Source organism: Ovis aries, chromosome 17 (assembly GCF_016772045.2).
Source record: "Ovis aries strain OAR_USU_Benz2616 breed Rambouillet chromosome 17, ARS-UI_Ramb_v3.0, whole genome shotgun sequence".
Lineage (NCBI taxonomy): Eukaryota > Metazoa > Chordata > Mammalia > Artiodactyla > Bovidae > Ovis > Ovis aries.
The window spans coordinates 61,980,839-62,208,744 of NC_056070.1; the positions used below are offsets into that span (position 1 = coordinate 61,980,839).

The 227,906-nt window shown below is 42.5% G+C and overlaps 3 protein-coding genes, 1 non-coding gene and 1 pseudogene across 18 annotated transcripts; 4 read left to right on the forward strand and 1 right to left on the reverse strand.

Moving 5' to 3' along the window:
- Window positions 1-3,954: 3,954 nt before the first annotated feature.
- On the forward strand, window positions 3,955-9,008 carry RPL6 (ribosomal protein L6). 5 transcript variants are annotated; one of them, XM_004017402.5, is made up of 7 exons: window positions 3,955-4,006; window positions 4,929-5,162; window positions 5,252-5,350; window positions 6,690-6,833; window positions 7,363-7,411; window positions 8,176-8,360; window positions 8,817-9,008. In XM_004017402.5, the coding sequence occupies exons 2-7, from the start codon at window positions 4,929-4,931 to the stop codon at window positions 8,967-8,969; spliced, it is 864 nt and encodes a 287-aa protein (XP_004017451.1). In that variant the 5' UTR covers window positions 3,955-4,006; the 3' UTR covers window positions 8,970-9,008. The 5 variants fall into 5 exon arrangements, with proteins under 5 accessions (XP_004017451.1, XP_011953280.1, XP_060256780.1 ...); XM_012097890.3 differs by having other exon boundaries at window positions 3,988-4,373; XM_060400797.1 differs by having other exon boundaries at window positions 3,988-4,171.
- An 11,661-nt stretch (window positions 9,009-20,669) lies between these two features.
- HECTD4 (HECT domain E3 ubiquitin protein ligase 4) lies at window positions 20,670-186,654 on the forward strand. Of its 10 annotated transcripts, none has more exons than XM_027956603.3 (76): window positions 20,670-21,092; window positions 70,864-71,381; window positions 74,874-74,963; window positions 75,598-75,728; window positions 79,097-79,205; window positions 79,888-80,026; window positions 82,871-83,041; window positions 92,621-92,813; window positions 96,255-96,413; window positions 102,543-102,656; window positions 103,351-103,491; window positions 105,612-105,844; window positions 106,216-106,361; window positions 107,157-107,227; window positions 107,839-107,944; window positions 108,535-108,655; window positions 109,311-109,439; window positions 111,364-111,488; window positions 113,005-113,158; window positions 113,925-114,025; window positions 115,804-116,002; window positions 118,076-118,222; window positions 119,332-119,436; window positions 120,563-120,726; window positions 121,305-121,538; window positions 122,677-122,869; window positions 123,126-123,230; window positions 123,798-123,886; window positions 124,270-124,445; window positions 126,284-126,419; window positions 126,513-126,654; window positions 126,903-127,069; window positions 129,217-129,363; window positions 130,052-130,236; window positions 132,554-132,707; window positions 133,596-133,876; window positions 134,091-134,280; window positions 135,531-135,612; window positions 137,134-137,336; window positions 138,177-138,312; window positions 139,104-139,286; window positions 139,749-139,913; window positions 140,305-140,474; window positions 141,373-141,488; window positions 144,644-144,747; window positions 145,884-146,045; window positions 146,163-146,311; window positions 146,698-146,777; window positions 149,294-149,457; window positions 151,610-151,847; window positions 153,041-153,177; window positions 153,652-153,778; window positions 155,376-155,513; window positions 157,108-157,244; window positions 159,450-159,610; window positions 161,399-161,580; window positions 163,077-163,282; window positions 163,906-164,036; window positions 164,328-164,533; window positions 166,281-166,460; window positions 167,511-168,817; window positions 169,836-170,043; window positions 172,506-172,729; window positions 172,816-172,967; window positions 174,317-174,423; window positions 175,099-175,222; window positions 176,723-176,913; window positions 177,994-178,140; window positions 178,285-178,404; window positions 179,085-179,240; window positions 180,866-180,969; window positions 181,081-181,302; window positions 182,408-182,574; window positions 182,811-183,006; window positions 183,546-183,768; window positions 184,318-186,654. In XM_027956603.3, exons 1-76 carry the CDS (start codon window positions 20,916-20,918, stop codon window positions 184,452-184,454), a joined length of 13,284 nt encoding a protein of 4,427 aa, XP_027812404.2. In that variant the 5' UTR covers window positions 20,670-20,915; the 3' UTR covers window positions 184,455-186,654. The 10 variants fall into 10 exon arrangements, with proteins under 10 accessions (XP_027812404.2, XP_042090615.1, XP_042090616.1 ...); XM_042234681.2 differs by having other exon boundaries at window positions 174,320-174,423; XM_042234682.2 differs by having other exon boundaries at window positions 135,534-135,612.
- LOC114108886 (small nucleolar RNA SNORA79) lies at window positions 101,733-101,880 on the forward strand. Its single transcript, XR_003585620.1, has one exon. It is a non-coding gene; the product is annotated as a small nucleolar RNA SNORA79 (small nucleolar RNA).
- Window positions 186,655-189,226: 2,572 nt separating the features above from the next.
- Window positions 189,227-208,339, reverse strand: TRAFD1 (TRAF-type zinc finger domain containing 1). 2 transcript variants are annotated; one of them, XM_004017404.4, is made up of 12 exons: window positions 208,230-208,339; window positions 205,085-205,143; window positions 200,824-200,959; window positions 200,658-200,711; window positions 198,117-198,516; window positions 197,086-197,292; window positions 194,770-194,846; window positions 193,116-193,346; window positions 191,959-192,079; window positions 190,993-191,332; window positions 190,339-190,411; window positions 189,227-190,113 (listed from the first exon to the last, which is right to left on the reverse strand). In XM_004017404.4, the coding sequence occupies exons 2-12, from the start codon at window positions 205,129-205,131 to the stop codon at window positions 190,054-190,056; spliced, it is 1,746 nt and encodes a 581-aa protein (XP_004017453.1). In that variant the 5' UTR covers window positions 205,132-205,143; window positions 208,230-208,339; the 3' UTR covers window positions 189,227-190,053. The 2 variants fall into 2 exon arrangements, with proteins under 2 accessions (XP_004017453.1, XP_060257240.1); XM_060401257.1 differs by having other exon boundaries at window positions 189,227-190,411.
- Window positions 208,340-209,274: 935 nt separating this feature from the next.
- On the forward strand, window positions 209,275-213,968 carry LOC101110453 (claudin-6-like; annotated as a pseudogene).
- The last annotated feature ends 13,938 nt before the right edge of the window (window positions 213,969-227,906 follow it).

Sequence of the window (227,906 nt, forward strand, 5' to 3'; positions counted from 1 at the left end):
ATCTTCCAGACCCAGAAATCCAACCATGTCTCTTGCATCTCCAGCATTGGGAGGTGTGTTCTTTACCACAAGCGCCACCTGGGAAGCTCATTCATCTGTCTATCAGTTCAGTTCAGTCTCACAGTCATGTCCGACTCTTTGCAACTCCGTGAACCGCAGCACACCAGGCCTCCCTGTCCATCACCAAATCCCGGAGTCTACCTAAACCCATGTCCATTGAGTCGGTGATGCCATCCAACCATCTCATCCTCTGTCGTCCCCTTCTCCTCCTGCCCTCAATCCCTCCCAGCATCAGGGTCTTTTCAAATGAGTCAACTCTTCACATCAGGTGGCCAAAGTATTGGAGTTTCAGCTTCAACATCAGTCCTTCCAATGAACACCCAGGACTGATCTCCTTTAGGATGGACTGGTTAGATCTCCTTGCAGTCCAAGGGACTCTCAAGAGTCTTCTCCAACACCACAGTTCAAAACCATCAATTCTTTGGCATTCAGCTTTCTTTACAGTCCAACTCTCACATCCATACATGACTACTGGAAAAAACATAGCCTTGACTAGACGGACCTTTGTTGACAAAGTAATATCTCTGCTTTTTAATATGCTGTCTAGGTTGGTCATAACTTTCCTTCCAAGGAGTAAGCATCTTTTAATTTCATGGCTGCAGTCACCATCTGCAGTGATTTTGGAGCTCTCCCCCAAAAAAGTCAGGCACTGTTTCCACTGTTTACCTATCTATTTCCCATGAAGTGATGGGACTGGATGCCATGATCTTAGTTTTCTGAATGTTGAGCTTTAAGCCAACTTTTTCACTCTCCTCTTTCACTTTCATCAACAGGCTCTTGAGTTCCTCTTTACTTTCTGCCATAAGGGTGGTGTCATCTGCATATCTGAGGTTATTGATATTTCTCATGGCAATCTTGATTCCAGCTTGTGCTTCCTCCAGCCCAGAGTTTCTCTTGATGTACTCTGCATATAAGTTAAATAAGCAGGGTGACAATATACAGCCGTGACATACTCCTTTTCCTATTTGGAACCAGTCTGTTGTCCCATATCCAGTTCTAACTGTAGCTTCCTGACCTGCATACAGATTTCTCAAGAGGCAGGTCAGGTTGTTCTGGTATTCCCATCTCTTGAAGAATTTTCCACAGTTTATTGTGATCCACACAGTCAAAAGCTTTGGCATAGTCAATAAAGCAGAAATAGATGTTTTTCTGGAACTCTCTTGCTTTTTCCATGATCCAGCAGATGTTGGCAATTTGATTTCTGGTTCCTCTGCCTTTTCTAAAACCAGCTTGAACATCTGGAAGTTCATGGTTCACACATTGCTGAAGCCTGGCTTGGAGAATTTTGAGCGTTACTTTACTAGCACGTGAGATGAGTGCAATTGTGCGGTAGTTTGAGCATTCTTTGGCAGTGCCTTTGTTTGGGATTGGAATGAAAACTGACCTTTACCAGTCCTGTGGCCACTGCTGAGTTTTCCAAATTTGCTGGCATATTGAGTGCAACACTTTCATAGCATCATCATTTAGGATTTGAAATAGCTCAACTGGAATTCCATCACCTCCACTAGCTTTGTTTTTAGTGATGCTTCCTAAGGCCCACTTGACTTCACATTCCGGGATGTCTGGCTCTAGGTGAATGATCACACCATCATGATTACCTGGGTCATGAAGATCTTTTTTGTACAGTTCTTCTGTGTATTCTTCCCACCTCTCCTTAATATCGTCTGCTTCTGTTAGGTCCAGACCATTTCTGTCCCTTATTGAGCCCATCTTTGCATGAAACTTTCCCTTGGTATCTCTAATATTCTTGAAGAGATCTCTAGTGTTTCCCATTCTATTGTTTTCTTCTATTTCTTTGCATTGATCTCTGAGGAAGGCTTCTTATCTCTCTTTGCTATTCTTTGGAACTCTACATTCAGATGGGTCCTTCAGATGGGTCCTTCAAATGGGTCCACGGTGCAGGAGTGGTGGCTGCAATAGCGCCGGAGTGGCAGAGAGGAGCTTCCCCACGTCCAAGATAAGCAAAACCCAAATAAGATCGTAGGCGCTGAGAGAGGGCATCAGAGGGCAAACAGACTGAAACCACAATCACAGACAACTAGCCAATCTGATCAAACGGACCACAGCCTTGTCTAATTCAATGCAACTAAGCCATGCTGTGGGGGGCCACCCAAGACAGGCAGGTCATGGTGGAGAGGTCTGACAGAATGTGGTCCACTGGAGAAGGGAATAGCAAACCACTTCAGTATTCTTGCCTTGAGAACCCCATGAACAGTAAGAAAAGGCAAAATGATAGGATACTGAAAGAGGAACTCCCCAGGTTGGTAGGTGCCCAATATGCTACTGGAGATCAGTGGAGAAATAACTCCAGAAAGAAAGAAGGGATGGAGCCAAAGCAAAAACAACACCCAGTTGTGGATGGGACTGGTGATAGAAGCAAGGTTTGATGCTGTAAAGAGCAATATTGCCCAAGAATCTGAAATGTTAGGTCCACGAATCAAGGAAAATTGCAAGTGCTCAAACAGGAGATGGCAAGAGTGAACATCAACATTCTAGGAATCAGCGAACTAAGATGGACTGGAATGGGTGAATTTAACTCAGATGACCATTATATCTACTACTGTGGGCAGGAATCCCTTAGAAGAAATGGAGTAGACATCATGGTCAACAAAAGAGTCCGAAATGCAGTACTTGGATGCAATCTCAAGAATGACAGAATGATCTCTGTTCATTTCCAAGGCAAACCATTCAATATCACAGTAATCCAAATCTATGCCCTGACCAGTAATGGTGAAGAAGCTGAAGTTGAACGGTTCTATGAAGACCTACAAGACCTTCTAGAACTAACACCCAAAAAAGATGTCCTTTTCATTATAGGGGACTGGAATGCAAAAGTAGGAAGTCAAGAAACACCTGGAGTAACAGGCAAATTTGGCCTTGGAGTATAGAATGAAGCCGGGCATAGGCTAATTGAGTTCTGCCAAGAGAACGCACTGATCATAGCAAACACCCTCTTCCAACAATGCAAGGGAAGACTCTACACATGGACATCACCATATGGACAACACCAAAATCAGATTGATTATATTCTTTGCAGCCAAAAGATGGAGACGCTCTATACAGTCAGCAAAAACAAGACTGGGAACTGACTGTGGCTCAGATCATGAACTCTTTGTTGCCAAATTCAGACTTAAATTGAAGAAAGTGGGGAAAACCACTAGACCATTCAGGTATGACCTAAATCAAATCCCTATGACTATACACTGGCAGTGAGAAATAGATTTAAGGGACTGGATCTAACAGACAGAGTGCCTGATGAACTATGGATGGAGGTTCGTGACATTGTACAGGAGACAGGGATTAAGATTGGCCACCGCATGTGAAGAGTTGACTCACTGGAAAAGATTCTGATGCTGGGAAGGATTGGGGGCAGGAGGAGAAGGGGACGACCGAGGATGAGATGGCTGGATGGCATCACGGACTCGATGGACTTGAGTCTGAGTGAACTCTGGCAGATGGTGATGGACAGGGAGGCCTGGCGTGCTGCGATTCATGGAGTCGCAAAGAGTCAGACACGACTGAGCGACTGAACTGAACTGAAGAAAAATAAATGCAAAAAAGCAAAATGGCTGTCTGAGGAGGCGTTACAAATAGCTGTGAAAAGAAGAGAGACAAAAAGCAAAGGACAAAAGGAAAGATATACCCATTCATCTATACTTTCTTACTATTTAAAATGGTAATGCTTTCTAATATCTTTGGTAGGCAAAATAAAAGTTTCAACTTTAGGCCCGTTCCCAAAAGTACTCTGAGAATTCTACTAGTCTATAAAATGAAGCATTTTCAGAAAACGTATTCTCCACTTTCGCCTCCTGAGAAAATCAGTCCTGTATACAGTACCAAAGAGGCTGAACTACATTTCCCATAATGCCTCAGACCCGGAAGGAAGTGAAACTCATTCCTTATAGACCGGAAGCCAGGATCTTAGTTCTCTTTCCCATCTTGCAAGGTAAGAATGGTGGTATGTCTCTTCAGGACTAGATTTCAAGATCCCAATCCTTCGCCATCCTAGCCGAGAGGGTATCAAGTCGACATCTGCAAGGGTCAGACACCCTCGGGACCTTCTGAGAGGCCTCCCGGACGCTTCATTTCTCTCTCTTGGGTTTACGGTAGGGTACGAAGAGGGTGAGGTGGAATGTTGTAGAGGCTCCGGTTGCTCGCCACCTTCCTGTACTGGGGAAACAGGGCCCTTCCAGGGATTCGTAGCGGACTAGCGGGGCCGCAGGGAGTAGAGCGGCGGCGCGCGCTCCGGAATCCCCAATCTGGGTGCCAGAATACGCAACCTAGTTTGTCTCTGCCACGTTGTGGATTTGAGGGTGAGGCCAAATGCTGCTTTCTCCTCTTGCCCAGTCCGCGGGCCGGAAGTCTGCTCCGGGGCTTTGCGTTTTTTTCTCTCTGGGCTTAGTTTGGACTTTGTGTGTGTGTGTCTTCGCCTCCTAAACCGAATTTCTTGAATGAGGCAGTCTGGTAAGAACAGTCCTGAAAGCGAGCGATTTCAAGTTAGAGTTTCGCTGCTTCCTGGCTTTGGAAATTGTTTTGGCCTGTGCCTAGAATTTTTAATTTGCAAAATAGAAATAATGGAATAAGGACCTGTGACATCAAAATATGCAGCAAACACTTAACGGGCGTGAGGTGTCTTCGGCTCGTCGAAGAGGTTATAGTGTATTGTGGGAGACAACCTAAAAATTACACCATTACGGATGTTGTTGCAAACGTGGGATTAGGAGGAAGGCCTGTATCTTAAGAGTGGGAAGAATGAAAAGGACGTTTTAGCTACTTGGAGGATGAGAACTTGTAGTTTGGGAGGCCTGTCAGTGTATAGCTATGGGATAACTGGTGAAATGCCTTAAAAAAGAAAAATGTGTTGGTAGATGGCGGGTGAAAAGGCTGAGAAGCCAGATACTAAGGAGAAAAAACCTGAAGCCAAGAAGGCTGATGCTGGCAAGAAGGCTAAAAAGGTGGAAAAGGTGAAGAAGGTTAAGAAGGGGAAGCCCCACTGCAGCCGAAATCCTGTCCTGGTCAGAGGAATTGGCAGATATTCCCGATCAGCCATGTACTCCAGAAAGGCCTTGTACAAGAGAAAATATTCAGCACCTAAATCCAAGGTAAGGGATGAGGGGAACTCATTGGGTATTTTCTTAAGCTTAAAATGTTTGTCTGCCTCTGACTTTGTGATGTGTTTGTCTCCTCATAGGTCGAAAAGAAAAAGAAGGTTCGTGCCCTTGCTACTGTCACAAAACCAGTTGGTGGCGACAAGAACGGTGGTACCCGAGTGGTCAAACTTCGCAAAATGGTAAGATTTGGAGATCTTAAGTTGGGAGTTGAGTTGTATCTTGTGAGCATTTTTGTGTGTGCTCAAGGTTCTGGAAGTTTGTGTTTACCAGAGGATTACTAATGGAGGGTAGCAAGTTTTGGGTTTATGACTTGGCTTTATTACTTCCCTGGTGGCTCAGAGGTTAAAGCATCTGCCTGCAGTGCGGGAGACCTATGTTCCATCCCTGGGTCGGGAAGATCCCCTGGAGAAGGAAATGGCAACCCACTCCAGTATTCTTGCCTGGAGAATCTCATGGATGGAGGAGCCTGGTGGGCTACAGTCCACGGGGTCGCAAAGAGTCCGACAGGACTGAGCGAGTTCACTTATTACTATTCCTCAGCAGAGTTACTTCTCTGCGCTTTTGTTTCTTATAAAGCTGGAATAAAGTTTCGTGTCTCGGGTTTGTGAAATTTACCCTGCACAGAGCCTAGAAATGCGGCCAGACCTATAGAACGTTTGTCCACTAAAGCTGTGTTTCTTGGCCCCTCTTTACCATGCTCAAGACACAACATTTTCTCTGTGAAAAAGAAAGGTTTGCTCTGATTTCCATTATGGGACTATTCCCAGAGGTATTTCACTCTGCGCAGTTGAATATTACTGCACAAGAGCAAAAATGGCACTTTGATTTCTTCTTATCAAAGGTTTTGTGAGCTGATTTTTCTGTTAGCCATTCATGTTTGTGGTAAAAGCAGAAGTGTCCACTAAAATGATAGAATTAGATTGTTGTGAGTTACTTGTCATAGGGTCTGTTACTTGTCTGTGGGGTCTTATTTTTATAATAAATGAACTGGCAGTCTTGATGATCTAAGCTAGTATCTTTGGTTCTATACAGTTTGTTTTTCTTTGTGAATGATGTGGAAGTCATGCATGTTAGTGTGATGTGTGTGAACATATTTTAATTGGAAAACAAGCCTTGGTTTTTTCATAGCAAACAGAATGTGTCAGGCCTTTGTTTTCTGAAATGTGGTTTACAGCAGAGTCAGAAACCTTAGAAAAGCTTGAGAATGGCTGCTGCACGACAGTGCATAAGCCATGCAGTACACTAAAGTTTGGTTTGACCCCAGATTTACTTGCTGGATCTTTCCCTCTGCTTGAACACACAGCTCTCTCAGTTTCTACCCTGTGTTCTTGCATGAAAAGCTAATAAAGCAGCACTGACCTTTTCTACTTTTAAAATCTTAGAAGTGAAATGCAATAGTGTAAACAAAAGTGTTTCAACTAACTGCAAGACTGTAGTAAAGGTTTTACCTACCCAGGAACCAGCTCTACTGACTTGATTAGCTTACTTTAATAAGTTGGACCTATGGGCTTTCTCCAGCCTAGGTATTACCCTACGGAAGATGTGCCTCGGAAACTGTTGAGTCATGGCAAAAAACCCTTCAGTAAGCATGTGAGGAAGCTGCGTGCCAGCATCACTCCTGGGACTATTCTGATCATCCTCACTGGGCGCCACAGAGGCAAGGTGAGTTCAGCTGCCCGGAGTTACTGCATCCAAATACGCTGGCACTTGGGATGGGATTGGTTTGCCTGTGTTAACTGCATCTAGCAGCAGGAGGTCCCGTGGGCGAGATGGGATGCTCCATAACAGAACCAACAATCCAGTCCCTAGCATCATGTGTCTAGTCTATAACAGATAAGTGAGTACCTTTTCCTGTTTTTGGTAATACTAGTTACAAATGATTCAGGTGTCCCTGTACTCAAAAAATATGTTTGAGTTACTTCCTTAGAATGAAATTGCAGGCATAGAATTAGAGTTGAAGGATATTTATTTGCATTGTTAAAGGTGGTGGCTGCTAAGTTAAAAAAGGCACACCGAATTACTGCTTATATCCTAGAGTCACCCTTGTTAGTAGTTTGGTATAATTCCTTCCAGAACTGTTGTATCTATACATAGGTAGAAATTTGCTTTAACAAAGTTAGTCTGTGATTTGATTAAGTTAGAAGTCAGGTTTTATTTGTGAAGCCATGTAACATTTCTTTTTAATTTACAGAGGGTCGTTTTCCTGAAGCAGCTGGGCAGTGGCTTGCTACTTGTGACTGGTAAGAAAGTCCTTGGATTTAGTATTCTTTGAAATTTGCAGCTCTCCCTATCTTCAGTTTTGTTTAGAAATAACTTATATGCATCACTCTTAGGAGTTGAAGGTGTACAATATGATGATTTGATTTATTAATATATATATTATGAAATAATTACCATAGTAGACAAGTTTAAAAGTTCTTTCTTTGTGATGAAAACTCTTAGAAACTACTCTCTTGAATTGTGTTTTTAAAAGCCTGAAGTATACATTTTGCTTAGGTGGGAACCTAAATAGAGGTTTCAGTGCCGTGAGATTCTTTAGCCTATTTCATTGCCTGTGTACAAATGCATTCTAAGGGAGCAGGTATTTAACTTTATGATAATGTGGCATATCATAAAGTAATTGCCACCTGTAATGCAGAGTGTTTGTCTGCTAATTCCAAGGAATACTGTACAAGGCCTGTGATTGGTTTGCCACTTGGCCCCAGGATGGAGTTCCTAGAAGTCCTCAGTTTGAATTTTTCATGAGGCACTGGTGATTTTATTTTTTTAACCAACCTGTATGCTTAAAGATGGGAGGGGTGGTCTGGGTAACTTAAGGTGTGAGGGATGGGGGAAGCCACACCTCCTGAAAAAAGCCTTGATGCTGGCAGTGGAAAGCAGTTTGGAATTTCTTCTGACCTAGAAAAAAGCTAGAACCTTTGTCAGCAGATATTTTTTTCAAATCCAGTCAGGTCTTGACCATTTGCTCCTTTCCCTCATTATATTGATCCTCCCCCACCCCCAGGGCCTCTATCCCTCAATCGAGTTCCTCTGCGTAGAACACACCAGAAATTTGTCATTGCCACCTCCACCAAAATCGATATCAGTGGTGTGAAAATTCCAGAATATCTCACTGACACTTACTTCAAGAAGAAGAAGCTGCGTAAACCCAGACACCAGGAGGGTGAGATCTTCGACACAGAGAGAGAGGTAAGCTGCTAGTTCTGTCTTTGCCTTTGGTAACTCTGGCTCCTCTGTTGGGAGTAAAAATAAATAAGGTTAAGAACTGTTAAAAAGAAAGGCTGTAAATAACGAGTGAGGAATATCTGGGAAATAATATTAAATAATAATAAATGGTAGTGTGCTGGATTCCTAGTTGGCAGCTAGGAGTTCAATTCAGAAGCCTGAGGTTTTGATGAAACTCTGTGAACTACTGTTTTCCTGGGAATTATAGATCATTTATCCTTTTATATTATATAAAAGTAGGCAAAAGGGTAAAACTGGTTGTTATATATTAAAATAGGTTATGTTTCACAGCTCTCCAAAGAGGATTATCAGAATTGCCTTCTGAATATCCCCAGAACTGAGTACTTGTGAAAGAGGATTTCTTATGAGGAGTTTGGTTCTTGGGCCGAGTTTTTTTTAATGATTTTTCTTTTTCTTTAGAAATACGAGATCACAGAGCAGCGCAAGGTTGACCAGAAGGCTGTGGACTCGCAAATTCTGCGAAGAATCAAAGCTGTCCCTCAGCTCCAGGGCTACCTCCGCTCTGTGTTTGCTCTCACAAATGGAATTTATCCTCACAAAGTAGTATTCTGAACTTCTTGCAAAGAACCTAATTAAATAACTTGTCATTTCCTTTGTGTCTTTTTTTTTTTTTTGATCTGCCTCTAGGTGTGGTATGACTTATAGCCAACTTAATGGGACATTAGCCTCTATTAAAAGGAGTGGGATTGGGGGCTGTAAACTGCAGAGGAGTCTCCTCTTCGGATAAGCATTCTTAGCTTCCTTAGTGTCTTTTCAGCTTTTTCACCAGGCACGTACCAATACAAAACAGTGGGATTTCCCCAGTCATCACTGAATGAGTCTGTACTAACTACATGGATAAGAACTGGTAGGTTTTCACTGCTATCTATAAGTAGAGTACTCCTCTGAAACCTTTTGTAAGCTAAAATGGCATAAAGTGAAATTACCTTATGACATATCTTGCTAACAGGTATAAAATGATATAAAACACAGGTGCTCACAGTTCACAGCAATGGTTCTTTACCTGAAATGCTAAATGCAGTTCCCAGGAAAGGAGCTTGGCAATGCCATTCCCACAGCCTAGACACACCTCTGTAATGGCTCTGTAAGACAGCTGTTTTTCCCCACTTTTTCTTTTTTTGGTTAAAGTAGACTCAGCAGTGGGTGCCTGAGAGTTACAGTCTGGAATATGCATACAGATGAGCAAGTACCAGGAAAAGTTTGCTTAGAGAACTTACTAAGCCGTTGTGGTTACGCTCATTTGTGTCCGACTCAGGTGTGTCCATCTGTGTCTCACCCATGGACTGTTGCCTGCCAAGCTTCTCTGTCCATAGGATTTTCTAGGCAAGAACACTGGAGTGGTTGCCAATTCCTGATTCAGGGTTCGAACCCACGTCTCCCACATTGCCAGCAGACCCACTGAGCCACCTGGGAAGCCATAGGCTGTTCGGGTAAATGGTGCCAAAGTACACTACCCTCCATGAAGGTTGTACCAACTTGAGAGTGCCCGTTACCTTACAGACTCACTAAATGAAGTAGTCAGACTTCAGTTTAGCAATAGGTGAAAAATGACAAGATTTTTTTTTTTTTTTGATAACAGGGTGGTGGTGGTGGTTTTGCTGCACCGGGTCTAGTTCCTGAACCAGGGACTGACCCTGGGTCCCCTGCCTTGGGAACGAGAAGTCTTAGCGACTGCACTACCAAAAAATCTGTTCATCTATTAAGATTTATGAAATGTTTTAATACTTCGTGTTGATTTGTTTGAACATTCATGTGCTGTTTATGAAAGAAAGTGAAAGTGAAGTCGCTCAGTCGTGTGAAGTCTGACTCTTGTGACCCCATGGACTATAGCTTACCAGGCTACTCTGTCCGTGGGATTTTCCAGGCAATAGTACTGGAGTGGAATGCCATTTCCTTCTCCAGGGGATCTTCCCGACCCAGGGATCGAATCTGGGTCTCCCACATTGTAGACAGACGCTTTACTGTCTGAGCCACCAGGGAAGTCCATGAAGGTTTATGAGAGAGATGGGTAGAATATTCAAGAGAGCAACATAAGAGTCTTGAAATAATCATAAATATGCAAAAGTCATGTGGATAAAATGTTATTTTATTAATATAAATGTGATTATAAAAATCACCACAAGAAATTTTTACGTACATTAAAGACTGAGTTTTCTTTTTTGGTCTCCAGAGCTCTTTATGGTCTTAAATTATTAGTGATAAAGAGTTTTTTGTTCATGTGAGTTATGTCTGTTGATAGTATACCATCTTAAGACCAAATAATTATTAAAATATTTGTATTTAAATGACAAACCATTCCATGTTAATGCAATATTTTTGTGAAAAATAATTTCCAAAACAAAATGGCATTGTTTCATGGTTTTGCAAATTTCTTAACTTCTGGGTTTATGGAAGACAGCTGGCTTCTCATGCGTGCTACTACATTCAGTCTGTTGCTGTGTCAGATATGTCCTGCACCCTCTGGACACTTCATTTTTCTCTCACCAGAGAACGAACGTGAAGATAGCGTCTCAGTAGCAACATGGCAAATGGCTTTCACATCACAGATTCATTCTAATATGTCAGGGACACCAAGGATTCCAAAATCATAGTTAGTACCACTCTACTAGCTCCTTTGCAAGGTTCCAGATTCTTTGATATTTCTTTTTTTCTTTTTTTTTTTTTAAAATACATTTGCCATGCTGACAGCATTTGGGATTTTGGTTCCTTGACAAGGAATTGAACCCATGCCCCTTACAGTGGAAGCTCGGAGTCTTAACCGCTGGACCAGCAGCAAAGTCCTCAGTATTTCCGTCTCAGATGTCCTTCCTTTCCATCCATCTGCTTCCTGTAGCTCTGGTGCATCTGTGCAATGCTTAGGGTAGGACTGCTTGTAGAGAACAAGGCTGGGAACCCTGTGTCTGAGATCCTTTTTCCTTAGCATCCAAACACCTCTCCGTTGCTGCTGTAATAAGTTACCACAGTCTGTGACTTAAGTACATTCTCTTAGAGTTCTGGAGGTCAGAAGTCCAAAGCCAGTTTCAGTGGGTTAGTGTCAAGCCTACGGTAGTGAGTGTCCATCCATCTCCCGTGACTTGGGATCCCTTCCTCCCAGGTGCTCCAGCCCAGGTTCTTCTGTCATATCAGCTTTCTCTGACCCTCGATCTCAAAGACCAGTGTGATTACATCCCAACTGGAAAATCCAGGGTATCTCCTTGTGAAGATAGTTTCTCCACTCACAATACTTCTGACACCAAAATGTGTGGATTTTCCCACACCAAGCAATTCTCCAGTTCTCCGCAGATACCAGCTGAATGTCCTACAGTCCCGTTCTGACACTTAACTACTTGGAATTAGCATGGACCCAAAAATTAAGGCTCAATACCCAAGACTGCCCCTCACGTCAGATACCAATCACAAGTACTGGGTCCCTGGGTCAGACCCACACTTCTGTTTGAGCTACAAATAGAGGATTCTTAAAAATCCATCCTCAGCTTTGATAGTTTGCTATAACGGCTCTCAACTCAGAGGAACACTTCACTTCCATTCACCAGTTTGCAATAAAAGGTACAACTCAGGAAGCCATAAATGGAGCAAAGTAAGTAAGGGTGGTGCTGGGAGCACTGAACCCTCTCTGGGTATACTATTTCCAGCACCTCTTGATATGTTCATCAGTCAAGAAGCTCATCAAATCTTATTCAAGGGTTTTATATAGAACTTGGTCACTAGCACTACCGCCACTTCCCTGCCTTTCCTTAAGTCGGTTGGGCTGAAAGTTCCAGCCTTCTAATCCCTTGGTCTTTCTGGTGACCATCCCTATCCTGAGGCTAGAGTCTGACCCTAAGTCAACTCATTAACTTGGGTGTGGTCAAAAAGGGGCTTCCCTGGTAGCTCAGACCATAAAGAATCCACCTGCAACGTGGGAGACCTGGGGTCAATCCCTGGGTTGGGGAGATCCCCTGGAGAAGAAATGGCTACCCACTCCAGTATTCTGGCCAGGAAAATTCCATGGACAGAGGAGGCTGACAGGCCCTAATCCATGGCATCACAAGAGTGATCAAAAAGAGCTCCTTACCAATAACAAAAGATACTCCCATCTCAGGAAGTTGCATGGGCTTTGGGAGCTCTGTGCCAAGGACCCAGGACAAAGACCAAATATATTTTTGTGTTATACTGCCTTCCCCACCTTGAGGTCTTTCTTAAAAAAAATGTTTATTTATTTGGTTGCATCGTGTCTTCGTTGCAGCACATGGGATCTTTCCGGTGTAGGCTTCTGCTTGTGGCTCGTGGGCTTAGTTACCCCCTGAGGCATGTGGGATCTTAGTTCCCCCACCAGGGATCTAACCTGCATCCCCTACATGGGAAGGTGGATTCTTAACCCCTGGACCACCAGAGATGTCCCTCAAGATCTTTAACTTTATCACATCTGGGTCTTCCCCAGCAGTCCAGTGGTTAGGACTCTGCTTCCACTGCAGGGATGGATCCTGCAAGCAAAACACTTAATCACATCTGCCAAGTACTCTTTGACATATAAAGTAATATGCATGAGGTTGAGGGATTAAGACAGGACACTTTTTGGGACCATTATGTAGCCTGCATCAAGCACCAAGCTCTGGTTACGTGGGTTTGGGGAGGATTCCTACTCTAGTCCAGAGCCTGATTACCACCTTTGGCAGCCCGAAGTGTTGAACACACCTCAGTGCTATGCTCCATGTATGTAATTCAAAATAAAAACAGTATCAAAGTAAGGAAAGGCAATCGTGTTCTGAATTTCCCATAGACTGTACAAGTATAAAATTGGAATTTCTTGGGCAAAGAAGGTTTGGACTACGCTCAAAAACTGTTCATTGAAAACAGGTCAATTGAAAATGGTATAGAGGTTCAAGTTGTAGCTTTGGAGATCCAATGGACTTGGATTTGAAACCTAACTTTGCTGCTATTCATTTACCTTTCAGGTAATCAGCGTGATCCTAATGACAAAAGCTATTGTCCTGACTATGTGCCAAGCACTTAAAGTATATACTTTTTTTTTAGAATTGTATTTTTAATTATTAGTCATTATTTTTTTGGTTGCTCTGGGTCTTTGTTGCTACACACAGGCTCTCTCCAGTTGTGGTGTGGTGACTTCTCTTGCTGTGGAGCATGGGCTCTGGGGTGCTCAGTCTCCAATAGCTGCAGCATGCGGGCTTAGTAGCTGTGGCATGTGGGATCTCCCCGGAACCAGGAATCGAACCCTTGTCCCCTGCATTGGCAGGCAAGTTCTTATCCACTGTACCACCAGGGAAGTACTAGAATTATTTTCTTGTGGTAAATTATATATAACAAAACATACCATTTTAAACACTTTAAATATACAGTTCCCACCTGTACAGGTACTACTGTAAATATACAGTGGCACTAAGAATTTACTGTATTTAATATACTGGGCTCCCCTGGTGGCTCAGACAGTAAAGAATCCACCTGCAATGAGGGAGATCTGAGTTTGATCCCTGGGTTGGGAAGATCCTCTGGAGGAGGGCATGGCAATCCGCTCCAGTATTCTTGCCTGGAGAATCCCCACGGACAGAGGAGCCTGGTGGGCTACAGTCGATGAGGTCGCAGAGTCAGACACGACTGAGTGACTAAGCATAGTACAACACAGCACATTTAATATATATTTGTATATGTATTAATATATAGGTATTTGATTAAATATGCAAATATTTAACATATATTTTAAAATGTATTTAAGGTATACAGTCTAACAAGGGCATCTAAATTTTTATTGATAATTATTTAATTGCAGTTAAAATAGGTGGGCTTCCCAGGTGGCGCTCTTGGTAAAGGAACTGCCTGCCAATGCAGGATTTGTAAGAGACTCAGGTTCAGTCCCTAGGTCAGGAAGATCCCCTGAAGGAGGAAATGGCAACCTACTCCAATATTCCTGCCTGGAGAATCCCATGGACAGGGGGAGCCTGGTGGGCTACAGTCCATGCGGTCACAAAGAGCTGGACTCGACTGACATGGCTTAGCACAAAATAGGTACTACTGAGAAAGTATGCTGTGCAAAGAGATTGAGAAACAGGAGGACTTGTCATGTTTGGGGGAGCCAAGGAATTTCTCTTTGAGGTAGCTGAGACCTGAAGGATGAATAGGAGTTTGTCAAGTGAAACAGGTGGGAAGCACAATCTGGGCCAGGGACTACCATGTGCAAAGACCCTGAGCAGGAACAACTGTACAAGGGCTAAAGAACCCAGGAGAAGCCTGGGTAACTCTTGGATCAAGATTGGCTCTGGCCTAAGGAGAGTAAATCCTAAGAGTTCTCTTCACAAGGAAAAAACTTCTTTTTTCTTTTGTTTGTACATGGGATGAATGGATGTTTGATAAACTCGTTGTTATAATCACTTCATGATGTAAGTCAAATCATTACACTGTACACCTTAAACTTACACAACTGTGTGCTGTGCTTAGTTGCTCAGTTGTGTTCGACTTTGTGGCCCCATGAACTGTAGCCCACCAGGCTCCTCCATCCATGGGATTTTCCAGGCAAAAATATTGGAATGGGTTGCCATGCCCTCCTCCAGGGGATTTGCCAACACAAGCATCCAATTCAGGTCTCCTGTATTGCAGGCAGATTCTTTACCATCTGAGCAAAAAAGCCCAAACTTATGTCAATTATATCTCAAAAAAAAAAAAAAAAAACCAAAAAAAAAAAAACTAAAAAAACCTGAGCAAAAACACCCTGGACAAAATTATAAAAAAAAGGAAAACCTTTAGGGGAACCTTCCTCATTTCTCAAATCAGGTCCCTAGCTTTCTCATCCCCTTTGGAATTACTTGTTTCCAGTCATTTTCCCATTCTAAGCTGGAGCTAGGAAAGATGCTTTTCTCCTAGAGGGGAGGAGTGCCAAACCTAATACTTTGCCGGCACTCGGAATACTGAATGAATGAAAAGATAACAGTGTTTGCCTTTTTTCTTGTGCAGACTCTAGGATTGTGCCTTTTGCCTGCTTTTCCTTTGTGGGGACTAGCTTTTTAAAATTGGAGGATCATTGTTTTACAATGTGTTGGTTTCTTCTGTATAACAACATGAATCAGCTATATGTGTACACATATCCCCTTCCCTATTGAATAAGGCCTCTGGTATCCACAAGGGGGCAAGAGAGGACGTGGCATCTTTTGGAACTCCAAGGTGCCGGATTCCTCCAATGACGATTGCACTTCTTGATGCTTTTCATCAACGTGGAGGCTCTTCCCTTGGTAACCGTAATTAAGGGAGCTCTCAGGAGAATTTCTCCCTCTGCTTTTCAAATATCTTTTCTTTCAAATTCTTTTCTCCGATGCCTCATAGACCCTCCTATGAGCTGAAGGAATTTTCCTTAAATTACAAAAAAAAAAGAGAAAACACGGCCAACCATATCATTTGGAAAAAAGATTTTGAGTAGGTGTGCGTGTTTCCTCTTTGAGACTGTGATTAGTGAGATGGAAATAATCAATCTCCCCCACAGATTCTGTCGATGTGTGTGCATATAGTTATGTAGCAGATGTAGGCATGTATTTTTCCCGTGGTGTTTTGAAAGGCCTTAAAAATTAACATGGCTGCTTTGTTTAAAGCTATTTCAAGCTCTATTAAGGCTTATCAAGGACCACTTATCCCCACCCTACAGTTGCATTTTTGTGGGCCCGGTAAGGCTTACAGACTCAATTTTAGACAGTCAGCTGGTACAGGAAAGCTAGCAGAAGGGAGAGCTATTGAAAAATCCCAGAGGGGCCCCAGCTCAAGGCAAGGCCAGTGAACACCACGTCAGCAGCTGGGGCAGCGGGGAGACAGTCTCTACCAACAAGCTCGCTCTCTTGGGGAGATGCCTCCCAGGGGAAACTGAAGTCCAGTCTACTCATGGCTTTTCTTCCTTCTTGTTCAGACTTCTTTGCTTCCAACAGAGGGTTGTCCAGACAACACCTTCTCCTGCTCCTTTTCCTATCCCAAGCACCCGTTCTCAAACAGAAGAGTGGAGAGGACAATTCCAATGAAAATAAGTTGTAAATCACAAACCTTTCCTTTCTATATGCTTCCATGAATGGCTGTTTCCTGTATGCATGGTATGTGTGTGTGTGTGTGTGTGTGTGTGTGTGTGTGTGTGTGTGTGATCTTAACTAAATTTGGATTCTCTGTATCCAGGTTTCTAGCATAAAATTCTTTTGAGCAGGGACCTTTTCCATCTTGCTGATCTGTTCTAAGAGATTTCCAGTAAATGGTCTCTTTTTCCATAGGGCTTCTATAAATATTAATTCATCAGCTGCCTCTTCATGGTACAGTGGTAGCCATGTAGTCCAGTGACTAATTAATTACTGTTGCTAAAATATTAAATAACTATTCATTATGCAGTCTAAAGACTTTCAGCTGTGGATATGTGCTGTTTTAATTCATTGAAGTGAAGGGCAATACGGACTGTCCCCAACCTAGGATGGTTCAACTTACAGATTTTTCAACTTTACAGTGGTGGAAAATGGATATAGTTGATTTTGCTCAACTACAGACAATGTAAGTGTTCTGAGCACCTTCAAGGTAGTGTAAGCTAAGCTATGAAGTTCAGTGAGGCTTTGTTTTTTATATTTTCAACTTACGATGGGTTTATCAGGACATAACCCCATCATAGGTCAAGAAAGATCTGTAATTCCTGGGCATCTTGACTCCTTATCTTGAAATATAAACAATATGAGGAGGAGAATTATTTTGAGCCACACAAGGCTATTTAGATTCCAACTGAAATGTTCTTTGACAGAGGAATGGATAAAGATGTGGTGCATATATACAATGGAATATTACTCAGCCATTAAAAAGAATGAAATAATGCCATTTACAGCAACATGGATAGACCTAGAGATTGTCATACTGAATGAAGTAAGTCAGACAGAGAAGATGAAATACTATATGACATCCCTTATATGTGGAATCTAAAAAGAAATGATACAAATGAAATTACTAGCAAAACAGAAAGAGACTCACAGACTTAGAGAATAAACTTATGGTTGCTGGGTTGAAGGGATGGTTGGGGAGTTTGGAATGAACATGCACACATCGCTGTATTTAAAATGGATAACCAACAAGAACCTACTGCATAGCACTAGGAACTCTGCTCAATGTTACGTGGCAGCCTGGATGGGAGGGGAGTTTGGTATATGTATAGCTGAGTCCCTTTGCTGTTCACCTGAAACTATCACAACATTCTTAATTGGCTATACACCTATACAATAGAGAAAGTTTTTAAAAAAAGAAAGCTGGGATTATAGATTCAAACAAACCTAGGTTCGCATCTGAGATTTGACATTTGCTGTCTGTGAGATATTGATTAAAGCATCCAACTGAGCCTTGGTTTCCTAGCTGAAAACAGGGGTAATAATATCTCCATTCTGGATACCTCCCAGGATTTGACACTTGCTAGAAGCTTAACACATGCATGGGGGATAAATATCCTGAAAATGAAATTAACAATTGTTGTAAAGCACATGAGATTGTTACAGGGCAGTGTATATGAATTGCTTATTTGGGAGGGAGGCAGAAGAGGATAGAGCCAGTCAGGGATTCAAATCTCAATTCTGCCAATTTCTAGGTGGGTGCAAGTCACTTAATTCTGAGCTTCAGTTCCTTGTAAAATGCAAATATTAATGAATACTCAGAAGGATAGTATGATAGATATATGAGTGGAGGTACCTCCATTCCTAGAGGTTCAATAGATTTTTTTTTTTTGGTTTTATCAAAAGTAATGCAAGCTTGAGAAAGAAAATTTGGAAAACATTGCAAAGCACAAACCACTCATCTCCCAGTCAATGCACTGCTGTAAATGTAGTGCATCTCCTGTAAATGCACTGCTGAAATTTACCAAAATATTATCAGACATGATACTTTCCCTGTCTTCTACATCTACAGTCATGCATGTATGTAATTTTTAAAATGCAGTCTTAACAACAAACAATTAAATTTCAAAATTTCTTTACTATTTTAGCCTGATTTTTTTCCATTTACTAATACCTCAACATTCACTTGTATTAATATCCTTTATAAGCATTATTCTGAATGGCATCATAATATTCCATGTTTCAGATATACCATTATAATAGTTAACCAGTCCCACATTGTTGGGTATTTAATCTGACTATAATTTTTCCTCTTATAAACAATACTGAGCTGCACATCCCTGTGTGTTCATCCTGGACTGTGAATCTGATAATTTCCTTCAGACAACTTCCTCAAAGCTGAATTGCTGGATCAAAAAGTATGCTCTTTAATGCTCTCATTCATTCTTTCTTTATGAAAACTTGTATTTTTTAGAAAAGTTTTAGGTTCACACACACACACACATACAAAAACTGAGGATGCAGAAATTTCAGACATACTCCCTGCTCCCATGCGTGCATGATCTCTCCCGTGTTCACATGCCCCACCATGTGATACATTTGTCATGACTGATGAACTGAACTGGCACATCATAATGCCTAAAGTCCATATTTTCCACTGTGGCTCCCTCTTGGTGTAGTATGTTCTATGATTTTGAAAAAATGTATAATTTCATGTATACATCATTACTGTATTATACAGAGTACTGTTCACTGCCCTAAAAATTTCTGTGCTCTGCCTTTCTGCATCCCTCCCTTCCTTTCTGCATCCACTAGCTACCAATGATCTTTTTTATCATCTCCATAGTTTAGTCTTTTCCAAAATATGATATAGTTGGAATCATACAGGGTATTGTCTTCTCCTGGTTTGATAGTCATTTCTTCTTTGTGCTGAATAATATTCCATTGTCCAGATGTACCACAGTTTATCTATCCATTCACTTCCTGAAGGGCATCTTGGTTTTGGCAATTATGAATAAAGCTGCTATAAATGTCCCTATGCAGGTTTTTTAAATTTTAAATTTATTTTAATTGGAGGATAATTGCTTTACAGTGTTATATTGGTTTCTGCCATACACCAACATGAATCAGTGATAGGTATACATATTTACCCTCCCTCTTGAGTCTCCCTTCTACATCCCACCCTTCTAGACTGTCACAGAGAGCTGATTTGGGCTCCCTGCCTCATACAGCAAGTTCCCACTGGCTATCTAATTTTACTTATGGTAATATATACGTTTCAGTGCTACTTTCTCAGTTTGTCCCATCCTCTCCTCCTGCCACTGTGTCCACAGGTTGTTCTCTATGTCTGTGTCTCCACTGCTGCCCTTCAAATAGGTTCATCGGTACCATTTTTCTAGATTTCATATATATGGTTACCACACAATCCTTGTTTTTCTGACTTACTTCACTGTGTGTAACAGGCTCTAGGTTCATCCTCCTCATTAGAACTGACTCAAATGCATTCCTTTTTATGGGCTGAGTAATATTCCATTGCATTTATGTACCACAACTTCTTTATCCATTCATGTATGGATGGACATCTAGGCCTGTGCAGGTATTTTGGTGGACATATGCATTCAAGTCCTTTGATACCAAAGAGTGCTTTTTTTTTTTTTTTGGGGAAGTATAAAAGCAATACAAAGTTAACCTTACTTCAGCCATTCCAGGCTAGTCCTGCTCTGTGTGGCAATTCATATTAACAACTTAGTACATAGTCACCCACACATTTTTCTCTAAACACATAGTTCTTTCCTTTCTTCTTTTAATAAAAGCGGGATGGCTGGCATATTTTTAAGGTGTATGTCAATCAGTGTTGAATAGTGATAGAATATAAGAATAATTTTAACTCCCTCTTGGAGCATTTATTAAGGTCCAGACACCAGACATTGTGACTAGTGCTTTATTTTCACCAGATTTTGAGTGCTTATTGGGTACAAGAATTTGTGGTGAATATGTAGCACCTACTGTGCATTTCGACCAAGTGCTTATGAACAAACTTCAGCACCTACTGTGAGCCATATTTTTGCATATATCTTATTTAAACGTGTAAGCAGCCCGTGAACTTCCATGTGTCTGCCCAGGTGCCCACGGTGGGACTCAGGCCAGAGAGGGTTGCACACATGAGCAGAGGGGAGGAGAGTAGAGGAAGGCTGCCCTCTTCTCCTGGAGTAATGCAGACGTAGGGCGCCCTGGAACTGTAAAGGACGTGGGAGGTCACTCTGAGGGCAAGGTGCAGAAAAAGGCTAGGCAGAGATCCAGCCAACCTGGCTGTCCCCGGGCCTTCGGTAGGTGGGCGGGGCCAGACGAGTGGGCGGGGCCGGTATTGTCCGCTCCGCGGGGCATGCCGGGAGCCCCGCCCCCAACATGGCGCCTCACTGACAGTTGGCTGCCTAGCGGCAGAGGCGGATCCTGTTCCTCAGGGCGGCGGCAGCGGCGGTGGCGGCGGGGCCGGGGTCTCCGGGGCCAGGGGTGGGAGGATGGCAGCTCGGACCTCCTAGGGCGGAGCTGCACGCGCGAGGCGGCGAGTGGGGCGCTGCAGGCGGGCGCGGCGGCTGCTGCCATGGACTGGTGAACTCGGCGGCTCCTGCTCGCATCTCGCCGAGCCGAGCGGCTGCTCCTCACAGCCAACCCCTCAGCTGGGGCCATGGGCTCGTCGGCGGCCGCGGCGGCTGCGGCGGCTGCGGCCGCGGACTCGGCGCAGTGGCTCTCGGTGAAGGAGGAGACCATCTTCCTGCACGACGGGCTGATCCGGGTCACCGACCTGGCCGAGCTGCCCAGCGAGATCCTCGGGGCCCCGGAGGCCGCCGACACTGACCTAGAGGTGAGCGAGGCTGCCCCCTGGCCTCCGCCATCAGATTAGCCCACCCGGCCCGCACCCTGGGGTCGGGCCTTCTTTCTGCTTCACCCCGGACCCCGAGGGCCCCAGAAGGCTGCCCTGGCAGGTGTGTGTGTGGGTGGGCGCTGGGCAGGCAGGTGCGGGCCGCGCCGCTGGTCTGCAGACCACCCGGGGCCTCAGGCCCGCCGGGGATTTCATTTGTGGTTTCATTTTGAACCTTCCGACTCCCAGCATTTTATTAGACCATCACCCGGCCCGGCCTTCACGCCCCAGAGGAGCCGCCGCCTCCCGGGCCCTATCTCCCCTCCCCCACGGGCCCCTCGGACGCACTTCCAGGGCACACCCAGGCTGCTTAGCTTTGGGGTCTTTTTAATTTTAATGCTTTACATCTCCCGCCGTGTTGTTATACCCCAGTGCTGTGTGTGTGTGTGTGTGTGTGTGTGTGTGTGTGCGCGTGTGTGTTGTTTATTTTTCTCGGGAGAAGGTAGTGGCAGCTGCCAGTCGGTGATGGGCATTCCAGCAACTACTGTGTGTCGTGCCGGGGATTGGCACGGGGCCTTTGTCAGGGAAGCAAGCTGGCTGTGTGGACAGCGAAGGGGGATGCTGCGGCGGTCCTCAATGCGCTCTCCGCAAGGGTCATGAACGTTTTAGGCCGCAAGGCCTTATCTATGATCTCGGGGGTCAAGGAGAAGCCCAGGCTTAGCAGCCATGGCAGGTGCAAAAGCAAATCTCAGCAGTTTTGCCGCTGGGTTTGGGGGCAGAAGGAAACCAAATATGCTGGATGGATGGGAACTTTGCACCGACTTCACTTGGTTCCCGTGTTTGCCCCGGGGTGGGAGCTCCGGCAGGATCGGTTGATCCAGGCACTGCCCCCTCCCCACCTCCACTTTGCGGGATGACATTTTGACGTGTAGGAAGCATCCGGTGGCACGAAATTCTTATTGTCGCAAGGAGGACTGTCAGGGGTAGGGCGCAGAGAGGCTGGCCTGTCTGTTGGCTATAAACGGAATGCGAGGAATCTTTTTGTGTTTTGCGGTTTTGCAGGCGCTTTGGCTTTCAACACAACGAACATTTATAGAAACGGATTAAACCCCATTACTGTGTGTTTCTGGAAAGGGCAGTGACGGGATCCCGTTGGCTGAGACATTTGGATGTGTCTGAGATGGGAATACCGACCTCTGTATTTTTGTGTCTGGATTCGAGGTTGAGGTTGCAGCATTTCCACTGTGAACTCCTAATGACTTATTTTACAGTCTAGCTACCAAAAAAAGGCATGTGCATATTGATAGGGAATTCCTAACATGGAATTAGAGGTTTATCATGTCTCATTTGGGCCTTTCCTATAAAAAGCAAGGTGTGTCTGAGTGTCTTATCTGCTTGAAAGCTCAAGGGGCATTATGCTATGATGGTGGAATCTTTGGATTTAATTGGCTCTCTTGTAGGTGAAATGTGGAAAGCTCTTTGTTTCTCAAGACTAAGTTCACAGATCCAAAATTTTTGTATGTATGTAGTTTATTTATTTTTAGGATTAAAAAGTGTAGGCTCCATTAAAAATACGTGAAGTTGGCTTTCCTAAGATGTTCACTGTATAAATGTACTGAGTATTTGCCAGGTATTTCCACAGAAGAATGATTTTAAAAGAAGGAACCTCTCTGGCCTGGAAGTTTTTTTTTAAACTCTTAAACATTTTTTTGTTGTCTGACCTCTCAGAAACCAATATGTGTATGAGTGATAAACACTTCTGACTATGGTCAGAACTTTTTTCATTTCTTTCCATGTGTGATACAGGCAACATAGTATCAGAAGAAGCAGCTAAGAATGTTTTGTTAGATTTGTGTTTTGTGTGGGTGTATTCACATTTATTTATTTAATAATAATGTTGATTAAGTATGTCATATGTGTCAAGCATTTATTAAATTCTCAAAGGGATCTTGGTTTTTTTAAAAAAGGATCCTGGTAGCTAAATATTGTTACCTGTTTTAACAGTTGTAAATATTGTATCCGTGTACAGATGAGGCAAATAAACTGCAGAGCAGGTATGCAGTTTGCTCAGGATCACATAACTGGAAAAGAGAGCCTGACATTAACTCAGCTCTATTTGGTCTCAAACATACCTGCTACTAATCATGTATGTATGATGCTCATGTTTGTAATTACTTTAAATTCAATAACTGGTTAAAGATAGGGTAATAAACAGATATCTTTATTTCCTTTCTAGTGACTTATTCTTTTTATTTTTGAGGAAGATTAGAGGTTCATTAACTTTTTAAAAACTAGTTTTTGGAGACTTCTCTGGCAGTCAGTGGCCAGAGGTCTGCACTCCTAATGTAGGGAACCCAGGTTCAGTCCTTGGTCAGAGAACTAGCTCCCACATGCCTCAACCAAGACATGGAGCAGCTAGGTAAATACAAAACAAAACACCTAACTTTTGAAATGCTGCCACCCCTATGTAGTATATTCTTCCAGCTCACACCTTCTAGTGGACACCTGGGTAAAAATGACTGATTTTTACAGGGTTTTATAGTTATATAGAATCTTTCAGTTTTGGATTAGAAAGATGAGATTCAAGCTGAGTTAAGTGATTTATGATTGGCAACTTTCATAAGACTGCACTAGCTGTAACAGAGTCTCAGAATTTTAGGAGGAACCTTAGAGATATTTGTTTCTCTCATTATAAAAAAATTTTTTTAAACCAATCTCATTTTTAAAAATTATTTTTAATTGAAGGATAATTGCTTTACAGAATTTTGTTGTTTTCTATCAAACACCAATCTCATTTTTAAAAAATGTTATTTAATTTGGACATACCGTGTGACTTGTGGGATCCTAGTTCTCTGACCAGGGATTGAACCGAGGCCCCTCAGCAGTGAGAGCACAGGCAGGGAATTTCCTTCCCCTCATTTTAGAGAGAAGTTATCTGAGATAAGGAAAGGTTTTGGCTGGGAGCAAGCTAGTCCCTGATGCCGGGAAAGATTGAGGGCAGAAGGAGAGGAGGGTGGTCAGAGGATGAGATGGCTGGATAGCATCACGGATGCAATGGACATGCACTTGGGCAAACTTTGGGAGATGGTGAGGGACAGGGAGGTCTGGCGTGCTGCAGTCCAGGGGGTTGCAAAGATTCGGATACTATTGGGCGACTGAACAACAACAACAACATAGCTAGTTATGGCAAGGCAAATGACTAGACCCTGGCTTTCCTGTCTTTAAATTCCAGTGTTCTTTTCATCTGTAAGTGTAGCTTAAAGTTAAATGTCAATCTGAAAAAAGAACCCATCCTGAAAAGTAGATCAGCATTAACTTAGCATTTTAATTTAAGCAGTAGCAGGGTATTTAATTAAAAAAATTTTTCTTCTCTGTGAATTCTAAACAGAAGGGTATTTTTGTTGTTGGTTTGTTTATTTTTCAGTAAATAGTGTTTAATCAACAAATTCATTCAAGTGTTTGTGGAATTCAGAGGTAAGCTGAGCCTACTGTTGTGAAGTGAGCATAGCAGGGGGCAGATAAAATCCTTGTTCTTAAAAAAGCTTTTATTTTAGTGGGGGATATAGACAATAACAAATATTGTTAAACGTAAGACGTGTATACATTATGTCAAATGATAAGTGCTATGGAGAAAAGTGTAGCTGGGTAAGAGGGATGGAGGGTGATGGGGATAATGGGGATGGGGGAGGGCTCTATTTCACATGCAGTGGGCAAGAGACGAAAGGCTGGGATGGCATTTGAGACCTGAAAGAAGTGAGTGTCAGTTTAGTTCAATTGTTCAGTCGTGTCCGGCTCTTTGCAGCCCCATGGACTGCAGCACGGCAAGCTTCCTTCTCCATCAACTCCCGGAGCTTGCTCAAACTCGTGTCCATCGAGTCGGTGATTCCATCCAATCATCTCATCCTCTGTCATCCCCTTCTCCTCCTGCCTTCAATCTTTCCCCACATCAGGGTCTTTGCTAAGAAGTCAGTTCTTCACATCAGGTGCCAAAGTTTTGGAGCTTCAGCTTCAGCATCAGTCCTTCCAGTGAATATTCAGAGTTGATTTCCTTTAGGATTGACTGGTTTGTTCTTGCTGTCCAAGGGACTCTCAAGAGTCTTCCCCAACACCATAGTTCAAAAGTATCAATTCTTCAGAGCTTAGCTTTCTTTATGGTCCAACTCTCAACATCCATTCATGACTACTGGAAAAACCATAGCTTTGACTAGGCGGACCTTTGACAGCAAAGTAATGTCTCTGCTTTTTAATATGCTGTCTAGGTTGGTCATAGATTTTCTTCCAAGGAGCAAGTGTCTTTTAATTTCATGGCTGCAGTCACCATCTGCAGTGATTTTGGTGCCCAAGATAATAAAGTCTGTCACAGTTTCCATTGTTTCCCCACTATTTGCCGTGAAGTGAGGGGACCAGATGCCATGATATTCATTTTTTAAATGTTGAGTTTTAAGCCAGCTTTTTCACTGTCCTCTTTCACCTTCATCAAGAGGCTCTTTAGTTCCTCTTCCCTTTCTGCCATAAGGGTGGTATCATCTGCATATCTGAGGTTATTGATATTTCTCCCGGCAGTCTTGATTCCAGCTTGTGCTTCATCCAGCCCAGCATTTCACATGATGTACTTTGCATATAAGTTAAATAAACAGGGTGACAATATACGGTCTTGGTGTACTCCTTTCCCAATTCAAAACCAGTCTGTTCCATGTCTGGTTCTAACTGTTGCTTCTTGACCTGCATACAAATTTCTGAGGAGGCCAGTAAGGTGGTCTGATATTCCCATCTCTTGAAGAATTTTCCACAGTTTGTTGTGATCCACACAGTCAAAGGCTGGCGTAGTGAGAGTGTACCGTATAACTAATAGAGGAAGTGCATCCCAGACAGAGAATAGCGAGAGCCAAGTCCCTGAGAGGGAAGCAGCCTTAGCATCCTTAGTGTGGATCTCTGAGCCCAGGAAGCAACGGGAGAGAGGAGAATGAATGATTGGATGGAGGTGGGAGCCGCAGATCAAGTAGGGCCTGGTAGATAGGAACTCTGAATCTACTCTGAGTGAATTAAAGATGCAGAGTGGAGCTCTTTCTTGGCTTCTGAAATAGCTGTTGTTTAGTCACTAAGTCCTGTCCAACTCTTTTGGGACCCCGTGGACTGTAGCCTGCCAGGCTTGTCTGTCTGTGGGATTTCCCAGCAAGAATACTGGCCTGGGGTGCCATTCCCTCCTCCAGGGGATCTTCCCAACCCAGGGATCAAACTCACGTGTCCTGCACTGGCAGGTGAATTCTTTACCACGGAGCCACCAGGGAAGCCCCTGAAAATAGCCATCTGTATTTCATTTTATGTTGTTGGCAAAAAGTGAAAGCATGCAGGAAGTTATTTTTAAGTGTTGAAATAAATATAAATTTAAGAGAAATAAAAAAGCAATAGCTCAAAAATGACAACTCAAATATTATTGAACTCAAAATATTTTGCATTACATTTCATAGTACATTAGTCCTTCTAAACAAAAGGGAATTTTCAAGGAAAAAGCATCAGTTCTGATTCATTTCGACCCTGTGGACTATAGCCTACCAGGCTCCTCCGTTCATGGAATTCTCCAGGCAAGGGTACTGGAGGGGGTTGCCTTTTCCTGCTCCAGGGGATCTTCCCAAGCCAGGGACTGAACCCGGGTCTCAGTTTCTTTGTGGGAGTTGCAAAAGATTTCAGCCTCCTGTCACATTTTACTTTACAAACTCCAAGTGAGGACAAGCAGCATACATATGGGTATTGGTAGAGATAATAACTGACTTGCCCAAGGTAGCCAAGATATTTTTTACTCTGTAGTTTAATTTTGAACCCAAGCATTTTGCTTAGTGTTTCTCATTTTTCATTGTGTTTGTTTATTAGGACCCCTTTCTTCATTGCCGCCCCCCTCCCAACCCCCAACACCATTCAAAGACTTCAACATGTATGTTCAGGGCAGCTTTATTTGTGATTGCCAAAAACTGGAAATAATAAAAACATCCATTAACAAGTGAATAGGTAAACAGATGTGGTACACCCATATAATGGACTACTACTCAGCAATAAAAATGAATGAGCTGTTGATACTGACAACATGGATTTATGCTGAGTGGAAGAACCCGGTCTTACAAGAGTGCACACTGTAAGATGTATATGACATTCTAGGAAATGTAAACTAATCTGTGGTTACAGAAAGCAGATCAGTGGCTGCCTGGGGATGGAGACAGGCAGGAAGAGTTGGGAGAAAGGACTACAAAGGTCCATGAGGAAATTTTTGGGCTGATAGTAATGTTCCCTGTTTTGATTGTGATGATTTCATGTTGTATGTGTACATATGTCAAAACTCTTCAAATTGTGCACTTCAAATTTGTGTAGTTTATTGCATGCCAGTTATACTTCAATAAAACAAAACCCATGGAAGCCCAGAACACTTTATTGATATTATTTAGGAAGTGAAAACGGATAAGGCAATGGCACCCCACTCCAGTACTCTTGTCTGGAAAATCCCATGGACGGAGAAACCTGGTAAGCTGCAGTCCATGGGGTTGCTAAGAGTCGGCCACGACTGAGCAACTTCACTTTCCCTTTTCACTTTCATGCATTGGAGAAGGAGGAAATGGCAACCCACTCCAGTGTTCTTGCCTGGAGAATCCCAGGGATGGGGGAGCCTAGTGGGCTGCTGTCTATGGGGTCGCACAGAGTCGGACACGACTGAAGCAACACAGCAGCAGCAGCAAAAAGTGAAAAAGACTAAATAGCTCTTTGATTTCGTTTTGTCCTGTCATATAAGGGAAGGAACATTTTGGGCTTGGAGGTGGTCACCTGAAATAGACAAGGCTTTGAATACTTATATTACCCTCAAGTAAAATCTTTGAGATGATATTTAAATTCATAAATGTTGATCTATTCTCCTAGGAGGATACTACCACCTGTTTATCCTTTGGTCAGAAATCTTTGGAAAGTGTTTATGTACTTTTAGAGAAATTCAAATTCTAGATTTGGAAGAGTTAATGAGTAAATGAATAAACTACCTTTGTTCACCAAGAGAATTAATTATCAGGTATTTAGTGAACACTGGAATAAGAGTCACTGAATTTTGGTACAGTTCTTTCAGTTCAGCAAATGTCTCAGAAGTTCTCAGGTGAAAGAATATAAAAAGGAATGTTTATACGTGTATCACTCAGTCACTTTGTGGTGCAGCAGAAATTAGTACAACATTGTAAATCAGCTATACTTGAATAAAAAAAAAAAACATTCTCAGGCCTGGCTGGCTAGCTACAAAGTTAGGATGAAGTACCTGAAGACCTTGGGAGGTAGTATTGCCTAGAGGTTAAAATGAGATTCAGAGAGTCAGACTGGGATTGAAATTCCAGCTCTGCACTCTTACTAGCTGCGTGACCTTGGGCAAGTTCAGTTACCTTTGCTCATCCCTGATTTCTTCCACTGCAACATCTCTGTCATCACTGTCACCACCTCTGCCACCAGGAGGACGACAGTGTCAGCATATTGCAGGCCAGGCTCTGTGCTAAGCACTTCCCACCCACTATCTCATTTAATCCTCACTGAGACTTTATGAGGTAGGTATTATTGTTATTTATTTTACGAATAAGGAAGCCATGGCACAGAAATGAAGTCACTTGAGGAAGCTCATACAGTTACTAGTAATGCTGAGGCTGAAATAGATCTGTCTGATTCCAGCCCAGGGTCGAGGCTTGAAAAGCATTGTTAGACTGCCTAGTCATCTGTACTAGGGAGATAATAATAGGGCTAATGTAAGGATTAAATAAGGATGGATGTGAATATGTACTTACAGTGTGTACATTCTCTTTGGAAGGTGCTATGCTGCTTAAGTTATTTTATGTATATTAAATTAACTGCCTATTGTATATGAAAGCAAAACTATCCCATCAACATTTTTTTTTCTGGTAGTGAATTGTGGGTATAGTGCTTTTTTGGTGTGTTTATGATCCCTTTGGAATATTCTTTCTTCCCAATTTGTTTGGAATCTGGCTGGCAGATGAGATAATAGTCTTCATTCAGGTTTCCTCCAATTGTATGCCCAGGCTTTTGCTAAATAAATCAGTTCTGATTATTATCTGTCTTCTTGACTTCCATATTGGCTATCACAAAATACCACCAGGGCTGCTGGGTGAATCATGCACCTGTTCTTTCCTAAGTCTGGTAAGGTGCCTGTGGTGATCACTATAAAGGGACTGTCAGTTCCTGCATATACCCCATGCTGTCTCTCCCCTTTGCCCCTCTTTCTGGATTGTTTTTACAATGGTGGTGGTGGGGTGAACACAAGGAGTGTAGTCTGCTCTTCAAGATGTTTAGTCAGTGGTTGTAGACAAATGTAAATAACAGCAGGTGATCAACTATGGGACGAATGCATAATTACTTCGAAAGGAGAGAAACCTGCAGAAATTGTATAACTATTACTTTGATCCTGCATTTTTAACATTTTTATGTGTTCATTATATTTTTAAAAACGAGCCCATGAATACATTCTTATAAAAAATGCAGGGGAAACTGAAGTTCCTTTTGACTACCATCACTAATCCTGTCTTCGTCTACTCCCCAGCTCAGTTAAGACAATGATAATTTTTTAATATACTTTTCAAGACCATTGTTGAATGTGTATGTTTGTGTGTGTGTGTATACATGACACTTTTTATTATTTTTCTCTTTTGCATGAAAGATTTGATGCTAGACATATCTTTGTATAACTCACTTCTTAAAAAAAAAGTCAACTCAATGTTTTGGTTTTCTGTGTCTCCATATATATAGATCTACCACATTTTTTTAAGTGCTGCACAAGACTCCAGAAATACCATAGTTTTTTTAGCAGTTCCTCTGTTGACGGGTGTGTTAGTTTCCTGTTGCTATGCTAACACGTTGTTACAAACTTAGTGGCTTAAAACAACACAAACTTACCTATTACGTTTCTGGAGATCAGAAGTCCTAAATGAGTCACCTTGAGTTAAAGTCAGGTGTTGACAGATCTGCTTCCTTTTAGAGGTTCTAGGGGAGGATGCATTCCCTGGCCTTTTTCACAGTTTCTAGTGGGCACCAGTATTCCTTGGCTTGTGGCTTCTTCCTCGAAACTTGAAAGTGCATCACTCGTCTCTGATCTGTCATCCTACCTTCTGCTCTGACTGACTCCTTCCCTTTTACAAGGTCCCTTGTGATTACATTTAGAGCCCACCCAGATAATCCAGAGTAATTTCCCCATCTCGGGGTCCTTGATTTAGTCCCATCTGCAAAGTCCCTTTTGCCCTCTAAGGTCACATTCACCGGTTTGAGGGATTAGGGTATGTCCATCTTGAGGGCGGTTCATTATTTGGCTTCCCACAATGAGTATTTTTTGTTTGTTTGAATTCAGTTTTTCTCTCTTTAAAACAGTCCTTCAGGGACTTCCCTGGTGGTCTAGTGGCTAAAACTCCACACTCCCAGTTTAGGGGATCTGGGTTCGGTCCCTGGTCAGGGAACTAAATCCCATATGCTGATCCTGAGTGCCGCGACTGAGACATGGTGCAGCCAAGTAAATATGTAAACAAACATACGGAAATGATCCTTCAGCGGACATCCTTGTATGCCTGTTTGTGCGCATGTAGGAGTATTTCTCTAGAGCAGTTTCTGAGAAGTAGAATTGCTGAGTCACAGGTGACCATTTTAAATTAGAATAGATACTACCAAGTTGCTCTCCAGAGTGGCTATCCCAGTTCATGCACCCAAAGAACAGGGCTTTTGATAGGCCTCTTTTCCTCACACCCTCGTAGAACGTGTAGATTTGCTTAAATTTATCATTTGCTTAAGCCAGTGGCTTTTGCTCCCAAAGATGAGTCCAATAGATGTAACTGGGTACCTGCACATGCGTGCCAAATCCTAGTCAGCAGAAAGAAGCCTGAATTTTCTGTGAGGGTGCCTAGCTGTTATCACTTCACTTCAGAGAACTCTGGTGGCTTGATTGCCTTCAGCTCCTGGCATGTGCTCATGTTAGTCAGTAATCCAGTGAATACAGACTATGTCCATATATGGGCAGGTGAGAGCACCAGCTGTGTATTCTGGTGGTCTGGGGATGCTGCCAGAGGTCAGCAGAGGCAGGGAGCTGCCCACCCTGGGAGGAGATGCAGCGGCCCCCAGTGAGTGCAGAGTGCGTAGTAGCTGTTAGGCAGACTGTCTGGACTCAGATCGTCTTAAATTTTTCTCTCGTACATGCCAATATAAGGAGTAATTCTCTTTTTTTAACCTGTATGGAAAATAATTGATAGTAAGTTCATTATATTTTTATGCTATCAAAACTTTTTTGATTATAAAGAATACATGGATGTCATAGAAATTGGAGGGAGTTCTAAAGATGTAAGAGAGAAAAGAATATCCTTTGATTGCTTAGAGGGAGTTCTAAAGGTATAAGAGAGAAAAGAAATATGCTTTGATTGCACTATCCAGAAATAGCCACATTAACTCACTTTTTAGTAGTTTCTTCTTAAATTCACATTTATATATATTATTGTAAATCCAAAAAATTTCTTATGTTTGGAGTATAATTTTCTTTTTTTTTTTTGAGTGTTATCGACAAAATTTGGTAAATTGCTAATTTGTGGTAACTTAAAATTATGTTTCAATCAACTATACTTCAATAAAAAATAAAATTAAAAAAGGAAAAGCAGCAACAACAACAAAGTGTGTTTCTGCAACCCATTGTTATTAGCAGTTATAATTGAAGGAGATTTTTATTTAATATAGTGCTATATGATTCCTCTCCCAGTAATGTTGAATATTTGTGTGGAGCTTTGAGTTTATGAAGTGCTAGTAAAGCGCAATTGTAGAATAATTAATTAATGTTCCATGATGGGACACTTTCAAGTGGACACACTTGAATCCCTGGTGTTTCTACTGAAACCTGCAGTTGACTGAATTATTAGGTCAGAGCACAGTGTGTAGCAATTTTAGATTAACAATAAAGAGATATGGTACTTGCAGGGTATTTTATGCAAATTGTAGGTTTAGCAACCCTAATAACCACAGATTCATGGTTCAAGTGGTGGTTTTATACCAACAAAATATCAATATGAACTTTCAACTTGTATTTGTAATGGACCTTTTCTGGGTTTTCTATATTTTCTTTGAGCTCTGTAGTTTGCATGACTGATTTCAAATGAACGAAGTCTAATATAAAAGGTATAGCTATTTATAGGACAGATTAGAAAATCTGGACCTCCTATCTTTAGATATATTTGCTTTTCTTACTTGTGAGATAAATCATTAAGAATGTTAAAGGAGAATCTGTGTCAGCATGTTTTTATCAAAACAATGGCCTCTAATAGAGTAATTACCTTTTTCAGTTCTTGATATGAATTCTTTCCTGATTATCCAGTGGTGGTGTGGCTGAAAGACAACTACTGGTTTATTTAATCTGAAAAGGAGCAAAATATGTGGTAGAAAGGTAAATATACATTTGGGGAACTTTGAAGGAAGTTTTTTTTCTCTTTTTTGATGAGCTTATAATAAAAGTTTGCTTTCCCTCAGGGGAAAGGGATTCTGAACATGAATAGAATTCGATGGGGGACGGGGAGAGTCCCATGAACTTGTATGGGGAAAATTATATCTTTATTTACTCATACCTTTAGCTAGAACTCAGCATTTCCTTCTTTTTTAAATTTAATTTTTAATTGGAGGATAATTGCTCTACAATGCTGTGTTGGTTTTTGCCGTACAACAATGTGAACCAGTCATAACTATATATGTACATATATATGTGTGTATATATATATATATCGCCTTCCTCTGAAACCTCCCTCCCACCCACTTCCCCAGCATTTCCTTCGGTTATGAATGGAGTCAACAAACCCTAGTATTGGCAGTACCTGTGACCTTGTAACCGGTTGTTGTTTAGTCACTCAGTCGTGTCTGACTCTGTGACCCTGCCAGGCTCCTCTGTCCATGGAATTCTCCAGGCAAGAATACTGGAGTGGGTTGCCATTTTCTTCTCCAGGGGACCTTCCCAATCCAGGGATCGAACCTGAGTCTCCTGCACTGGCAGGCAGATTCTTTACCACTGAGGCACCAAGGAAGTCCGTAGAAATCGTGAATATTTCCAGATCATATTGCTGTTATGGTTGTTGAACATATCTTGAAGTATTGTTTATGCTTGCCTCACCACCACTTGGAAATTATGGCAAGTGTTAGATCTTGTTATTCCAATGTATGAACTAATAATGAAGTTTCTGATATCACAGGTTTATTTCTTAAAGTATTTTGGTAACTGTATTTTAGTATACTGTAATTGGTTTTTTATAATTCCATGTGTTTTGTTTTATGCATTTAAAAATGTTACCTGAGAAGGGTTGTCGGCATCACCAAACATGTGAGGGTTAAAAGCCATCCAGAGATAGACTCTCTTTCTGCCAGCATCTCTCCTTTTTTGGTCACAGTTTATTGAAGACCAGCATAGTTTGCAATTGTTTGAAATAAAAGTGACCACATGTTGGAAAATCCTTAATGTTTTCTGTGGTTTCAAATGTTAATCTCCTAGTTTTTTCCATTACCTACTAATTGTAAGCTTTTAGCTATAATAATTTTCCTGGGTGATCTGATTTTTGCCCATTTGCTAAATATGGTACCATTGAAAAAGGAAACTTTTTTTAAAAAGAAAATTGAATACTTGCTAAAAAATGACAAGCAGTTCTTTTGAAATAGAACAATTTTTTGTTAACCAAATATTTTGGGTTTTTTCCCCCTTATCGGGGGAGAATGTTGGTCAACAGAAACTATGGAAATAAAAATTAATCAACATACTTTATATTGGTATCTTATACTGCTAATAATGAACCATTTTAAACAAATGGCCTCAACCAGTAACTGTTGGTATCCCAGGAGAACATTATTTTTTTAAGCTTAAAAATCATTTATTTTCATCTCTGTAGAGTACAGTTATGTGATTGTGGTTTCTTTTATGGTTACTCTACGTAGTATCTGCCTTCATGCTACAAGGAAGAACTGAGTGTTTGTGACAGAGACCTTATGGCCAGCAAGCCTTCCGGGGGCTTCCGTACATACTATTTTCATTTCATCCTTTCAGTGGCTTCATGAGACAGTAGAGGAGATATTTATTATTTTAGGAAAAAAGACTAAGAGAAGTGAAATGATTTGTCCAAGGTAATATAATTAGTTCGGAGAAGGCAATGGCACCCCACTCCAGTACTCTTGCCTGGAAAATCCCATGGATGGAGGAGCCTGGTAGACTGCAGTCCATGGGGTCGCTAAGAGTCAGACACGACTGAGCGACTTCCCTTTCACTTTTCACTTTCATGCACTGGAGAAGGAAATGGCAACCCATTCCAGTGTTCTTACCTGGAGAATCCCAGGGACAGAGGAGCCTGGTAGGAGACCGTCTATGGGGTCTCACAGAGTCGGACACGACTGAAGCGACTTAGCAGCAGCAGCAGCAGCAGCAGGACTCTGTTTCATTTCTTGAGCGATTTTCCACTAAAACTGTGCTTTAGGTAGCACTTGATCTTAATAACCTATTGTCTCTGAGACAGGAGTTAATGGCAGCTATTTTAAATAATAACTACATAGCACAGCTTACGCAGGCTGCCAGAGTAATCTTCCTAAAGCACAGTTATGTTACCTCCTTGCTCAAGTCTTCAGCAGCTTCCCATTTCCTACAAAATAAAATAATAATTCAACATAGCTATGTCTTGGCTCCATCTAGCTTTCCAGTCTTGTATCGTTAATACTTGCCCTGCCTTCCCCCATATTTTATAAATTGACCACATTTACTCCTACAGTCTTGGGTCATGTGGTTCCATTGCCCTGGGGTACCCCATCTTCACCTTTGACACCCTACTCTTTATTCTTCAAGGGGCAGATCAAATGCTACTTGTCCATGAAATTTTCATGATGCCTATGGTTAGAGGTAGTCACACGCTCTTCTGTATCTCTGTAGCACTGCTTTATGTAAAAGTTATCTTACTATAAGCTCTTTGAGAACAGCCATTTCATATTGTACATCAAGTACCTGCTAATATAGCAGCAGCTCCAAAATTGGATATTGATTGAACTGAATTTTAAAAGGTGCATTTGAAATGTGTGAAAAAGTGTGATTTAATGAAGGTGGCTCAGTTGTAAAGACTCTGCCTGCAATGTAGGAGACCACCTGCAATGCAGGAGACCTAGGTTCAGTCCTGGAGTCAGGAAGATCCCCTGGAGAAGGAAATGGCAACCCATTCCAGTACTGTTGCTTGGGAAATCCCATGGAGAGAGGAGCCTGGAGGGCCATAGTCCATGGGGTTGCCGGAGTTGGACACAATTTAGCAACTAAACCACTACCACCATCACGAGTTGAGGACACAGGTAAGGAAAAATTCATTAATAGAGAATAAGATAAGAATAGGTAGTTATTTTTGATGAACTGAAGTAATAGTTCAGGTGAGACTTAAGGAATTTTAATTGTGGTTGTGCTTTGCATTTTAGATAAGAAGATTGAACACATTCCAGCAGTTGTAATACATGTTGGTAATGCTGGAATATGTATAATATGATGGTTAACATCTTTCGTTTTGTGTAGAGTACGGTGCTGTTTTTCATAGAAATAATGCATTCCCAAGAGGTTTCTGAATCTCTTCCCTGCTATCAGCTTCCCTGATATCCCTGATAGCTCAGTTGGTAAAGAATCCACCTGCAGTGCAGGAGATCCCAGCTTGATTCCTGGGTCAGGAAGATCCCCTGGAGAAGGGAAAGGCTACCCACTCCAGTATTTTTGGCCTTCCTTTGTGGCTCAGCTGGTAAAAAATCCACCTGCAATGCGGGAGACCTAGGTTCAATCTCTGGGTTGGGAAGATCCCCTGGAAAAGGGAAAGGCCACCCACTCCAGTATTCTGGCCTGGAGAATTCCATGGACTGTATAGTCCATGGGGTTGCAAAGAGTTGGACATGCTGAGCGACTTTCATTTCACAAGAGATTTCTGAAAACAACTAGATTAAAGGGAGTTAATTAAAAATGCTTTGCTCATAATTCTAAAACTCAATGAATTTGAATGAATTTTCATTTAACTTAGTTGTTCTGTGGTTAGGTAGTGATCTTGAGCATTATTGTGTTTATTTTGAACATTTCCACATAGAGGCTTTGTTTATTTTTCAGGCTTTTCATTCAACTGTGACCACTTATCAGCTTTTATTGAGTGGCAGTGGTGCCTTGAGGACTGAACTGTCAAAAAAGTTATCGTACAGGATTTAGTCTCTAGTTAGCATAATAAGGCTACTAATCATACTTTATTTAAAATATTATAAAATGCTTACAATTAAAAAAATTAAAATATTATAATTTTAGAAAACTTGTAAGATATTAAAAAAAGTGTAAAGAAGAAAATAATATTGCCCTAGAGATGAGATTAATTTATAATTTCATGTGTTTCCCTTCAGAATTTTTTCTATGCATGTACACTTCAGAGATTTTTTAAGAAATCAGGTTCATTTTATATGCATTTTGTATCTTGCTTTTGTCACTTAACATTGATGTTATTTGGGGGGCATTTCTCTAAAACTTCCGGTATTGTTGAGAATATAATTTTTAATACCTGCATAGATATTACAGTCTGCATGGCATTTCATTATATGGATATTCAATGATTTATGTACCCATTCCTCAATTGTTGGATATTTAGCCAATTCTGTTGAAAAGGTTTTTAAGATTAGGGAAATGATTTTTATAAATAGTGAGATTCTTCTGTTTTAAGTATGCTTCAACACAGATATATGACCATCTACATTTATTTACCATAAGTCAGAATGAGAGGCTTCAGAACTATGCTGTAACTGTATCAATTAATAGGATTGTTTCCTTGTGTGTTTTTATATGCATAGTCAGGTTCATGTTTTTGATTATGTAATATATAAATTACATGTGAAGTCTGTGACTTCATGAGGTGCTTTATTAAAAATTTTAGGGAAGCAACACATGGTTTAAAATTATTAGGGTTCAAAAGGGAGCTCAGAGAAGGCAATGGCACCCCACTCCAGTACTCTTGCCTGGAAAATCCCATGGACGGAGGAGCCTGGTAGGCTGCAGTCCATGGGGTCACTAAGAGTTGGACACGACTGAGCGACTTCACTTTCACTTTTCACTTTCATGCATTGGAGAAGGAAATGGCAACCCACTCTAGTATTCTTGCCTGGAGAATCCAGGGACGGCGGAGCCTGGTGGGCTGCCATCTATGGGGTTGCACAGAGTTGGACACGACTGAAGTGACTTAGCCAAAAGGTAGTTCAGGGGAAAGTCTCCTTCCTAGCCTCTCTTCCCTGGCAGGAGCCAGTGGTGCCCACAGAGGTATTTAATACACATACAAGCCAGTGCCTAGCAGATTCCTTGGGACTTCTGCTCCCACTATGCTCCCCCTCTTTTCCTTCACTTCCCTGCAGCCACCTGGGCCTCCTGGTGTTCCTCGAGGTCAGGCTGGTGGGTCCCTTCTTCAGAACCTTTGCTCTTCCCTCTGGATGAAATTAGCTTCTACAAGGCAGCAATCCACAAGGGAGATAGAGGTGGTACTTTTATGAATATTACAGTATGAAAAACTTAGAAACTTAAACATATTAGAAAACAAAGATAGCCGTATTACTAAGGGCAGCTTTAGCTCTGATAGCAGACCAGTGGGAAAAACTTTGAAACAACTTAAACAATGAATCTTTCAAACAGATACAATCAGCCAAATGTGTAACACAGTTCTAGAGATCCGAGATAGAAACCTCTGCTTTGAGTGCCATGCATGGCAAAGGAGACAGAGAATTTCCTGGTTCAGAGGTTCTCTTGTTGCAGGACTGTGTGGTAATTCCACATAATTGGGACATATAGCGTTACCCAGAACTAGAACAGTTCTCCCAAATTCTGGTCTACAGATTCATCTTCCTCTAAGTATTTCTGTTTGGTGCTAAAATGTCTCCCTGCCTGCTACAGAAGTCAGACAGGCACCTACATGATAAGCAACTGTATATCTTGCGCAGGACGGGTTTTTAAATGTATATCAAGTACTGTGTTGTATGGCTCTTTTCTTGCCTGTTGTTTTTAGAAGGCATGTTAATATATGGGGCTATGCAGAATATGGTACCCTCTGGGATTTAAAGAATGGTGGTATACTGAGTCAGTGACAGATCTGGGACTTCTAAATATAGAAGTCTTCAGGGGATGTGAAGACACAAAAGTTGAGCCCAGTGGTTAAGCCAATAGGCTTTGGCATTAACCCACACATCTAGCCAACATTCTGTCACCTGTCCAAACTTCCATTTCTTGGTTATATTTTAAGCTTATTTTTTCATGACTTAGATTTAATTTTTGCAATGTCCAATTTTTAGGAACTAATTTGTAGGAGAGTTGCACTCTGCCCCCACCCCATCCAAATTCTCCCAGATAAATGCTGTTGTGGTTGGTGTTTATCCTTACTCAGCTGCAGCTCACTGTCAGTATCTGCCTCCCAGTAAATTCTTATTCCTTTTTTCTGAGCTTACTCTTCCTCCCTGTTTATTGCCTTTCCTCGTTTTTTAAATGAATTTATTTTGATTGGAGGGTAATTACTTTACATATTGTGGTGGTTTTTGTTATACATTGACATGACTCAGCCACGGGTGCACGTGTGTCCCCCCATCCTGAACCCCCTTCCTACTTCCCTCCCCACTCCATCCCTCTGGGCTGTTCCAGAGCTCCAGCTTTGAGTGCCCTGCTTTACTGCCTTTCCTCATTTAGTCGCTCCATTGCTGCGACAGAATTGGCTGTCTTTAGGTAGTGAGGGTTTTATTTGCTGGTCATGTCACATCTTCAGCATTCAGAATCATAGGATGTGTGGGGCTGAAGAGGATCTTGAGATCATTTAATCTAGCTTTCTTTTTTCAGAAGACACTGAGTTCCTTTAGCCTGTTGTGATCATTACTAAGAGTTTGGAGACTTTTGAAAATTACTTTGAAAAATTAAATGGTTGCATATTTCCTGTAACAACAAGGTAAGTACAGAAACTGAAAGTCAACATTCAGAAACTTCATAGCAGATTGCTAGACTAGTTTTATATCTGTAGCAATAAAACTTGGGACTTGCATTTTGTGCCTTTTTTCACTTTTTGTTCACTTTTGTTCACTTTTTGTTACAAAACTTTCATCACGTGTGCTCAATCATGTCCGACCCTTTGGGACCCTTTGGACTGTGGCCCACCAGACTCCTCTGTCCTTGGGACTTTTCAGGCAAAAATACTGGAGCAGGTTGCCGTTTCTTTCTCTAGAGGATCTTTCCGATCCAGCGATCACCCAAGATAGTTTGAGAAGCAACTGATATAGAATTATCTAACATAATGTTTGGCATACAGTAGGCTCTCAAAGGAGAATCCCAGGGACTGGGGAGCCTGGTGGGCTGCCGTTTCTGGGGTAACACAGAGTCGGACATGACTGAAGTGACGTAGCAGTAGCAGCAGCAGCAGGCTCTCAAAAAATCAAATGCTTCCTTGTTTTGTAAAAGTTTGCATTTATTTTGGGTAAGGATGCTAGAGATCTGAGTAGTAGATAAATGAAACATTACTTTATAGAAATGAGGTGATTAAAGTTGACATTGCTTGTTTTCACATACAAGTAACTCGGGTTTTTTTTCCTATTTAAGTTTAGCCTGTGCTTTGAAGAGAGATTTATACAGGGTAGAACTGTGATACATAATTGCACTGATTCTTGGAGTTCCTTTATAATGTTTAATGTGCTGCTAAACCCTCAGCTCAGCAAGGTTGAAGGAACTTAAACTTTTTGGTAGCAAGCCATATCCATAAATATTTGAATACGTCACGGCAGTATGCATATATTATCTTCTTGGATAAAAGGAGAAGATGTAGTGAGAAGCACTGGGGCTTTTGTCAGTTTTCTCACCTCATTCAGCTTTTGGAAAGTATACAGTTGTAATATTATTTGGCATTCCCATTTTGAAGCAATTGAATGCCACATATGATAGCCTTTATATTTATTTTTAGCAATCCTTGACTATATTTTGAAATTAGTCTTGTCCTGATTTTTAATTAAATTAAATTGTAGTTGAGCTTATAGTAAGTATAGAGTATCAGAGGTTGTTAGCTTATCCTGGTTTACAGGTTTGAGGGACATTTTTCATATTACTCAAGATCTTGAAATTGCTTCTCCCTATTTAAGGATAAAGAAAGGTCAATGACTAAGTCAGGTGATTCTCCTCAAATGTCACCCCTTTAAAAATTCTGTTTATAACCAAGAATCCTTAAAAATGAATCCCTTGGATTTATGAGATTTCATTTTGGCAAATTGAAAAAGTTATTTGAATGTTGAGAAACCTTAAAGGATTGCTCTTTCTTTGGCAGTACCATCTACCTCCATGTAATACCATACACATAACATAATAGGATAAATCTTTGTCCATAAAATGAAGTGGAATGACACATTAAAAAAATCCTGTTTGGAACATCCTTAATCTTATGCTTATTTAAATGTTAGAATAAATATTTGCTCTGTAGGGCAGATCAAATATGTTTTGTTTTCAGTTTCAATTTTATTTGGACAAGGCTCAAATTTTCTTTTTTTCTTTAAATTTATTTTAAAAAATTTCTTGACTGTGCCATGCAGCATGTGGGATGTTAGTTCTCCTACCAGGGATTGAACCCACACCCCCTGTACTGGAAACATGGAGTCCTAACCACTGGACCACCAAGGGAGTCCCCTGGTTACGTCTTTTTTTTTTTAATTTATTTTTTGTTTTTAAACATTGAAGTGTAGTTGACATGCAGTATTTTATACAGGTGTATGATGTAGTGATTCACAGTTTTTAAAGGTTATAGTCTATTTATACTTATAAAATACTGGTTATATTCCCCATACTGTACAATATATTCTTATAGCTTAATTTATACATAATAGTTTGTAGCTACTAATCCCCTGTTGCCCCTTTCCACTTCCCACTCCCCAGTGGGAACCAGTTTGTTCTCTATGTCTGTGAGTCTGCTTCTGTTTTGTTCTAGTCATTAGTTTGTTTTATTTTTTTTAGATTATGCATATTGGTGATACCATACAGAATTTTCTTTCTCTGTCTGACTTATTTCATCCTCCAAGTCCATCCATGTTGTGCAAATGGCAAAACTTCATTCTTTTAAAAGATCAAATTATTAGTATCCATGGTGTCTGCGACTGAGCTAGGATTTGAAGTAACCAGCATATACCATGCTTGAGAGTATTTTTGAAGTGATGACTTAAAACGATTTGAGATTTGAAGTGTCACTCCCTGGTTTTACTAGGAGCATTTGAATAACACATCCAGGTTTTCCTCTCTTTCTGTGTCTTTTAGGTGTCAGGCTAAAGAACTTCAGGGAAAAAACCCACCATTACTAATCCTGTTGAGCACATGTTGCATTTTGGTACGTCTGGCTGATGAGGTGAAGATTACCCTTCACATTTTAAAAGTTACAGTTCTGTAATGTCACTAAGAAGCAGGTAGATCCTAGGTGGACAGGAAATGAACGTTCTTTCACCCTAACTTTTCAAAGTTTAGAATTTATTTTGGGATTTTGCTTTGATGCATGAGAGGATCTGGTTGTAGTTTTTTTTTTTTTTTTAATAATTTATCTCTGTTAGCAGTCATGTTGAAATTCAAGGAAAAGCTATGTGTTGGAAAATATGAAAGAGAAGAAACTGGAACTCTTGTAGTGGTATAATATGTTCTTCTATGACAGAGCTGGAAAACACTAAATAGTCTCTAAGTGGGTTAATAATTGGAGTCTTTTCTCCCAGGTTGTTGTTTACTTTGCTTCATGTCTGACTCTTTTGTGGCCTATAGACTGTTACTCATGCTTCCATGGTGTCTCAGATGGTAAAGAATCTGCCTGCAGTGCAAGAGACCTGGGTTTAGTACTTGGGTCAGAACGATCCCCTGGAGGAGAGGATGGCAACCCACTCTAGTATTATTGCCTGGGAAATAGAGAAGCCTGGTGGGCTACCGTCCATGGGGTTGCAAAGAGTTGGACACAACTGAGCAACTAACACACACAGAGAGACCATTACCCACCAGGCTCCTTCAGTTTTAGGATTATCCCAGCAAGAATACTGGAGTGAGTTGCCATTTTCTTCTCCAGGGAATCTTCCCGACCAAGGGATCAAACCCACATCTCCTACGTTGGCAGGTGGACTTTACCACTGAATCACCAAGGAAGCCCATTCTCCCACATACCATGTTTAGAGTTTAAGGAAATAGTCCAGGTTTGGAATTAATGGAAATTAATGGAAATTTCATTAGCCTACAAAGGTTCCTAGTAAGAAACCCTCACCAGTTATTAAGTTGTTCCTTGACTGTAACAAAACCACACGCTGGTCCTGAGAACTGCAAAGCTGTCAAGATAATATTGCTAGAGGGAACGCCTTGGAGATCCAGTAGTCAGGACTCCACACTCACTCTGTTGAGTGCCTGGGTTCAATCCCACAAACCACGTGTCACAGCCAAAAACAAAAATATAATCTTGCTAGAGAGGTCAGCGTTATTTTAACCTGGTTAATGGTGGCTGCTGGTTAGGGGGCTGCCCAGTCTGATTCATACAAAATCCTTGGTGACTTCATCCTTGTCACCAACGTTTGTTAACCTGAAAATGAGTATGCTTCCAGCTGTTTGGCGCCTGACTTGTTGGAATCCTGGTGTTTTCTTCATTGTAGACAAGGTTTCCTCATTGCTCTGCCCCAGTTTCTGCTCTTCAGGTTTTGAGGATCAGAATTATGCTCTCTGTGGTTAAAACTCAGATTGACAGTTAAAAAATTTTTTCCCTTTGCTTCCTGTATTTTCAAATGCTTAAATAAAGCAGAGAAAAAACTGTGTTTGTGACAAGGTGTTACTCCATGGCCATATCCCATTGGGGCCTTGGGATTTTAGTACAGATGATCTGAATGAGGTTCAGCCCTGCAGTGGGCTGGGTTGTGCCCTTCCCTGCTTATTGTCACTCTTCATCCCAGCCTCCTTTTTATGTCCCTTAGAAGTTTTTTTTTTTTTTTTAAATAGCTGTGAGGGAGGCTAGCTGATGCTAATGTTTTACTGACTTTTAAAGACAACTTCTACAGCTTGCTTTTATATCTGAGTGATTACAGCTTGTTTTTCCCTGTCTGGGATTTGAAATGTTAGTAAAATAGATAAGAAACCTTTTACTGAGAAGTCTTCAGCTTCCCTGTCCTGATAGGGTTATCCTGATGGTCACTTCCTTCTCAGTTTCTGAAATAAATTCACCCGCAATCCAGTTTATCTAAAAATGAGCCTTCAAACTTAACATTAATGTTACTTTTTTATAGAAGCGTAAAAGATGCAGCAAGTACTTTGTGTGTTTTTTATATTATAGCCCAAGTTTTTTTTAAACCTCCAAAAGAGAAATGGGAGTTTCAGTCCCATTTCTAGACCAACCTAGATAGCATATTCAAAAACAGAGACATAACTTTGCCAACAAAGGTCCGTCTAGTCAAGGCTATGGTTTTTCCAGTAGTCATGTATGGATGTGAGAATTGGACTGTGAAGAAAGCTGAGCGCCGAAGAATTGATGCTTTTGAACTGTGGTGTTGGAGAAGACTCTTGAGAGTCCCTTGGACTGCAAGGAGATCCAACCAGTCCATTCTTTTTTTTTACTAATAAAAAAAATTGTATTTACTTAGAAGCATTCAGAATGTCAACAAAACAGCTGCAACTTTTCTTTCTTTTTCTTTTTTTGCAATTCAACCAGTCCATTCTAAAGGAGATCAGTCCTAGGTGTTCTTTGGAAGGAATGATGCTAAAGCTGAAACTCCAGTATTTTGGCCACCTCATGCGAAGAGCTGACTCATTGGAAAAGACCTTGATGCTGGGAGGGATTGGGGGCAGGAGGAGAAGGGGATGACAGAGGATGAGATGGCTGGATGGCATCACCAACTCGATGGATGTGAGTGTGAGTGAACTCTGGAAGTTGGTGATGGACAGGGAGGCCTAGCGTGCTGCAATTCATGAGGTCACAAAGAATCGAACACGACTGAGCGAGTGAACTGAACTGAATATTCAGTGACGGTATTTCATCTAACATAGGTGTCCGTTGGACGTTTCTGATTTATTCTTAGGCTTTTCCATTGGCTTGTTGGCCTCCTAGTCTTAGGCTAGCAAGAGTTGTACCTAGTGATCTTATTTTGGGTTTTTCTTTCTTTTTTCTGTGTTTTTACTTTTAAGGGACCTCAAGTAGCCAAATCTAAACAGATGCCTTATGTTTATTGATAATTTTATTGTTTCTAAGTCATATGGAAACCATGACATATTTTAAATTTCCTGATGTATTTTAAGAGCCAGGCATTCTGTAAAATAAAAAACAAAAACCTTCTTAATCAGAAATTTCCCTATGACTGCATGTACATTTGTGAATGAGAGCCACTCAGCCTACTTATTATCCACAGTATGGTATGTTTGGTGAATATTTGTTAAATTGAATGAAAGCACCAATATATGAGAGAGAATGGGCGTATTAAAACAGGTTTAGTCACATTTCTGAGCGGTTGCTAGATAGGAATCATTCTGTCTTTGTCTTAAAGACTAGGAACCTGAGGAACAGAAAGATTAGTGACTGTCATAACTTGGGTTAGACTTTTTGCCTCTTAACACAGTAAGTGTGTTTTCTTTGTTAAGCTGTGTTACAAAGTCAGCATGCATGGCTGGCCTTAGGTAATGAAATCCAGTGCGTTGGCCCAATTTAAGTCAGGCCATGTAGCATACAAATAGGTAAAAATATTCTCTTATGATCTCTAATGATTTATCTGTAGCTTTAACAGGAGAAAAAACCAACTAAACATGCTAAATTTAAAACTTTCATTTTTATCCCTTTCTCTAGAAATGTCTGTTTATTAAAGCATGGGATTCATTTCTATCTCTCCATTTGTCTCTATGGGTAGCTGATAGATCTAGAACTCTTCAGAGTTGCCTTTTTTGGGGTACCTTCTTAAATTGTCATCTTTCTTAAACCTCCTACCTGGTTTTTTTTTTTTTTTTCCATTAAAAGATTCTGTAAGTTGGTTACCTAGAGGAGACCTCCATGGTGTTGTGAGTCATATTCTGAGATAGCAGAAGGAGGGCCAGCTGTATGTCCTTATCTGTGTCCTGACAGACACTGTAAATGAACTCCACCCTGGTATATTTGGTGAGAGGCGATAGTGTGTCCTAGTTGATGATGACTTCTGGTCCCTCCCTGCGCTGGGGACCTCTGTCCTCACAGGAAGTTTGATTTACTTTGGAAGCAAAGAGATTTGAATTCTTTGTAAACACTAACGAAGTGAGGCAGATAGGCTGGGCAAGGGCTGGTTACTTGATGCCTCTACACAGAAAGCTGGGTTCAGATCATTTAGATATGCAAGATATAGAAAATAACCCCAAAGTATAGAAAATAATCCCTGAAGTGAACTGATGGCTATAACGGGAAATGAGGTGGCTAAGAAACGAAGGTAAAAAAATAAAATAAAATAAAATAAAAAGGTAAAAAAAAGAAAAATTAAAAAATAAATTAAAAAAGGTAAAATAAATAAATAAATAAATAAATAAATAAATAAATAAAAATAAAAAAAGAAACGAAGGTGATGGTTTATGCTGCCATTCACACTCTGTTGGATTTCTGACACAGAATGAAGCTCTTTCTTAGGGATACTAAAAGGCCCTTAATGTAGATTGAACCACAATTTAGTATTTGGTTCCAACTGACTGGGCTAGTTGTATTAGCCCAAAGAGCTGACCCAGCCCTCTCACTGAAAGGTCTTAATAACCAGGAGAGCAAAGTATGGTATGATGTGCGGCCAGAGCTTTGGCATCATAAATCAGAGCTGATTGCATGTGGACGGTGAAAACTGAGGGGTGTGTCTTGCTGACAGCCTTAAGCTTTTAAAATTGGATTATTTTCTTACGATGAAATTCACTTATTCACTTGAGGGACACTTGAGGGATTCTTTTGAAAAATGATTTCATCCAAGAACAGTAAAGCGTAAAATTCTATTAAATAAAAATATACTGAGAAATTGGAGGGGTGGGTGCTCTTCATTGGCTTTATATCCTTAATAAAGAAAAACAAAATAGACACTAAACCTCTAAGAAGCAAAGCCTGGAATTTGCCTGATGGACTACTTAGAAGGTTAGGAGGATATGACAGTATTGCTTCCTAAATCAATGAAATCAAAACAAGAAAAGTTATACAAGATAATTTTTTTTTTCTGATAGCACATGCTGTTTCCTCAGAAATGATCATTACCTCCTCCTTGCAGCATGTTTTGAGAACAGCATGTTTATTTGGGGATATAAACCTAAAAAGACATTTGATACCAAAATAAAAAATGCTCTATATTTATTACCAGCCCCCCACCTCCACAGAAAAATTTTCAGGGACATAACATTATTTGAGGTATTCTCAACATTATTGCTTTTCTAGAATTAAGTAGGTTTCTTTAATCAGTTTGTTTTTTTTTTTTTTTTTGCACGCAGACCTTGCCCAAAATAAAATCCTCCTACACTGGCTCAACCAGTTTTACTCTATAACATTCCAGGCACTGTTTCTAGGAAGAGGTTAAAATTAAGAATTATGTATTTCCCGCTGACCACCACATTGGTGCTGCCGCAGCTGAGTGCTGCGCCAATTTCTTTTGCCATCTGTTCTCAGCATGGAGAAGTTGAGATTCATTCAATGAGGGAGAAGCCAAACTAGATGTTTTACCTGACTTCTTCCCCAAGAAGCAAGGCTTATCTTTGCCAATTAGAGTCTTCACTGGAGAATAATTTGACATGGAAATATCGTGCAAGTAGTTTTTAAATGTTGATTTTGGGGTATTTCATTCTAGGCATCTCTATAATTTTTTTAAGCTAGTAAAAACATTTTTTGTTTTGTAACCTGCTTTATTTATTTACCTGATGTTGTATTTTAAGTGTTCTTCCCATGATATCATATATCTACCCATCTCCCCAAATCAAAGGCAGTTTGTGCTTATTGTACACAACTTGGAAAATAAAAAAAGATAGAAGTCAACCATAATTTCTCCACTCTAAGGATTTTGAACCTGTTCCTCCTCTCCCTCCCCCCACCATATATACACATAATATATACACACATACATAAAACACACATGCACATTTGAAAAATAAGATCATTCTCTAGCTAACATTTTAGTGAATGTAAATTTTAGGTTTTTGATCCATTGTTCTGATTGATAAAACAAGCAGGAGCATCATAAAGCCTATTTCAAAGACAGTCTAGAATCTTCTTGATGAGGTTTATTTCTCTCAGCCCTAAAATCGGTCAGTTCCTTACATCTTCCTTTTGAGGTTTTTGACAAAAGTAGAAAGAGGCTAGGGTCACCCAGATAAAATATATAGTCCTCTCAATGCATCCTCTTGTAGGGCACTTTATTTAAAGTGTTAATCTACTTTATTTCTTTTCCCTTTTAATTTTTTTCATTTACCTTTTTATTTCTATTTCTTTCTTCTTTTAATTTATTTTTTAATTGGAGGGAAATTGCTTTACAAGTTTGTGTTGGTTTCTGCCATATAGCAATGCAAATCAGTCATAATTTTATATATTACTCTATTTCTTAATATCAAAGCTTGGTCTTTGAAAACGTTCAACCTTTACGTTCACGGTGTCCTACCCTTGTCTCTCTATGGTTTGTCCAAACTAAGACGTGAACTATCTAGTCCAGCCTGGGGCGAGGACTTGGCAGAGCCAAGGAAGTGACAGCCTGAAAAAGCTCAAGCAGGGAATTCTCTGTATTGTCCTGTTACACGTCATCCATGTAAATGGAATGTGCTTATAGTTCATATGGCAAGCAATTGGCATGAACACAAGCACAGCTTGGGCCAGCATACTGTCCTTATGTTCTAAATCAGCAATTCTTAACACCTGCCATGGGGACCCCCTCTCCTTCTGCCCCAAGCATCACTGTGTTAGGAAATTAGGGTGACTGAGAAACAGTATGATACGTCTTTTGGTTCTGTTGGAATAGGAGGGTGGTAAATCATAGCTCCAAGTTCTGTCCACTAGGTCCGATATTATTCCTTATATCAATATGCATATTGATAATTAATGATAAGAAAGTGAAGTGCAAATAAGTTCCTTATTTAAGCTGACTTAGTATTACCAATCCTGAGTTTCACTTTTTAAAGAGCCTACTTGACAGATGCCAAGTCATTTATCATCAGAGGTTTTTTTCAGCTTACTGAAGTATGATTGACAAACAAGGAATTTAAATGCAACATTTGTCCTCTCCATGAATACACGCACACAGACACACACACATAGTATAATGAATGATATGTATTTATGGAAAAAGACACTGAGGTAAGAAGAAATTTGGGCCCACAAGGATTGCAAACTATAGTCAGAAGGTCAGATTCAACCCATAGGCTTTGTTTGGCATGCAGAGTTTTACGAAATATTTGAATGCCTTTAAGAGGAACTCCCATTTTCCAGTTTGTGGTGGACCTCACCATTGCTTGTGTATATGTATGTGAAAGTGAAAATGGAAGTGTTAGTTGCTCAGTCTTGTCTGACTATTTTGCGACCCCATGGACTGTAGCCCGCCAGGCTCCTCTTTCATGTAATTCTCTAGGCAAGAATACTGGAGTGGGTTGCCATTCCCTTCTCCAGGGGATCTTCCCGACCCAAGGATCAAACCCAGGTCTCCTGCATTGCAGGTGGATTCTTTACTGTCTGAACCACCAGGGAAGCCCCATATATGTATAGATGAAATACTAATTCAAGAATTGATAACCTGTTTCTACTGGGAAATCTTATTTAGGATTTTCAAAATGAGAGTAACAGAGGAGGGAGGTCACTGAACTCATTCTCCTACTCCTTCCTCCTTTCCTCAACCATGATTTCCCCAGTTTGTGTTTCGGGAAAACAAGCTGACAGTGACTCTCATCAGAGCAGTTGTAGAGGTTGTAGAAATTCAGCATCTATGACAGCCTCAATACAAAAGCTTTATCTCCTGCTTTGTGTTGTATAGTCTTTTTCTCTCTTTGGAAATCCAAGGGTGACTTCAACCAATAGATTGACCTGGTTTTCTTTTGTGTTTTGCAGAATGTAGTATCTGGCATTTAAACAGTTCATACCAACTAGGGCCAATTTGTATGCAGCAATAAGCTTCATCCTAAACAAAAAGTTTGGGTGATAGCAGAGGGTGGACAGATCTTCCAAGTTATAGCTTGTAAGAATTACTGGGACACCTGTTAAATACAGAGATTTCCAGGTCCATGTTAGAAGGTGTAGGGGAGCATGTTTTTTAAACTAGTGTTGAAGATTATTCTGAACATGTGTGGAAATACTGGTGGTGTGGTTCAGAATGTGGACTTGAGTTTACAGACTACCTTTTAATCCAAGTTCACCATTTACTAGTGAAGTGATTTTGGTCATTGCTTTAACCTGGTAAACCAGCCATTTCCTATTGGTTGATTTACACTATTGGAGGTGTATAGCAAAGTGAATTCAGTTATATATTTTTTTATATACACTCTTTTTCAGACTCTTTTCCATTATAATCTTATATAGGTTATTACAAGGTATTGAATATAGTTCCCTGTGCTGTACAGTAGGTCCTTGTTGTTTATCTGTTTTAAATATAGTAATGTGTATTTGTTCATTCCAAATTCCCAATTTATCCCTCCCTCCCAAACCAGTCATTTTCTTATCTAGTGGGGCTGTTGCACTACTTAACAGCGCTATTGCTTACCCGCCTCATGCTATGCTTTTCCAGATTAAGAACCACGGTGAATGGAACTTTCTTGGCACAGCTTCTGGCACATAAACATTTGGTAAATTTTGTAAATGTAGTTCCCTCACTACTAAACAGTTCCATTCTGTGAGCTCCTGAACTACAGTTTTCTAGTGCCTTTTGGAAAGATATTTGCTTTGTATTCTTTCTAAAATAGCTTCTTATGGGGAACTGTATTCATTATCCTATGATAAGCCATAATGGGAAAGAATAGAAAAAAGGAATGTACACACACACACACACACACACACACACACACACACAACTGAATCATTTTACTGTGCAGCAGAAATTAACACAACATTGTAAATCAACTATACTTCAATTTTTAAAAATGAAGAAATCTTAAAAAATAAAGTAATTCTTGTAAAAGTAATGCATGTTCTCTGGAAAAAATTTGAAAAAGCAAAAGGAATATAAATTACTTGTACTCCATAATGTCATGAATTTGCTTCCAGTCTTTGTAGGCAAGTGTTAAAATGTGATTAATATATAACTAGTAATTTTCTGTTATAAAATACTTTATTGTTCTCAAATTGCTTATTTTGCTCTTTATGTTTGTTTCTTTCTTTATTCTGGTTGCTTAGTTTTTGGTTGTTCTTATAGATAGGGTTTAGAGCCTTGTTTATTGTTCCTGTATTGTTTGATCATGATTTTTTTTCTTAATCCAAACATTTTGTATGCAATAAGAAAACTCAAGATAGTCCAGAGACCTACAGCCATTTTTGTTTCCAGTCTCCTTACTTTTTTGTTAGTACCCTTGTGCCTCTGCTTTGTCAAGCTTTTTATGAACTCTGAGTGAAGCTAGTTTTGGATTTGTATTTTGAACAGAGACATTGCCGCTTTGTTTAGTTTCTCACAGTGTGGCTGTTTACCAGGCCGTGTTCTTTATGCTGAACACTCCTCCAAGTTGTTCCGGAAATCACTGAGCCAATTATAACACCCCTGCAGTTTTTGGTTTACAGCTTTAGTTGTTTCACTAAAACAGGACATTATAGGATACTTCTGCGGTGGTTGATTTTTCTCCTTGAAGCCATTAAGGGTTGGAAATGCTTTGGAGTTAAAATTTTGAGTTTTCCCAAGAGTAACAGTTCTAAGTAAATGGAAATCAATTATTACAAAAATTTAAGTGATCTGCAAGCTTGCTTGAGGAATTCTTTGGAGAGATACTGAGGATTCACACTCTGCCCTATTCAAATCCCATTCCATTGTCCCTCACCATTATTGGTCTCTTCCAAGTATGTTCGTCTCAGCTCTTGGCTTGTTTGCTCACAGAGCCTGTAGATTCTGCCTGTAGAAGATATGTAGTATTGGCCTTTTTTTTAGTATCAGTGTTGTTATATGCATGTTTTTGCAACTTATATTTTTTATACTCAGTATATCTTAGAGCTTGATTCATGTGTGTGTATATGAATTATATATATGAATATGAACTATATTATGTTATATATAATTATATATGACCTGTGTATATATATGACATATGGATTGTATATAACTGTTTTACATAATTCATATGAATTGTATATAATTATATATATATACAAATTGCTTATTTATTATATGACTTGCTCAGCCTCATTCTTTTAAACTTCCTCAGAGATTATTTAGCCCTTCTCTTGCTGATAGACATTTCAGATTGATTCCAGTTTTTCTCCAGTACAATGTTTAATGTCTTTATACTTCCAAATGTTTCTGAATACTCACAGTGCTTATCAGTACTTTGTACATGAAAAGCCACATCAGAAATAAAGTTTGTTGACTGAATTTGAAGAATGTGGGTTTATTTATTTATAAATGGAATTCAGTAGTATTTGTCAAAGTAGCGATATTATCAAAAAATTTGAAGTATAGTTTTGAGAGAATATCAGTATCACTAACTACCTATATGCTCATGCTAGTTGAACCCCTGTACAATAAATCTATGTAACAAAAATGTTTTTAACCTAGTTGGTGGAAATTTATTTTCTGTTAAATTTGTTGCAGCATATTTCCTGTGCCATGAAAAAAAAAGATATGTCTTTGGAAGTGATTTTGTCTGTAGTTTTAAGAGTTTTAGTGAAATTCTAAAATTACAGTTATATGATTTTGAAGAAAAATAAGGAGCTGTAACTCCTGGGTACAGAGTGTTGTAAGTTAAATATACATTGATGTGGTAAATTGTAGTGTTTTTTCAAATAAATTTCCAAAATGTAAAATTTTTAATGTTTCATTTTGTTGTCTGTTGTATTACTTAATAGAGAGGATTTCTTTGGTAAAAAAAATTGTACTGCAAAGAGAAACTGGACTTTAGACATTTTGTGATGTTTAAGGACATAGGTATAACATGGTATAATTTGGTATATGTGGTTTGGGCAGCAAAAATCAATCTACAGACTCACAGTTAAAATCCATAATGAAATAGGTCTTTTTCATGTCTTCCTCCTTTATCATACCTAGGGAAGGACTCTGTAACTCAGAAGTGAAGTAAAATCTGCATTAAGAGGGGGAATTTTATGTATTTTGCTGTCATAATTTGTAAAACTCTTAGACATTTAAAGTTATAGGTTCCAGATAGAGGCCATAAAAAGTGGATTTTTTTTTTTCTAATCATTGGACAGGACCCAGTAGCTCAGCAATGAATCATCTGTTTTTCAGATCTCAAGAGTAAAGCTATAGATTTTGAGCCTATTTAGGTTTTCGAATGTTCAGATGAGAGGAAAATGGATGAGCAAACCTTTGGAGTTGATAGCCCTGTGTAGTTATTTTGGAAGAGCAGCATTTGACAAGTATTCATTTCTCCAGAAAGTTGCTTTTAGAGAAACCTTTTTTACCCATGAGTTTCTGGATTTATCCCTGTTTTGCTAAGATAGGAGTTGAATAAGTAGTATAGTTAAGCTTTGTGTCACCTTCTTTTTATCCATAGATTTATTCATGTACTTCTTGCTTCCTGCCCCCAACAACATATTAAGTCTTAGCTACAAAAGGTACATTTAATTTTAGCTAGTTGGATAGTTTTTCTGAACATTTGTTCTTTGTAGACCGAGGGAGACAGATGGATTTGAATTCTAAAGTGGGGTCTTTTGAGCTAGTAGAAGAAATAACCAGTAAAGTGATAGACAAGGATTCCAGGCAGTTCTAATTAGTCAGGCACAGCTGTGAGCAGGAATTGATGAGAAGGGCAAGATTCAATGACATAGAAGATGCAATATTTCTCATTTTCTTAGAGGTACTTAGTGGTCAGCCATGGTCATCGGTCATTTTTGAATAGTTGCTGGGTGCCTGTTCATGTTTTTACCTAACCCAGCCAAACAATTACAGGCTACGGGTCTAGAAATTAACATCTCTGATCTTATAGTCAAAATATGGATGACTGATTTCAGCTTCTTTGTTCATGTTGACTAGAGGAAGATGAGGTCAGGAGTCTCATTAGAAGCCTAGGGACTTCTCTGTGGCTATGACTCCAAATTCCCAATCTGAGGTCCTGGGATTGATCCCTGGTCGGGGGACTGAATCCCACATGCCACAACTAAAGACCCCGCAGGCTGCAACTAAGAGCTGGTACAGCCAAATGAACAATTTTTTTTTTTTTTAATTACTGGCCTGGAGTGTATTTGCACCTGGTGCCTTATTGTGTCTGTAGCTTTCTGTGTTTTGTTTTGTTTGCTGCTGCTAAGTCGCTTCAGTCGTGTCCGACTCTGTGCGACCCCATAGACGGCAGCCCACCAGGCTCCCCTGTCCCCGGGATTCTCCAGGCAAGAACACTGGAGTGGGTTGCCATTGCCTTCTGCATGTTTTGTTTGAGGGGCACTTGTGTGTGGGACAGAAATGATATGGACCTAACAGAAGCAGAAGATATTAAGAAGAGGTGGCAAGAATACACGGAAGAACTGTACGAAAAAGGTCTTCACGACCCAGATAATCATGATGATGTGATCACTCATCTAGAGCCAGACATCTTGGAATGTGAAGTCAAGTGGGCCTTAGAAAGCATCACTACGAACAAAGCTAGTGGAGGTGATGGAATTCCAGTTGAGCTATTTCAAATCCTGAAAGATGATGCTGTGAAAGTGCTGCACTCAATATGCCAGCAAATTTGGAAAACTCAGCAATGGCCACAGGACTGGAAAAGGTCAGTTTTCATTCCAATTCCAAAGAAAGGCAATGCAAAAGAATGCTCAAACTACCACACAATTGCATTCATCTCACATGCTAGTAAAGTAATGCCTAAAATTCTCCAAGCCAGGCTTCAGCAATACATGAACCGTGAACTCCCTGATGTTCAAGCTGGCTTTAGAAAAGGCAGAGGAACCAGAGATCAAATTGCCAACATCCGCTGGATCATGGAAAAAGCAAGAGAGTTCCAGAAAAACATCTATTTCTGCTTTATTGAATATGCCAAAGTCTTTGACTGTGTGGATCACAATAAACTGTGGAAAATTCTGAAAGAGATGGAAATACCAGACCACCTAACCTGCCTCTTGAGAAACCTGTATCCAGGTCAGGAAGCAACAGTTAGAACTGGACATTGAACAACAGACTGGTTCCAAATAGGAAAAGGAGTACGTCAAGGCTGTATATTGTCACCCTGCTTATTTAACTTCTATGCAGAGTACATCATGAGAAACGCTGAACTGGAAGAAATACAAGCTGGAATCAAGATTGCCGGGAGAAATATCAATAACCTCAGATATGCAGATGATACCACCCTTATGGCAGAAAGTGAAGAGGAGCTAAAAGCCTCTTGATGAAAGTGAAAGAGGAGAGCAAAAATGTTGGCTTAAAGCTCAACATTCAGAAAACGAAGATCATGGCATCTGGTCCCATCACTTCATGGGAAATAGATGGGAAACAGTGGAAACTGTCAGACTTTATTTTTTTAGCTCCAAAATCACTGCAGATGGTGACTGCAGCCATGAAATTAAAAGACGCTTACTCCTTGGAAGAAAAGTTATGACCAACCTAGATAGTATATTGAAAAGCAGAGACATTACTTTGCCGACTAAGGTCCGTCTAGGCAAGGCTTTGGTTTTTCCTGTGGTCATGTATGGATGTGAGAGTTGGACTGTCAAGAAGGCTGAGCGCCGAAGAATTGATGCTTTTGAACTGTGGTGTTGGAGAAGACTCTTGAGGGTCCCTTGGACTGCAGGGAGATCCAACCAGTCCATTCTGAAGGAGATCAGCCCTGGGTGTTCTTTGGAAGGAATGATGCTAAAGCTGAAGCTCCAGTACTCTGGCCACCTCATGCGAAGAGTTGACTCATTGGAAAAGACTCTGATGCTGGGAGGGATTGGGGGCAGGAGAAGAAGGGGATGACCGAGGATGAGATGGCTGGATGGCGTCACGGACTCGATGGACGTGAGTCTGAGTGAACTCCGGGAGTTGGCGATGGACAGGGAGGCCTGGCGTGCTGTGATTCATGGGGTCGCAAAGAGTCGGACACGACTGAGCGACTGAACTGGACTGTGTGCAGTCTTGGGTAGCATCTTTAGTCATTTTCTTCTCAGTAAATATTTATTGAGCACCTGTTACCTGCCAGGTTCTCTGGTGCTTGGTATACATTAAGGAACAGGATAGACAAAGTTGTAATCCATATTGACAGAGAAAAACCTTTTTTTTTCCCAATTAATATGAACTAATGTTATTGAAGGGGCTTCCCTGAAGGCTCAGCAGTAAAGAATCTGCCTGCAATGCAGGACACACAGGTTCCATTCCTGGGTGGGTAAGATCCCCTGGAGAAGGGAATGGCAACCTGCTCCAGTATTCTTGGCTGGGGAATCCCATGGACAGAGGAGCTTGGTGGGCTACAGTCCACGGGGTGGCAAAGAGTCAGACACAATTGAGCGACTGAGCACACACGCAGTGTTACTGTGTGCTTGCTATCTGCCAAGTGCTTTGCTCAGTGCTTTATTTCAGGGGAAGCCATCAAAACATGCTGAGATTTAAGTGCAGAGGATAAAAAGAGGAACAAATCTAAGTATGTGCCCTCAAGAAGTTTACAATCTATCAGAATCTCTCTGGTAACAGTATCTGCTGCTGCTGCTGCTAAGTCACTTCAGTCGTGTCTGACTCTGTGGGACCCCATAGACTGCAGCCTACCAGGCTTCTCTGTCCATGGGATTTTCCAGGCAAGGGTACTGGAGTGGGGTGCCACCGCCTTCTCCAGGTAACAGTATCTATAGAACTTAATTGAGCATATTAGAATCCCTCCAATGCACAACTCAGGATTGACAGATTTTGCAAACCAGACTGTGTCCTTAATGGGAAGTTGTTCGACACACTTAATGTCAGGTGGCAGTAGTTAGTTAGGCTAACTACAGTAGTTAGTAGTAGTTAGTTAGACATACATTCAATCAAGTGTTTACTATAGAGCAGGGTTTTTCAACCTCAGCCAGATAACTCTATTGCGGGGGCTTCTCTGTACATTATATGATGTTTAGCAGCATCCCTGACCTCTACTCAGTAGATGTCAGTTTCTGTACTTGTGACAACTAAAAATATTCCCAGACATTGCCAAACATCCCCTGGGAGGCACAGAGAGTCTCTGCTCTAGGCATTAGTCTCCCTGGACATTCAGCAGCTCTTCCAGAAGGCAAAGCCAACCGCAGCATCACCCAACATTTAGCTTGTGCCACCAGCTCACTCTCTTCCTACAAATGTGAACTGCTTGGGCTCTTCACACCTTATACTGGAAATACAATCATGTGCAGTGACAGTGTCTCTGCAGTGTCACTAAGTGCTTATCAGCAGTGGGGACAATGATCTTGATCTGCTTTTCAGAGCTAGAATAATCAGTGGGAATTTCATTTTTTGTTATTAAATTTATTATGAATTTGAATAATATATATGTGAGGTATAAATACATAAGTATAACTTTGAGTCTATACATAAAATAATTTTTTAAAGTATGTATTCTGTTTTTCCACCACCCAATTAAGAAGTGGGTCCTGACCAATACCTTTAAAGACCCCTGCAATGCTGTACCATCCAACCCTCCCTCTCTCCCACATAGGAGACACTGTCCTGAGTTTTGTGTTTGCTTTTCATTATTGTTTTCTCATATTATGCACACAACTTTAAACATTACAGAGCTCAGTTTTGTGTGTTTTAAGACCTTATTATATAAACATAGCATGCCATATTATGTTTCTTGTGACTTGCTCTTTTTTCTGTCCCACATGTGTTCTGGGATTCTTCTATACCTATGTGTGTAGCTGTACTTTTATTTTCACTGATGTGTAATTATATGAATACATCACAGCGTATCCATTTTGTTGCTGAATGTTTGCCTGGTTTCCAGTTTTGTTGTGGCTGTAAACAACATTTCTGTGACTCTTGTTGTACTTGTCATCTGGTGTTCATGTGCAAGAGTTTCTGCAGGGAATTACCCAGAAGTGGATGGCTGTATTTAGGCTGTATCTATGGAGCAGGCTGAAGGATGGCTCCCAAAGATATCAGGTCCTAATGCCTGGAACCTGTAAACGTTATCTTATGTGGAAAGAGGATCTTTGCAGATGTGATTAAGTTAAAGATCTTGAGCTGGGGAGATTATCCTAGATTTTCAGGAGGGCCGTGGATACAATCACAGGTGTCCTTAGTACAGGAAAGGCTGATGGAGATTCCTCGGAGTACAAGTGGAGAAGGCCATGTAATCACAGAGACAGAAACTGCAGTGATGGAGCCACAGCTGAGGGCACCAGCGGCAGCCAGAGGTGAAGCAGCCAAGAGACACACTGTTTCCCCGAGCCTCTGGATAGATTTCGGCTCTGCCAACACCTTGAATTTGGCCCACTGACACTGATTTTGGACTTCTGGCCTCCAGAACTGTAAGAAAATAAATATCTGTTGTTTTAAGCCACTAAGTATGATGATTTGTTATAGCAGCTGCTGCGAACTAAAACAATGCATTTTCATTTTAACTGGACAGTGCCAGTTGTTTTCTGAGGTGTTTGTACCAATTTCTGTTTCCACTAGAAGTGTTTCAATTCCTGTTGTTTGACGTTCTTCTCAGCGCTTAGGTATTTTTGCATTTTACCAATAAGAAATTTTTCTAAGCAAGTCTATTAAATTTGGTGTAAACTTTGAAATTTTTAGTCTAGAATGCAAAACAAGCAAAAAACTGAATATGCTAATAAGGTAAAAATGTTGATATTGAATACTATAATAAAGAAGATAAGGGGTTTGGTTAAATTGATAAATATGCTATAAACACTGTATTATACCTATTATTTCTCTTGCCTTATCTCCTAACCACTGAACTTAGTATGTTCTCTACACACTCTTCTTTCTCTTGAAAATACTCTAGTGATGGGGGACTTTCATTTTGGTCCAGAGGCTCAGACTCCACGTTCCCAATGCAGGGGCCCCCAGTTCGATCCCTGATCAGGAAACTAGGCCCCATAGACCATAACTAAATGATAATTAAAGATCCCATGTGCCACTGCTAAGACCTGGCACAGCCAAATGAATAAATATTTTAAAATATAAGCTGTTTGGACTTAACTTTAAAAGAATATCTACTGATTCTTTGGTATTCACTACATGAGTTGGCATGTCCTTTAGTTTCTGTTTGGTTTGTTTCTGTTTTTACTCTATCCCATGTTAAATCTTTTTGGCTAAACATGAATTGGTAAAATAGTATTTTGTGGAGGATGGACAGTGGGCAGTAATTATAAACTATCTGCTCAATAAAATAGTGTATTTCTGTATGTATTTTGAGCGAACAGATGTTTAGTCATCAATCTCAGAAAATGTTACCATTCCTTTGTCTCATGAATTATATTGTTTGATGATAAATATATTGCCCATACTAACAATAATTGTAAATACCTTAGGGATTAATTGCTTTTGGCAGTTTAAAAACTAATTTTAAAACATATATCCTCATTTGATTAATTTGTTTCTTTTGGGTTCCTTAAGGGTACACATTTAACCAGATATATTTACTTACGAAACTGGGTGAATCATAGTTGTTTGTAACAGTTTTGAGAGGCCCAAGAAAAAGTTTCTATTAGCAAAATTAAGTGGCAAATTGAGATTATGGACCCTAGCATTGGGAGAGGAAATTCTTACCTGCCATTTATAAGAACTGGAATAAAATCTAGTTTCTTCTTGATTGTGCCCAATGGTGGGGCTCTTATAACCTCTTCAGCTTTTGGTTTTGACAAGCTTTTTTTTTTTTTTCCCCAAAACCCTTTTCTTATAAAAAAAATTTGGACAATTATCCCCAAACATTAAAGTAGACGGAGTTTCGTAACAAACCCTTAGGTACCTATCACCAACTTTACCAGTTTTCAACGCATAGCCAATCTTCTTTCAGCTATACTGCCACCTGTTTTCTCTCTTTCTCATATTATTCCCATATTATTTTAAAGTAAATACATGACATCCTATCACTTTATCCATAAGTATTTCTGTATGTATCTAAAGAGGTGAGGAATCCTTAAAAACAATCATAATCTTTCATATCTTTAACTTTTTAAAATATAATTAAATATGTAGGCAGCATTTGGATTTCCAGTTGTCTTATGATTGTGCTAATATTTTTAAAAAGATTGGTTGTTTGAGTTAGTGTTAGTCGCTCAGTCGTGCCCAACTCTTTGTGACCCCATGGACTGCAGTCCACCAGGCTCCTCTGTCCATGAGATTTTCCAGGCAAGGATACTGGAGTGGGTTGCCATTTCCTTCTCCAGGGGATCTTCCTAACCCAGGGATCGAACCTGGGTCTCCTGCACTGCAGGCAGTCTTTACTGACTGAGCTACAAGGGAAGCTGTTTGAATCAGGATATAAATAGGACGCAGCATGACATTGGTTGATTTTTTTTAAATATTTATTTTATTTTGACTTTGCCGGGTCTTAGTTGTAGCATGTGGACTCATAGTTGCAGCATGCATGTGGGATCTAGTTCCTCAACCAGGAATCACACCTGGGCCCCTGCATTGGGAACATAGAGTCTTACCCACTAGACCACAAGGGAAGTCCCAGGTTGATGTTTCTGAACTACATGTTACTTCTCTCTTTTTTTTTTCCTTCCTCTGCCTTGCAGAAAGTTGGTTTTTTGTCCTGTTGGGTTTCCTTTGGTATTGTTGAGTCGCTAAGTTGTGTCTGACTGTTTTCAACCCCATGGGCTGCAGCCCGCCAGGCTTCCTTGTCCTTTGCTGTCTCCTGGAGTTTGCTCAGATTCGTGTCCATTAAGTTGGTGATGCTATCTAACCATCTCATCCTCTGCCACCCCTTTCTCCTTTTGCTTTCAATTTTTCCCAGCATCAGAGTCTTTTCCAGTGAGTTGGCTCTTCACATCAGGTGGCCAAAGTATTGGAGCTTCAGCTTCAGCCCCAGTCCTTCTAATGAATATTCAAGGTTGATTTCCTTTAGGATTGACTGGTTTGATCTCCTTGCTGTGTCCAAGAGTCTTCTCCAGCACCACAATTTGAAAGCATCAATTCTTCAGTGCTTAGCGTTTCTTATGGTCCAACTCACATCCGTACATGACTGCTGGAAAAACCATAGCTTTGACTATGTGGACCTTTGTTGGCAAAGTGATGTCTCCACTTTTTAGTATGCTAAGTTTGTCATAGCTTTCCTTCCAAGGAGCCAGTGTCTTTTAATTTCACGGCTGCAGTCACCATCCACAGTGATTTTGGAGCCCAAGAAAATAAAGTCTGCCACTGCTTCCACTTTTCCCCCATCTGTTTGCTGTGATATGATGGGGCCGGATGCCATGGTCTTAGTTTTTTAATGTTGAGTTTTAAGCCAGCCTTTTCACTCTCCTCTTTCATCCTCATCAAGAGGCTCTTTAGAGCCTCTTCACTTTCTGCCATTAGAGTGGTATCATCTGCATATCTGGGGTTGTTGATATTTCTGCTGGCAGTCTTGATTCCAGCTTGTGATTCCTCCAGCCTGGCATTTCTCATTATGTACTCTGCATAGAAGTTAAATGAGTAGAGTGACAATATACAGCCTTGTTGTACTCTTTTCCCAGTCGGAAACCAGTCAGTTGTTCCATGTCTGGTTCTAACTGTTGTTTCTTGTCTTGCATAAAGGTTTCTCAGGAGACAGGTAAGGTGGTCTGGTATTCCCATCTCTTGATAAATTTTCCACAGTTCATTGTGATCCACACAGTCAAAGGCTTTAGCATAGTCAGTGAAGTAGATGTTTTTCTGGAATTCCCTTGCTTTCTCTATGATCTGAAGAATGTTGGCAATTTGATCTCTGGTTCTTCTGCCTTTTCTAAACCCAGCTTGTATATTGGAACCTCTCGATTCACATACTGCTGAAGCCTAACTTGAAGGATTTTTGAGCATAACCTTATTACATGTGAAAAGAGCACAAGAGTATGGTAGTTTAAACATTCTTTGGCATTGCCTTTCTCTGTGATTGGAATGAAAACTGACATTTTCCAGTCCTGTGGCCACTGCTGAGTTTATGCTTATTGTACCTGCCTGGTATAGTTTAACATGTCTTTTTCTGTCCTCTAAATTTCCTGTAGCTTTATCTCTGGATCTCACTTCTAGATCAGGGTTCCATCAGATTTTAGGTTTTTCAGAGCACTCTCTGTACATGATTTCCTTTGATCTTAACAGTGTAAACCCCTCATTTCTATAAATATAGAAACACAGACTGAGAGAATTTAAGTAAAATGCCTAAGTGGAGAATTACTTGCAGAGGCTCAGCTAGAACTTAGTTTCCTTAACTCAGTGGTTTGTAATCTTGGCTGTGTATCTCATTCACCTCTGGAGTTAAGCAAAACAAATGCCTAGATATTTTGAGTTAATCGGGCTGGGGTGGGGCCCATTAAATATTATGTGAAAGCTCTCAAGGCAGTTCTCATTGTTTAGCCAGGGTTGAAAGCAACTACCCTAATTCATATCTCATGTTCCCTCCTCTGTCACATATATTTTCTTCATCTAATTAGAAGATTCTTACATGGAAGAGGAATAGTTATTTTCTATTGCTCCAGAAGGCAGAAATATAATTAGTCCAAGTGAGGGAAGTTTACTTGGATGTAACAGTGGGAACCAGCTATACATCCTAAGAGCATTATTCTTGGAATTTATGTATCTTCTCATTCATTAATTTATCAAACATTTATGTGCCAGACACTGATACAAGTATGACTAAGACATGGTTCCCTCTTTCAGAGTTCACAGTTAAAATAGGGGTACAGATTTAAATAATGTTATAGTAGAGTGTGTTACACATCTTGGGGGCTGCATAATTTCCTTTTATAAGTTGTTATATTTTTATATTTTTAAATTGTCATCAGTGGCTTTCTTACTAAGATATTTATGCTAAGCATTTAGTGAATATGTCACAATGATAGTCTTTTCATTAAATATGTAATTCAAGCAATAACAAGTAAAGTTAGTCTTTGCATAGTTATCATTTTTCTTTAAATAGAAAAAAAATAAAATTTATAATAGCATTGAAACCATTTTGAGAGTTCATTTCTACATCTTTCTCCGAATTTTACTCTGTTGATTACTAAGCATAGAAGGATGATTTGTATTGGTTTTGTCAATACTTTGGTGAAGAAAAATGATTTTGTAACATGCAGAAATTTTTAGATTTGGACTCTATGCCTCAGATCAACTTTGAACAGTCACTCTACATACCGCTCACTACATTTCCTTCATGGACATCATTTATTAAAAACAAATCATTGAGGCTGGGATGGGGGTGGGAGGGGATATATGTATAGTTATAGCTGATTCACATTGTTGTACAGCAGAAATCAACATGACGTTGTAAAGCAGTTGTCCTCCAATTAAAAAAAGTTTAAAAATTTAAAAACAAAAAAATATGAAGTGGTATAGGGAGAACATTCAGATAACGAAGATCATGACATCTGGTCCCATCACTTTATGGGAAATAGATGGGAAAACAGTGGAAACAGTGTCAGGCTTTATTTTGGGGGGCTCCAAAATCACTGCAGATGGTAATTGCAGCCATGAAATTAAAAGACGCTTACTCCTTGGAAGAAAAGTTATGACCAACCTAGAAAGCATATTGAAAAGCAGAGACATTACTTTGCCAACAAAGGTCTGTCTAGTCAAGACTATGGTTTTACCAGTGGTCATGTATGGATGTGAGAGTTGGACTGTGAAGAAAGCTGAGTGCCGAAGAATTGATGCTTTTGAACTGTGGTGTTGGAGAAGACTCTTGAGGGTCCCTTGGACTGCAAGGAGATCCAACCAGTCTATTCTAAAGGAGATCAGCCCTGGGTGTTCTTTGGAAGGAATGATGCTAAAGCTGAAACTCCAATACTTTGGCTACCTCATGAGAAGAGTTGACTCATTGGAAAAGACTCTGATGCTGGGAGGGATTGGGGGCAGGAGGTGAAGGGGACGACAGAGGATGAGATGGCTGGATGGCATCACCGACTTGATGGACATGAGTTTGAGTGAACTCTGGGAGTTGGTGATGGACAGGGAGGCCTGGTGTGTTGCGATTCATGGGGTCACAGAGTCGGACACAACTGAGTGACCGAACTGAGCTGAACTGAACTGATAGGGAGAAAAACAAATTCATTGAGAGACTTCCCTTGTTGCCCAATGGTTAAGACTCCATGCTCACAATGCAGGGTTCCATCCCTGGTCAGGAAGCTAGATCCCACATGCTGCAACTGAGTTCCCATGCCTCAGCTAAAGATCTCACTTGCCTGCACACAGCTGCAGCCAAATAAATAAATAAAAATAAATATTAAAAAACAAATCTTTGATACATCTGTTGAAATAGCAGGCACAATTTCTCTTAGAGTTTGTGTCTGACCCTTTGATAGAGGTATGTTCTAGATGATATGGGAATACCAAAAGGTTATCTGGAACTTCCCTGATGGCTCAGTAGGTAAAGAATCTGCCTGCAATTCAGGAGACTCAGGTTTGATCCCTGGGTCAGGAAGATCCCCTGGAGAAGGAAATGTCAACCCACTCCAGTATTCCTGCCTGGGAAATCCCATGGACAGAGGAGCCTGGTGGGCTATAGTCCCTGGGGTCATAAGAATTGGACATGACTTAGCAACAAAACTTATAAAGCAACTAATAATAAAAGATTATTCTCAGAAGGGGAAGTGAGAGGAAGAAAAGTGTATTTCAAAGTTGATGGTGGAGCAGAGCTGAGTTCTGAATGATAGGTAGGATTTAAACTTAGTGGTATAGGACATTCAGGCCACATTAGCAGAGAGATGGCAAAATAGAACCCTGGTCATAGAACATGACAGAGATGAAAACTAAGCAAGGATTAGGATAAGATGGAACTTTTATGCAAAAAGAATTTGAACAGTGATTTCTTACATATGGAAGTCCTCAGAGTTCTAACAGTTGTGCTGTCAATAAAAACTGTTCTCAGTTTATCCAGCGATTTGGGAGAAATCACCGGATACTGGAGTTCCAGAACTGAGCCAAAGCTAATTAGCGTGGTAACAAGGCAGAGTCCATTCCTAGTTTTGGCACCAAGCTAAGGGCTAAAACTCATGAATTAAAGTGTGAAATTTAATTGTGGTTATCAGTTAAGATCGTTTTAAAAAATAGATGCTGATGAGAGTTTGCATACATACAAGACTGAATAAGGTTGTGCAGCTTCAGGGTCTAATTTAATTGATAACGGATCCACTTTTGATTTAGGCTTTTGCATTAGAGATAGAGTTCCATCCTTTCATTCTTGATTCATTTACTTGGTTCACATGAAATCTTTCTGATCTTTGAGTTGCCAGATGCAATTCAATTTGACCATAACTGCCATCTTCATAATGTAAAAAAAATTGTAGGAAAATCTGTAAAAAACTCACTCTGACGTTTGAGAGAATTTTGGTATTCTGTTGACTCTACTGAAAAGTTTTGTCCTGGGGTTGCAAGTCGGGCCAGTTCAATCTGCTTTGGAATAATTCAGGTATAAATTCATTTAATGCTGACAAGTTCACACAATGAATTGAATCAGTTAATGAACCTTACTAGGGAGTATAATAATTTATTCATAATAGGGAGTGTAATAATTTATTTGGAGCTTCCGTGATCCTGAGTTTTCAATCTCATTTCTTTTTGGAGAATGAACAGTTTTACTGTTCACTGATAGTTCTCAGCATCTGTGGTGGTCTCCCCCATCCCACCACAGTCTTCCACCTAATGAGCCCTACAGTGAGAAAAACTGCTGCTGAAGTACAATAGATGGGACTAATGAATTGATTCAAAGAAAACACTCCCTGGGGTCCTTATGCTTGTGCTTTGTCAGATACATCCCCCAAATGTTGATATATCAGTTACCATTTGTTTGACTAGGAGTTATTAAAGATAATGCTTGCTGCTGTAAAATACCAGCTCTGGTTACGACTACTTTTCTTCAATATAAACTATTTAACTTGTCATCACAGTTTTTTTTTAATAGAGGAAAAAAACCCACCTGTTTATATTACCTCAAATATTAATGACATTTCAAAATTGAATAAGTACATTTTACCTTATTATAGGGCATATATAATTTTTATACTGCTTTTTATTGTTGTATAGTTTTAATTATTTTTAATTTATTCCACAATACTCCATTATGATATGATTTAATTGAACACTTCTGAATTTTGAGATTGCTTCTACTTTTTCCACTGTGATAAGACTGCAGTGAAAATCTCTCTGTGTGTTTTTATTTCTGGAATGTTTCAGATAAATTCTTAGAAATGGGGTGCTTTCTGTTTCTTTCAGAGTTAGGAGATTATATATGTTTTAGCTACATCTTGACCCTTTTAGAGGATTACATCTCTAGTATTCTGAACAGCAAAGTAGATGGAAATTGAGATTTACATTTAGGAGAGTATAGTAGTTCATTCCCTAATCTTGATTTTTCTAATGATTTATTAGTCTAGTTAATTTCCTAATGTGTATATATAATATTTTCTGTTACCCAAAAAGCCTCTATATGCTTATTATTCCTACCATATTTTGCATCATGACTGGTAGGTATGTGTTCTGTGTTTTCCAAATGAAAAAAAAGTTGGTTAAAATGATACAGTCCTCTCTAACTCTTCTGTCACTACTGGAGTCTTGTTCAAAGCTAGATATGGCTGGTAAAGAATATTTTGCTTCCTTTCTCTTAACTTTCCAGAATGATTGTTTTTTAGCTTCAAAACACATGTGTCATGTATGATGAAAAAATTACATTAAGGCTTTAAGTTAATATTTTGAGTGTCATTCCTTTAATACTTTGGTGACGTCAGCATTGTCACCAAAGTACAGTTAGTAAACCTGTCTTCTGATTAAAGGTGTCAAGGATCTTCCTTTTTCCTCAAATAGCCTTTTTCCTTTTTTTAAAAAAATTTAATTTTCTAATGATATTTTGGTCTTGATCAAGATCTTTACTAACAGTAGTGGTTTTATATGAGCATCAGAGACAAATTATTTAATATTCATAAGTACCAGAAAAGATCCTCCATAGCTGACTCACTAAAACCCAAAGGTATGATCTCTTTCTCTTTATAAAATGATTTTAGGGCATGACTTTCGAACTTTAGAATTCTTAAAAACAGCAGCATATCAGACAGTTCTTAGTTTTCATAAGAGGCCATTGAAATGGATAATGCTGAGTAACCTAATGGATTTCTGAAAGCATAGGGTACTTTAGATACTGCTAAATCAATAAACATAACAGTCACTTAAGTGTGTATATTATGTATTATTTGGTTAATTATAACTCAAATCCTTTCAGAGTATTTGTCTTTCAAGTGGAATGCTAAAAATATAACTAAAGTGCTTTTAAAAAATAGAACCATCAGAAAAATGCAGTAGTATGTATTTTTTCAGATAATCTTAATATTTGAAGTTAACCTCAGATTCTGCCATATACATCATTTTATGAACCATGAAGGAACAAATTTCAGAAGCACTTAGTAGTAAAAGTAAATAGTTGAGTTTAATGTTACTTTCGGAGACGGCAAGAGCAGCCCACTCCAGTACTCTTGCCTGGAAAATCCCATGGACGGAGGAGCCTGGTGGGCTATAGTCCATGGAGTCGCTAAGAGTCGGACACGACTGAGTGACTTCACTTTCACTTTTATGCATTGGAGGAGGAAATGGCAACCCACTCCAGTGTTCTTGTGTGGAGAATCCCAGGGACGGGGGAGCCTGGTGGGTTGCCATTTGTGAGGTCTCACAGAGTCGGACACAACTGAAGCGACGTAGCAGCAGCAGCAGCAGCAATGTTACTTTAGAAAAGGCAGAGGAACCAGAGATCAAATTGGCAGCATCCATTGGATCATAGATAAAGCAAGAGAATTCTAGAAAAACATCTATTTCAATTTCATTGAATATGCTAAAAAGCCTTTGACTGTGTGGATCACAACGAACTATGGAAAATTCTTAAAGAGATGGGAATACCAGACCACCTTATTGAAAGTTGCTTGGTTGTGTCCAACTCTTTGCAACCCCATGGACTTCTCCAGGCCAGAATACTGGAGTGGGTAGCCTTTCCCTTCTCTAGGGGATCTTCCCAACCCATGGATCAAACCCAGATCTCCCGCATTGCAGGTGATTCTTTACCAGCTGAGCCACAGGGAAGCCCGAGAATACTGGAGTGGGTAGCCTATCCCTTCTCCAGCAGGAATTGAACTGGGGTCTCCTGCATTGCAGGCAGATTCTTTACCAACTGAGCTATCAAGGAAGCCCCGAATTGCCTCCTGAGAAATCTGTATGCAGGCCAAGAAGCAACAGTTAAAACTATACATGGAACAATGGACTGGTTCCAAATTGGGAAGGGAGTACATCAAGGCTGTATATTGTCACCTTGCTTATTTAAGTTACATTCAGAGTACATCATGTGAAATGCCAGGCTAGATGAAGCACAAACTGGAATCAAGATTGCATGGGGAAATATCAATATCAGATATGCAGATGATACCACCCTTATGGCAGAAAGCAAAGAGGAACTAAAGAGCCTCTTGAAAGTGAAAGAGGTGAGTGAAAAAGCTGACCTAAAACTCAACATCCAAAAAACTGAGATCATGGCATCTGGTCCCATCACTTCATGGCAAACAGATCGGGAAGCAATGGAAACAGTGACAGACTTTATTTTCTTGGAATCCAAAATCACTGCAGATGGTGACTCCAACCATGAAATTTAAAAGATGCTTCTTCCTTGGAAGGAAAGCTATGACCAACCTAGACAGCATATTAAAAAGCAGAGACATTACTTTGCTGACAAGGGCCTGTCTAGTCAAAGCTATAGTTTTTCCAGTAGTCATGTATGGATGTGAGAGTTGGACTGTAAAGAAAGCTAAATGCCAAAGAATGGATGCTTTTGAACTGTGTTTAGAGAAGACTCTTGAAAGTCCCTTGGACAGCAAGGAGATCAAATCAGTCAATCCTAAAGGAAAGCAGTCCTGAATATTCACTGGAAGGACTGATGCTGAAGCTGAAGCTCCAATACTTTGGCCACCTGATGTGAAGAACTGACTCATTAGAAAAGATCCTGATGCTGGGAAAGATTGAAGGCAGGAGATGAAGGGGACCACAGAGGATGAGATGGTTGGATGGCATCACCGACTCGATGGACATGAGTTTGAGCAAGCTCTGGGAGTTGGTGATAGACAGGGAAGCCTGAAGGGCTGCAGTCCTTGGGTCGCAAAGAATCAGACACAACTGAGCGACTGAACTGAATGATACTGAATTGTTGTTTGATTCTTGTGTGCAATAAAAGCCTATATTGAATTTTTCAGGAGTTGCTTCATATAACATAAGTAGCTGCTCAGTGTAGCATAAGTAAAAATGTATCTGGAGTGCATCTGTATTGTGTATCAAAGGGTTGTACTGAGTAGAAATCACAAAATCAATATTGAAAGCTTTTTAAAAATGTAACAAAATTTGTTTAGATCTTCATAACTTGAGATGACCAAATTTAAAATTCTATGGTTTTTCACATTAAAAGTATCTTAATCTTTGTTGACCATGACGGTGGAAGCTGGTTACTGACTTTTTGAGGGGAGATCTTAAAAAAAAATAGGCAATCTAGCTTCCTTAGGTACGATTACTTCAGGGTAGATAGTCGCCTCTGAAATGTGATCCTTTCTATAGGAATTTGTAGTTATTTTATCTGCTACCATTTGTGAAAAATAATCAAAAGTGTAATTTGTGTTTGAATCTAGACAAAAGGGTGGGATGATTGAATTTGTATGACTTGATGGTGAAGGACATTATAATCATTATCTGTTTGATACTCTTTAGTAAAAACTAAATAGAAATGTCCCTAGTTCTTATTTTTAATAATATGGTTTGCAATATAGTTTTACTTAATGATACCTAGTTGAATACAACTATTGCCTGGTTAGAACTTTTTAAAATTTTATTTAAAAATTATCAAGTTGACATTTTTGGGGGGAAAGTACAGTTCTATGACTCTTAACACGTATATTGATTCATGTAACCATTTAACACATGTATTGATTCATGCAACCACTTAGCACATGTAAGATTCATGTAACCACCAGTGCTGTCCAAGATATAGAACAATTTGTCTTCATGAACCTTCTTATACTGTCCCTAAATAGTCACACCCTGCGTGTATCCCAACCTCTGGCAACCATTGATCTGTTTTTTAAATCACTGTACATTTTTTCCCCAGAAAGTAATAAATAGAATCATGCAGACGGAACCTTTTGAAACTGATTTCTCTCACTCACAAAATGCCATTGAGATTCACTGAGGTTGTGGGGATCAGTAGTTCATTTTTTTTTATTGCCAAGTTGTTGGTTGAAATGTTATGGCATTTGGATATTATTTCTGATCTGACACACTGGCACTGAAGTTTGAATTGGTTGCTTTTAACTGGGTTGACTAATTTTTTTAATCAGTTAAATGAGATACACATGTAGTTAATTTTCTGAATTAGAATGTCTTTTTAAACTGAACATTTTTTTAGTTTAGTGGCTTGCATGTATAGCTAAGCTAGTCAGTTACAGGATTTAAGGGTAAAATTTGAGGTTAAAAAAAAGGATTTTGCAGTTTATGAGTGAAATAGAATGACCTATGACCCTTTAAAATGCCAGTGCCAATGACTTGACAGAATTTTCTTTGGTTTTGTTCCAAGCCTGTTCCCACTCTGTCTTCCTGGTCTACTGAGAACCAGACACTCTAGTGGCTGATAATCTATTTTAATATGCTTGCTTCAGGAGTGCCTGCCTTTATTTGTTGGTTATACCAGTCTATTCACCTTAACTTAGTCAAACTTCTGTGTATAAACTCATTGCATCATAAATTTAGTTTGATTCTTTATCTTAGTATCTATTTCTTAGTTGACTGAGGTTTTATTATTTCCCTAGCTGCTGAAAATCTCAAGGAGGTCTCCTGATAATTGTGTGTTTTGGGAAAGAAAATAGTGGTGGTTCTGCTATCAATGAGAACTGTGTAAATCTATTTACGATGCCACCAATTGAAATAATGGATTAGCAGTAGTAAGAGTGGAATGCTTCTCAAACGGAGAGAATAATATGCAATCATTTATTAGTAGGTATTTTAGATTTTGAAGGTGAAACTTGTTCTGTTTTCATTGACAATCTAATTGGTAATAGAAGTTAGAGACAGATTTATAAATTGATTGAGTAAATATTTATGCCTCAGCTTTCTAAGTTATTCAAATTAACTTTGGCTTCCATATTTAAACTATTTTCATGATTCAGGTTCTAACTTTTAATAGTAACATTAGCAGAAATGCCAAGAAAAGAAAATCTCCATCAGCAGCCTGGCTTTATAGCACACATTTTCATATTTGGTCACAGAAGATTTTTTGATGTGGACCACTTTTTTAACTTTCAACTTTAAAATTTTAATTTTAAACTTTAATTTTGTACTGGGGTATTGCCAGTTAACAATGTTGTGATAGTTTCAGGTGTACAGCAAAGGAACTCAGCTATATATATACAAGTATCCATTCTCCCACAAACTCCCCTTCCATCCAGGCTGCCATGATGTGGGCCATTTTTAGATACCAGCGGATAGATTTACTCTTATCATAGATGAGAGTGGTGGTGGAAGCAATACATACCAACTTCCTCTCTACTGGTTCTTTCCTTAGATTTTAACATTTGAGACCAAGAACCCAACGGAATTAGCAGAACGTCTACGCTCTGTTTGTGGGAATCAGAGCAACGCGTATGCCCGCCTGCTGGAATACCGCCTGAATGCCTTGCGAGGACTGTGGAATGCCCAGCGCCAGCTGGCCTTGGAAGAACAGCATGAAAGGGAGAGTTCAGGTGATGAAGAAACTTTGGCCTTGCTCAAACGCCAGGGCTTGTTGCAGCAACCCGAGCAAGCTCCCTTCACATCGAGGATGGGGCTCCTGCTGGTCTTCCCCCTTATTCAGTCCCAGAGTAGAACAGACCCCTCTCTCTGTAACATCACTGCTGAGGTGCTATTGAACTGCCTTCGCGACTGCCAGCCTTTGAGCCTGACCAAGGAGCCTGCTGACTGTCTCAATGGAATTGAAACTTTGCTGTGCTCCTGGCTAGAGGAGACTTCTGACACAGGCCGACATATCCCACATAAGCAAAAAGAAAATGCTGCTGCTGCCCTCGTGGCTTTGGCATGTGCCAGGTAAGGAAAATCAAAGGTACTCCCCGGTGACCTTGTCATAGCTGCTGCCTGGGTTGGGTGAGTGAATGAGAGAGCAAGTGTATTTGATGGATGTCTTAACATTCTGAAGTTCTTTGTTTTCAGTATTGAATTTCACAGCCTTGACAGTGCCTAAGATGTTTTCATCAAAACTTGGCACCAGGAGTTGGAGCTGGAACCAAAGTTCAAGGTTTTGCTTTGTGTTATATCATGATAACAGCTTAATCAGTTTAAAATGGAGAATTAACACTTGCCATTATCTACTTACCCTTAGATGATTTGTGTTTTACATCAAGTGGTTAGTGGAAGATGTTATATCTGTATTTCTCCCAGAAGGACAGTGAAAAAAATGTGTAGAGCTTTTAAATTTTTTTGTGACTCATGTCTGTAAGGAGTGTGTCAGCGAGTGAAGGGGTTATTACTCACCTGGACTCGGTCACACAGATATGGTCACAAATTATATTTCTGGACCTTGATGCTTGGCTCCATCAATCTGATTGAAAGATCTCTCTGTGTATGTGTGTGTGTGTGTGTGTGTGTGTGTGTGTGTGTGTGCTTGCATAGGATTTAATAGTGTACTGTACTTCGCATGTAAGTTGATGTTATTGATAACCGTCAATAAGAAATATTCTTGGAAAAAAAAAAAAAGAAATATTCTTGGAGTTACTTTTCCAGGAGAGGATTTCTTACATTCTCCTGCTCAGTAAACTGTATGATCCCTCTAACATATTTGTGAAGAAAAGGTTCACTGCCTTTGCTTTCTTCTAACCTAATTGTCTAGGGACCATTAGGACCATGGTCTGACAGGTTAATGCTGCTAATCTGTCCCTCTCCTTTCAAAATTTTTTCTTTGATTGAGTTCTTCCTTTTGTTAGCAAAGCAAATGTGGATAACTTCTTGGAGGATTACGAAGTCCTTAGACTCCTTCCTCCATTTTTATGGCTTCAAAGTTGACCTTCAAATGGTTCAATCTCAAGCGATTTTTAAGGCAGAATGGCACCAACATTTATTGTCAGTTTCTTTGCCCTGAGCAAACTGTCATAGCTTACTTTTAGATGCTGAAAGACTGTAGTTGATTATGGAAATCCTGACATGAGCTTAATTCTGGAGACATTACTGGGTGGTACCAAAATAAGTTTCCCTGTAAAGGCTTTATATTGGATTGATTTATTAATTTTTGGATATGCAGAAGACAGTTTTGATCCCTAAATAGATTTGTTATTAATGCAAAAGTCCTACTTTGGGAAGTTTTTCTGTCTATCTTTAGACAGATTTAGGATGTTTGGAATAATTACCAGCTCTTTACTTTCAGATGTTTTAATAAACATGGGGTCATAAAACTCACTTTTTTATTGTGCCCTAATTTAGTCTGAACCAAAAGATGGTTGTTGAAATTGCTTCATGTACTTGAGATTCCAAAGTCCATCCTGAAGAAATGAGTGTTTTTATTTTCTTCTTCTTGGGTGTGTGTGTGTGTGTGTGTTGTTTTTATCTTAGTGCCTACATTCTGTTGCTAGTATTATCACCTTGTCTGGACTTTATTTACCTCAGAAGTCATATGCTTTTCAGGGTTGGATCATCTCTTTTAATGACGTGTTTAGGAGCATATTATTTAACTTTTGAGACTGATGCTCTTAAAGACAGAACAGTGTTTCCAAAAAGTTATTTTGAAGATATTCATTTCAATTAGCTAACATTTATTGAACACTTCTGATGTGCCAGGAACCTTGCTAGGTCTTAGAGAAATAGTGACTCATGGTGGGTGACTCACGATCTCTAATTTTACAGTTGAGTAGATTGCATTTTGTCAATCATTATTGCTCATTTACCACAGGCAAGGGGCTCTTCTAGGCAGTAGGAACATAGCAGTGAACAAAGTAAATGGTCCCTAAGATTGCAAAGTTTACGTGAGAGAAAGACAGACAACTGGCAATGAATGAATGTATAGGATAATTTCCAGAGAAAGAAGACAAATCAGGATATTTTGCTAATAGAGAATAGCTTAAGAGGAGGTGGAGGCCAGCATTAACTAGAGATGCCAGGGAAGACCTTACTGAAGAGATAACATTTGAGCTGAGGCCTAGACAGTTGACAAAGAGCCAGCCACACAAAAGAGCCAGTAACAGGGAATTCCAGGCAAGAGGAGCATCAAGCAGCACAAATCTGATCCTCCTCCTGTCCTTGGGGTAGCTGAGGGACAGCAAAGTGAGCAGGGGACTGGAATGCAGTGGTAGAAGGGGAGGTGGGAGAGGAGGGTCCAGACCATGTTGGGGCTTAGGAGCCATGGACGGAGTCTAAATTTTACTCTAATGTCTGAATCTGGCAGCCAGTAATATCTTATAGTTGGCTTGCTGGTTTTAAATATTCCAGTGTGCCGTTGCCCATTAATTTTAACCTCGTTGTAACACAGGGAGGTATCCTTGTTGGACAGATGATGAAGTAAAAACCTGTAGGAGTTTGGTAACAAGACTGAGATGGTGCCGCTGCTGAGTGCCAGAGCCTGGTTTCAGAGCCTAGGGGTCTTTTCTCCCAGCTTGTGCTTTTACACTCTCTCTGCTGCCTCCCTGCCGGTATGGTTCTTTGGTTTTGATTCTTTTGAACACCAGAGATAGGGAAGGGGACAATTAAGAGGAGAACTCTAGGCCTCCTTGATCCTCCGTTGGGTATTCCATTTCTTGTGAGGTTTAGGCACATGATACCTAGCAATTAAAGCCTTGGCTAAGAGAAATAAGGCAGCAGTCTGAAGTCAGCCCATCTGATACCCATGATCATTTAGTTCAGGAAATGTTCTTATGGTGATTTATACTTGGAATCTGGCCAGGTAAGTCTTGTGCATCTTAAAAGCACCTTCTTTTAGATCCTGCTGGCCGTATTACAGACTTCCCAGGGCCTCAAACCTTTGGAACCAAAAGGAAATCGGGTCTTTGTGAGCTCTGCAAGCATTACAATCACATACTTCACAGCAGGGGAAAGCAGAAGGAATACCCTTCAGCACAAAATACTATTTGAATGTTTTTCTTTTTGGTCATATTTAATGTGATGGGAAATTGGTGAGATGTAAAATGGATGAACTTAACAAAGATATTAAAAAATTTAAGCCTGGAAATAGTGCTAGACTTTAAATATAATCTCTTCCAGTGAAATCGCTCCTCTAGACTAGAGATTGACTTGATGCAAGAGTATCCAGGCATAATCACCACCTGTGTTTTGTGCTTGAGCTTTCTGTTTTGAGCTTTCATGTTAGGGGGAGATAATTTACCTTTGCAAATACAAGAAGAACCAGCGCGGTAAGAGGCAAGTATATCTGATATCTTGTACAGCACAGCTACTGATTGGCAGCATGTATGCATGCTCAGTTGCTCAGCAGACACAGACTTATTTTGGAAGCTTCCCAAGTGATTAATAACATTGACATCAACAACCTTATTATTTGACAGTTCAATTTAAATGATTTTCTGTTCCCTCTTTTTTTAGGGGATCATTGAAAACTTTTGTTCATACAGTCCATCTATTACAGAAACAGACTGATTTAGGGTCTCTGCCTGTAGCCGATGTGCTGTATAGGTAAGCTGTCACTTTGGATCCTCACCCTCTTACAAAAGTGAGCCTTGAGAATTAAAGCTTTTCCAATAAGTAAATTGGTAAACTTTTTTTTTTAATCAATTAATTACTCATGCTTTTAAGTAAGTGTGCTATTCTAATCATTGTAAGTAAGAATTTTGTTTTTTCCTTCTTAAAAAAGCATGTTGTTTTTCATTTTTTAATTTTAGTGGATTAAAAAAATGCAATAGCTTGTCTTAAATTTTTATTGTAGATTTCAAGATGATAATATGTTAAGACATAAAGTGAAAAAGTGAAAGTTGTTCATAATTTCGCTCCTCAAAGATAACCACTCCAAATGTTGTATGTATTTCCTAGTTCATACCCCCTCTCTCTCCATCCCTTCCTTTCTCTCATACATGTATACATGTAAAATATATACATTTTTATACACAGCTGCAAATTTATTATAATATAAGCACTACTTCATAATTTTTTTTAATGTAAAAATATAAGTTTCATGAATGTCTTTTCAGATACATAGTATTGTGTAGAACTATTGTAGTTTTATGCTCTTTGAGATGGTAAATTGACTTTTATCTTCTTGCTGGAATGGATAGTGTCAGTGTCTGTATGATTCTCTACCTCCTTCTTTTAGGCTGTTGCTTTTGGAAGGGGGGCCCGGATCCCCATCCTGTTTGCTTGGTGGCAAACATATAGTATCCTGGGGGTATGAAGACATGCTGCCTGCACCAGATAGCAACACTGGCTCCAGTTCTGAAAATAAAGGTAATGCAAGGGTTTGGGTCCTATGATTGAAATTAAGATATGAAAAGAGTGGTTTTAGATCATTGTGGCAAACGATTTAGATATAACTCTGTGTTCCTTTTAATTAAGAGCTCAAGCTTCCTATACAGTGCATTCATTGTCTGCTTTATCAGTAAAAGTATAAAAGCTGATACTGAGTGAGGTAAGAAAATTGATAGGTTTTACTATCGCAAGGGAAAAGGATCATCCGTACAGTCCTGCAAACGAGGCATGAGTTACTTAAATTGATTCCTGAGTATTTAAATTTGGGCATGGGAACCTTAAGTTGAATTTTTATATCCACGAGTAGAGTATCAGGTCTTGCTGCCTGATTCTGTTTCTTTGAGTAATTTATTGTATGTGTGTGTTGGTGAGCCCTCTTGTCCTAAAAACAACAACAACAACAAAAAGGTTGTTCAAAGGAGCATGAATTGTGAAGTATCTCCTTTAAACAAAGGAGATTAAAATGTTTTATACAGTTTCACAAGTATTACATATCTGATTTACTCTGTGATCTCAGCGAAAATGGCAGAAGGTCTCTGAAATGTCCTGCAGTTAACTGACTTGCCAGATGAATTAGGCCTCTTTCTTCATTTGGTGGATGTACTGACTAGTGTGCCATGACACACACAACCCATGAGGCCAATACACTCTTTTAATAGTCTGTGCCCTGCTGCTTCCACTTCTGGAGTTGCAGCCTTGCAAGGAGTCTGCCTTGCTTCCAAACCTGTTTGTTATTGTAGTTGGTACTTGTGATTATATCATTAAATGTTGCGTAACTGATAAAAGTAAGAATTTTTAAAAAAACCCTAGGAAATCATTTCCATTTAGAAATAGAATACTTTAGAACTATCTCTAAGAAATTGATGTTCTCTAAGAATTTAGGATGGGATTCAGAGTCTGTTCTCCCTACCCTTTCATTTCATTCTCTTGATGGGGGCAACTTTCTCAGATAACCGTATGGAAATGGGGTGCAGTCTCAGCGATGGGCCACCCCCCATCTCTCGTCTGGTGCCTGTGCCTTTTCATGGTCCACTGTTTATTCTGGATAGTCATGCTAAAGTGATGAGAGGAGCAGGCAAGACTTTGAGATGTGAGTTACCACCTTCACTGACTCAGTTAGAGTCAACAGGAAAAGTGAAAACCTGCAGTGCCCAAGAAGTTCTTAAACATTATGGGCAGAAATAAACAAATTCATACAAAACCAAAACCCTTTTCTTCACTTTCTCCTTTAGTCCTCTTGGGCTTCTCAGGTGGTGCTAATGGTAAACAACCCACTTGCCAATGCAAGAGACATAAGAGACATGGGTTTGATCCCTGGGTTGGGAAGATCCCCTGGAGGTGGGCATGGCAACTCTCCCCAGTATTCTTGCCTAGAGAATCTCACAGACATGTAATTTCTCACAGAGGATGATGATATCAAGCTGATCTATATGCCCTTCAGTCTCTTGTACCTTTGGTTTTGCTTCTGGCTAGAGGATGTTTTTCTTATAAAAATTTAAAATGTAATCTTATTTAACTTTTAATACTGGAAACATTCAACATACACAGAAGTTGAAAGAATTCTATAGTAAATTGTATAGTAAACACTCAGCTTCAGCAAGTGTCAGCTCTGGCCCATCTTATTTATTGTTCTGTCCCCTTCACTCCCACTCCCTGTCAGATCCATACTCATAAGGCCTTGACCTTAATCTCAATAGTGGTGAATAAGTGTCTATTTATAAGTTGTAAGTTAAAATGTTTAAGGAATGAAATTAGTGTTTTTAAAATGATGACCTACTTTAACTGTTTTTTGAAGAACCAGTAGGAACAAGTCTCAGTTGTCTTGGATTAGTAGACTGAATTTGTAAGATAATCACGTGTGGATGTGGATGTGCACGTGTGCTGAGTCGCTTCAGTCGTGTCTGACTCTTTGCGACCCCCTGGACTGTAGCCCACCAGGCTTCTCTGTCCGTGGGATTCTCCAGGCAGGAATACTGGAGTGGGTTGCCATGTCCTTCCTCTAGAGGATCTTCCCAACCACATGCTCAGTGCCAATTTGAGTGCTGTGACGCTGAATTTTCTCTAATATGTCAAGTAGTAAAGAAACTCCACTTAAACATAGTAAGTGGATTGATTTTGAAAATAAGCCCAATGTTTTATTTATATGTTCTTTTTTTAAAGGTAAATTCTCTAGGATGTTTTAGTAAACCATTTACTATCATTCAGAGAGAAACTTTGTTTTAGCTTGGGGAAGATATACCAAAAGGGAAATATAATTGCTGTTTTTAAATAGAAGCAATATTATATTTTTGTACTGTGTCATTCCAGAAATTTGGGTTTCCCAGTGGCCCAGCAGTAAAGAATCCATTCACAAAGCAGGAGACTTGGGTTCAATCCCTTGATCAGGAAAATCCCCTGGAGGAAGGTGTGGCAACCCACTCCAGTATTCTTAGAGGATCCCATGGACTGAAGAGCCTGGTGGGCTACAGTCTGTAGGATCGCAAAGAGTCAGACATGACCGAAGCAACTGAGCACAACACTCCAGAAATTTAACATTAGGATCTCTTGATGGAAAATCCACAAGGAGCAGATTCTAGTTCAAATTATCATTAGTCTATCAATATAATATCATTTGCCATTTAAGGGGCACTGGCTTTGTACCAGAGAACAGTGTGGTGTGTGCTTATATTGTCTCCTTCAACCGTCACAGTCACTCTTACTGTGCATGCTATCTGCATATCTCAGTATGCACTATACGGTGCACGCTAAGGTACATACTATCTTCAGCTTAGAGCTGCAGAAACTGAAATTCAGAGAGGTCCAAAGTCAACTAATAAGTGTCCCAAACTCTTGAACCTTCTACCTTTTTTTATTATGCACTCCTTAGGGAAAGTATTGTATTCTTAGTCATTTCAGATTAGAGTTAGGAATGAATTTTTCCTATTCAGAAAGAAAAAAGAAAAATCTTTGGCAGACTGAACCAGATTCTCCTGATAATAACTATCTGACCTCTTTCCCTGATCTTGGTCCCTAACCCTATATGCATTTTGAAGTTTGATGTAGGGGTTCGAGCTGTCTTCTCTGGAAGTCACACTGAAGCACTTATTTTATTATTATTATTTTTAGCTGTACTCCACAGCTTGTGGGGATCTTAGTTCTGAGACCAGGGATCAAACCTGGGGCCCTGGCCATGAGCACATTGAGTCTTAATCACGGGACCACCAGGGAGTTCTCAAGAAGCACTTATTTTAAAAGTGGGAAATTATCTTTCACTCAGCCTCCTAATGGTTTTTTCATTAGAAAAAGCACATTTATAATTTCATTAGAAAAAGCATGTATATAATTTACCTGTGAAAAAACGATTTCAGATGCTGACTTGGGACGCTGTCTCACGGCAGATGGTCTTTACCTGTATACTACTAACTCAGTTGGAAGAGGAGTAAGCAAATTGGGGTCTGGATTACATGGTACTCTCAGGTCAGTTGCATGGAACTTGCTGAATAATTTGGCTGGAACATTTTCCTCGTTACGTAAATCTGTGGTGAAGACCCCTGGGAGTGCGTGCTAACTCCCTGTAGAGTGACTAGTGACTAAACAAATCTGAATGACTTCATACGATTCTGGTTTTCTTTTATTGTCACTTCCTTTTCCTGGTTCTATTAATGCATTTCAGCTTTGTTTTTGACTCTATAAAAATTGAGTTTGGTAGCCCTAAGATCATTGTTTGTAGCTTCTAGCCAAAAATCCCTCCGTGATCAGAACTTCTATATTAGTGACTTCTCCATGTCAAAAAGTGGGTATATTTCTAGTTAAGTCTCTTTGTCCTTGGATTTGACATTGGATCAGCAGTGATTTTTTTTTTCAGTTGAGATATAAGATCTATGAATTGCTGCCAAAAGAAACCGCAGTTTGAGATCCTTATGTATATTTAATTAGATTGTTTCCCCAACCTTTTCTCCTCTCCAGTTTGTTGTGGGAAATTAATATTTGCCATAGTTTGTCAGTCTCAAAGTTAATATTGTTATTCTCCTTCAGATGTTTTGTATACTTAGTCATTGAAAAGAAATGAGGAGGAAAATATAGTTTTGTCTGTGGTAGCTCATTGTCGGGTGTCAGACCTGACCTGCTGACTTAGCCTGTGTGCCTTTTTCCCCCGCAGAGGTTTTGTGTACTGCCGGAACGAGGAGCTGGAACCAGGATGGCTTGCTTTTGGCAGTGGCAGTCTTCTCCACCGGCCTGTATCTTTTGACAATAAACCTCACTCCCTTTTCCAGGTCATTGACCAGAATACCCTTCAGGTAAACAGAACACCAAGGCTTTGTGTTTTATATTTTGGAGATGGTAAGCAAAGTTCATGACATGATCAGAAGCAATAACACAGTTGATACCTTGGGTTCGTTTGGGTTTTTCCGTAAGATGTTACAGCAGTTTCCTGCCGGAGTGACGTCCTTTTAACTGTCATTGTTTTGGGCATTCTGTTCTTTCTCTAGTGTCTTAACTTTTCCTACATGATCTGAGTGAATGTGCTCTGTTAAAGTTTCTAAGGCCAAAGACAAACTTTTTTTTAGTTACTTTTTATTGAACTATAGTTGCTTTACAACAGTTTTGTTAGTTTTCTGTTGTACAGCAAAATGAATCAGCTATATGTGTACATGTACCTCCTCTCTTTTGGATTTCCTTCCCATTTAGGTTACTACACAGAGCGCTGAGTAGAGTTCCCTATGCTATATAGTATGTCTTCATTAGTTATCTATTTTATATATAGTAACAATAGTGTATATACATCAATTGCAGTCTCCCAAATCATCCCAGAACAAACTTTTGATTTAAAAAAATTCTAGAGTCAAAGATGGTATAAATACCAGCTTTTTTTTTTTTTTCCCAACTAGATCTGTTTTGAAAAGACAGTATTTCCCTTATTCAGTTTGTTCTAAACAGCCTTTCTGTGGGAACGGGAGCTTTGAAGTGAGTTTAGATAAAATCATCATGTGCCCAGGATCGAACTTAACCATGGTGCTCTCATAGCACTCTGTGATGTCACTTGCCACATTATATTGAGATCACCTGCTCTCGTGTGGAACTACTCGCCAAGACCACACGCACCTTTAGTTTTGGACACTGTCTTACTCATATTTGTGTCCCTAGAATGTAGCCACAGCACTTGATTGATGATAATGATAATAAGCTTGTCTGTCTGTGCCAGGCCCTGGTTTGGGCAATTGACACGTCCTACCTGGGAGGTATAACTACGGCAGTTTCATCTTACAGTTAAGGCACCTGAGGCTAGGCACATTGTAAGCGTCCAGTAAGTGTTTGTCCTTCAGTGGAAGAGTGCGCTTAGAGAGATTAAGTATCTTGGCACACAGTAATGGCAGCAAGAGGACTTGAACCCATCCACTCTAGAGTCTGAGTTCTTTATGCTACAGCTGTCTGCCTTTCAACCAAATTCGAACACAACAGTTATAGTTGCCATCTGTGGAGTGAGTGCCCTAAGAGTAGTCATAGCCAGGGCTTAAGTGAGATGTTACACCTTTTCTTGTCTGCCTCTCAGCTGTGTTTTTCCTGGAGTTGTCACCATTGCGTCTCCAGATCAGATTGGAGGTAATCAGAAATTGTGAAAGTGAATTGAAAAAGTGAATAAATAGAGGCCATATTAACTCCATTTCCTATCAGTAATTCATATAGATGAGAACACTGCCTGTATTTATTTGCAATGGAGTTATAAGCTAGGGAATTAAACAGATGTTAAATCTTAGAATGTGATTTACACTTGAAGTAATGTTAGTATCCTGTGTTGTCGTAAAAACTCTGTTGTCCAAGAAAGCAGTGTTCTCACTAACTAGATATCTGCATTGGAACAATTTTGGGGTGGCTTAGGCCATTCAGTGACTTCCCTGGTGGCTCAGACAGTAAAGCGTCTGCCTATAATGCGGGAGACCCGGGTTCAATCCCTGGATCAGGAAGATCCCATGGAGAAGGAAATGGCAACCCACTCCAGTATTCTTGCCTGGAAAATTCCATGGACGGAGGAGCCTGGTTGGCTACCGTCCATGGGGTCACAAAAAGTTGGACACGACTGAGTGACTTCACTTAGGCCATCAGTGGCTGTTAACTTTATAGACTTTATTGGCATTACATATTTCAAAGTGTAGTTACAGCAACTCCATGACTTTTAAACTTTTGAGGTAGACAAAACAAGTCTGGAAAAAAGTTCATAACATGAGTTCAGGGGTCAAAAGTAACCTGAGGAAAACTAGTGATGCACCCAAAGAAATGGAGTAACTGAAGGTCATTCTTAATGTTCCCTGAAGCCACCTGACCATCTCTAATTATTTTTATTTGGGAATTTTCAGTTCTGCTCCTATTCTTGGATTAAAAAAAAAAAAAAAGCATGTTTCTTGATTCTTATTTTCTATTATTTTAAGTGCTTTTCTCTGGCAATAAAAATTAGTATAAGAACTTATTCATTATACTGAAACCAAAGGATGTTTGCTATTAGAAACACATGCCTTCATGTCTAATGTATAGAATGGCTGTTTGTCTCTTTCTTCCTGGTAAATTTCAATAACGTCTCGTGTTCTACGTTAGGAGCTTATGTGTGCCTTCTTTTTTTGAGGCCTTTCTCCTCTTTCTTCTTTGCTTTCCCTCTTGTTTTCTTCTTGCCTTCTCTTTTTGCTTCCTTCCATAATTATTAATTTTTGAGTTAGACTCTAAATTAGGTGCTGGGAGTATAAAGATGAATAACATATGGTTCCTGTCCTTTACATATAATGAAGTCTTAAATTTATTTACTAAGGAAATTTCAGAAAGTACTATTTCTCTAAGACTTTTAAAAAATAAATATTTGATAAAACACACATGCAAAGCAGAAATAAAGTGTTTAGCAAATACTTTTTTTTCCTATTAAAATGTAATTTGAATTAATCTCAAGGATCTTTTAATATGTTGCATGGCTTGTTGTATGAAGTTTTATATATTTGTCATGTGATTTTCATATATTATTCTTAGAGATAAATGTCAGTTTTATTTTGACCAGGAAGCCTACCGAATTCTCTTCTTGGATTTAATGGCATTAATGATGAATTGATAGGAACAGAATTTACATGTCACACGAATGAAATTTTCCTCCCTTTCTTGTCCAGGTGTGCCAGGTGGTGCCAATGCCAGCCAATCACCTCCCTGTTGGCAGCACTATGAGCACTGTGCACCTTTCTTCAGACGGCACTTACTTCTATTGGATCTGGTCTCCTGCCAGCCTGAATGAGAAAACACCTAAGGGACATTCTGTTTTCATGGACACTTTTGAACTTGTGGTGAGTTTCGCTTTCTCATCCCATGTCTTTGCAGAGACATTTTCACTTGCTTTCTTTTTATGTTGATGTACAAGGGACCTAAGAAACTGGAGTACTTGTGCAGTATATTCACTCTTGCCTCAAAATTGGTTTTTCTCTTGGATGTGTTTTGAAGGCTTCTTTATTTGGAGTTGTATGACACAAGTAAAGCAGGCTTTTTGAAGGTTAATCTAGCAACAGAATGGAGACAACAATAGTTAATATGTAGACAGTGGGGTTTTTAAGGAGAAATGCTCATGAGCTTGCTGGAAATTTGGAACTAGATTACAGTAGCAAGATTGTGTCTACACATGGATATTGGGCGTCTCCGAGAGAGATGATGATTGAAACTGTGAAAGGCAATCATTCATTCATTCATTAGATATTGGCAAGGTATCTCCTGAGAGCCAGGCACAGTGGTGTTCAGGTGGTGGGAATACAGTGATGGGCAAGGGGGTAGGATCCCTGCTCAAATGGAGCTTGTATCTTGACTAGTGGGTGGGTTGAGTGGCAGTGGGAGAGAGATAAAACTTCACCCATAATCGAGTGAACAAATAAATGGACAGCGTAATTTGAGGTAGTGAAGGAAATGTAGTAGCTAACCAGATGAGGGAGTTGGGGGGAAGGGAGGGGAAAACATTCTAGGAAAAGGAGACCACAAGTGCAAAAGCTCTGTGGTGGGAGCAGGCATGTGTGTTGTAGGAAATGACAGTGAGCCAGAGTAGATGAGTGCAGAGAGCAGAGCTTGAGGCGAGCAGAGACGGGGAACTATGAGAGTCCAGATCTGCACTGTCCAGTGCAATAGCCAGTAGCCACATGAAGCTGTGGTTTAATTTAATCAGAAGTTTAAATTGATCAGAAATAAATACAATTAAAACTTTAGTTGCTCAGTCACATTAGCCACGGTTCAAGTGCTCAGTAGCCACATGTGGCTGACTAGTGGCTACCATATTGAATGTCAAAGATAACATTTCCATCATTAAAGAAAGTTCTCTTGGACAGCACTGAGACGTCAAGATAGTATTTGTAGAGACTTGTAAAAGAAAAAATTGCTCCAAGCCAGGTTCAACAAAACCTTTTTTCATGATGTAATTTAACAGCCTCCTTCTGGGAAGAATTTTAGCCTTCTTGGGAAGGGAGAAAAGACACTGAAGTAATTTCTAATAAACTTTAATGAGGTTATAACTTGCTCTGGAAAATCAGTCATCCATCCTGCCAGCTAACTATCAGTTTAGTAACCTTTCAGTATACATTGTTCTTTTTCTATTATCTAGTTTCACAGTATTCTCCAAAAATGATCTTTTCTTATAAAATGTCTTAGCCAGAGTGAGCCTTCAAATTGATCTGCTAGAGGTTGTACAACTAGGAATGTCTTTTTTAAAAAAGAAAAAAGAAAATTGTTTTCAAACAAACTTAACCAGCTGGTTAAAGGATTTAGTTCTTTTTTCTGGACAGAGGAGCCTGACTGGCTATAGCCATGGGGTCTCAAGAGTCGGACTTGACTTAGCAAATAAACCACCACTGCCACCACCTAAGAATAATGGAAAAACATCAAAGAATTCCCCTTTCCTTGATGTGCTTTGGTTGAATTTTAAAGATCATGTCAAAGAAAAACATGCACATGCATTAAAATTTGAGGTAGTACATCTAGTACATCTGGGCTCATAATGAAAAGTGGGAGTCTCTTGCCCCATCCCTGGCAAGTTCCTTATAGATAGTTACTTTAACGGTGTCAGCTTTTCCTTCTTCTAGTGGTTACTTTCATGTCTCTAAGTGAAAGGCTTACATTGCTGTTTCTTGATTTACTAACTCCATGTATTATGTGTTTGTGTTTTGGTTTTTTGCTGTGACAGATGAGGATTTCGCTCAATTCACCTCCTTTTTTTCTTCCTTCCTCCTAGTGTATTTATTTGATTCATTTTAATTCTTCTTTGGAGGAGGATATCTTTGTAACTTATAGTTAAACCTTTATTACTTGTTCCTCAGCTCTAAGTAGTATCTCTTATCCCCTGACCTTAGGAGATGGAGATAGATAATAGTGTCTCTTCTTGTCCTTTAGTATGGGGAAAGCCAAAACTAAAAGTATGCATTCAGGGGAATTCCCAAGAGGAAGAGAGATGATTCACCAACATCCAGCCTTAGAGAGTCTTAAGGATTGGTGGCATCAGGTATGGCACAGAACCATTGTGAGACGGGGGTATAGACTGCAAGTTTGTTAAAGGAACTGTCTGTTGTCTCCTTTCCTGGTACACACTACATTTGTGCTCAGATGCCAGCTGCCCAGGCAAAAGTCTTGATGTTTGTCTGAAAAAACCAAATGACCCTGGAGAAAAGACCCCACTGTACTGATATTTGGGCTCATATAAGTTAAAGACTTGCTGCCCCAGTGAATCACCCACAGTGATGTCTTCTAGTAAGTAAGCTTCCCCAACCATGTGCATAGCATTCCTTTCTAGTGGTGAACTGTTTTAAAAAAGAGCAGACATAAAAACACCCCAAACAAGCAAAGGCCAGGGCTTTGGAGAGCTGTGTGTGTGGAGGGGAGAGGAATAGATTTTAGAAGTTTGGCAAGGTGGTGATAATTACTGAAGCCAGGAGCTGGGCACATGGGGAGCTCATTATACTACTCTTTCTTCTTTTGTGTACATTTTAAAATGACACTAATAAAGTTCTTTTAAAAAATTTAAAGCAGACCATTGAGAAACTCTAGACAAACTAGGAAAGTCTCTAGATTGGAAACTAAAAATAAGAAAAAGAAATCAGAAAAACAGCTAATAGAGTAAGATAAAGACCTCATTAGCGCTTACTACTCTGTGAGACAGATGAGAAGATACTGCGTTCATAAAACAGAGCAGGATGTCATGAAAAAAGGACTCTCAGAATGAGAAGGAGTTTATGATCGTCAAATTTTAAAAATTAATAAGGGAATTAAAGATATGAAATCTAGAAAGTAGGATAAGTAAAGAGCAGTAAATATGAAAAGATAAAAGACATAAAGGAATAATCCTTCTGAATACTTAGTAACAGCAGTTCCCAAAAGAGAACAGAAAATAAGATATTATCAAAGAAATAATAGAAGGACAATGTCAAACTAAAGGACACTGATGTCCAGATTAAAAGGTCTTTGGCACAGTGAATGAAAAATGTCCACACTGGCACCTCATCTTGAAATTTCAGATTATCAGGAGCAAAGAAGATTCTAAAGCTTCTGGAGGTAAAATAAAATCATGTACAAATAATGAGGTATAAGAAGAACACCAGGCTGTTCAGTCTCATTACTGAATGTAAAAATGGGGCAGTACTTCCAAAAATTCTGGGGGAAATCAATATCTAACCCAGAAGTCAGATAGTCAACCAAAATATCAATCAGTCATAAAAACAGCATAAAGATATTTTTAGGCATACAGGATCAAAAGCTCATACCTGCCCTGGAGGAAATAGAACAACTACAAGCCTTTGCCTATGGCATGAAATAAAAAGTTGGGGAGACGCTCAAGGGCCTGCTCTAGATTAAAACAGTAACCTTTGAGTTACTTTTGGAGTCTGAATCCAATGGACCAATTGTAGAAAAGAAAATTTGGAGACAATTTGGAATTTGAATATAAAATAAGTATTAGAGGAAACTAAGGAGTATATTCTTATTTTTAAAGTTATGATAATGGCATTGTGATTATATAAGAAAATGTCCATATTTTTAGAGATGAGTAGTGCGGAGAAGGTGATGGCACCCCACTCCAGTACTCTTGCCTGGAAAATCCCATGGATGGAGGAGCCTGGTAGGCTGCAGTCCATGGGGTCACGAAGAGTCGGACGTGACTGAGTGAATTCACTTTCACTTTTCGCTTTCATGCATTGGAGAAGGAAATGGCAACGCACTCCAGTGTTCTTGCCTGGAGAATCCCAGGGATGGCGGAGCCTGGTGGGCTGCCATCTCTGGGGTCGCACAGAGTCGGACACGACTGAAGCGACTTAGCAGCAGCAGCAACAGTGAAATATTCAGAAGTGGAATTTCATGATGTCTGGGACATGTTTAAAATGGAGTAAAAAAGAGATAGGTGGGTTAAACAAATTTGGCTATATCCGGATAATAGTTGAAATTGGATGATGAATATATGAAAGTTCATTATACTATTCACAATTTTTACCTATGTTTGAAAATTTTCATTGTAAGATTAAAAAATTTTAAGCATCACCTGCCATTAATTTAGCAAATTCTAAAATACTGACTTGGGAAGCTAAACAAAGATACCTACCTGGCTTTCTGCTTATGATACTATCACAGAAAGGAACACTGTGTAGCCATTAAAAAGCATGGGGCAGATCTGTGTGGACTGAAGTAAATTAATTTCCAAGTTACATTGTTTAGTATAGAAAGCTTGGTTCAGTGCACTGTGTGTAATCAATCACTGCCTACTGTGTGATAAAAATTGTGGTGGGCAGGTATGGATTCTCTCTGGAATTGGCCTTCTCCTATGATACTAGCTTTCCTCTCTCAGTGGATCATTCACCACAGCATATAAATACAGGAGAAGATATTCAGTCTTGAAAAAGCAGAACCAACTCCCTTGACCCTCATTCTCCTCCACTCCCCTATCTTTGGTTCCCCTTTACAGCAATATGCTTGAAATAATTTATTCTTACTGCTTTACTTTCTTCCCTTCTGTTCACTCTTGAACCTGCTGCAGTCTCACCATGCCACCATAGCAGCTCTTCTCACGTTCCCCAGGGACTTCCACAATAGTAAATTCAAGGGCACTTCTCTTTTCTTTTTATTTGACCTTCTAGCAGTATTTAATATGATCTCACTCCCCCCCATTCTTGAAACTGTTTTCATTTGGGCTTTGGGACACTCCTAGGGCTTGTCTCGTCACTGGTGTTTCCTATCTCCTGTCTTCCTAACCTCTCAACAGTCAAGGGTGCCAGGACCTATTTCTAGGACCCCTTCTGTCTACTCTGTCTGCTCTTACTCCCTCATTGATCCCATCCTGTCTTATAGCTTTAAACACCTCTCTGTACAGATGATGCTCAATTTTGCTTCTCAGCCAAAACCTGTCCCTGAGGCTCTGCATGCATATTGATGTGGGTGGGTGTTTGTATATGCTCAGGATATGAGACTTTTCCAGTTGGAAGTCTGATAGTTCCCTCAAGCTAGATATGCCCTGTACCAAACTCCTGATTTTACCCCAGATCCGCTTCTGCCTCAGGCTCTCCCGTTTCACTTCATCACATCTGTGTCCTTTTAGTGCTGGCCAGAGACCTCTGTGTCCCTCTCTCTCCTCTTTTCCCTTCCCTGATTCCTTGCCCAGTCAGCATATATTGCCTGCTTTACCTTCTGAGTGTCTCCCAGCCCCCTTCACCTCTGTAAGAGTACTGTGTGATTTGGGGCTTCTGTCACTCCACTCCAGCCCCGCCTGACCTCCTGGCTGACACGCAGGCACTAACGTGTTCTCCCTTCCGGGCCTTGTGCAGTGTCATCTGCAGATAAACAGACAGCTCGTTCTCTCTTTTTAGGTCTCTGCTCAAATATCATCTTATCAAAAAGACCTTTCTTACCATTCTTTATAAATTATTTTGTGTAAAATACAATCCTATCTGTCCTTGTCCCTTTTGCTTTGGTGCAGAATTCAGCTGTGACAGTACCAACATGTTGATCAGCAGGAAATACCTTATTCTTAATTTTAGCCTTTTCCTTCAAGATTATAGAATAACCAAGGCATGGACTCTTTCTGCGTGATTTCATTACCTGTGCACTGGACACATCCTTGCTTGAGAATCTTCTATAACTCTCTTTTACCTTTTCAGGGCACTTGTTTTACATCTTCAGTTCTGTTTTGCTCTGAGACCTCTTCCTGTGCCCATGTGCTTTCTGTAAGCTGCTGTTCTTCAGATAGATTCAGTGACAATTTTACTGCTGTTTTGTCTCTTTCTTAGGTCTGTTCTTAACTATATGGTCAGTATAATAACGGATGCACTAGGTGCCTCTCCCCCTTCAACTCCATTGGTTTATGATTTTCTTTAAATTATTATTCGGATAGCTGAGATGATCTTCATTCATTCAGTGTTAATCCAGTGCCTTGTCTGGGTAGCAGGGTAATAAGCCTTTGTTTTCAAGGCACTTACATCAGAGTGTGGGGAGTTAGTAAGAAAGGAAACACAAGAAGAAAATAATTTCAGCTACTGGCAAATGCTGGGGAGAAAATAAAAGAGGGTAATGAGATAGAGGGTGAGGGGGTAGAGATGGCGAGCCACTCCGGTTTGCCTGGCAGAGAGGGCCATTCTGAGGAAGGACATTTGAGCTGAAATGAGAGTGATGAGAAGCAGCCATCTATCCTGCCAGAGATGGCAACCAACCCTCCCCATTTGCCAGGACCTGAGACGTTTCTTAGGACAAGGACCGTTGGTGCTAAAACCAGGACAGTCTCAGGCAAATCAGAACTAGTCCAGTCCAGAAAGAGGGATCACCAAGTATAGGCCTAGCATGCAGGCATTTTAGAGGAGGGACAGAAGGCAGTGCCCTGAAAGTGTGGGGAGAAGGGGAAACCAAAGCACGGAGGTCAGTGGATGTTGGACCCCATGGGCCTTACCAGCCATTTGAGTTTTGTTTTAAATTTATTGGGAAGCTGATGCAGGGCTTCAGACAAGGAAGGACATAATTTTATTTTCATCTGTAAATGAATCTTTGGCTAATGTAGTAAAACATACGGGGTCAAAGTGGGGAGACCAAGTTGAGGCTGGATGGTCACTGGACTTGAGGTGGTAGCGTGGGCCAGGAAGGGAGCCAGAGGGAAGCTTCTTGTCATCACTAGCTGTGTGCTGCTTCTCACTCCTCCCAGGCACTTCCCCCTCCTTTCAAAATCACTAGTAGCTTTTTCGTCCCAAAGAGATACTTTGCTAAGTATAGAGGTTCCCAGATTTACTACTTGGGCACCAAAGCTGAGTCCTCTTTGCTTCTCATGGGTGCTTTATCAGGTTTTCTTTTCAATATTTTCAAAGTACTTAAACACAATAGCATGACTTTTTTTTTTCTTAATTTAGCCATTGTTTTTCTTATGGAGCCAGATTGGGCAGTGCTTTTGAATGCCAAGTGATTGATTTTTTAGTCTGGATGCCTTTGAAGGGTCATATTTAGAGTTGTGCAACATAAATAGAGCTACACTTGGTAAACGTGAATCTAGCTGAAGGGTGGGGGTAACACAGTGTGGGAAGATGTGGATGTGTTCAATTTTAGGCGACAGAGGCTATTCCAGCCGAAGTGCTGGGGAGTGGGAGGCAGTTAGAAAAGTTGTGCTCAATCCCAGGAGCAAGGATGGTCTGTATATAGCAATGTAGGAGTTGCCGTGGAGAGGTAGCATTGGATTTGGGTCAGGACATGTGTGCATGCTGTCGCTTCAGTCGTGTCCGACTTTGTGACCCCATGGATGTAGCCCGCCAGGCTCCTCTGTCCATGGGATTTTCCAGGCAAGAATACTGGAGTGGGTTGCATGCCCTCCTCTTGAGTCAGGACACAGATCTGTTTATTCAGCAGAGCTTCAAGTATTTACTGTCTGCTTCATGAGTGCTGGAAATGAGACAGCAAACAAGGCAGGCAGGATCCTGGCTCTTGGGGAGCCAGCATTCAGCTAAGGTGGAATGGAGGTAGAAGGTCAAATAATAAATAAATTAATGAGTAAGATCATTTCAGAGAATGGTAAGTGCTGTGCAGGTAACATGACTGGATGTTGTGCTCTGGCTTGTGGGGGTGAGTAGGAGAGGGCGGAGGGGATTCTTCTTTGGTAATCATGGAAAGCCTCTTTGAGGAGGTGACATTCTATGTAAGACCTAAATGATAGGAAAGAGCCAGGCACACACAGGAGGATCTAGGGACAGGGTGTTCCAGCAAAGGTTTTAGAACCAGAGGCAGGGTCTAATCCTAAGCAGGCTCCCGTTTAAGTAAGTGGAGATGGGAACCAGCAGATAAGAGGAGCACACAGAGGGCAAGAACTGTCTTGGCTTTGCTCATTAGAAGAGTCCCTTACACATAGGTACATGTTCATGTTGAAAAGAAACCAGGATTATATTCTGCCACTGAGACTGAGGCAGGACAACCCCAAGGTTTCTGGCAACCATGGCACAGCCTACACAGAAGACAAGGAAAACCTTGATGATTTTGGTTTTAGGTTCCTCTTGACCATCAAGAATGTTCACTTGTTAGAGGGAACTGAGTTAAGTAGCTGTAAAGCGTTAAGAGGCAGAGGTGAGGAAATAGAAACAGCATTTGCAAACTCTGAGAAGCCTTTTTACTTCTCTTTTGTGAACGTCTCATAAAAGCCCCCCTCAGCAGGTCCATCCCTCTCCGGGAACCTTGCCTGGCTGTGCTCCTCAGTTTGCTTCCTCTAGCCTCTTCTCTGTTACCAACTTTTCACTTAGGACTCCTTCACTGCTTTTTATTTGCTTCTGGAAGCCTTTCCACTTCGCACTCCTGTTCTTTCTTATCTCTATTTCTACCTCTCTTCACTCATGACACCAGTTTCTGAGACTCCAACCAGACCCAGAAGCCTGGTCTGGAGCAGGCAGTGGGTGAAGAGGCTGCTTGAGGTATATCTAAGACATCTGACAGTGAATGGAAGTTGAGAAGAGGGATGGTATTGCAATGGGCCACCAATGTTTTCTTTAAGATCTTGGAGACCTGTGAATATTTGAAACCAAAAAGGAGATCAAAGAGGGAGACTGTGAGGGTGAAGGGGGCAGATGGGAGATAATTGAGGGGGCAGTTAGAAAGGAGGTGGAATGCTTCTTCCTCTGAATTAAGAGAAAAAGATTAAATGAGGCTGAACACAAGATTCTTGAGTGGGAAGAGAGACAAGTGGGAGCAGCTTATAGTAAGTGGTCTGGATCTTTTCAGTAATAATAAAAGCCAGATGGTCTGCTTAAAGCCATACTGAAAATTTGGTGGAAGAATTTTGGAATCACCACCCCAGAGCTTTTGCTGGGTTATAATCAAACGATGAAGGAGAACTGCCAAGTACCAGCAAGGATCCAGTTGAAGCTGGCATATATTTTTAGCAGACAAAGTCTGCCTTTCTCCACCGTTGCTCTGCCAATCCCTGAGCAGCTGGGGCTAATGTTGACTGCTGTTATTACAGAGTTTGGATTTTAGCCACTAATTATATTTCAAGAAGATATAATCCTCATAGCTGTACTTAATAGTAAATCAAGACCTGATTGATTTGTTTTCCTCTCATCTTACTTGTACCTGTCAGAAGCTTGTAATTAGTGAGAGCTGCCTGTGGAATTCAGTATGAGGAATTTTCATCAACAACCTTTCGTAGAACCTATTAAACTTGGCTCATTACTTTTAAGAATCTGGGCTATTAAAAATGAAAGCTCTCAAACATCTCATAGTTTCCCTTTTGTTCTCAGTTTCTGTAGAGCAATTAGGTTTTGAGGTGTACACCTACTCAGGTACAGTTTTGGGAAATGTTTTTGAGTAACCAGGTGACAATAATACACTTCTGAAGGAGAAGTTTGCTCACTGAATGGAAACAGGTTCCATTTAAGAACTTCTTTTTCTTTAAATATTAGGTGGAAAACGGTGTATTCGTAGCCAACCCACTTCAGGAACGCACAATTCTAATGAGAAAAGAGGGCGAGTCTGCAAAAAGCATTAATGAGATGCTCCTGAGCAGACTGTCCCGTTACCGAGCCTCGCCGTCCGCAACACTGGCTGCCCTCACCGGCTCCACCATCTCCAACACCCTGAAAGAGGACCAAGCAGGTTGGCTGCCCTTCGCTTATCTCATGTTTACCTTGTTCAGCTTCATTCAGCTCTATATATGTTTTGAGAGTATTGTCTTAGAGCAGTTTTAGGTTTGCAGCAAAATTAAAGGAAGGTACAGATTTTTTGTGTACCTCCCACCCCTACATGTGCACAGCCCCCCTTATTATCAGCATCCCCCACCAGAGTGGTGCACTTGTCACAATCGATGAACCCACCGAGACACGTAATAATCACCCAGAGTCCACAGTTCACCTTAGGGTTCACTCTTGGTGTTGTACATTCCATGGGTTTGGACAAACGCATAATGACCTGTGTGCATCATTATTGTATCACATAGAGTAGTTGTATAGCCTTAAAAATCCTTTGCACTCTACCTATTCATCCCTCCCCACCCCCCAAACCCTGGCCACCACTGATCTTTTATTGTCTTCATAGTTTTGCCTTTTACAGAATATCATATAATCTGATTTACACAGAATATAGCCTTTTCATATGGGCTTCTTTCACTTAATAATGTGTGCCTTTACAATTCCTCCATGCCTTTTCATGGCTTGATGGATTCAGCTTGTGGTTAGTGCATGCTGCCTGTGGAATTCAGGCAGTACTTGTTATTGAGCTCTTACAGACTTACAAAGCAGTTTGCTTTACATAGTTCACCTTTTTGTGTCCTTCCAGTCATTGTTCATTTTTTTAATTCCAAGCTAATACATACTGTTGGCTGTGAACATGAATTAGCAAGAATCTGTAAGAATTCAACACAGCTCTCTCCTTAATTGTAAATACTTTGTCCTTACTGTTAGAATAAGTTATTTTCATGTTTAGTATATGCTTCATGAATGTAAAAAACTCACATTTAACATCATCTTCACTAAATATGGGCTTCCCTGATGGCTCGGATGGGTAAAGAATCTGCTTGCAGTGCAGGAGACCTGGGTTCATTCCCAGGTCAAGAAGATCCCCTGGAGAAGGGAATGGCTGCCCACTCCAGTTTTCTTGCCTGGAGAGTTCCATGGACGGAGGAGACTGTCAGGCTATAGTCCATGGGGTTGCAAAGAGTCAGGCAGGACTGAGCGACTAACACTTCCACTTTCACTAAACATATTCTCAACCAAGCAAATAAAAGGCAAACCCTCTACGACAGAGATTGATTTTTCTGGACTTTGGCATTTAGTGTTTGCACTGTAATATTTTTAAATAGATAATGTGTTTACAGAGTTTGAAAGTGAAAACAATATAAATGGTACATGCAGAAAAATCTTACTCCAGTATCCTGGTGTATTCTGTTATTTGCCCCACCCTGCCCCCTATAGGTAGCTCTATTTATTAGTTTCTATTTATCCTGGCAGAGTTGTTGGTTTCTTTAATGCAAAGAGAAATTAAATTCATGTAGAAAGATACATTTATGTATTTTTTATTGTTCTTCTTTTCTCAGTAAAAGGTAGCCTTCTAAACACACTGTTCTGTATTTTTAAAGCAGGAATCCTTAACTAGGGTAAGAATTCAGTGTTTCATAAGCATCCTTTCCCAAAGTTTTAAATAACATAGTATGTGTATCATCATAATTTTCATCAGAGTTTCATGGTCACTTATGACCCCCCAGCCAAAAGTCAAGAACCATTATTCTTGGAGAGTTTTCATATTATATATCAACTACATGAATTTATAACAAATCATGACCTGTAGTAAAAGATAAGGCTAGAAAAAGATGCCATGTAGAGAAAAATTATCTGAATAAATAGATGTTTAATGAATTTAATGCAAGTTTGTGTTTTCATTCTTTTATATAGTGAAATGTTACGAAAAATATTTGTGATTAATTCTTTGTGAGACTATCAAATTTTAAATATTTATTAGTCCATATTAGAATTTAAGGATAATATTTTACTTCTATAGGTCTCTATTATATCAAATACAAGTTAGAAATTTATTAATAGTTATTATAACTTGGTTCTTTGGATAATTTGAGTTATAGGCAATACTTTGTAGAGAGCAGTCCTCATTACCTAAATAAATGTTTTCTCGATAAGCTGAAGACTTGATCTGGGTTTGTCCCTTGGAAGAAAATTGAATCCTACCTGCACAATAGAAATGCTATTTTCTTGTTACCTAAGAAAATATGAGTGATATCAAAAAGAGGACTCAGTAGGCGAGGTATATTTAGTTCCTCTGAAACTATTATTTGTGTTCTAAATATGTGATCTCAATCACTGCACTTCTATGTGCATTCTTGATGTATTCATTTAAACACGCTGTTGTTACATAAAAATTCACCAGTAATAGGCTAAGTGAATTTTTGACAATTATTCAACATTCAGAAGGTCTAGGGTTTTTTATTCTGTGGTAAACTAATACCTCTTACTATGTTAATAAGGGTATGTCTATTAAAAAAAAAATCTCAGTGAAAATGTTATGCTCACAAAGTTGCTAGCTTTTTAGGGTTTCTTACTTATGGAAATTTATGCTACTGGGTTTATGTCCTAAATGAAGAATATATTTGCTGGAGGCTTGAAGTTTTAAAAAATGGAATTTAGAACCACAAGCATTCAAAGCAATGACAGATTAGATTTCACTTGTCTCACTTTTCTAATCCAAACCGTCTAAAGATTATTTTATGTCTATGTAGGCAGTTATATTTTATACCCTGACAGCTTCCTAGGTAAAACACTCTGATTGACTTTCTGCTGCCATCATCAATCCTCACTAAACTAATACATAGAAAATCCTTCAGTTCACCCTACGTTTTCATATCTGCCAGTGAGTAAGGGAAATTAAAGTACATTTTATACCTTTTAATTATAAACAATAATAATTATTATTTTTTAAAATTTTTATTTTTACTTTATAATTGTTTTCTTAATGAAAATTTATGTCACTGATCCTAAAAAAAAAAAAAAGAAAGAAAATGCATCATAGGTTATAAATCCTGCAGGCATAAATTATTTTGTGATAGATACTGTGAAAGCTTTTATTAACTGGTTATGGGTTGAAATTTCTGGCTGATTCCGTGTTTAAAGCTGTTTATAATGAATGAAATATCACAAGCCTATTAATAATTTGTTCTGTATAAAATGAAAAGATCTCTACTGGAGCACAGTTTCCTAGGGGGAAATATAAACAATAGGATTCTTCTTTTATTTTGAGATTTAGTCCATGTGAGGATTCATTCCTTTGAAAGATTTTTTAGAGCCATAAGGGCATATTGAGTACTGGGAACACCTTTGAGAAATGTTCAGATCATAGAACCAGGGGGCTTGGGGCCAGACTATGGAGCTAGATCATTATTTTTGCATTAGCGTATTATTTTTTGCTCTATTTTCTGAGTCTTAGTATATCCTTGCTAGAATTTGGGGCCCCCTTGTCATACTCTAATTTGGTTTGGTAATCAAATTAATCTGTGTGTCAACTGCTGTTACTCACCATTTTCATCCTTTTTACCAGCAAATACTAGCTGTGGACTTCCTCTAAAAATGCTTCGGAAGACACCCATTTATACCTGTGGTACATATTTGGTGATGCTGGTCCCACCTCCAGGGGGATCAGGCAGCTCTGCCACCCGATCTCTTTTTGGTGGAACAAGTGGTTTGTCGTCTTTAAAAAGTAAGTGAACTTTATTTATGGCTCTTTTCCCAATTCGTCTCCAACTCTGAAATTTAATGTTTTTCCAAATAGTGATTTTGCACTTACTCTCTTAAATGTTTGTTTGCAAAACCTCTTTGATAGCAACAAAACACCATATCAGTGTCATCAGAGGCTAGGAGGAATGAAAAACAGAATTTTGGTAGATGATGTAATAGTACACTTCTGAAAACTATTGTCCTGTAAAATTACTCAAAATAATAATGAGGTCAGAAAGATCTTAGGAAATAAAATAATCTGTCATCACTTTATTTATTTATGACACAGCAAGAACTCTACCCACCATAGAGCTATTAAAATAAGTCTATGAGAGAACGAACTTATGGTTCCTGGGGGGAAGGATGGGGGCAAGGGATAGTTAGGGAGTTTGGGATAGACATGTACACACTGCTATGTTTAACATGGATAACCAGCAAGGTCCTACTGTATAGCACAGGGAAGTCGGCTCTATGTTATGTAACAACCTAGACAGGAAGGGAGTTTGGGGGGAAAATGGATATGTGTATATGTATGGCTCAGTCCCTTTGCTGTTCAGTTGAAACTGTCACAACATTGTTAATTGGCTGTACCCCAAATACAAAATAAAACATGTAAAAAGCAAAGATCTGTGAAATGCCTCCATTTTAGGACACATATGTGTCTGAAATGTTAAGCAAAAAATGTATATGATACAAAATAGTGTGCAAAAATTCATTAGTGTTAAGTGTACACATATTTTTATAAAAGAGGGAGGTATACTATCATGATTAAAGTATAACTTACATACCATAAAATTTACCCATTTAAAATATACAATTCAGTGGTTTTGTATATTTAGAGTTGTCCAACCATCACCACTATCTAATTATAAAACATTTCTATCACTCCAAAAAGAAACCCCATACCCATTAGCAGCCACTCCTTTCCCCACCCCCTCACCCAGCCTGTGGCCTCCACCAGTGTGCTTTCTGACTATGGACTTTCTATATATGTGGAATTATGTAATATATGTGCTTTTCAGTTCAGTTCAGTCACTCAGTCTTGTCCAACTCTTTGCAACCCCATGGACTGCAACACGCCAGGCCTCCCTGTCCATCACCAAATCCCGGAGCCTACCCAAACTCATGAACATTGAGTCGGTGATGCCATCCAACCATCTCATCCTCTGTCGTCCCCTTCTCCTCCTGCCCATAACCTTTCCCAGCATCAGGGTCTTTTCAAATGAGTCAGCTCTTCGCATCAGGTGGCCAAAGTATTGGAGTTTCAGCTTCAACATCAGTCCTTCCAATGAACACCCAGGACTAATCTCCTTTAGGATGGACTGGTTGGATTTCCTTGCAGTCCAAGGGACTCTCAAGAGTCTTCTCCAATACCACAGTTCAAAAGCATCAATTCTTCAGCACTCAGCTTTCTTTATAGTCCAACTCTCACATCCATACATGACTACTGGAAAAACCATAGCCTTGACTAGATGGACCTTTGTTGGCAAAGTAGTGTCTCTGCTTTTTAATATGCTTTCTAGGTTGGTCATAACTTTCCTTCCAAGGAGTAAGCATCTTTTAGTTTCATGACTGCAATCACCATCCACAGTGATTTGGGAGCCCCCCAAAAATAAAGTCAGCCACTGTTTCCCCATCTATTTGCCATGAAGTGATGGGACCAGATGCCATGATCTTTGTTTTCTGAATGTTGAGTTTTAAGTCAACTTTTTCACTCTCCTCTTTCACTTTCATCAAGAGGCTCTTGAGTTCCTCTTCACTTTCTGCCATAAGGGTGGTGTCACCTGCATATCTGAGGTTATTGATATTTCTCTCAGCAATCTTGATTCCAGCTTGTGTTTCTTCCAGCCCAGCGTTTTTCATGATGTACTCTGTATATAAGTTAAATAAGCAGGGTGACAATATACAGCCTTGATGTACTCCTTTTCCTATTTGAAACAAGTCTGTTGTTCCATGTCCAGTTCTAACTGTTGCTTCCTGACCTGCATACAGGTTTCTCAAGAGGCAGGTCATGTGGTCTGTTATTCCCATCTCTTTCAGAATTTTCCACAGTTTATTGTAATCCACATAGTCAAAGGCTTTGGCATAGTCAATAAAGAAGACACAGATGTTTTTCTGGAACTCTCTTGCTTTTCTGATGATCCAGCAGATGTTGGTAATTTGATCTCTGGTTCCTCTGCCTTTTCTAAAACCAGCTTGAACATCTGGAAGCTCATGGTTTATGTATTGCTGAAGCCTGACTTAGAGAATTTGAGCATTACTTTATTAGCGTGTGAGATGAGTGCAATTGTGTGGTAGTTTGAGCATTCTTTGGCATTTCCTTTGTTTGGGATTGGAATGAAAACTGACCTTTTCCAGTCCTGTGGCCACTGCTGAGTTTTCCAAATTTGCTGGCATATTGAGTGCAGCACTTTCACAGCATCATCTTTCAGGATTTGAAATAGCTCCACTGGAATTCCATCACCTCCACTAGCTTTGTTCATAGTGATGCTTTCTAAGGCCCACTTGACTTCACATTCCAGGATGTCTGGCTCTACGTGAGTGATCACACCATCGTGGTTATCTGGGTCATGAAGATCTTTTTCAGTTCGTCTGTATATTCTTGCCACCTCTTCTGAATATCTTCTGTTTCTTTCAGGTCATACCATTTCTGTCCTTTATCGAGTCCATCTTTGCATGAAATGTTCCCTTGGTATCTCTAATATTCTTGAAGAGATCTCTAGACTTTCCCATTCTGTTGTTTTCCTCTATTTCTTTGCACTGATCGCTGAGGGAGGCTTTCTTATCTCTCCTTGCTATTCTTTGGACCTCTGCATTCAAATGGGTATATCTTTCCTTTTCTCCTTTGCTTTTTGCTTCTCTTCTTTTCACAGCTATTTGTAAGGCCTCCTCAGACTTGGTGACTGGCTTTTTCTTTAATTGAAACATAATGTTCCCAAGTTTCATCCAAGTTGTAGCACAAATCATTGCTTCATTTCTTTCTTGGCCAAATCATATTTGATTGTATGGATATACTGCATTGACATTTGAGTTGTTTCTGCTTTTTGGCTCTTTTGAATAATGCTATTATGAACATTCACGTACAAGTTTTTGTGTGGACATGTTGTCATTTCTCTTGGGTGTATGTGTAAGAGGAAAATTCTGGGTCCTGTGGTACCTCTATGTTTAATCTTTTCGAGGGACTGCTGAACTGGTTTCCCGTGGCTGTACCATTTTAGAGGCTCATTAGCAATGGTTCCAGTTTTTCCACATTCTCTCTAACATTTGTTATTTTCCTTTTTTGTTGTTTTTGTTGTTTTACTAGCCATCCTAGTGGATATGAAGTAGTATCTCATTGTGGTTTTGATTTGCATTTCCCTAGCAATTAATGACAGAGAAGGCAATAGCACTCCACTCCAGTACTCTTGCCTGGAAAATCCCATGGATGGAGGAGCCTGGTAGGCTGCAGTCCATGGGGTTGCAAAGAGTCGGACATGACTGAGTGACTTCACTTTCACTTTTCACTTTCATGCATTGGAGAAGGAAATGGCAACCCACTCCAGTGTTCTTGCCTGGAGAATCCCAGGGACGGGGGAGCCTGGTGGGCTGCCATCTCTGGGCTCGCACTGAGTCGGACACAACTGAAGCAGCTTAGCAGCAGCAGCAGCAGTTAATGATGTTGAACATCTTTTCTTGTGCTCATTGACTTTTTGTATATTCTTTGGGGAAATATCTATTCAAATTCTTTGTCCATTTTGAAATTGGGTTATTTGTCTTTTCATTGATCATTAATCATCTTAAACTTTTTTTTTAGTTTCCTTGGCATGTTTTTTTCCCCCACTCAATTGAAATTAGCCCCACTTGATTAAAACAGGTCTTCATGGCACCATTTTTTCATGAGATTATAGCTTACTCAATGATTCTATTTTAGACCAACAAATAAATGCTGAAATTCTTTCTGTGCCCTCTTCCACAGTGGTCACTGTGGAGGCTACTCAGTAAGTGGAAAAAGTGGTGTTTGCCTTGAGGAGCTCATAGTCTGGTTAGGATAAATGATGTCTGTGTGTGAAACAACTGGAAAACGAAGCATGATGCTGTGTTCAGTGCCTGAACCATGGGGAGCAGATGTAAATGCTGCAGAATCAGAGAAAGACAGGGTCATTGTCGAGTGGGGTAGAAGGGAAAAACTTCATGAAGTTTTGAATTTGTCCTGAAAAATAGCTGTTATTCATGTAAGTGGCCACATGGGGAAAGGCCTATGCATGGGAAACAATCAAAAAGAGATTTGGAGAAGACCATTTGTTGGTGTGCAGGACAGAACAATAGAAAATAGAAAAGAAACAAAGAGTGCCGTTTAGATCACAGCTCAAGTCAGCCGTGATAAGAATCTGGATTACTAGGGTGATGCAGCTAAAAACGAGAAATTTGAGAGGCACTGCTCGGATTTTCTGTTGAAAAGTGGGGAAGAAAATAACATCAGTAATAGGGCCAGCCCATCTGCCACAGCAGCCATTGAAGAGCAGTGACTATGGCTCTGGGCTACCCCCTAGCCAGGGGCCTCAGCAAGGGCCACCAGGTGACCAAGAACAAGAACAGCCCCACCAGACATGATGCAGAAGGTGTGCGCCTTTGCCTCCGAGGGGCAGCATGCCATGGAGCGGCATGCCAAGGACTCCCAAGAACAAGCCGGCCCTCAAGTCCATCAAGAAAAAAGGTGGGGACGTACATCCGTGCCGAGAGGGAGAGAGAGGAGCTGAGTAATGTCCCGGCCACTGTGAGGAAAGCAGCAGCCAAGAAGGGCTGAGCCCCCTCCCCTCTGTCCCAGTAAAACCTTTTCAGGAGAAAAATTAGCAGCTAGCATATGTGTGCTGGTGTAGATCCTGGACGTGTTTTTTAACTCACTTAATCTTCACAATAACTATATAAAGTAGATACTTTTATTATCTCCACTTTACACGTGGGGCAACTGAGAGGTTCAGTAAATTTGCCAGGGTCACACAGAAGTGGTAGAGCTAGAATTCAAATTCAGAATCCTGAAGTGCATGCTTGTCATCACTGCACTCTCCTTTGTTAAGGGAAAAGGCCAAAATCTCTCCAAACTTTAGAGCCAGTGCTTGGAAGGATAGCAACTGACCTGTGTTTGAACACCCTCTGACCTTTATTGAGCACCAAATGTATGTAAAGTATTGCTTGTAAATGTTGCTACTTTGTGATGTTAATGATCATAACCCCTCTTGAAATTACCCTTTTGACAAACTATATTGAAAAAACCCATATGTAAAAGTTGCTGTTTTAAAAACACTTTCAAAAATATGCTTCACTTTGATGGCTGTTCCTCTCATTGCTTGGAGCTCTGAGTAGTGGGATTTTAGTCCATCATGTGTTTAAGCTGACTTGTCTTCACTCTGGGCACCATCGGGATGGGTTGGCTGTCCATTAGTGCCTTCTGAATTTTGTGGAGTCAAACAATTGGGGAAAAAAAAGAAAAAAATATGGTTCACTACATTGGAAGAGACTTTATGACAGTTTTTTTTTGTGAGTGTGTGATCTTAACATGTGTCTTTTGTCTCCTCACTGTTACACCAATAGACAACCAAAAAAAGATGTGATTTTGATGAAAATCTTTATCAGTTCAGTTCAGTCGCTCAGTCGTTCCCGACTCTTTGCGACCCCATGAATCGCAGCACGCCAGGCCTCCCTGTCCATCACCATCTCCTGGAGTTCACTCACACTCACGTCCATCGAGTCGGTGATGCCATCCAGCCATCTCATCCTCTGTCGTCCCCTTTTCCTCCTGCCCCCAATCCCTCCCAGCATCAGAGTCTTTTCCAATGAGTCAACTCTTCCCATGAGGTGGCCAAAGTACTAGAGTTTCAGCTTTAGCATCATTCCTTCCAAGGAACACCCAGGGCTGATCTCCTTTAGAATGGACTGGTTGGATCTCCTTGCAGTCCAAGGGACTCTCAAGAGTCTTCTCCAATACAGTTCAAAAGCATCAATTCTTCGGTGCTCAGCTTTCTTCATATTTTTGTCTTTATATTATATGTCATATTTATATATCTTTATATTAAGAGGCTAAAATTTAACTCACCATCATTCATCTCAAGGCTTACTAAACTGTTTGTTTCTGAAGTCCTTGCCTCTAGCTTGGTGTATAATATTTCGGATGGTCAGTTCACAAGCCGTGCCGACCTCATAGATGCTGCTGGAAGCTCCTTGGGGCGTGGTGCCCTTGTACCAGGATTGGGTAAGAATTGAAAGCCCACATTTATTGTCCTTGGAAAATTCAAAATTTTAGCAATTTCTCTCAAAAAGTCTTGCTGGTTCTCTATGGTATTCTAGTTTCCTTGAAAGAATTTTTTTTACGCTACTGTTTAGTTGTGAGGATTAATATAAGAAATTGTCCTATGTGAAATTCCTCTGCATAAATTATGGTTGAAGATACTGTCCGTTATAGGTTATATGATGATCCTATAACAAATTTTTCTCAAGTTCATGCCATAAAGAAACTTCTTTCCCCTAAGGGTTTGGTATACTTCTTATTGTTAGAAGATGAGCATTATGTAATATATTGGATATTCTGTTTGCATTGGCACCTAGGAAACTTGATTCTGAGTTTAGGGTTCAGTTACTAAGGCTTTTACTGTGTGTTAATGTTAACTAGTCCTATTGTACCTGGGTTTTAATGTAAGCCACTTGAATCCTTTTTGGAGTTGAAAAGGTCACATGTAAGTCAGTGACTAAAAACTTTCTATTCCTTGAGACTATTCCATTCTCACATATGAGTTAAGCCAAGTAGACTGAATCCTTTGAGCCCCAGTCTACTGCTTTGCCATCTCTGGGGAGCATCCTTGCCCTTCCACTCTTTAGCAGTGCTTATGAGAAGTATATATCCAGCAGATAATGACGTGATAGTTGTATAAAGGTTGCTGTCTTTGCAGGTGCCTGTTATGATACAGTGAACAACATGCTGTGGACATGCTCGAATGACTATATTGATCAGTGGTGTAATCCTGGGAATCAGGCCTTCCATTACGTCTGCCAGAGACTTGGAGTCAGCCATATCATCACTGAGCCCAAAGGTGGGTGCACTCATTGTCCTACAGGAAGAGATTCTCCCCTGGGAAATAAGAGACAGCACAGCAGCAGTATAAGTGGGAATGTACCCCAAGCAGCAAAGTGTGTCAGCAGCCTTCCCTCTTCAAATTTAGAATTTAGAATTCTTGTTATCTGGTTGGTTTATGATTAAATACATAAATGTGTAAATAAATAGAGCTTTTGAGGTGGTCCACAGACCTTTTTTTAAAAGGAAATTGTTACGACCCTTCTGAATTGTCAGAAATTTAGTACAGAAATTCACTGTTTGTATTTGGCACGGGATTATATAAGCTGTTATGTTTTGCTTTAAAAACAACCTACTTATACACAGACTTACAATTTGATAGAATATCCAGCAAATGACCTTTAGATTTCTTAATATTAAAGTTCTTAATATTAAGAATTGTTAATTTTTAATATTATTTTAAAATCTCATGACTTCAGAGTCAACTACAGTGGTATATATGGAGTAGTGAGTAGCTCAGCAAATCCTCTCTTGATAAAGCAGTGATGAAGTGAATTATCACAAATAACTTTCTACAAAATGAAAATACCAACTAAAAAAGTATTTCTAGACTCTGGAAATTGACCAAAGGGATATAACAAATTGAGAAGCAGTATTCATTAAAACAAACAAACAAACAACCCACTGAACTTTGGCTAGGAACAGTAGAAGTCTGTGGTGTTCTTAGCTGGAGATACCCCTGTCCCCCACTTTCAGCTTGATCAGTGCCGTAATTCTGGCAGGGTGGGACAGATCATGGGAGCCAACAGCTTTGCTGCCAGAAGTGGCTAACTGATTTGGAGTGGAGCATGGAAAAAATTCATGCTCAGCAGCAGTGTCAATAATAGTAGTGGTCTTGGTGGCAAACAGAGACAACCAGTGGCTTAACTAGCCTGAGGTTGTGGTCCTGGTTAGGGCAAGCAGCAAACCAGCAAACTAGCCAGAAATTTACTGGTGAGATTTGGGTAATGAGAAAGCTACAAAAAGACCTTCATAAGCTCCCCCAAACATCTGAAGAAGCCAGAGAAGGCCCAAGCTGGTCACATAGGCCTGGCTGAAAATGAGCCTTCATACACATGCAGAAATTTGAGAGGGTCCAGCAGAAGGTGAAAACCATGGAAGACTTTAAAACTGCCTAAACTTTGTCCTTCCCTCATAAAACATGGATCCATCCAGGGTGGAAGTTGTACTAGCTCAGGGTGTTTGAGCACAACCTATGACTCAGACGAGGTTACTTCCTACCTACCACTAGGAAGATAGCTTTACAAAGAAAAATGAGAATAATAAAAATAAACAAATGAAAGAAAAGAAGTAGTAAAATAGAAATAATTTTTTAAAAAGTGAGCAGAGAAACCAGTAGCTAAACACTGCAGGCAAAACTCAGATTTAGCAGATGAAGACTTTAAAGCAGCCTTTATAAATAAATTCAGAGAACTAAAGAAAACCATGTTTAAAAGACTAAAGGAAAGGATAATGATCATAATTATAAACAAATAGAGAATTTCAACAAAGAGTTTATTAAAAAAAAAACTAGTTGGAAATTCTGGATTTGAAAATTTCAGTGACTAAGAAAAAAAAAAATACTAGAATGGTTCAATAGCAAATTCGAGATGGTCAGAAAAATAATCAGCAAAGTTGAATATAGGTGAATAGAGATTTTTCTAGAAGAGTTACCAGCATGGAATCTAAGCTGAAATGGCCTGAATTCACATCCCAACCCTACCATTAGTTTCTGTATGACCTCAGGTGAGTTACTGACTCTGATTCTTGAGTCACTTCTCTACGAAACAGGGCTAAAATAATCAAAGTTGATAGCAATATTATAAGGTAATGCATGTAAAGCATTCAGCCAATTGTCTAGCATATAGAAAGCTCAAGAAGTGGTAGCTATTTATGCTCTTTTTTAAAAATGGAAATTCCCAAGTGTTTTCACCCCAGCACTCTGTGGCAAGGAAGAGAGTTCTCCAGCAGTAGTGGCAGAGATTGGAGCCACATTAGTCTCTTCCAGTGTGCGTGTACCTTTTGTAAGTGAGAGGTATGTTCTGTGGTGACCACCCACAGAGTTGTCTTTCCTCACAGACTTTCCTTTTCATCTTCTAGAAGAGGCTATAACCACGAATGAGGTTATAAACCAATTATTGCACCACGTTGGTGCGATGTGCATACATCAACTCAATCTTCTTGCTACCAACCCCAATCTTCCAATCACAAGTGTCTTGGGCAAACAGCATCCCATTGAAGCACACCATCTTAGCAGTATTTGTGACATTATGGAGAAGGCCATGGTTAATGGAGACACCTGTATTATACGCTGCATTCTTGTTGTCTTTCAGGTAAATATACTGTTTTGAGATAATTGAAATAGGGAAAAAGAAACACAGACTCTGGCTTCTGTCAGCTAATTTCTACCAGGAGAAAAATGTTATAACATTCCTGTTTTGCAACTTAACCATGTTCTAATCCTGTAATTAGAATAACCATCATACTCATTGCACTGCAGTTAATGGAATATTGCTATATGTAGCTCATTGCAATTAATATATGTAAAATATTTAATTATACCATTACACAATAGAAGAGATTGTGTTTAAAAATACACCTGGGTATACATTCATAAGAATAACCAGCATGTTCTTTCTTCATAAGGATAATTTTATTCCCAGTAGAATTAGCATTTTCAGATATACCCCTTCTGTTTCTGTAGGTGGTGTTTAAATTTTTCTTCAGCCCACAAACTGAAAGGAATCGAGACATCATTCGACGATCAGGATTGCTTCTTTGGCAGTTGTTGATGGCACCCAAAGATCAAATTTGCCCTGAAATTCAGAAGGAGGTCTGCCTTGCCATCAGGTAGTCAGCACATGGTTTTCTTAATACTCTCTACCAAAGGCTTCTTCTGTGCTTCATTGTAATTGTCCCTCTAGGCGGTTAGCCTCCCATGTCTCCTCCCCCATCCCATAGTCAGGACCTCAGGGACTCAGACGTTCCTCATGTATGATGGATCTTAAAACAGCAAAAGAAAAAAACAGTCCCTATAAGTAGATATTTTGGTGGTTTGCAAGTAGATGTTCTTCTCATTTGGGTCAAAGTGTGGCAAGGTGGTTATGAAACAGGCTTTGGGGGACTTCCCTGGTGGTCCAGTGGCTAATACTTCGCACTCCCAGTGCAGGGGGCCCAGGTTTGATCCGTGGTTGGGGAACTAGATCCCACATGCTACAACTATGAGTTTACATGCTGCAACTGAGTCCCACGCAGCCAAATAAATAAAAAAGGAAACAGGCTTTGGCACCAGGCAGACCTGGATTCTAGTCTTTGCTCTGCCAGTTACTTCTCAAATGATTTTCTGCCACAGTCTACATCTAGCTGGCTTCACTACAGTGATTTTGTATAACTCAGTTCTCTTTAACTGGTTCAGCATCTAGCCTCAGATAAGTTATCATTTTGGTAATTCACGAATATGAGCAGTGGGATCCTGTTTATCAAGAAGGTCATTGGGCTGAATCACAACTGTAAATTTAGGTTCAACTGCCTTTTTAGTGGTGAAACTGTACTCAGAATGGCATCTTTAATAAAAATTTTAAAACTTAGAGTTGGGATATTCTAGAACATGTGTTTAAAAACTTTTCAATTTTTCTGTCATTTCAGCTCTGGTTTAAATATCTTGTACCCAGGTGAAACTGAAATCAATAACTTACTTAAGCTGGTCTTAACAGAAGGTGAGAATTATCCTTTAATTACCCTTGAAAAACTATCCTTTTTTTGTCCCTAAGGAAATGACTGAATTTTTTTTTTCTTCATATCTATTAGTATTATTTTAAAAAGTGCACATATGCCAACACTTAAACAAGATTGAAAGCAGAAACCATATTCTATATATTGTCAAGCTTTGTAAACCTCTTTCTAGCCCCACTGTATAGCATAATGTACCTGGCTGTAGACGTGCAAAGAACGTTAAAGATAATGATTTCTTGGGATTTCTAAGCCAGTTATTCCCCCACACATTAAAACTCAACTTTCAAAGTTAGACTCAATGACGGCAACAAAACTCACCTTGTTAAGGACACTCTGCATTTATAAGCAACATTAGTTTAAAGAATTAGAAATCACACTTCATGAAATATCAAGACAGTAACTCCACTTTAATCAGGATTTGCTGGTTAAAGAAAGTCTGATTGGTTGTGATATAGTTTTTGCTGCTGTTTGTCTTAGTACATGTGCCTGCCCTCAATTGTCAACAGTCTTCTCATTTACAAACTTAAAAAAAAAATAGTATCAGTTTTCTAAGCATGGTTGGTAAGATAGTTTATGGAGCTTTGTTCTGTGCTAGGAGAGAGAAACAGTGGCCTCTCCCAGCTGCGGGATGTGATCCTCACTAATTTAGCTGAACAACTTCAAAACAACCGATTCGGCAGCGAGGAGGAGGATCATTACAGGTGATGTGATATGATTCACTGCTAGCCTTTTCTTAGTGTTTTCCTCAGTAATTAATTTACACTTAAATGTGTTTGATCATCTTGAGTCTCCTGTAATATCTTTTGCTATAATTAGCATGTTAAATCTAAACTGTGGATCAACTGAAAGATAAAAAAATCCCACAGTTGCCCTAATAAATGATAATAGCACATTTCAGTTTTATGAGTGAAATAGCTTGAGCCTGGCAAAAAGGGTACTTAGCGGAAGTAACAGGTGGAGCTTATTTAGGAAATTTTGGTAAAGGGCATCATCTAATTGCTGGTCTATGAGAGGCTGGGAGGTGTGGCTAGAGCTGGTGAGTAGAGGAAGGTGTGTTTCTGCTATTTATAAAATACTTGAACTAGGTCCTTGAGTACCATTGTGTTTCCATAAATTTAATTTAGACAGTATATCTAGTTGTTAGCATCATTACTAAGTAAGATGATTCACTTACAGAGCCAATGAATCTTTTGTATCTGCTATTTGTCATCTTGTACTGATTGTATAAGTTTTATCCTTTTATTAGTTAGCCATCGGTATCTTATTGTTACATTTTTCCTACATTTTAAAGACTAAATGATGAACTTTTACACTACATTCTGAAGATTGTTGTACGAGAATCCTGTATCTTAATCACCAAGTGCCAAACTGTCTCTAAAGATGATTTTCAAAAACTCCTTTCAACTGTGCCTGTAAGTAAAAATGTGTTTAATGAAAGCAAAATTATATCAAGTGTCCTTGTTTTCATTTTACCATTTTAAAGTATGTGTGTACACACATACTTATACACATGCTTTTCAAGGATAGACTTAATTGATGAAAGTCAATGAACAGCTGTGCTTGTCTTAGAAATGTAAAACTAGACAAATCCACTTACTTTCTCCAAAGACTTTATTCCTCCAGCTTAAATATCTTAATGCAATAAATTGTTAGACTGAATTTGGATGTTTTGATTTTGTATAAAATACTGCGGATTTTCCTTCTATTAATTTTTAATTTAGCATTGTTTTCTAAACCAGCAATGGTTTACAGAGACTGATAAGAACCAAAAGATTCTTTTAAGGGTTTGGGTAGAGTCTTCTGTCACAGAGATGCATGCGAGGGGTAGACGGGGGAAGAGGAATTACTTATTAAGAGGCAGAAGTTCAAGTATCAGAGTGATTAGTGAGCAATGTATAGCAGAGGGCAGAACGTTATGATAAATGTATTGAAATAAGTCACCTGAGAAGCTAACTTGGTCTGTTTTCTGTACTTTCTCTTTTGCTTCCCTTATCAAAATCTTTTAAAAACGTGAGCCCTTCTTTCAGTACAGTTTAGATCATTTAAATGCCCTTATTTGTATTAAAGGCCGCATCCTCCTGCCTGCGCTATCTGATGGCAGTTCAGAACCACCTTCTCAGTAACACTATTTTGATTAAGCCTGATGAGAATGATGACAGTGACAACTCCTTGCAGGGAGAGACATTGAAGGTACAGGTAAACACCAAGCTTTATTCTAACGATGCTTTCTACCCAATGTGTAAAAGCCCAGCTTAACTGACTAAATTTCTGTCTATGATGATGTCAGAGTTCACCGTGTGGCCTATATTTTTGTGTGAGGTAATATTAGGTCACTCATCTCATAGATTTTTATGTCATTGCACGGTGGTTACCATATTTGTGACACTCCCATAGTGTGTCATCCATGAGCTCCTGTCAGTCTTTTTGTGGCTTTATTTTCATCTGTTTTTAAGAACTGGCGCTTAACAAGTGATCTCATATGCACCTGAGAAGTTTAAATATATGTATGTATATGTAGTAAATATAGATAAATGAATCTGGGAGCGTAACATTTTAAACAGTTTTGACATCTTGGCTGGTTTATTGTGTTCTCTTGATTCAGATAACTTTAAAAAGGTGATAATTTTCTCATACTCCTTATATTGAATAATTTCTGAACCTATAGTTCATTTCATTTTTGGTAATTATTTTTAAGTTAGCTTCTGTGTAAACTCAATAATTTGTTCCCACGTGACAATTTATAGCAATCCACAGATTTCTTTTTTTAATAGCTGTGGTTGTTATAATCTTGACAGATGCTTGATGTTGTTGTTTGCATTGTTCTTCAGAATTTCATCTTCGTGGGAGAATTAGAGAAATCCATAAGAACTTGATTTTTCTTTAAAATGTTGACAAAACACACTGAAAAATTAACCAAGAAAGCTATAGCTAAAGATAAAAACCACTATAATTTGCCCTTTTCTTACCCTTTTACACACACACACATATAAAAGAGTTCACTGCTAGCTCATATTTATGGGTTTTATCTCATTATGTAATCAGTTTTTAAACAGGCAGAAAGACATGAATTAATCATTTAAATTGATGACACTTAATATGAAAGTGCTCTAATTTCCTAATCAGTATAAAGGAGCCAAAGCCTCTCCCTTGTGAGGCTGCTGTGAGGAATAGAGCTGAGGCCTGTGCAGTGCCTGGATGCGCTGCAGCCCGCAAGTAGTCAGCCCATGAAGGCTGACAGGATGTCATGTAGTCAGTTCAGAATGCCTTTCTCTTAATGATCAAAATGTCTAAATAATACCCCCAAAAGACCCCAGAAAATTCCAACAACAAAAAGCAGTGCTTTTATTTGAAAGGCTAAATGTTACAAATCTGAACTCCTGGAAGGAAATACTCCTGGTAAAAGCAGAATAGGCTGGCTTGTCTAGGAATTCTGGGGAAAAAAAGGATACACACTTTACCTGAAGGGTTAGAGTGGTTGTATTTTTTTTCCTAATAGGAAATAACTGTCAACTAAACATTTCTATGATCTTAACTAATGTTTCTTAACACGTTATTCAGTACTTGTACTCCCATGAACTCTCTAATAGTTATTCTTAATGTTTAATAGCCTGTAACTGCCTGCTACTTTCATTGAATTTTTAAACTTGCCTGTTTTCAAGTGTAATGGTTTAAAACGTTAAGTAAAAAGGTCACTTGGACTGTTTCAGAATGTTGTGTTTTTGTCTCATTTTATTCACCGCCTCTCCATGCGCCTTTTGCTGTTGTGTTTTTCTCTTTAGCTATCCTCATCCTGCCCACGGCATTCTTCCACCTGGACAGTTTCTGGGCTGGTCACCGGGAGCTCTCCTGTGCTGGAGGGGATGGGAGAAACGCCTTTTCTCCCAGGGACTCGGTGTGCTCCCCGTGAAATACTGCGTATTTCTATCAGCACTCCAGACCTTAGCTTCCCAACTCAGATTGTTACTTGCCATCCTTAGCAGAACTTACTGCATTGGGCTTACTCTGGACACTTCACTATTTAATTTGGAAATGCATCATTAAATACATCATTTCGTGTTGTCATTGTGAGTGTATCATCATCACAGAGCTTAAAAATAATTGTATGATGTTTCCTACCTAGGAGTTAAAGGTCAGTATTTTGGCTCTTGCTACCCAAATCCTGACTGGATGTGATGAAGTGTTGGAAATGCTACAGCAGGTCACAACTGCCCTCATAAATAGTGACATACCCGACCGGGAGCAGAGGTGAGGACTTGGGTTGTGAACTGTGGCCTGCTGCCCTTCAGGAAGAATTTGCTTATGAAAGTGAAATCTTTTAGAATAGAACTACCACATGCTCACTTAATTCTTAGGCATTTTTGTGAGACCAGGTTGGAATGGCAAGTGTTTCAAAGCCAAACACAGTTGAAATCTTTAATGGTGCTTTTAGGGAGGAGTGGGCTGGCAGCCATGATCTGAGGGCCACAAGGTGTGGACACCGTCCTCTCTGACACATGGGCCTTTCCTTTCATTGCGTCGCTCAGCGCTGTGTGCGCTTAGTTTCCTCATGGTGAGTACTTGAGAGAGGAGGCAGTGACTCAGTGACACAGATAAAGAACTGCTCTGCAAGAGACGACACTGACACAATATCCCAAGAATTTGCTGAAGTTTTACTTCTCCAAATACAAGAGTGATCTATTCAGAGGGTAAACTTCTCTTTCCCAGTACTAAAGCTCTTTCTCAGTCCTCCCCATTAAGATTTCTGCTATGGTTTCTTGTCAGAGATGAGTTACATCCTGTGTTTCTTGATTATTTCATTGTTGAGATGCTGATCTGAAACAGTGCCCTGCAGTGTCTTTTTTCTCCAGTAATGCTGTCTGTCCCATGTCCCTGTTTCTTGCCCACTCCCAGAGGGCAGGTGGGCAGGCTAGAGCTGCCAACAATATGATCCAGAAAGGCATTGCACTGGGGCTTGTTGGGACATGTCAGGTTCACTGTGGGCACGTGGAGCAGATCTGCCTGGGGAGGACATACAGTCCGTACAGTCCGAGAGCCGGGGAGATGTGAGGGATGTCTCTGGTTCCAACCCCAGCATCCTAAGTAGTTTAGAGAATTTACATAACCCACATGTTTCTTTGGGTGAGTCACATACCTTCTTTCTTCAAGCAGAGGATGAGTTATTAAGAATAGGATTTTAGGTAATCATTTCACAATATACACATGTATCAAATCATTATATTGTACATCTTAAATTTATACAGTGATGTCAGTTATATGTCAATAAAACACAGGGGACGGGGGGAAGAGCATGATTTTAAAGACAAATTTAAAAATCTACTTGCCTCTGTCTCACATGGGAACCAGTTTCTTTAGGCAGCTGAGTCAGTGTTGTAGCCATTCCCTGTCTCCTTATCAGAGATTCAGTGCAACACTGCAACCTGCAGCCCCAGAGCCAAAGGAACTTGCAGGTGGTAACTAGAGTACCTGTTTGCATTTTAGAACCCATTTATAAAGTGCTTCAAAGGTGCTATGAAATGCACCATATAAACTTGGTAGGGCAAAAAGAAAATCACAGTTCAAAGGTAAAATCTATTACTAGATTTCTGTTCTTTCCCTCTCCCTCGTGTGAGGTGGGACATTTGTAGACTGAATTGCTGGAACAATAAATGCTTAGCTAGTACCAGGAGATGCAGTTTAAGAGAATGTGTCAAAGAATAATGATAGTGGCTTCTTCTCATGCCTGAGAGTTGATGAAGCTGTATGTTTTCTTGAACTTTTGTAGGTTAAAAGGCTTGGAACAAGTTACTAAGGCTACTATGCTTGGTCACCTTCTCCCAGTGTTACTCACTTCCCTGATGCATCCAAATTTGCAAACTTTGACCATGGCCGACGCCCTGATGCCTCAGCTAGTGCAGCTGGTACTCTATACCAGTCAGGTATGGTCCTAAGGTGTGCCAAAGTGAACTGCTCTTTGGGAGCAGGAAATGAAATAAAGGTGCAATGAAGCAAAACATTGTGTCATAAAAATAAGTTGAACTAGTAAGGGAAAACAGTTTGTTTGACTAAATTACTTACTGCATTCATTTAACAAATATTAATTGCCAATGAACTGTAAAAATGCTATCTATGGCACGACTGAGATCCTTCCATTATATTTAGTCTCCTGAGCCCTTGCTGGATATTGGTAATGAATATAAATGATATGTTCCAGAGTTAAAATGATATTAAGTGGTCTAAGTAGCAAAGCATTTCTTAGTTAAAGAGAACAGACTGGGATTGTGAAAAGATGACTTAAGTGAGAATTCTAAGTTTGGCTCTAGTACCATCCAGATGGGCGTCTTTGATAGCTCAGTTGGTAAAGAATCCGCCTGCAATGCAGGAGACACCAGTTTGATTCCTGGGTCGGGAAGATCTGCTAGAGAAGGGATAGGCTACCCCCTCCAGTGTTCTTGGGCTTCCTTGGTGGCTCAGCTGGTAAAGAATCTGCCTGCAATGCAGGAGACCTGGGTTCAATCCCTGGGTTGGGAAGATCCCCTGGAGAAGGGAAAGGTTACCCACTCCAGTATTCTGGCTTGGAGAATTCCATGGACTGTATAGTCCATGGGGTCGCAGAGAGTCAGATATGACCGAGCAACTTTCACTTTCACCGTCCAGATAACTGAACATGTAAGCACTTTAGGACACGATGCTTTTGTGTTTCAGACGGCTTTGCTGCTTAAAACCCAGTGTCCGGTTTTTGCTGAGATGAGCTGTTCCCCATGTGGTGCATCAGACCAGAAGGGCAGGCTTTTGCCGGATGAGAGGTAAGGAGCACTGCTTCCTGCAGAACCTCTGCCATGTTTTCCTCTGGTGAAAGCCTACTACTCCCTTTGTAGTACTCCCTTTGTGATTTTTTTAACTGGGAAAAGACAGAGACTTCAGGGCCAAACCTTTACAGATAATTAAGAGAATGTCTTTGGAGATTATAGGAACAGGTTAGAATAAATTTCCCTGCAGATCAAGAGATTAGTTCAAAACTGAAAATTTTTCATATACTAATGATGGAAATATACAGCTTGATAGTTTCTTAAAAAGTAAAAATATATCTACCATGTGATCCAGCTATTCCACTTCTAGGTCTGTACACAAAAGAAAAGAAGGCACAGATTCTTACAGACTTGTATGTGAAGGTTCACACAACAGCTTTAGTTAGAATAGTCCAAAATAAGAAACAAGTCCAAATGTCCATCAACAAGTGAAAGGGTAACACACTGTGGTGTGTATCTGTGTAGTGGAATCCTATTCAGCAATAAAAATGAACCACTGATATTTTCAACAACACAGGTGAGTCTTAGAATACTTAGGCTGAGTGAAAAAGTCAGAGCCCTCTTAAGAAGTACAAACTATGATTCTACTTATATAAGATACAAAATACAAACTAATTTCCAGTGAAAGAAAATGAAGAAGTGACCACCAGGATTCCCATGAGGAAGGAGGAGACTTCAAAGGTGTATACAGAAGGCTAAGCTTATCAAAATGTATACTTTAAATATGTGCTATCTATTATATGTCAATTACTTCTCACTAAAGCTGTCTTTAAGAACACTGATCAGAAAGGAAGGACTTCCTGGTTTTTCTAGAGCAGCATGCTATCCCGTTGAGCTTTCTGTGGCGATAAAAGTCTGTATCTCTGTTCAGTGCTGTTGCCCATGGCCACCTGCTGTTATTGACCTCTTTCTGAGTGGCCAGTGTGGCCAAGAAACTGAATTTTAATTGTGTTTCATTTAGATTCAATTTACATGGCCACACTTGACAAAGTAACCCCCCACATTGGATAGCACAAAGCTGAAACAGAAAAAGAGAATTCCACAACAGCTGAGTTTAGGGTATAGGAGTTTGCATTCCATGATACAAACTTGGGCTGTGAAGACCCTGAGAGTTGAATTACAATAGAGACGAGGACCTTCAAAGGCACTTTTCCTTAGTAAAAATTATAGCAAAAGTAGTCATGTAGACTCATGGGGTTTTTAACAGTTGGCATTTTAGTTATCAACAAGAGGAGACTTTGCAGGACCCTTCCTGTGCGATTTGGAAAGTAGCCAGTCTTTTTTTTTTTTTTTTGGAAAGTAGCCAGTCTTAAAGGCCCTTTACAGTATCTTTTTTTTCCCCTGAGGAATTTTAAATGAGAGTTGGCAAGGTGGTCTTCTTCTGGGTATGAATTCAGCTTCTCCCTTGAAAAAAAAGGGAGGGGGGGAATGCAAATATGTTGTCTAACAAAGGGAAAATAACCTTAAATATAGGAGTTTAAAAAACATTTCTGGGGACTTACGTGGTGGTCCAGTGGCTAAGACTCTGCACTTACACTGCACGGTGGGCCTGGGTTTGATCCCTGGTCGGGGAACTAGATCCTACCTGCCACACAGTGCAGTGCGGCCAATAATAAATAAAAGGTTTTTTGTTTGTTTGTTTTTGGTTACAGTGTTGTCGTACTGCATATTGTAGAAAATTGAAGCAAAATTTCTTAACCCTTCATATTTTACTGTGTATACCTTTTCCTTCCCTTTCTGTTAAGCTCCATTGCTTTCTCTTTGTCTGGTTTTAGAATGCTGGAAGAGAAGGAGGAGCCAGGATTTCTCACTGGTTTAAAGATTCCTGCTCCATGGGCTGCTGGGAAGACTGTGGAAACAGTCCACCCTGTCAGAGACAACTATAAATTTAAAGAAACTGTCCACATCCCCGGAGCTCGCTGCCTGTACCTTAGATTTGATAGCAGATGCTCTTCGCAATATGACTATGACAAAGTAAGAAAGAACTGCTTTAGTGTTGGTTTTAACTCTAATAAGCTGTTTTCTTTAGATGCTTCTTATTTTTCTTTGCTGCTGGTCACCATTCTTGACTTATTTCTGTCTGCAGAGATCTCTTAGGGAGAACTTTCTAAGATAACGCCTTAAAGGGTAGTGACTGGCAGAGTCAGAGCCAGCACCTCTGCAGTCCAAGAGCAGTGTTTTAATGACATGTTGAAAGTGGACTTTTGTAAGCTTTCAAAAGTGCTGCATGCTGTTCACCTCTTGCCTTCCCTCTGTGCTTGGGATTCCTGTGGATGTGAGTGTCCATTCACTTCAAAAGGTCTCGCTGCCCAGTTCTTGGGGCTTCTCATGTATCTTTTGGGAGAAGGTGGCTTTTTATAGAAGGGCTTCAGATGTGCCTAGGACCTGGTTTATATTTATTTAAATTATTTGTTCTTCTTTGCCCTTACCTCAGAGCCCACATAGTTTGAGGAATTATAGTTTTTAACCTAGTGGCTTAACAGTAGTAAGTAAAAGAAATCATTTTAGGGGTTGAAGTATTTTCCTTTGTCTCTAATTGTTACATTGCAAACCATTCTGTTGAACTTATGTGGAAAGGCTAATAAAATTGTGACATGTAACATACAGGTACAGCTGAAGGATTGTCTGATAGTGTTGTATGCACACAGGGTTTTTTTATGTGAATTGTTAATTATCTGTTGTCTTTTTCTGTGAACTGTATAGGGCAAATGATCTTAAATGCCTTGAAGGGAGGGTTTTAGGTTAAAAATAGAGAATTTGTTAACTGTAAATACTGAGATGGTGAAACACATTACTGGGCAAATTATAGTATCCTCTTTCCCCCCTTATCTTCTAGGATAGTGATGATTCCCAGATGTCTAAAGGGGTTTAAGACTTGCCCCTCAAACTCACCTTAGCCGGAAGCAAGAGAAATTAGAAAATTCTTTAGTGGATTTTCCAAAAAAATATCTCCTGGCATCAGTCTATCCCGCTTCATAGCTCCTGGCAGTAGCTACCCCTATTTCCTACATTCATTTAATAACTATTTAAAATGGAAATGGAAGATGTTACCGTTTTCGCTGGTGTCATTTTGTTTCTCCTTTTAAAAAAAAATAGTAACTTGCATCTTCTGATGTAAGCTAACCTCCACCTGCCATAGACATTAGTGTTAAAATGGAGGCTCAGGGAGGCTTACTACATGGATAAAAGTAATGCTTACTTTTCCAGTGGTCCATGGCTGGTGTCCCCCAAAGGTGCAGAAGGGTAAGAAATCACAAAGTGATGAAGCATCTAGGGCTTAAAATGCAGCTTTTAGATCTGAACTGAACTCAGTGCTGGTCAGAGTACATGTTACAAGATAGAATTTGGTATTTACAGAAGCCAGAGCCTTCTTCCTATGAAAGTATTTGAATGCCAAATGACCTCTAAATGTTTTTCCTGCATGTTATTAATAGAAAGTTTGTTAACTGTGTATAAATGAATGACTTTTATTGAAGAAAAATACTGATACATGAAAACTGACCCAAGAAGAAGCAGCCCCTTTTCTGACCCAAATTTGTGTCATTTTCTTTTTATACCATTAAGCAACATTCTAAGAATACATGGCTTATTTTCAATTTGTTGCATCTTTTAAAATATTCACTCATTAAATTTTTTTGACTTTTGTTGTTATGTTAGCTATAACCATCTTACCATCTGTATTTGCTCATTTTATTAATTTGGGGGAGGATTTAAGGGGCAAACTATAGCTATCATTAGGAGGCTATATCTCATTACTTAGAATTAAAACAGATTTAAAAATAATGTGTATAGTAGCTGAGTATAACTTATTTTAACGTGAGGTCCCCAAGCCAATTAAATCATGCTAATATTTGTTACTACTCTGAGGCTACCCTGTAAATACCAATGGCTGATTGCATCTAAACCAGTATCAGTTGTACCTAAAGAAAAAAAATCAGGAAATATTAGTTATAATGACCCCAGTGCCTGGTTATAAATGTGTTTTTAAACAAACATTTTTTTGCAGCCTTTTTATTTGTAGATGTTGTTTTTGTTTTTCTTTTACAGTCTAACAGTATATTTTCTGTTTTGAAGTTGGTGATATACGCGGGGCCTAACACAAACAGTAGGAAGGTTGCTGAGTATGGAGGCAATACACTGGGATATGGCAGCCGTAGTGTCTTAGGAACTGGTTGGCCGAAAGACTTGGTAAAGGTATGGTATTCAGGCACATTCGCTTCCTAGAAAAGAAAATGACCTTGCATTCCTCATGGGCCCAAGGATTAACTGTAACTCTAGAGAAACTTTGCCATGGGGACTTTTATTGAGGTGGGGGTCTTGGATAGGCCTTAAACTCACTAGAATGAGCTTCCTTTCATTTATAAGACATCAGACCCCTATCCACTCCAGAACTTGGATCTTTTCCATAGGTCACTCCATGGGCTGAGGTGGAGCATCTTTTCCCTGGCCATGGAAAGGACGGCTAGTTCTTCCCGCTCACTTGTTGTCTAGACTCCCTCATGAGGGGTGTCCTAGAACCACAGGGCTGTTGCCTTTTTAAAATATGGAATCAATGTTTTCAAATGAACTGGGGACTTGAGAGCAAAAGCAATGATCCATTCTCAAACTGATGAGATTGGAGCCATGCTTTGTAATGTGGGCTTCAACTTGAAGTATGTCTACCTAGAATATAAATATGAACGGAAATGCCCATTGAGACCTGCAGACCTCTCCAGAGTCTGTTCCCATAGCCTTTATCTAAAATACATTACATACCTGCTTTAATTTAGCCACAAGGCAGCAAGTTACCTCCAGATGGGTAGCCCAGATGCAGCCAGATCAGATTAGCACAAGACTGAATTGTTTTCTGATTTCCTACGTTTTGTCTCTTACTCACGTTGTTGGTTCTACAACACAGAGCATGGTCTTTCAGCACTCTCTCTGTGTTTTTCAAGACATTGTCTGTTTGCCCACCTTATTGGCACAAGTAAGGTGGTAATAGTGGAGAGGGGAAGGCAGAAAGCGTAGAAACCTGGGGAATTTATTGAAGTTAGGCTCAAGATTTGATCTTTACTCTGGTCCCACCATTGGGCAATTGTGGCCCATTTCACAGATGCCTCATTCCCAAAGCTCCCTGGTCAGGAGAGACAGCTGAAAGGTTGGTTTCCAGCTGAGAGGGGATGGAATTTGAATCGAAAAGCAAGTGAGGAAAGGAGTGAAATATTGCTGTGGTCCTTTTCCAAAGTAAATCTCTAAAATTCATTGCTCTCTTGCAAATTGTGTGTTTTGTTTTTAAAGTGCATTTTCCCCCCTTAAATTTTAAGGTGGAAGGAGATACAGTCACCTTCTCCTTTGAAATGAGAAGTGGCCGTGAACACAACACTCCCGATAAGGCTATGTGGGGCTTTGCTTGCACAGTTCGCGCTCAGGTATTTGAACCTAACCACTGCTGTGGGCAGAATGTACTTTTTCCTGTGTGCCTTGGTTATGTACATCATATTTGCCTTGGAAACAGGGCAGAATATGAGCTACTGTTTCATCCATCTCTTCCACTTGGCTGTAGTAAGACCATTAACAGAAGTTATAGTTTCATGGACTAAAACTAGCTAAGACCTAAACTCAGTGTAGCACCACAGAAAGAATCCCTTGTTAGGGGCCCAGCTTCAAAGCCTGGAGAGGTGGTCTGCCGCTAGCATCTCTCCAGAGGGTGAGGAAGACTGAACACCTGATAGAAGTAAGCACTTGGATTCTGGTTTTCAAAGCAGTAGAATTGGATTATTTTTATTCAGTTCCCAAAGGCTCTTCTTGCCGGTCTAGATCTGTCTGTGCTTATTTACTCATGTTACACTCTGTATATAGTTTAAATCTACTCGTTTTAATAGTGCCAGTTACTTTCCTCCCAGGAATCTATTTAAATAAATTCTCCCACATGGAAAAAGAGAGGAAGAGAGAGTAGTAAGTGTTCTCCTAACCCCTCTAGTTGACTGATTTGTATAACGCATTTTAGCACTGGGAGGTTGCTTAAGTTTAACCAAGCCAAGACTCTCTAGAGTGGGATTATCTTCTAGAATGTAAGCTCCATGAGGGCAGGCATCTTCATTTTGTTCTCTGCTTTCTCTCAGGCACCTAGCACAATGGCTGGTACACACTAGGCACTCAGTGAATAGTTATTGAATGAATTCAGTGTAATCATTGACAGCATCTTCGTTCAGGCACAGGATGGAGGTGGCAAAACACGACAGTGCTTTATGCCTGGATAGTTCAGCAGAGAGGAAGCCGTCCAAAAAAATCTCACATGTGTTTTGTGCTGTATCTAATGTGGAGTCTTACCGGCTCTTCTCTCTCCAGAATTGTGTTGAGACTTCACTCTGTGGTCATTCCAGAGCCACCATCTGTCTCCTCATGGTGTTGGGTGCTGTCTCTGTGTCCCGTAGCAATGATACTTGACGCTGCTCTGTGAGCCCTCGTGGTTGGGGACAGTGCAGCGTGATGCAGCGCAGGTGACATGCTCCGCCGTGTAACTGACCAGTGCGGTTTGCCCTGTCTGCATTGTAGGAGTCTTCGGAGGATGTGTCAGGAGGCTTACCCTTTCTGGTAGACCTGGCTTTAGGTCTATCTGTGTTAGCTTGTTCCATGTTAAGAATCCTATACAACGGACCAGAAATTACCAAAGAAGAAGAAACCTGTCAGGAACTGTTGCGGTCCAAACTTTTACAAAGGTAACAAAGAGTTCAAATCAGACTGGTTTTGCTCACAAAGGAAAGAGGACTTTATGTGAAAAACTGCTTTTAGTACATTTCCCAGCTGATTGGGCCTACTGCCTGCCAGTCCTGTGGGTATCTCTGTGTCTAAGAAATAAGATGAAAATTACACCACAGTGCCTTGTGGTCCTTCCTGTACTAAATGTGAAATTGCAGCCTTGAACTGTATAAACCTTTCTCCAACCCAAATATTGTATAATTAAATTAAAGGATCCCCAAAAGGATGGGCAGATGGATAATAAACCAAACAGAGCAAAATGCTTATTCTAGAATCTCAGCTGTGTGTATTTGCGTATTAACCATATATTTCCTTCAACTTTTCTATATATTTAAAAGTTTGCATAATGCTGGGAGCAGGCAGAGTCCCAAAGATGGGGTTTCATGTAATGTTCATTTTTCTTAAGCCTCTGGAGGAGGTTTGATGAATAAGTTCTTAGCACATAGTGTGATCCTTCATGTGCTTAATATATCTGCAAATGTTAAGTAATTTTCCAGATAGAGGAGGAGGTGAAGAATCTCTTTTTCTTTATGCTCAGGTGCCAGTGGCAGGTAGAGGCCAACGGTGTGATCTCCCCTGCCCTTACTCCAAGCCCATCTCCGCTGCCTCTGACCATTGAGGAAGACAGAGAGTTCACTTACCCATCTGATGTCCTCGTGCCTCCTGTTGGAAACTACTTTGACCTGCCCCGGATCAGGCTGCCTCCAGGAATCATGATAAAGCTCAGGGAAATTTCTGGGCGTGCTAGACCACAGTTTAGACCAAGTATAAAGTATGTTGCTATACAGCATTTTATTTTCCCAATGAAAAAATGTTTAAACAAGTGAAGGGGATGCATTTCTTTTGTAGTCTAACAAATTGATCTTTCATTTATTTTTATTTTATCTTTGCCCTACCAACTGGCATGCAGGATCTTTGTTCCCCAAGCAGGGATCAAACCTGTGCCCCCTGCATTGGAAGCGTGGAGTCTTAACCATTGTACCATTAGTGACATTCTTGAACCTTTAATTTTACATGTACTTAATGAATGTTAACCAGGTATTGTGGGGAGTACCCCAAGTGGTATTCCCGGTCAACAGGCTTCAAAGTGTGGGCTCTCAGTCAGCAGCATTAGTATCACTTGAGAACTTGTTAGTTCTTTAGCCCCATTTCACACCTACTAAATCAGAACCTTTGAAGAATGGGGCCCAAGTTTTCCATATGATTTTGATACAGGCTAACACTTGATGAGTTCTAGGTTTTTCTCAGGTAGTTCAACCTTCTACTTTAAGGAGTCATGGTAGTCATCATGGTTTCCATGGAGTCTGCAGGCATTTATTTGTTTTCGATGCCCAGAGAGATGCTAACGGTCTTTAGAATATGAGGTGTCACAGTGACAAATGTCTTTGTGCTATTCTTGCTTAAAGTCAAGTCTGCTTTGCAGGCCTCTGTTCTGCCTTCCGAGGCAAGATTGGCCATTTCAGAGAGAAAAATTTAAAGAATAGATGAAATTTAATGTGAAAAAAATACAAAAGCACCATTGTTTTCAGCCTAACATCCATACGCCTAAAATACTATGAACCATAATACTGCATAAAATGAATTGGCAGATAAATGGTGCCAAAAATCTTTTATTAGCATTAGATCTATTCCAACTTTAATATAACTCCAGCTCAAAATTTTACAAATAGTAGAAAATCAAGTCTGTTTAATTTGGATTTTCAGCTTCATTGGCCAGTGTCAGTTTTACCTGTTAAGTTATTGCCATCTTGTTATGAAAGCCATCATCATGTTCATGCCACTTTATTGTACTAGAGATCGTGTGGTGGATATTTAACATACTTAAAGTGACATTCTTCCATCTATAAAAATACGGTGTTGGTACACCGAGAGCACGGCACGTATCTGACTAGTTTCCCTTGTGATCACAGAGAAGTAATTCAGCCAGATGTGATGGAGGAAATGGTGGTATCATGTGTTATTAAGCACTTGAACTTAGTTGATGCACTGCAGTCCCTAATAAATTTCCAGTATCAAGAAGAACATGCTGAGGAATATGATTTACTGTGTAAAATCATGGGAGAGACATTTAAGAAACTCAATGCCATGGAGAGACAGCTGCAGGTAAGTGAAAGTTAAAAGCATTTAGATGTCTCTTATAACTGTTGGAAATGACGTCTTTCCTAAAATTTAACGATGTTTAAAAAGTGACCTGAAAAAGAGAGAAAAAATATTGAATGACTGTATTCTGTAACAGGAACTAACGTAGTAGAAAAAGAAGTGTCTGAATTTTAAAAAGTTATTGTGACTAAAATTTCTAAAGTCACAGATTCCTTATTTTGCATCTAGTTTCACATTGTTTTCTATTTTAATATGTCAGAGTGTTGCAGAATTGGAGCAGAAATGGCAGAGTGAAGTTGATGATGCCATGCAGGGGAAACTGGAGAACAACATGCCTTTCTTCTATGATTATCATTTTAACGAGGTGAGCAAGTTGTATGACTCATCACTGGGCATTGCTGTTTGTCATATTGGGTCGGCCAAAAATTTTGCTCAGGTTTTTCTGTAACCTCTTTCAGAAAACCCAAACGAACTTTTTGGCCAGCCCAATACAATGATATATACTGTATGTGGAAATTTAAAAAATATCATTCTTAAAATGTTGCATACCTCAAAATGTACCCAATCTCTAAAAAAGGTTAAATAAAGTTGATTAGATTAACATGTCAGTGATACAAAGAGTCAGTTACTCAAATTATTCAACTGATTAATAGTTTTATAGAACAGTTATTATCATTGTCAAATTCTGCTTTCAAGCCTTTTTAAAAAAAGACAAGAGTTATAAGCAATAACGAAATCCCTGGAAAGTAGTCAGTGCCATTTTTAATCATTAAAATATCAAGTAGTAACTTATAAATGTGCTTCTGGTGTAGAAACATGGACCATAGGTGGGTTTTTGTCCCTGAAGTTTTCTGTTTCTTGTAACACGTACAGTAAAATTCGGTTTCTGCAGATCCTGCATACCATCTTTTCTTGATTTTTCCTTCTTTAGAACAAAATGAAAGAACTAGAACTTTTGTGTTCAATGAAGGAAGTCTCCTTTGATGGAAATGATCTTGAAAACATGGTGCTATCTCTGAGGTTAGTGATGTTAGTAACTGTGTAAAGCTAATTTATCACTTTGATGCTCAAAATAAAATGCAAAGATCGCATCTCTTAACAGATATTTTTAAAAATATTATGCATTCACTAAATATTTTAGAGTTGGAACTTCTTTGGTATTTGGAAATTATGGTTTTAACCTTCAGGAGTTAGCATATAGGCATCTAAAACTGGGCAAGAGGAACTAAAACTGGCCACAGTTAAAGCACTGCCTTCCTTGGAGGGGCAGGGAGAAGGCGGGCAATGTTTGTCAGGTTACTTCCATTTCATTTCTCCTCTGTCTTCTCATACCCTCTGTGATTAAACACTTTGGTTTTGGTAAACCAGAGGACGACTAAATGCACATCAGTCTTTCTTTATAGGGAGAAGTTCCTACAAGAAGTGAATTCTCTTATTCAGAAACCCTCACACCCACTGGCTAAAACGAAGACGTTAGTGAAGAGTCTAATGAACCGAGCTGAGCTGTTGCTGCACGTCACCATTGCGGCCCAGTCTGGCCTCACGAGAAGCATCTCAGGGACCCCCGCGGAAACACCGGGTACTGCTGACAGCAAGCCCCGCAAGGCTCTCTGCGCTAGTCTGTTCATAAAACATATACTAGTTATTTTTTTAAAAAAAAGAAAGAAAATAACTCTTGTGAACTTGTAGAAAGGAAAAAAAGGAAATTTCAATGTTATTTTGCTTTTTACTTTTTCCAGCCAAGAAATACTTTCCACTGAAGTCATGTGGTGCTTTGTGAGTCATCTGAGCATTGGGGGGTGCCTTGTCACCTGCCTTGTTTAGTTTTGGGGGAGCATCTAAGGAGAGCAGTGACATATATTTTTATAATCCAGTGAGCCTCACTTTCAGATTATAGATTATCATTTTCATAGCAACATATAATTAATCAACTTTGTGAATCCTGTACTGCATCATATTTTCCTCTTGAAACTGAGTTTGCATTTCCTCTTTAGTGATTATGTGGAACCTTCTAGCATACATTTGCACTATTAATTTTTTTCCTGGTCACATTTTAATTGTTAGCCTGAGACTACATTTCTCAGGGAAATCAATGAGTCTTCTACTTAAGTCAGATCCACAACACTGGGCAGAGCCCGTAATAGCAAGTGTTAATTCTCACTCAAGAGAATAAGTTGTAAACATGTTCTTAAACGAAAGACTCCATGTCGTCTAGCCCCATTGCCCGATGGACACTATGGAACAAGTGAACTTGTTTTCATCCCAGCTGACTACCCAGGGCTCTTCTCACTAGGGAGAGAAGCCTAGGATGACTCCTAGGTTTCTGATCTCAGTAATAGGGTTTCCCTCCCTGAGAACATCAGGGAAAGCTTTCCAGACATGAGATAATGATCACATGCCACGTGATCTGCTGTGCCACGGTCAGAGGGCTGTGTTAGCCTGAGTTCATTAAAGGCCCCCCCAAAAGTTTCCCACTCAGTAAGGCTAGTGGTGCTTTCCAAGAGGCTCTTGGCACCAGAGATGATGAACCAGTAGTTTCCTAAGAGATAATATCTTCAAAAATTATATTTTTTTTTAATTGAAGCTATCTAACTGTTCTTAAGACAGATTCAAAATGACCTCAACTTTCTTAACATCTTTTTTCTTAGCTGATCAGCACATGCAGTTTTGTCTGCTTCCATTAAAGTATTCTTTTACAAAACACCTATTTCCTGGATAGGAGCCATGTGTCTTATAGGAAGGGCCAGTCAGATTCTTGGAAAAGTGTAATATTTAGTCACACCAGCTGTGATCAAAGCAGAGGTTTCACCAAATGGCAGTAAGTCAGCAAAGTAAATCCAGGATCAAAGGGGGAATCAAAGGCCATCTCTAAAAAAAAATGATCTGCATTTATTTAAATTAAGATTATTTGCTTCCAGAGACTATTTTCTCTGTCCTCTCTTGATTTTTAGAATCCTTATATTAAAGTTAACAATGGGAATTCCCTGGCAGTCCCGTGGTTAGGACTCCTAGCTTTCCCTCCTGAGGACTCTGGTTTAATCCCTGGTTAGGGAACTAAGATCCCACCAGCCACATGGCCTGGCCAAAATAAATAAAAACATAAAGTTAACACTGTTAGTTTATGAAATTAAATGAATTTTTCAGGTTTTCCTTGGAAACTCAATTTAATAAAAGAATGTGGTTTTTCAAGCTGAAGTAATTTTTAACCTTGGTATTTGAGGTTGAAACCTCAGTTTTCAAATTTTTTAAAAATTGGCCTAAAAATCATCTATGTGTTGTGCTGGCTGGTTTGGGGGCCAATTTCCTGGAAAACGAAGGTACTCTTAGTTTGGTGGTTCCTTGTTGGTTTTTGCTGTCGCTGTGTCATTCTTACAAATAGGATAGCAGATACGTCAACCTTCTTCCTTTCTGTTCCAGCTTGTAAATCAGCCTCTGAAACAAAGGTGATCTCTCATGCTGTGCGGCAGCCTGTTTTCCTTCGCAGCATGTCGGCTCCTTCTGACCTGGAAATGATTGGTAATGAAGATTTGGAATTTACTAGAGCAAATCAGAGGTAAATAGCTGAGGGCCAAGGTCGGATCGGCACATGCTGCCACGCACCTTCACCACAACACACTCCCTGAGCGGGTCTCTTGTTTGGCCGCAGGCGGCGCCACGTGACCAGCCACCGCAGCAGCTCCTTCACACTCCTGCAGTCATTGGCCATAGAGGACAGCAGGGACAAGCCCACCTACAGCGTCCTGCTGGGGCAGCTGTTTGCTTTCATCGGCACCAACCCTGACCAAGCTGTACGTCCATGTTTTTTTGTTTGTTTTGTAATGTTTATTTGTTTGAGCATGCTGGGTCTTAATTGTGGCATGTGGGATCTAGTTCCCCGACCAGGAATTGAGCCCAGGTCCCCTGCACTGTGGACTCGGAGCTCCAGCCGCTGGACCGCTACGGATGTCCCTGTATATCATGTTTTGCCAAGTAGCTGAGTAGCGTGAGAGGTGCTGTGACCGCAGGAGTCAGGTGTACTTCCTTCTCACGTGTTCAGGTGTCCAGCAGCAGCTTTCTTCTGGCCGCACAGACGAGATGGCGGCGGGGAAACACCCGCAAGCAGGCGTTGGTGCACATGCGGGAGTTGCTGACGGCTGCCGTGCGAGTCGGGGGAGTGACACACCTTGTGGGTCCAGTGACAATGGTCCTTCAGGGAGGACCCAGGTCAGTTGTTTCTGTTAGTTTATCCTGTCCTGTCTGGAATGGGCAAAGGCCGTTCCAAAGATTCCTCTTGGGTCCAAATGTTAGATCATGGTGTTTGCTAGTGTTTTCCCCTAAAATAATATATTTTTCTAAAAATGGTACAGGATATAATTTAAAAATTCAGCACATGTAACAAAAAGTAAATTCTCCTTACCTTCCTTTTCTAAATTTCACTATTAAGAGCTTGTTTCATCAACTATACACATGTAAATAGCTATTTCATTTTCCTTGTATGCTTAAGTGTTTGTGTGTGATTTTTTTTTAACTCTTCAGATTATATTTCACGTGCCTTATTGTAATCAGTTGTTTTCCTCAATATATTTTGGACATCTGTATCTTTTCATGTTAATATGTATAGCTCTGCTTTATAACTTTTAAGACCTTCATAGAGCTCTATTATATGCTACATTTATTTAACTCTTCAGCTGCTGATGAACACATGGGTTCATTCATTCTCTCTTTCACTCTCCATCTGTTCTCTCATCCCTCCTTTCTTCTTCCTGTTTTGTTTTGCTTTTCTATTAACAATAGTGCTGCAGGCAACAACCTTATATACCTATATTTTTGTATACTTTGTGCTTATTTTTATTGGGTCAAATTTCTAATAACATAATTGTAGATATTAACTTTGAGGAAGGGTTTATAACTTATTTGTGAGGAGTTTTCCTATACTAATACCCGACTGGGCTTCAAAGTTACTTAGATAGAAATAGAAAAAGCATTCTCTGCAAAGACTGGACTGCAACTGCTGGAGGCTGCTTGTGCCTCCTGACAGCTCTCAGGAACTCTGGCCAAGAAGCAGAAGCAATAGCTGGAGGGAAACGTGAACTAAGAGCTAACATGACTGTCTTAAGAAATTTCTGTGTCGATCAGGAAAAGCCAGGTTATTCTTTGGAAACAAACAACTCCCAAAATCTCAGTAGCTTAAAAAACTAAATTTTAGTTTTTGCTCATGTCCCTCACAAGTCTATCTTGGCTCCTGGTAATTACAGAGAGCTTGGGATAGAGGAGGGGACAACCACCTTGGAAAGCTGTCAGGCCCCTTGTCAGAGCTCTGGCTCATTGGCCAGACTAGTCACATGCCCACCCGACCACAGCGGTTCCCAGAAGGCATAGTGAGTAACACTAATGAGTACCACAGTTCACTTCCAGAAGTTTCTCTGTAACACTGGCAGCATTATTCCTTTTCCCCTCATTACATTTCCCTCATGACATTATTAACACCATATGTCAGACATTTTAAAAAGTGCAGAAAATCCCCAAAGTACAAGATAAAAATCACCTGTAAATCCAGCATTTTAAAATAAAACCCATTAATGTTTTAGCATATTTGTTCAGTCTTTATTCTAACCTTAGTGATCTCCTATAATGTTTTTAGTGCTTATATAGCATTGTATCATATCCTTGAACCTTTATTAAGCCAATTTCCTATTTTTAAATCATAGTTTTTGTTTATTTCACTATTATAAGCAATATTATGTTGCATATCTTTGTAGATATATTCAATAGTTCCAGTTTTCAACTAAAATTAATTGCTGTAGAATCTATCCCAGGTTGTGTTTTTACATTGGGAAAGTCTTATTTCCCAACTGGATTCTCATATTCTGCTAATAATTGGAGTGTGAACTTGCAAAGGACACTTAGCTAATGTATTTGTGTCTTGGTTTTCTCATTAGTACAATTGTACAATTGTATTTACAGTATTCAGTACTGCATGGGATGAGGCAGGCCTGTCTCAAATGAATGGTTTCATTATTAAATAAATTTGGGAAATGTTGGGTACCATTCTCCTGCTCTGAGAGATATGAAGGACTTTAACGCCTTGAGTTGTCCTGGAGTGAGGAACCCTGCTTACCTTTACTTTACCTAACCTAGGATTTCCCAGAGCATCCTAGAGTGTGGGCGTTGTCTCTGAGGCACTCTCAGGAATCCTGCCCAACAGCCTTCTGTGGTCCAGCACTTTGGGAAACACCAGTCTCCAAGGTTCCTTCAGTTCTGGATTCATCTAGCCACTTTTGTGTTTCTCAGAAGGCCTCTCCTGCTTTCGTGTTCACTATTGCTGTTCTTGACACAGTTGAGGAAGCCTGAGCTTTGGTTCTGTTTCCTAGAATTGAAGAACTGACCTGTGGTGGGATGGTCGAGCAGGTCCAGGAAGCCTTCGGTGAGACCATGACCTCTGTGGTGTCTTTGTGCGCACGTTACCCTATCGCGTGTGCAAATAGCATTGGACTCTTGTGTACTATACCTTACACCAGGTAAGCAAAGAAATGCTTTATAGTGTATGTAAGTTACGCCACAGTGTCATCAATTAAATAGAAATATTTTTATTTATTAAAAATATTTTTTAAAAGGATTTTTTGGTTTTGATTATCCAGTGACACTATCACTCTGATTAAATGAGCCTATCGCCTGACAAACACCTAAAGTTACTATGTAAATTCTTATTGTTGAGTTCCTACATGATCAAAGGTGGATCCCCATTAGAAATTATGTTACATTGTCAAAATGGAGAAGTTTGAAGGAAAGAAAAGTTCCCTAGAAAGTTACTTACTATATTGGGCAAAACTTTTTGCCTTTGCGCATTTCCTTCCTTCATTACTTGATTAAGAGTTTGAAGATGTCAAGCATTCATGAAGTCAGTCTTTAAATCCCCTTATGATAAAATATGGAATTTTTTTCTATTATGATAACCTTGTGTTGATTCCATTGATTTTTACTTTGCTATCCTATATGAACTAACCAGAACTTGAAATTCAGTATTTATGAAGGAAGTCATCATTCTAAAAATTTCTGTGTTGAGTTTTACATGGTGGCATCCTAAGTTGTAAATAAAGGACTATGTTGACATGTTTTATGGCCCTTTGATAACCTTGATCTTAAGTGAGAAGTTCCTAAGAGCTGGTCAGTTATGTTTCTTTCAATCAACCCTTTCTGCTTGGCCAGGAGTGAAGAGAAGTGCCTGGTGCGGAGTGGCCTTGTTCAGCTCATGGATCGACTATGCAGCTTGAGCAGTCAGACTGAGTCCAGCTCCAGTGAGAAACAAACCAAGAAGCAGAAGGTGGCCACCATGGCCTGGGCAGCCTTCCAGGTGCTTGCCAACCGCTGCGTTGAATGGGAAAAAGAAGAAGGTGAGAAGCAGGATCCCTTTCTATACTAGAGCTCCTTGATTTCTTCTATCGATGTTTTGTTTTTTTTTGGTATTTGTGCTGGATGGGGAAAAGAAAGACTATTAGATTACATAACTAGGTTGATTTAATCAATTATGATTTCATGGGAGCCTCTTCATCAGCATGGTCCTATGGAAATTTATCACTGTGCTATGACAGTTAGCAATATCCTAACGCAAAAGACATTATGCTAAGTGAAATAAGCCAGGCACAGAAAGACAAATACTGCAGTGATCTCACTTATGTGTGGAATCTAAAAAGCCAATCTGATAGAAACCAGAGGGTAGAACAGTGGTCACCAAGGCTAGGGGGGAAGGGGAATGGGGAGATTTTGTTCCAAAGGACACACTTTCTGCTATAAGATGAGTAAGTTCTGGAGCCCTGATGTACAGCTTTGTGATTAAAGTTCATGATACTTCACTTATACTTGAAACTCGCTGAGAAGATGTCTTGTATTTTTACCCGCCATATGCACACACAGAGAGGTAATCGTCATGTTGTATACCTTTTAAAAAACTCACATTCTACAGTCTGAGTATATACAGTTTTTATTTGCTAGTCACACCTCAGTGAAGCTGAGGGGGCTGGGAGGAGTAATGACCACCTGAAAGAGGATAGTAGCCCCAGGAAATTGAAGACATCTTTCTTTTCCTTCTTGCCATCACTGCTAATGGTGTCTGAATAGATACTTTTATGAAATGATTTTTCAGTTGTGCTTTTGAGATGCTATTTCCAAATCATATGTTCAGTCAGCAATCCAACTTAAAAAGTAAACTTGAAGGATAACTTCTCCATACTATCCCAGGTATATAACATGTCATTCGCTGTGCGTTTTATTGTTCAGGGAGCCAGGCATAGGATGACTAAGGTATTGTTCCTCCCCTTAAAATATATGGTCTAGTGGGGGAAATAGGCCAGTGAACAAATAATTCCAGTGCAATCAATGCCATGATCAAGGTGAGCTCAAGGTACTGTAGGAGGAGCATAGAGGTCCTTACAGACCCTCTGTACTAAGGCATCAGGCAGAGCTTCCCAAAGAAGGTGATGTGAGCATTTTTCTTGAGGGGTAAAGAAGACTTCCCAAGTAGAATGAACAGTCAGTGGCAAATAACTTTTGTGGCTTTTATGAGAGGTGCTTGAAAATGGAAAAATCCAAGAAAATCTTTTACTGTGTTTGAGAAGAGGTTGGGTGTGAGTTAAATATCAGGATGTTTTCCAAAAGAGAAACAGACTCACAGACAACAAACTAGTGTTTACCAGTGGGGAAAGGGAGAGGGGAGGGGCTATATAAGGGGAGGGCACTGTGAAAGTGAGAGTGACGTCGCTCAGTCGTGTCCGACTCCGCGACCCCATGGACTGTAGCCCACCAGGCTCCTCAGACCGTAAAATTTTCCAGGCAGGAGTACTGGAGTGGGTTGCCATTTCCTTCTCCAGGGGATCTTCCTGACCCAGGGATCGAACCCAGGTCTCCCTCATTGCAGGCGGATGCTTCACAGTCTGAACCACTGGGAAAGCCCTAAACTGTTGTGTATAAAGTAAGCTACAGGGACATACTGGACAACACAGGGAATATAGCCAGTATTTTATAACTGAAAATGGAATACAACCTTTAAAAATTGTGAATCACTATATTGTACACCTGTAATTTATATTGTACATCAACTACTTCACGAAAAAAAAGATGTTTTCATTCCAATAAAATGGTCATTCTTCCCTATTAAAGTATGTTTCTAGGTTTTGTGTGGATTAATTATATTCAATTTTAATTAAGAAAAATGTCTTTTCCTGGGACTTCCCTTGTGGTCTAGTGCTTAAGAATCCACCTTGCAATGCAGGGAATGCAGGATCAATCCCTGGTTGGGGAACTAAGATCCCACATGCCTTGGAGCAGCTGAGCCTGCAGGCTACAACTGCTGAAGATAAAAGAAAAAAAAAAAAAGAATTGCATATTTCCCCAACATTGAATCATTTTTCAAGTCACTGTTACCTTCCTTATGTTTCTGTGTGTGCTTAGTCGCTCAGTCATGTCCAGCTCTGCAACCCCATGGACTGGGTGGGCTCCTCTGTCCATGTGGATTCTCCAGGCAAGAATGCTGGAGTGAGTTGCCAGGCCCAGTTGTTATCTAATGAGAGACACTAATTGGATGGCTAACAAAATACTGAGCATGTTAAAGAAAAATTGGGCAAAGGGAGGCTTTAGTGCAGACCCGCCACAGCTGCAGACCCACCATGCCTTCCTGGGGTTTTCACCATGCTTTTTCTTGCTTGAACTCTGAAGGCGGCTCCACAGAGGCTGTGCACTCAGGTCTGGCCCGTCAGGTGTCCAGCCTTCTCACGAATCACCTTGCCCGAGCGACTGAGTGCTGTGGCAACCAGGCTGCCGGGAACGACGCCCTCCAGGATGTCCTCAGTCTCCTCAATGATCTCTCAAGGTATGGAAGGCCCCCTGGAGCTATGGGAGGAGGTGGCTTTTCCTCTGAGTGATGGAATTCCTTTGGGGAAAGGGTGGCTGTCTTTAGAAACATCTAATTTACTAGGCCGTCATGACATGCTCCTGCCTCAAGAAAAATAGAGAATACAGTCGTTGAAAAATAGCATTTAGTTCCAAAATGTGGAAATTATTTATTTGAATATCTATACCATAAAATAACATATTATCATTTGCTCCAATACTTTGCTGGTAACAGCTGCTAGCCTTTCAGGTCAGTACCACTGCATTCAGTAACCAAATAGCTTAACCTTCGTTATAGCAAGATTAAAGACTAACCAGCCAGGACTTGTAATTAATTCACCTTCTCGTGCTGTGTCTTTGAAAGAAGATATTCTTTGGAGGTTTAATCATGTGTGAGCTGTGAGGCCCACAGAGGTTTGTCCACCTAAGGCTGCTTATTCTCTGGTTTCTGCTGAAGTAACAGGTTCAGCTGTGGCAGAGCCCAGACTCTTGAGGTCTGTACAGCACTGTATTATCTCTTTGGTCTTGAAGCACTTCTTGAAAAGGAATAAAAGACTAGACTAAAAGCCTCCTAGCTTGGATTTCTAAGCCTTGATGCTCTGTGAATCATGCTGAACTAGAGGATCTCAATTAACTAAACATAAGGAATCAAAGAATTTTCAAAAATCTTTTAAAGCATTACTGGTCAATTATGAGCCTTCATCAGATGGTTATTAAAAAAAACCTTCATAAAAACATATTGCCAAAAATCTGTGTCTTCGCATGAAATCTGAATTCAGTTTGGTTAACCTTTGAGGGAACCTTTGTTTCTGAATTTCTGTAGATCAACGTCCCCAACATTGTGGCCCTTTTCTTCCTCTCTTTGCAGGAGTCACATAGGTAAAGCCATCCTGAGCCAGCCAGCGTGTGTGTCCAAACTCCTCTCCCTGCTACTTGACCAACGCCCATCCCCAAAGCTGGTTCTTATCATTCTTCAGCTGTGCCGGGCGGCACTCCCGCTGATGAGCGTAGAAGACTGTGGGAATGTGGAGCTCCCACCCTGGAGCTACTCCGTCCCCTCCCTAAACAGCGAGCAGGAGGATCCCAGCGACCCAGCGTCCAAGATCGCCTCGCTGCTCTTGGCAAAGCTGGCAGACTACGTGGTCCCAGGTGAGTCACCTCCAGGATGGGAGAAAGGCACCGTCACTTCCTGTGGATGATCAGACCAGGCTTTCCCTTGTCCACAGTCACAGCTGTGCTTCCTGTGATAAAAGGAAAGGGGGAAAGGGCAGGAGAGAGGGAGGAAAGAGAGATTCCAAAGCCAGTGCTTCCCCATCCAGGGGAGCTGCACAAACACCTTTGCAATGTTTCTGTTTGCTTAAAGGATGTCAGACAGTCCTTTCTCCAACCGCCTCTGAACCTGACACCACGTTGACGAAAACCAGCCCCAAGAATTCCTTAAAAGGCGATAAAGATCCCGGAGAAGAGAGTGAAGCAGTGGATGGCAAGCTCTCTATCTTCATCCACAAGCGGGAGGACCAGTCATCCCATGAAGTTCTGCAGCCATTACTAAGGTGATGATCGTAATAGTCCATGCCTTCAAGCATGAGCCATGTCAGACACTGTGCTGAGTAAGCCCCTTACCAATGTCAACCGTCTCAGCCCTCTTCACAAGTAATCACTGCTACTATCATCCCTGTCGTTACACACGAACAAACTGAGGCAGAGCTGAAACGTAGACACAGTTCCCCCTGACATCAGAGCCTGAACTTTTAACCATAACTCTGTACTGTCTCTCTGGACCCGACAGAGTGAAAGTCCTATTGAGTATGTATCATTTGTGTCCAACCAAGTCTGTAGTGTGACCTTATCTGTGAGAAGGAATAATGCAGCTTGGTTTTCAGTTATGGGCATCCCTCAGTCATAGTAAAATTAGGGATACCATTGACTATGAGATAAAGAAGTAAGAAACTTTTTCAAAAGCCATAATTAATTGGAAGTATGAACAATATGATTGCTTAACAAAGAAGTGAAAATATAATTATTGTCCAAAGATTACAAACCGGCAGGGCCCTTTTAGTGGAATCCAGGACAATGAGAAGGTCCCACAGAATACAAACTCCTAAATATAGGAGAAATTTAAGGAATTTAGAAGAGAAATTTAGGAAATTTAGAGGAGATGTTTGTCTCAGATGGAAGAGTCCTCTCTTCAAATAAATGACTGAATGATGGTGTCATCCTCATAATCGGGTTCCTTGTCTGCCATCATAGAAATCAAAAGCACTATGGGCTACTGCATAGGGTAAGCTGAGTCAGGGGAAGTCAGCACACAGATGAAGAAATTTCCAAGGAATGTTCCTGGGCACTGTGAAATGTCATCATACAAACTTGGTGAAAGCTCTTTTGAGAGCCAGGTTGAGGAGGCAGGAGGAACTAAATTCTTAGGGAGATCCAATCATTCACACTCAGGCACCAGTCCAGGCTGTTATTAAAACCGCCTCACTTGGAGATTTAGATCCCTCACTGAGGCCTCCCGTGGGCCTGGCCTTCTCTTTATTTTAGGATCAGCTTGTCACTTAGTTTATCATCTTCACACAAGTTTTTAATTATCATTATAACTCTAAAAAAAATTGTTGTTTTGATCCCTAGAAGTGCTATAATTGAGCAATAAAGAGCATTTCCTTTTGAAAAATTGAGTCTTACTGTGGATTTTTGTTACAGCATGTAATGGTGGCCTGATCATTACCAGGTTGCCTCATGGCCTGCAGTCCCCAGCTGTGACCATCCTGTAAAATCATTGCCTCTCTCTGACTTCCTATTTCAGTAGCTCAGAAGGACGACCCTTCCGACTTGGTACTGGTGCCAACATGGAGAAAGTTGTGAAAATGGACCGAGACATGACGAAGGTAACCCCAACGTGGAGGAACCTGCTCCAACAAGAACCACAGTTGAGAACATTTGCCAGGCTTCAGGTTTTCAGGAGAAATTTTTTTTAAAACATTCACGTTACCACAAAGAAGCAGGGTGAGAAATTGAAGTCATTGAGGCTATTTTCAAGAAGATTAGTCAAAATCAATTTATCATCTAACCAACAAGGACCTACAGTATAGCACATGGAACTCTACTCAATGTTATATGACAGCCTGGATGGGAGGGAAGTTGGGGGGGAATGGATACATGTATATGTATAGCTGAGTCCCCTGCACTGTTCACCTGAAACTATCACAGTATTGTGTTTTGTTTTAATTGGAGGATAATTTGCTTTACCATTTGTTTTGCATTGGTTTCTACCAAACATCAACATGAATCAGCCATAGGTTTACCCATATTGAAACTATCACAATATTGTTAATACCCCAATAGAAAATAAAAAGTTTAAATTTAAAAAGATCAATTTATCCTTAATATTAAAATATGGAAGAGAACTCTTGATTTTGACCTAGAAATTTTCTTAGCTCCATTAAGAAAGTTCTACAGCATAAAAATAGTTTAAAAGTGATCATAGGGTGAAAGGTTAAAAGAGTAATAATAATGGATAATAAGAAATAAAGACAAATAGCCCATAAAAAATATGTCCAGTCTCACAAATTACACAGTAAATAAATAAAGGGAAAGAATAAAAATAATAGTACTGTGTCATTTTTACCATATCACCCTGATAATGTTAAGATTGATGATACCCTTTATTGCCAAGGTGAGGGTAAATAGGGCATTTTCAAGTATCCAGAGACAAGCTTATTCTTGGCAGTTATGTTTGTAAAAAATAAAATAGAATTCATGTACCCATAAATAGGAGATTTGTTAAATTATTATACCCATTTGATGAGATGATCTGAGCTTCCCTGGTGGCTCAGCAGTAAAGAATCTACCTGCCAATGCAGGAGACTCAAGTTCGATCCCTGGGTTGGGAAGATCCACTGGAGGAGGAAGTGGCAACCAACTGCAGTTTTCTTCCCTGGGAAATCCTATGGACAAAGGAGCGTGGCGGGCTACAGTCCACGGGGTCACAAAGAGTTGGACATGACTTAGTGACTAAACAACAACAACGAAATACTGTATAACCATAAAAGTAACCAGATATGTCTATGTTGACATGGATATTTATGATATTTTATGGTATCAGATTCATATCAATGATCAAAATTCACAATGTTTTGATAACTGTTAAAAAGAATTCAAAACTGCATGTAGCATGACCTATGATTCTGTATGTCAGAATCTGCGGGGAAAAAATTCTGGCAGACTAGCAATGATCTCTTTCTGGCTGAGGATAAGGGATGCGTGTGGAGATTTAACTTTCTACAGTTCTCATATTTTAATATTTGCATTTATAAAAATGAGCCTAGATTGGAGGACACAGATTTTTTAACGTATAGTGCTGAGAAGAGTGAAAAGAATATCATGAGAATCTTTAAACTGACCCCCAGGGTGGCTGCTGTGAGGTGATTACGGAAGAGGCGGCAGCTGCTCTGCGAAAAGCGACCAAGTGGGCACAGTCAGGCCTCATTGTCAGTGTTGGGCCACCCGTGGAGTCCCTCAACCCAGAGACCGTGAGTGGGCTGTCCACAGGGGACAAGAAGAAGACAGCCCAAACCTCCATTTGCCGAGAGAGGAACTCTGAACTCGCCAGGTAAAGCCTTCCTAGGAAAGAAGCTGTCTACTCTTCTCAGACTTCCTGTGTGAAGGGTTTGTTTTGAGGGTTTCAATTTTATTTTTTTATATTTTATTTTGTAGAGTATTTATATATGTATTTATTTTTGGCCTTGCCACGTCACATGCGGGATCTTAGTTCCCCATCTAGGAATCAAACCCATGCCCCCTGCATTGGGAGTGAGAAGTCTTAACCACTGGACCACCAGGGAAGTCCTGAAGGTTTTAATTTTATATCCTCCCCTTGACCTGCTGGAAGTGAGGAAGTGAGGCTTAAAATACCCAGCCATTCATAGTAGTTTCTCTCAAAGTTGAGTCAACCAGTGATGACCATTCACTTGGTGGATCTGATGCTGTGAGGGACGAAGAGGGAGGCCCTCCAGCCTGAGTGCGCATCTGAAGCTGGAGGACTGTTCTTCTGAGAAAGGCCACCACCAGGAACACCAGCTACAGTTTTTTTTAGCAGCAGTAGTAAATTCTGGCCTTGCTTCCTTTACTTCATCTAAACGGTACTTGTCACCATTCCAGCTGTGTACAGAAGGATGAACACGTGTTGCCCCTGATAAGTTGGGTGAGATTCTATGCTTGCTGGCCAGAGGCAGATGCAGAGAAGTCATCAAAATCCACTTTTCTAGTATGGAGCAGGCCAAAAAGTTTATTAAGTTTTTTTAGCAATATCTTGCAGAAAAAACACAAACCAACTTTTTGGCTAACCCATCGTAATTAGAAAATGTTTCCATCTGATGCCAAGTCTAAAGCCGCTCTTCTGGCTTCTTTACCATCACGGGGCCTTGACACTTTTCCCTGTTGACACTTGCAGGACCGACCCCGTCCGACCTTTCATCAGTGGGCACGTGGCAAACAGCATGGCCGCTGAGGTGATCGCCTTGCTTCATAGCTTGCTGATGGCACCTGAGTCAAATGCTGCTCAGATATGGACCACGACAGCAGAGAAGGTTAGTACGCTGTTATTGCTTAAAGGAGGAAGCAGGGCAGAAGTCAGTGTTTTGTTCTAGCAAGGGACATTGTAACAGCGAGAGTTCCCTCTTGAGCCAGATAGACTTGTGTTTCCCCTGAAATCTGCTTTGATTTAGTGGTTTCAACTCTGTTAACCCACATCTCCTATCACTGCCAATTCTGATTTCACAGAAGGCAGGCTAATACTCTCAGGGAAAGAATGGCACACCTTGTTTCTCCTCCTTGCTTGTGTTCAATCGGTACTAACATTAGGAAGTCATGCATCCTTGGTTTATTGGATTTGTTAAGTGGAGTTGATGAGTATTAAGGAGGTCTCTGTCGGACTCACACTCCTGAGCTCTTCAGTAACTCATCTTGACAAACTAGTCCAGTCTCCCAAAAACGAGTTTGGTCATCAGTTTCCCTATTCCGAGTCATTCATCTTGTGAACACCTTATATCATATCCTAAAGGTAATTGGGTGTTCCAAGGTCGTTGATATGCTATTATGGTCTTTCTTCAGATAAATTTTTGGCTCTTTTTTAGGTTTGTTTCTTTTTTTTAACTGTGTTTGATTTGCTCATATTTCAAGATTGTGCGTTTCCAGTTTTGTCCAATTACATAAGACCAATATGGCAAGAACATCAGTGGTCATTCCTGCTTGTTACTGCACCCCTCCCGTGTCCAGAGTTCCTTTAGTCCAGGGGCCCTGTTGTCGACACTGCACCACCCTTAGTATCAAAATGACCAAAGTTCTAACTCCTGTCATGTTGGCTGCTTCATATGTTTAGGTTCTGTCTCGTGCACTGATGTACATTCCACAGTTGGGGAAATATGCAGAAAGCATTCTGGAAAATGGCAGCAGTAGTGGCAGAAAGCTTGCCAAACTTCAGAGAATTGCCCGCCAGGCTGTGGCTGCACTGTGTGCACTTGGAGGCTTCAAAGAGACAATCAAGATCGGGTCTGAGGTCCAGGTAACCAGCCACCATTTCCCCAAGTCATCGCTTTCCCGTGTGTATAAGTCCATTGATTCATCTATCAGCTGGAAGACAAATATCATCCTCCCAGTTGGACAAAAATTCTTGTTTTTTCAAGCTAAGAAACAAGTGGCTTCTCATCCACACAGTGCTGCAGATTATTCAGACATCAGTACAGTACTGCACAGTAGCTAAAACCGTTGTGTCCTGTGGTAGTGTTAATATTGGGAGTGTTTTAGAATTGAGGCTTGAATTTGCTTCATACTGTGATCACCTTGATATAAGGTTTTAGGACCTATTATTTTAACTCACATTCAGGGCTTGGCGTCTGCATTATAAGAACCTATTGCTGTAATGCCAGTAATGACAGCTGTAGATTTACTCCTCCCACTTGTCACATCAGATCGCTGCTCACACCGTCAGAGTTGGTAAGTAGTGCTAACCCATCTGTGTCTCTAGGTTCTAGGTAGAGGAATATCAGGAAGCATCGGAGTGGTGGCTTCTATCAACGAACAGGAAGGTATAGCTACGGTCAGATTCCCACCCATAGACTGTAGAAAGACTTCGCAAGCATCAGACACACTGACTATTCCATTGTCTAGACTTTGTGTTCCAAGATCAGAGGTAAGGTGATTTTTAAATGTATCCTCAAATGTCACTGCAAATGGTAACCATCCTGTAATGAATGATATGCACGTGCACAATGCTGAAGCACAAATACGTGGTTTTCTTAAATTTTACTTATGTATTTACATACTGGGTGTAATTATTTAATAGTAACGTTGATGTGAAGATTTTTACCTAAATGACCAAATTCATTTCTTTGGTGAGGAATATTCCGCAGTATATTGTATGTTTAATTGTTTTGGTCTAGCTTGCAGTTTTCTGTACGGTGAATTTTTTTTTTTAATTGAAAATTTGAGAATTGACTCCAGATGATAATAACACCCTCATTTCTTATAAACTAACTACTTGAATTTAACTTTTTGCCATGCCCCCCCCCCACCGCCATCAGGCATTGCCTCTTCATAAACTGTCCATTACTGAGAAGGTAGTACAGGCAGTCCAGTCCATGTTGCTTCCTCAGGAGGGAAGTCTCTCTATTCATACCTCACTTCCTGCAACAGGAGATGGGTCAGCTCCTGTGATGGCAGTCGTTCGGCTCCTGGCTGAAATAAGAACAAGGTGAGCGTGCTCCAGAGACCCCCTAATGTGCTGAGGTGGTGCAGGCCAGAGGGACAGGCGTCTTCCGTGGGCCTCTCTGTGCCAGGTTTACTGGGTCCATAGCATGAACTTCATGCCAAACTGAGTAACAGAAGCCATCCATTTGTGCTGCGTTTACTACAGTTTTTGTTGCATTCCCCAACTTCTGTGCTTTGAAATAAAGTTTAGCTGTTTCCCTAAGAAAATAAACAATCAAAATATGAGTGTTATATGGAGTGCATGCACTGATTTGCTTTGGTCAAAGAGCTCTGTTCTATCACAGGAAGTCTTCTGTCACTTGGCCTTTTTAAAGTAGTTCAGACCACATCAGTACCTATCCAGTCTCTTTCCAAACTGCTGAGGAGAGAATTAGGGAATGCTCACAAGTGTCAGAATTGGAAAGAAAACACATTTATTTACAATTAAACAACAGCAACAAGTTTCTTTTGACAATGAAACTTGCCAGAAAGTTCTAATATATGTTTTGAATCTGGTGAGAGAGATCAGTATACAGATTTCCCAAGCATTTGGGTCCCTCTTGTTCTCAGAACATTAATATTGCCTACAAAGCAAAGTTTAGGAAAAGGTATTAGGAGACAGTGCTTATTTCACAGCTGTCACTTGGTGTCTTCATGGAGGGAGATGGCAACCATTTCCCCCTTTCCAGTTGTCCATGCAGTGTCAGCAGTTACTGTGTGGGAAAAGAGAAGCTAGTTACATATATTCAAACCAATGCAGCTCAGTAAAAAAGCAAGAGGAATGGAGAGTTGGAACCTTATGTAAATTAGTGGATAAAATTGATTGAAATGTTTTTCACAGTTGGCTTTCTAGAGAATGACCATTGATGACTTTGAAATATTGTAAATCTTTTAACATTAAGAGCATGCCTGGTCATGGCCCAGCTTTTAGAAGACAGCTTATTTTGTGAAGAATTCATACAGCAGTGTCCTGCAGCTGTTGAAGTTCTTAACCTAGTAGCCCAGGAATGCAGTGCTGGTAAGTACCTGTTGCTTTCCTTTCTACGCTTTGTGTCGAGGTTTGTTAGCACACTGACAATTTGGAATGGGATATTGACTGTTTTCACATACACGTCCAACAGCTAAGCTCTAGACACAGCACTTACACAACTGACTTTCATTTCAAATCTGCAAATGTAAATAAAAAGATGCAGTATATGCCAATTAGGAAATCAGCATTTTTCATTTTAACTTTAGGACCATGATGTCAGAGTATTTTCTTTGCCCCATTCATATTAATAAGTGGGTTTCATTTCTGTATTAGAATTCTTTGTGACCTGCCCTTAGGGCTATGGATACTTTCTGACTATTGTCATTGGCCACATGTGAATTCAGAGTCCAGAAATTTGCACTAACATCCATCTTTGTGTGTTTGTGTTTCTGTGTGTCTGTATGTGTGCTTATGGAAAAGTTCAAATAAGTACAAAAACAGACTATTTTTGTATAATGAACCCTCATGTTTCCATCATCTAGTTTGAACAGTTATCAACTAATAACCAATCCTGTTTCTTCTACACTACACCCTCCTGGATTATTTTTAAGCAGATTTTTAGATATTCCTTTTATTTATCTATAAATATTTTAGTGTGTATCTCAGTAAGGACTCTTAAACCACAATATCATTTTCACATGTAAAAAATTTACAATAATTTAATATTATTTAATATCTAGTCAGTGTTCAACTTTCTAATTTTCTCGAAGTCATACTTGTTTTTATGTTTTGTTTATTTGAATCAGAGTCCAATTAGAGTTCATCCATTGTAATTCATTGTTGTCTTTTAAATTGCTTTTAAAATACAGATTCCCCTCAGTATCTTTTTTTCCCTTACAACTTACTTGTTGAAGTTTTCCATAGTCTGGATTTTGTATATCTTATGGTGTCATTTAATATGTTCTTTTGTTCTTGAATTTCTTGTACATTGATGGTTGGCCTGGGTTTTTCTGAGTGAAAATTTACCCTTTATCATTGTTCACAATTAGATTAGCATTTCTCCAGTGCTCTTGTACTAATGTTGTAATGAACTAAGGAAAAAATGGATATCTTTACCTCCCTTAATGGTTTTAATCCTATCTATTTTTTTGGTCATTTTTGTTACCTATATTATCTACTGTCTCTCATGCTATCTCCTTTTTTTCTCTAACTCTCTAACTTTTTCTGTCCTTAAATTTTTGTCCTTTTTCATGTGACAGTGATTTCTTTTGGCTTGTTTTTGCTTTTTAATTCATCTTCATTTTTATATCTGTTTCACTTCTCAAATCTCCTTCCGTTAATAAGTATAGCTGTCTGGGGCCAGCAACCATTAAAAAGCCTCAGAGAGATCCCCCCAAAAGAAGCAGCAAGAACAAAAGAAAAGGAGCTTGCTTGCTCGGCTTCTCAAGTGAAATTACTTGTGACTAAACACTTGCTCATTATTTAATTTTGTATGTGTCATAGGTAGTTCCCTGCTTCTGCTTTTTTAATATTCTTGGCTTAGGTTGCATCCTAAGACTTATTTGACTTATTTTAGCAAACATATAACCTTCTGAATGAATCCCTTGCTTTTCTCTAGGACTCATTCTGGGTCTCTTTTATACATTTTATAGAATAAAATAGAATACATTTTATCTTACTCTGTGAAATTAACTTTGGTACTTGATGTATAAGCCAGAAATCATCATAATTTAGAGCAAATAGCTTTAATAATAACCCATCTAACCCATTTCCCCCCCACTGTGGAAAAGAACCCTATAGAAACAAAGAGTTGAAAGAAACATGTGGGAAGTTCTTATTAATTGCTACAATTGGAAGACTATGAGCTTATACATAGGAATTTATATTCTAATATAGTGTCCTATGTCAAGAAAGTGAAAGTGTTAATAGCTCCGTTATGTCTGACTCTTTACCACGCCATGGACTAGGCTCATGTAACCCACTAGGCTCCTCTGTCCATGGAATTCTCCAGGCAAAAATACTGGAGTGGGTTACCATTCCCTTCTCTAGGGAATCTTCTCGACCCAGGGATCGAACCCGGGTCTCCTGCATTGTAGGCAGATTCTTTACTATCTGAGCCACCAGGGAAATCCATGTCAAATTTAACAGTCCTTAATAACTCACATATTAGATTACCAGAAAGGATTTTAAGGTTTAAAGTAGGTATCTAAGTTTGCTGATTTACCTGTATTAAAAAAAAATAAAAACTATGTCTGAATTACTTTCCAACACAGCAGTAGTTTCTTATAGCCTACTAGAGAATTAGTCTGTGCTCAGAAGAAATGCTGTTTACTACATGAGATTCAAAGTAGCGTGTAAAAGAGAAAGAGTTATTTGATTTTTATTTTTTAATATATCAAGGTTTTTTAATTTCATAAATGAATTGTCATAGAATTTATAAGCAATATAATATATTGATTCTCTAAAGTGAAAATTTTTTCAGTGAATTCCTCTTATTATTTTACTTCATCTGTGATAAATTAAGCCTCAGACTTGGCCATTGTAATGCTTCCCTCTTTGGTCTGTCTCTCATCTTTGCCCATGTTTGTGTCTTATGTCACATAATAATACACTTCAGCCTTGCACTATGTTCTTTGTCATATGCGTGTGTGCACATACATGTCTTATCTCTCCTCCCAGATTAGGGACTTCGGCTCATATTAACTTTCTATTTTCCAACATCTGGCCCTGTGCTTTGTTTGTGGGAGATGTTCAGCAGGTTATAGTCTTAAAAAATCGATTTAGATGATAAAAATAATAGTTTTCATTCATTAGATGATAATAATAGCTTTCATTTATTGAGTGTTGACCATGTGTCAGGGACTTGGCTAAAGGCTTTAACTTGCATTGTCTCATCTTCACAACCACCCTGTGAGGCACAGGTACTGTTATTACCCCCATGTTGGCAGTATGATGTTAAATATCAAGTAATGGAACCAGATTCTGGATCCAGGCAGCCCAACCTCAGGGTCCGTGCACTTGACTACATTGGTTTGTTGCTGAGCTACACGCAGGAGACAAAGATGTCTCAGGGCGTTTGCTCTTTGTAAGAATTTGAATAATCTCTATAAGTATTTCATTGCTCGGGTCCAACTCCAAAAAAGTTGGAGCCCTCTCAGGAGTTGTAGGATTTATATGCACATCTTCGACATCTTCCCCTCCAGGAGAGCGGCTGGCAGTTGTGGAAGTGCAGTGTGAACGGCTGAGGATGCTCTACCGGGACTGTGCTCGGCCCCCGCCGCCTCCGCTGCAGGCTGACCGGAGACAGGTGAGCCCTCTGCTGTGTCTGCAGCACGCAGCATGAGAGAATTACAGAATGCCAGGCAGCACGTTCATGATTTTAGAAGGGGTGTTTGCAGAGCCATTTGGAGGTATAAGCTCTGCAGTGACATGCTCTCATCTCTGAATGTCAAAGCACATCAACTTGACGTTCTGAATATTGAAAGATTACAGCAGGGGAGCAGAACTCGGCAGTCTGTAAATAATTTCTGCATTATCAATAACAAAAAAAAGAAAACTTTTTCAAAATTTCAGATCTGTAGTTCATCTTATAATAATACTAAAAAGTATACATAGAGTGACTAAAAAGCAAAAGTGGCACAGAGAAAGACATTGAATGTATGATATTACTTACACATAGAATCTAAAACGAGTGAATAAAACAAACAAAAAAGTAGTCTCACAGGGAAAAACAAATTTCACTTGAGGGGCAAAAGCAAAAGAGGCAAAAATGTCCAATATTGGCATATCTGTGAATGTTCTTAGCAGCAGTAGTCATAATAGCCAGAAAGTAGAAACAGCCTAAACGTCCATCCCCTGATGAATGAATGCATAAAATGGGCATGTTCATACAATGAGTATTATCACCCTTAAAAAGTAGCAGAGTGCTAATACATGCTGCAGTATGGATAAAACTGGAATTATGCTAAGTGAAGGAAGCCAGTCACAAGAGACCACACACTGTATAATTCTATTTCTTATAATGTCCAGAACCTGCAAATTCAGAGAGACAGAAAGCATAAAGGTGGTTACCAGGGACTGGGAGGAGCGAGGGATGGGAATTAACTTCTAATGGGTACAGTTTCTTTTAAGGAGAACAAAAACGTTCTAAAATTAGTTTGTGGTGATGATTGTAGAATTCTGTGAATATACTAAAATCCATTGAACTGTACATTTTAAATGGGAAAGTTACATGTTATGTGAATTTTATCTCAAAAAATTTTAGTTATACTAGGTGAGAGTATATAAAAATTGCTGTATTCTTATAATTTTCTGCCTGGATTTGAAGTCATTTCAAAATAAGACAGTTAAAAATATATAAGAGAAAAAATATCACTTGAAATCTCAACATCTCCATTTTGTGTTCACAATGCTATTGAATGAAAATGTTTTTCCACAATGCAGCCCAAAGAGATTACATGGAGCCCCTCACGAGTGTTTCCACCTGTCCGAGCCTGCATGTTCTCCTCGCACCTCACTTCTGTCACTTTCCTAGCAGACCCCAGTGCGGGGGGCGGTCTGCCCCGGGGCACATTTATCTACGCCACCTCACCACTGCCCGTTCAGGTGAGAAATCACAGGACCCCTTGTCTTCTGCCTCTGTCCTTCAAATGTGAGAGAAAGAGGAAGTTCAAGGGCCCATGGTGAGCCCTGATTGTCTGCCCACTCCTGGTGTTTCTTCAGGCTCCGTCTTTCTACTGGGAAATTGAAATTGTTTCCTATGGAGATACAGATGATGATACTGGACCAATAGTTTCCTTTGGCTTTGCTACAGAAGCAGAGAAAAGAGATGGGGCATGGACTAATCCAGTGGGCACCTGTCTTTTCCATAAGTAAGTGGCTGCTATCACTGTTACCTGAAAAACAATAGGGACTTCCCTGGCTATCCAGTGGTTAAGACTCTGTGCTTCTACTGCAGGGGGCATGGGTTCAATCCCTGGTCAGGGAACTAAGATGCCACACAGTGTGGAAAAAAAACCCCAACATGGATGTGGGTATTTTAAAACTATAGTAATATAATTATAGTCTCTACCCTAAAAAATATAGACAATACCAGCTGGAAATATACTCATGTTCAATGAAAGAGAAGAGCTCTTAGGATTTGTCTTCTAGTTACTCTCCTGCTACTGAAACTCCTCCAACCATTCACTGCTTACCTTCCTCTGTGTTGGCCCATTAGCCTCGTCTCTGACTGTTCCTTGTTTTTTCTTTTCAATAGCAATGGCCGAGCCGTGCATTACAATGGCTCCAGTTTATTACAGTGGAAGAGTGTTCGATTAGATGTAACTCTCTCTCCTGGTGAGTATGGTGGGAGGTTTTTTGTTTTTTGGGTTTTTTTTTGCACCTTGTCTATTTCTGTTGTTCCCAGGTTTGGGCCAGAATAGGTCAAAATTAATGAAACTCAGCAAATGGAAATGGACACTGTCTTCTAGTGAAAATGAAATACTTGTCATTGCTGTCCCCTAGTTTACACTGAACCTTTCATTTTATGAGGCAGTGTTGTCGTTAAAGCCTCCATTGGTAACGTAGGAGTCACAGTAATTGTCATTCCTCCATCATTAGAAAAATCTGAGATTTTGCTATACTTTGAAGTTTGGTCTTTAATTAGCTTTTCATTAATAAATATATAAATAGCTTCAAAAAAGAACCCCCACCCCTACCAGTCAGCTTGAAGCACTCAAGAAATCCATTATCCGTAGGTAAGATAATGTGCTATAGACTTTGCTCTCAGTAGCCTAAACATCCAGTCCAACTTCAGCAGATCTTCAGCCCAGGTGTTTCAGTCACATAGTCGGTTCAATAAAGAGAAAATCTTTCCCCTCGTCTTTTTAAGCCTCCATATAATAACTTGATCGGTAATAGTAGAGGAATAGTCCTAACTGCTCCAGAAGTAGCATATACAGACATTGTCCTCTTGACATTAGAAGCAGCCAAAAGTGTTGGTGACTTATTTTCAGACAGTACATCTTAGCATCATCTCTGATGAAACTTGAAATTATTAAATGTGATAGATGATCTGAGATGCTTAGGTAGGGATTCCTGAGTCACTGAACCCGACAGATAACTTCTTGTAGCTGTCTGGGAGGTAATTTGGTCATCACTTTTCCTTGAGGGAGCTGCTTATTAAATTGTACTTTACCAGTGAGCATGGTATTTTCAGTTATGGTCAAGTTATGCCTTGGAAAGTTACTTCCTGGCAGGTTGTTTCTCTCTCTATGGAGCAGAACTCTGTGATCTGCTGAGTACTTAAGTGCTTTAAGCACAAAGGGAGGGGGAGTAGAGAGCAGGGGACCCATAGTTAAGTGGTTTATTTGTTTGTTACAGTTGATTGTTTTGTTTGATCGTACTTTAGTTTTTGAGAAAATTTTGGATCAGACCTCAAGCAAGCTGGCTACCTACTCTTTTCTTAGAGAAATGTGTCTGTGTAGTACTAGGAATTAAGAACCTACTTTTAACAACAGGATCCCAACCTCAGTACCAACACCTTCAGTGTCTGTTCATTAACAGTTACTCTTTGAGCATCTCCTATGTGCTGGGCCCTTTTCTAGGCCCTGCAGATGCCATGGTGAACAATGACAAGTCCCCAGCCATTGGGAAACCCAGCCTAGTGGTATCAAAACCGTATGAGACTGGAAATTCCCTGGCAGTCCAGTGGTTAAGACTCCACACTTTCATTTCTGAGGGCACTGGTTCGATCCCTGTTTGGAGAACTAAGATCCTGAAAGCCGTGCAGTGCAGCCAAAAAGAAAAGCATGTGAGACTGATCAAAAGCAGAATCACAGAACTTCATGCACTGACTGGAGAGTTTACAATGGGTTAACTGTAAAGCTATGTGCACTAGCAGCTTGCCTGAGGCAGCCTATAGTGCTGATGTGGTGGACATGGTCCCCTTGGTTCTCTAAGTTCATCCCAGTATCTAGTCATCTCATCAGAAAGCAGCTTAGCTTGTATTATCTTCACTTCCTGAAAAACGCTGTAAATAAATATAAGTAAGGAGTCATAATATGAGTTAGTGATGTATGTTTAGCTTACATTGTAGGTGGAGTTTAAAATTACATTTTTTAGACCCTTTCTAAGTCATCTGCAAACTTGCTGAGAAAATACTACTTTTCTTACCTTTATTCATAAGCAATCTTGTACATGTCAAAAGAGAAAAACTTGTATTCCTCTATTAAAAAATCATATCCAATATTTTTCCTTTTTGTCTTCGCTGCCTGGAAAATAAAGGTTAAATTTCATGTGTAATTATATAACTATGTAGACACTACTATTTTTGTTCTTCTGAACAGTTTCTGACTTCTCTTTTTAAAATTGTTTATTTCTGTTGTGTTACTTTGAGTGAGTGAGTGAGTGTTAGTCGCTCAGTCTTCTGACTCTTTGTGGCCCCATGGACTACAGCCTGCCAGGCTTCTCTGTCCATGAAATCTTCCAGGCCAAAATACTGGCATGGGTAGCCAGTCCCTTCTTGAGGGGATCTTCCTGACCCAGGAATCAAACGTGGGTCTCCTGTATCGCAGGTGAATTCTTTACTGTCTGAACCACCAGGGAAACTATGTTACTTTATATGTATCTAAATATTGGGTTGGCCAAAATTTCCTTTGTGTTTTTCCATAAGATGTTATGGAAAAACCCAAATGAATGTTTTGGCCAACCCAATACAAGGTATTCCATGTCTTTTTCAACTGTAACTGATGGCATGAATAAATAAAAACCATGATAGTCAATGGTATGTGACCGCATGCCAGTTACATATTGGAATTTTAATAGTCAATAAAAAGGAAAAAAAAAAAAAGTGTTGTCTCCTTCTGCCCTAGGTGACGTGGCAGGGATTGGCTGGGAGAGAACCGAGGGGACGCCTCCTCCACCCGGGCAGCCTGCCAAGGGCCGTGTGTACTTCACATACTGTGGGCAGCGCCTCTCACCGTATCTCGAAGATGTCTCGGGTGGGATGTGGCCGGTGGTTCATATTCAGAAAAAGGCAGGTTATCTTGTTGAGAACGAAAACCAAATTCTCCTCAGCAATTTGTCCCATCGAGAATGGAAAAATTAAAGACACTAGACGTGGCCTGGTTGACATAGTATGTGGTACCTGATGACAGAACCTCAAAAAAGCTGAAGAAGTGGGTCCTTCCTTTGCATTGAATCTGAGTGCTTAAATGCTTTGATCTCCTTTTGGCCATCTTTCCTAAACAACAAGGCAAGGAACACTGGTGTTCTTCCAGTGCCAGTAGAAAATAAGTTAAATAAGTTTGGAACATGGCCCTCTTGGGTTGCTTTAGTATACCAAAAGCTCAGAGGTATCCTTCAGTAAAGATTTAAAAATTAAACTTTATTTAACCCAGCATCCCTACACTTATACTTAATCATGGAACCCTTGTTTTTAAGAAGCACCTATAAACAACTAATGTTGTGTGGGACATTTCTATTTACTACATGCTGGTAGCTCCCACATCCTTATATCCAGTCTAGATCTCATCCTAAATTCTAGACACAAATATTCAGCAGCCTAGACAACATTTAGAAATAGATATTCCACTGGCGTGTCAAAGTTAACGTGTCTAAAACTGAGCCTAACTCTTCCCCACCCCCAGCCTGCTTCTGCCCTAGCCTGCCTTGTCTCAGGAAATGGCAGCTCCATTCTTCCAGTCGCTAAGGCCCAAAAACCTTGGCCTCTTTCTTGACTCCTCTTCTTCCTCCCACTGTACAGCCAGTCTGTCAGCAAACCTTGTTGACTTACCTTCAAAATGTATCCAGAATCTGACCACTGAGTTGATGGCCCAGCCACCCTCACCTTCTGGGAAGCGTGTTACAGTATTCCTATATTTCCCTCTCCTCCCATCCCCGGAGTTCCTGCCCTTTTACATGTCTTTTCAACACAGCAGCTACAATGATCCCTTAAAAATGTTGGTTAGGTCATGTTACTCTTCTGCTTTCAACAGGTCAGTGGCACCCTGTGTCACATATTGTGAAAACCCAAATCTGAGAATGACTTAGAAGATCTTGTAGGATGTGCCCCTGTACCACGTCTCTGATAGCATCTTTTCTCTTTCTTCAGTGAATTGATTAAAGATGTCAATAATTTAGGCAGCCTGTTCTTTTCATTCAATAAATATTTATTTATTGAGCACCTATGTTGAGTGCTATATCTCAAGTACTGTGCTAAGCTCTGGACTTACAATAACAATGAGCAAAAAAAGATATGGTCTTTGTGCAATTAAATCCAGTTTGCAGGAGTCAGATACTAGTCAAACATTCACATAAATATATGTGTGTGTATATACATATATATATCTATATGAGAGAGAAAGAATGTGTGTGTGTGTGTGTAGACAGAGGTGGGAGAGATTTCTTTTGAGGAATTGGCTCGTGTTACTGTGGAGACTGACAAGTCTGATGAACTGCCATCTGCACGCCAGAGACCCAGGAGAGGCATGGCTTGATGCAGTCTCAGTCCAATAGCAAGAGAAAAGAGAAGACGGAGTGAGATATCCTAACTCAAGCAGGGGGAAAGGGGAAAGGGTTGAATTCCTCCTTCCTCCACCTCTTGTTTTATTCAGACCCTCAATGGATTGGATAGTGCCCACTCACATTGGGGACATATTGTGTCCACCGATTCAAATGTTAATCTCACAGACACAACAGCAATAACAATGTTTAATCTGGCACCCTGTGGCCAGTCAGATCAGCATATAGAATTAATCATCACAATATGATTCAATCGTAGACTTGAGGGAAGCAAGTACCAAGCCAATCTGGTCACATCTGTATTACCCTGAAGAAGTGATGTTTGAGCCAGATCTGGAATTTTAACCGGTTTAAATGGACAAAATTGGAGGAAAGAATGTTGCAGGTGAAGGCAATGGCATGTGCAGTGGCGTCAGGTAGAAAGGAACAGTGCTGGAAACAAGAAGGGTCACTGAACTTGAATAGCAAAGAGCATGAGTGAGGGGAGGGGCAGGGCGGCCTTGCCGAGCTCGAAGCACCAGGGTCTATAGTTGCACCAGCCCTTCTCCTGGGGTTACAGACTCTCCATAGCTAGGGACAGTGAATGAAGTCCACTTGGAGGTGTTAAAAGTGAAAACATAAGTAACCTAACTCCTTTCAAGTCCTTTCTTTGGTTTCCTTTCCAGAACACCAAGACTCGCGCTAACTTTGGTTCCCGCCCGTTTGCCTACGCTGAAGGGCAGGCCCACCGCAACGCTGCCGACCTGTGCACTGACCTGGCTGAGGAAATCAGCGCTAACTTCGAGGCCCTGCCCTTTGCCATGGCCTCTGACAGTGATAACGATGCTGGCACCAGTATTGCGTCAGACCCGGGCACTCACGGGCCACCATGCCGAATTGCTGCTGTAGCCACTGCTCAGCAACGTAAGCTGCCTCCCCTCAGGGTGCACCTGCTTCCTGGAAATGGGGATGCTGTTAATTCCATAAACCCATTTAGCTTGGACATACTCCATTGCACACTGGTAATGGGGTAATAGGCCCAGATAAAATAGGGAGCCAGGAGGAAGCCTGGTGGTCTGGAGAGTCCATCCCCCACATAGAGGAAGTCTGCCACTACTCAGAACCAACAGAATATTGCCACATGGAAATGCAGGCCTGAAAGATTGTCCACTTTTTATGAGACAGCTAAGAACCACAGAATTTTATATAAAACCTCCTAATTTTAAATGTTAATCATTTTTAAACTGATTTAAAATGGAAGCCATCAAAGAATAATAAAATGTTAGTTGTGGAATCTAAGTGGTAGATGTGTAGGTGTGCACTAAAAACATTCCTGATTATTTGAAAAATCTCATAGTAAGATTGAATAAAAATGATCTTCAAGAAATGAGATGTCTGCAGCCATATTTGGCCCTTGGGATACTGGTTTGAAAATTGTTTTAAGAATCTGTTTAATTCTGTATCTTATTGAAGAACCATCCAAAGTCTTCTTTGAGTTAAATGAATTATATCCACATAAACTATTTTAGGATTCAAGGAAATTGTAGATGATTAGTTATTCCTTGACTCTGTGGTTTAAAATTCCTCCAAGAGCTAAGAGTCTTTCAGTTCAGTTCAGTCACTCAGTCGTGTCCAACTCTCTGCGACCCCATGAATCGCAGCACGCCAGGCCTCCCTGTCCATCACCATCTCCTGGAGTTCACTCAAACTCACGTCCATCAAGTCGGTGATGCCATCCAGCCATCTCATCCTCTGTCGTCCCCTTCTCCTCCTGCCCCCAATCCCTCCCAGCATCAGTCTTTTCCAGTGAGTCAACTCTTCGCATGAGGTTGCCAAAGTACTGGAGTTTCAGCTTTAGCATCATTCCTTCCAAAGAACACCCAGGGCTGATCTCCTTCAGAATGGACTGGTTGGATCTCCTTGCAGTCCAAGGGACTCTCAAGAGTCTTCTCCATCACCACAGTTCAAAAGCATCCTTTGAGCATTCTTTGGTGCTCAGCTTTCTTCACAGTCCAACTCTCGCATCCATTATCTCACAAATTAAGAGAATCTGTTCTGTCCATGTATGAGTTTATATGCCCTTGCCTAGAATTCACTGTCACTGTGCTTTGTTACAGAATATGATAGTGATACTTCCTGTCATTATAAAGTGGAGCTCAGCTATGAGAATTTCATCACCTCTGGCCCAGACCCCCACCCGCCCCCCATTGCAGATGACGAAAGTGATGATGATGATGATGACGACATCCCACAGGTAAGAGCCCCACAGCAGTCACTTAACTCCCTGGTGATGAAATCAAGCCACGAGGAATATTTTGATCTGAGCATGCAAAACTGAAGTCTTTATGCTTACAGTTATATCATTGTGTTTGGACAGTAATTGGGGTATTCGTTTTCCTAAACCACATATCAATAGCTATATCTGTTTGGCTCCATGGCCCAGCAGCAATCCAGATGTTGGAGAAAGAAGTGCTTCGATGGTAATTCAGCAGTGAGGTTTGGGGTCATGTGAAGTGTTTATATGGCTTTAGAGGGAAAGGAAGAGCCCACCCCAAGCCAGCTGTTGCCTCCCCTGGCCTCTGAGGGTGTAGTTAGTTTGATGGTCTGCACGTTGTGTTTCTGCTGCTGGCATTTGAGGGGGGTGAAGACCTCAGGGGTGAAAGCCGTAGTAAGTCAGGAAAGGACACAAGGTGTTCCTTCTCCACTCGCGTTTGTCTTCTCCTTCCAGGAGGACCACTACGCCCTGCTGGTGAAAGCCTGGGAGACCAAGGTTTTTCCTACCATCCGAAGACGGTTCCGCAACGAAGCAGAGCGGAAATCAGGACTGGACCAGATAAAGGGTGCTTTACAACTAGGTCTGGTGCTTTATGTTTTCCTATGGAACCCCCTTCATGGCTTGAAGAGATGTATTTACATGAAACTCAGGGAATAAATCAGAAAAGAGGGGCTCATCTAAAGTTGGGCCAGACTTACTAGTATCCCCTTCTTGGACCTTTATGGAACTTTGTGGTCTTTTGCTTTCTTTGCCAGGCTTTTCTTTGCTTGTCAGTTCTGCTCAGTATTTTGAGTTGATGGCCTGTTAGAATGAAGCTAGCCTTGTTATACCAGGAAACTGGATGGCCTGGTGGTTAATAGCTTGGGCTCTGACATCATGCCTGTGCTATTACCAGCTCTATGACCTTGGGAGAGTTACTTAACCTTTCTCAACTTCCCTCACCTTTCAAATGGAACCAATAACGGTATGAAAAATCAAAGAGCTGACACAGATAAAGCGCCTAAGAACAGTTTCTGGCACATAGTAAGCATCCATGGAACTTCCCTGGAAGCCTGGTGGCTAGGACTCTGAGCTTCCACTGCAGGGGGCACAGGTTCAATCCCTGGTTGGAGACCCTGCAGGCCGTGTAGTCTGACCAAAATTAAATGTCACGGTAATGATGATGGTGAGATATTTTTTGTCTGCTGGACACACAGAATATAACAGTTTGACTGCAGACAGTGAATTATTAGTGAGGCTTAAATGCAGATAGCTGGTTTCTGTTTTAAGGCTTTTTCTAATCTGTGAAACACCTGCTTTGTGAGATGCAGAAATGCCTTTTCCTGAGAGGCCCAGCCGCCCTTCTCTCGGAGCATCAGATCAGGTTTCCTGTCATCATCGTGGCAGTCAGAGAAGGTGTGGGGAGATAGTACTTGCTCTTTCTCTTTTAACTTTTGTCCTGACTGAGACTAGAAACAAATAAGGCGAAAATCCACCAAAAGACCTTCATTTCTTGACCAGCTAATACACTGAATCCCTGATTTCCAGTGATAGTTAAGTAATTCCTTTTTCTCAGATTGGTGCCAGGACTAATCAGTATATGTATGTGTGTGTGTGTGTATTTTGGGGGCGGTTTAATAATTGTTTTTTCTCCCACTGAGAAAGAGGAACAGAGCAAATTTCAGTACTGGATAGAAGAAGCTGATGGAGCTGCCCATTGCTCTTAAATAAGCAGCCTGTGTCAGTTGTAGCAATAATCAAACACAGTACAAGAAGGTATAAAGTAAGAAAAACATACAGCACTACCCTCACTTTCTTCTTCCTCTCCATTTGTCCTGTAGTTTGTTCTCTTGACTAAAATGAAATGACTGCTTCATAATGTACGATCATTTTTAAGATGACTGTGCTCGTTCTTCCCATTTTTTTCCTGGTTATACTTCGCAGCAGTGCTACCGGGAGTGTTCCTTGTACCTTTACACACTTAAGCTTGTGTTTCTGTGGGAGACACTTGAGAGTTTATTAGAAGTAGGGCATTGAGTATTTTAAACTTGATAGACACTGTACAATTACCATTCCCAAAAGGCTGCCTGCTCCCATGAATTCCCCTTCTGTCTTCATGCTAGGTACAAGTCAGTGTCATGATTGGACTGAAGATCGTGTGCTCTCTGGAGGGTTACCAGTTCTGTTCTGTCTTTCAGGCATGGTGGATATTGCCCGGCAGACAGTTGAATTCCTCTACGAGGAGAATGGTGGCATCCCAAGAGACCTTTATCTTCCCACCATTGAAGACATTAAAGATGAAGCGAACAAGTTCACGATTGATAAAGTTCGAAAAGGTTTTGCTTCCCCCCTTTCCTTCCTCTTTGAAACTTACCCTGAAATGAGAAGTTGAGTTTTCCCACACCTGAGTTTGAGTAGGCAGCTGCTGGTTCTCCTAGGGTGACTCTCTTCACTCTGAGTGATTTGAGCTCTCCTGAGCTCTCCCTCGTGAGGCCCTTGGCTCCGGGTGGGGAAACTGGATGCTTGTCTGGCCTCTAGGGGCCTCTTGCACTTTCCCAGAACCTGTTGCATGAGCAGGGTGAGACAGAACACTTGAAGACAGAGAAATAGGGCATGGCTGGAGGATTGCAGATAGGCCTCTCAGGCTTAATCCTGGCTGCCCAGCTAATGAACCATCAATATGTAGTTGTACTATGCTTTTTAGAATTTTATAGAAGGTATATATTCATTTGATTTAAAATCTGTTGCAGATTTTGAGGAAACAAAAATACAGAAAAGCACACAAAAATATCTAAAACCACTCATTATTAGACTTTCACAAAAATATCAGAACCTCATGGGCAGGGGCAGGCATATGTATTTACTTTTCTGTTTTGATTCCTCTTCGTTTGAGAGAAAAACTTCACAGACCCTTTTAAAGTATACCTTTCAGTGGTTTTAGTATACTCACAAAGTTGTGCAGCCTCCAAACCATTGCCTCTGATTCCAGAACATTTTCATCCCCTGAAATGAATCCTGTACTCTCACCACTCCCATTCCTCCTTCCTTCTAGCCCCTAGCAACCAGTGATCTACTTTCTACCTCCCCATCTCTATAGATTTGTCTAGGCTGGACATTTCATAAAAAAATGGAATCATACAATGTGTGGTCTTTCGTGTCTGGCCTCTTTCACATGGAATTCTTTTTCAAAATTCATCCTTGTCATAACTCACATTGGTACTTCCTTTTTATGGCAAAGTGATATCCCACTGTATGGATAATACTCCATTTTGTTTGTCCATTCATCAATTGATGGGCACTTGGGTGATTTCTACCTTTTGGCCATCATGAATAATGCTGCTGTGAACATTTGTGTACACGTTTTTGTGTGGGCGTGTCTTCATTCCTCTTGGGTATATATGGAAAATATATGGACCCAGTGGAATTGCTGGGTCATATAGTAATTTTATGTTTAACCTTTTGAGGAGCTGCCAGATGGTTTTCCGAAGTGATTACACCATTTTACATTCCCATCAGCACGTATGAGGATTCCAATTTCTCTGCATCCTGGCCAGCACTTACTATTGTCTGTCTATGATGATAGCCATCTTAATGGATGTGAAGTGTGGTATCTCACTGTGGCTTTGGCTTGCATTTCTCTAAAAACAAATGATGTTGAACATGTTTTCGTACATATATTTTCTCTTTGGAAAAATATTCAGATTTTCTGCCTGTTTTTTAATTGGCTTGTCTTTTTATTGTTGAATTGCCAGAGTTCTCACAGCACTTTGTTTTATTATCTTCCAGACTAAGCTGTGTTCCTCTGGGGCTGTAACTAAATTGAGGGTATTGGTAAATGCTGGAGAGTTATTTGTATCCTAAAATATATAGAGTCCCAACGTGTTAATGCTACTTGCTCCTGAAAAATCTTCTCCCCTCTACTTTCCTCAGGTCTCACAGTAGTAACACGCTCTCCAGACAGCAATAACGTAGCCAGCACCACTGTTGGAACTGCTCTGCCAAAATTTGCTATCCGAGGGATGCTGAAAACCTTTGGGCTTCATGGAGTTGTCTTAGATGTTGATTCAGTGAGTGAACAGCCTTTTATATACACAGACTTTCATGCCCAGGCTTCCAAGTACCTTAAAAGTCATTATACAGGTAGATTACTCTTCAGAGTCAGGATAAAGAAACCAGACTGAGTGCTGTCATGCCAGATGACTTGCCTGAGATTTTCTCAGGGGCCCAGGTCAGAGTTGATGGTAGAGTGTAAGCTGTTAACTTTCAGTGCTGTCTGTGACTTCAGACCACACTGCCAGTGCAGGGTTTTTTTTTTTTTTTTTCCATCAGCCATGTTCAATCTGCCCCTGCCTATATCTACCAAGTTCCAAGGGAGAATTCTCCCGCTGGCCTTGTTGAATGGACGATCTGTCATTGTCACAGTTGTTATACAGATACGAAGAAATAGTTATGTTGATTACATCATGTTACTGGTTCTCTCAAGCCTTGATTTCCCCGTCTATAAAATGTGTGTATTAAACTAGATCAGTTGTTTCCTTCTTGGCTTTGCAGAGCCCTCTCAAGGGGTTGGAGGTGGCAGGGAAGAAGGAATAGAAGAAAGTAAGGGCCATACTAAAGCTTTCTTTTGAAAACAGAGTCCTCTTTGAAGGCTGTGATCCTTAGGTTACATATATGTGCTTGCATTTATGCTTCCTATTCAGGAAAAAGCGAAGAAATAATACACAGATCAAGCCTAAAAGTCACAGATAAAGAAGTAGCTATCACCACATAGATAAGTTTTGTTATCTGTCTGTCTACAGATACAGATAATGTTAGTTATCACTGATGCTTTGAAATGAAAGGTTTTACATCTTTAACTGACTCCATTTTACCAGACCATAATTTAAATCATGACATTTTAAAGAGAAGCTATTGACTGGTGGTTTACTAAGGTGAATGAACTTCCAAGTAGAAAATTCCATCAATAATATCTCCCATTCCTTTCTGATACAAACTTCTGACTCTGGTTATTAGAAAGTATGTAACTGACAATATATTTCAGCAGTGGAAATGTGTGCCAGGAAAATTACAAAAATATAAATTTGTTAAAGTAATAATTCTGGTATTTCTTGCTGCTGCTGCTAACTCGCTTCAGTCGTGTCTGACTCTGTGCAACCCCACAGACAGAAGCCCACCAGGCTCCTCTGTCCCTGGGATTCTCCAGGCAAGAACACTGGAGTGGGTTGCCATTTCCTTCTCCAGTGCATGAAAGTGAAAAGTGAAAGTGAAGTTGCTCAGTCGTGTCCGACTCTTAGCGACCCCATGGACTATAGCCTATGAGGCTCCTCCATCCATGGGATTTCCCAGGCAAGGGTACTGGAGTGGGGTGCCATTGCCTTCTCCCTGGTATTTCTTAAGTAGTCTGATTCCCTTTGTTTTAATAGTAATCCCTAAATAAAGATTAAAACAAAGGGAATCAGACTACTTAAGAAATACCAGAATTATTATTTTAAAAAGTAATAGTATTGTTTGTTATTACTTTAAATACAATAGTAATCCCTAAATAAAGATTGGGCTTCCCTGGTGGCTCAGATGGTAAAGAATCTGTCTGAAATGTGAGAGACCAGGTTAGATCCCTGGGTCAGGAAGATCCCCTGAAGAAGGGAATGGCTACCCACTCCAGTATTCTTGCCTGGAGAATCCCGTGGACAAAGGAGCCTGGCAGGCAACAGTCCTTGAGGTCACAAAGAGTCAGACACGACTGAATGACTAACACACACAGAGAAAGATTACATTGCTATTGGAATCCAGAATGCACTTGCATGAGCTTACTTTTTTAAAATTACTAGCAATAAAATAAAGCTATCAGACTATCCTCTGTTTTTGTAAAATTAACATAAAACCAATGAATATAAATTTTACCTGGCAACAATGTATGTTGAACTGTTACAGAAATATAGCACTATTCTCTTTAAATTTCTGACTCATGGTTACATTAAAGCTCTTAAATTTATTGTCCCAATTAAAATTCTCAAGCAGCTATACTCCAATAACAATTTTTAAAAATTTGCCAACTGGTATGAAGAAACTAAACACACTATCCCGGTGTCTTTGGACTTTTAAACTCAATAAATGACATGAAACTAGCATTTTAGGCTCAATAAATGAAACAAAACTAGCATTTACTTCTATAAAAGTTTGGTACCGATACACATACATACATAAGTATTTTTAAAACTGGGAAACAAACCAGTGCTCAAAAAACAAATAGACATTTCTCTTTTCTGTTGTAGGTCAATGAACTAGTTCAGGTAGAAACGTACCTCCGAAGTGAAGGTGTGCTGGTCCGATACTGGTACCCTATTGATATGTTGGAAAGGCCCCCTGCAGGCTACAGAAGGACTGCCACCAATGGGCTCGTCACACTGGACAATACCAACCTCCAAATTCACAGGTAAGGGAATTCCTGGCCGCCCAGTGGTTAGGACTCAGCACTTTCGCTGCCAAGGCCCCAGGATCAATCCCTGGTCAGGGAACTAAAATTCCACAAGCCATGTGGTGTGGCCAAAAAATGTTTTTTTAAAAAAGCATAGGTAAAGTTGAGCCCTTCTTTCTAAGCAAGTCACAGAAATCCACTTACTGTGTTTTGTCACATGTGCTACTCATCATTGACAAAGAAGACTTTTCTTTCAAAGTTGGGCAAGTCAGAGGCAGCTAGTAGTAGTAAGTAGTAGTAGTAAGTAGTAGTAGTAAGATAATAGTGAGATAGCAGGTTAGGACACTGCAAGATCCAGTGTCCCCTGGCCTGAGGATGATGGAAGCATGTCTGGAGATTTGGAGAGTGTAGAAAAAGTCTAAAGACTAAAGCGAGTCAAGAAGAGACACCTAGGAACTTCCCAGATGGTCCAGTGGTTAAGACTCTTCCAGCGCGAGGTGCATGGGTTCGATCCCTGGTAGGGGAGCTAAGATCCCTCATGGTACACGGCCAAGAAGAAAGAGAGACAGCCAAGAGGAGTCCAGGCACTGGGTGAGCAGCCAGCTCGTTTTCGTTAATCTGACAATGAAAGCCTTGAACCCTGCTCTGTGCCCAACACCCTGTAGGGGTCTCTAAGAGAGAGTGTCTGCCCTCTGTGGGTTAACACCTAAAAACCTGGCAGAATTCCCTCACATACACCTATGAATTCCTTCTTTCAGTTGTAAAAATTCTCAAAACAGTTCAGAAGAGAATATAATGGAGCTATCTGATAAAAGTTTCCGTAAGCTGTTTTCATACCATTCATCCATTACCATTATAACTTCTGATTTTATTGTCAGTTTTGAAGCAGCTTGAATCTATCTCCAGCGTAGACCTCTCCTTGGAACACCAGATACACGTATTCAGCTGCCTCCTTGCCATCTCCACTCAGATATTTCATCACCCCATGTGGGTGGTCTGAAATTTCAGCTGGACAGTCAACTTTACGAGACCCAGATAGGCTATACTTGGCACTAGCTTCACCTAGGTCCAGGATGGGCCACGAGACCCAGATAGGCTGTACTTGGCACTAGCTTCACCTAGGTCCAGGATGGGCCACACAGCATGCCACAGGGCAGCGGCGTGCGTGTGTTTCAGCAGGAGTCAAAGTCACCCACACAGAAGTTCAAGGGCTCTTCTCTCACCCGGTCACAACCCAGGTGTGAGGAATACACTTCACATGGCCATGTTCACGTGGTGACTAAACAGCCCCACACCCCAAATAGAACCCAGCATCTTTTGTAACAACTCCACAAGCATAGCTTCCAGAGATTTAGCAAGAGGCATGCCCCATTGGTAAGAGTCACTGTTTTCTGGAAAGCCCCGAAACCATCACCTCCTACCAAGAAGCTCTTCTTCCAGTCCTCCCAGTGCAGCTTGCCAATGGGGGCTTGTTGTGACCATAAACAGGGTGCGTGGTAATATTGCTGATATTTGGGAGTTTCCTGGCAGTCCAGTGGTTAGGACACAGTGCTTTCACTGCTGAAGCCCGAGTTCAATCCCTGGTCAGGGAACTAAGATCCCACATGCAGTGAGGTATGACCGAAAAAAAAAGGCAACTAAATGTGGCTTTTTGTTTTGTTTAAAACACAAGTATCTAACTTGGAGCACAGAACATGAGGCCAGAGAAGCCTGAGATGTGGCCCTTTCTCTTCAGGAGCCCATGGCCCACCCAATGTGGTGGCCGGAGCGTCAGAGCTCAGCGCCTCCCCCACCCTTCCCTTGCAGGGAGCTGCTGCGCTGCGAGGCCGCGCTGGCCAGGCTGTACTGCCGCATGGCCCTGCTCAACATCTTCGCCCCCAAGCTGCCTCACCTGTTTACCCGCCTCTTCCACATCCCCGCCATCCGGGACATTACCCTGGAGCACCTGCAGCTGCTGTCCAATCAGCTCCTCGCTCCTCCCCTCCCAGGTAAACCTTGCCTTTGCCGCTGTCACCACAGACACCAGACCCAGGACAGAATAGCCCTAAGGGTGAGCCAGGCGCTGAGCAGGAGGTGTGCGTGGTGTCCTCCTTCTCCATGTGAGGAGTCCCATCACAGGACCTTTAGACTTAATATAGATAAACAGCATGAAAAGATTGCTAACCTGTTAAGCATTCATTGAGCTTCCCAAACTAATCATGGATCAAGGAAAATAATATAGCTATGAAATCTAGTCACTGTAGTGTTACAGACATTCTGTTTGGCTTATAAAGAAAAGAAAATGCCCCTGCCATCAAATGCCACCCGAGATCTAACTGATTCATCGTAACCTCAAACAGAGCTGTTTTGGTGGGCCAGCCTGTGTGCATCAGCTCAACTTGGGGCCCTTGTGGTGTGGTGCTCCCTGGTGAACACTGACGACTCTGCTCTCAGCCCGATTGAAGACCAGAGGGCTCCTCCTATCTTCTGGCACATTGGCCTCCAGCCTGTTCCCCTTGACCTCTTAGCAACTGCAATGGGAACAGGAGTGAGAGGGCAGATGGCATTCTAAACCTAGAGGACATCTCACAGCCCTGGGGTCCCAGCCAGTGCCCTTGTGAACAACATCTCCACAAGCCGACTTTAGCACGTGGGGTCCACTGGCCCACCCCCAAGAACTTAGAGGCTCTGAAACAGACCTGAAAAACTTCCAAGTGCTGTGGAAGAAGCTTTATCACGATGACTAACTTGGGTTATAAAATCTACTCTCAGCTACACTGGCGATTCCTAAGGGTGGACCTGGGCAGCCAGTAGGTCAGGCTATGGGAACCCCTGAATCCTCTTTTACATGCTTGATAGACCTGGGCCTCCACTCAAATTATTATGTTAAGAAACAGTTTTGTAGCTTAAGAAAGCAAACATTTAAAGACCACTGAATTCCTGAATCCCACCCTGGAGGATCTGATTGGTAACATCTATTATCCAAGACCTAAGGCCAAGCTGAACTCCGAGAGATGGTGATGGACAGGGAGGCCTGGCGTGCTGCGATTCATGGGGTCGCAAAGAGTCAGACGTGACTGAGCAACTGAACTGAACTGAAGGCCAAGCTTGGAGAAGGCAGTGGCACCCCACTCCAGTACTCTTGCCTGGAAAATCCCATGGATGGAGGAGCCTGGTAGGCTGCAGTCCATGGGGTCGCTAAGAGTTGGACACAACTGAGTGACTTCCCTTTCACTTTTCACTTTCATGCATTGGAGAAGGAAATGGCAACCTACTCCATTGTTCTTGCCTGGAGAATCCCAGGGACAGGGGAGCCTGGTGGGCTGCCGTCTCTGGGGTCGCACAGAGTCGGACACGACTGAAGCGACTTAGCAGCAGTAGCAGCAGCAAGGCCAAGCTAACTCATCCCAGTTTTCCAGATGGGTCGCGCCTCGTTGCTACTCAGGATCTCACAGCCCTGGGCTGCTGTGATCCTCATTGCCTGTGTTTCCTTTCCCGTCCCCAGATGGCACCATCAGCTCCAGCTCCATCCTCCTGGCGCAGTCCCTGCAGCACTGTGTCCATTCCCAGAACTGCTCGGCCACAGACCTCTTCTACCAGGGCAGCTCCCAGACCGTGCGAGAGTGGCTCAACGTGGCCATCACACGGACCCTGCACCAGGGCGAGGAGAGCCTTCTGGAGCTGACCAAACAGATCTGCTCTTTCCTGCAGGTGAAAGTCCAAAGCTCTGACGGCCCTGAAATGGGATTACAGGTTCCAATTGGAAATCTGCTAAAAATGACACTTTCTTGGTGCTTCCCTGGTGGCTCATTGGTAAAGAATCTGCCTACCAGTGCAGGAGACGTAGGTTTGATTCCTGATCTGGAAAGATTTCATGTGCCATGGAGCAGCTAAGCTCATGTGCCACAATCACTGAGCCTGTGCTTTAGAACCCGGGAGCCACAGCTAGTGAAGCCCGAGTGCCCTAGAGCCTGTGCTCTGCAACAAGAGAAGCCACCACCGTGAAAAGCCGCACACCGCACCTAGAGAGTGGCCCCTGCTCTCCACAGCTAGAGGGAAAGCCCCCTTGGCGATAAAGATCCAGCACAGCAAAATAAATAATTTTTAAAAAATAACACTAATTTCCCCAAGCCCCCACCTCACTAGCCTTGTTTTCTCTGCAGCTCCCCTACCTTGTCCAATCCATGTGTCCTTCCTCCCAGAGGGCTCTTTTGTCCTCCTGATCTTGTTAAAGTGTGTGTATTATGTATCGGCTCTCCCCTGCCTGGGAGCTGGGAAGGTGAAATGCCCTCTTGTGTTGAATCTGTGGTTTTCCCTGTTCAATGTCTCTGCAGACAGCACCAGAGCAGTTCCCCTCTGAAGAGTTTCCAATTTCCGAGTCCAAAGTCAACATGGACGTCAATTTTCCCGGGGCAGCTTTTGTTGTCGTATCTTGCAAAGAAAGTCAGTCTGGATTCCGCAAAGAGTAAGTTACCTGACTCCAGCAGATGGTGACAGGGAGAGAAAAAGTCAGGCAGATTCTGGTGAAACTTACAGAAAAAGAAAATTCATTGCTTTTATTCTTTAATGCATACTGTATTTGAAAATGATTTACACTTCTTCCCTAATTTCCATGTTTTAGAAATTAGTCTGTATGAAGAATGACCTTCTAAAACGTGGTAGGGATGACATGTGTGCCCAGTTCTCACCCCGCTTCTCCCAACAAAGTGTCTGTTGATCTGGCTGAACTCTGGTCAATTTCATACCTCCTCTTCAGTTCCTCTCTGTACAAGGCACCATGGGCGCGGGTGCTGGTGTACGGGCTGGGCCACAAAGTGAAGCGAAACGGCCAGCTGAACCTCATCGAGGCCGTCTGTTACCCGCGGGACGCATCTCCGGCCAACACAGGGCTCACGCCACCTCCCACCACCAACCAGTACCCTTCTGTGATCCTCTCCACAGACAAAGTCCACATCAAACTGGGTAAGTCTCTGAATTAGCTCACGGTAATACGAACAGATTTGAAGTCATTCTCTGCTTTCCTTCCTTGTGAAAATTGAAAGGATTTTCTACCTTGCTGTGTTCCCATTTCCCATGGGTGAAGAATAGGACTGCTTGGGGCAGTGTACTTCAGAGACAATAAATGAAATGTTGTCCCTTTCCTGCCCAGGGAAGGCCTGGCAGATGCTGCCCGGATGACGGGGGGATTTCGTCTCCTTTCACAAGTGTGTGCTGGGTACATGCTGTTTAGAATAACCTGAACAGAGCAGTCCCATCACTTAGCTATAACCATCCTGGCTGCCCTTCCTCAAGTTCTCATTAAAACTGAGTTCTCTCGGGTATACTGTGGCTCCCTGGGGCACGGGCCTCAGTGATTATCCGCTCCCCACGTAAATGATAAACAAAAGCTAGTGGCCAGGCTGGGAGGCCCATGTCTCCCTGGCATCCTTTGTTAAGTCTTTGTAGATTTGGACTGAGCTGAGGGCTCCTCCTCTGTAAGTCCTGACAACTGTCGCTGGCTGTCTACTTTATATACCAGGGCCAGCTGACTCTGTTTCTGAGTCAGCACACAGAGGAAGGAAAACCTACTCTCAGACTTCCACTGCGTGTCCTTGGCAGGTTGGACAGAAAAAGACAGACAGGTGCTTGCTGGTGACAGTCATAAAGATGTCTTTGAACTTTCAGCCAAAATTGGGCCTTGGCTTCTGCACAGCCCCAGTCCTGGGGACATTGCATCTTTGGGGAACAAAGTGAAAGGACATTTCTTAAGAGATTTGGTCAATGCTAAACAACTTTATGATCTCTTTTTTTTTAGGGTCTAATTTTTTCACTGTGTTTTGCCCACATTGGTTTTGAAATTGTGTGTAAACATAGAGGATCTCTGTCCTGCTGTCACTCCCTAAATACACATTCACCCCAAAGTACAGAGCCGTCAGCATGGTTCCTCCTGATCTGGCCAGAGACCCCCGGTAGCCCAGCTTATGGGTTTTTGTCTATTTGTTTGTTGGTTTTATTGTTTTGTAGGCCACACTGTTCAGCAGGTAGGATCTTAGTTCCCTGACCAGCCCTCTGTACTGGGAGTGCAGGGTCTAACCATCAGACTGCCAGAGAAGTCCCCCTCAGCTTACGTGTGACCATTGCTTACAGAGAGGGTGGGGGTGCAGTTCAGGTTATGATGGGGTTCTGGCCTCAGAGCCTTTCTCTCTCATTGTAAACAGCTTCAGTCAGATTTAGATCATCGCAGTAATGCAAGGTGGTAAAAAAGAATCAAAGCCCTGGTAGTGCCTGAAGTCTGGGAACCTCCTCACTGGTCTGCTCTGTCAGCCTAAGATAAGCTGATGCTCCCATGGGCTTGCAGCCACACCAAGGAGCTGGTTGTTTCTTTACCAAGCCAGGACCATTCCAATGAAGCATCTCTTAAAGTCTGACTTCTGTCTCCACATCAGGCCATTGGGCTGGGTGGTATCTGACTGACCAAGGGATGTTTATCCTTCCCTATCCCCTCTGTCCTGTTCTCACACTAGCAAGTGGACTCCTTGGAGGTCATCCTCCGCTGCTCCTCTGCCTGCAGCGGACTCTGTCTGGCAGGTGGGGAGTGAGGTTTCTTCTCACCCCAGCGCAGGAGTGGACAGGCCTCGTTTCTCTGCTCACACCTGGCAGGTCTTTCTCACCAGCTAGTTTTGATCAGGTGCTGCCAATCACAAGCTTTCCTTCCGGGTGCTTCTTCTAGGGGTGTCTCCCCCGCCCGGAGCCGTGCTGGTGTTACACTCCCTGCCCCTCGAGTTCCCCCTGGCGATGGCCTTCGCCGAGCAGCTGCTGTCCTGGAAATCAGAGGATGGCGAAGGGAGAGCTGAAGACGAGCCTGACACCATCCCGACGTCCGTCCTCCTGCAAGTGGTGGAGCTGCTCGGTGAGGCCCGCCATCCCCGGGATCGGCCAGGGAAGCTGCTTGGGGGTGGCCACAGTGGCCTGGAGGAGCGATACCTCTCACGAGCTGCTGTCAAGTGGGCCTGGAGAACTGAGTGGAGGTTAGACTTCCACATCCATGATCTGCAGGATATTGTCGTTATTTTGAAGGGTGGCATCTAACTAGGAAAACAAGATTAATTTGATCCTTCTTTGCTTTCAAACACAAACATATGCCATTATTGTAACTTTGATTCTATGGCGGTGTTCACTTCCATGCCCCCTATCACCTGCAAACATGGTAACAGCTCCTGAAAGGTTAAAGAGAGATTGCATTTAGGCAAAACTCACGGAATGGTAAACTTACAGAGTTGTGAAATTAGCCTATAAATTGACCTCAAAAGTTTTCTAAATATTGAACTTTAATGATGTGTCTGCTTAAGTGGTTAGGGATAAAACATACTGATACCTACAATTCATTCTGAAATAATCAAAATCTAGGGTGAGTCTATAGATGAATAGAGGGATGGATAGATGTGCAATAAAGCAAACACAGCAAAGGTTAATGGTAGGACGTAGGTGGTGAGCATCTAAATATTTACTGTACAAGTTGTTCAACTTTTCTGTGTTTTTTCATAATACAGTGTCAGAGGGGAAACCATGTTGCAAACTCATATGCCCTCAGGGGTTCAGACAGATGATATGAGAGGAAAGTGGTTTGTCACCAACCTACTTAATAACTTTATGAGAAATAAAATACTGACTTGGGAGGTCAGAGCTGTAGAAACTGACTCCATGTAGTCAGGTGGCACAGGGGTTAGGGCCACCAGCCCTGGCGTCGGTCTGCCCTGTGAGACCGTGTGACTGTGTAGCAGCCATGTGAGTCCTTTGGCTCTTTGAGCCTCTGTTTCCTCATCTGTGAAATGAGGATGAAGGATGTATGTTTGTTTCATGTGGTTGCTGTGAGGATCTACTCTGTCAGAGCAGTGCCAGGCGCATAGTAAGCTCTGTATAGGTGATTGTTTTAAGTGATGACTGCTTTCATTTGCCTCAGGCAACTTCCTCTGGACCACAGACATGGCAGCCTGCGTGAAGGAGCTGGTTTTCCACCTCCTGGCAGAGCTCCTGCGCACGGTGCACAGCCTAGAGCAGAGGAAGCACCCAGCCGGCCTGTCCTCGTCCATCGCCCTCCAGCTGAACCCCTGCCTGGCCATGCTGATGGCCCTGCAGTCGGAGCTTCACAAGCTGTACGACGAGGAGACGCAGAGCTGGGTCTCGGGCAGTGCTTGCGGAGGCGCGGGGGCCACGGCAGCTGCTGACCAGGGCCGGTTCTCGACGTATTTCCACGCACTCATGGAGGGCTGCCTGGCGGTGGCCGAGGTGACCCTGCCCACCAACATGAGTGTCACCGCCAGTGGGGTGACCTCAGCGACCGCCCCGAACCTCAGCGACTCGTCATCCTCCTCGTCGTCTTCCCCAGGACAGACTCCACAGAGCCCCAGCCTCCTGTCCAAGAGGAAGAAAGTCAAGATGAAGCGGGAAAAGGCCTCCTCCTCCGGGAAGCGCCAGTCCTCGCGCTCTGTGGACTCGGACCCCGCCGTGCTGAGCATTGGGGGCAGCAAGCCCGAGGACATGCTGTGGTTCCATCGTGCTTTGACCTTGCTCATCATCCTCCGGCACCTCACCAGGAAGGACCCGCAGGGGCTGGGCGTGACAAGTGACGCCATCGCCGACGCCTGCCAGGCCCTGGTGGGTCCCACCGCCCACAGCCGCTTGCTGGTGATCTCTGGGATCCCCACCCACCTGGACGAGGGCATCGTCAGGGGTGCCATCCGCAAGGCCTGCAATGCCCACGGCGGGGTCTTCAAGGACGAGATCTACATCCCCCTGCAGGACGAAGACCCCAAGAAGCCAAAAGATAAGGCCGAGGGGGGTGATGGGAAAGCCGAGCCGGAAAAGACCCTCGGCTTCCCCAGCACGGACAGCTTGGAGGTCAGCACATCCAGCAGCCTGACCCCCGCCATGAGTATCAGCGCATCCGCGTCCACCAGCCAGGCTTCCATCTGCAGCTCCCAGGGCATCTCGCAGACAGTCAGTGACCTCTCTGTGGATCCGTTGCCTGCAGGCCTGGAGCTGCCCATCCCTGCAGGCTTGTTGGAGCCCCATGTGGTGTCCAGCCAGGAGAGCCTGGACGTTTCCCTGTGTAGCACCGGCAGCCTGGGCAGCCTGGGGAGCCTGGGCGAGCCACTGGACAACGCAGAGACAGCCTCAGTGTCAGACATGGGCTCCATGTACACAGTCACGTCCCTGGACAACCAGCCCCTTGCAGCACGCCCCATCAAAGGCTTTGCGGTCGTGGAGGTCAGCACCTCATGCCTTGGCCACCACTTAAATCATGAGCAGTTAGAATCCCCCCAGCCTCTTTACGCCTTGCATTATTGTTTCCTAGGGACTAATAGGTGACATCGGAGCACTTATGGGGCTGCCTGAGGCAGCTGTTAGCAACAGCAATGATTTATCATGTTAGTTATCTGTGTCTGAGGTCACATCTCTGAGCGTGATGGCAAGTCTGATGTCAGGAAGGAAATACAGCTCATTGCTGGGAGTGGGAGGGAGGGAGGCCGAGGGGCTCCAGGGGCTCAACTTTCCTGAGGAGTGGGCTTTATTGAGTGCTTTCCCTCTCCGGCCCCAGTAGCATCTTTTTGAGTGGCCTTGGGTTGTTTTAATCATTGCCGTCAGCAGGAGGGATCTCCATCGAGCATGTGAGAACAGACTTGCTGTTCTGTTCCGAGTGACTCCAAGTTTCAGGTGCTGTGCGTGTTGCCAGGTTCCTTTTCCACTTCATGATGCCATCTGTCTCATGGGCCTCCTTGGGTAGAAATGCTGCACCCTCTGTAACAGGAGTCAGGTGCAAAGTGAAAACGGTCCTCCCCCTTACTGGATATGGCGAGGAAGGCCCTGGGAAGAGAACCTATACCCCCTCGCTCCCCACCCCATGGGCTCTGACAGGAAAGCTCAAGGATTCAGGGATTGGCTTTCTCCCAGAGTCACCTCTCATCCGTCCATCTTCTCCCTGGAGATTTTCTCGGAGCCTGGACCAAGCATGGCCTTTAACCACCTGGGAGTTCAGTAAAGCCACAGACCTGGCCAGGGTTTAGCAGCAGGAGTGTCTGCTTGAGTTAATCTTCTGCAAGTAACCGCTGTTGGCACCTGAGAGAGACTCTGTCAGGAAGGCCAGCTCGCCCTGGTCAGGTGGCGCTCAGAACGCTGAAGACTAGCAGAGGGCTTTGGGACAGACAGGAGGGAAAGAGAGGTCAGTCGTACAGCTGAATGACTGGTTTCTCCACTTAAATCCTGACTCTTTCTCTTGTTCACACAGATAAGGTCCCGAGCCAAAATTGAGAAAATTCGAGCAAGTTTATTTAACAACAATGACTTGATAGGTTTGTCAAGCTTGGATGGTGAGGATGAATTGATGGAAATGTCAACAGAAGAGATCCTCACGGTGTCTGTAGTGAATCAGAGTCTATTCGATACGCAGGGGAGCCCAGGGTTAGAAGATTATTTCAATGATAAGTCAATTAAAGGTGGGTTACAGATTTTGTTTTTTTAAACGAATAGACTTATTCCCTCAGGGTTCAGCCAGCCAAGAGACCACCGGGAATGACTGTGCCACAGCCTGCGTCAGCTTCAAATGTGGGCTTGCATTCACGTCGTTTTTCCTCTTTTTGTCTAGTCAGGCTTCCCCTTGTCTGAATTCAAGTGTATTTCTTTTGTTGTGTCCTATGGAGCTAGAATGTGCTGCGTACATGACTGGTAATCATTTAGTTTGTATGCTTGAGGACAGCTGACGCCTCATCCTTTAAAATGAATTATTGAGGAAGAAACTGTCCCAGTTTCTTTTCCACAGAGTCCTTTGTCATTTGGTGGCTCGTATGTTGGGGGGGGGGGGTGGTCTCTGTCTGGCTTCCCCATTTCTATTGTTCACCCAGGACCCCCAGAGCTGCGTCTAGCAGGTCCTGAGGCTGAGAACTTATCTCAGAACTTATCTCAGAACTTATCTCTTCTGTTGCTTTGCAACAGAAGCAACAGCAGTTTTTCCCCTTTCTTTTTGTAACTAGTTCTTTGTGTGGTTGTCTTTATTTTGTATCAGTCTCTCTCAAATTTTTTAATTTATGTTCTTTTTTCCAACTCTAACATTATTGAAATTTCACAATAGAGTGGTTGAGTTTGTTTTATGTTTGCTGAGGACAGAAATGTAATATTGGGTATGGGTTTTTGTTGCTGTTCCAAATTATTATCCTCTAGTCATGAAATTTTGAAATACTGCTCCAAGGCTGGGACCAGAATGAGGTAAGTGAGGCCACAGAATTCAATGGGGCTGTGAAGAAACTCAGAAGTAGTATTTTAATACAGTACTTATGAAAGTCAAAATTAATGTAAAATATCCATGGTGATGAAACCATTAAAATTTTAAATACAGATAGGATCAGTATTAAAGACTTTTCCTTTTGCATCAGGCTTCAATATGGCTCAGCACAGAACTTTAACTATTTTGCTCATCGTGGGTTTTTCATATTAATTTTGATGTTTTTAATATTGCCTTGAACTATGTGTCTCGGTCTGTGAGTCTGTCTGACTCTCGCTCCCGAGGCTCTGCTTCTCTTCCCTGTGCCCTTTCTGGTGGCACTTTGCCCCCTCGCTCTCATCTGCCGCATGGGCTTGGCTGGTGTGAGATCTGTGGGAACCCTGGGTCTTTTCCTGCTGCAGTTAATGCTATACAGGTCTTTTCATGCTTCGATATGGATTTACTTCTAGCTCCCAATTGCATGACAGCCGAGCCTTCCGCATACGGTGCTCAGTCTTTCAAAAACGAATCTGCCACATCATAGCCGCACTCGTCTCGCTTGAGTTCCTTCGAGTTGTGGTTGTACTGAATCGCCTGTTAGGTCTTGGTCATGCCTTCCATACACCCATCTCCTCACCCTCAGCCCAGATGCCCAGGGAGCCTTTGTGCTCTGGTTCTCACAGCCCCGTCCCCCTGAACTGGGTGTGGCCCTGACCACACCCCAAAGAGAGGGGATGAAGAGAACGGTCAGTCCCGCCCCCAGATGGGGGGGACCCTTGGCCACAAGGAACACGTGGGTGGATCCTGACTAGCCCCTTAGGAAAGATAAGAGCATCTTCAGGAGGACCAAAAAAATAAGTTTGGGGACCGAAAAACTAAGTCTTTTTTTCTCATACTCATGGACAGTTTTCTTGTTTCTGAGAGAACTTTCTCTTTTTTTAAGTATTCATTTGGCTGCACCAGGTCTTAGTTGCAGCAGGCAAGATCTTTAGTTTCGATATGCAAACTTTTGCAGCATGTGAGATCTAGTTCCCTGACCAGGAATCGAACCCAGGCCCCCTGCATTGGAAGCTCAGAGTCTGAACCATTGGACCACCAGGGAAGTCCCTCTTGTATCTGAGAGAACTTTCTTTTCCACCTGCTGGTTGTGCCAGGTTTGAAATGTATCCTGTAACAATAACCATTGAACAACTGTATTGACTACTTTGCACTGAAAATTCCTGCAGCCTCTACATCCTCTCACTCCCTGGGGTCTATCTGTCATAGACACATTCTTGAAGTTAAGGGAGGTTCAACCTCCATAATGAAGAGACCCCAGAGTACAGTGACTCAGACCCAGTGGAAGTTTTATTTCTTAACACATGTAAGAGTCCAGCGTAAGCCCTGAGGTCTACCATTCAGGGGGCTTGTCATCTCCACGCAGCCAGCAGCGGGGACAGGCACCGAAGAGAGCAGGTTGGTCCAGGAGGGGCCCGTGTCCCAGGGCCACACCTCGTGGCAGAGAAGGCTGGGCGTGTCACTGACGTGTGCTCACAGAGCAGGGACACCAGGTCTCAGTGGACAGCTCCTCATCACCACTAACCTCCTGGTACCCACTTCCCAAGTAAATTGCTAATAAAAAATAAGTCAGGTGCTGCAGGCCTTGTCCCGACGTAGCGTGTTCACGGCAGAATCGTTTGCCCTCCCTCCATCCTGTGACAGGTGAGAAGCTGGTGCCTGGGGCCAGAGAGGTGCTGACGGAGATATTTAAGAGCTGTGCCCACTCGGAGCAGATGCTGAGCCTGACGCCAGCAAAGCCCATCAAAGTGTCGGACATTTATCTTAGCAAAGAGCAGATCAACTCCCAGACACCAGGCAACCTCCTCCACCTCTTCTTCACCAATGTCCGGCCCCCCAAAAAGGTGCTGGAGGACCAGCTCACCCAGGTAGCCACCCCGTCCCCGCCACTCCTGTGCTGGGCCTCAGGCGTGCCCTGGGCTCAGCCTGAGGCCCTCCCTCTTGGTTGCCCCAGATCCTGAGGAAGTACGGTGTGCCGAAGCCCAAGTTCGACAAGAGCAAGTACAGCAAGGCGGGGAAGGAGCAGCACCCCGGGAAGGTGGTGAGCACCAAGCGGCCCATCACCAAGCCGCCCACCAAGGACAAGGCAGTGCTCAACAGCGTCAGGTGGGCGGCCGAGGAGCACAAGAGCCAGGCTGGTGGGAGGACGCGGGCCACCTGCCAGCAGGCTTCCTGGGAGGCTGTGGGCACCTCAGGGAAGCCAGACATTCTGACTCTGCTCTACTGCCGGGGGCCTTTGTGCCCTCACCTTCATCAATTAGAAGAGAACGTTTCTTTTGATACACAGGGATAGTAAAATCTGGACCATGCAGGCTGGAAAGCAGACCAGTCTGAATTAATTAAATGTCTAAAATGTACAGAATTCTTTAAAAAGCCTGAATTCTTTTACCAACACATATAGTACATGGTTATTGTAGAAAGACTGTAAAGTGCTCCCATGCATACTAGAAGATACTGAAGTACCCCCAGATAGCCACTGCTTGTAACATTCAAATGCAAAAGGTTTTGTTTGTGCATATGTATTATTTTGTTATATTTTAAATAGTGTAATATTCAAAAGTATCAAAGCCACTCCTCTTCCTCTCCATCCTTGGTCCCCTCCCTGAGGCTGCAATGCCCCATACATAGCCTCCCAAAACCCTTCTGGGTGTACACAAGTGAGTGTAGGCATACACAAGCAAGTGTAAGCATACCCAGATGTTGGCAACTTTACAGAAAGCCTGTACCTTGTTCTTTCTGTTTATTCCTGATCTTGGAGATGATTCCATATCAGCAAAAAAAGACCCTCCCCATTTCTTTTTAAGGTAGCTGCATAATATTCCATGTGTGGATCTGTACACTTATCTGATAGAATCTTCTTTAGATACAAGTTTATGGCTCCCAAGTTAAAATTCAGATAGTAAAGCTTTACCTAGCAAGAGTCTCTAGAGGAATCCTTTAAATCATCAGAGAAAAAAGTGTCCATTAATTACTTACACACAAATGGTGCATTTGAATCAGTACTGTCCAGTAGAGCTTTCTGTGACTATGGAAATGTGCTGTTTGTCTGTGCTAGTCAATTCAGCACAATAGCCCCTAGCCACATGTGGCTTCTGAGCACTTCACTTGTGCAGGCACCGCCAAGGAACTGGACTTGTCATCGCAATCAATTTAAACTGCAGTAGTTACGTGTGGCTAGTGACTCTGCCTTGGGCAGTGCAGCTCTGAAGTAAGCAGAAAGAATGTTTGGAAAGCGTCACCTCAAGATTGTCCACATTTTAAATTGTCCGTTTGTCCCCGTAATTTGCTCAGGAAGCTTTCTTGATCAGAACAGAGCTGGTCTTGACCCCAGCCTCCCCTGAACCATCTGCTGTAGCTGGGGGAGGATGAGCCATTGCCTGGTGAGGCTCTGCGTTCCCCTTGCCAGGAGAGGGTGAGGGCGTGAGGAATCCCGACTCCAGTGCTTTGGTCTACAGCAGGACTGCCTTGAGTGAGAAGAAGCCCACCGTGAAGCCCAAGTCACCCGAAAAGAGCAAGCCAGATGAAAAGGACCCCGAAAAGTCACCCACCAAGAAACAAGAAGGTAAATAAGCACTTGGGGCCTGAGACAGGCTTGTCTCACCCTGGACAGAGGCAGCTCAGCTTGGAAACCAGTCTCCCTGCCTTTCCCTTCCTGCCTGGCTCCCTCGCATTTTAGCCTAGGCAGGGCAGCCCTGCTCACGACACAGACCACATCCTTGGCTGACTCCAGTTACTTCTCCAGGCCTCCGTCTCTGCTGACCTGAACTTGTGGAGGTCAGATTAGTAGCTCCAGAAACACCACATCCCCAAGAGAACTGATGATCGTGACTGAAAGTAAAGATTGGCAATCTGCTCAGAAATTTTTTCCCAGAGGGCACTTATCTGAGCATTAGAGCTTCATCTTCCTAAAGATCCAAGCAGAGTTGGAGAAAGCTGACAATTGTTATTATCATAAACAATTGTTATTGTCATAAAAATTGCTTAGTCAGGAATGTTTGAGATACAGGAAGATGGGACTGGAGGGGAAGCGCCCCACCCCTTGGTGTCCACCTGTCAGGTTGAGGGGTTATGCGAGTTGAGCAGCGGGTGGAGACGGTCTGCTAATAGACCCTGGAGTGACGGCGGGAGACAGAGGAGCTAGATGAATTGGGTCCTGAAATAGAGGGTGCACTGAGAGCATCATGTGGGGCCCCCGCTTCTCACCAAATTCCTAACTCTGTGAACACTCTTTCGTCAGTCCCAGAGGAGAAGTACCTGACCTTAGAAGGATTTCACAAGTTTGTGATCGACCGAGCCAAGCAAGACATCCGCAGCGTCTGGAGAGCGATTTTATCCTGTGGCTACGATCTTCACTTTGAAAGGTAAGAGGCCTTCAGCCCAGTCAGTTCCTTGTGAAAACTTGTCCTCAACCACTAGACAGTTCCCAAGAGATGACTTCCTGGGAAGCCATTCCATCTGGCCTGTTTCTAATGCCTATTGAGTTATTTTCTAATTTTGCTAAAGTGGGTTTTCTCACCCATTTGAAACAGTGCTCTAAACAACAGAAATCCAGTACTTCACAGTCTGGAGGCCGGAAGTCCAAGATCAAGGTGTCTGCAGGGTTAGTTTCTCCGGAGGGCTCTCCTTGGCTCACGGACGGCCACCTGCACACTATGTGCTCACGTGGCCTTGCCTCTGCGCCTGCATCCCTGGTGTCTGTCCCTCTCATGAGGATCACAGTCCTGTCGGATGAGGGCCACCCTGTGACCTCGTTTAACTTCATCTCATTAAAGGCTCTGTCTCAGCACAGTCACATTGCAGGCGTTAGGGCTCCAACATAGAAACTGGTGGGAGGGGACAGGTCAGTCCCTTACAGGGATGACTTATTCCAAAGAGTCTTTTTTTGTCTGGCGTCACACTTCCTCTCCCGTCTCTCCCTCCCAGGCGGGAACACAGCAGGGTCACTAGTCGCCAAGGCTCCAGGGTCAAACTAAATATGGTTTTCCCTTTCTGTAAGAGAGTCCCAAACAGGCAAGATGTTTGCAAACTGGAAGAAACCTCCCTGCCCTCTCCCTCTGGCTCCACCACACAGGCCTACACACCCTGACCCACAGCAAGAGGCTCTGGACCTCAGAGAAGGAATGGCTGCCAGAAGCATGCTTTTCTAAAGCCCCGTTTTCCAAACAGTTAAGAAATTGTGTACTGCTTGGCACCAGCGCTTTGTGCCTTCATTGAAGGCTCAGAGTCAATGCCCAGATGGGCCTTGGCTCACGGTGGCAGGGCCAAGTTCTCTGGTTGGTTTTAGAAACTATAATTTATACCTTATGTGGCAGTAGTGAGGCAGCCCTCACACACACACCTTTGCCTGCCTGTTCAAGGAGCTGCGTAACTGGACCTGGGGCAGAGTCACAGGGTAAAGGACACCTGTGACTGGCACCGCCCTTGGGAGGTGCCGGGCACCGTGTCGTGTACGTTATGGGCGTCCTCTTAGTTCTCCTGATGGCACAAGGTCATGCTATCACCAGCTCCATTTTATAGATGGGAAAGACTGAGGCCCAGGAAGTAGGTGTGCTTTGTAGCCTAGATTTCACCCAAGGACTCCACTCATATCTTTAACCCTCGGACCGTGTAATCCATGGACATGAGGGAGGCACATGGGGATGCATATTGCCCTCCCCACACCCCACTCTCAGCCTGCTTCTTCTGAAGAGCGCTTTCTGCTCAAGAGGAGCAGTCCCTCCGTCTACAGTCAGCACTTGGCTGAGCACCAAGAAACACCTGGAAGGCAAGGCTGTCTTATAAACAGGAGCTGGGACATGACTGTGGAGGAACCCAGCGTCCCCCTGTGGCCACCACCCTATCTTGCCTATCCCTGCCCCCAGGTGTGCCTGCATCGACGTCCGGCACGCGCACAAGGCCTCCAGGAAGTGGACCTTGGAGATGGATGTGGCGCTTGTGCAGTACATCAACCGGCTGTGCCGCCACCTGGCCATCACGCCCGCGCGTCTGCATCCCCACGAGGTGTATCTGGACCCTGCAGATGCCGCTGACCCCAGAGTGGCCTGTCTCTTGAGTATGTGGGTCCAGGGGGATGCCAGTCAGGCACCACTGCCTGGGCTGCCCTGTGGGGGCCTCACCCATGATGGCACCGGGGGTGTGCAGGACTCAAAGCCCTTTACACAGCCATTAAACAAATCCTTAGAAACACTTGCTGTGAACTGAGTGGGTAAGGAAAGAGAGAGAGAAAGACAGGAGGCTGTGATTGTGGCCAAATTAAAGTTTTCGAGGACTTATTACTTGCTCCTCGCAACCACGCCAAGGAGCAGACCCAGGAGTGTGGTGGCTGGGAGACAAGACCCCCGCCATCACACCCAGGCCCCCCCTGCCTAGAGGCCACTTTGGATGCCAGCCTGGTGTTGGGGGTAAGAGGCCATCTGGTAGCCTGTGTTGGAGGCACGATCCTTAATGACAGGAAAACAGCATTTTTTATCGAAACCAGGAATGCACAGAAAAATAATACACACACAAAAACGGACACTCTCCAGAAATCCACCCCTGGAGAGGGTGCCCTGCCACGACCCAGTAGGCCCCGGGCTGGCTTCGAGGCTTTTGGTGCCCATGTGCTGCTCCTCAGGCCCCTCAGCCTGCTCACTCCCATCAGCCGCATGTCCGAGCCCTCGCTCTCTTGCGGGCACTGCGACCGTGAACATGAGCAAGAAGCTGCCCCGACATAAGTCTCACGGTCAGAGAGGGGACGCACGTGAGGGCGGACAAGTACAAGTCAGTGTGCCCCCATCACAGTTCCGGTCTTGATGTGTGGTGTCACACTGAGGGGAGCTAGGTGAAAGGTACCTAGGACTCTACATTTTTTTTTTTTTGGCCACTTCCTTTAAGCTTATAATTATTTGAAAATTAAAATTAAAAACAGTATAGCATGCAGCCCTGGCACAGCCCCAGAGTTGGCCGAGGGGACCTGTGGCTTCCTCAAGAACCCAGGCTTTGCCCTTTGCTTCCGCCTGGCCTCGCTCCCTCACCGGCAGCCTCCTACCCCTCCCGGTGACCAGGCCCCTCAAGGGATTCACAGATAGACGGAGAGTTGAGGCTCACTAGACCAAGCCCCCGCCTGACCACCCCTGCCCACTATGCCCCGCAGACGTGCCCATCGAGAGCCTGCGCCTGCGCTTCGCTCTGCTGCAGTCCCTCAACACCACACTCGAGACCTTCTTCCTGCCACTGGTGGAGCTGCGCCAGACTCCCATGTACACGCACAGCATCGCCGCCCTGCTCAAGGAGGCCAAAGGTCAGTGCCCGGCCGCCAGCAGCTTGTCCGCCCCCCGCCCCCCAAGAAGAGACTGCACAGTGCAAAGGGGACAGCCTCAGGGTGACTGGAGTGGGGGAAGCCACCCACCCTGTCCCAGCCTCTCTCCCACCTTCCTCCCTCCAGGGCTGATCTTTTATGACACAAAGGTGACCGTCATGAATCGGGTGCTGAACGCCACGGTGCAGAGGACGGCTGACCACGCGGCACCAGAGATCACTCTGGACCCGCTGGAGATCGTGGGAGGTGAGATGAGCCATGCAAACCAGAAGATGCCCGCAGCGGCACCTGGCTAGTTGATTTCTCACACGTGAAAGAAGCCTCTAGAAGAGGATGTGGGAGCTGCTTCGACAGTCCCTCGTGGGTGGGGGTGCTCCTGCCGCCCTGCTCTGAATTCCAGCCTGTGGCTCCCCGTCTAGTCTGTCCAGAGCTTACTGTTCTCGGGAGGTAGGAGGAGGGGTGTCAGTAGCACAGGCTGCACCTCCGTGCAGGGCACGGCGGGAGAGGTGGGCTTCACTCTGGTCGTGGACCTGCCAAATTCCAGGCTCAGGCACCAAAGCAGAGGGGAGGCTGGATGTTGGGGAGGCAGCCAGGAGTCTCCCTTACAGCACATGACCAGAGAGATGTCGGGAGGGGCATGAGCCGGGTAGTGAGAGGAGCCTGGGTGTATCCCCAGGACACGTGGCAGGATGGGAGGGGCTGACCACGTGGAGAACAGGGCCGTAGGCTCCTTGAGAGGACCGCCCCCATGACGGAGACGTGACGACTGAAGATGTTCCAGGAGTTGAGGGCAGGCAGGGGCTGCTCCAGGGGTGGGGGTATGGGAGCAGTAGGCACGGCCCGGCCAGGAGTCTTTCCTGTCCTGGGAGGCGGGAGGTGGCCAGTGGCTGCTGAGAGGTTTCAGCAACTTCTCTGTCTCATTCCAGGGGAAATCAGAGCCTCTGAGAACTCCTACTTCTGCCAGGCAGCCAGGCAGCTGGCCTCAGTGCCCTCCTCCCAGCTCTGCGTCAAACTGGCGAGTGGCGGCGACCCTACCTATGCCTTCAACATCCGCTTCACGGGGGAGGAGGTCCATGGCACCAGTAAGTGGAGTCCCCAGCCAGTTCAGGTTGGAGGCCATGTATAGAGTGTGAAATTCCTAGGGTTACTGTTAAACAGCCAATTCTTCCCCATTAGCAGATTCCCCACATACTCATTACCTTGCTCTCTACAGAAGCCAGGACTGCCCCCAAGTGACCAGTGGTCCCAGGTTCTCCAAACCCAGCCGCCCTGGCCTAGGCCCTGTCCTCTGGGGAGTGGTGCCACTGCTGGTCTGGGAATTCAGCCTTGAGCCATGCAGGCTCAGGGACGCGGCTTCTGATCAGTGTTAGGGTTGCATCTCTGGCAGAGTGGACCCTCAGTGGAGAGACGCCCTCAGTGTGGACTGGACTTATTTTCCAGGAAGAGCCCTTGACTGAGGGGTTGGTCGGGCTAAAAGCTTGTATGTGCCCCATAAGAGACAGGGGTCTGGGGAACCCTCGATAAAAATGGCACCTTCTGCCATTTCACACTGCAGGGATGAGGGACAGCCACTCAGAAAGTGCTCCCTCATGGTCCTCAGTTAAGCTCAGACATTCTGAAAATGCCTCCCACACTGGGTGGGAGGATAACGTTCTTTCACTGGGCACCCTGGGCAGGAAGGCTGTTCAGCGGCTCCATCTCCCACGCCCACCCTGATCATGGAGACATCCCTGCAGCAGCCTTCCCTCCAGACAGCGCCGTGGCCTCCCCTGGGCACACCGTACTCGGAGGCTGGCTGAGGACAGCTCTTTTCACTGAGAGAACAAGCCAGTCCCAGGCTCAACAGCTTATACTCCTCCTGACACCAGCACTGCCCTGCTTTAAAGATGGGGAAACTGGGGCTTCCCCAGTCGGCAGGCTCACTGGGGTTCAAACCCAGGCCTGTCTGATTCTGTCCCAGCCCTTGGCGGCTTCAGCAGGCAGGAGTCTCCTGCTTCTCCGTGGAAGCTCTGAGGGCCAGGCCTTGGCATCTGTCCCCCAAGCAAGTCCTCCGCACACACAGCTCTCCTCACAACGCCCAGACCTGAGGGCACTGACAGGGGCTGCCCGGGGGAGGATGCAGGAGCCTGGCCACAGACAGGAGTTCTATGAGACGCCCAGGGGCACGTTTGAAATGGCAGCAGGAGAGGAGCTGCTCACTGCCCATTGCCCATCGCACTGTATCTGTATGTCCATCCGTTTATCTGTGTTCTCACTGAACACGCCGAGCCTTGGGCTTGGCGGGAGGCCGTGCTGAGGAAGCCGGGGGCCCTGCTCTTGGCCCAGCGCAGAGGATGGACACAGGTCCCCCAAGCCCTCATATCAGTGTCAGCTTGCAGCCATGACAGCCGACCCATAAAGGATCTGACTTTGATCTCATGGATGCCCCAGAACTAGCTTGGGAGGTGGGTGTGGTGATGGCCCCCATCTGCTAGGCGGAGGGATGGAGACTGGCTTCAGCAGTGATGCGGTTCCCTGGGAGCCACCAGCCAGTTAGTGGTCCCTCAGGTTTGAACCCAGGTCCCTCAGCCCTCGGGCGGGTTCTTTCCACTCAGCAAAGCCCTGGTGCAGGGGGGCAGAGTGGCTGATGTCCCAGTGGGGTCAGGGTGTCCCAGTGGGGACAGGGCCTGCGGGCAGGGGGTCTGAGAGGTCCCCTTCTGTCCCGCAGGCGGCTCCTTCCGCCACTTCCTGTGGCAGGTGTGCAGAGAGCTGCAGAGCTCCTCGCTATCCCTCCTCCTGCTGTGCCCCAGCTCCGCAGTCAACAAGAACAAGGTGAGACATGGGGCCTGAGCCCCGCGGGCAGCTCCCTGAGGGGCGGGGGCTCAGCTCTGCGCCTTCCACAAGCCCCTGTGGTCCATCCCTCGCCCCTGCCTCGGCTTCCAGGGCAAGTACATCCTGACCCCCAGCCCCATCACCTACGGGGAGGAGCAGCTGCTGCACTTCCTGGGCCAGTTGCTAGGGATCGCCATCCGAGCAGATGTCCCCCTTCCCCTGGACCTCCTGCCCTCCTTCTGGAAGACACTGGTGGGCGAGCCCCTGGACCCTGACCAAGACCTGCAGGAAGCAGACGTACTCACCTACAATTACGTCAAGAAATTTGAGAGTGTAAGTGAAAAGCGCATTTTTTTTTCTGGGGGGCCGCGGGGCTCTGGAACAGTGCCCCTGCCCCGTGTCTGCTGGAGGAGGCATCAGCTGAGCACCCCCGCACCCCATCCCCCCTCCACCCCCCCACAGATTGAGGTCCCTGGCAGGGTAGGGGGCAGGTCCTTGCTGCCAGGTTCTCTGTAATCCCCTTAGCTGCCACTTGAGGGCAGCTGGTACACAGGAGCTGCAAAGCGAAGGGCTGGGATGGCGGCTGACTTCTTAGCAGAAAGTGGCCCACAATGCATTGCTTAAAGGGTCAAAGCAGGACACCCCCCAGGGGCTGGGGGTTATGAGTCACTGCCAGGCGCTGCTCTGAGAGGCCCTCCCAGAGCCGTGGGTGGGCACCAAGAACCTGAGGCAGGCAAGGGATGTAAGACGGTGTCCAGGCAGACAGTCCAGCCAAGGCTTCCGTCTAGAGGGCATAGGCAAGGCCCCAGAGGGTGCCGGGAGACAGAACCACCCCAGGGTTGGCGGGGAAAGCAGACGAACCTCCTTTGGGGTGCCCGCAGCCTTCACCACCCCAGAGCCACGGGGCTGTTCTCCTCTGGCTGGCCCCGCATGCACTTCAGTATGCCGCACGGTGGAGGGTGGCCAGTGTACCTTCCACAGATGGGATTGTCAGGGTTCTCTGGTGACAAGTGACAGGAAACCCCAGCTCTAACCAGCTTAGGAAAACTTTTTTAAAAAATGATTTGACCTTAAAACTGAAAGTATAAATATAGATTGGGCTTCAGACAGAGCTGAATCCAGGTGCTCCGATAACATCGTCAATGACTCGTCTCAGGATGCCCCAGCAGTACAAGGCTCACCCTCCTTCAGCCGTGCCCGCACCAGTGAAAGGGAGGGTGTAATTTGGTCTTGTTAGCCAGGCCTTGGTCAGTGCCCAACCCTGAATCGAGGGCATGGCTGACCGTCCAGGCCAGTGCCACCTACCTGTTCATGGTGGCCAGGGTAGCCCCACCCCAAAATACCCAATGTTTGTCCCCAAACGGGAATGAGGTTCTATCACTGGGGATCTGAGGAGCAGGGCAGTGGTCAGCCCCACTCTGCCATGCCCTCCTTCCAGATCAACGACGAGACGGAGTTGGAGGCCCTGTGTGCCGAGATCGCCTCCCAGCACCTGGCCACTGAGAGCCCTGAGGGGCCCAACAAGCCCTGCTGCCGGTTCACCTACCTGACCATGACCGGCGAGGAGGTGGAGCTGTGCAGCCGCGGCCGGCACATCCCCGTGGCGTGAGTGCAGGGCCTCGGACGGGGCCAGGCGGCTTTCCCGGGGGAAGACAGGAGGCAGGACGGGGCGCCGGGAAAGATGGTGGAGTATCTTCAGTGGAAGGACCGTATTCAGGAACACTGGCTCTGGGGCGGGTGACACCCAGAGCAGGAAAGGAATTCCCTGAGCTGCCTGGCCTGGGAGGTCCAGGAAATGCTGCCAGCAGCCTCCTGAGTGTCATCCCTTGCCCATGCCCCAGGTGGGAGAACAAGGACATCTATGCGGCCGCCATCCGGAGCCTGCGGCTGCGTGAGCTGCAGAACGTGGAGTGTGTGACGGCTGTGCGCGCGGGCCTCGGGGCCATCATCCCCCTGCAGCTGCTCACCACGCTCAGCCCACTGGAGATGGAGCTGCGCACCTGCGGCCTGCCATACATCAACCTCGAGTTCCTGAAGGTTGGTGGCCGGGCCAGGTTGGTGGGTGCATGCGGCCTGTCATCTGTACAGTACTGCGTGTCCTGGCGCTCTGTCCCCCTTATGTAAGAGAGGAGCCGTGCTCATCCCTGTCTCACTGCTGAGTAAACAGAAGCTGAGAGAGGTCACTTGCCCAGGGTCACCCAGCCAGGAAATGGCAGGTCACCTGCCTCCAGAGCCTGTGAATTAAGCCACCAACCAGAGGCGAAGCCCCTCCACTGCTCAGCGTGGCCTGCTTTCACCCATGCCAGCTGGGAGACCTTGCCCAAGTGACCTCACCTCTAACAGGCAGCGGCAGGACCCACCCAGTGGGGTCAGTGGGGTAACGTAGGTAGAACCCCTGCTGCCGAGCCTGGCGGGTGGGCCAGAGTCATGCAGACTCTTACCACCACTGCCTTTGCAGTCCTTGTCATAGCTGTGATCTCCCTGTGTCCTGCGGTCATCACCGCGCCCTGGGGTTGGGCGGGAGGCTGGGGTAGCAGAGGCTCGGGCCTGCTCACGTCTGGGGCCTCTGTCCACAGGCCCACACCATGTACCAGGTGGGGCTGATGGAGACCGACCAGCACATCGAGTTCTTCTGGGGGGCACTGGAGATGTTTGCCCAGGAGGAGCTGTGCAAGTTCATCAAGTTTGCCTGCAACCAGGAGCGCATCCCATTCACCTGCCCCTGCAAAGACGGGGGTCCTGACACAGCCCATGTGCCCCCGTACCCCATGAAGATTGCCCCCCCAGATGGCACAGCAGGTACTGGCCTTCCCTGTCACATTCCAAGCAGGGACACTCGGGCCCTGTATGGAGCTGGGGCTGCTAGGCCCTGCATGAAGGGGGAAGGACAATGGACAGGTACCCCCGAACACCACACCCCAAATGTAAATGAGGCGCAGGGGTGGTGGGGGTGGGAGGGGGTCATGTGCTTCCCAAACCTGACTTTTCGCCAAGTGGCAGTACAGGCCCAAAGTTGACATATCCTTTGAGATTTTCAAAAGCTTAAAATTCAGAAATGTCAACTTTTGACTTTTAAATGCAGCAAAAAAATTTTAATTTTTGAAAACTCCAAACAAAACTCTTTGCTGGCCAGACTTGCCTGTCACAGGTCAGCCAGCCATCTGGGGCCTGTGCTGCTCTTTCTTCCCCCAGAATCTCCTCCTGCCCTACCCCAGCCTCCCAGACCCTCCCCCTCCACCCGCCCCGCCCCCCACCGATAACTGGGCCTTGGGGTTGTCTTAAGAGCTGCCCAGAGAGGCAAACCTGGAGGCGGAGGGGCCCTCGCTCTAACGCTGGTCTCTCCTGTAGGTTCCCCAGATTCTCGCTACATCCGAGTGGAGACCTGCATGTTCATGATCAAGCTTCCCCAGTACTCCTCGCTGGAAATCATGCTGGAGAAACTACGTTGTGCCATTCACTACCGCGAAGACCCCCTGAGTGGCTGAGGAGAGGAAGCCAAAGTTAGGCTGTCACCGAGGCTTTGCTCTACCGGCTTGGGAAGCCTGCTGCTGCGGGCACACCCCTCTGGGGCCCTGCGTGAGGAGTTGGCGACATTTTGCTTTTCCAAACTTTTGTCCACACTCCAGGGCGTCCTGGAAGACTTAACCTTATGTATTTGTACGTTTCGTGATGGGTTGGTTCTTTTGCTACCTGTTTGTGGTATGTTTGTAGGATAGTTTAGTTCCCAGACAGCTCGTGTCTCATTTGATCTTCCTGGACATTTTCCTTCGTGGCCACCAGGTTCTGATGCTACGTCACAGAACCGCCCAGCAGGAAGCTGGTAGTGAGATGCTCTCAGCCCGGAGAGCACCCTGTTCGCGTCTCCACAGACAAGTCTGTGGCCAGCCCTGCCTTCCACCTCGAGCTGGCGTTTCTGCCAGACATGGCTCCTGCAGGCCTCCTTCCAACTTGAAATGGTTGGGCCAGTGACCCAAACATAGGAGACACACATAGGGAGTTTTGTGTGTTGATCTTCCGGCTGTAGACTCTTGTCTACAGTCTGGGTTTTTCTAAGGAAAAGCCCACCGTGGTTTGCCCTTCCTTTCCCACCCAGACAACCCTCTGCTCTCCGACTCTCCTGGACCCAGTCTGACAGGCTCCCGCTGAGTGCCGCTTAGGAGCGGACAACTGAAGGGATCCCTCCTGACCTTAGTCCACAGAGTCAGGCCAGGTACATCTCAGCTCAGGAGCTGAGAGGAGCCTGGGAGCTGAAGGGACAGAGCTCAAGTGGGGGCATTTTTCCGGGACTCTGAACATGAAAGCACATGACTCTGGCCTGCCCCCCTACCCCACCCGACCCCTTCTGTCCTCAGAAATGGCCCTTCCTCACTACGGTGTTTTGTGATGTGAGGAGCAGCAGAAAGGCCACACCCCATTTTCAAAAGAGCTGTCTGAGGTGCTCTGCTCCATTTGGGGTCTACTTCAGTGATTAAGACCTTCAAGTCCAGATGGAGACACCAGGGTCCTTCCGGCCCTCTGGCCAGGCCCACCCTGCACCCTCTCCTTTCCCCACGTGAGTGTGTACCAGGGCTGAGCTGCTGCAGCCCCAGCGCATCTGTGCCCTAGTAGGTCTCTTGTCCAGTGGTACTTTGTTCGAGAGCAGCATACACCATCCTGTTGGACCCTGTCATTTTTGGACCTTGCCAGTTCATGCAAAATCACATCACTGTATTTATTGTAAAATATTGTGAATATTGGAAGTTCTGCGTGAGTGCTGTCTAGAAGGCTTTGGAGTGTGAATGCTGGTTGAGAGACAGGATTTGCTCTTCCTTTCTCGGCTGTGGCCCTGGCCTGTTGGAAAGGTATGGATTTTAGAGTTAAAGGCGTTAGCATCCACCGCCTCCCTGTTCTTCTTAGGAAATGCATTAAGGACCATTTTAGAAATGATTCCCTGACCTAAGGAAAGGATAAACCTGGATGAATTGTTCCAGTCGCATCAGTTACATTTGATGCAGGATCAGTCACGTCTGGAGATGCCTGCCAGCAGTTTCCCTGATTGGAAGGAACATGGTCGGCCACTGCCTCCCGGGGGCAATAGCACCCTTGACTGGGGGGGTCTCACCAGGACATAGTCCTGACAACAAGGATCCTCTTATTTCATTTCTGCATAATGAAAGAGCCTTTAGATTTACTAAAAGTGGTTTTTCCTCCCTGTATTTTTAAATCTTTGTCCCTCCACCCCCCCAATCCTTCCCATCCCTTGAATGGACTCTGAATTGTCAGCTACCTCCCCAAGAGGAAGCTTTTGTTGGCCCATCTCTTGACTAGATGACAGCTGTGAGTAAGGTATCTGCTGCTAACATGACTGCTTCTCCCAGAGAACACATTAAGGTCCAGACAGATCCAAACCTTGGCCCTAAAAAATGTGTGCTGTAAAGTTACTTGATGTATATTTATTATAATTATTTATGGTTGCATCTAACAAACTTTTCATTCAATTTGATGCTATTTACACCACTGCTGTGTAAAGGAAGCTCATGACAGGAAAAGTCACACCAATAAATAACCTTCATCTAATTTTTATTTACCTTAAGAGTTGTGTGGTCATCTACTCTTGCTGAGAACATTCAAAAAGGCCAACATCCTTGAATGGCCCTGATGCTTGAGGGTCACCAAGAGGCTAGAAATTAAAAGTGTTTCTAATTATTATGGTCTCTTTGCACTTGGTGTGATTCTTAACTCATTATGCTTATAAATGACCTGTTGCTCCCCAACTCGACCCCTTAAATCTGTGGGCTTTTTTTTAATGTGGACCTTTTTATAAAGTCTTTATTGAATTTGTCACAATATTTTTTCTATGTTTTGGTTTTTGGCATGTGGGATCTTAGCTCTCCAACCAGGGATGGAACCTGCACTTCCTGCATTGGAAGATGAAGTCTTAACCAGTGGACCACCAGGGAAGTCTCTCTGGTTTTCATATAGGAAGTCTGATCGAAGGGATGGAAATCCAAGGTCAAAGGTAAACCTACCCCTGCAGGTCTTGCCCACTCCTTGTCCTGGAGCTGGTTATACTCTCATCTGGTGTGAGGATTTTCCTCAAGTGGACAGTTGCACTGGAAGAGTCTGGGCCCCTCTTAGACCACATGTCCTCCTTTGGGCACAGGCAGTGGGTTTAGAACTACTTTGTGCAAAAGGAAAATGCAGGGAAGAGGGAAAGACTTAGCTCAGAACTACCATCCAAGATCAATGCTCTGCCTTCTTGTCCCGTGTCCATCACACACATACTCCCCGCCAACACCACACACCCCCTACACACACACGCACATATACATACTTGCCCTCTGGTCTGCATTCAGGAGACTACCAGACCCACTTAATTCTCATTCTCTTGACTCCACCTTCTTTGAACTCAATAAATGCTCACAGTGGTTGTGTCCTACATATTTATTATACAAACATTAAGAACCCTATTGGACAAGGAACAAGCAACTTTCACTTCCTTCAGTTTGTTGCTTCAGGGTGCTAGAAACAGCAAAAAACAGCCACTCACAGCAGAGAGAAGACTATCAGACACACGAAGCTAGAGAATAAGACACCTCCGTTGTCACATCTAGGATTCTCCTGCTGGCCGGATCAGTTCAGTTCAGCCACTCAGTCGTGTCTGACTCTTTACGACCCCGTGGACTGCAGCACGCCAGGCCTCCCTGTCTATCACCAACTCCCAGAGTTTACTCAAACTCATGTCCATTGAGTTGGTGATGCCATCCAACCATCTCATCCTCTGTCGTCCCCTTCTCCTCCTACCTCCAATCTTTCCCAGCATCAGGGTCTTTTCAAATGAGTCAGTTCTTTGCATATGGTGGCCAAAGTATTGCAGTTTCAGCTGGCCAGGATGGTGGAGGCCATTTCCTTTTTAAAAAGTCTCGAATATATTCAGAATTACACCATCCAACGATGAGAACATATCCAGTCTCATTAGTTATATCAGGGGAATGCAAATTAAAATCACAATGAGCATACTGCACCACCAGCAAGAGGGCTAGAAAGACAGCACCATGGTTGGGGAAGACGTGGAACCAAGAGAACTCTTGTGCACTGTGGGGGTAATGGACCCTACACCCGCTTTAGTTGTTCTGGTTCCTCCTCTGAGACCAGCAAGTCCACTCCTAGGTGTAAATCCAGTAGAAACACGGCACCAAACTTCCCTAGGGGTCCAGCAGTGAAGACTCCGAGCTTCCACTGCAGGAAGAAAAGGGAAAACCTACAACCAAGAATACTCTACCCAGAAAGGTTCTCGTTCAGATTTGGTGGAGAAATTGAAAGCTTTACAGACAGGCAAAAGCTCAGAGAATTCAGCACTACCAACCCAGCCTTATAACATGCTAAAAGAACATCTCTAGCTGGAAAAGGGCAAAACCAGAAAACAGCAAATGATGAATGGGAAAGCTCACCGGCAAAGGCAAACCTACAGTAAGGGTAGAAAACCATCCATGAACAAATAGAATTTCGAAACCAGCAAGTATGAAGGAAAGTACAAATGCAGGACATAAAAAACGCATTTGAAATTAAGACATCAGCAACTTAAAATAGTCTTGTATATATGCAGACTACCATATCAAAACCTCGTGGTAACGGCAGACCAGAAAGCTATATGGGAATAACCTTTTTAAAAAATTATTTATTTTGGCCACGCTACACGACTTGTAGGGTCTTAGTTCCCGGACCAGGGATGGAACCCGCAACCCCTAACCACTGAACCGCCAGGGAGGTCCTCCTTTTTCTTTTTCTCGATATAACTCAGATCCAGATGAGTCCTGGCTGCCACGAATTAATAGCGGCATAGCCTTATACAAGTCACCCGTTTCCACATGTGAAACTGGAGCAATTCTTCCTACTTTTCCCACTCCTACTAGGTTGTTGAGAGGAACACAAATGAGGTCAAAATGACCACAGTGCTAGATGTTCTGGTGCACAGTATGAGGTGCCAGGGGGTGATGGATAATTTTGCTAAGGCTCAGCAAGGCTTGGGACTGAGGCTTTTGAGGAACCTGCCCTCCCCCTTGTTTGGGGGCGGCCCCCAGCCCTCCCCAGTCAGCCCAGAACTGCAGCCACCTGTCAGTTTCCCCTAACTCTGAGGAGGCAGAAAAGCCGCATCTTGACTGGCCCTCTCTGAGAAGGCGCGCCTTCCCTCGTTCCGCAGAGCTGAATCCAGGCGCCCTGGTCCGCCTGCACTCTCCAAAGAGTGCGGAGCAGAAGGAACCACATGACTCAGCTGAACTCCAAGTACAAAGTTTATTTCTATTACAAGGATGTTAATAATAACAGTAATAGTAAAATAAAAAGAGGGGAGGGGGCTCTGATTCTTGGTTTTCAGAGCCAACCACGAGTTTAGGCTTCAGTCCTGATTAAGGCAGAACCCAGCATGGCTCTGGAGGGCACAGGGAGCCCCTGGCCTTCTCCATCAGAAGGCAGTGAAGACAAAGAAGCCGTGCTCCCCTCAGAAACAGAAGGCAGTGATGCCAGATGCCAAAGAAGCAGATTAAAACAAAGCCCGTAGTCCACTCACCTGAAACTCATCTCCAAAAGCCTTGTTCCTAACACATACTACAACTGGCCTGAACACTTTACCAAAGCTCCTCCACGCACCCCAGACCCCAAATTCTAGAGTGGGGATGGGCAGGACACACGAGACGTTACCCCCAAGGTCCCAAATCAGGCCAGCACAGGAAGAGCATCACCTCACTGGTGGGACCAGCTTTCCAGAACCTTCCCTCTTTCCCACCAGGACCCCACAGCACCATGAAGCGACGGTGACAGTTTGTCAAAAGATGAAGCCCTGGTGGGGCGAAGGGCCCTAACGTACATTTCTGTGCTGTCAAAGGCAGCAGCTAAAGCTGAAACATTCTCAACAGCCTCCCTGCCAACCCTCCCTCAAACCCCCAAACTCCCACAGCACAATCTCAAAAGACACAAAATGGCCATAACCTAGAAAACGTTAAAATCTGAAAGGTCGCCCCTGCCCACAGAGCCCAAGGGGCAGGGCTGCACCGTGACAAGTCACGCGGAGAAGATGGAGCCAGCACGCGAGTTCTCTGCGGACACTTGTTACTCCTCCTCTTCTTCCTCCTCTGCATCCCCAGCTCCCTGCTGCTTGGGGGTTTTTGCCTGATGGACAACAGAACAAAACAAGGTTTATGCAGAAAGAAAGAAGGACGATCCTCCTGAAGAGCGCCAGAATGCCAGGCTTCTATGAAGCCACCTCCTCAAGAGCCAGAGAGGGGTCCTTCAGCTGCCATCAGCCTGAGGCCCAGCAGTTTCTCTGACTTCAAGGACCACACCAGCCCACCCCCTGGAGTCCTCACTGAGCTTTATGGGCTGGACCCCTCTCACCTTTGCAGTTCTGCTGCGGTAGCTGGCAGCTGTGGGGGTGACCCGGGGGTTCCTGCCACCTTCACTCCTACCGCTGAAAGAAAAGGATTGGAAACTCATTCCTGAGATGCCCCTGAGCCAAAGTCAGGAAACTCAGGACAGAAACAGCTGGAGACAGACAAAAGCAGCTCTCCAGAAGATAAAACTAATGAATAAAAACCACAAAGGGACTTTCTTGGTGGCTCTGTGGAAGTCGCCTACCAATGCAGGAAGACGCGGGTTCTATCCCTGGTCCAGGAAGATCCCACATGCCTCAGAGCAACTAAGCCAGTGCACCACAACTACCAAGCCCGGGAGACACAACTACTGAGCCCACGCACCACAACCACTGAGCCCACACGCCACAACCACTGCAGCCTGTGCTCCTAGAGCTTGTGCTCCTTTAACAAGACGCCACTGCAGTGAGAAGCCCATGCACCGCAGCCAGAGAATGGCCCCTGCTCACTGCAACTAGAGAAACGCCTGTGCAGCAATGAAGACCCAGCACAGCCGAAAATAAATAAAAAACCACAGCGAGCAAAAGGACATTATGAATCAGGCCACGATACAAGCAAAATCCACGCTTCCATTCTCCTGAGCTATCCCCAAGCTCTCCTCCCAAGCAATGTTTCTTACCTTGCTCCGTATCTCCCTGAAGGCCCACGGGGGAAAGAGGGCACAAGGTTTTCTGGGTAGAGACTCCGAGCAGGGTAAGCCGCTGGGACGTGGCCAGTAGCCAGAGCCCCGTTATGGCTGTTTCGACTGCGCCCCCGGACACCCTGGCTGTCTAAGTTGTTGAGCTTCAGAGCGCGAGGAGGGCTCGGCTGGCACCCAGGCCTGGGGCCTGATGTGGACGTTGACAGGCGGTTAGAAGGAACTGTCGTATTGTTAGGGGGTCGGCTAGAGGGGATAGGGTAGGCAGGCCCTTTAGCCGTTTCCTGCTTGAGATCATCCATGTAACCAGAAGACAAGTCTCCTGAGAAGAGAAAAGAGCACCAGCTTCAGGGGAAAGGCTGCTCTTAGTGCTGGATTTGGGGCAAGAACAAAAGATCCTGGGTAAAAGATGACTGCCTCGTCCCTAAAGGATGCTGAGACCCGTGTCTGCAGGACAGGGTTGAGAACATTAACCCACACTGTACACTTACCACCTAAGTCCTCACCAACTAGTCAACAGCAGTGCATAAGCAAACTTTGACAGATCACTTCTAACTGGCTTTGGGTTTCCAATAGTGACTGGGTTTCAAAAACAAGTTTACTTGCCTAGTCTCGAGACTATAAGAATACTGAGGATAATTCTGATCACCCTACTCTAGGTGAGCATATTTCAGCTAGAAGCAGGGGCCCAGGGCAGCCAGGGTAAGGTGTGAAAATTACCTCCCAGTCATCCACTAAGTGTACTGACAGGGACCGGCAGCTGAGTAAGCATTGATGCTAAGCATATCTCATGGCTGTCCCCAAAGCAGCCGAGTCTGACCCAGGACCACAACTAGCCCCAAGGGAGTCCTCAGTGAACTTGTACTGCGCTTGCTAATTTGGGGTGCAGGTAAACCCCGTTTGAATAGCTGATGAGAAGTGCAGCCCTGGCACAGCCCTGGCCCATACCCTGGTGTCGGACACGCCTCTTGGGCAGTTCTGATGAGGTCTCTCGAGGCTGGAGATCCTGGCTAGGGATTCCCTCCGACACGTGGTTGTTTGCTGTGGCTGGGCGTTGGTCACACTGGTCCTAACAAGAAAAACCAGAATTAGTACCCAGTCATTCCTATGAGATGAAGCACTGGGAGGAAAGGAACACCGGGCTTGTGGAAAACACCTGATGGTGGGTAGGAGGGTGGCAGGGTGGTGTCGATGGGCCAGGATGACTTTGACAACCACCGAGAGGAAGGGCCTGGGAGCGAGAGGAAGCGATCTGGAACAGAGCAGTCGCTCTTACTAGCACTGCCTGATCAGGGAGATCAGGAGGCGCTCTGATCTGCGCAGGGATGAAGGAAGGCGGATCCTGCGAGCCCAGGAAGGTCTGCCTACACTGTGACCACGGAATGCTGGCACCACTGCTTATTTTGTGGTCTCCTCTAGGGGACAACAGCAGTTAGCTTATCTACTGCTTGGTCCAAAGGCATAAGTGTGACTTCAGAAATGAAACGTGTGGTGTTCTAGCAACAGCTCTGTGGCATCAATTACACAAACGCCTCTGAAATACCTTCAGTGTTGACTCCCATAACAAACAAGACTGGGCAGAAAACATATCTCCCACTAAGACACTGGAATCCCAGACTGGGAAAGCTGAAAGAGGACTTCAGATCATCCAGTCTAATTCCCTCATTCACAGGCATCCCCTGTGAGGGGCTGGGACCCATTAGAGGTCAACCATTAGGGCAAAGCTAGAATCAGCTTCCAGATTCCTGGAATGCCAAGATACAAATGCCGCCCCAACAGGAAGAACACACATGGTCAAGAGCAGAAACTGTCAGGGACCTGAGGGGGACTCCTCTAAACTCTCTGGCAAGCCCTCCATACCTGCTTACCTGGCTCCCGCAGCTGCAGCTCGTGATACAACGGTTTCCACTGCCAGAAGGCAAGGAAAGTCCAAAGGCCGGAGCTACTGTGTACCTCAGCTCACAAAACAGGACACGGCCAGTAGCCAGATCAGGTATGCATGCAACTTCAAGGCCAGAGAGGCCTTCTCGGCTCTGAAGGCCTCAGGTTCACTCCCACAGGATGAAGGGGACAAGACAAGTGCCCGGCTCTTCGGGGACTCTCACCTGGTGATGGAACAGCACCTCCTCTTCCAGCTGGACCCCACAGAATTCACACGGGATGACAACGCTTTCCTCCATGGGAGGAGAGCTGCTGAAGCCCATCAAAGACTCAAACTGGTCACTTGCAGACTGTCGCATCAGCTTCTGGAAGATAACATCAGGGTCCTCCACCCCTTGGGGGGAAGTGCTGCCCACATTGAGCGGAGGTAAGGCACATGAAGGGTTACAGCTTGTCTGTCTCAAAAAACACAGGTTAAAACAAAACAAAGGGGAAAAAAAACAAAAACAGAAGTTAAGGAACAAACTAAATTCCAAAAATATTTTCAGGAAGTCACAACATTTTCATAATGCTTATTAATATTTGGGAAAAGGACTAAAAAGGGTCAGGGGAACACAGATGAAACACTCACTCTGCTTTTACTTTAAACATTGCTGTACTGTTTTAATTTTTTTAAGTGTGTTTTTATGTGATTATTTTCTCTAAATTAATTTGAAAAGCTTCAAGATTCTTTCCACAGACATACAGTAAGAGAGGCCCATATATTCTTTGTTATCCCTGTGTATGGATTTTCTTATGTTGCTCCCAAACCAAATACTAGATGTATTCAAATGCTGTATTGTTCCACATATAGGGGAATGCATGTTCCACCCAGAGCATAGGGACCACTTACTAGCCGTGGAAGTACCAGACTAGGTCAAACCAAATCAGAGTAAGAACGTTGAGAGGGAAAGGCGCTCCCTCCCCCATCGGAGCCACTCTTCCAGCACAAAGGCTATTCTCTAATCCTTCCTAAATAGCACAGGAACTTTCAGTCATTCAAAAACTACCTGACACCTTTCATACACAACGTATTAAGAGATTCAGAAACCAAGAAAACCCAGAACCTGTCCTCTAGGAACTCCACCTAGTGGTACCGACCAACAGGGTCAGCAGGCCACCCCATAGGGTGAGGGTGACGGGCTGAGAGAGAGATGGGCGCAGGACGTCTGGGGAGCACACTGATGGGCCCTCTGGCCTAGCTTTCAGAGCACTCCCCAGGATACTTTCCTGAGAGTCGTGTCTGAACCAAGTGTGTGAGCTAGGGGTCTGTGTGGCTGGGTGTGTTAAGGAGACGGGTAAAAGGCCACACACGTCCAGGCAGAAAAAGTAAAGTGCAAAACAGACCCCTAGCCCTCCCAGGAACTGCAGGGACTTCAGCAAGGCTCCTGTAAATCAAACATGGCATGAGATGAGAGCTGATTACAAGATGGTCTCAAGAAACGTACAGTATCTCCACAGACTGGAGGCAGCAACTGGGCCTGCTGGCATGAACGTTACTTTGCCCAGAGAGAATGAGGCCGAATTCTCACACCCACATGTGAGGCACACACAATTACTACTGGATTTTCCCTGGCAGTTCAGTAGTTAGGACTCCATGCTTTCACTAGCGGCCAAGGGTGCCGTTCAATCCCTAGTTGGGGAACTAAGATCCCACATGCTGTGCAGCACGGGCCAAAAAACCAAAATACTAAAAAAAAGAAAAAGAAAAAACACAATTGCTCCTCTCATCACAAGAGTTGTATCAGTTTGCTCAAGATTTCCCATGTTCTGTAACACCAATACGGCCGCACACATTCTTCCTTAAAGCTTAAAGCCCTCAAGGAACTCACAACCCACCTGATGGTCAATCAGCAGTTCCTCTGGGTAGAGCTCCTCACAAAATTCACAAGGCAACATGGTCTCGTCAACTGCACCTAGGTATCAGGCCACACAGACTCAAAGTGAAAACCACAACCTTTTATACCCCTTAGGAGGGGTCGACAGGAAAATTTGATTTCCTTAAAACTATTAAATATGAAGACAAAATATATTTTCAGACCCAAACAGTCTTTATAATCAACAGATACTTGCAGTAGAACTTATAAAGAATGTACCTCAGGAAGAAATGTATCCTAAAAGGAAATTTGAAGAAACAAGGAAGCAAGGGTGAGCAAAGAAAATGGTGAACACATAATATACAAAATGATAAATATGAGTATATAAACAAGAAAACTACATCAGGGTGTTAAAAGGAAAGCAACAGAGAACACTAACATCCATCAGTGGCATTTAAGTCATAAAGGGATGATCCACATTCTAAGCTTACTGTGTCAACCAAGAGAAGTGTGAGGAGGTGGACTAAATTTAGACTTTACTAAGTTAAATAAGTATGTTGAAATTTCCAGGGCAACTACTACAAGAACTACAAGAGAATATAAATTCCAAACCATAATGAAACATGCAAACAAAGAACAAAGTCAATAAGGCAATCTAAGAAATGAGCAAGAAAGGAGAAAGTAAACGACACTGAATCCAGAGTCTTCATTTGTCACAACTGCGCTATTAAAATGTTCCTTTCTTCACCAATCTAAATCCTCAGGTCCGAGCCCTGGTTGGGGAACTAAGATCTCACATGCCATGCAGCTTGGCCAAAGAAAAAGAAAGACTCAAACTTAAATATCTGGATCCAGGACCAATTCCTATTCTAAATCAACAAAATGTTCAAAGTTAATCCTACTGTCCTTAAGGTCATTATTCTTACAGTGACATGAAGAAAAACCACAACTGAAAGCTGCCTAATTTTCAGGTCCCTAAAATCTTATAAGTTGAGCATTTTAAATACAACATGCCTTTCTCAAACATATTGTTCTCTAAACAAGAGACCCAAAAGGTGATTCACTGTTGATAATCCAACTTTTATTTTTAAAAACTTAGTTTTAATCCAATGATACTAAAAAAAAAAAAAAAGAACTGGTTTTAAATGGGGGTGAGGGACCAAAGTTCTCTACAGACGAAGGACAACTAATAAATACAGAACAGAGGAAACATAAAAATCACCATTTTACAACTGCCATAATAACACTGGATTCACGCAAGAAACATCAATGAATTCTAAAACTGCTGGATAGGACTGTGAGTATCCTGTTCCCCAGCAATCTAGAAATAGCACCCTACACACAGCTAATATGAAGCAAAAAGGCTACCTGCACAGTGGAGGTATCTGACAGACTCCACTCTGACACATAGGACAGACTGACGTCTTGAGAAAGACACAGCATGGCCGGTATGGCACTCCTGCCAAAACTGTAACATGAACTTACACGTGGGAAAAGAATCAGACACATCTTCATTGAGAAAGGAGGAGTCTACAAAACAGCAGGCCTGGACTCCTCAAAAATGCCGAAAGAAAGGAAAGAGGTCAAGGAGGGGTGCTTCCCTAGTGGCACAGTGACTGAGAATTCACCCACCAGTACAGGGGAGACAGGTTTGATCCCTGGTCCAGGAAGATCCCACATGCCGCTGAGCAAGTAAACCCGTGCGCCACAACTACTGAAGCCCGTGCACCACAGCAAGAGCAGCTCCCGCTGTGAGACGCCCACACGCCACCACCACAGTCGCCCCTGCTCGCTGCGACCAGAGAAAGCCCACATGCGGCAGCAAAGACCCAGCACAGCCACAACCAGATACGTCCTTTAAAAAGAGCGAGAGGGTAGGAAGCCAGACTAAAAGAACCTAGAAAGAACTAAATGTATAATGCATAATCCTGGATTTCAAAACAAAATTAAAAAGCTCTCAAGGACACTATGTATAAGTAAGGAACTTTCCTGAAAGTGATATTTGTATCGTGTTCACATAGGAGAATGCCCTTGTTCTAAAGAAATACATCTTATGACCATTTAGGGATAAAATGTTATGTCGGCAACTTATTCTCAAATGGCTCAGGGGGGAAGAAATATAAAGATAAGTGGAAATACTAAAATTGATGAATATAAATGAGGGGCATATATTAATAGATAGTCACTGTACTTACTATTCTTGACAATTTTTAAACAGAGAGTTGAGAAAAGCAAATAAATGAAATGAAAAAAACCAAATTCTATCTCATGAAAAACTTGCAATCTTATATGAATTGTGACATAGAGACAGAGGCTAGTGCAGAATAAACAAACACACCCCTGATGTCATTCAGCGTGCTGGGACCTTCACGGGACTGGTCTGCCTCATATATGACCCTCCAGAGGTCCTGCTCTGCCAAGGCGGGGGCCTGGCCTTCATTCTGCAGACTGAGGGCCAACATGAAGTCCAAATTTGCACTGTCTTCACCACGTTCTTTGGGGGTCTGCCGGCTTCTATTCCTTTCCTGCCTTTCTTGTTCTTCCACTGAGGGGGGGGAAAGAAACAACAACTAGTATTTAAGAAATGTTAGATGCTCCCATCCCTTAGTTCAAGTCCAGGCCTAGCAAATATTCAAGGTTTTCAGGAATCTGTGCAGGAACAAAAGAGGCCCAGCCCTACAGTGCTCACAGGAATCCAAACATTAAGACTGCCATGATAAAAGGCTCAATTATTATTCTAATTGTTTTATTAGTAAGTAGTATAAATAAGCTGTAACTATGAAACAGGCACTGTGCTAAGCATTTTACATGTATTTTCTATTCAGACAGTAAAAAGTCTGCCTGTAATGTGGGAGACCAGGGTTCAATCCCTGGGTTGGGAAGATCCCCTGGAAAAGGGCATGGCAACCCAACTCCAGTATTCTTGCTTGGAAAATCCCATGGACCAAGGAACCGGTGGGCTACAGTCCGTGGGATCACAAAAAGTCGGACACAACTCAGTGACTAACACACTTTCTGCATGATAGCAGAACGGTTTAAAGCATGAGGTCAGACAGCCTGAATTCAAACCCCAGCTCTACCACTTACCTACGTTCAGAAAACTGTTGCGAGAACTAAATGAATTAACCCAAGTAAAGCACTCTGTAAATGCCTTTAGGCACACAAGGGTACACTCAGTAATGTCAGCTATGAACAGCACTGTCACCCAACAATAATCCAATAGCAAAGAGGTTCTATAGGAAAGTTAAGTATTCTTCCTCATGTTACAGTCAGGTTTCTATAATTAAGATCTATCTGGTTCCAAAGCCCTGTTCCCATTTGCCCAGATCCTGATACCATTCCAGGTTTCTACTCCCAGACACAACTCACATAGATTATTCTGAATTGGAAACTGGGCTGTCATGCTCCTTTGGTTGGTGGTTCTACTTTGGAAAAGGTCTGATTCAAAGGCTCTCAGGGGCCTTCGAGGGAGCCTCATGGGTGAGTCCAGAGCCTCAATCTGTCTGAGCTGGGACGCAATCCAGATCCCATCTGGACCCCAAGATCCATCATGCGCATTAGGTGGCATGGCAGCCTCGACTCTCTTCTCCACATCTCTCCCACACACTTCAGGGTGAGTCTTCAGATCTTTCACCAGGACATTGCGCCCACAGGTGCCACATAACTCCGTCCGGGCACCACAGTAATCTTCATGGTCCTTCAGTTTGAGAACAGAAAGTTCCAGATCACAGTGCTGGCAAAGGGCAAGCCGTAGAGGACACTCAGTCTCCTGTAAAACAGAATAATGAGGCAGTTAATATTCCTAAGAGAGGTCATGCTGTTGCATAGGGCAAGGAAAGCAAAAAGTATTTACAAAAATATTCTCTTCCAGCCCTAGCTTTGCCTGCCATGGTTTTCTATGTATTTAAGAGTCACAGCTTCCCTCTTTGTCCTGCCACCAGATTCTACAAAGGGAAAGAAAATCTTATGAGGAAACTATTCACTACTTACAGCCACCCTATCGTCATCTTGTGTACACGTTACAAAGGAACCCAAAATCAGCCAGCAAAGTCCAGGGGCAAACAGCAAAAGCAGAGCAATTCCCGTATGCTTGTCAAAGCTCCCCCAGACCAATTTCCCCTTAGTACTCTGATTTAAGTACCTGGCAACGAGGAAAAGTGATTGTCCTTTAAAAAGACACTGACTTTTCCAATCTGCACATTTGTATGTAGCACTGGCTTTTGTTTTTCTCTTTAAAATATTTATTTATTCATTTATTTATTTGGCTACACCAGGTCTTTGTTGCCACACACAGGATCTTTAGTTGCTACATATGGGATCTAGTTCCCTGACCAGGGATCGAACCTGGGCACCCTACATTGGGAGTGGAGTCTTAGCCACTGGACCACAAGGAAAGTCCCATATTACCTTTAAATTAACCAAATAAATCAAGAATCATCAACAAAGGGACTTCCCTAGCCTAATAAAATGTAGGTCAAATGCTTAGAAAAAGCAATGAAAGAGTGCCAAATTATTTATAAGATGTTTATCTCTGAGCTTTGGGGTCTTGAAGTAGTTGTTTTTATATTTTCCAAGTTTTCTACACTGACTATGAATCACCTTTGAAAATTATAAATTAATAAGTTAATAGCTTTTTTCAGGTACATAGAATGAAATGCACAAATCGTAAGTACATACCTTAATGAGTTTTTACATATATATACACACTCCTGCATGACCACCAACTAAACAGTTGTTGGGATTTATTAATTGGTGAATATGTTTATGTTCATTCAAAATACACACACACACACACACACACACACAGAATTCCCTGGTGGCTCAGACAGTAAAGTGTTATTAATTGGTGAATATGTTTATGTTCATTCAAAATACACACACACACACACACACACACACACACACACAGAATTCCCTGGTGGCTCAGACAGTAAAGTGTCTGCCTGCAATTCGGGAGACCTGGGTTCGATTCCTGGGTTGGGAAGATCCCCTGGAGAAGGAAATGGCAACCCACTCCAGTATTCTTGCCTGGAGAATCCCACGGACAGAGGGGCCTGGTGGGCTACAGTCCGTGGGGTTGCAAAGTCACGACTGAGTGACTTCACATATACACACACACACACGCACGCGCACACACACACATACACACACACACGGCTTCCCTGGTGGTCAGGTGGTGGAGAATCGCCCCGCCAGTGCAGAGGACACAGATTCAATCCCTGGTCCAGGAAGATCCCAAGTACCTTAAGGCAACTGAGCCCATGGGCCGCAACTACTGAAGCGGGCACGTTCTAGAGTCTATGCTCCAAAACAGACGCCATGGCAGTGAGGAGCCTGCACACCACAAGAGGGCAGCTCCCACTCCCCACAACTAGAGAAAGCCGGAGTGCAGCAACAAAGACCCAGCACAGCCAAAAATTAATTTAAGAAAACCACACTTACCAACTACGCCCAATTTTATCTAGACTAGAGACCAAATGATACTATGTTCTCTCTTGTCAAATACTGTGAATTTGTTTGGGTGTAAATAGCATGTCACCCAAGCGATCAAGAAGTCAAAATGGAATTAGAAGAAAGAAGGCAGGCTGTGTGCTTAAGAGGCTGTACCACACTGGCTATCCCAGGCTTGGTTTAGCACCCAGTGAGCCTGCCAACAGTCACACCCCAGCAGGAAGGACTCGGTTCCAAAGGCTCTGGGGCTTGAGCCTGAGGCACAGCAGCCGTGCAGTCAGATCTGGCAGCAGACCGTCGAAGTCTCAAGTGGGCTCAAACAGGCTTTGAGAGGCAGTGTGCCTGGCGCTGGCGGAGAACAAAGACTCCACAAGACTGGCTTTCTGCTCTGCAGGCGGCTCTGTAATCTCCCCAGGACTGGCCCCATGGTGATTCCCTTCACGGTACAGGGAAACCAACCTCGTGCTTCTTTAGCTGCCTTTTCTCCAACTTCTTGTTACACTTGCAGGTCACCTAGGGTAGGAAGCAAGAATGAGTAAATGGGCTTTGTGACAACACGCTCACTTGCTGTTACACAACAGCAAGTCTAATCCGCTTCTGAACATCTGAGTGCGTGGTGGTTCACCTGACAATGTTCTGTAGCCATGTGCGTCTCCATGTCAGATTTGGGAAATGGTTCCTTGCAGACAGGACACACACCAATGTTCCTTTGACAGTGGATCTCATGGATGGTAAAGTTAAACACAGGAATTTCTTTTTTGCTACAGAAATAGATCAAAGAAAAAGGCAAGAATTACTGATATCTATGCCCAGAGGAATCACAGGGAAATCTGTCTGGTCCAATCTTCAGACTCCATTACTTCTCTTTAGTGAGGACCTAACAAATAAGCTCTGTGACTGTTACTGCCCCTGCTTTCCAAGAATTAACTCCTGGAGGTTTTCAGTCTTTCATGCAACACTGAGTTCTCAGTGCTGTGTACAACCTCTAAATGCTCAGCCTCACTTTCTAGACGTCAGAGTTCATCACAACCAACAACATGAAGACAGATGCCATGAGGAGCTAGCTGAGGTAGGCTTTTCCAAAACCATCCATGCTCCAAAGCACAACGATCCACTCTAAGATTATTTTTTTTTAATAAATTAAAAAAAAAAACACAACATCTACCGTTTACTTTCAGTCTCAGCTACCTTTAATCACATTAGATTTTATGCCACTAAAGTCAAACCAAAAAGGGCAGACGCCAGCTTTGGGACAGTCAGTGGGGAAGGGATCCTGCCCCCTTTATGTCTCACATGTCTTTCAAAGTAGGCTGGACATGAACTGGGAACAAGCTCTCTGGTTGGGTTGGTATAAACTTTACTGCAGAGATGTACCAAAAGGAAATCCTGAATCCCCTCCCCCAGAGTACACATACACTCAAACCAGAGGCACGTAACATTCAAAGGCCTTCCTTTCACTCATTCGGTTATGACCATTAGAAGTCTCCAGTTTCAGTCTAACTAAAGGAAACATGAAAAGAATGTACCTGTAAGTATGTCACCTAGGATAAATTTTCAGAAAACAAAACACTGAACAGGATAAATACAGACAGTTACACAACAAATCTGTAACAACCTGTTTCACCCCTGAAGCTGAATACTACAGAGACCTTCTCCCCCATCACGCTGCAGACTGTTTCTCTTTCATAGTTTTCATCTTCAGACATAGTCTAAGAAACATTTCAAAGCAGGATGACAGGTGTGCCTCCAGCTAGTCATACTCCCAATCTGAAAGACTAAGACACCAAAAAAACATATAAAAATTCATTTTCATCCAAAGGTAGAACCATCAAGGCATGTACCTTGATGTCACTCGTACCCTAGTCATCGAGGCAGCTCTCAAAACAAAACTGGAAGGGGACACAGAGTAACAATCAAGTGTGAGAGATGGGAAGAAAACTCAGACGGATAAGAGGGAAACTACCAATGCTTCGACACCCTTAACGTCTCCTTATTTTACCAAAATTCCCAGCTTTCCAAGGAAACTGTCAGTTTTAAATTAATTCAGCTTAAGTTTTTCAAAACTGAAGAATATTAAAATATATAGTGGAAGGAGCTATAAATCAAAGTTATCATCTAAATCTATTAAACTAATAAATATCAAAATTACTAAATCCTACTATTAAAGATGTTATGAAACTAGTACTCTTAACAGATTGCTGGTGGTAGTATAAAACCACTGCTTTTAAACAGTCTAAAACTGCATTTCTATTTCTAGGACCATTAACAGTTAAAGTGTGTTTAATAAAACAAAGACCCTGTCATTAAATTACTTGTTAAAGACCAGTAATTCCACTCTTGGGATTATGAAGATTTTCATTAGTATCATAAAATGGTAAAAAACTGAAAACCATTAAAAATACCTCAACTATAAGGCAACGGTTAAATACTGTATACCGACAAAGCACAGGAAGCAAAGCCATATCCTGATTGCAAATCCTGTGTTCACAGATGCCACAAAAAATTAAAGCCAGCAATTACCTCTTACAGTGTTGAGAGTCAAGATTCTTTTTTGGTAATTTTGACAATTTTCTTTAAACAGCCAAAGTCAAGAAAGTAAGTGTCTGGCCTTTATTTTACAGGGCTCTTCAGGACAATGTACTGGCACAGAGCATTCATTCTACATGTATAATGCCACTAAAAGCTTTAGGGTTAAAAAATATTAAGGACCATGACATAAAGAAGCAAGAGTCAAAAGCAGTTGTCAGGTAAGATCACAGAGCATTTACAATGTCACCTTTTGGGAAACCTTGAAAGAAGATAAAAGACAATTGCAATAATTACACAAAATGGTTGCCTGATGGTTACTTTTTTTTAAATTTAGCTGCCAAGGTAGTCCCACCAAAAGTTCTAAAGAGAGACAAAATACTAATATACTTGCCTCCTACCTACAGATAAAATTAAGATGTTTTAAATGAGAACACATTCAATTCTAGATAAAACTGCTAAAAGCCCCAAGGAAGAACTAGCCAAGTTAGAGATGAAATTTCATTTTCCGAGGTTTCCAAAAAATGGAAATTTTATTTTCCAAGGTTTCCAGAAAAGTCCCCAGCAAGCTTCCAAATGACATAGAACCATGCAAAAATAAGAAGTCAAAGTTTTCTAACACTGAAGCTTCTGTTTTTGAGACCCAAACTCTCCCATCAACGGACAAAACAGTAAGAAAAGAGGTAACATGCAAAAAAACAACAACAACAACAACCACTTTCAATCACAACAAACTGTTCTTTTTCCTGGCCCAGGAGGTTTAACTACAGCGTATACTCTGATGAGCACCTTAACTTTTCTTAGGGAACAACAGGAATATGGCTCTAAAGACAGAATTTTAAAACCTGGAATTTAAACAGGGCTACTTAGATGGGCGGATTGTACTGGCTTGGTCAGGTTTCCATGCTAATCTGCCTTTTTTCTTTAAATTGCTTTGGCTTTGAATAACCTTGTTTTCATTAGCTTTCCATTAACTTACCCTTTCTTTTTTTAAAAAAAAGTCCCTTAGCATAGGGACATTTATATACTATCCTAGGTTTGAGATTCCTTCAAAATGTAGTGGACTGAAAAAATAAGAATCTCTTAATTGATGTTAAAGCCAATATGTCTGTTTCTTTCTAAAAACACAAGGTTTTCTTGTGATTATTTGTATAACTGATTATTACACTTGCATCAGAAACTGTATACATAAAACCTAAACAGAGCTAAAATAGTTTTTTTTTTAAGGTGAAAGGGACAGTGACACAGTACCAAAAAAATACCCTATAAGGCTGGCACAGTACCAAAAAAATACCCTATAAGGCAAGACATTCTCACAGAAATAAAATCTTAATTTTATGCAGGGAAAGAATATTGTGACCAGCAGTTGCTCTGATTGTATCCTAATGCTGCCGAGAAGTTGAGGAGAAAGCAAAAGGCAATGAAAAAAAAAAAGAAAGAAAGAAAGAAAAAATTTTATCAGGCTCATCTTTCAACAGCCTCTCCTTCTACCACAATTTGGTAAGTTAAATATAGCACAGGTAGTTCTGCTTTGCTTTTTTCTTTTGCTGTCAGTAAGGGAACTTGGATATCCCTAAAATGCCAAGTTCTTGAGAAAGCCCAACCAGAAAATCAGCTGATTACAAGCTGCACTCCTAAGTTTCATTTCAGCAGAAAAGGAGTTGCTCTCTCTTGTCACTCTTGTCAGTTAAAAACACGAATATAAGAAAGCTTGACATTCAAGTCTGCACCCAGTCCTGCTCCTAACAGTTCCGGAATCATGCAGGACTGCTGAAAGACTTTGACTAAAGTTTTTTTTTAAAGCAATGGAACATTCTTCCAGTAAAATCCTTTACAAAAACAGCTGGGCTGTTCTGCTGTACACATAGAGCCAAGTCCACACTAAACCATGATCCCATTCAACCTCAAGACAGCCGCTGTAACCACTCAGGGAGGTCCTTGCAATACACTTTGAAAAACACTGCTCTAGTCCAAACATTTCACTATATTTTTATTATCTCTAAAAAACATATGATATTTTCCAGGAAGATGAAAAACAAATTCCTGAACCTATAGGTCAGAAAAGTGAGGATTCAAAGCAGTCAAGTGACTTGCCAAAAGTCATTAACTAATTCACGGTAGGAACCAGACTCCTAAGTCTCATCTCCATCCCATCAGTCTTGTCACTGGTCTGTGCTACCTAAACCAATCACCTTGTGGAATTTCTAAGACAGGCAATTTTATCTAAAATTGTTTTAAAAAAACTTTAATCCCATATATTTGCATGACATGTTACATGGCTCCAATTTTAACCTGCCAACTACTAAACCAACTGTTTACAGAACTGTCCTCATTCCAATAATATTTCTTCGATTTCTTACCAATTGTCACATAGTCGAGTGTCCTGGTCATTTAGAAATTCAGCCATCTTGAGCTGTTCCTAAAAAAACAACAAAGGAAGAAGTAGGATCTTTCCATTTCATTTCTGTTTTAAGAATGAACACACACACACACACACACACACACACCAGTGCACAGAAAATGTCACCAAAGCCAGTTCATTTCACTTAATACCCAACACACTTGGGTCTGATTATTTTCATTTTAAAATAACTTGCCTTGCAGGGCTTCCCTGGTGGCTCAGTGGTAAAGAATCCGCCTGCCAATGTAGGAGACACGGGTTCGATCCCCAGTCTGGGAAGCTCCCATGTGCCGAGCAATCAAGCCCTTGTGCCACAAGTTCTGAGCTTGTGTTCTAGAGCCCGGGAACAGCAACAAGAGAAGCCACCACAGTGAGAAGCCCACACACCACAACCAAAGAGGAGCCCCGCTCTCTGCCAACTAGAGCAAAGCCCACAGAGCAGTGAAAAACCAGAACAGCCAAACAGAAACAATTACCAACAAAAAATAAAAGTAATGACTTGCAAAAACAGCACAAAGAATTCCCACCTATCTCTCACCCAGTACATCATAAGTAACCATAGTAAAATTACCAAAGGGCAGGAAACTAACACTAATACAATACTAACAACTAATCTACAATCAGTTAATGTCACAAATCACGCACTAATACCCTTTCTTGGGTTCAGGATGCAATCCAGAGTCCAATATTGCATTTATTTGTTATTTCTCCTTAATCATCTTTGATCAGGGATATTTTTTCAGTCATTCTTTTTTTTTTTTTTTTTGACCAAGCAGCATGCAGGATCTTAGTTCCCCAACTAGGGACCAAACCCTCAAACCCATGCCTCCTGCAGCGGAAGAACGGAGCCCTAACCACTAGACCGCCAGCAATTCCTTCAGTCTTTCATCCTGCATGACCTTGTTAAATCTAGGCTAGTTATTTTGTAGAATATCCTTTAAGTTGAATTTACTTGATGTTTTCCTGTGCTTAATACATTTTTGACAAAAATACCACAGAAGTGATGTTGTGCTCATCTCAGGGCATTATATCAGAAACCACATGATGTCAACAGTCATTATTACAGATGAGGCTAACTTTGATCACTTCACTGAAATAGTGTCTGCCAGATTTTGCCACTATGAAGTCTTTGCGTCTTTCTAAACAAGATGTTAACGCAGAAAGCAAAGTTTTGGCAACTTTAATACCAGTATTTACAATATTCAGATTACCCCTTTCCATGACGCAAAAATGGTCTAAAATACTGCCTCGTAGTAGGGTTCTTGAATGGTTTACACCTTTCCAAACTAACACTTTTCAAAACACCTACTCGTTCATTCAACATAATTAAGACCGTGTGCCACTTGTACCCTAGTCCTAACAATACAAAATAACAAAATATATCGTCCAATCTCTAACACAACAACAATTGAGTGATAGGGGAAAATTAAGCGAAGAAACTGACAAGTATTTTGATGTTAAAATTAAGTAGACAAATGAAGATTGAATGAAGGGAATCTACTCTAGATAAGGGTGGTCAAGGAAGACATTTCTGAGGACATGACATTTAAAAAAAAAAAAGACCTGAAGCACAAGGATCCATCCATGCAGAGGAAGATAAGAGGATGGAACAGAGAAAAACCCACTCAGGCACTGGGCCTAACAGGCAATGAGAGAAAGTACAGGGAGATCTGGAGGAGCATAATGAAAAGGGGGAATGATTCAAGCCCTTATCCTGCAGGAGAGAAAATACTGGATTATTTTCCAGGTTCAGTGATAAACCACAGAAGAGTTTTAAACTAGGAAGTGAGGAGATTAACGACATCCACTCTGATGTGATGTAAACCAGTGACAGGAAGCACCTATCTATGAAAATAAATCATGTTCCCCAAAGGGGTAAGCCTGACAACTTTTCTCAGGGCTGTCTGACTGATCCTAGGCATGCTGTATTCCATCCCACCAAAGCCAGGGTCAGGGCCTCTGAAGAGTCAAGTACCCGGTTCTCTAGCTTCGGGGGGTTGGGGCGGCACGCAGGGCTCGGAGTTGGTCCCCTCCGAGGGTCAATTCCGCTTCTGCAGTTCAGCAGCTGTGTGCTTTAACCTCTCTGGGCCTTTGGATTCCTCACGCAGAAAGGGTCACTGGGAGGAGTGAAGGAGCGAATGCATGGAAGCGCTTTAGTAAGGAAGTTTCTTTTAAACCTTAGAAGGAAGCCCCTCTTAGGCGAAGGCCAGGACTCCCAGGACTTCCTTGTGCCCGAGGTGGGTGGGGACACCACCGCAGGGTCCACACGCCAGGAGGCAGTTTCCCGAGGGGGAGGGGTGATCCCCGATGGGGAGTGGAGAGGGCAACAGCTTCGCCGATCGTAATCGACATTTACCGGCTGTTTACTGATGGCTCAGGCGGTAAAGAATCTGCCTGCACTGCAGGGAGAGCCGGGTTCGATCCCTGTGTTGGACAGATGCCCTGGAGAAGGAAATGGTAACCCACTCCAGTATCCTTGCCTGGAGAATCCCACGGACATAGGGGCCTGATGGGCTGCAGTCCATGGGGTCGCAAAGAGGCGGGCACGACTGAACAACTAACGCTACTGATGGCTAAACGCTTTTACATGGACAGTCTTTTCATCCAGACCACAATCCGACGAGGTGAAAAAGTCATCACCCCCATTTCAGAGACCACGCAAGAGGAAATCCGGGGGAGACAGCTGCTGCACTGTTCTGAGTCCGGGCCTCGAACCAGGTCCGTCCGCCGACAGCCCACGCCAGGCCACCCGCGGCCCCTCTCAGGTTGGCAGCTCTGGACTCGGGCCCCGCCCCGCCCCGCCCGGGGCGCGGTGCCCACCGTCCGCTCCGAACTACGGCCGACTCCCAGCCCGGCGGGGCCAAGGCCTGGAAGGGGCGGTACCGCCGGAGCCGTCGAGGCTCCGCTAAAGAGGAGCAAGGACGGCCTTTCCCACTGGCCAGGACAGACTCCGCGACGCGGGCATCTTTCTTTCTTTTTTTTTTTTTTAACGAGAAATCCCGCGATCTCAGGGGCCCACAAAAGCCCACCCTCGAGATGCCGGCCTCCTCCCGAAACTGGAGCCCGCAGGAGGCTCCCCAGACGCTGGCCACCGCTTCTCTCACCTGGGACGAGACGAGAGACGCCAAGCAAATCCGCTAAGTCGCCGACACTGAGCCTCTACGGTGAGCCACCGCGGCTGAACAACGGCCCCCGAAGCCGCCTCACCACTTCCGACCGTCACGGAGGAGCGCGCCCATTGGCCAGGAGCGGACCCGATTCTCTGTCCATTGGACGGCACTGGTGTCGTTCTCGGAGCCCCACCTTCTGCGTGCCGATTGGCTCCGCAGGGCTGCGGGGGAGTGTTCCTAGGAGTCCCAACCCCTGCACATCTGGAAGGAGCGGCAGAGACCTGAGCTATGAGCCTAGACCCTGCTGACATGGGCCAATAATATTTGCATGAATAAACTCTGTACAAACATTACTAATATTCTTTATATATCAAGATAACTAACGGCATTTGTTCTCTTGTCATGGGCCATTAATACTTATTAGTCATTCTTGTTGCTATTATAATGCCCTCGTGCCAAGACATCTGCAAAGGCTCTGCCCATATTTGAGCACTTGGCTTTATACAGTGAAAGAGCGAGTGCATGACAGGCAGGTTTCAGTTTCAGATTCTCCACTTTCCGCCTGAATAGATTCTCTGAATTCCTCCTCCCTCATGAATTATATATATAAAATAGTCGAATATAGAAGAGAACATATTATTTACAATATAGCAATTCAAAGTAATTATTTTTTTGCAGATTATAATTGCAAGATATTTATGACATAGTGGTAAGCAGGAGAAGCAGGTCACAAAGCATTGTTTATTTATAACAGGATAGAATGCTTAACTTAAATGGATCGTAAATTCTCTGTGATTCCCAAGATATAAAGTTCAAAATCAGGCAAAATTAATCTAAGGTGAGAGAAGTTACTATAACGGTTCCCATTTGGAGGGTATGATCTGCAAGAAAATATGAAAAAGATTTCCAAGTACTGGAAGTGTTCTATAACTTGATCTGCAAAGTGGTAAACACATGTACTAATTAGTAAATGGTCACTAGGCTATACAGTTAGGATTTAAACACTTTTCACCGTATATTAAAGATAACATACCACTCTGTATTGTCCTGCACCTTGACTATTTTTTTGTAATACTACACATTCAGTCTTGAAGATCTATTCGTTTTTAGCTCCTGTATCTGAAGCGTCTTTACACTTTTTCAGCAGTCATTCCGTTCTATGATGTGCCATGGTTTATTGAACCAGTTCCCTGTGGATAGACATTTCGGCTACAAAATGCTTTTTAAAATTTTTATTTTTGTATGGCTATGCTAGGTCTCCATTGCTGCGTGGCTTTTCTCTAGTTGAGGAGAGCAGGGGGATACTGTCTAGTTGCAGCTGCAATGCCCGGACTTCTCCTTGTTGCTGAGCATGAGCACGTGGGCCCAGTAGTTTCGGTTCCCAGGCTCTCTAGCACAGGCTCCACAGGTGTGGTGTGGTGCACAGGCTTAGTTGCTCTGCAGCATATGGGATCTTCCCAGATCAGGGATTAAACCCATGTTTCCTGTATTGGCTGGAGAATTCTTTACCACTGAGCCACCAAGGAAGCCCCAAAATGCTGTTTTTGAATACATCATAACCAATACCTGAAGTCCACAACTACATCAGCACCAGCCTCATTGATTTGCTCAGCATATTTATAGAGGGTACCATATGTGCCAGGCCCCAGATGAGATCCTGGAGCTTTACTGGCAAACAACATGTCAAGCTCCCTGCCTTCCCAGAAGCTTGCCAGGAAGAGAGGCACAATGGCAATGACAATAACTATGATACTGCTGTGGTATAATAAAGAACACAATGTATCTGATTTTTGTCCCTGGCACAGAATAACCTTGGAATTTCCTGAGCAAATAGGAGCATCTATGTTATGCTAGTGAGGTGACTCAAAGTGAACCCCTAGATAGCTTCAGAATGGTGGGCTGGGGACTTCCCTGGTAGTTGAGTCGGTAAGACTTCATGCTCTCAATGCAAGGGGCCCCAGGTTCAATTCCTGGTCAGGGAACTAGATCCCACACGCTACAAATAAGACCTGGCCCAGCCTAAACAAATAAATATTGGGGGGAAAAAAAAAAAAAGAATGGTGGGCTGATCCCCAGAAAGACCAATCACATTATTAGAGAATTGGAATTTTCCACCTCCAGAGAGGGGAGGGGTCTGGAGGCTGAGTTCAGTCAGGTGACCAGTGATTTCATTTATCTTGCCTTTAGTGATGAAATCTCAATAAGAACTCTGGCACTTAGGCTAGAGTGTGCCTGGAGCGTGACACACCCTGACTCCACAGGGAGAAGGCACCAAAGCTGTGTGTTGTCCCTCAGGCTGCATCCTATGTGTCTCTTCATTTGGCCGTTCCTGGTCTCTATCCTTTACAATCAAGCAGTAGTTGTTAGCACTTTCCTGAGTTCTGTGGGTCATTCTGCGCTGTGCTGTGCTAAGTCCCTTCAGTCATGTCCAACTCTTGGTAACCCTAGGGACTGTAGCCCACCAGGCTCTTCTGTCCTTGGGATTCTCCAGGCAAGAATTCTGGAGTGGGATGCCATGCCCTCCTCCAAGGGATCTTCCCAACCCAAGGATAGAACCCATGTTTCCTGCGGCTCCTGAATTGCAGCCGGCTTCTCTACCGCTGAGCCACTGGGGAAGCCTGTTTTCATTCTAGTGAAAAGCCTAAGAGAGTCACGGGAAACCCTAAATTTGAAGCCAATTGGTCAGAAGTCTGGTTGATCTGGGGACCCCTGAAGTATGGCCAGTAATTGACATGAGTGCCATCTTGTTGAGGATTAGTAAGATCTGTTTTTCATGCACAGCAATTAACTTCTGACAACGCATGTGTAGAGTTTCTCCTTACACTGACAACCAATCCTCCAACCCATTGGTCTTCACCTGGATATCCTGCAGTTTAATTCAAGACTCACACTAACTGCCTGATCCCACAAGTTAAAGGCTCAGTCCCACACGCTGCTCTTCCTCCCCCAGCTTCTGCTGCCAGTCACAAGCCCAGTTTGTCACCATGCTTCTGACCAACCAGCTATAAATTGAAGATTCCCACAGTTCCCTCCTCGTATTTGATAATTTGCTATATTGGCTCACAGAACTCAGAGAAACACTTTACTCAATTTTCCTGCTGCTGCTGCTAAGTCGCTTCAGTCGTGTCCGACTCTTAGTGACCCCTGGTTTCTCATAAAGGGTGTTATTAAGGATACAGTTAGTTGATCAGCCAGACTAAGAGGTACACAGGGCAAGGTCTGAATGGGTCCCAAGCACAGGAATGTCTGTCCCTGTGGAGTTCAAGTGTGGCACCTTCCTGAAGGTCATAGTTTAGAGGTTTTTATGGATGTGAGTTTGAGCAAACTCTGGAAGAGAGGGGAGGACAAAGGACACTGGAGTGCTGTAGTCCATGGAGTCGCAGAGAGTCAGACACAACAATGGAGGTTCAATTACACAGGCATGATTGATTAAATCATTATGGCCATTTGTGATAAGCTCAATATCCAGCCCCTCTCCCTTCTCTAGGAGGTGGGCAAAGGGTGAGACTAAGAATTCTAACGCTCTAATCACCTGGTTGGTTTACCTGGTAACCAGCTATCTAGGGACACACCAAGAGTCACCTCATTAGTATAAACTCAGGTGTGGTTGAAAGGAGCTTATATGAGCAACAAAGAATTCTCACCACTAACACTCAGGGGATTTTCCAAGGGTCTCAGAAGCTCTTAGGCCAGGAACTAGGACCAAGACCAAATATTTCTTATTTTATCACCGTGTCACAGGGACTGAGTCTGTTCATGTTTGGAGGCAGGGGCTACACCCAGCTGGGGGTGAAACAGAACAGTGAAGGTGTAAGACCGCCCAGCCCACAGTGAGAGGGCTCTTCACTGCAGTGGCCTCTCTTGTGGAGCACAGGCTGGAGGGTGCTCAGGCTTCAGCAGCTGCCGCGCAAGGGCTCAGCGGTTGTTTCAGGGCTCTAGAGCACAGGCTTAATAGTTGTGGCTCATGGACTTAGTTGCGCTGAGGCGTGTGGGATCTTGCTAGACCAGGGATCAAACCCATCTCTCTTGCATCGGCAGGCAGATTCTTCACCACTGAGCCACCAGGGAAGCCCAGGTTTCGGAAGTTTGAAACAGATTTTCCCATAGCAGCTGTATTACACTGGCAATTCCAATCTCAAACGCATCTGTGAAATGTTATTCAATTTATAACAAAGCTATCCCCTAATCCTATGAACTAAACAGAATCCTTTCAACAAAACTTGATTTTCACTAAGTCAACCAGATTTGGGTTTTGTCTTGTCATTAATAATCTTGTCTGATTTAAAAAAAAAAAAACAACACTATAAGAACCTGAATCCTTGAGAATGTATCTCCTTTTCTCCCTTGCCCCACCCCCACACACATACCCTATAGCCACAGGAACAGAAAGGGAATCATTTTTTTCTCTCCTTGAAGCTGCTTTTTGGACCAAGAGACTTCTAGGAAACTAACTTACATATAGGAATCTTCATGCTGTGTAATTACAAGGATGACTAATACTGTTTTCAGCAATAAAAAATAAATGGACTTGGGACTTCCCTGGTGATCCGGTGGCTAAGACTCCCTACTTCCAAAGCAGAGGGCCCAGGTTCCATCCCTGATTGGGGAACTAGATCCTACATGCCTCAGCTGAGAGCTCATATGCTGCAGCTAAAGACCCCACACGCAGCTATGAAGATGCCCCTCGAGCCGCAACTAAGACCCGGTGCAGTCAAATAAACACATGGACTGTGCTGTGCTAAGTTGCTTCAGCCATGTCCGATTCTTTGGGACTCCATGGACTTTAGCCTGCCCAGGCTCCTCTGTCCATAGGATTCTCCAGGCAAGAGTACTAGAGTGGGTTGCCATGCCCTCCTCCAGGGGATCTTCCCGACCCAGGGATCAAATCTGCGTCTCTTATGTTTCCAAAGAACTTTGGCAGGCAAGTTCCTTATCACTGGTGCCATCTGGGAAGCCCAAACAAATACACAAATAAAAATAAATATTAAAAGAAAAAAAAATAGACGCAGCCAGCTACTCCAAATCTTTGTAGACTCCTTTGCTGCTCCTCAGCCTCACCATGGCCTCCTCTGGTTTGCAAATACTGGAGATCATCCTGACGCTGCTTGGCTGGGTAAATGTCATCACGTCCTGCACCCAACCCCTGTGGAAGGTAAACGTTTTCATCAGCAATGCCATTGTGGTGGCCCAGGTGGTGTGGGAGGGGCTTTGGATGTTCTGCGTGGATGCAGTGCGAGGTGTACAACTTGCTGCTGGCGCTGCCCCAGGACCTGCAGGCTATCGGAACCCTCTGCATCATTTCTCTACCTGTGGTCCTGCTCTACCTGCTGGTCTACCTCGTGGGAACCAAGTGCGGATTCCAAGGCTTGTCTGGTGCTCATCTTCCAGATCATCTTTGTCATCTCAGCGGTCCTGACCCTGATCACCGGGTGCTGGACAGCCCACACCATCATCTGGAACTTCTACAATGCCCTAGTGTCTGAGGCCCAAAAGCGGGAGCTGGAGGCTTCCATCTACCTGGACTAGGTGACTTCTGGCCTATTGTTGCTGAGTTGGGGGCCACTGTCCTGTACCTGCCCTCCTGGGGTAGGGGGTCCTAGGGCTCCAGTCATTATATGGCCTGATACCATCAGCCCACACATTTGGGGTTCTTCCAAGTGCCCCACTAAGAATTACATCTAATTCGAGTAGGGAAGTGGGGGTTCCTTTGACAGTGGAGCCCAAACCTTTGAGCTGGAGTCAAGGAGATGGTGATCCATGACAATTTGGGGGCTGTTTTTGCTTTTTATTGAGGGTGGGAGGGCAGTGGTTACTCCATTTGATAATCCACGTGGGCTCTGTTACTGGCGTTTCTCAGCTTTGAATGATGGAGCTAAAAAGGTGATGCTTCTGAGTTTCTGTGTCACTCTCCACCCTGGACAACCCTATCTTAGAGGCCAGCCTGGAGCTTCGGGCCCCATGTGAAGGGTACTTGCTGTCCAGGTGCTCTCATCCTGTCCCCTGCTGATGCTGGCAGCAGGGCCTCCTTAGGTGTGTGTCATCGCAGCAGTCCTGACCCTGGTCACCGGGTGCTAGACAGGCCACACCATCATCTGGAACTTCTACAATGCCCTAGTGTCTGAGGCCCAAAAGCGGGAGCTGGGGGCTTCCATCTACCCTCCTTAGGTGTGACACACACGCCTTCCCTTACTGGTCAAGTCTCTGGAACCCCCAGATGCTCTTGAGCCTCAGAGAGCCTCCAGAAGGGCAGGTGACAAGTTACTGAAGACCCGCCCACAGCCGTGTCCTCTGATCTCTGGCTCCTGCACCCTGAGTCATGGCCCCCTGTACTAGCCCCTAACTCTCCTGTGCCCAGCCCCTGTGTACGTCTGCCCTGTCCTGTCTGCACTCACCAGTTTTACTGAATAAAGCATGTTTTGTTAAGTTAAAAAGGGGAAAAAAAAAATAGATGGACTTCCATGGTAGTCCAGTGCTTAAGACCCTGCCTTCCACTGCAAGGGGATATAGGTTCCATCCTTGGTTGGGGAACTAAGATCTCGCATTCTACACAACTTTAACTTCTTACAAATGGGTTACTTTTATAAGCACACACACACACAAAGAATCAAAATTTCTCCCTCTTCTCCCGATCTGCACAAAATGTATTGATGAGAGAATCCTAAGTCAGACTTTTATACTTGCTGACTGCTTTGTATGCCTTGTTGGTTGAGTAATCTGGCATAATATAGTTCTCTTTTTTACCCTATTTTTCAGTTTTATTGAAGCATAATTTACAAACCCAGAAGCCATTTTAAGTGCACAGTGCAGTTTTGACATCTGTAACTATGACTACAATCAAGATAGAGTTCCGATCATTCTTCTCCGTCTACACTGCTCACCGAGACCCTGGCAGCCCATGTGATGCTCTGTATACTTCAGAGTGAAATTCCATAGAAGTAGAATCACACAGTATGTCCACTTCTGTGTCCAGTCTCTTTCCCTCAGCATAATGTTTTTTGATGTTCACCTATGCTATTGATCATATCAATAATATATTCCCTTTCATTGCCTAGTAGCTTTCCATTGAGCTTCTCCTGTGACTCAGTTAGTAAAAACTCCACCGGCAATGTGGAAGACCTGGATTTGATCTCTGGGTTGGGATGATCTCCTAGAAGAGGGCATGGCAACCCACTCCAGTATTCTTGCCTGAAGAATCCCCATGGAGAGGACCCTGATAGGGTGCAGTCCATGGGGTCACAAACAATTGGACATGACTGAGCAACTCAGCACAGCACTAGCTTTTCATTAAATGGATATACCACAATTTGTGTTGATAGAATTGATTCCAGTTTTTCATTAATAAAGATAAAGCTGCTAGAAACATTCTGTACAAACCTTTTGGGAGGACCTATGTTGTTTTTTATTAATTTTTTAAATATTTACTTATTTGGCCACATAGTGCCTTTAGTTGCGGCATGTGGGATCTTAGTTCCCCAACCAGGGATGGAACCCCAACCTCTTCCTTCATTGGGAGCTCAGAGTCTTAGCTAATGGATTACCAGGAAAGTCCAGGACATATGTTCTTATTTCTCTTGGATTAATACCAAGAAGTGGAACTGTTGGATCATATGGTAAGTCTATGTTTTAATTTTACAAGAAGCTGCCAAACTGTTTTCCCAAAATGACTGTACCATTTAACATTCCCCCCAGCAGAGTATGAGAGTTCCAGTCGTTCCACATACGCACCAACTTGATATAATTATGCTTTGAATAAATAAACAAAAGCATAACACGCTCCTATCTCCTGGAAACAACTCACTTTCTTCCCCTGCATGGGTGACCCAGAAGTTCCTCTGAATTCAGAGTTTAAAATGGGAGGCATCATCCAGGGTACCAAGGAATAAAATAGAAATAATGACAAGCTCCAAGTTCACCTAACTCCCAGGGGTGTCTTACTTTTACTGGCCTGTATCCAGCAGCAGAAATTTAGAAAAGTTTATCCAACATTTTATTGCTAACCAAAAGAGGCAGGTAGCGTGGGGTGATTTACAGCAACAGCAGAAAGGGTTTAGGTGAGATTTGTTTACTAGGCAACAATCCGTAAAAGACGATTAGATGCAGTTCCCCTTCAGCTCAGTTCAATCACTCAGTCATGTCTGACTCTTTGCCACCCCATGGACTGCGCCAGGCTTCCCTGTCCATCACAAAGTCCCGGAGCCTTGTTTACTAGGAGACAATCTGTAAAAGAGGATTAGATGCAGTTCCCCTTAGGCAGTATTTCTCCAACTACAGTTTAAGAATCTTCCTCCCACCTCCCACCCACTTGTGCCGGGATCATTTAGGGGCTTGTTGAAGAATTGCAATATTTGATGCCAGACTACCCCTCATCTCTCATACGTGCAAACGCCACTCGGCTTTATAGATGCTGAATTTTGGGGAACAGGACCTGAACTTTTCCCTTCCTGGTTCAGGCAGATGCAGCACTGATCGGAGTGGAATTTTGTTAAAGCCCTCGGGATAGGTATTGCCTTGCTGGTCCTGGCTCTGCCAAACTCAAACTGTTGGATCACATGGTTAAGTCTCTGTTTTAATTTTACAGGAAACTACCAAACTGTTTTCCCAAAGTGATTGATTGTACCAGGATGGGGAAGTGGAGGTCCCTCTCTTCTAGCTAAAGCTGTCTGAGAAGCCAGAATGGACTTCCCCCACCCAAGCACTTGCCTGACTTTCCCAGTTCACAAACACTGTCCGCCTCCCCCTCCTTACCCCTCTCAGCCTCAGCCCCAGCTCAGGGTTAGGGCTTTTCCTAGCAGAATGAAGCTTTTCCTTGTGTCTTCAGCAGGCACCCTCGCTCTTCCCTTCCTTGCACATGCACTTGGCAGTAGCTGTCTGGAGTCACATATTCCTGGCCTGGTGCCTCACCCAGACTCTGACACATAGAAGGCGCTCAATTCATACTTGCAGGATTACAGCAAGGTGTTCCTGATGGTCATCTCTGATCTGTAGAAGTTGCTGATTTTCTTTATGAGCTGCTTCATATGAAATGTTATAGTTTTATTTTTGTTTGGCCAAAATCAAATTTGTCTTCATTGAGTTGAATTCCGTTTTATTCTCAGCCATTCCATTTTCCCTTCCCTCAGGTCTTCCCCAGCTTCATCCATTTTCAGGTACCTGGTCCCACCTGCCTGCATGCTTAGTCTCTCTGATGCTTTTTCAGATACACTGAGGGGCAACTCTGCCACTGAGCAAGTCCCCAGACAACGGGGGACTATCTTAGCTAGTTTTGCCTTTTTTTTTTTTTTTTGCCACACAGCACAGCATGTGGGATCTTAGTTCCCTAGGGATCAAACCTGTGCCCACTGCAGTAGAGAAAATGGAGTCTTAACCTCTGGAATGCCAAGGAAGTCCCTCTGTTTGTTTTTCTTGAAGTATAATTGATTTACAATGTTGTGCCAATGTCTGCTGTATAGCAAAGCGACTCAGTTATACATATATATATATACATTCTTTTCATTATGGTTTATCCCAGGAGATTGGATAGAGTTCTCTGTGCTATGCAATAGAAACTTTTTCTCAACGGGACAATATAGTTTTGATTTGTTTTAATTTGTATCGAGACAAATGACACAATAAAGTGCAGAAATCTTAATGGTATAGTGCAGTGAATTTTTCATAACAGCTCTCCTGGGATATAATTCATATATTAATACAATTCACTCAATTAAACTTTTAGTGGTGTTTTGCATATTCACAGAGTTGTGCAACCATCACCACAATTAATTTTAGAATATTTTTGCTACCTCAAAAGGAACTTTTGAGCTCATGAGTTGTCACTCTCTATGTCTCCCTTTTCTCCACTCTGGGCCTGGAAATCACTACTCTGTGCTGGACATTCATAGGAATGGAATCGGACAATATGTACATTGTTGTGACTGGCTTCTTTCACTTAGCATGATGTTTTTAAGATTTATTTATGTTGTAGCCTGGGTCAATGCTTCATTTTTTTTTCCTGCTGAATGATATTCTTTTATGATGGATATACCAATTCTGTTTTCCAATTGTCAGTCGATGGATGTGTGGGTTTGTTATGCCCTGAATTATGTCCTTCAAAAATTAGGGAACTATACTCAAGAACCTATTAACAATGTATAATGTAATAACATATAAAGAATTTTAGAAAGAACACATTCACTAGTGGCTCAGTGATAAAGAATCCGCTTGCCAATACAGGAGATGCAGATTTGATCCCTGGGACAGAAGATCCCCTGGGGAAGGAAATGGCAACCCACTCCAGTATCCTTGCCTGTAGAATCCCACGGCCAGAGGAGCCTGGGGGGCTACAGTCCATGGGGTCTGTAAAGAGTCAGACATGAACGAGCGACTGAACAACAATGAATACACATGTGTATGTACATATATATCTATAACTGAATCACTTTGCTGTACACCAGAAACTAACACAATGCTGTAAGTCATCTGTATTTCAATAAAATAAAAAATGAAATATTCACATGTTGAAGTCCTAATTTCAAGCACTTAAAAATGTGATTGTATTTGAAGACAGGGTCTTTAAAGAGGTAATTAAGTAAAATGAGGATGGGCCCTAATCCAACTGACTGGTTTCCTTAGAATAGGAGGAAACAGGGACACAGACACACAGAGAGAAAACTATGTTAGAATACAGGGAGGAAACAGTCAAGTAGAAGCCAGTGAGAGAGGCCTCAGAAGAAACCAACTCTGTTGACACTTTGATCTCTGTCTTCCAGCCTTCAGAATGGTGAGAAAATACATTTCTGTTTAAGGCACATAGCCTATGGTACTTTGCTTCAGCAGCCCTGAAAGTGAAAGTGTTAGTCACTGAGTCGTGTCTAACTCTTTGCCACCCTATAGACTATAACCTGCCAGGCTCCTCTGTCCATGGAATTCTCCAGGCAAGAATACTGGAGTGGGGAGCCATGTCCTCCTCCAGGGGATCTTTCCCACGCAGGGATCGAAGCCAGGTCTCCCGCATTGCAGGCAGATTCTTTACTGTCTGAGCCACCAGGGAGCACCTAGCAAACGAATAAAGGGTTGTCTCCTCCTGTTGGCTACAACGAATAACGCTGCTATGAACAACGTTTGGGCTTTTGTTTTGTTTTGTTTTTTGTTCTTGGCCATGCCACATGCCATGTGGGATCTTAGTCCCCCAATCAGGGATGAAGCCTACACCCTCTGCAGTGGAGGAGCAGAGTCTTAACCGCTGGAACCGCCAGGGAAGTCCCTGAATATTTGTATACAGGTTTTTGGTGTAGGCATATGTTCTCATTTTGCTAGGAGAAATTCTACCTAGAAGGGGAGTTTACACGATGAATTTTTACATATGTTTACATGCCTGTTACCACCACCTAGATCAAGAAATAGAATATTTCCAGCTCCAGTGGGTTCTTTTAGGCTCTTTCCCTATTTAACCCTCTTCCCTATTCCTACAGGATAACCAGTCTTCTGATTTCTATCATTGTTTTGTGTTCTCACCACAAAAAAGAAATAATAATTGTGTGAGATGATAGAGGTATTAGCAATTGCTAAGGTGGTAATCATATTGCAATATATGAATGCATCAAATTAACATGTTTTATACCTTAAATTTATATAATATTTTATGTCAATTATAGCTCAAACAGACAAATAAATAGTTTTACCTGTTCCTGTATATCATGTAAATAACTTATTATATACTCTTCAGTGTCTGACTTATTTCATGTAATATTTGATTTTATATTTCATATTTCATGCAATATATTCACTCATGTTCTCACATATAGCCTTAGTTTGTTCATGATCATTTCTGCATAGCATCCCAAATAAATTTTGAGCATATCACAATTTATTAACCCATTCTACAGTTGATGAACATTTGGTTTGCTTATATTTTGTTGAAGAATGAATTTCTAATTCTTTGATTAGATATGACATTCATTTCAGTTAGATGTGCACTCAAGCGTGGAATTCCTGGGCAAGCCTGTAGGATATGCATTTATCGGTTATATAAGTTCCAGCCATCCATGTATTCATAAATATCTCCACTTCTCATGAGTTGGTAATTCTCAAGTATTTATGGTTAGCCTTTGCTTCCCCACCCCCTCCACTAACCTCTTAATTTCTACCAATGAGTTTTGGGTTCTTTCTTCTTCTATCTCTCAATGATCCCGGGAGCTGGCCCATTAGTTGGTCACCTTATGATTACCTGGAGGTACTTAGACAATTGACAAGCTGGGAAGGGGAAATAAGGCCTTTGGCAGGGAGTAAAGGGGGAGGTTGCCATTTGGAATGACTTTTTTCCCCTTTGGCCATACCATGGGGCTTGTGGGATCTTAGTTCCCTGACCAGGGATTGAACCTGGGCCCTCGGAAGTGAAAGCTCAGGGTCTTAACCACTGGATTACCAGGGAATTCCCAGGAGGTTGCTATTAGGGAGTCATCCTAGTGTCTGCTACAGAAGTGCACTCATACTCACCAACCCTGTCAGTGAAGATAGAACTTTCAGGGTAGTCTTTAAAAAATCCTTTTTGTTTGATATTTTCCACATGCTCACAGGTATATCCATCTATTACGGAAGAAACACTTGTGAAAGCACTGATAGAAAATAGTCTCCTAGTCAAGGCGCCAGGCCGTGAAACACGCTATTGGTTTGCCCTTCAGGCTCCGAAACGTTTACATTATTCTGTCAATTCTGAAGCAGGTGGCTAGGAAACTCAGCTGACTTCTGGGGGCTCATACATACTCATAAGGAGAATGGAGATTGGACCTGAGTCCCCAGGGCATGCTGGAAAATCGTCCAGAGCTCCTGGTTACTAGGCAGAGTTCCCAGAAGCTGCTGCTCTCTGCCCCCCGGCTTCCTCAGCCCTTAGATGCTTGCACAGAGCCCTTCTAGATCCAGAGAAGGAGATACCAGGCTCACTTGCGTCATAACCTGATTTTCCAGAAAACTCACAGCTGTCTTGGCCCCATGCTGCCGAAGAAAGTACTTCCTGTTTCCCCGGGGGAAGAACCTTAGTGCATAGTCATTGTTTTTCTAAGGGTGGTTTGCTGGCTGGCAGAAGTAGTGTCCTGCGGGGTGGGGTGGGGAGGATGGCTCATTAAGGTGCATTTTCAGGCCCACTTCACACCTATTAGATAAATAGGTAAACGTTTCTGCGGCAGAGTCCCAGAATGTTCATTTTAGAAGTTGGTGGGTTCATTTTAGAATTTTAGAAGATTCTTGTGTACAGTGAACTTGGAGAACCAAGTTCAATTACAGGAAAATTAACAACATAGATACATTCTTGAAACTATATCCAGTCCCAAGCACCTGCTCCCACCAGCTTGAAGAGCTTGCAGTTGTACCCACCTTCTCTTGTCCCTGCTAGGACTTTGAAAGCAGTTTCTGTCTGCTGTGACTTGTCAGGCTTTCCTTATCCTTCAAGATTTGGCTTTGATCTCACATATTACAACAAGCCTTTTAAGAACTCTGGGTAAGGTACCCCTCCTCTGGCCCCCACTGCCTCCTGTGATCACCAATCAGAGCCCCTAGAGAGCTACAGTATTGTTACCTGAGGAGGTGCCTGTCTATCCTCTCGAACTGAACCAGCTGCTCCAAGTCTGGGCTGACATTTTTTCATGGGCATGTCTGGCACCTAGCATATATAGTGCCCAGTAGGCACTATATAAATATTGAATAAAGGGAAGAATTATCTATTATAATTTGTGCTTTTTTGTGCTTATTTTAAAAAAACTTGCTTACCCCATGTAACAAAGATATTCTTCTATGTTTTCTTCCAGAAGTCTTATTGTTTTACTTTTTACATTTCAGTCTGTGACCCATCTTGAATTAATATTTCTGTATGGTCTGAGGTTGGGGTAAAGGGCTTTTTGTTTCTTTGCCACACTTGGGCATGAGGGATCTTAGTTCCCCAGCCAGGGATTGAACCCTAGCACCCTGCAGTGGAAACACAGAGTCCCAGCACTGGACTGCCAGGAAAGTCCCACAGGTTTTTTGTTTGTTTATTTTTAAGGTATAGCCTGTTGCTCCATTTACTGGGGAGCGGGGACTTCATTCTTCCACTGAACTGGACTTGGGCCTTTGTCATAAATCCAAGGACATGTATCTGGACTCTCTATCCTACTCATCTATTTATCTGTCTTAGGCCAATAGCACACTGTCTTAATGACTGCGGCTTTATGGTATGTCTTGAAATCTCATCATGTAAGTCCTGCTACTCTGTTCCTCTTTTTTGAGATTTATTTGGCCACTATAGGTCTTTTGCATATAGATTTTAGAATCAGTTTGTGAGTTTTAATCTCTTATCCTTTATGCTTTATCTTCACCAGAGACCTGACCACACAGCAGCACTACTTCCTAGAAGCTCCTTTTTTCTAAATCAAAGACTGCCTTCTTGGCAGCTAGCAGCCATTTGCAGCTGACAAGGCTCTTCCCAGAGTTCAGCAACCCAGAGGCTGTATAGATCAAGTTCAGACTCAGAACACAGCTTCCAGTCAGCTCCGCAGAGCCCTCATTTGTGGCCCCAGCATTGACCTGCCCTTGAAAGGATCCTGCAGACTGTCCTGTGACTAGACAGAAATGCATATGGAAATGTAATATATGATAAAGATGGCATTGTGTGCTTTGTGAAAAAGATGGATTATTCAAAAAAGAATATATTTGAATCAGTTCTAATGAGGTGGATGAAACTGGAGCCTATTACACAGAGTGAAGTAAGCCAGAAAGAAAAACACCAATACAGTATATTAATGCATATATATGTAATTTAGAAAGATGGTAACGATAACCCTGTATGCGAGACAGCAAAAGAGACACAGATGTATAGAACAGTCTTTTGGACTCTGTGGGAGAGGGAGAGGGTGGGATGATTTGGGAGAATGGCATTGAAACATGTATAATATCGTATAAGAAATGAATCGCCAGTCTAGGTTCAATGCAGGGTACAGGATGCTCAGGGCTGGTGAACTGGGATGACCCGGAGGGATGGTGTTGGGGGGCAGGTGGGAGGGGGTTTCGGGATTGGGAACACGTGTACACTCTGGCGGACTCATGATGATGTGTGGCAAAACCAATACAATATTGTAAAGTAAATAATAATAATAAATCAATAAAAAGATGGATTATTCAATAAATAGGGTTTGGAGCAACAGGAAAAGATAAAATTGGAACCCTACCTCATTATTCATGCTGAGTAAAATTCCAAACAGGTCAAAGATTTAAATGTTAAAAACAAAACCATAAGATTACTAGAACTCCTAAAGCAATTGAAAAATAATACAGCCGTGGGGAAAAGGCTGCAAAAAAACGAAACACTTCTTTACGGCAAACCACCCCCTCCCCATCTCCCAGAAGTTGAAGGGAAAACAAAAGGCCTTCCCTGGTGGCTCAGTGGTAAAGAATCCCCCTGCCAGTGTAGGAAACATAGGTTCTGTCCCTATGTAGGTTCTGTCCCTACCCACATGTTGTCAGGCAACTAAACCCCCCTACGCCACAACTATTGAGCCCATGCTCTAGAGCCCTGGAGCTGCAACTGCTGAAGCCACGTGCTGAAGCCCGCATACCCCAGAGTCCATGCTCCGTGGGAGAAGCCACTGCAATGAGAAGCCCATACACAGCAACTAGAAAGTCACCCCTCGCTCACCACAACTAAACAAAATCTCACGAGCAACAAAGACCCAGCACAGCCAAAAGTAAATACACTAAAAAAAATTATTTTGAAAGAAATAAAGTTATTAAAAGAATAAGAAAACGTAGAAGGAAGGATACTGGCCAATAGCAGAATGCTGCTTATCTCTGAGGAGCCAGGGAGATGGGGAGATAAAGAAATGTACCTACAATATCAAGTCTATGCTTGTTAAAGATAACATTTGTCAGACCTGTGTGATATGTATACATGATTATTACTCTCTCTAGCTTTAGATTTTGAAACATTTCATTATTTTTAAAGTTAGGAAGCATAGTTTCTAGAGGAATATTATTAAGAGGATGTCAGTGTTCTCAACTTAAACTATATTACTGGCTGCACAACTTGGTAAAATGTAGTAGAACAGCATTGAATTGCGTTCTTGAAATGAGGGAATTTTATAGTGTATAATAACACCTCAATAAAAAGTTGAGCATAAATATTGCCAAGATATAAGGAATCCCTGGAGGCTCAGTGGCTGGGACTCAGTGCCTTCACTACTGGGGCCCGGGCTCAATCCCTGGTCAGGGAATTAAGACCCTGCTGTAGCCACGTGTTCCAGGAAACAAACTCACTCAGAAGGACAGTGCAGATAGTGGAGTGCAGTTTATTACACCGGTGGGCCCAGGGCAGAGTCTCCTCTTAGCCAAGGACCCTGACCAGCATTTGTGAAAATCTTTTATACCCCATGTGTATGTGTCTGAACCCACCACCCCAAATTCCTTGAGACTTACATAAACCAAAGAAAATGCAATCCCAATAACCCCAGCGTTCACGTGCTGTGTGCTCATGTGCTCAAACAGTCAAACAATTAGCCAATAATCAATAAACCCGAGGTTACACTCCGACAGATACAGAAAAATGTATGGCCAGTCTGGAGGAAGGGGTGATTAGTGTCTGTTTTCTCTTAGGCGATGAGTAACCTAGATAAGATCTTCAAGGTTCCCCTGTCTGGAGGGAGTCTTATCCTTCTGTTGTTGTTTTCATAGGCACTAAACACAGAGGTCAGAGTCCATCGAAAAGGTGGCTGAGCATGATCAGCATGAACAGGCCTAGGATGGAGTCCAGGCCCTATGAATTCCTTCTTCAATCCCACAAGCCTTGTGGGCAAAAAAGAAAAAATGATTACAAAGATAACTGGGCTGCATGCGGCCTCTTACTTACACAACTAGGGATTGAACTCACATCTCCTGGAAATTGGGAATGCAGAATCTTAACCACTGGACCACCAGGAAATGTCCTCTGTTTTATTTTGTAAATGTCCTCTGTTTTATTTTTAATTTTTTACAATTAAATTGAGATCTATCCCTTCTAATTTGAAAGAGGCCTGGGCAATTTAGCATTCATATGCCACCTGGTGGACAGAATTGGAAGTGCTAGAGTGAACAAAGGCTGCACCTCTGGGACTGAAAGCTGAAAGGGGCTCTCAGACCCATTCTCTCTTTTTCTGTTGGGAAAAATGAGGCCCAGGAGTATATCTTAAATTATTGGCCAAAACAAGACCATAACCCTCAACTCTTAACTCTTGGTTCTGTATTTTTCTGCCTTCATCTCTGTCTACCTTTAATTCTGTGCCTATTTGGTATTTTTGTCCTTTATACTAAGCATTGAAGCGACTTAGCAGCAGCAGCAGCATACTAAGCATTGCAGGAAATTCCAAGATATTCCTCGTGTGCCACAACTACTGAGCCAGGGAGCCACAGTTACTTAAGCCCACGCACCTAGAGCTTGTGTTCCACCAGAGAAGTCACTGCAATGAGAAGCCCTCGCATTGCAGCTTGAGAGTAGCTCCCACTTTCCACAATCAGAGGAAGACCTAGCACAGCAATGAAGACCCAGTGCAGCCAAAAATAAAAATAAATACATTTTTAAAAGGTCGAGAAATCCATTAAAAATATGAACTGTGTCACTGTTCTGTTTATTCTGTGGAGGATAAGGATTAGGCATTGGATCAAGGTGGAAAAGAAAAGCAAAGGAAAATTAGAAAAGTTATCCAGTGGAGATGCTCACAACCACTACATCCAAGTAACGCACAGCCCCGCCCTGTGTTTACCAGCACGCCCCAGCTACCAGCACGACACACTGGTGTGCCTCACGGCTCCTGAGCGAGAGGGTTTCCTACCAGATCAAATCTGCCACCAAATAGGATAAGAACGAAGGGCTTAGCCCCCTGTTCTAAGTCAATATAATGGAAACCACCATTGAATGAACATCTGTTGTATACCAAGTATTTTCCCATAACATCAACTCTAAGGTACAGAGAGAAGGATAGGCTTTTGGCTCCCTTGGGGGGCATCTCATTTGATACCTGAAATTATTTAGGCCAAAGCGTGTGAAAGGTGCCGCTCAGGGAGCAGGTAAGGACAGGCCTAGACTCAGGTGACTGCTTCAGTCTTAGGCTTTTGAGGACAAGGAGTAAGAAAAAGAAAAGAAAAAGGCTAATTCATCCTGCTTGTATGCCAAACAGGCTTTCAGGGTGGAGGGAGACATATTCTACGCAGCATGGTGACTCAAGGATCTAAAGGCCTCTCTTAGGTGGGTCCATAAGACTCCAGCCCTGCCAAGTTCAGGTAGCAGGGTGCCAAGCATCAGCATTCCTCTTGGGCCAGGCCAACAAAGGTAATCTAATAACATAGCTGAGTAACCACAGTCCTGGTCAGGAGCCTCCCTTTTAAGGTGCTGCACCTTTCCATTCTGGGAAATTCTTGAAACTCGGGTAACTCAACAGCTCTCTCATTTGTGTCACAGATGAACCCCAGGTCTCCTCCCTTCTCCCCCTCTCCAAGCCCAAGTCCAGCCCAGTCCTACCTGGCCGCAGCACCTAAGAGCAAGCCTGTGATCAGCTTACTGGAGGCTCCTGACCTTCATTCTTGCTGGTTAACATGATTTGGGAAACATGGAGTTCTCCCTGGGATAGGGTTTAGCAAATAAATGTGTAGAACCCCTGTGCACCTGAAACTGATACAACCTTGTAAATCAAGTATTAAAAACTCTAAGTCACCTGGCTAAATGTGAATTTCAGATAAACAGTGAATATCATTTTAGTGTAAGGATGCCCCAAATATTGTACCATATTTGACCTGACAACTCTACCCTGGAGGTATCTGTTTATTCATTTATCCTGAGCGTATTCTAGAATAGCAATTGGCAAATGTTTTCTGTAAAGGGTCAGATAGTAAATTTATTTTAAGCTTCTGGGCCACAAGGTCTCTGTTACAACTACTCAATTCTTCTGTTGTAGCACAAAAGCAACCACAGACAATGCATAAATGAATAGTTGGGTTCAATAAAATTTTACTTATAGACACTGACCTTTGAACTTTATATAACTTTCACGTTGTGAAATAGTCTTATTTTTCCCCAACCATTAAAAAATGTGAAAATCATTCTTGGCTCACAAACTGTACAAAAATAGTAGTAAGGTAGATTTGGCCTATGGGTCATAATCTGCCCGCTTCTGATCTAAAAAAGGATGAAACTTTTGTCTGAATCCAAATCACAAGAGGATTTGTAAAGATACAAATCGCCGACCCTACTCCCAGAGCATTTGATCCAGTATGTCTGGAGCAGTGCCTAATAATGTTTCTAAGTTCCTAGGTGATGCTCAAACCCGTGTCCTCTGGAGTGAAATGGCCAGGGAGGTCCCCATCTAGTGTATTTTAAACTCTCCTCAGCTTTAGGAACTATTTTCTATGAGGATCACAGATCATATCTTCATTTGAGGGACTCTCTCTCCCCAAGCATCCCCATTCTCACTAAGAATTTTTCTGTGTAATTGCTTCTGGAATTTTCTCTTTGAGCTAGAACTCAGGACAGAATTGGGATGAGAGTTTCTAGTGCATTTGGTTTTTAAAAAGTAGTCACCCCCCCACAAGTGCATTTAGGGACCTTCGTGGTGGTCCAGAGGTTAAGACTGTGCTTTTACTGCAGGGGTTCTATCCCTGGTTGGGAAAATAAGATTCCAAGTACTGCAGGGTGCGGCAGAAAATTTT

Bases quoted from the DNA above. Each gene is read 5' to 3' on its own strand.
- HECTD4 (XM_027956603.3), top strand. From the start codon at position 20,916: ATGGGCTCGTCGGCGGCCGCGGCGGCTGCGGCGGCTGCGGCCGCGGAC. The intron at 161,581-163,076 runs GTAAACCTTGCC...TCCCGTCCCCAG, and splicing joins CCTCGCTCCTCCCCTCCCAG to ATGGCACCATCAGCTCCAGC. The intron at 164,037-164,327 runs GTAAGTTACCTG...CCTCCTCTTCAG, and splicing joins CAGTCTGGATTCCGCAAAGA to TTCCTCTCTGTACAAGGCAC.
- RPL6 (XM_004017402.5), top strand. From the start codon at position 4,929: ATGGCGGGTGAAAAGGCTGAGAAGCCAGATACTAAGGAGAAAAAACCT. The intron at 5,163-5,251 runs GTAAGGGATGAG...GTCTCCTCATAG, and splicing joins ATTCAGCACCTAAATCCAAG to GTCGAAAAGAAAAAGAAGGT. The intron at 5,351-6,689 runs GTAAGATTTGGA...GGCTTTCTCCAG, and splicing joins TGGTCAAACTTCGCAAAATG to CCTAGGTATTACCCTACGGA.
- TRAFD1 (XM_060401257.1), bottom strand. From the start codon at position 205,131: ATGGCTGAATTTCTAAATGACCAGGACACTCGACTATGTGACAATTG. The intron at 200,960-205,084 runs GTAAGAAATCGA...CTATTTCTGTAG, and splicing joins ACTCGACTATGTGACAATTG to CAAAAAAGAAATTCCTGTGT. The intron at 198,517-200,657 runs GTTGGTTTCCCT...TCTGTTTTACAG, and splicing joins GGCAGCTAAAGAAGCACGAG to GAGACTGAGTGTCCTCTACG.